Genomic DNA, 264,284 nt, shown 5'->3' with positions numbered 1-264,284 from the left:
GCATATCATACTATGCCATCCTACCTTCCTATGCAAATCCTGCCTACGCGCTCTAAACTTAATTAAGACAGCCTACGAATCCGCTACGATGCAAGACTACGAAAGCGTAGTGTGTAATATAGGGCTAAGAATGTCTTAGGCAGGTCGCATGCGACTAAATTGTGCTGTCAAATTGGCCTTAAGTTTTTCCAAGACAATCTTGTCACATGTTTTTTATCTCTTCAATAGCACATAAACATTATTTTTCATCAATGATCCGTAAGAATAACGATAATAATTTCCACAATGTATTGTTTATATGTGTCGACTTCTTTCACACCCTGGCTTCCAGAGGTTCTCGTACCGCCGAAACACCCGAAAGCGTAACGAACGAATGCCGAGGAGAGGTCGAATGGCAGCGTGCGCGAGCACGTTTAGCGACATACCACTCGGTCGAAATTTGATGCCTGATGGGAGCGACGATCCTCTCGTAGCCAGGGCTCCCCTTTTATTGCGCATTATGCGCTGTAGCAGCCCTCTGTTGTTTCAGCTTTGAGCCTGTGTTTACCATTACACCTAATGGTCTTATGATAATGTTGACTTTCTGCGTTATTTGCGCCACGATAAAGCGCGTCAGGGCGCTAGAGGTCAGTAGAGCAGAGAATAGTCATTCGTGGCTGATCACATTCCAATCGAAAGAAGTCCTCCGCAAGCACTGCAAAGTCCGTTATCTCGAAAGTTTCGCCCGTTTTCTCATTATTGGCATTCAAGTCTGTTACAAAAGTAGATTTTTCTGCTTTTATCTGTGACAGTTTCTCCTCGCATTGTTCAGAATACACATTTGTTTGCGTCCGGCGTTTTTGTCCCAATATTTCTACTCTTGAATGGCAATAAACAATCTCGCTAGAACAGTTGGCAAAAGCATCCGATCCCATATCAATCTGCGGATGTGTGGTTGCTTCTCCATGTTGTTCCAGCCGTCCTCTCAGGCTACATTTTCGCTTAAGTGAGGAGTACCTCTGCTCCAACTTTGCCGCCAAGCCGCAACCTGTGTTTTTCATGAAGAAATGCAATTTTGACCTCATGATGCGTTCAGTTCATTTTTAGAAAACGGCCGAGCTACCTAGTACACCCTTCTATCTGTCTGCTCTTATATAAGCACTGTACTGGTTCCTTTAAGATTTTTCCTTCTACGTATGTGTGGTGGTCTTTGTATTTGCTTCGCACAAGACGTGACCGTGTTTATATAGTATCCCCATATCGTGCACGTGCACCCATTTACAATTACAGCGCTATGTTTACGTAAAAGCGATTTGCAAGGGGCTAAAAACTGAAACTAGATGCGTAAATACAACGGGGGTGTTAATCTAGGGACATGAGGTCAAGTAGACGTTAATGGAGTCAACTTGTCTTATTTCCTCGCACGATTGCGAAAAACACTGCTCTTTGCCGCGTTGTAAAAGGTATCGATTACGGCATTCTTTTACCACAAATGAGAGTCGTTAAGAAAGTGCTAATAAAATGCAGTCTTTACTCGATACATACATTTGGAATGGCAAGATAACCGTGTCGTTTTTATCTCGTTGATGTATAGGACTGCGTAATGTAGGTTGTAAATGTCCCAAGATTACGACTAAAAAAGATAAGTTACTTTGGAGGGGGCGGGGTCGTTCAACATGACCCATGATCATGTTTTTTGAGCTCACTCTATAGCCATGAAAGAAATAACTAATCGGCTCAACCACACCGTCATGTACTTTTTTTATGGTCTTGCAGGCTATACAAGCGCGCAGCATTAATTTCGACATCACTCGTTCGCCTTAGAAAATCTCTCCGACATCCATTACCCCTTTCTTGCATTTCCTGTGTTAAATTAGACGCGCGCGGTCCTTCAGGAAATCATCTGTATATTACTTCGGTAAGGTCTTAGGTGCAATTGTACAGAACATGACAAATGATATGTCAAGTCCGCGTGCCAGGTAAACATATGAATAGTGGACTGTAGCTGTTGTATACAACATAGTATAACACTGTGTTTCGATCACATATTTCCACTGGCTTTGATTATTATAAGTCAGTAAAATACACTGCATAGGGGGATCATGCTGCCGTTTAGTGACAGATGTCTTTTAATATCAACTATTCGATAATCTGCGGTAAAACATGGGTTGTCTTACTTTTAAATAGTGTCTGCAATACATATTATGGTTCAATGAACGCATTTTGAATTACACGTTACATTTGCGTGAGGTTGTCTTAATCTTAAACAGTTAAACTATAAAATATAGTCAACAGTGTTCATATGACATTGTTATATGGAAATGCACGCACCCCTCCCAGTATTATTCCCCTAACCCCTTTCCAGACACAAGGATTCCAATACTTTTATCCTTGGCCGGGAATGGTTGGCTATCATCTCCATCTCTCATCTGATCATGGTAGACGTGTCATCTTGCTGTGGGGCATCTTACAGTCTGTAAAGTCTTTAATCGTCTAATCACTTCGTACGCTATAGTTAGCCTAGTGATTTGAGATACTATAATTTTCGATCAAATCCATTTGAGCGCCTGAGTTTACAGTCACGTCCGAAACCAATCAAAGAATTCCCCAAACAAACGATAATCAAATATATAACGGTGAAGAGCCAGCCGCTTGGTTGTGTCATCGATAGGTTGCGCCCTTATCTGGCTTTACTAATGTAACTACTATAGAGCCTGCTATCAGGCGGTATAGCCTCTCTGATGCAAAGGGAACCGAAACCGTGGCCTCTTCAAACCGTCTTCCAACCACAGTATCCTAAGTGCTCTTGTGTTAGCAGTTATCAGTAACCATTATACAGCAGGGCAACGCCTCATGTAACACTTATGCAGAGTGTTTGAAGCTGTTGAGTTATAGCATGTACTATTTGTTAAGGACAGGACAAAGTCCAGAATAAAATTCGTAGGACACCATAACGGGCTAAGCAGGCTTGTCAGCTTTATCGTGCTGGCAAAAGCCTGGACTCGTCTAGCCTCTCGTACTCACGCCTCATTTTTTCTCAACAATAATTGTTTTTCTCTAAAAGAATGCCCTTCTTAATGTGGCCACATTGACAGGGATGATGCAGTTACTGTTAAGATGTATTAATAGAAAAAGCTTAGCTCAAGGTAAAGTACAATGTGAAGTGTTCTAATGGGATAGTACTTCAGCCCTCAATAATAGCCACCGTGCACATATTTCGCTTATCTGGAAGACCCCTGGCAGAGTGTTACATCAATAGCAAGGCGCTAACGTGCGGCTTTCGCTTACTATATTGTCTGGATAAAGAGTTATTGCTGCCCAGTAATCCCTCTTGAGTATACAAGCTTTTTATTATAACCGTTATCACGCATGTGAATAATGATCTTCAGAAAATCACGTCCAGTCGACCCAATAACTCGTACTCGAATTCTAGAACAATCATAGCCGTAGCAGGCCTCTAATAAGGGACCTCAAGCAACGACGACGGCAACATGGACAACGACGGCCGAAAACAATGGGATTTGATTCAGAATTCAATAGTAGCACGTGAAAATGCGTTCTGTCTGATACATTTTAGCCGTTTTGCCTAAAACCACGACGTGAAAACTCCAACTTTCACGGTCAGTTGAGGAAGCGGACGTTTGCCGGGTAAACTCCTCTAACCACGTTCGTTACTGTAGAAGTAAGGTCCTTAGCCTTTTATCTATCTCTGACTATAATGTTTTGCTGATTTCATTGCAATTAACTTATATAATTGATTGCCAAGCGCGAACACATCTTTTTCGATTTCGTTGTCCTAGCCGTCGCCGTCGTTCTTGCTTAAGGTCCCTATTATTGGGGGGGGGGGGGGGGGGAGGAATGAAACAAAAACATAAAGGAAACATTGGGGGGGGGGGGGGGGGGGGGGCACAGCCAGTCCCCCACTGGTCATTTCCTTATATTTTCGAAAATATGGTTGGTGGGGGCAGTGGCCCAGTGGTGGGGGTGGGGGGTGGGGGCGTGGCCCAGTGCCACCACCTGCTACGGCCCTGACAATTTAATATCGGAGCCCCTGCGGAGCCCCATAGTCATAGGAAAGTGGTATATAGCTATACGATAAAGTTCCTGTGGTCACGATGGGATTCCTGTGGATTTTTCCCATGTCGGTGCCTCGCTCTCTGATTGGTCGAAAATTGAATGGCGCCACAGTGGGAACGCGCGCGTACAGAAAAATATTTTTCAAACAAAGCCAAAGCTTGTACAGTTATAGTACTATAAAACACTGTGAAAATAGACAATTAGTTGGGAGGTGAACTGCAAGTCCTAAGGAAGGTGAACTTGTAAAAGGCGAAAGCATTCAAGAAACCCTGGCATTGGTACAGAACTACGATTTGGGAGTGTTGTTTTCAACTCTGAATGGGAAACCGAAAGACGATGACACAACTTTAGACACAGGTAGCCCAAGCTCTTTATTTGTCCCTATTGATTTTACAATAAACATAGGGCGAAAAACAAAATTAGTGAAAAATAAAAAAAACAGCTTGTTGAAAAGACGTGTGTTGTCTAGTGTTGTGTTTATGTTTAATTTTTGCGTGTTCTTTGGCCGTATTAAAGCGCCTTTTTTTAAGATTCAAGATTCACGATTTGAAATTTTAAACGAACATTCGTTTAAAATTTCAAATCGTGAATTTTGAATCTTGAAAAAGGCGCTTGAATATGTATATGTTATGTTATGTTAATCTGTATAGCTTTATGTGAATATTTAAAAAATAATGACACATCAAATTATTTGAAATCTATTTTACGGCAAACGTCCATTTAACCAATGCGCCCGGTTGCTAGTGTTTTTGATAAATAATAACACACTTTTCCCGGTTGAAATATTTTCCTTTTACTTTTGAACAAAACATTATTTCAACGAACTGCCCTCCCCAATTAATTTTTTCCTTGTTGAGAAAAATCATTTCGACCCCATAACCTTTAGTCTAATCTTGGTGCAAGCTTGTGTTGCTGTGATCTCTTTTGAAATGTTTATAACTCATGAATCAATGATAAACATTAACAAGCCTTTTAATTTTTTGTTCTTTACATTATACTTGAATTTTACAAATACACTTAATACTTTAATAGTTCTGAAATCACAAGGATTGCTCAAACGTAACATTTTGGTATTTTGTAAATCCATTCACTATTTTTTGTTAAATTTTTACTCGATGTAAATTGCGAAATGCAAAGTTTTTAATTAAGCTATCTATCTATCACACTTGTGGTAGTTTCAGAAATTAAACAGCTCTTGTACATCTAATCCACAATTGTTTTGTACTTCATAAATAAGAACAATAAGTTTGGGGCTTCGCTTTAGGCAGTGCCTAAATATATCTAGTACTTTTTTTACGTTATGGACCTATTTGTCACAAAGAGTTCCTATTCTTCTGGTTTCTCTAGTTAAACCCTGGTTCTGTACAAAGGTTTTTTTATCCATATTTATACTTTTCAATTACAAATTGCTTTGACTCTGTGGCCATATAGTGTATAATAATAATGGGTGGTAATATGTACAGGGGTTACACAGAGTCTGGAAGATAAACTCAGGGGACTTATTAGCCCCCCGAATGGCTGTCTCAAAATCGAGAGCGCACGCTAGATCAATGATCGCATGTTTGCGTTGCTTTTAGCCGTGTTCTCATCGCATCGGAAAGAAAATCGTTTGCTGAATTTTCCTTATAACATTTGACATAACTTTTTTTTCTTTAGTTGGCAGGGAAATCACTGCCAATGCATCAAGCTTATCTATTATTGCGCTCAAGTAAATATATCTCAAAGAATGATTTAATGCTCCAAATAAAAAAAAACAATGTGCTGTGGCTCGAATTTCAAATCGACACCTGCACCACGAAAGGTTACCCTGATCTTGTCGTGAAGTGAAGACCCTCAAACGGTGGTATACCTGTGGTGATGCGTATGATAGTTCCAATCTTCTCTTAAAATGGCGGGAAAGTCGGAGAGAAAGGGCAGCCATTTCCAGTTGCTGATAGATTGATATTTAAACTTTTACCACTGTATCACATGAATAAATGTGATACAGTGCCGAATAAAGACCATTACAAAGGCGTTGCAGACTAGGGATCTTTGGATTGTTTAATTAAGGCCTCTCGCGGGTAAATGTTTTCAAAAATTTGTTTAAATTGAAACCCACTTAGTAGCCCCTTTAAAGCGTTGTTGCAAGCCACTCCATTATGCGTATATGAGGTCAGCTGTACTGGATGTCTTATATGGCAAACGGATAACGAATCGATTCCTTGGAGGTATTGAAGAAAATCGAGAGCGGTATAGCTAGGAAAAATCACAAAGAGAAGCAGTTTCAACGAAAAGTGGAAAATGTTTTTGAAATAAGTTCTTTTTTACCCTAAAGCAGCATGTCTGCTTCCTCCTTCGCGTGTTTGTGTGTAGTGTGATGTGTATACGTATTCGTAAATGTAAAAAAGAAAAAGAATAAGAAATACAAAAAAAAAGGAAAAATGTAACAAGTATAATGTAAAAAAAAAATGTAAAAAAGGAGAATGTAAAAAAAAAAAAGATATTGTAAAAAAAAAAAAAAAAACTTGTACACGGAACAATAAATATGTATTAAAAAAAAAAGAAGAAGAAGAAGAAAATCGAGTGTCAATTTGTAACTTACTCTTCAATATTTCAAAGGAATCGATTCGGTTGACTGACCTCATATACGCAAAATGGAGTTGTTTGGAACTACATACAGAGTTTGAGATTTTTTCCAAACCCCTAAAGATTCCATTTGCACCTGTGTCGCGCCTCGCCAATTATTAATATCTAATTTTTATTTCAGAATTTGCAAACTAGAAGCATTTGCGATTATGTTTGCCAAAGATCAGATCAATTGCACGTTTTGAAGAGGCACCTCAATGGATTTCAATTTATCTACGAATTTTTTAAAACAATCACCCGCGAGAGGCCAGCAGGCCTCGAAATATCAAATATTAACAGATTGAGAAGATATTGGGGACACAGACACGCCCTACTGGACACGTAATAAAATATCAGGGTCGCGTAGCAGGGTGGGAAAATGGGGTACGTACCCCCCCCCCCCCCCCCCCCCCCCCACACACACACACACCCACCCCAAATGTTTTAGAAATTATAAGGAAATCATGACCTTATAAGCCTTACAACGTGCCCCCAGTGCCCCATTCCCTGATATGAGCCTGAGATTTTATGACGTTTTCCTGACAAGACTTGGATTAGGGCACAAGGCGGGGTACGGTAGGTACTACCGCATGCTCGTGGATCCTCGAGCATGGCACTACCGTGGTCTAAGGGTTAGTCTCAGGGTAGGGGATTTAATTCAATATCCTTTTACACCAATCTTGGTATCGCGGTAAACGCACCTTGTTTGACCACATCTTGAGATAATTGATGTACTTCGACGGAGTAAGTACAGTTTGAAATAAATAAACGGCGACATTAATGAAATCGTTGTGTGTTGAGATAAAGCTGGCGTATGAATTAAATCGAAGTGCATCAGATATTCTAAACATTCCTCTATAAAATGCTGTTACCCTCGGATATCATAAATCTACTATGCTATCAGAGTAAATGTTGTAGCACAAATGACAAACACAAGAAAAAAAATGATATCATCTTGTTATCATAGATGGCACGCGTAAGTATTCCATGCTCGGAATGCGTCTTCTAGCAGCGGATTTCCTTAGGCAATGCGATGCCAATCACTAACAATATAACGTCATGTGTCCTATTCCTAATACATTCTTTTCTATATTTAGCTCGATTGTGATTCTATTTCCAGCGGGCTCTGCGTGATTTCCATTTGGACAAAGAGCATGAATTACGGTTAATAGCAAAGTCAGTCTCACACAAAAAGCGCATACATGCGCGCTATGAAGTGTCCGGATTAATAGAGGAATGTAGAGGATGAATCAACAGGAGCTTCCTATTTTCAACCCCGACCAGCTGAAGATATGGCCAAGTGATTTTCATACCTTTATATCCTCATACCGTAATATTTCTATCCTAGAGATTCTCGATATTTTACGGCGGATTATAACTATAAGTTGTGTCCACAGCGTTATTCTGACTCCCGTTTCTCGCGAAGTAAAGGGCGCGAATGTGTCCTCTTGAAGTGGCCCAGGGGTGGAAACGAGGCCTTAGTGTCTGTGGGACCTGATTGCATTTTTTTTTTTTTGCGCCAACATTTGCTAAGATGTTTTTAATATCCAGACGGAATATGAGACTGCCACGTTTAATGTGCATTCACGCCAACACATTTTTATACTAATAACCTTATAATAAGAGGGGTGATAATCTAATTAGACAAAGATTGAGCTTGTCACGAGAAAGTTCGATTAGGCTTCGACTGCCAAGGGCACTATTGAAAAACAATAATTATCAATTGTGCTCTTAACCATAACCAAGTCAACCGAACTCGTCACACGATAACACTAACAACTTGCATTGTATATATTCCTAATAACCAAGTCAACCGAACTCGTCACACGATAACACTAACGACTTGCATTGTATATATTCCTAACCATAACCAAGTCAACCGAACTCGTCACACGATAACACTAACAACTTGCATTGTATATATTCCTCAAAGGTTGCTTCTCACTATAGTAAGCAAGCGCAACGCGCGTAATTTCCCTAATCTCACTTAATAGCAAGATAGAGAACGCAGCGTAACTTGAGCTCCCGTTTGACTGATTCACAACGTTCGCTGGCGTTCTATTTAGTTCTATTTCAATATCGCCATTAAAGGGAAGTGTTCCTGAAGCTTTGTGCAATATAAAAACAAGTATCCTAGTTCTTGAAGTTAAGGCAGCTGGGTTTACCGGTAATTAAGACAAAAGAACATTTATAGCAGTCTCACCAACATTCGCTATTCCTATTAACACCTAACCAAAAAAGATCGCAAAAACATCTTTGCTCTTACTAATTTGCCCGGTGACATTAATAACGGTGCATCGCTTGATATAATTTTAATTTTTGATAAGTCAAGAGAATAAACAAACATTAAAATGCACTCGCTACTTTATCATAACACTCTTATGTAAACAAGTGCAACCGAAATCAAATCAAATTAATCCAGACTGATTGATTTAGTCCTAGATGGCGAATACTTTCTCGTAAGTGTTTTATTTTAGGGGTTTCCATAGCTTGCAGTCCTATATTTATATTCACCCCCAGGCTAGGCAGACAATGGGTGTGAAATGCATCCCCCTCCGACTGAGACTAAGAAACGTTTATCTTCTGTTTTCTGCTCCTTGGGATGTAAAACGCCTTGTAGTGTTCCTTTTACATGGTGACTTTCTATACTTCAATGGATCGCAACCACGGAGACTTGTCTAACATGTTGCATTTGAGATTCGTTCAACACAAGGGCTCTGCCTGTGGAAATTAGCGTTATTTCTCGCTCTTACTGCTACTTTGGCATGTAAGCACAGTAAGGGTGAGCTCCCCTGGATTGCGGAGCTTCGTTTATTACATGCCGTTTTTGTATACAGCCACCACAAGGCCGCAAAAAACCTTGGCACAATCTCTGTATATATCCAATATTAAAATCGGTTTCCCTCCCTTAAAGCTCTGTCGAGCAAAGTGTTGTCGTTAGAGTCCCGTCTACAACCTCGGTCTCATTCAGCTCTGTCATAGACAGTGCCTTTCGTGAACTCATCTCGGGAACAGGAGGTTTTCTGTAACGAGGTAGATTAGCCTCAGAGTTTCTGCGCCTTTCTCTCGCTCTGTTTGCGACAATCGCCAGCATCTCATGCTCCTGCGTAATCCCCGAACACGCCTCAAGACTCGCAAAAGAGATGGCACTTCCACCTGAGCTATTACTACTCGATGATCCACGGTAGAAGCGTTTAATGGAAGCAGACGAAACTTCTGTTCTCTCAGAATCGGAGAGCAATCGTTGCCGATGGCCTTCTTTGGAATCTAAGTTTGAACCAGACATCGTCGTCATAATATCAAGATATGTTGTCTTCATATCAAAGAGCTGATACACTGCCCAAGGATTTATTCGTTTGCAGTCTGAAGGCGATTTAAGTGTAACACAGTAATTCAAATTTAGTTGACCTCTCTTACTTTTCTAAATATCTCGGGCATTTCGCGGCACGCTCGCAATCTTGCCACTAACTGTTTTTGATGAAGCGCGACGTCATAGACTGAAACCTTGTGCGCAGCCTCTCGTACGGGCTTACAATTTGTTACAAGCAAGCATGCAACTCTTTACAGTTCCTTTAATGACCATCCAGTTTGAATAAGCCCATAATCGCTTCTATATAAAGCCCTTTGTTATTATGACAGGAGAACAGTGCTTTAAGTCGAGTGCTTTTCCGCCCCAAGCATAAGACGGCTAGCAAGTTGGCCAATAAGCAACCGCCATCTTATCTATATTAGATCAAGCCCTTGGTTCAATTGCCGGTATTTGAACACCAGTTAAATGACGACAACTCGCCTGCAATGTGACCTTCAGTTCCGTTGCAACAAAATTTTAACCCCACGGTTAAAATGGATAGTTATTGCAGGGAATTTGAGCCATATATTACTTCTTTTACTCTGTCGCGAGAGGCAATACAGTGCGCAAATAAGATGAAGGGTTGTCGTGATTGATTGTTTATTTAAAAACAAGTGATGCGTTGCACATATCGTTTATCGCGTCACTCAAATAAAAGGAAACCTCCCCCGGGATCCATACCCCTACTGTCAGACTCTTTTGTGCGAGATCCCTTCAAAAAATCCTACGAACGCACCAAAATGCGCATCTCATATTGCTTCTACCATTCCCTCACACAGAGGTGTCATTGGACCAGCATGACGATCGATCAAATGGTGGACGCAGAAGAATAAAACCACCAAATACGTATTATTTGATTCTCACAAGTAGCGTCACGTTATGGGGAGAAATTTATGTAACATTGGAAGACTGACATTATTATGATTATAATACTTGTCACCGAATAATATTTGTAAACTTTGAAATTTTGTTGATGAAGCTCTGCCCCCGAGAGTACCTCGAGCGAAATGCAATGAAAAGGCTAGGTCAACTCCAACGCCTTGAAGATGGCACCGAATATGTCCACTAGTCTTCTTCTGGGGCGAATATTTTTGTTACGTGAGAGAAAATCCAATATCAAGACAAATTTCGAACGCAAAAAAAAAAAAAATGCTAAACAGCGAACTAAAAAAAAAAAAAAATGCCGAACAAAACTAATATAAAATTGAATTAGTCATGAGCATTGTGTTCAAAATGCGAAAAATGGAAAAAAGAGTTCCATTTAACTTCGCTGAAAACTCAATATGAGATAAATAATGTTCGGTTAACTTTGCGATGACTTTTGTTGGGTGGCCAAACAAGACCCAAATGTTATCATGATTCCCCGCAAGCCGGCCACGTGACACAAGTTGTTGGTCAACCGAAAGTAGCTGGTCAGCACGCAGCTCTTACAAGCTGCCATTGGGCAAATAAACAATCTGCACCTCGACACAAAGAACGAGAAGAATAGAGACAAAAGTACTCCTTTGTAGAACAAAGATATAATGAGACAAAGCAGCTGCGTACTTACTCAAAGTAGCCGAAAGAAATAGCAAAATTTGCGTTCTACATGGCGGGCCGATTATAGCAATATTCAATAAGGCCTGGTTCAAATGTTCTATAAAATTTTCAACACTATTCAACTATTAAAATCAACCAATCATTCTTATTTATTCAACCGCTTTATAAAACAGTCCAAATCAATGACCTCATTTAACCATTTATTCAACTATACAACCTTTTATTCAACTATTCAAACTTACATTCAACCATTCAACTCTGCATTCAAATATTCGTCATTTAACTATTCAACCCTTTGTCCAAACCATTCAATCCTTCACTGAAAAATTCAAATATTTAGTCTGTTATATGTTTGGGTGGGTCCATCCCCTATCCCCAAATATTTTAAATGTTTCTGTACTGTCTCCCCCACCCCTCCAATTTTTTGTGCGCATTTGTCATAGAGAGCTGGAGTAAAGCAAGTGGTCTGCCTGCTATTGGTTGAATGAGTAGTTGAATGGTGAATGAATAGTTGAATATGGGTTGAAAAAGCCATTTAGAACAATTGATTATAGTATTAAACATTTGGATTGGGCTGAGAATATTGCTCCAATCGTCTTGCATTCCATAGGACTAAAACAATAGGAAAATGCTGCTGGGCTTCCTGTGTTTGGTCCCCCCCCCCCCTCCTGCGTATTATTTGTCATTTTCCACAGGAAGCCCGTATTAAAACTATTTTTTTGTATATCTTCGCTTCTTTCCGGATCAAGATGTCTGCAGATGGCTACGTTCACTACATGCACACTACATCACGCCACATAGAAGCATGCCGTTTTCAATAATTTGTAATAACATGGGCTGAGAGTCAGGGCTGCTTGCACACATTGGTAAAACATCACCACACTTTATACGGAACTGTGTGTCATCAGTCGCTAAGATACGATTGAAGGTAATAATCTCATGGATGTTTAGGGTGATAAATGAATACATGGCACCCCTCTGTTTGGGGAAATGGAACTATTCATGATATTTAGCTATAGGCTTAGACCAAGGCAGAGTGACACAGAACACGCAAAGCTACCGAATAAATTATAAATACACACAAATAACACATCATATTCCATTCACATAACGGTAAGGATTGCATCGAGATGAACTGCAAAAGGAAAAAAAAGAAATGGTATTGTCTTTCTCCTGGTGTCATGAAACTTGCATGCGTGTGATTATAATCGTGTGCTGTATAAACAAGTAATTAGGAATGTTCCACTGTAAGCAGCGATTAAGAGATTTAAGATTAAAAACGGTCAGACAAGCCCAGCAAACAGGAAGCGAATGGAGAAAGCTTACACTTTGGAACAGGTGTTTGCTTTTACAACGGAAATTGTTGATGTTTACGTAGAATGTGCAAAAATCTGAAAGGTCAGACACGATTTTAACAAAACTGCCGCAAAACAAAAGCGAGAAGTTGATATGTAAGGACGCATGCTGAGCAAAAGGCACATCGTGTTTACCAACTATACATTTGCATTCTTCATCTGTTACCATATAATGCTCTATTCGTATTGTAGAGAAACGTTGTGCTCTATCCTATGCAAAATGTCGGAGAGATGGATTTGACTAAATGGCTGTTTCACGAGAACATCATAACTCGATAAAGGAGCGAGTGCAAGAAAATATAGGTTCTGCATTCCATCGCCTTGGAAGGAAAATTTGTAAACTTGGAAACATTCGCAACAGACATTCGTCTGTTGATCATGCGTTCGAACAAGATCATGTCTTCCACTCGAATAGAGATGGTCTCAGGCGACAGGGCTCGCTTCCTGTAAAAACGATCTGTAAATGTACCACAGGTGGAGGAGAACATCTGTTGTCTAATGCAAAAAACAATGACCTGGACTCGTCAATAAAGCGACAAAGATTCCGAAGAAGCCCTCAATCGATGCGTGAGAAAAAGGAGGGAAGATCACGAAGTTTGTCGTTTGAGTCTAGAACAATGCCCCATGAAGTGAAAAAACCGGTGAGCAGATCAAAGTCCTTTGCTGGAAAAGGGAATAGAAAACTCGTCATCATCGGAGACATGGCATGCTTTGAGGAAGAAGATACGGAACTAGAAGAAGGGTTTCTTACCACTACATTGTGTTCAACGGAGCTATGACTGCGCGATGTTTCTCTATATTGAAAGCAAAGTGCATCAGTTTCATAATACAATCTTTTATGAGCGTCGGAGAGCTGAGATTTTATAGAGGCATGCAAGAAATGTATTGGCAATACCCGAGTGGCCTTAACACTATACACTAGGCAACAAATGAAAGTACCACGATCAATACCAAAGCGATCTCAAAGAATGGTCCCGTTAGTAGACTAGGAAAAAAAGAATACAACTTGAATGATGATCGAGAAAACCCTACGAACTTACGGAGGGGCGCTATTATTGATAAATGACGAACATTTTGCAAACAGCCGACTCTCAAGGAAATGGCTACTTAAAGTTTAATCGTTTGATTTAATCGTTTAAACATCAATGTCAGAGACGCGCCCGTAGGCCACGAAAAAGGAATGCAGTGATGTACGTTAGCAGCGGCTTATAAAGTTCCATGATACCTATATGGTATTGGGTATTGGACTACCTATTCGATTATATTGCAAAGGAATGTCTTCAATGCACAGTATTCCAAAAGTATGTAAACTTACCTACGTAAATGCTAAGCGGGAATCAGCAATCCAGCTGAGTCTTTGTCTCAAAGCATTTTTGATGATTTATTTTGCAACCCGACAATACACCTTGCAATGACCATTTAAGGACAAACGTATCATTAAATGCGATCTTAAATGTTTTATGAATATTCTTTGGTATTACCTGTATGTTTCTAAGAATAATCTCATCAAACAAATTAAGCTAACAAAATCCTTGGGAATGATGATATATTATCATCAACCAACTTCCCTGAAGGATTTTTGCTGTAACTTTGTTCAAGACATTAAATCAGGAAGCAGATGAAGATGAAGAGCATATTGCTCTATGAAATAAAAAACATTTGGGAAGAAGAAGATCAACTTAGTTGAGCTTAGGAAAAACGAGGGCGAAGATACAACTCGGTGGTGCTAAGGCATACGATGAGGCGCAGTGTGCTACCAACCGCGACTGGATTTGACCACATGGCTCGTATTGTAGAAACCACGTATCAAACCTAGCCTTACACATCAAAAGAGTGTTCACGGTCTTGACAGAGGAGCCTGTTGGTGAATAAGGATACCACAGGAACTCAGAAAACTGCCCCCCTTTCAAAAGAAAATATATGTCCTTATAAGGACAGGTACACCAAGCGCGGATTTTCAGCAGTATAAAACAAAGTGCAAAAGATGGATTGATTAAAATTAATTGTATCGCTGTACGCCACCTGACTGTGTTTGTTATAACTTAGTAACGATTATAGGTATAATGACTTACTCGATGGCGTTCAACGCTCTTTTGCCCTTCTCCATATCGTCCTTTTAGTTGACCTACTTTACGCCTTTCTTGCGAACACGTGAGTGCCGTAACACAGTTGTGTTGCTGTTTTCTATACGAATCGATACGAAGCAGTTTCCACCCTCTCATCTCATTAATGCATTAATGCTTATCCGTTCACGCACAATTTATATAATATTCTTACACCGATTCGATTGTGCTTATTTGTTTACTATTTACACTCCACTACTTTGCTTTGTTTATCTAAGCATATCCTGGATTTATTTTGATGCATATTAATGAGCTCTTCCTGTTATAGTGGCAGTACTCACAAGCTAACTGAATGCACGCAAAGCCTTGGTAGTTTCTACTGATTCTTGTCACTAATGTAGTAACGTAACGATTCTTTTTCATATGCATTTTGTAAACGAGAGTAAGTGTTAATTTTCTAGTAACTGAAGGCTCATTTAGTAATTACGCTCTTATCTTTGATTGTACAGCGGTTCCTAACGCTCACAAATTAGCTAGTGAGTTTAGTCCTGCTTGCATTGTCTTGGGCCCAGCCCGATGTATTTCATCAAAATGTTTATCGTCCGTCCGGACGTCGCGATCTATTGCCGACGATCTGGGTTTCCTTTTATTTATCAAATTCAGTTCTAACTGCCTTAATCTGCGTTTACGCGTCCCTTCATAAGTAAAACGCCCTATTGAAGTAAAATACGTGTTGAAGTAAAGAAGCGTTTTTTCCCTCTTGATATTGGATGTCTTACGGTACAAACCATGTATGTCATGTCTCAAACATGGCGAACAGCTTCTTTCGGCACCATGTACACACAATTTACTTAAGGCGTCACCATTTGGCCAACATGCAAAGAGTACGGCTTTTTCTCAAACACCGAGCTAGCCTCACTTTCTGTGATGACCTTAACGCCAAGATCAGAGGTCAGTGGAGCACAGAGAAGTCGTCAGCAAGCCATCCACATCGTCAACATGAGTCTCGTGCTGGTATTTACGTTTCCCGGAGTAAGAATGGTAGCGTCGCAGCTTTCCTTTACGGTCTAATTTATCGGAATCATCCTTTTCGCCCCCTTCTGATGCAGACCTCGTTAGTTTGTTTAGGTGTCCAAGTGATACGCTGTATTTTCGTTCAGGCATTGCACTCAAATGTTTAGCTTTGGCATTTCCTGGGATCATGGACTCGCCTCTGATCTCTCTAGCCTCTTTATGATCTGTGACATCTTCTTGCAATCTCACCACATTCTGTATCTCATTTTGGCAATGTCCAGAATCGTTTGCGTCAGTAAACACGTCGTTGTCTCCGTCACTGCATTTTGCACTGCAATCCTTTCTGTAAATAAAATCGTGTTTTGGTCGAATTATAGAGCTGAGGTATTTACTCCAGTTATGTGTCATTTCAAAGATACTCTTCGTAGGTAAGACAGCATGCAGTGGTCAAAAATCTCCCAAAACAAATGGCAAACTGTTTAAGACTTGCTCTAGGCAAAAGCTCGTTATGTTTTCTGCTCTTATGTAAATTGAAAATTCGGCATGGTTTGTAGCTAAACAAAAGGTCGGTAACTTAATTACCGCAGTGACAATACTGGTCTGTCTATCAGGCGCTAATGCGTTCAATCAGAATGCTATTGCCATATCGATTGATATTCTTTTAAAAACGCCGATCCAAGTTTTAAAATGCTGCGATTCCCAGGAAGCCATGTTTTGCTGACTGTTTATCTTGCTATCTGAATAGAGAATATTGCATATCAAATAGATTACTGGTAAGGTATAATTCACCAAAGACAAACAAAGAAAAACAATAAACAAGTTATTTGTGTTTCTCTTTAGTGGATTTTAGTCCATTGTGCAAAATTCAAATTTAATCAAATGCATCAAGTGGAATAAGTACTGGTATACATTACCCCCCCCCCCCCCCAAAAAAAAAATCTTTCAAATATCCAAATTAACCTTAAAAATGAACCACGCTTTCTATGTTTCCCGCGTGAAGCAATAGTTACAAAAATGATAATATACCATCATAATTGATACGAACCACAATAAAGTGTCTCCGCAACTTTGCAGCAATCCTAACGTAATAAGAAGAGACGAGTCGATGCATAGGAAAAAAATATCAGAGAACCGTATTTAACGACAACACAAACAAGATAAACAAGAAGATTTAGCCGCCTGGGTGATATCATAGAGCGGATCAGGAGAATTGGCGTTTAGGTTTGAAAAACAGTAACGCCCCATACATTACTGAGAGGTCAGGCCGGCTTTCATAGTATCCGGTAAACACTCTGCAATGGAATATGAAAGTAAATGTAGCAATACTATGTACCCATAGTATTCGACAATTTGGGCAGACTGTGTGCTTGCAGGCTCGCAAACACACCTTTAACAAAGGCTTGGCAACATTCAGTCACCCTTTTACCCCTCCCCTCTCCACCACGTACATACTTCCCACTGTGCTCCACCGCCCTTGTTTCTGAAGAACAACAGAAATGCAATAAATTAATGCCGTCCTAAAAGAATCAACAAGTCTGAATTTGAATATCGCTTTCGGTGTTCATGGAGCTTGCCTTTTCATGACGCTAGACTTTTATAGTCTCAGGAAACAACACCAGCTGCGCTGGGAATTAGCCAGGATTTAACTCTAATTGCACTGCACTTTTTCTATCAGTCGTGGTGGTCTTAGCGATATGCTTCCCACTAATTCGACAGGACAGCAATTATTGTTCAAGAGAAGTTTTGGTCTTAAGAGTCAGAGAAAGAGGACGACTATGGACAAAAGCTCGATTCTCTGTCGCTTTTCTATGTTTAATTGTTACTGACACTGCATCCTTTCCTAACAATTACCGTCTATGCGCTATCGTTATCTTAAACGTTTCCGCCAAACGCGCAATGTCAGTCTACCGGATCAATCGGATTTAGTTAATTTTACCGCAACGTGCGCAAGTCTCTTTTCAGGCTGATTTACCCTGTAATCCATATGTTATCGAAGGCTGAGGCCCATGTTTGGTTAAGGATGGGGGACCTGGGACATCACCGAAACTTTGATGTTAAGTTTGAAATTGTTGTTTAAATTCTTGGGCGTCTTCGTATATTGTTTTTCTAGTTACCACACCCGTTAATGCGTCTGTTCTTTGTGAGGACTATCAAATAAAACAATCAATTTACCAGCCGCTTCTGTTTGTTTAGGAGTCCGTGGCTTTTTCGCGGTGTTTAATAGAGAGGTCACTGACTGTCGAATTCAATTGATGACACGTCACGGATCATTTAGATTTCAACGCTCAGGGCAACGTAGGTGGTGATCTGATATAATCGTAAAGGATTCAGTAACTGTAGCGTTTTCGTTGCGGGAGATAAATAGTCACCGAGAAACACACTGCATCGGTGTAAGCCACAGATGAGCACGAGGCGCGCAAAATCTGAAGTCAAGTAGGACATACTCAGCTAAAGTGACACGGAGCGCGCCGCGCGATTAATGGACTTAAAATGTGTTGATATGTGCGAGTGTTTTGCGAGTAATTCCACATTCTGTGAACCTATTCACACTATCAACTGATCCAAACAATGAGCTCGAATTCCAAAGGAGAAAAAATAATCGAGGGAAACACTAAACTTGGGAAAACTGCAGTTACAAGGGACGTGCCGAAAAATGTTGCATCTCTTAAGAAGACATGTATCCCTCAACTGTGTCTTCCAGAATTATCTCTGTATGATTGTAATGGAAGAGTGCAAGAAGCGCCGGTAAAACAAGAGAATCAGCAGCAGACACTAGAGAAGCAACAGGTCCGACCACAGGTTGTTCGTAGACGTAGTTCAGGCTTAAAGGCAAGGATGGCAAACGAGCGTAAGAGCGAATCGTTCTTGACAGTAAGCGAGCTTGATAATCTGTTACAGAGGAGGAATTCGTATGGTGGAAGGTCTTCCAAAGAGGAGGAGGATACCGAGGTCGATGACGATGGTTTTCTAACAACTTCGCTTTGCTCTACTGAGTTGTGATACATGTTTGTCCGTCCAAAAACAAGTCAGTGTAATTATTGCATTACTTAAAAAATCAAACAAATTAGCAATCTGTTACATCCAAGAAATTAATTTTGTGTAGGAATGTAGACCTGATCGTTGTTTGAAATTGGCTGGTTGGTTAGAATGATACAGACAGAAACTGCAGGATTCGCGATTAAGACTCCAAACAAATTACTCGCCCATATAAATCCTGATAAGGATACTCGAACCTTAGAACCTTTTCCTATCACAAGTGAGACTTGCCAGATAGAGCAACTGTGCCAGATAACATTTTACAACATATGACTTTCTTCATTAGAACCATATGAGAAATAACTAATCTTATTAGAAACTCAGAGTAGGTCACATGCGATAACGATGTTATGTTGTATAGATTTTAAAGACACTAGAATGTTTTGCATATGTTTATTTCAACAAACCTAGAACAAAAATGTAAATGCCGAATTAGTTGAATTGGATTTAATGTAGGCATTCCCAAGAAAGCACAAAGTAGAATTTTTGTCGACAAAAGGGTCGTTATTTTATTTTCCATTCTTATAAATCATGCACGAATTGTTCGCGTGATACATCGCGAAACTACCCTAGTTCCAGAGCCACTAAATAGGGATACGTTCGAGGCTTTGGAACCAGGGTAGTTCCGCGTTTCGCAAAACATATTTTTGTCGATGGAAAACCTCATTACCGCTACTAGATTAAAGAGTACAGTTAATGACTAGTACCACTGCATGAAAGTGGTTACTGGTACCTCAATCTGGTATGTTTCAATGCCGATAATGACTTATGGATATATTTCCTAGCGATGTAATCTAGCTTTTTGTGTGAATAAGTTTCCTTTTAGTATCACGTGACATCACTTGGTTAAGGTCGTGATCACGTGACTAGTGCCACATCACGGAGTTACTGTAAGACAAGGTGGATGCACAGTAATATCATGGTTACGGTAATATCAAGTGGTTACGCAATATCACGTAGCCAGGATAAGTTATGTGGTTACAAAAATACCACATGGTACGGTTGTAGCCCAGGCAAGCGATAAAAGTCAGCTTTTATCATCATATCACGACATCATGTGACACGTCATCGATATCAGGTGGAATGGCGATCGACAGCACGTAGAAAGAAAACATCACGTGAAACCTTAAGATCACGTGGAATAGTTACATCTTGTGAAAAGATGACATCAGCAGGATAGGACTAACAATAGCTGGAATATGAACATCACGTGGAATAGTAAAATCGTGTGAAACGGTGACGTCAAGTAAACGGTGACATCACGTGAAACGGCTACACCCAGGCGGAGTGGTGACATCACGTGAAACGGTGACAACACCTTGAATAGGAACATTACCTGGAATAGTAATATCACGTGGAACGGGGATACCGTGGAAAGGCGACATCACGTGGAACAGCGACATCACGTGAACGGCGACGTCACGTGGAACGGCGATATCAGATAGGATGGTGACAACACGTAGAAAATTGAAATCACGTGGAGTGGTACATCGCATGTAATAGTAACATTACGTTGGACCGGCGGGTGTTATAGGGATGGTGTGTAACGAGGTCACCACCTGGTACACTTGACCAGCTCTCTCACGCGACCAACAAAAAGCTAGGAAAAGAAACTACGAACAATTTCGCGTATAAAAAACTGCTCTGAAACCCGATAAAACCGCGACAATACTTTTTCCAAAATGTTTTTTTTGTTTTTGTTTTGTTACTGTCGAATCCGTTGTATCGCGACCCGCGTTTTCAAAACACGATTTGTTTTGGTTTTCTGTTCCGTCAGTAAAAACCATTCTGAGCCAATCAGAGTTACGCTTTGTGCACTTCCCTGGCTATCCTCTGGACGAAAACCAGACAGTGTCGCGACAGAAAGCTAGGCAACTGCACTAGGCGAGAGATGGCAAGAATTTGATTGGCTTAGAATAATTTGACTGGCGGAACAGAAAATCCCAAGACAAAAACAAATCGATGTTTTCAAAATGCGGCGTCGCGATACAACGGACTCGACAGTAATTATGACTATTTTCAGAGGATGGTAATATGTATTATGTTCAATACAAGACTAGTCTGGCGTAAATCGCTTGTTAGATTTTCTCGACCTTTATACATATATCGACATAAAGCAAAGGCCGCCGGATTATCCGGCTTAAAGCTGCCATTGTTTACAATAATCTTCAACAGTCTGTGGAACCCTAATCCACTCCGTAAATGGTATGCAACCCCAAGCCCCTTGCACACCTTATGCACTGAAGTTTACGTCACACAGGCGAGGGGCAAGCTGGCTTTGAAAAAGAAGACAAGTATCATAGTCCCTTACCCTGTCAGCGAATAAAATGCAAACAAAGCATACTGCACACACTACGCACTCAAGCCTACGTCACAGAATGGTTAGGATGTTATGAGACTTAAAAAAAGAGTAGACAACTACGAATGCATAAGCCCTTAGCTTGTCAGTGAATGGTGACAGACGAAAACAATGGCATGAAATTTTCCAATTCTTAATATATAAGCTGAAGATTCCGCATACAAGGAGTTCCTCTGACCAAAAGCTTAATCCCAAATTTTAAAGAAATTTAGAAGATAGGAAATTTAGATATTTGCGAGCAAAGTTGGCTTAATTTCTGATCAGAGCCCGATTTCTTCCTAAAAACGAGGAGAATTCATATTTTGAACATTTGAAAATTGCACTTCAAGCCTCATATCTCGAAGACGAATCCATAAAAAAAAACTACTTTTTGATATGTTGTTTTACATAACATAAGGAACCTCTGTGCAAAAATTCAAGCTTACCGAAGTTAACCAGACCTTATTTTGGGAAAACTTGCCATTTTTTTGCTCTGTCGTGAATGTAATGGTATAAACAAGGCCCACTGCACACTGGTGACTGAAATACACTGCGCGCAATGCCCTCTATACCCTGTCAAGGTTGGTATAAAGACAAAATCCCTTGCAGACTCTCAGCCTATGTTTGAGTATAGGGGTGCCGCTGGGGGTTTTGAAAACACCTAGGACAGGACAACACCCTTGATTTTAGTACCCTGTTTAGGACACCCTCAATTTTAGGACCCCGTTTTAAGGACAAATAAAAATGACACAATTAATTTATAACTTCTTTATTGGATAAAAACACACCCTAAGACACGTTTCATCAAGCATTAAACTCGAATTACTTACGCTAGAAAAATGCTGTCATTATCTATTAAAAGACAGTGTAGAAAATAGAACGTCAAATGATCAGTTTGATAACTGGGTGCAAAAACAGTAGTTAATTAGTGCAAGGTTGCTACAACAGAAACGCAAACTGAAACTCTTAACATACTATTAAATGTACATCGTATTATACACACTAAATACAATTTGATATCAATAACAATTTTCAATATCATAACTAAACACAGTGAAGTATAGCTATTTCGACATTACTTCCGACTTGGTTACTTGGTCTCCCTGAATACTTCTCGCACAACACAATTCTTTAGGCGATCGCATAAAACCGAGGCCAGGTTTAAATTCGTTCGATACTTTTTTGCGGCAGTCTTTTATCTCAAAACCGATCGCAAAACCAAGCACCCGGTTAGCACGTGAGAGCAAGCAAGGCAATCAGATCGGCGGCGGGATCAGAGGTTACGAATTAAGGCAGCCAAATTGGTACCATGTTTTGGACAGTCTTGCTTAAAATTATGTACCCTGTTCAGGACAGAGAGGCCTAAATGTGTAGCCTGTTTAGGACAGAGGTCAAAAACCATACCCTGTCCAGCGGCACGTCCCCGTATAGCAGGTATAAGGGAGTCCCTCCCGGGGGGTTAATGTCACAACATCTTCGTGACAGAAAAAGAGCAGTCAAAGTTGTACTCTATTTTTTTGCACAAACTTCGCACCCCGTATACTACTACGTTCTAGAATATTACTTTTTATTTGGTCTTCATAGTGTTGAAAACGTCACGTGTATTTTTGGGGGGGTTATCATCTTTCTGTTAACGTGAACAGAATGTCGTAGCAGGAATGTGCCGCCGTGTCGTTGTAAAATTGGCAAAGCGTTGATGTGTAATTTGGAAAGTTAAAAAAAAGGTGTTTTGGTTATAGACTTTTGCGTCGGGTATTTATGTTGTAATTTTTTGGTATCAAATTTCGGCCACTGGCCCCTCCCCCTTCTTGTTTGGCTGAGTTCTTGTTTACGGGCATACAATATTAGCGTGACTGCTGTGTCGTGACTGTAAGAGCGACAATCGAGTTCGTCAGACTCCACATGTTATAAGGCACACTCAGCGTGACCACGCGTCTAAAGATCTCGACCCTTTAAGCATAAACATTCTTTGCATAACTTGCAACTTTAATTACCGAAGTGAACTTATAATTAGTTTTCGCTAAAACGGCGTATTACTGTGTTTATATCATAATTAAGATATACAATATCGTGATGTTTCGACTGGACTACCGTAAACTTCCTATTAAGGAGCGCATAAGTACTTAATCCATAGTATAATCGTAATAATATTAGCATGGGCCAAGAATCAGGTTCGATATCTAATCCGCGTCTCAGACATTGTTGGATTATATTGCTGTACAACTCGGTGAAATTCATTTTATTTTGTTGGCTCTATCACAGCTCTGTGGTGCAAAGGTTCGTCTCTAGTGTCCCATCATCATTCAGATGTGTATCAGACTCGGAGAAGCTTGGCATTGCGTCACTTGATGAGGCAATCCGCGGCATGCACACATCGAGATGAGCCGGAGATGGCTTTGCGGTTAACCTCTCGAAGGAGTTGCTCCTTTTCCTTGTAACTCCTCTGTGTTTTGCTAGCCCCCTGTCTAAACTAAGGAAACCCACATCAGGCGAAGCTGTACCTATCTTGGTATTCCACTCTAAGCGTCTCGTTTCAGACTGGTCACTCATTCGTCTCTGGCTGTGGTACCCATTAGACGGGACCAAGTGTTTATACACTGCAAGATCAGAGTTTGCTTTAAGATGGAGTTGAGGCCTTGGTGATAGCAAGTTCTCATCTTTTAAATTCTCACTTGAATGTTTTGGATCTTGAAAGTGTTTCGTTTGGCCCCTGTTAAGGAATTTAATCCGCGATTTAATTTTTTCGCTAAAGGAGCCGCGACGTTTAAAAGATTGATCCATGCTGTCCTCCGTAAGCCCCGTATCTCCAGCATTCTGTTTGAGTTTTGTTTTATTGCTAAGCCATCCAGAAAACGACTTACTGCGTTTAATATTTGGTACCTTTAGTCCACTTTCATTTGATATAGACCCATGGCCGACCATGTAACAAGGAAGAGTTTTATAAGAGGTTTCTGCTGAAAGAGTATTATTTGTCTCATTATCTAATGGGTTATTTTTATTAAGAGATGTGTCCAACACTAATTGTCCTTCCACAAGTATTTTCATATTTACTCGTGTTAACGGAGTGAGATCCGATTGACTTTTCTTGTGAAGCTTCGGGCGAATAGGTTTACTTTCATACGGAGGCGGCTTTTTGGGGATATCCATTTCGTCAACGCCGCTACAACCATTCCACAAATACTTGATATCGCTCGCCATAGAAGATGGCTGTTCAGTAAAATTATGATAGTTTTGCTTATGTGATCTTATCTCCTTGTCTGTAATGCAAGACAAGTTTGGCTCCAGAAATGGCTTCTTGAACTGATGTTCTGCATCTGAGTCTGTTAGTGCTGTGATCCGTGATCGAAGACCCAGCTTTGTCGTGAATTCGTGTCCTAACTTTTTCATCGCCGACTAATTAAAGCAACAGCTTGATAGAATCGGTCAGCGAACAGAACCATATATTTCACGTAAATCGGTCTTAGCCCAGTAGACTATGGCGCCGCCTTTTCAATGTTGCAAACGTAATTCCGAATGTATACTCAACCCCCTCGCATTCTAGCCACGGATGTAGACTGGTCGCATGGCTGTTTTTTCTCTCGGCCCGATCATTCATCTTACGTGCTGATGTACAAGTCTTGAGATCCGAACATTTGTCTGCTTCTTGTCATGATATTACTACGTATACTCGGTGAATGTCGTGACTTTCCGTGGTGACGAATGCCTTCCCAAGAAGAACTGTAAGTCGACAAGCTAGTGCAAGTCGTTAGTGTTTCGGGTATTGCTGTTAAGCCAAGCACGAAAATAAATACATTTCTAAGCTGGAATCGCTTTCGCTACTTAACCTAACTGATATTCACCTATGACCTTCGCGTTAATGAAACATTAAGCATCCCCTTGCGCGAGGGCCATTACTTGCACGATATTTCTTAAGAGGTAACGTCGAAATTGTTGTGATATGCATTTTCCATCGAATACACTTCTGAATTAGCAACCGAGATAAATAACGGAATATTTGCACACACACATCGGCCTAAATTCCGAATAGAAGCGCATTCGGGGCATCTGTCCCACACGTGAGTGTAATTATAGCTAGGAACAATCTTAGGAAAATGCTAGATACGATAAGGTCATCCTTATCAAACACTCGTCACGATGTGCAACATTACGCTTGACAAGTAAACTCTAATGTGTCAACATGCATTTGGTGCTATTTTTGAAGGTGCAACTATTTTTAGAAGAAGTAAACATCTAATTAATCTAATCCTTAAATATTTCATTATATGTATCACGCGATTTTTATTTAGTAAAGCTCGTTTGTACAATTCTATACGCTTTACTTTCACTTGTAAAAAAACTTGATATAACCAATCGGAGCGACGTACAGCAGTTCACCACGTGAAAGTTATAACCAATCACCTGTAGAGTTAACGCGCTCCGACCAATCAGATTTGAGCATCAGAAAGGCTTACTGATAATTTGACAGTGATTGATTAGTGTCCAGAGCACATTTAATTACGTCTCGAAGTAAAGTAAGTATATCTGTCCAAAGCAGGCAGTAAGGTAATGGTACCTATTATCGGACACTTTAGATCTACGCTAAAATATCTCGCGTACAAAACACAATTGAGTCTTAGGTTTTACAGCTAGAAATCACTGACTATTAAACATAATAATTCGACCAATTTAACAAAAATTCGATGGTTAATTTTGGGAGAAAACAATCGTTCGTAAGACGTGTTGTGAAGCCCTATTATCGGATACCTAGCCCTATTATCGGACACCCTAGCCCTATTATCGGACAGCAGATTTCTTCTAAAAAAACAACAGGAAAATCATGCTGCATTTTCATTAAAATACTGCAGACAATAATTGTTGACATATAACTTTGCAAAACTCACGATAGTTTTTAGTTTGAGACTCTTTCTTCTCCGTAGCAAGCGATTCATAACATGCATTGCGCGCGTAACAAACTGCACGGCGAAATGTGCGTTTGCTCATCGATCGCTCAAATTTACGTTAAATCGTTCGATGATTGCTCGACTGTCCGATTATAGGGCACTGAGGTTAGGTACGAACAATTCGAGCTATCCCGAAGTGTCTACGGGAACAGAGGCCAAATAGCATCCTGGGAGATCAACAACAAAATGGCGGATTCGCCGAGCGACTTTCATCACGATCGGTCAATCTTGGACTTTTTTACGGCTTCTTTTCGTCCTCGCGTATTCAAGTCAAAGAGAGGATTTCAATCGCCATTTTGCGGTGCGTGAGAGAAAATTATTTCTAGTTTTGTGAAACAATAAACACTCGTAAAAAAGCTTCGGAATACAAGTTTTCTGAATGTTGTTTTTTCGACTCGATGGGTAATTTTCCGGCGTGTTTTCCTATTGTTTGAGATATTTACATTTTTTTCGAGTGTCCTATAATAGGGCACTGTCCGATAATAGGTACCTAATACCACTACCTTAATTCTTATCTCGAGCCTAAAACGTGTGGTCGGGTCGCAAATGTAAACACGAGTAAATACAGCGAAATCAATCCAGCTTGAGATGATTTTGCACAATTACTTGGTAGAGATTGAGACTATGGTAATACATGCAGTAGTGAAATCGCGAATCTGGCCTTTAACTGCACAAATAACATGGATTTGAGAGCTGGAATCTCAAAATCAAAGATGGCGGCGGCCATGACACAGTATACAGAAGAGATCGACTATTGCGCAAAGGTTCTTGGATTATTGCGCAACTTTAGCCATATCGCGACAGGTATCCCAGTAAACATGGCGGAAAGTGAGCCACAGTTTATTGCGGTGATATTAATATTCAGAATTTTATTAGTGGACAACAGAAATACTTTTTTTTTAATATTGTCAAAGAAGACAAGAGAGATAGAAGCCATTGAACCTACAGAATTGGATGACTACACCTTGCGAAATTTCTTATTCAATTCAGAAAAAAAGATTGGGAGGAGTACGAGCCATCGTCTTTACCCTCGTTCATCTCAAATTTCGACCGACACTTAAAGAACAAAGACTTCTCCTCTACAATCATAGAGAGCAAGGAGTTTAGGAAGACATTACCTCTAAGCAAAGGTTGTTGAAAAAGTTAGGCAAAGGAAACAAACAAAACGCGGCACGAGTGCTAACAGACGAATAAGTCGACATTCTCTATGGCGATAAATCTCCTCGGTCTCTCATCCGCAAAAGCCATAATAAACATGCTATGGCGTAATAAAACGCTGTTCTTCGGAATAAGAGGATGTCAAGAGCGCCGAGACATGAAATTGGGTGAAGTGGAGAAAACAATCTGCGGATTGAAACATTTTTCTTGAGCACAGCGAGCGACCAGACGAGATGAAAACCGCAGAAAGCCCGTTCAATCACACGAACCTCGACAGCACAAAACCGTGGTTCAAAGCAGCGACTATGGGAATAAAAATATCAACTTACTCATGAAAACAATGGCTGAAAAGGGTGGATTGGATGCTCACAAATCTTACAAACCACAGCGGCAGAAAGAGGATGATTCAAAAATTGAACGATCAAGGAGTTCCCCCAACTCACATCATGCAAATCTCCGGTCACAAGAACGTGCAGAGTCTGAATAACTTCAGCAGCATATCAGTACACCAACCAATTGTAACACGATTCTACTCCAGATTTTTGAAAGCCAGGATCGTGCCCCAAGGATTTCATCTCCGTCTGCGTGAACTACTGCGCATGTCTGATTACGACTGTCCAGGTTTCCAAAAATGTTTCTTGGGGGGGGGAGGGGGGGGGGGGCTTGGAGCGTGCACAGATCCTGTTTAATTTATGCGGATAAATCAATGTTCACGCAGGTGTGGGCAGTGGCGATTGAGACTTTTGAGGGAGGGAGGGAGGGAGGGAGGGAGGGAGGGAGGGAGGGAGGGAGGGAGGGAGGGAGGGAGGGAGGGAGGGAGGGAGGGAGGGAGGGAGGGAGGGAGGGAGGGAGGGAGGGAGGGAGGGAGGGAGGGAGGGAGGGAGGGAGGGAGGGAGGGAGGGAGGGAGGGAGGGAGGGAGGGAGGGAGGGAGGGAGGGAGGGAGGGAGGGAGGGAGGGAGGGAGGGAGGGAGGGAGGGAGGGAGGGAGGGAGGGAGGGAGGGAGGGAGGGAGGGAGGGAGGGAGGGAGGGAGGGAGGGAGGGAGGGAGGGAGGGAGGGAGGGAGGGAGGGAGGGAGGGAGGGAGGGAGGGAGGGAGGGAGGGAGGGAGGGAGGGAGGGAGGGAGGGAGGGAGGGAGGGAGGGAGGGAGGGAGGGAGGGAGGGAGGGAGGGAGAAAACGTTTTAGATGATACCTTAAGTGTTTGGTGGTTGTGATAATCTTATTCTAGTAGAGCTGCATTACTTTTGATAGTAATTTTGGATACCATTCGTCGAGTTACTTTTTTTATAAGAGATCACACAGAGAGTACAGAAAACACCTTGGCTGGATAAGTGAGTCCCTTCTTGCAGGAATATGAGAATTAGATGAACAGTTCACTCTTCAATATACAGTTAATAACAAATTACATCCATATTACGGTGGCGTATCCTTTTGTTCCAGTACAGCATGTTTCTTATTACGTGAATAAGATATTTTAGAACTTTAAAATTTATGTTTTGCATTCATTAGGAATGATAAAAATAGATATTACATCATTAACAACATTCTGTGTCAAGAGATAGAGTTCGTGACGTGTGTTTACTTAAATTAGTTTTACAATGATTAAACAAGTAGTCCAAGTTAAATGAAAGACTTTGAGAGAGTTATCTTTAAGGGGATTCGTCATCTGCAAGAGAAAAATAAAAACAGGTTTGGCTTCCACACTTGTTCCCTGTCCCTTACCGTACTCAAGAGCCACCATATTTTGGCGCCCCATATCCAGTAAAATTGTGCACTATGTTAGCGCTAATTGTGTGACAAAGAGACCACCCAAGCTCCGAGCATTCCTTGTCAACACATTACCTGACATATCCTGTAGCCATCCTTGATTGGCATGATCCAGCACCTGTTTGGCCCATTCGTCCACATCCTTACCACCCCCGACGGAGCCTGAAAACCCTCTCTGCTCGAACTTCAAGGGCTCTTTCTTGGGTCCGATATCCTCCAGGGCTTTGTCGCTATCAATACGTGGGAGAGTGGGCGATAAGGTATGGGTTTGTCTTAGTATGGAGCGATTCTTGATTGAATAGTTGCCTCTGTATAAGGTGTTTGGCTCAGGGGTGGTACTACTTTGTGCTGGTGGGTCGACTTTTCGTGTGTCTTTAGAGGACTCTTTAGACTGTCGTGATTGGGTTACTGCGGGAGAGCTGTTGTGTTGAAGCACTTTAGGCTTATCTTTGGTCTGATCTTTCTGGGATTTTGATTTGGTAATTTTACCCTTTCTGCCCTTTTGCTTTGCCTTCTCTTCTTTTTCAAAAATAATGTCCCTGCAATAAAATGAATATGACAGGTTCACATAAAGTTGAGTATTATATTTAATTTTAATATAAACAAAGATGCACTCCTTCGGATAACTGGTATTCTGCATATTCGACTTCAAAATTCAACAGACATTATAACTTCAGGTCATTTCTACCCGCATAACTATTGAGGGTTCAAGCTATTGGGGAATTCAAGTTATTTATAAGAGGAATCCTTTTAGAAAGAAGGAGGATCCACCACTATATAAGATTGCTTACTTTTAAATACATCATGTAGATGACAAATGGCTGTTGAGTAAGCAGTGCTCAAAGGAAAAATAATGATAGAGGGGGCAGAAGCCTAAGGTCCCCTTTTCCTGACGCCCTTGTATATCAACATGTCCTCTTACTTTGCAATGGTGATCTGGTCGGCGAGTGATCGGCGCCGAGTCTGCGTCTTATCACGAATCATGTCTCTCTTCTCGGCCACCCAGCTATCCCGCTCCTTGTCTACGCCCTCATCCATGATAACAGCTTTAGACTGGCTGATACTGGACAACAACGAGCCCTGCAAACAAGCGGAAGGTACCATTAACAGAAGCACCCACAACATAAAGGAGATGCCAAAGTTACACTTTACAACGAGCCCTGGTGTTATATGTGAGGTCTTTTCTGCTCACTAAAATGTGTCTGTCTTAAAACTACAGTCTTATAACACTACGAAAAGGCATTGACAAATATAATTGCAGTTAGCCCCATCTACGTACTATTTTTCATAAGCGAACCTTAGATTCAAAGTAACAATGTCTCTCATATAGTGTAAGTAAAACTGGGTGCCGCGATGGCAATGGCGTACCGACTGGGGGAAGGGAGACGGCTTACCTTGAAAATACCGCTGCTGGTTAGGCCCAGTTAGCTCCATTTCCGTACTATTTTTCATAAGCGAACCTTAGATCCAAAGTAACAATGTCTCTCATATAGTGTAAGTAAAACTGGGTGCCGCGATGGCAATAGCGCACCGACTGGGGGAAGGGAGAGGGCTTACCTTGCAAATACCGCTGCTGGTTAGCCCCAGTTAGCCCCATCTACGTACTATTTTTCATAAGCGAACCTTAGATTCAAAGTAACAATGGCTCTCATATAGTGTATGTAAATCTGGGTGCCGCGATGGCAACGGCTAATTGACTGGTGGAAGGGCTTACCTTGCAAATACCGCTGCTGGTGACTTTGTTGATTACTTTTCTCTTCTCCGAGACTCTCTTCTCGCGCTCCTTGTCCGTACCCTCTTCCAAGATAACAGATTTGGCGATCTGTATCGCCTCCGCAAGGGACGACTTTCGGCGCTTCGGTGTTAGCTCGTGAATCACTCGTCTCTTCTCGTACGCTTTCCGATCACACGACTCTTCCGCCGGATCATATAAAAGCTTCGCGTCTTCCGAATCAAGAAAGTCGTCTGCTTGTGACTTCGGCTGAGCTGCATCGGATGTTATGTCAAGTTTTTCGAGATCACTGTAGTCGATGGTTGAAGGTGGATTCTCAGGATCATGGTAGACAAGGGGATGGTATTTGGCTTTCTCTTTCTCTTTCTTTTCGAAGTGATGTCCTCTGAAAATGACGTTGTTTTTTAAGCTCTCGTGATTGAATTTCCCTGACATACCCATTTATTATCCGGACCTAGGAACCTTTTTTACACCATAACTAGGCGCGCACCAAGTAATTGCTGAGGGTGATGTCAAGTCATAGGTATACTGATATTTTTGGGTACATTGCTGAGGTGGGGTTTTGGCGATATGGTGGTTACGTTACCTTTTTATTAAAATGCTCTATCGAGATATCTCCACTAAGAGGCTAACCTCTGTTTGGTGGCAAACTTAGTTCAGGCCCGAGGGTGGCCGGTTGATGTAGGCACCGCTGTATTTTTTGTCTTACAGATCGATTTGAGTTCCCTACTGTTTTGACCGCATGGCAAACCTTATGATTTAGGATTTTCGTTCTTTTTGGAATGAGTTATATTGACAGTTATTTGCTGAGATGGAGAAGATTCAATCATCATTGATATGTAATCAGTAAGCTGCTCGCGTGCAAAGGCTCACTTACATGCAGATGAAACAGCAGCAGCACGACGCTATCAGGAGAATACCAAGCACACTCCCAAACGCAAGTCTTCCGTAGAAACTCTTGAAAAAAATCCGTGCCCTTCCCGTATAGGTATCAGTAATGTTCTCAAGGTGAGAATGCCAGTGAAACCCCTTGTTTACGATGTGCTCAAACATGCTTCCTTTAGAACTATGTTGGGCTGCTGCAGCAGGCTTTTTCTTAACTTCTGGGGGGCTAGTGGTGAGTGGTACTGAAGGTGTGCTGGTGGTTACTGATTCCTCTAGCTCCTTGCATTTATTATCACATGTGGTTCTCTCCGTTTTCGGTCCCCTGCAACCAAGTGCTGGCTGGCCTAGCTCGGTGATGCAATGTCGTAGACGAGATTTGATGCCCTCAGCCGAGCATTCGCCCCATTCACCCCACTTGGACCAGACAATTCGGGCTGAAAGTCACAACACACAAATATAACAAGCAAATGTTATAAGCCTAATAAAAAAGCTTTTGTCAATGCAAGCGGCGAATACGCCGAATTACTAATTATGGAAGGACTGAGGTGATAAATTAACTCCTTTACCAGAAACATACATTGTTCGCCTTAAATGGTGATTGATGATTGATTTGCGTGTTACAAGCAGGCATTGGTACCATGGCACTTGGGGTGGGATGGCATGGGATGGGATGGCATGGAATGGGATGGAGGGAGCTTATATACAGACGAGAGAGCAGCGGGCATAAAACGGGAGTGGTCTACAAAGTGTTAAGTAGCGATGCAATTAGAAAGGGGGAGGGGGAGATTGGGAAGCAATAAATTGTGAGATAAATACGTCCATAACATGGCACAATTTATAAGAAATTGCGAAATTATTGCCATTTGCCGATCTACATCATCCGGCCGGTAATTTGTTAAAAGATTGAAAACGCTTTATTTGATAAAAATGTCCAGAGGGATGGGAATGTGGATAAGTGCCCTATTCTCGCCAATCCGTAATGGACAGCCTACCCAGTTCATTTACTCCGACCCGTTCCCGTGAACGACTGCGACGTGACGACAAGGCCAGGGCGCACAAGCCAAGTCAAACTATCTATACTCGAGAAGTGAATGCGAAACGATTGATGTTTGATGAGCAGTATGTTAAAATCATGACGTTGACCTCTTGTGGAGACCAACCAACAAACTAAAATATCCTAATGTCCACCTATCTACCACATTTTGACTTTTGTGTGAGTCCAGAAAAGATCGCATTTAAAACACGGATACTCTCAGAGCAAAAACTCTCACCCCCTAAACCTAAGATACCCTGGAATCGATAAAAAAAAGTATTTCTATGAGGGTTTTTTTACCACCCCATTCCACCCCACCCACCATAATTTTTTTTCACAAAAATATATTAAGAATAAATGTAGAATCTGATGTAATTAGTCATCACTCACAAGTAACATGTAAGTGTACACTGTAGCTCTCCTCGCCCGCAATATCGTCTGGAATGCTTGCTTCACAGCGGTAAATCCCAGAGTCAGCCATTCGCAGTTTACTCATCACCAGGCCTTTTCCGGGCACTACTGTAAGACGAGAGCTGGATACTATTGGACCATCAGACTTGTACCATTTATAAGTGACATGCTTTTGTGCCTTTGCGGCGCAGTGGAGGGTAAGGTTACGATTTGGCATAATGTAGATCGCTTTGGGTGACGTTTTGATCAGTTTCATCCGTTCTAAAAAAAAGGAGGGAAGCATTTCAATTAACATGAGCAATTAACCAGAACTAATAACTTTGCAACATCCTTACAGGGCCGTAAGATGGGAAAGAGGCCGGACAAAGCTCCCCTCTCTCCTTGCCCTATAACTATGGCAATAACTAATAACACGGCCAGAGAACTCAACAGTCAGGTCTAACGAAGCATATACGCTTAGTTTGGGATTCGCGAGTTTGTCCGTGAGAAAGGCCCGTGCTGAACATCAGTCATTACAAAATACAACAGCATGCACAGTAAAGAGGTATCAGTTATAAGCATAAACACTATCATAAGGGGATAGAATATTTGTTTTGAATGACACATCATTTTTCGTGACCGGAGTTGTTTACAATGAGGTCCTAAACTCACAGGTTTACATTCTGTTATCAAAAATATTAAAAGCCGTAATTAGTTGAAATAAGACCTCACCATAGACTACTATGTTAAAAGAGCAGGTGGTGGTGAGCCCACTGCCGTCTTTGAACGTGTACTGGACAGCGGACGAGCCAACCGGAAATTGCATGGGCGTATGCAGGTCACGTGGTATTGTAGTCTTCTCAGGCAGGACTTTAGAGTTATCTACTGCTGATGGCTCGTCCCAGTACACCCAGCTCAGATCACTGTCGCGGTCAGTAGCTCGCGTGATGGACTTGGGACAAGGCACCTTTAGCTCAGGTGGGGTAACATCTACGATGAGAAACAGCGCCGTTCAATGAATGGGTATGGTCATGCCGACTGCCAAGGGGAAGGGCAACATATCGCTTTTTAACAAATAAGTAATAATATATAAACAGATTCAGGTTCTGATCACAAACAAATAAAATCAAATAATAAATCTTGAATAGAAGACGCAGCATCATCAGCAGCAGGAAAAACAACAACAAAAACGTTGGTTATCGTCATCATCATCGCGATCACCACTAGCTTTTTATTATTAGAGAAGTTATGATCATCATTCTTACAATTATTATCACCGCTAACAAAAACATAATTCACTTTTTTCCTCAGAAAACAGCAAACAACAATCATTGCTATCAGTCGCCACTCAAACGAGCCACCGCAACCAGTTTTACCAGTCATACCGTGGCAGGTTGGCCAGCCCTTCTCGATGCCCGTCCACCGTCCGTTTTGGTCGCATTTGGACACGAAAGCATTGTGTTTGATAGCAGGAGCACCAGGGGCTGCTCGCATCTGATAGCTCTCCTTGCACATCATCTCGCACTCGTCGCCAGGCCTGTAGCCGTGGCCTTTCTTGGACTTGACGCAGTGGAGTTTGTCAAAGTAATGCGGGGAGGGACATCTTATCTCTGCAAAGCAAAAAAATGTTTTTTGTTTACCTTTTACCATCGCACAACTGCATCTGGAGCCAAACATAATGCATATTGTAGGAATGTTCAAGTGTAAAATATATTCATGCAGCGCCCAAAGCAGCCGTATAGCCGAAACACAGTCAGGCAAAAGGCTATTTCCAGATTCTAAGAAAAATATGCGGTCAGTCTCAATTCAAGTGCCACTGAACAAAGTTCCAAAATATCTGCTTTTGACTCTCGGCATTATATACCTCATCCCGTTTTCATTAAACGGCCAATTTTATCGGTAACAAGCGTGTAAACCAATTTCTATTTTCATTGAGAAAACGATGTTAAAAAGGGAACGGAGCATCTTACTAACTGATCTTACTAAAACTATCGATTGTTTCTTTATTTCCAAAACAATGCACCGCGCACGCGCACACACTCGCGTCACACAACAGGACTTACCGCTTGCGAGGACAGCGTTGAAGCTCACTCCTATGAAAACAAGCAAAATGCCCCAAAACCAACAGCGCATAGCTTGGGTGGAATCACATGACGCCTACTTTTTCCTTTTCATGATGTATCGTGAGCTTGCGGCGATTCCATGGTGGTTCAAATTGTAGATCCTTTGTTGACGCGCGCACTTAATCGGGATAATACGTGACGTCATAACCAAAGACGATGGAACGGAAATTCACGAAATTAATGATGTCGCGATAATTCAAACCTCAAAAATTAAAGTGAATAAAGCCATTATAGACTGAATACTAAAAATGGTAATATTATTATTAAAAACACTCATCCACAAAAACTTGACACATGCAGGGAACGCCCAATATTATTGTTACAAGGTTCCCACATAAAACAATCACTTCTAGCAAGAATTGCACTCTAACAACACGTACCGCCTTCAAATCAAACTCTGTCGAGACGAAAAAGGAACGACAAACTGTTACAAAGTTCTCACATAAAAAATCACCTAGAATTATTTTTCTAGCAAAAATTTCACTCTAAAACGTAACACCTTCAAATCAAACTCTGACGAGAGGAAAGGGGAACGGAAAAAACAGGCGTTAAGGAAAACATCGAAATATTCGGAAAATAGTAAGCTGGTAATAAACTATAGATTGAAATTAACTGTAACGTTCAATAATAAAATAAAAAGATTCAATTGTAAACGTGAAAAAGAAACTTATTTTACTGCGAATCATCCAGAACAGCTCCTAAACCGGTCACAAGTCACACGCCACGCAACCATTAGCAATTAAAACAATAAAAACACCACCCACAAATTCGTCAGGGCTCCAAGCTCGCTATTAACGATGGAATTAAAGGAAAGCGCTAATCTCCCCTGACGTATTTATGCATTACCGATTTCTTTGTTTGCAAAAAGAGCTCGTCGGGATCAAAACTCAATGATTGCAAGCTATATAATGATATAGGCACACAAACGTGCATTGTGGACGCTTGTTAGGACTAATCTTTAGCAAAGACAATAGCGGCGCGAGGTACCATTCATCGAGAATGAAAACATTATATGTTCAAACAAAAGGGAAATTAAAAACCGGAGCAATTCTTTTTAACATTTTTTTCAGGTTATTATGGACGGTATTAACCATTAAGGGTCCAAACTTAGTCAAGACCTTCGACAAAATTAAAATTGACTTGCCAAAAAGGGAACACCTTGGAGTTGAGTGAATTACAAGACACAGCAGCTGCTATCCTGAGTATGCAAATACTTCCCTTCTTTCTTTATGACTGTTTGTTGATGTTTACATAATCCTTCTAGGTATTACGATCACCAGGAAAATGCACTCCTTTAATGTTAAAAATACTAGCAATTATCGGATAGTTGTATCTCCTGTGTGAGCGTCATGGAGCGATAAAAATTCCTACAAATAACGTGTGAACGCTTTCAAAGAATACTAACGAGTTGAATAATAGTTAGTCTTCCTTTGTTCGTAAAACAAACTTTATATCGCGGCTTGACCACTCGTAGACGGATGTCAGCCCATGACTGGACATCCCCATGGCAACCCCTATTGAATTTCCACATTGGGAGGGTTTTACTCAAGGGTTTGTTTTCGCGATTTCTTCACACGGTCTTAGACTCGTAGGGCGACGATGGCGAATATACCTGCGAACCGAAGACTTTCTCGCGGCCGAAAATTCCTTTATCAAAGCGAAGTCGAGAAGTTCCTCCACGAGGACCCGAGTTCGCGGAAGAAATTTCTATCCTTGCTGCCAATTGCGGAAAACACAAAGGCGAAACTCTGCAAGAATGAAAGCCTGAGCGAAGTGTTGGAGAAATTGGAGGAGTATAGCTCGGGTGTCTGCCGTATTGTCGTTGCAACTCCAAGCTCGAAGTTTAAACACGTAGGCACTGGGATATACATGGGCGAAGGCTGGGTGCTAACGACTTCACATGTGATCCGCAACCGAGAGCAAGTGGAAAACGCAAGCTGTGTTTTCTCGTTTGGAGGGGTGACCCTAATGTTCGCTGCTCAAGAGAGGAGAGCAGTAGTTTACCGTATGGTCCCACCAGGTCGAAGGCCTGACTACCGCAATCGAGACTTGACTCTGATCAAACTCGGTGTTCAGTACACAGGTCTGCGCAAGAAACAGGAGAACACGACCTGGGAGAGAGATGAGCAGGAACTACTGACGCGACTTAAACCGTTCGACTTCAGGAACCTGGTTAAAGGAGACGATAACATGCCTCGCCAGGGGGACCTCCTCTGTGCCATCTTCCACGGCAAAAACACTGATAGCTTGAGATTCCAAGTCTCCATCGGGGTGCCTGACACCTATACAATCCTTAACACACAAGTCCTGAAACTCTCCGGCGGCTTCGACGCCGCAGTGTCCGGTTCACCGCTGATTGTACGCCGAGATGGGGAATATTCCTTAATGGGGATCCTCTTTGCCGGGGCGTATTACAACGCCGGTGGTGGCTTATACGCATACACTGGCGAAGGGCTAGTCTTCAATGCAGACATCCTGGAGAGCGTCACAGTGGGAATGAAAGGTGTTGATAAAATGGGCACTATTCAAATGTATAGCGTTAATGTTCCGTTTGACGAGCGCGCTAAGCTTCTCACACAAAAATCGGTGTACCGAGCCGCGGAGCTGGCAGTTAACAGCAGAATTCTTATACTGTAAAGCACTACAAGGCTTGCAGGAAACCACATATTTCTAGCACTGATTTAATAAGGAAGAGCTTAGGTGTAAAAAAGCGATTTCTGATTTCTAGCCACGCGCGGATGTAGCGTTTAGAAAGAAATGAATGAACACTCAAATCTTGAAGTGCAAAACTGTCTGGAAACTTAATGAAGCTAGCAGCTTGCTTCCTTTTAAATTTGAAAATACAAGGGATAACTCCCGTGAAAAATATTGCTTATTCATAAAAAGTATAATAAAAAAAATAATAAGTCCAGCAATTCCCACCACGGTTTAAATACACACTGTAATACAAAAGGTTCCGAAATATATCCTGTTCCATATCAAAAGCCTTTACATTTCCATTGATAAGCGTGGAATTTAAAGATAACTACGAGCTTTATAATGCTACACCGCGAAACAGCTGGTTTCGTATTTTTTTCCTCTGAAATGGAAATTTGAATAATAGCAATAATACGAAAAAGTTGTCATCGCTTTGCCAATTCTAAGGTCTCCATTGGCTAAGATATAAACATTTTTTAAAATCCCCTTCATTTTTTATACAAAGAGAGACGCATCGGACCCCAGAACTAATAAACAATCGCGGCATTCTATATTCCGTGCATTGAGCGATGCCTCTTGATAGTTTAAAACCATAGGAAAATGATAAAAAATTATGAAAAGAAGAGATCATCAAACCGCAAATCTCGATCTAATTGTCTGAGAAAAAAAAACACGACCAAAGGACTGCAAAGGCATTAGAGGAAAGATGAGTAAAAACGTATCGTTTGTTAATCAGTTAAAAGATTAAATCTCCAGGCGTTGAGTTTTACCCACGAAAATGTATAGTCATTTTTACGAGTATTAAATAGACCTCCAGCGCCACCTGCAAGGTGCTGTCATGTCAATCAAATCATCAATATCACGTGATTTGGATACTCTCGCTTGCTTTTGAGAGATATGCAATATAATAAGACTAATAGAGGTAAGAATATTGAGAAAAGGCAATTTAACACACACTAAGTCAAAACCAAAGCAAAAATTATAATATTTTATTATATTCGCATTATATTATTTTCGCAGTGGTAAATGTCAAAGTTGTCAAACGAAAACGATAAAATTTCCAAAAGTTGAAATCCAACGTGTAACAGCGTTGAATACCAGCACAAAATAGGTAACAAGAAGCTAAACACCAATCGGTTATTTTCACTTAATCAATCATATCCGTTGAAATATATCTCTTTGGTTAAAAAGTTTATTGATTTCTTTCTAACTCGGACCATGATTTTTACAAAAGGCAGGACCACGTAATGTTTGCGCTTGATTCGCCATCGATAAGCTAAACTATAGGTTATACTGCGCAGTTTAGCAAAATGCATAGACCTATAATTCTTTGGGCAATATGGACACACTGTACAACAAAGCTGCATTATGATAACCGTTCAGACCAAGGTTTGTAATTTCGAATTTCACAAGCTTCACTTCTTGTTAGACTGGGGGTGAATAATAGCTATCCACTAGCACTGAATCAATTTGGTTTCCTTGTCTGACATCCAGTTCACACATAGCATCCACAGGGAGCCCAAGATGCTGGATTCCCTGTTAAGATTCGTTTTGGAGTAACTAGCATTTTGTATTCTGATTTTTGGCATTCAAAACGTTAGTTTCTTGGAAGTCGTTGATGTAACTTAATCTTTTTCGAACCAACTAGATGATGGCGCAGGATTTCCTGCTCATCGCGTCGAGGTCTCTAAAATACAATTTGAGCTACCTGTGGTGGGCGTGTTCACCTTGTACACTGAGCTTTCTGTGTAATTTATTACATAGCTATTCAGACTCTCCGTGGTACGGGTTCTCAGCTGTAAGGGTCAGTAGGCCAGTGAGTCTGCCTCAAGCTTCTCATAAATCCCGGCCGTCTCCAGCCATACACGAGACAGTTGATAAAACCCTGAAGGGGCGAGGAAAGCGCCTGAAACACAAGAAAGCAATTTTAAGATACAAAAGACGGTACTTAAACTAAGTGTGACACGCGCTACCGTGGCCACTAGGGGCGCGTCCTTTTTACTCCTGATTCCCGAATGAGAATGATTAAAATAGAAAAAGCAAGCGTTCGTTTATCCCGCGTTCCCATTCCGGGATGGAATGAAGGCCATTCCACCCATTTTGCTACCTGTAGCAGAATAACTCGAATGTCATTATGAACATTCTCTACCAACCATTCCCATTCCAAAATGATAGGGAAAAAACGCGCCCTAAGACTAGTGGCGAATTAGCATTCGAGATCAACTTGATCAGCACCAACTTTACAGGAGGTTTTTAGCGTGTTCTCATATGCACTGAAGTATTTTTTTGCCACGCTGATTGGCTAGTGCACATGTGTCAATCAGATAGCACATTTTTCCTATCCCTGTTGGTTCATTCCAAAAAGCTGTCAAGGTAGCCAAGGTAACGTGCGTCGCACAGTAAAGACGCTCATCCAGCCTATCTATAATTTATGTTTCTACGTCATCAAACCTAAAGATGTATAAAAAAGGAGGATTATACGTATAGTTTCTACATAGATACAACTTTATCAAATAAACTTGTCACTAAGAAATTTCTTTTTGGGTGGCATACTCTAGCGCGCTCCAGCTTTTGGCGGCAAAATTAACATAACAAAAGCAAACTTATTCAGCGCTTATGGATCAGCCAGAAAGGGCTTATTTTCATTCAAAAAGGTTATTTTTCGCCTTTTCTGTGATTATTTAAGAGTGAGGTCACTCAAAAGGTCACATGATTTCTACATTTAAGTCGCCTTTTGTAATAATAAATAATCGCATGCTTGTTCCATATTATTTATATCCAGCAGAATAATGACAAGACCGATTGCAGATTTTTTGGTTCTCTTATGATACAAGGGGACTTGCGCTAAGAGATCACGTGACTGTTTGGGTGGCAAACTAGCGCGTGCTCTGGCATTTAGCGGGAAAAACATAAACATAAAGCAACTTATTCAGCGCTTACGAATCAGCCAGGACATTTCTTTGTCAGAAAACGTTTTTATTTAAAGATTTTATTTTTTTTTATCGTTCTTTGGCGTGTCTGTGATTATTTTGGCTTGAATTTAAAGTTCACGTGATCTATTAGCGCAGGTTCCCTATCGCCAATGTACCCTTGACAGGGTATAATCGAGGATGCAGCGCTTTGTCCTTAGGGAAGGCCACAGGGTCTCCGAAAAAGGGGCTGCTTAGTTGCTTACTTACTTGAATGACGTAAAATACAAAGTATTTCTTCAATTCAAAGGTTTTCTTTAACGACAAAATACCCAAAATAGTGCCTGGAACGTAAATAGGAACCAGAATTAAAATTATACGAAATAATTGAATACCGTAGTTGCTAGATTAAGCACCTTCTCTGAATAAGCGCCTAGCAGAAATGGTATGAATAAGTGTCGCTTCGGCGCTTATTTGAGCAACTAAAGTAGTCCAGTTTCGAAATTCACATATAACTGTGCATGCTGGTATATAGGTACAAAGGGCTTGAATTATTCTCGAGTCTAGGATTCTTGGGTACCAGAGACTCCAAGATTCACTTCAAAGAGTCGACGCCTGAGCGATTGTCGCTGCTTCGCGGCTCTTTGAACTGAAGCTTGGAGTCTCTGAGAGCTTGGTACTCAGGGTATATATGCCAGCGAGATTATGAAGAATTTAAAAGTTTTTGCATTGTTTTATTCCAAAATCAAGGGGATTCTCGCAAGTATGTTAGAAGGTTGTCTCAAACAAAGGCTGCCACTGATTATGTATCATAAGTTCGTCTGTCTAGCGAGCATAGTGGAATTTCAAGCAGGACTATTGAGCCTACAAAACTGTGCGTCACGCATGACAGATGAAGGGAAGTAATATCACGTGAAGGCCAAGTGACTGACCTGGCAGCCAACAAGCGATGAACACCAGGAAATAGATACACGCTCGGCGGCGGACGAGGGCTTGCTGCTCGTACTGCTGGCGTCCAATGATCCCTGAAACACAAGCACACAATGAACATCGATATAATAATAGACACCCAGAAGGGATTCCGATAAAAACAGACAGGGGTGATCGTCGGCAAAATCGATTTTAACCCTTAGATGTGTTAAGAAATTCTTACCCCTCAGAGATAGCTTATTGGGTGTGGTCGAAGGATTTTTCAACCCTAAGAGATTAAATCGGAAAAAAACCGTTAAACACCCCCTAAGAAATATCAGTTGGTCGAATTTTACACCATATGAAATAGCAGAATCGGAAAAAACGTTGAACATCACATAAGGAATAACAGTTGATGAATGTTATATCATCAGAAATCGGGAAAAAAACACCACATATGGTATAGCAGTTGGTCAAGAATTTACACCCTTGAAGATGGGACGATCACCACCATATTTTCTGGAGAGTCACCTCCCCAACCTTAAGGAATGGAAGGTGACAGCCTGAACCAAGAGAAGTATTCGACCGCTGCACCATTAAAGAGCCCATACCACCCAAACTTTATTATTGGTTTTATTTGAAATTCGAAGAAAAATCATGACGTGAAGAAATCTCGAAATAACCATATTCCAAATTCCCAAATCGAGAACATTGCAGCAGCTTTCCTAAACTATAAAAAATGGCACCATTAAAAACCCATATCACCCAAACTTTATTATTGGTTTTATTTGAAATTCGAACAAAAATGATGTGAAGAAATCTCTAAATAACCATATTCCAAATTCCCAAATCGAGAACATCACAGTTTCCCAAACCATAAAAAAATGGCAAACAAATAATAAGATTCATATAGTTTGTATCCTACGTAATGTGATCCCTAGAGACTTCCCACATAACAAATACCTCCAGAGACTTGAATTTTACGGAACAACTTCAAAGCCAAGATGTAAATCACCTGTACAAAGTAGGTAAGTCGTCAGACAGGTGAATAACTAGGATTGGGTATCAGCTTATGCCCACCCCCTACAAAAAATAGTGTTTGTTTTCATGAAGAATTACCCACATTCTACACCATCGCTGTTATTTACCAAATAGATCTCATTTTTGCGTGCATGTGTCCTCCAATAGATGCACAGGTGACAACACAGCGTGTCACAAACACAAAAGTACGCAACAAGACACAGTCGAGTTGTGTGAATGTTGTTCATGGCACGCTTTGAAATCTTCTATTTGTTTTAGACAACAACTAAATGCTTTCTTAAGTTACTATCTAATTTGGGTGAGTGCGTGCGCACATGCGGACGGTAAACGTGCATGTGTCCTCTTATAATGCATGGTAGGGTGTATAAATTTTAATTCTGCACACTCCCCCCGCCCCCTGTAAAACTTCTGGCGCCCTGGCGAAAACAAACCGAATAATGAAATTGAATTGTTCGAGTAAACGTAAGAAAGGCTGACTTCAGTCACTATTTTAACTAAATTAAAACCATGCTGCACAAAAGATGACAAGCATTTGCCAAAATGTGACAGTTCGCCGGTAAAAAGCCTCCATTTCAAAACAAAAAGGCTGGTTTAACCGTGAGATACTGGAACTAGTCTTATCTTTTTCATCACTGGCAAGTTACTATAAACTATTTTACGAAGACATCTAAATGACTTCACCATTTGCCACATTGAAACAAACTTAAAACTTGCCCAATATATTACGTTTAAATGGGATGAATGAAATAGTAAAAGATAACTCACCACGATTGCAAGCATACAAATGGAAAGCATGGCAATAAAGATGGATTTGTAGATGTGATTCCAGTCTGGCTCTAGGTCATTGTCAGTGGACAACTGTCAAATAATTTAAAAGAGGTGATAAATATTATATATTTTTGATTTAAGGAGCGTTTTCAATTAATTTTCTAATCTTCAGCTTTAGAATGCAAAGCCACAGTAGGATGTGCAGAGGAAATGTGAGGGAAATGTGAAGGTCAACTTTTTTATTTTTATGTTTTATTATTTATTTTTTTTGCTGAGAAGTCGTGAATAATGGTTTATTTTTGGAATTATGCTTAAATCACTTTTTTTTTTTTGGGGGGGGGGGAGGGAGGGCGGGGTCAGACATTTTTAAGAGGCCCAGGAAACCTTGTTTCGATTACCAAAGGTATCCTTACACGTTGTTTACAGTATCCTACAGTATAGACAAGGAAAAACATATCTGTTGTTGGGGAATTGACAAATGATTAAAAAAATGTAAATTTAACTGTAGGACTGCATTTTATAAACAGTAATGCATTTCGAACACACTCACACTGCAATTTTCTGATCTGTAGTGAAAGACGGGAAGGCACCTAAAACAACATAATTATATAGTCCAATGAAATAACAACAATGCAAATGAAAACAAACGCACACTATCAGAATGATACAGATAACAAGAAAAAAAAACAATTTGAAAATTCATTAGCAACAACAAGAATAAAAAGTTCAAAAATTAATAATACACAAATCTATCAACTCACGTTCCACAAATGTCATCATTCAGTGAACCGGTGCCTGATTCACCACTATCAACAGCAAAGATACTCAGGGTGATGGCCAAAGGAAGGGCCCTGCAAGGTTACAGAATAATATAAACATCCTCCTAACCTATAAAAAATCAAGCAATTTCACCATCTAGAACATTACTTTCAAAAACACTGTTACGTACGCAGCTCTTTTTAGGAATTACAAAAATGTAGACATAACTTTAGTCCCATTTTATCCATGTGGTGCAATAACCAATCATTTTTTTAGACAATTTTTTTCAATGAGGATAAAAACATGTAAAAGACACAGTTTTAAACATCAGGGGCGGATCTAGCTTTTTGCTAAGGGGGGTGGGGGGGGGGGTGGCTCAGTGACAAAGTGGGGAGGGGGTAACATTTTTGTTACATGGCTTTTTGGTAGCCCAAAGTGGGGGGGGGGGGGGGTAACCCCTAAACCCTCCCCCTAGATCCAAACAAACTGAACATATATACTCCAGATTAAATGTGATCTCTCAAGCTTTTTCATAAAAGAGTGTTTAGGCTAGAGAACTGTTTTCCCAAAATAATATTGCCATGGGCCACAGAGATGGGCCTGAGGACTAAAGCCACCTTTGTTTTTAACTATTTTCAAAAACACTATACATTTGATGCTGATCTTGGACTTTTTACTTTTCAGGGTACCATATGTCCTAGTGTTTTATTTTTCAGGTTACGTTATTCTAACAGCTTTACAGTGTTTTCACAGACAGTAAATGTCACAGGTGTGACAGTTTATACAGTAGATTGTTTTTGCTCTTTTGGGCACGTACATAGGGGGGTGTGCAGGGGGTGCAGGCATTTGGTGGCTAAAAATTGGATCATTTCTTTTTAAAGTATCACTGCCCATCCCCCCCTCCCCCTGAGTCAATCCTGGGTACGCGCCTGTCTTTGATGATTCGTGAAACTTACCAGGCAAATGTGTAGAGGAAGAAAAGTTGGTGAAAACTGCCAAAAGCCTGCTATATTAAAAATATATAATCATATTCCATTATTTATTTATGTTGAGTAAGTGGAAGAAATTATAACTCATTACTACTAAGTTGTTGACAGGCCTGTTTTATAGGGCACAAAGCTTGGGTCTCATTCATATTTTGCATCGCTAACACTACACTGTATATTTGCCCAACTCTCAATAGCTGTTGAGATAGTAAATTTTGGCTTAAAAAATGAAGAAAAATAAGAAAATCGAGGAAAGAACTAAGAATCTGGGACCCCTTCCCTTGGCCTTCCCTGTAATTCAACTTATTAAATCTTTCCTTCACAGAACATTTGGGTGGAAGTGATGGATGTTTACTTAAAATTACTTCCCTTTTGAATCATATTTAGTTAAACCCTTTTCAGTAAAAATGCCAAAGTACTTGCAATAAAAATTAAGCGCAATAAAAATTATTTCTTTTATTAAGTCTTCAAATTAAAGTGCATTTGAAGGAATAAAACCGATATCCTTCAAAACTGCTCGATCATCGATATTTAATATCTCCTATGCTAGAAGAATCTTCCTTGCCAAAAATCCCCGATTTAACATATTCCCCGATTTTTTTACAGCCCTTTGAATATACCAGTGTGTAAAACACCTTTGTCGCTGATTGACAAACGTATTGCGGTCGCAGTCTGCATCTTCATTGACAAAAATTAGCGCTTCTCCCTGTAAATCAACAAGCTCTGCCGAGTGGGAAAGCGATGCCAGTGACATCGAGACAGAGAAAGCGACTCAAAACAATACAGCAACGTATTTTTGCCATACCAAGACGAGGCATTTGCGGACAAATGATATATGTCTGTCAAATTATCGGAAAATACAGGAAGGGAACTGGATGGAGGAGAAGCTTGTCAGCCGTCTAAATGGTTTGACAACAGCAGAATAGTGAGTGTGATATCTGTAGATCCGAACAAAAGGAATTATATTAGTTAACTTACATCATAAAGTTTATTGTTGTCTTATTTCATGGTTACATGACACGAGTACAACTACTCGCTATATTTTGTTGTTTTTGATTATTGTATTCGCTTCAGTCTTCCATTCTACCTTACTCTTTTTGTTTGAACACAGCAAGTTTTACATTCAGATACCTCTCTAAAACGGATCGTATATCATTGAAATTATCAGTGATCTATACGAATATAAATAAAGAACCCCACTTTGAGCAAGATATAAAGCATTTTGTGCGAGGTGAAATTGAATTTTTTGTGGCTAAAGCAATGATGCTATGAGAATGGCAATAAAACTACTTAAATCTAGTACCCTTAGAAAGGCAGATGGCTACTATTCACATATACATACTGTATATAACAAATGCTTTTTCCATTCTTTTGCCATGGAGTTTAGCAATGTTTACATTTTAAAAGGCAGAGAGAGCATGGCTCACAAAATTAGAGATGTCCAGCACGAGACAAAATATGTATCACTGTTTGTACGAAAAAACATGGGTCCTTTAGCATTTCATCTAGGTTTTGAGGATCGTGTATCTTTGAAATTATATGTGATCTATACGAATACCTAAAGGACCCAACTTTGAGCAAGATATCAAGCATTTTGTGCAAGGTGGAATTGCTGTTACCCACACCAAAATGGCGCCGTGTTATTGTCACGCAAAACGATGAGATGAAATGGTTAAAAAAATAAGACTGTTCTCTATATTGATATTTGGTCAGAGCTCCTGGTCAGAGCACTGAGAGGACAAAGACGAAAAAAAGGATTTAGCGATTATTACATCTCTAGTGAGACGGAACAAAATATGATGTTTACCTGCACAGCAAAAATGTCAAAGCAAATTATATCACTGTTTGTGCCAAAAAAATGTGGGTTCTTTAGCATTTTATCAAGGTTTTGGGGGTTAAACATTATCTAATTTATATGTAAGCTATATAGATATCTAAAGGACCCATCTTTCAGCGAGATAATCAGCATTTCGTACAACTAGTTCAGTAAACTATGATAACGGCAATGGCACCATGTTGAGGCAAGTAATGCAGAGTAAATGGCTTCAAAATTGCAAAATCATTTGAATTATCAATAAGTGGCTACTTCAAAATGCAAGCAGGATATACGTTTTATATTTGTATAATGTTATATTTACATTTTAAGCCAGCTACCCAGAGGAAAAGCACTTTATTTTCACGTCTAATAAAGTAACATGGTAAAGACGCCGCATGTAACCAAAATTGTTTTCTCACACGCAAATTCACGCGAGCTCTCGCAAATCTCCTTATATGGTGATCATTTCGCGCCAACTGGAGCTTTATCCGTGAGGGGACTGGGCAAGTAGGTGTTTTACAGACTGGTATATTCAAAAGGCTGTAAAAAAAATCGGGGATTATGGGAAATCAGTGATTTTTGGTAATAAAGATTTTTCTATCATAGGAAATATTAGATATCGATGGATTAACCGTTTTGGACGGTATCGCTTATTTATTCCTTCAGATGCACTTTAAGTAAAAAAAGAAAGCTTCATAACCAGCACACTCACAGTATCATCTTGTCGGATGTTGGTTATCTTAGGGTAGAGGTTCTTGAGCTTCCCATACACCTCAAATGCATAGAGCACAGTGAGGAGAAAGGTACTCATGTAGAAGCTCTACAAAAGTCAAAGATGTTTTATGTCATTGGCATGCAGAATTATGGTTATCTGACAAACTATTACTGCGAAAGGCATATAGCTGCAATGACCTTGGCTATTCTGCAAAATACTCACGCTTGTTAAAGCTGTAAAGTATGAACACAGAATATTTTCGTTCACAGTTGTCTTGTAGTTGCAGAAGAGAATCGCTCCAATCAGCAGAAAAACTGATGCAACCAAATCTGATAGTGAAAGATGAAATATTGGACGAACCTAAAAAAATATATAAATTATGTTTTTCATTTATCAAAAACAAAGGATTTATTTTTAAACATAAAGGGGGTTTATTGAAACAACAAAGCTTCCAATGATAAGTCTTTCTATTACCTAAACCTGTGGAGTCCTGGCCGTCACTCCTTGAGGTCATGAAATCACAAGGGAAACCGGAAGACATTTGGAAGTATTGGGAATCTCAGATGATATTTAAGAATGAAAATGATGATAGTTTAACTCAGTAACAGGCCTCAAGGCCTTCTAAACTAGCAGTGATGCACCTGCCTTTAAGCCAGTTTTTTTCTAATGATCTCCTTAAGGCAATAAAAACCAAAACACACCAGTCCTGTATAACAATATATAAGTAAAATTTGGGTTTAGGAATACCTCATAATTTCCATGCCATGATTCATACCTCAGAGTTTGCAACCCTGTGCTTTATAACTGCAGCCAATACAATGGATGCTGCTCCAATAATACTGTTAAATATAAAAAGCCCTACTAATTAACACAGCACAACATCCAGGTATTCATACAAATAGACAGCACTGTAACCTCGTTCTAACTCAAACAGTTGTTAAGTAACAAGACAGTTACTTTCTCAAACAATAAACAGTGGTCCAATAAAAAGACACAGTAACTTAATCCTGCCATAAGGTTGTTCAGTAACAACCTGTATTTTTGTTACAAACTTACCTTAATGTTGCTGTGCACATGTATATGTAGGCTAGCACTTCCATCTAGATGAAGTATAAAAAAAAAATGTCATTAATTTATTATAACACTTACTGCTAATACTATTTATGTAATACATGTACATGTGTGGTAAAAATTAATTAAATTTGGTAGAAGAGAAGGGCAGTGCACCATAAAGTAATGTGACATTACAATAAATTGACTGAATGAATACTAATTATTTTCATGGGTATTTTATATCAACAGTTTGTTTGGTGAACTGATGGAGGCATACATACTTTTTTTAATATGGAGCTAGTGTGAAGTCATGTTAAATCATTAATACAATAGTTTTATTATTTTCATTTTTAACTAGTCATGAGAGGCTTGAAAAGTCTCTGCCAGCCACCATTTTGTCATCCCAGCAAAGTAACAAGTGCAAGAAAGCATCCATTGGCGGATTTTGGGAAAGCACAATACAATATTTTCCGTTGAATTTGGTAAATAAAGTATCAGACTTTATTTTCAGATGGTTATTTCAAGATTTTAGTACCTATAAGTAGTACCAATAACAATAAGGTGTGACTGACAAGGGCACCCTTAGATGAATTATGTTTTCCTTTATAATAAAAGTTTTAGCCTGAGTTAACCAGGGCTTCTGGAATTACGTGGAAAAAAACTCGACATTACGCGGGATTCTTTGCTAATTTACGCGCTAAATTATGCTGAAAATCAGTCATTACGCGCTTAATTACGCGGGATTTTGCAATACATTTTTTTTAAAAAATCAACATTTTGTGTGATTTTTTACTGAATTACGCGCTAAATTACACGGAATATTAACTATTACGCCCAAACTAGATATTGTACCGAAGGAAAGCACAAAATAACTTAAAAAGGTTAATTTTTTGCGTGAAAATATCTTAGGCAAGTCTTCATTGGCTCCTAGCCACCAGCAAATTAAAAAAGGGATTTTATTATTATTAGTCCTAGGCCTTCGCGGTTTAGCAAAGAATGCCTAGTCATTTTATTTGTTTTTGAAATTCAGTTCAAAATATCACACTCTTATGTACGAAGAATATCTCTCTTTTTTTTACGAGAAATAAAGGTAAGAACCCTAAAAGAACACATCAGCTGTGCAACTAAATGTTTTGTCTTTCAAAATTTAGTCAAATTACGCAGGATTATGCGGAAATTTGTGGATTACTCAGGTTAAGCGGAAAAAATTACCAAATTACGCGCTTCCGCACAAGCGCCTAATTCCAGAAGCCCTGGTTAACAGACCCCCCCCCCCCCTCAAAATCTAAATGAAGCTTGAGCGAAAGTCTGAGCAAGGAACTGGAATGTAACGTACTGGATGGTGTGACACTGCCCAGACCTGGATAGTGATTCTGATTGGTTGACCCATACTTAGTCAACACAGACCTTTGCGTGTTTGTTTTTACCGCCCTATTCACAAGAATAAACCTCCAGTTTTGTATTTTGTGCTCTAAATCTATTGATGACGCTTCGTCAAGATACAAAGTGGGAAATTGTTTCCAAAGTGCAAAAGATTGTCTCCATTTGATCAAGCAACTACCATAATGTGTATGTCGTAAAGAACTCTTTGTGTCTATGCAAGACTTGCTTTTGTAATCTGAAGAAAAGGGAAGGGATGAATAAAAGGCTTGAATGCACAGAAGATCAACTTGGCTTGCCTTATAAGTCTTCGGGGAAAACCTGTGGCCTTTCATCTCAAAATATATCTTGTGGATTGTGCGTTTAATGTTTAGAATTCATTAAGGACACATCGTCAAGACGCAAAATAGGGAACTGCTCGCTTACGGCTCTAGAATGCCTACGTCTAAAATCAAAAGTGCATTGAGTTGGTCTTCATATAAATCATCCACTCTAAACTGCTTACAACAAGTCAAAACTAATTCTTTTAGAAGTTTTAAATCTACAGATCTCACACTCGATGACCATCTTGAAAACTATAGGATAAACAACCATGCGACACAGCCATAAAAACGTGTTGACTAATCAGATTCACTACCCGGATCTGGGCAGTGTCAAGCCTTCCAGTACTTTACATTCCAGTTCGTTGCTCAGTCTCTCGCTCAAGTTTCGTTTAGATTTTAAGCGGGGGTCTGTTAACTCAGGCTAAAAAGTTTGGGTTTCAAAGTTTGATAACTAACAAATAGAGCTCATTTTTCGCATGTGTCCATCTTCTAATAGATGCACAGATGACGTCTCAGCATGTCAAAAAAAAAACTACATGTATGCAATGAGATACAGTTAAGTTGCGTGACTGTTGTTCATGACATGCTGTGATGTATTCTGTGTAGGGGACAAATGCACACAAAAATGAGATCTATTTCTTTTATACAACATAAGAATATATTTTTGGGGGGAATAACACATGGACCCATGAGCAATCAGAGCGCACAATTATCGAGCGTCCTTGTATAAAATTCTATAGTCTGATAGTCAAGTAGGTAACCCTATAACTTTATACGACGTAAGGTCACATGACTGTGAGTGTAGCATTGCGGAGCATCATTTGAAAAATTATTATCAAATTTACGAGAAAAGATGAATGAGTCATTCTGTGTACTGCACAATGAGCAAGTAAGAGTAGTTAGTTTACAAATAAATCCAGTATTTCTACGCTCTCTCGTGCTCTCGTGGCAAGATACTCACCTTCCCTTGCTCTAAAGGAGACCTCATTGTTGTTGTTTTCGAATTCCTGGTTATTCCTTTCACATAGTGATTGACCCTGAAATAAGTTCTTCACATTCCTCTGCCTATTCAACTTTACGGAAATAGTCTACGTACTGGTATCATTCATATCTAATGCGTAGGTTTTGGTTAGGAATGATCGAGAACTTGTCTATACGCATGATCAACACGAGATCAAAATAGAAATTCTGGTCGCGTGAGGAATGAGAGCTAACGCACTTTGCTGTAAAGGGGAAGCCTGTGGAAAGCTTCAGAACAATAACCGCGCGCAAGTTGTTACCCTCGCACGTTTGTGTGTGTACATTTCTGTTTGTTTGTTTTGTTACTTTTGTTTTTTTGGAAAGAGATCATATGATATCATGTTGAGATTACAATTAAATCTAAATTTGAAAGTTAATAAGAAGCATTTGGCTAGGTTTCCGAAATTTCGAGGGTAGAAATAGAGACATGGAAATGGATGGTCGAGCTTTTATTATAACAGCTTTTATTATTCAATGATAAACATATTAACTAGTGTCACTGCAAAAACCTGTAAACATTCCAGTTAAGAAAAATTAGCGATGAAAAACAAAGGGAAAGCGTGAATTCTAAAGACAATAGCAAAATATCTGACGCGCTATTTTGCTAAGTTCGATAAAACAATGCAATTAGCACCATTGTTACGATGGTGCTCAGTTACATCCAGATTGTGATTTAGAAAGAACAGTAAAACAAAACAATCCTTTGCCACCTGAACGCAACGTCATACGTCAGCAGCATGAAACGCACCAACCCTTACGGCAACGAGAACAATTATCACAGTGGTAAGGTTGCACACAACACCAAGAAAAACATTGACTTGACAATATGAACGGAGCATGGAACGTACATGTGTGATAAAATGATAATCATTTATCATCAGCAACACATTGTTTCATCGTCACAAAATGAGCTTTATCAATTTTCTTTAATTCTTTATTTTAGGCCCTCCAATCCCCGCAAAAGTCAGAGAAGACAGAGGACCTTTTTTACGAAAAAACAAACTGTCATCCTAGAGGAAGCGTTCCAGTACGAGCGATATCCTGGCATCAAGATCCGGGAAAAACTTGCCGGCGGGAACTTGACATAGACGAGTCGAGAATCCAGGTACGATTATCATTGAACGATAGAGAATTAGAATCAACCCATACTCGCACATAACAGTGAGCATATAAACATTCTGTGTAGCTTGTCTTTATATTTCTCACTATTGCTTTATACATTTTCTCAGGTTTGGTTTGAAAATCGTCGCTCTCGTCAAAACGGACAGAAAAAGAAGACAGAAGTTCGCTCAGTACAATCATCTGTCGCATCTTCAGCATCGATCCGTCCCATCCACAAATCATCCGAGTCGAGTCATGTCCATCCAGCTCCTCTGCTTACTTACAGCAACACTAAGCCGCTATCACACGTGGACTGTACTGCGCCCGCGCCAGTCTTCCCGTCATACTTCACAAGCCCAAGACTCGCCACAGGTATCCCGAGTCCGTGGATGTGCGCACCTTCCAGTCAAACTCGCACTGCTGACGAGTTAGCCGCCGCAATAGGACTGATGGGCGTATATGGATCAATACCTTACAGATTCGACTAACATCTTTAACATATGTTTATAGCCTTGTGCCTAAGTTATTACGAATATCTGTTGTATATTTTAGATTGAAGATATAAAATAAAGTACATTTTGTCAATGAAAAACAAATATCCCTTATGTCTATGTCTTTGCATTGCCTATCCTATCAGTATAAATGCTTCGTGATATCAGGGAGGGGAGGAGTACTCAGCAAATAAAAAGTTGATGGTTAAGTTGGCCCGAGTCTATTCAGAAGGACCTTATGTTTTCTAACAAATCCATCCATTTATAAAGCGATGAAATATAAGAGTGTGTTCTTGAATATTGAAGTTTGGAAAACAGCGACCGTAGTTCGTACAAAAAAATTGGAGACCCTTTAGAAATATGCTCTTATAAATAGATCAGGTTTAATCGCGTTATGTTCGGAAGCACACTGGTTTCTGTCTAATAGATTTTCGGGTTTGCGAGGGTAGAAATGTAGTTACAAGGTCGAAATATACCGCATTTTGAATTGGCGGAGCCAATTTATCCTACTAGTATAAATGCGTCGTGATATCAGGAAGGGGAGGAATACTCAGGCAATATAAAAGTCGATGGTTAAGGTGGCCCGATTCTATTCAGAAGGACCATATGTTTTCCAACAAATCCATCCATTTATAAAGCGATCAAATACAAGAGTGTGTAATGGAATCTTGAAGTTTGGAAAACAGCGACCGTAGTTCGTAAAACAAAAATTGAGAACCTTTTCAAATATGCTCTTATAAATAGATCAGGTTTGATGTTCGGAAGCACACTGGTTTCTGTCTCCTAGATTTTTGGGTTTGCGAGGGTAGAAATGTAGTTGCAAGGTCGAAATATACCGCATTTTGAATTCGCTACGTATTCGAGTTTTCGAGGACAGAAATAAAATTGCTTTGTGGTCGAAGCACTTTGAGTGTGTTGGGTGGTCGAGTTTTTGAGGGTTTGAAATATATGTTTGGACGTCTGAAAGGAAGTTTGTCTGATTTTTGCCAGTTTTAACAGTAAGCAGCTACACCTTAAGCCTTGGAAGAGCACTCAGTACTGATAAGCGATGATCATTATTTGCAGGGGGCTGGTCAAGTGCAAATTAGGGGCCATTTTAGAGATATTTTACGTTTCTTCTGTAACTCACAAACTAAAACATTTATTTTTTTCAAAGCGTAATAGTGTTACATTTTTTTATAAATCTTTAAATCTTTTACGACTGTTCGATGAGACTCAAAATTAGTTTTTATGCGTGTGACTGCAAACACATATAAACATTCAATTCAAGAAACAATAGCAATGTAACAAAGGGAACGTGTGAATTCTAAGGACAATAGTAAAAATCTGACGCGAGATTTTACTATGCTCGATGAAACAATGCAATTAGCGACCAATGTTATGATAAAATTCTGATCGAGATCTTAGCCTATAAAAACCAAAACACACTTTCAGTAACATGTAGATCGTGATTTAAAAACCCAGAGCCAAACCAAAATAACCCAGTACCGCCCGAACGCCATGTCTTACGTCAGCATGAAACGCACCAACCCTTACAGCGACGAGAACGATTATCACAGTGGTAAGGTTGCACGCAAAACCACGAAAAATATTGCCTTGAGGATAAGAACGGAGCATGGAACTTACATGTGATGAAAAGATCATCATTTATCATCAGCAAAAAATTGTTCAATTGTCACAAATCGAGCTTTATCAATTCTGAAGACCATGTTCTTTATTTCAGTGCCTTCCAATCCCCGTAAAAGTCATAGAAGGCAGAGGACCTTTTTCTCGAAAGAACAAACTGTCATCCTAGAGGGGGCGTTTCAGTACGAGCGATTTCCTGGCATCCAGATCCGGGAGAAACTTGCGCGGGAACTTGACATCGACGAGTCGAGAATCCAAGTGCGATTATTATTGAACGATAGAGAATTAGAATCAATCCACCCTCGCATAAATATGAGCATATAGACATTATTTGAAGCTGAAAGGTTTTGACCTTTTATTTCTTACCATTGCTTTATTCTTTGTCTCAGGTTTGGTTTCAAAATCGTCGTTCTCGTCAAAACAGACAAAAAAGGAAGACAGAAGTTCGATCAGTACAATCATCTGTCGTATCTTCAGCATCGATCCGTCCCATCCAGAAATCATCCGAGTCGAGTCATGTCCCTCCAGCTCCTCTGCTTACTTACAGCAACACTAAGCCGCTATCACACGTGGACTGTACTGCGCCTGCGCCAGTCTTCCCGTCATACCTCACAAGCTCAAGACTCGCCACAGGCATCCCGAGTCCGTGGATGTGCGCACCTTCCAGTCAAACTCACACGGCTGACGAGTTAGCCGCCGCCATAGGACTGATGGGCGTGTATGGATCAATACCTTACAGATTCGACTAACATCTTTAACATATGTTTATAGCCTTGTGATTAAGTTATTACGAATATCTGTTGTACATTTTAGATTGAAGATATAAAATAAAGTACATTTTGTCAATGAAAAACAAATATCCCTTATGTCTATGTCTTTGCATTGCCTATCCTATCAGTATAAATGCTTCGTGATATCAGGGAGGGGAGGAGTACTCAGCAAATAAAAAGTTGATGGTTAAGTTGGCCCGAGTCTATTCAGAAGGACCTTATGTTTTCTAACAAATCCATCCATTTGAAAAGCGATCAAATACAAGAGTGTGTTCTTGAATATTGAAGTTTGGAAAACAGCGACCGTAGTTCGTAAAAAAAATTGAAGACCCTTTTGAAATATGCTCTTATAAAGAGATCAGGTTTAACGCGTGATGTTCGGAAGCACACTGGTTTCTGTCTCCTAGATTTTCGGGTTTGCGAGGGTAGAAATGTAGTTACAAGGTCGAAATATACCGCATTTTGAATTGGCTCCGTTTTCGAGGACAGAAATGAAATTGCTTTGTGGTCGAAGCACTTTGAGTGTGTTGGGTGGTCGAGTTTTTGAGGGTTTGAAATATATGTTTGGACGTCTGAAAGGAAGTTTGTCTAATTTTTGCCAGTTTTAACAGTAAGCAGCTACACCTTAAGCCTTGGAAGAGCACTCAGTACTGATAAGCGATGATCATTATTTGCAGGGGGCTGGTCAAGTGCAAATTAGGGGCCATTTTAGAGATATTTTACGTTTCTTCTGTAACTCACAAACTAAAACATTTATTTTTTTCAAAGCGTAAAAGTGTTACATTTTTTTATAAATCTTTAAATCTTTTACGACTGTTCGATGAGACTCAAAATTAGTTTTTATGCGTGTGACTGCAAACACATATAAACATTCAATTCAAGAAACAATAGCAATGTAACAAAGGGAACGTGTGAATTCTAAAGACAATAGTAAAAATCTGACGCGAGATTTTACTATGCTCGATAAAACAATGCAATTAGCGACCATTGTTATGATAAAATTCTGATCGAGATCTCAGCCTATAAAAACCAAAACACACTTTCAGTAACATGTAGATCGTGATTTAAAAACCCAGAGCCAAACCAAAATAACCCAGTACCGCCCGAACGCCATGTCTTACGTCAGCATGAAACGCACCAACCCTTACAGCGACGAGAACGATTATCACAGTGGTAAGGTTGCACGCAAAACCACGAAAAATATTGCCTTGAGGATAAGAACGGAGCATGGAACTTACATGTGATGAAAAGATCATCATTTATCATCAGCAAAAAATTGTTCAATTGTCACAAATCGAGTTTTATCAATTCTGAAGACCATGTTCTTTATTTCAGTGCCTTCCAATCCCCGTAAAAGTCATAGAAGGCAGAGGACCTTTTTCTCGAAAGAACAAACTGTCATCCTAGAGGGGGCGTTTCAGTACGAGCGATTTCCTGGCATCCAGATCCGGGAGAAACTTGCGCGGGAACTTGACATCGACGAGTCGAGAATCCAGGTGCGATTATTATTGAACGATAGAGAATTAGAATCAATCCACCCTTGCATAAATATGAGCATATAGACATTATTTGAAGCTGAAAGGTTTTGACCTTTTATTTCTTACCATTGCTTTATTCTTTGTCTCAGGTTTGGTTTCAAAATCGTCGTTCTCGTCAAAACAGACAAAAAAGGAAGACAGAAGTTCGATCAGTACAATCATCTGTCGTATCTTCAGCATCGATCCGTCCCATCCAGAAATCATCCGAGTCGAGTCATGTCCCTCCAGCTCCTCTGCTTACTTACAGCAACACTAAGCCGCTATCACACGTGGACTGTACTGCGCCTGCGCCAGTCTTCCCGTCATACCTCACAAGCTCAAGACTCGCCACAGGCATCCCGAGTCCGTGGATGTGCGCACCTTCCAGTCAAACTCACACGGCTGACGAGTTAGCCGCCGCCATAGGACTGATGGGCGTGTATGGATCAATACCTTACAGATTCGACTAACATCTTTAACATATGTTTATAGCCTTGTGATTAAGTTATTACGAATATCTGTTGTACATTTTAGATTGAAGATATAAAATAAAGTACATTTTGTCAATGAAAAACAAATATCCCTTATGTCTATGTCTTTGCATTGCCTATCCTATCAGTATAAATGCTTCGTGATATCAGGGAGGGGAGGAGTACTCAGCAAATAAAAAGTTGATGGTTAAGTTGGCCCGAGTCTATTCAGAAGGACCTTATGTTTTCTAACAAATCCATCCATTTGAAAAGCGATCAAATACAAGAGTGTGTTCTTGAATATTGAAGTTTGGAAAACAGCGACCGTAGTTCGTAAAAAAAATTGAAGACCCTTTTGAAATATGCTCTTATAAAGAGATCAGGTTTAACGCGTGATGTTCGGAAGCACACTGGTTTCTGTCTCCTAGATTTTCGGGTTTGCGAGGGTAGAAATGTAGTTACAAGGTCGAAATATACCGCATTTTGAATTGGCTCCGTTTTCGAGGACAGAAATGAAATTGCTTTGTGGTCGAAGCACTTTGAGTGTGTTGGGTGGTCGAGTTTTTGAGGGTTTGAAATATATGTTTGGACGTCTGAAAGGAAGTTTGTCTAATTTTTGCCAGTTTTAACAGTAAGCAGCTACACCTTAAGCCTTGGAAGAGCACTCAGTACTGATAAGCGATGATCATTATTTGCAGGGGGCTATTCAAGTGCAAATTTAGGGCCATTTTAAAGATATTTTACGTTTCTTCTGTAATTCACAAACTAAAACATTATTTTTTTTCAAAGCGTAAAAGTGTTACATTTTTTTATAAATCTTTAAATATCCTACGACTGTTTGATGAGACTCAAAATTAGTTTTTATGCCTGTGACTGCAAACACATATAAACATTCAATTTAAGAAACAATAGCAATTTAACAAAGGAAACGTGTGAATTCTAAAGACAATAGTAAAAATCTGACGCGAGATTTTACTATGCTCGATAAAACAATGCAATTAGCGACCATTGTTATGATAAAATTCTGATCGAGATCTCAGCCTATAAAAACCAAAACACACTTTCAGTAACATGTAGATCGTGATTTAAAATTCCAGAGCCAAACCAAAATAACCCAGTACCACCAGAACGCCATGTCTTACGTCAGCATGAAACGCACCAACCCTTACAGCGACGAGAACGATTATCACAGTGGTAAGGTTGCACGCAAAACCACGAAAAATATTGCCTTGAGGATAAGAACGGAGCATGGAACTTACATGTGATGAAAAGATCATCATTTATCATCAGCAAAAAATTGTTCAATTGTCACAAATCGAGTTTTATCAATTCTGAAGACCATGTTCTTTATTTCAGTGCCTTCCAATCCCCGTAAAAGTCATAGAAGGCAGAGGACCTTTTTCTCGAAAGAACAAACTGTCATCCTAGAGGGGGCGTTTCAGTACGAGCGATTTCCTGGCATCCAGATCCGGGAGAAACTTGCGCGGGAACTTGACATCGACGAGTCGAGAATCCAGGTGCGATTATTATTGAACGATAGAGAATTAGAATCAATCCACCCTTGCATAAATATGAGCATATAGACATTATTTGAAGCTGAAAGGTTTTGACCTTTTATTTCTTACCATTGCTTTATTCTTTGTCTCAGGTTTGGTTTCAAAATCGTCGTTCTCGTCAAAACAGACAAAAAAGGAAGACAGAAGTTCGATCAGTACAATCATCTGTCGTATCTTCAGCATCGATCCGTCCCATCCAGAAATCATCCGAGTCGAGTCATGTCCCTCCAGCTCCTCTGCTTACTTACAGCAACACTAAGCCGCTATCACACGTGGACTGTACTGCGCCTGCGCCAGTCTTCCCGTCATACCTCACAAGCTCAAGACTCGCCACAGGCATCCCGAGTCCGTGGATGTGCGCACCTTCCAGTCAAACTCACACGGCTGACGAGTTAGCCGCCGCCATAGGACTGATGGGCGTGTATGGATCAATACCTTACAGATTCGACTAACATCTTTAACATATGTTTATAGCCTTGTGATTAAGTTATTACGAATATCTGTTGTACATTTTAGATTGAAGATATAAAATAAAGTACATTTTGTCAATGAAAAACAAATATCCCTTATGTCTATGTCTTTGCATTGCCTATCCTATCAGTATAAATGCTTCGTGATATCAGGGAGGGGAGGAGTACTCAGCAAATAAAAAGTTGATGGTTAAGTTGGCCCGAGTCTATTCAGAAGGACCTTATGTTTTCTAACAAATCCATCCATTTGAAAAGCGATCAAATACAAGAGTGTGTTCTTGAATATTGAAGTTTGGAAAACAGCGACCGTAGTTCGTAAAAAAAATTGAAGACCCTTTTGAAATATGCTCTTATAAAGAGATCAGGTTTAACGCGTGATGTTCGGAAGCACACTGGTTTCTGTCTCCTAGATTTTCGGGTTTGCGAGGGTAGAAATGTAGTTAAATTAGTTTTTATGCGTGTGACTGCAAACACATATAAACATTCAATTCAAGAAACAATAGCAATGTAACAAAGGGAACGTGTAAATTCTAAAGACAATAGTAAAAATCTGACACGAGATTTTACTATGCTCGATAAAACAATGCAATTAGCGACCATTGTTATGATAAAATTCTGATCGAGATCTCAGCCTATAAAAACCAAAACACACTTTCAGTAACATGTAGATCGTGATTTAAAATTCCAGAGCCAAACCAAAATAACCCAGTACCACCAGAACGCCATGTCTTACGTTAGCATGAAACGCACCAACCCTTACAGCGACGAGAACGATTATCACAGTGGTAAGGTTGCACGCAAAACCACGAAAAATATTGCCTTGAGGATAAGAACGGAGCATGGAACTTACATGTGATAAAAAGATCATCATTTATCATCAGCAAAAAATTGTTCAATTGTCACAAATCGAGTTTTATCAATTCTGAAGACCATGTTCTTTATTTCAGTGCCTTCCAATCCCCGTAAAAGTCATAGAAGGCAGAGGACCTTTTTCTCGAAAGAACAAACTGTCATCCTAGAGGGGGCGTTTCAGTACGAGCGATTTCCTGGCATCCAGATCCGGGAGAAACTTGCGCGGGAACTTGACATCGACGAGTCGAGAATCCAGGTGCGATTATTATTGAACGATAGAGAATTAGAATCAATCCACCCTTGCATAAATATGAGCATATAGACATTATTTGAAGCTGAAAGGTTTTGACCTTTTATTTCTTACCATTGCTTTATTCTTTGTCTCAGGTTTGGTTTCAAAATCGTCGTTCTCGTCAAAACAGACAAAAAAGGAAGACAGAAGTTCGATCAGTACAATCATCTGTCGTATCTTCAGCATCGATCCGTCCCATCCAGAAATCATCCGAGTCGAGTCATGTCCCTCCAGCTCCTCTGCTTACTTACAGCAACACTAAGCCGCTATCACACGTGGACTGTACTGCGCCTGCGCCAGTCTTCCCGTCATACCTCACAAGCTCAAGACTCGCCACAGGCATCCCGAGTCCGTGGATGTGCGCACCTTCCAGTCAAACTCACACGGCTGACGAGTTAGCCGCCGCCATAGGACTGATGGGCGTGTATGGATCAATACCTTACAGATTCGACTAACATCTTTAACATATGTTTATAGTCTTGTGATTAAGTTATTACGAATATCTGTTGTACATTTTAGATTGAAGATATAAAATAAAGTACATTTTGTCAATGAAAAACAAATATCCCTTATGTCTATGTCTTTGCATTGCCTATCCTATCAGTATAAATGCTTCGTGATATCAGGGAGGGGAGGAGTACTCAGCAAATAAAAAGTTGATGGTTAAGTTGGCCCGACTCTATTCAGAAGGACCTTATGTTTTCTAACAAATCCATCCATTTGAAAAGCGATCAAATACAAGAGTGTGTTCTTGAATATTGAAGTTTGGAAAACAGCGACCGTAGTTCGTAAAAAAAATTGAAGACCCTTTTGAAATATGCTCTTATAAAGAGATCAGGTTTAACGCGTGATGTTCGGAAGCACACTGGTTTCTGTCTCCTAGATTTTCGGGTTTGCGAGGGTAGAAATGTAGTTACAAGGTCGAAATATACCGCATTTTGAATTGGCTCCGTTTTCGAGGACAGAAATGAAATTGCTTTGTGGTCGAAGCACTTTGAGTGCGTTGGGTGGTCGAGTTTTTGAGGGTTTGAAATATATGTTTGGACGTCTGAAAGGAAGTTTGTCTAATTTTTGCCAGTTTTAACAGTAAGCAGCTACACCTTAAGCCTTGGAAGAGCACTCAGTACTGATAAGCGATGATCATTATTTGCAGGGGGCTATTCAAGTGCAAATTTGGGGCCATTTTAGAGATATTTTACGTTTCTTCTGTAACTCACAAACTAAAACATTTATTTTTTTCAAAGCGTAAAAGTGTTACATTTTTTTATAAATCTTTAAATCTTTTACGACTGTTCGATGAGACTCAAAATTAGTTTTTATGCGTGTGACTGCAAACACATATAAACATTCAATTCAAGAAACAATAGCAATGTAACAAAGGGAACGTGTAAATTCTAAAGACAATAGTAAAAATCTGACACGAGATTTTACTATGCTCGATAAAACAATGCAATTAGCGACCATTGTTATGATAAAATTCTGATCGAGATCTCAGCCTATAAAAACCAAAACACACTTTCAGTAACATGTAGATCGTGATTTAAAATTCCAGAGCCAAACCAAAATAACCCAGTACCACCAGAACGCCATGTCTTACGTCAGCATGAAACGCACCAACCCTTACAGCGACGAGAACGATTATCACAGTGGTAAGGTTGCACGCAAAACCACGAAAAATATTGCCTTGAGGATAAGAACGGAGCATGGAACTTACATGTGATGAAAAGATCATCATTTATCATCAGCAAAAAATTGTTCAATTGTCACAAATCGAGTTTTATCAATTCTGAAGACCATGTTCTTTATTTCAGTGCCTTCCAATCCCCGTAAAAGTCATAGAAGGCAGAGGACCTTTTTCTTGAAAGAACAAACTGTCATCCTAGAGGGGGCGTTTCAGTACGAGCGATTTCCTGGCATCCAGATCCGGGAGAAACTTGCGCGGGAACTTGACATCGACGAGTCGAGAATCCAGGTGCGATTATTATTGAACGATAGAGAATTAGAATCAATCCACCCTTGCATAAATATGAGCATATAGACATTATTTGAAGCTGAAAGGTTTTGACCTTTTATTTCTTACCATTGCTTTATTCTTTGTCTCAGGTTTGGTTTCAAAATCGTCGTTCTCGTCAAAACAGACAAAAAAGGAAGACAGAAGTTCGATCAGTACAATCATCTGTCGTATCTTCAGCATCGATCCGTCCCATCCAGAAATCATCCGAGTCGAGTCATGTCCCTCCAGCTCCTCTGCTTACTTACAGCAACACTAAGCCGCTATCACACGTGGACTGTACTGCGCCTGCGCCAGTCTTCCCGTCATACCTCACAAGCTCAAGACTCGCCACAGGCATCCCGAGTCCGTGGATGTGCGCACCTTCCAGCCAAACTCACACGGCTGACGAGTTAGCCGCCGCCATAGGACTGATGGGCGTGTATGGATCAATACCTTACAGATTCGACTAACATCTTTAACATATGTTTATAGCCTTGTGATTAAGTTATTACGAATATCTGTTGTACATTTTAGATTGAAGATATAAAATAAAGTACATTTTGTCAATGAAAAACAAATATCCCTTATGTCTATGTCTTTGCATTGCCTATCCTATCAGTATAAATGCTTCGTGATATCAGGGAGGGGAGGAATACTCAGGCAATATAAAAGTCGATGGTTAAGGTGGCCCGATTCTATTCAGAAGGACCATATGTTTTCCAACAAATCCATCCATTTGAAAAGCGATCAAATACAAGAGTGTGTTCTTGAATATTGAAGTTTGGAAAACAGCGACCGTAGTTCGTAAAAAAAATTGAAGACCCTTTTGAAATATGCTCTTATAAAGAGATCAGGTTTAACGCGTGATGTTCGGAAGCACACTGGTTTCTGTCTCCTAGATTTTCGGGTTTGCGAGGGTAGAAATGTAGTTACAAGGTCGAAATATACCGCATTTTGAATTGGCTCCGTTTTCGAGGACAGAAATGAAATTGCTTTGTGGTCGAAGCACTTTGAGTGTGTTGGGTGGTCGAGTTTTTGAGGGTTTGAAATATATGTTTGGACGTCTGAAAGGAAGTTTGTCTAATTTTTGCCAGTTTTAACAGTAAGCAGCTACACCTTAAGCCTTGGAAGAGCACTCAGTACTGATAAGCGATGATCATTATTTGCAGGGGGCTGGTCAAGTGCAAATTAGGGGCCATTTTAGAGATATTTTACGTTTCTTCTGTAACTCACAAACTAAAACATTTATTTTTTTCAAAGCGTAAAAGTGTTACATTTTTTTATAAATCTTTAAATCTTTTACGACTGTTCGATGAGACTCAAAATTAGTTTTTATGCGTGTGACTGCAAACACATATAAACATTCAATTCAAGAAACAATAGCAATGTAACAAAGGGAACGTGTGAATTCTAAAGACAATAGTAAAAATCTGACGCGAGATTTTACTATGCTCGATAAAACAATGCAATTAGCGACCATTGTTATGATAAAATTCTGATCGAGATCTCAGCCTATAAAAACCAAAACACACTTTCAGTAACATGTAGATCGTGATTTAAAATTCCAGAGCCAAACCAAAATAACCCAGTACCGCCCGAACGCCATGTCTTACGTCAGCATGAAACGCACCAACCCTTACAGCGACGAGAACGATTATCACAGTGGTAAGGTTGCACGCAAAACCACGAAAAATATTGCCTTGAGGATAAGAACGGAGCATGGAACTTACATGTGATGAAAAGATCATCATTTATCATCAGCAAAAAATTGTTCAATTGTCACAAATCGAGTTTTATCAATTCTGAAGACCATGTTCTTTATTTCAGTGCCTTCCAATCCCCGTAAAAGTCATAGAAGGCAGAGGACCTTTTTCTCGAAAGAACAAACTGTCATCCTAGAGGGGGCGTTTCAGTACGAGCGATTTCCTGGCATCCAGATCCGGGAGAAACTTGCGCGGGAACTTGACATCGACGAGTCGAGAATCCAGGTGCGATTATTATTGAACGATAGAGAATTAGAATCAATCCACCCTTGCATAAATATGAGCATATAGACATTATTTGAAGCTGAAAGGTTTTGACCTTTTATTTCTTACCATTGCTTTATTCTTTGTCTCAGGTTTGGTTTCAAAATCGTCGTTCTCGTCAAAACAGACAAAAAAGGAAGACAGAAGTTCGATCAGTACAATCATCTGTCGTATCTTCAGCATCGATCCGTCCCATCCAGAAATCATCCGAGTCGAGTCATGTCCCTCCAGCTCCTCTGCTTACTTACAGCAACACTAAGCCGCTATCACACGTGGACTGTACTGCGCCTGCGCCAGTCTTCCCGTCATACCTCACAAGCTCAAGACTCGCCACAGGCATCCCGAGTCCGTGGATGTGCGCACCTTCCAGTCAAACTCACACGGCTGACGAGTTAGCCGCCGCCATAGGACTGATGGGCGTGTATGGATCAATACCTTACAGATTCGACTAACATCTTTAACATATGTTTATAGCCTTGTGATTAAGTTATTACGAATATCTGTTGTACATTTTAGATTGAAGATATAAAATAAAGTACATTTTGTCAATGAAAAACAAATATCCCTTATGTCTATGTCTTTGCATTGCCTATCCTATCAGTATAAATGCTTCGTGATATCAGGGAGGGGAGGAGTACTCAGCAAATAAAAAGTTGATGGTTAAGTTGGCCCGAGTCTATTCAGAAGGACCTTATGTTTTCTAACAAATCCATCCATTTGAAAAGCGATCAAATACAAGAGTGTGTTCTTGAATATTGAAGTTTGGAAAACAGCGACCGTAGTTCGTAAAAAAAATTGAAGACCCTTTTGAAATATGCTCTTATAAAGAGATCAGGTTTAACGCGTGATGTTCGGAAGCACACTGGTTTCTGTCTCCTAGATTTTCGGGTTTGCGAGGGTAGAAATGTAGTTACAAGGTCGAAATATACCGCATTTTGAATTGGCTCCGTTTTCGAGGACAGAAATGAAATTGCTTTGTGGTCGAAGCACTTTGAGTGTGTTGGGTGGTCGAGTTTTTGAGGGTTTGAAATATATGTTTGGACGTCTGAAAGGAAGTTTGTCTAATTTTTGCCAGTTTTAACAGTAAGCAGCTACACCTTAAGCCTTGGAAGAGCACTCAGTACTGATAAGCGATGATCATTATTTGCAGGGGGCTGGTCAAGTGCAAATTAGGGGCCATTTTAGAGATATTTTACGTTTCTTCTGTAACTCACAAACTAAAACATTTATTTTTTTCAAAGCGTAAAAGTGTTACATTTTTTTATAAATCTTTAAATCTTTTACGACTGTTCGATGAGACTCAAAATTAGTTTTTATGCGTGTGACTGCAAACACATATAAACATTCAATTCAAGAAACAATAGCAATGTAACAAAGGGAACGTGTGAATTCTAAAGACAATAGTAAAAATCTGACGCGAGATTTTACTATGCTCGATAAAACAATGCAATTAGCGACCATTGTTATGATAAAATTCTGATCGAGATCTCAGCCTATAAAAACCAAAACACACTTTCAGTAACATGTAGATCGTGATTTAAAATTCCAGAGCCAAACCAAAATAACCCAGTACCGCCCGAACGCCATGTCTTACGTCAGCATGAAACGCACCAACCCTTACAGCGACGAGAACGATTATCACAGTGGTAAGGTTGCACGCAAAACCACGAAAAATATTGCCTTGAGGATAAGAACGGAGCATGGAACTTACATGTGATGAAAAGATCATCATTTATCATCAGCAAAAAATTGTTCAATTGTCACAAATCGAGTTTTATCAATTCTGAAGACCATGTTCTTTATTTCAGTGCCTTCCAATCCCCGTAAAAGTCATAGAAGGCAGAGGACCTTTTTCTCGAAAGAACAAACTGTCATCCTAGAGGGGGCGTTTCAGTACGAGCGATTTCCTGGCATCCAGATCCGGGAGAAACTTGCGCGGGAACTTGACATCGACGAGTCGAGAATCCAGGTGCGATTATTATTGAACGATAGAGAATTAGAATCAATCCACCCTTGCATAAATATGAGCATATAGACATTATTTGAAGCTGAAAGGTTTTGACCTTTTATTTCTTACCATTGCTTTATTCTTTGTCTCAGGTTTGGTTTCAAAATCGTCGTTCTCGTCAAAACAGACAAAAAAGGAAGACAGAAGTTCGATCAGTACAATCATCTGTCGTATCTTCAGCATCGATCCGTCCCATCCAGAAATCATCCGAGTCGAGTCATGTCCCTCCAGCTCCTCTGCTTACTTACAGCAACACTAAGCCGCTATCACACGTGGACTGTACTGCGCCTGCGCCAGTCTTCCCGTCATACCTCACAAGCTCAAGACTCGCCACAGGCATCCCGAGTCCGTGGATGTGCGCACCTTCCAGTCAAACTCACACGGCTGACGAGTTAGCCGCCGCCATAGGACTGATGGGCGTGTATGGATCAATACCTTACAGATTCGACTAACATCTTTAACATATGTTTATAGCCTTGTGATTAAGTTATTACGAATATCTGTTGTACATTTTAGATTGAAGATATAAAATAAAGTACATTTTGTCAATGAAAAACAAATATCCCTTATGTCTATGTCTTTGCATTGCCTATCCTATCAGTATAAATGCTTCGTGATATCATGGAGGGGAGGAGTACTCAGCAAATAAAAAGTTGATGGTTAAGTTGGCCCGAGTCTATTCAGAAGGACCTTATGTTTTCTAACAAATCCATCCATTTGAAAAGCGATCAAATACAAGAGTGTGTTCTTGAATATTGAAGTTTGGAAAACAGCGACCGTAGTTCGTAAAAAAAATTGAAGACCCTTTTGAAATATGCTCTTATAAAGAGATCAGGTTTAACGCGTGATGTTCGGAAGCACACTGGTTTCTGTCTCCTAGATTTTCGGGTTTGCGAGGGTAGAAATGTAGTTACAAGGTCGAAATATACCGCATTTTGAATTGGCTCCGTTTTCGAGGACAGAAATGAAATTGCTTTGTGGTCGAAGCACTTTGAGTGTGTTGGGTGGTCGAGTTTTTGAGGGTTTGAAATATATGTTTGGACGTCTGAAAGGAAGTTTGTCTAATTTTTGCCAGTTTTAACAGTAAGCAGCTACACCTTAAGCCTTGGAAGAGCACTCAGTACTGATAAGCGATGATCATTATTTGCAGGGGGCTGGTCAAGTGCAAATTAGGGGCCATTTTAGAGATATTTTACGTTTCTTCTGTAACTCACAAACTAAAACATTTATTTTTTTCAAAGCGTAAAAGTGTTACATTTTTTTATAAATCTTTAAATCTTTTACGACTGTTCGATGAGACTCAAAATTAGTTTTTATGCGTGTGACTGCAAACACATATAAACATTCAATTCAAGAAACAATAGCAATGTAACAAAGGGAACGTGTGAATTCTAAAGACAATAGTAAAAATCTGACGCGAGATTTTACTATGCTCGATAAAACAATGCAATTAGCGACCATTGTTATGATAAAATTCTGATCGAGATCTCAGCCTATAAAAACCAAAACACACTTTCAGTAACATGTAGATCGTGATTTAAAATTCCAGAGCCAAACCAAAATAACCCAGTACCGCCCGAACGCCATGTCTTACGTCAGCATGAAACGCACCAACCCTTACAGCGACGAGAACGATTATCACAGTGGTAAGGTTGCACGCAAAACCACGAAAAATATTGCCTTGAGGATAAGAACGGAGCATGGAACTTACATGTGATGAAAAGATCATCATTTATCATCAGCAAAAAATTGTTCAATTGTCACAAATCGAGTTTTATCAATTCTGAAGACCATGTTCTTTATTTCAGTGCCTTCCAATCCCCGTAAAAGTCATAGAAGGCAGAGGACCTTTTTCTCGAAAGAACAAACTGTCATCCTAGAGGGGGCGTTTCAGTACGAGCGATTTCCTGGCATCCAGATCCGGGAGAAACTTGCGCGGGAACTTGACATCGACGAGTCGAGAATCCAGGTGCGATTATTATTGAACGATAGAGAATTAGAATCAATCCACCCTTGCATAAATATGAGCATATAGACATTATTTGAAGCTGAAAGGTTTTGACCTTTTATTTCTTACCATTGCTTTATTCTTTGTCTCAGGTTTGGTTTCAAAATCGTCGTTCTCGTCAAAACAGACAAAAAAGGAAGACAGAAGTTCGATCAGTACAATCATCTGTCGTATCTTCAGCATCGATCCGTCCCATCCAGAAATCATCCGAGTCGAGTCATGTCCCTCCAGCTCCTCTGCTTACTTACAGCAACACTAAGCCGCTATCACACGTGGACTGTACTGCGCCTGCGCCAGTCTTCCCGTCATACCTCACAAGCTCAAGACTCGCCACAGGCATCCCGAGTCCGTGGATGTGCGCACCTTCCAGTCAAACTCACACGGCTGACGAGTTAGCCGCCGCCATAGGACTGATGGGCGTGTATGGATCAATACCTTACAGATTCGACTAACATCTTTAACATATGTTTATAGCCTTGTGATTAAGTTATTACGAATATCTGTTGTACATTTTAGATTGAAGATATAAAATAAAGTACATTTTGTCAATGAAAAACAAATATCCCTTATGTCTATGTCTTTGCATTGCCTATCCTATCAGTATAAATGCTTCGTGATATCAGGGAGGGGAGGAGTACTCAGCAAATAAAAAGTTGATGGTTAAGTTGGCCCGAGTCTATTCAGAAGGACCTTATGTTTTCTAACAAATCCATCCATTTGAAAAGCGATCAAATACAAGAGTGTGTTCTTGAATATTGAAGTTTGGAAAACAGCGACCGTAGTTCGTAAAAAAAATTGAAGACCCTTTTGAAATATGCTCTTATAAAGAGATCAGGTTTAACGCGTGATGTTCGGAAGCACACTGGTTTCTGTCTCCTAGATTTTCGGGTTTGCGAGGGTAGAAATGTAGTTACAAGGTCGAAATATACCGCATTTTGAATTGGCTCCGTTTTCGAGGACAGAAATGAAATTGCTTTGTGGTCGAAGCACTTTGAGTGTGTTGGGTGGTCGAGTTTTTGAGGGTTTGAAATATATGTTTGGACGTCTGAAAGGAAGTTTGTCTAATTTTTGCCAGTTTTAACAGTAAGCAGCTACACCTTAAGCCTTGGAAGAGCACTCAGTACTGATAAGCGATGATCATTATTTGCAGGGGGCTGGTCAAGTGCAAATTAGGGGCCATTTTAGAGATATTTTACGTTTCTTCTGTAACTCACAAACTAAAACATTTATTTTTTTCAAAGCGTAAAAGTGTTACATTTTTTTATAAATCTTTAAATCTTTTACGACTGTTCGATGAGACTCAAAATTAGTTTTTATGCGTGTGACTGCAAACACATATAAACATTCAATTCAAGAAACAATAGCAATGTAACAAAGGGAACGTGTGAATTCTAAAGACAATAGTAAAAATCTGACGCGAGATTTTACTATGCTCGATAAAACAATGCAATTAGCGACCATTGTTATGATAAAATTCTGATCGAGATCTCAGCCTATAAAAACCAAAACACACTTTCAGTAACATGTAGATCGTGATTTAAAATTCCAGAGCCAAACCAAAATAACCCAGTACCGCCCGAACGCCATGTCTTACGTCAGCATGAAACGCACCAACCCTTACAGCGACGAGAACGATTATCACAGTGGTAAGGTTGCACGCAAAACCACGAAAAATATTGCCTTGAGGATAAGAACGGAGCATGGAACTTACATGTGATGAAAAGATCATCATTTATCATCAGCAAAAAATTGTTCAATTGTCACAAATCGAGTTTTATCAATTCTGAAGACCATGTTCTTTATTTCAGTGCCTTCCAATCCCCGTAAAAGTCATAGAAGGCAGAGGACCTTTTTCTCGAAAGAACAAACTGTCATCCTAGAGGGGGCGTTTCAGTACGAGCGATTTCCTGGCATCCAGATCCGGGAGAAACTTGCGCGGGAACTTGACATCGACGAATCGAGAATCCAGGTGCGATTATTATTGAATGATAGAGAATTAGAATCAATCCACCCTCGCATATAACAGTGAGCATATAGACATTATTTGAAGCTGAAAGGTTTTGACCTTTTATTTCTTACCATTGCTTTATTCTTTGTCTCAGGTTTGGTTTCAAAATCGTCGCTCTCGTCAAAACAGACAAAAAAGGAAGACAGAAGTTCGATCAGTACAATCATCTGTCGCATCTTCAGCATCGATCCGTCCCATCCACAAATCATCCGAGTCGAGTCATGTCCATCCAGCTCCTCTGCTTACTTACAGCAACACTAAGCCGCTATCACACGTGGACTGTACTGCGCCCGCGCCAGTCTTCCCGTCATACCTCACAAGCTCAAGACTCGCCACAGGCATCCCGAGTCCGTGGATGTGCGCACCTTCCAGCCAAACTCACACGGCTGACGAGTTAGCCGCCGCCATAGGACTGATGGGCGTGTATGGATCAATACCTTACAGATTCGACTAACATCTTTAACATATGTTTATAGCCTTGTGATTAAGTTATTACGAATATCTGTTGTATATTTTAGATTGAAGATATTAAATAAAGTACATTTTGTAAATGAAAAACAAATATCCCTTATGTCTATGTCTTTGCAATACCTATCCTACTAGTATAAATTCGTCGTGATATCAGGGAGGGGAGGAATACTCAGGCAATATAAAAGTCGATGGTTAAGGTGGCCCGATTCTATTCAGAAGGACCATATGTTTTCCAACAAATCCATCCATTTATAAAGCGATCAAATACAAGAGTGTGTAATGGAATCTTGAAGTTTGGAAAACAGCGACCGTAGTTCGTAAAACAAAAATTGAGAATCTTTTCAAATATGCTCTTATAAATAGATCAGGTTTGATGTTCGGAAGCACACTGGTTTCTGTCTCCTAGATTTTTGGGTTTGCGAGGGTAGAAATGTAGTTACAAGGTCGAAATATACCGCATTTTGAATTGGCTCCGTATTCGAGTTTTGGAACGAAGAAATAAAATTGGCTTGTGGTCGAAGCACTTTGAGTGTGTTGGGTGGTCAAGTTTTTGAGGGTTTGAAATATATGTTTGGACGTCTGAAAGGAAGTTTGTCTGATTTTTGCCAGTTTTAACAGTAAGCAGCTACACCTTAACCAGCTACGCCTTGAAGAGCACTCAGTACTGATAAGCGATGATCATTATTTGCAGGGGGCTATTCAAGTGCAAATTTGGGGGCATTTTAGAGATATTTTACGTTTCTTCTGTAACTCACAAACTAAAACATTTATTTTTTTTAAAGCGTAAAAGTGTTACATTTTTTTTATAAATCTTTAAATCTTTTACGACTGTTCGATGAGACTCAAAATTAGTTTTTATGCGTGTGACTGCAAACACATATAAACATTCATTTTAATAAACAATAGCAATGTAACAAAGGGAACGTGTGAATTCTAAGGACAATAGTAAAAATCTGACGCGCGATTTTACTATGCTCGATAAAACAATGCAATTAGCAACCATTGTTATGATAAAATTCTGATCGAGATCTCAGCCTATAAAAACCAAAACACACTTTCAGTAAAATGTAGATCGTGATTTAAAAACCCAGAGCCAAACCAAAATAACCCAGTACCGCCCGAACGCCATGTCTTACGTCAGCATGAAACGCACCAACCCTTACAGCGACGAGAACGATTATCACAGTGGTAAGGCTGCACGCAACACCACGAAAAATATTGCCTTGAGGATAAGAACGGAGCATGGAACGTACATGTGATGAAAAGATCATCATTTATCATCAGCAAAAAAATTGTTCAATTGTCAATAATTGAGTTTTATCAATTCTGAAGACCATGTTCTTTATTTCAGTGCCTTCCAATCCCCGTAAAAGTCATAGAAGGCAGAATACCTTTTTCTCGAAAGAACAAACTGTCATTCTAGAGAGGGCGTTTCAGTACGAGCGATTTCCTGGCATCCAGATCCGGGAGAAACTTGCGCGGAAACTTGACATCGACGAGTCGAGAATCCAGGTGCGATTATTATTGAACGATAGAGAATTAGAATCAATCCACCCTCGCATATAACAGTGAGCATATAGACATTATTTGAAGCTGAAAGGTTTTGACCTTTTATTTCTTACCATTGCTTTATTCTTTGTCTCAGGTTTGGTTTCAAAATCGTCGTTCTCGTCAAAACAGACAAAAAAGGAAGACAGAAGTTCGATCAGTACAATCATCTGTCGCATCTTCAGCATCGATCCGTCCCATCCACAAATCATCCGAGTCGAGTCATGTCCATCCAGCTCCTCTGCTTACTTACAGCAACACTAAGCCGCTATCACACGTGGACTGTACTGCGCCCGCGCCAGTCTTCCCGTCATACCTCACAAGCTCAAGACTCGCCACAGGCATCCCGAGTCCGTGGATGTGGGCACCTTCCAGTCAAACTCACACGGCTAACGAGTTAGCCGCCGCCATAGGACTGATGGGCGTATTTGGATCAATACCTTACAGATTCGACTAACATCTTTAACATATATTTATAGCCTTGTGCATAAGTTATTACAAAAATCTGTTGTACATTTTAGATTGAAGATATTAAATAAAGTACATTTTGTAAATAAAAAACAAATATCCCTTATGTCTATGTCTTTGCATTGCCTATCCTATCAGTATAAATGCTTCGTGATATCAGGGAGGGGAGGACTACTTAGCAAATAAAAAGTTGATGGTTAAGTTGGCTCGAGTCTATTCAGAAGGACCTTATGTTTTCTAACAAATCCATCCATTTAAAAAGCGATCAAATATAAGTGTGTGTTCTTGAATATTGAAGTTTGGAAAACAGCGACCGTAGTTCTTAAAAAAAAAATTGGAGACCCTTTAGAAATATGCTCTTATAAATAGATCAGGTTTAATCGCGAGATGTTCGGAAGCACACTGGTTTCTGTCTCCTAGATTTTCGGGTTTGCGAGGGTAGAAATGTAGTTGCAAGGTCGAAATATACGACTGTTCGATGAGACTCAAAATTAGTTTTTATGCGTGTGACTGTAAACACATATAAATATTCAATTTAAGAAACAATAGCAATGTAACAAAGGTAACGTGTGAATTCTAAAGACAATAGTAAAAATCTCACGCGCGATTTCACTATGCTCGATAAAACAATGCAATTAGCGACCATTGTTATGATAAAATTCTGATCGAGATCTCAGCCTATAAAAACCAAAACACACTTTCAGTAACATGTAGATCGTGATTTAAAAACCCAGAGCCAAACCAAAATAATCCAGTACCGCCCGAACGCCATGTCTTACGTCAGCATGAAACGCACTAACCCTTACAGCGACGAGAACGATTATCACAGTGGTAAGGCTGCACGCAACACCACGAAAAATATTGCCTTGAGGATAAGAACGGAGCATGGAACTTACATGTGATGAAAAGATCATCATTTATCATCAGCAAAAAATTGTTCAATTGTCACAAATCGAGTTTTATCAATTCTGAAGACCATGTTCTTTATTTCAGTGCCTTCCAATCCCCGTAAAAGTCATAGAAGGCAGAGGACCTTTTTCTCGAAAGAACAAACTGTCATCCTAGAGGGGGCGTTTCAGTACGAGCGATTTCCTGGCATCCAGATCCGGGAGAAACTTGCGCGGGAACTTGACATCGACGAGTCGAGAATCCAGGTGCGATTATTATTGAACGATAGAGAATTAGAATCAATCCACCCTCGCATAAATATGAGCATATAGACATTATTTGAAGCTGAAAGGTTTTGACCTTTTATTTCTTACCATTGCTTTATTCTTTGTCTCAGGTTTGGTTTCAAAATCGTCGTTCTCGTCAAAACAGACAAAAAAGGAATACAGAAGTTCGATCAGTACAATCATCCGTCGTATCTTCAGCATCGATCCGTCCCATCCACAAATCATCCGAGTCGAGTCATGTCCCTCCAGCTCCTCTGCTTACTTACAGCAACACTAAGCCGCTATCACACGTTGACTGTACTGCGCCTGCGCCAGTCTTACCGTCATACCTCACAAGCTCAAGACTCGCCACAGGCATCCCGAGTCCGTGGATGTGCGCACCTTCCAGTCAAACTCGCACGGCTGACGAGTTAGCCGCCGCCATAGGACTGATGGGCGTGTATGGATCAATACCTTACAGATTCGACTAACATCTTTATCATATGTTTATAGCCTTGTGCCTAAGTTATAACGAATATCTGTTGTACATTTTAGATTGAAGATATTAAATATAGTACATTTTGTAAATGAAAAACAAATATCCCTTATGTCTATGTCTTTGCAATACCTATCCTACTAGTATAAATGCGTCGTGATATCAGGAAGGGGAGGAATACTCAGGCAATATAAAAGTCGATGGTTAAGGTGGCCCGATTCTATTCAGAAGGACCATATGTTTTCCAACAAATCCATCCATTTATAAAGCGATCAAATACAAGAGTGTGTAATGGAATCTTGAAGTTTGGAAAACAGCGACCGTAGTTCGTAAAACAAAAATTGAGAACCTTTTCAAATATGCTCTTATAAATAGATCAGGTTTGATGTTCGGAAGCACACTGGTTTCTGTCTCCTAGATTTTTGGGTTTGCGAGGGTAGAAATGTAGTTACAAGGTCGAAATATACCGCATTTTGAATTGGCTCCGTATTCGAGTTTTGGAACGAAGAAATAAAATTGGCTTGTGGTCGAAGCACTTTGAGTGTGTTGGGTGGTCAAGTTTTTGAGGGTTTGAAATATATGTTTGGACGTCTGAAAGGAAGTTTGTCTGATTTTTGCCAGTTTTAACAGTAAGCAGCTACACCTTAACCAGCTACGCCTTGAAGAGCACTCAGTACTGATAAGCGATGATCATTATTTGCAGGGGGCTATTCAAGTGCAAATTTGGGGGCATTTTAGAGATATTTTACGTTTCTTCTGTAACTCACAAACTAAAACATTTATTTTTTTTAAAGCGTAAAAGTGTTACATTTTTTTTATAAATCTTTAAATCTTTTACGACTGTTCGATGAGACTCAAAATTAGTTTTTATGCGTGTGACTGCAAACACATATAAACATTCATTTTAATAAACAATAGCAATGTAACAAAGGGAACGTGTGAATTCTAAGGACAATAGTAAAAATCTGACGCGCGATTTTACTATGCTCGATAAAACAATGCAATTAGCAACCATTGTTATGATAAAATTCTGATCGAGATCTCAGCCTATAAAAACCAAAACACACTTTCAGTAAAATGTAGATCGTGATTTAAAAACCCAGAGCCAAACCAAAATAACCCAGTACCGCCCGAACGCCATGTCTTACGTCAGCATGAAACGCACCAACCCTTACAGCGACGAGAACGATTATCACAGTGGTAAGGCTGCACGCAACACCACGAAAAATATTGCCTTGAGGATAAGAACGGAGCATGGAACGTACATGTGATGAAAAGATCATCATTTATCATCAGCAAAAAAATTGTTCAATTGTCAATAATTGAGTTTTATCAATTCTGAAGACCATGTTCTTTATTTCAGTGCCTTCCAATCCCCGTAAAAGTCATAGAAGGCAGAATACCTTTTTCTCGAAAGAACAAACTGTCATTCTAGAGAGGGCGTTTCAGTACGAGCGATTTCCTGGCATCCAGATCCGGGAGAAACTTGCGCGGAAACTTGACATCGACGAGTCGAGAATCCAGGTGCGATTATTATTGAACGATAGAGAATTAGAATCAATCCACCCTCGCATATAACAGTGAGCATATAGACATTATTTGAAGCTGAAAGGTTTTGACCTTTTATTTCTTACCATTGCTTTATTCTTTGTCTCAGGTTTGGTTTCAAAATCGTCGTTCTCGTCAAAACAGACAAAAAAGGAAGACAGAAGTTCGATCAGTACAATCATCTGTCGCATCTTCAGCATCGATCCGTCCCATCCACAAATCATCCGAGTCGAGTCATGTCCATCCAGCTCCTCTGCTTACTTACAGCAACACTAAGCCGCTATCACACGTGGACTGTACTGCGCCCGCGCCAGTCTTCCCGTCATACCTCACAAGCTCAAGACTCGCCACAGGCATCCCGAGTCCGTGGATGTGGGCACCTTCCAGTCAAACTCACACGGCTAACGAGTTAGCCGCCGCCATAGGACTGATGGGCGTATTTGGATCAATACCTTACAGATTCGACTAACATCTTTAACATATATTTATAGCCTTGTGCATAAGTTATTACAAAAATCTGTTGTACATTTTAGATTGAAGATATTAAATAAAGTACATTTTGTAAATAAAAAACAAATATCCCTTATGTCTATGTCTTTGCATTGCCTATCCTATCAGTATAAATGCTTCGTGATATCAGGGAGGGGAGGACTACTTAGCAAATAAAAAGTTGATGGTTAAGTTGGCTCGAGTCTATTCAGAAGGACCTTATGTTTTCTAACAAATCCATCCATTTAAAAAGCGATCAAATATAAGTGTGTGTTCTTGAATATTGAAGTTTGGAAAACAGCGACCGTAGTTCTTAAAAAAAAAATTGGAGACCCTTTAGAAATATGCTCTTATAAATAGATCAGGTTTAATCGCGAGATGTTCGGAAGCACACTGGTTTCTGTCTCCTAGATTTTCGGGTTTGCGAGGGTAGAAATGTAGTTGCAAGGTCGAAATATACGACTGTTCGATGAGACTCAAAATTAGTTTTTATGCGTGTGACTGTAAACACATATAAATATTCAATTTAAGAAACAATAGCAATGTAACAAAGGTAACGTGTGAATTCTAAAGACAATAGTAAAAATCTCACGCGCGATTTCACTATGCTCGATAAAACAATGCAATTAGCGACCATTGTTATGATAAAATTCTGATCGAGATCTCAGCCTATAAAAACCAAAACACACTTTCAGTAACATGTAGATCGTGATTTAAAAACCCAGAGCCAAACCAAAATAATCCAGTACCGCCCGAACGCCATGTCTTACGTCAGCATGAAACGCACTAACCCTTACAGCGACGAGAACGATTATCACAGTGGTAAGGCTGCACGCAACACCACGAAAAATATTGCCTTGAGGATAAGAACGGAGCATGGAACTTACATGTGATGAAAAGATCATCATTTATCATCAGCAAAAAATTGTTCAATTGTCACAAATCGAGTTTTATCAATTCTGAAGACCATGTTCTTTATTTCAGTGCCTTCCAATCCCCGTAAAAGTCATAGAAGGCAGAGGACCTTTTTCTCGAAAGAACAAACTGTCATCCTAGAGGGGGCGTTTCAGTACGAGCGATTTCCTGGCATCCAGATCCGGGAGAAACTTGCGCGGGAACTTGACATCGACGAGTCGAGAATCCAGGTGCGATTATTATTGAACGATAGAGAATTAGAATCAATCCACCCTCGCATAAATATGAGCATATAGACATTATTTGAAGCTGAAAGGTTTTGACCTTTTATTTCTTACCATTGCTTTATTCTTTGTCTCAGGTTTGGTTTCAAAATCGTCGTTCTCGTCAAAACAGACAAAAAAGGAATACAGAAGTTCGATCAGTACAATCATCCGTCGTATCTTCAGCATCGATCCGTCCCATCCACAAATCATCCGAGTCGAGTCATGTCCCTCCAGCTCCTCTGCTTACTTACAGCAACACTAAGCCGCTATCACACGTTGACTGTACTGCGCCTGCGCCAGTCTTACCGTCATACCTCACAAGCTCAAGACTCGCCACAGGCATCCCGAGTCCGTGGATGTGCGCACCTTCCAGTCAAACTCGCACGGCTGACGAGTTAGCCGCCGCCATAGGACTGATGGGCGTGTATGGATCAATACCTTACAGATTCGACTAACATCTTTATCATATGTTTATAGCCTTGTGCCTAAGTTATAACGAATATCTGTTGTACATTTTAGATTGAAGATATTAAATATAGTACATTTTGTAAATGAAAAACAAATATCCCTTATGTCTATGTCTTTGCAATACCTATCCTACTAGTATAAATGCGTCGTGATATCAGGAAGGGGAGGAATACTCAGGCAATATAAAAGTCGATGGTTAAGGTGGCCCGATTCTATTCAGAAGGACCATATGTTTTCCAACAAATCCATCCATTTATAAAGCGATCAAATACAAGAGTGTGTAATGGAATCTTGAAGTTTGGAAAACAGCGACCGTAGTTCGTAAAACAAAAATTGAGAACCTTTTCAAATATGCTCTTATAAATAGATCAGGTTTGATGTTCGGAAGCACACTGGTTTCTGTCTCCTAGATTTTTGGGTTTGCGAGGGTAGAAATGTAGTTGCAAGGTCGAAATATACCGCATTTTGAATTCGCTACGTATTCGAGTTTTCGAGGACAGAAATGAAATTGCTTTGTGGTCGAAGCACTTTGAGTGTGTTGGGTGGTCGAGTTTTTGAGGGTTTGAAATATATGTTTGGATGTCTGAAAGGAAGTTTGTCTAATTTTTGCCAGTTTTAACAGTAAGCAGCTACATCTTAAGCCTTGGAAGAGCACTCAGTACTGATAAGCGATGATCATTATTTGCAGGGGGCTATTCAAGTGCAAAGTTGGGGCCATTTTAGAGATAGTTTACGTTTCTTCTGTAACTCACAAACTAAAACATTTTTTTTTTCAAAGCGTAAAAGTGTTACATTTTTTTATAAATCTTTAAATCTTTTACGACTGTTCGATGAGACTCAAAATTAGTTTTTATGCGTGTGACTGTAAACACATATAAATATTCAATTTGAGAAACAATAGCAATGTAACAAAGGTAACGTGTGAATTCTAAAGACAATAGTAAAAATCTGACGCGCGATTTTACCATGCTCGATAAAACAATGCAATTAGCGACCATTGTTATGATAAAATTCTGATCGAGATCTCAGCCTATAAAAACCAAAACACACTTTCAGTAACATGTAGATCGTGATTTAAAAACCCAGAGCCAAACCAAAATAACCCAGTACCGCCCGAACGCTATGTCTTACGTCAGCATGAAACGCACCAACCCTTACAGCGACGAGAACGATTATCACAGTGGTAAGGTTGCACGCAACACCACGAAAAATATTGCCTTGAGGATAAGAACGGAGCATGGAACGTACATGTGATGAAAAGATCATCATTTATCATCAGCAAAAAATTGTTCAATTGTCAATAATCGAGTTTTATCAATTCTGAAGACCATGTTCTTTATTTCAGTGCCTTCCAATCCCCGTAAAAGTCATAGAAGGCAGAGGACCTTTTTCTCGAAAGAACAAACTGTCATCCTAGAGGGGGCGTTTCAGTACGAGCGATTTCCTGGCATCCAGATCCGGGAGAAACTTGCGCGGGAACTTGAAATCGACGAGTCGAGAATCCAGGTAAGATTATTATTGAACGATAGAGAATTAGAATCAATCCACCCTCGCATATAAGTATGAGCATATAGACATTATTTGAAGCTGAAAGGTTTTGACCTTTTATTTCTTACCATTGCTTTATTCTTTGTCTCAGGTTTGGTTTCAAAATCGTCGTTCTCGTCAAAACAGACAGAAAAGGAAGACAGAAGTTCGATCAGTACAATCATCTGTCGCATCTTTAGCATCGATCCGTCCCATCCACAAATCATCCGAGTCGAGTCATGTCCCTCCAGCTCCTCTGCTTACTTACAGCAACACTAAGCCGCTATCACACGTGGACTGTACTGCGCCTGCGCCAGTCTTACCGTCATACCTCACAAGCTCAAGACTCGCCACAGGCATCCCGAGTCCGTGGATGTGCGCACCTTCCAGTCAAACTCGCACGGCTGACGAGTTAGCCGCCGCCATAGGACTGATGGGCGTGTATGGATCAATACCTTACAGATTCGACTAACATCTTTATCATATGTTTATAGCCTTGTGCCTAAGTTATAACGAATATCTGTTGTACATTTTAGATTGAAGATATTAAATATAGTACATTTTGTAAATGAAAAACAAATATCCCTTATGTCTATGTCTTTGCAATACCTATCCTACTAGTATAAATGCGTCGTGATATCAGGAAGGGGAGGAATACTCAGGCAATATAAAAGTCGATGGTTAAGGTGGCCCGATTCTATTCAGAAGGACCATATGTTTTCCAACAAATCCATTCATTTATAAAGCGATCAAATACATGAGTGTGTTATTGAATCTTGAAGTTTGGAAAACAGCCACCGTAGTTCGTAAAAAAAAATTGGAGACCCTTTTGAAATATGCTCTTATAAATAGATCAGGTTTAACGCGTGATGTTCGGAAGCACACTGGTTTCTGTCTCCTAGATTTTCGGGTTTGCGAGGGTAGAAATGTAGTTACAAGGTCGAAATATACCGCATTTTGAATTGGCTCCGTATTCGAGTTTTCGAGGACAGAAATGAAATTGCTTTGTGGTGGAAGCACTTTGAGTGTGTTGGGTGGTCGAGTTTTTGAGGGTTTGAAATATATGTTTGGATGTCTGAAAGGGAGTTTGTCTGATTTTTGCCAGTTTTAACAGTAAGCAGCTAAACCTTAAGCCTTGGAAGAGCACTCAGTACTGATAAGCGATGATCATTATTTGCAGGGGGCTGGTCAAGTGCAAATTAGGGGCCATTTTAGAGATATTTTACGTTTCTTCTGTAACTCACAAACTAAAACATTTATTTTTTTCAAAGCGTAAAAGTGTTACATTTCTTTATAAATCTTTAAATCTTTTACGACTGTTCGATGAGACTTAAAATTAGTTTTTATGCGTGTGACTGCAAACACATATAAACATTCAATTCAAGAAACAATAGCAATGTAACAAAGGGAACGTGTGAATTCTAAGGACAATAGTAAAAATCTGACGCGCGATATTACTATGCTCGATAAAACAATGCAATTAGCGACCATTGTTATGATAAAATTCTGATCGAGATCTCAGCCTATAAAAACCAAAACACACTTTCAGTAACATGTAGATCGTGATTTAAAATTCCAGAGCCAAACCAAAATAACCCAGTACCGCCTGAAACGCCATGTCTTACGTCAGCATGAAACGCACCAACCCTTACAGCGACGAGAACGATTATCACAGTGGTAAGGTTGCACGCAACACCACGAAAAATATTGCCTTGAGGATAAGAACGGAGCATGGAACGTACATGTGATGAAAAGATAATAATTTATCATCAGCAAAAAATTGTTCAATTGTCACAAATCGAGTTTTATCAATTCTGAAGACCATGTTCTTTATTTCAGTGCCTTCCAATCCCCGTAAAAGTCATAGAAGGCAGAGGACCTTCTTCTCGAAAGAACAAACTGTCATCCTAGAGGGGGCGTTCCAGTACGAGCGATTTCCTGGCATCCAGATCCGGGAGAAACTTGCGCGGGAACTTGACATCGACGAGTCGAGAATCCAGGTAAGATTATTATTGAACGATAGAGAATTAGAATCAATCCACCCTCGCATATAAGTATGAGCATATAGACATTATTTGAAGCTGAAAGGTTTTGACCTTTTATTTCTTACCATTGCTTTATTCTTTGTCTCAGGTTTGGTTTCAAAATAGTCGTTCTCGTCAAAACAGACAAAAAAGGAAGACAGAAGTTCGATCAGTACAATCATCTGTCGCATCTTCAGCATCGATCCGTCCCATCCACAAATCATCCGAGTCGAGTCATGTCCCTCCAGCTCCTCTGCTTACTTACAGCAACACTAAGGCGCTATCACACGTGGACTGTACTGCGCCTGCGCCAGTCTTCCCGTCATACCTCACAAGCTCAAGACTCGCCACAGGCATCCCGAGTCCGTGGATGTGCGCACCTTCCAGCCAAACTCACACGGCTGACGAGTTAGCCGCCGCCATAGGACTGATGGGCGTGTATGGATCAATACCTTACAGATTCGACTAACATCTTTAACATATGTTTATAGCCTTGTGATTAAGTTATTACGAATATCTGTTGTACATTTTAGATTGAAGATACTAAATAAAGTACATTTTGTAAATGAAAAACAAATATCCCTTATGTCTATGTCATTGCAATACCTATCCTACTAGTATAAATTCGTCGTGATATCAGGGAGGGGAGGAATACTCAGGCAATATAAAAGTCGATGGTTAGGGTGGCCCGATTCTATTCAGAAGGACCATATGTTTTCCAACAAATCCATCCATTTATAAAGCGATCAAATACAAGAGTGTGTAATGGAATCTTGAAGTTTGGAAAACAGCGACCGTAGTTCGAAAAAAAAAATTGAGAACCTTTTCAAATATGCTCTTTTAAATAGATCAGGTTTGATGTTCTGTAGCACACTGGTTTCTGTCTCCTAGATTTTTGGGTTTGCGAGGGTAGAAATGTAGTTGAAAGGTCGAAATATACCGCATTTTGAATTCGCTCCGTATTCGAGTTTTGGAGGGCAGAAATGAAATTGGCTTGTGGTCGAAGCACTTTGAGTGTGTTGGGTGGTCGAGTTTTTGAGGGTTTGAAATATATGTTTGGACGTCTGAAAGGAAGTTTGTCTGATTTTTGCCAGTTTTAACTTTAAGCAGCTAAACCTTTATCCTTGGAAGAGCACTCAGTACTGATAAGCGATGATCATTATTTGCAGGGGGCTATTCAAGTGCAAATTTGGGGGCATTTTAGAGATATTTTACGTTTCTTCTGTAACTCACAAACTAAAACATTTATTTTTTCAAAGCGTAAAAGTGTTACATTTTTTTTATAAATCTTTAAATCTTTTACGACTGTTCGATGAGACTCAAAATTAGTTTTTATGCTTGTGACTGCAAACACATATAAACATTCATTTTAATAAACAATAGCAATGTAACAAAGGGAACGTGTGAATTCTAAGAACAAAAAAATCTGACTCACGATATTACTATGCTCGATAAAACAATGCAATTAGCGACCATTGTTATGATAAAATTCTGATCGAGATCTCAGCCTATAAAAACCAAAACACACTTTCAGTAAAATGTAGATCGTGATTTAAAAACCCAGAGCCAAACCAAAATAATCCAGTACCGCCCGAACGCCATGTCTTACGTCAGCATGAAACGCACAAACCCTTACAGCGACGAGAACGATTATCACAGTGGTAAGGCTGCACGCAACACCACGAAAAATATTGCCTTGAGGATAAGAACGGAGCATGGAACTTACATGTGATGAAAAGATCATCATTTATCATCAGCAAAAAATTGTTCAATTGTCACAAATCGAGTTTTATCAATTCTGAAGACCATGTTCTTTATTTCAGTGCCTTCCAATCCCCGTAAAAGTCATAGAAGGCAGAATACCTTTTTCTCGAAAGAACAAACTGTCATTCTAGAGGGGGCGTTTCAGTACGAGCGATTTCCTGGCATCCAGATCCGGGAGAAACTTGTTCGGGAACTTGACATCGACGAGTCGAGAATCCAGGTAAGATTATTATTGAACGATAGAGAATTAGAATCAATCCACCCTCGCATATAAGTATTAGCATATAGACATTATTTGAAGCTGAAAGGTTTTGACCTTTTATTTCTTACCATTGCTTTATTCTTTGTCTCAGGTTTGGTTTCAAAATCGTCGTTCTCGTCAAAACAGACAAAAAAGGAAGACAGAAGTTCGATCAGTACAATCATCTGTCGCATCTTCAGCATCGATCCGTCCCATCCACAAATCATCCGAGTCGAGTCATGTCCATCCAGCTCCTCTGCTTACTTACAGCAACACTAAGCCGCTATCACACGTGGACTGTACTGCGCCTGCGCCAGTCTTCCCGTCATACCTCACAAGCTCAAGACTCGCCACAGGCATCCCGAGTCCGTGGATGTGCGCACCTTCCAGTCAAACTCACACGGCTGACGAGTTAGCCGCCGCCATAGGACTGATGGGCGTATTTGGATCAATACCTTACAGATTCGACTAACATCTTTAACATATATTTATAGCCTTGTGCCTAAGTTATTACGAATATCTGTTGTACATTTTAGATTGAAGATATTAAATAAACTACATTTTGTAAACGAAAAAAAATATCCCTTATGTTTATGTCTTTGCAATGCCTATCCTATCAGTATAAATGCTTCGTGATATCAGGGAGGGGAGGGGTATTCAGCAAATAAAAAGTTGATGGTTAAGTTGGCCCGAGTCTATTCAGAAGGACCTTATCTTTTCTAACAAATCCATCCATTTAAAAAGCGATCAAATATAAGAGTGTGTTCTTGAATATTGAAGTTTGGAAAACAGCGACCGTAGTTCGTAAATAAAATTGGAGACCCTTTTGAAATATGCTCTAATAAGTAGATCAGGTTTAACGCGTGATGTTCGGAAGCACACTGGTTTCTGTCTCCTAGATTTTTGGGTTTGCGAGGGTAGAAATGTAGTTGCAAGGTCGAAATATACCGCATTTTGAATTGGCTCCGTATTCGAGTTTTGGAGGACAGAAATGAAATTGGCTTGTGGTCGAAGCACTTTGAGTGTGTTGGGTGGTCGAGTTTTTGAGGGTTTGAAATATATGTTTGGATGTCTGAAAGGAAGTTTGTCTAATTTTTGCCAGTTTTAACAGTAAGCAGCTACACCTTAAGCCTTGGAAGAGCACTCAGTACTGATAAGCGATGATCATTATTTGCAGGGGGCTATTCAAGTGCAAATTTAGGGCCATTTTAAAGATATTTTACGTTTCTTCTGTAATTCACAAACTAAAACATTATTTTTTTTCAAAGCGTAAAAGTGTTACATTTTTTTATAAATCTTTAAATATCCTACGACTGTTTGATGAGACTCAAAATTAGTTTTTATGCCTGTGACTGCAAACACATATAAACATTCAATTTAAGAAACAATAGCAATTTAACAAAGGAAACGTGTGAATTCTAAAGACAATAGTAAAAATCTGACGCGCGATATTACTATGCTCGATAAAACAATGCAATTAGCGACCATTGTTATGATAAAATTCTGATCGGGATCTCAGCCTATAAAAACCAAAACACACTTTCAGTAAAATGTAGATCGTGATTTAAAAACCCAGAGCCAAACCAAAATAATCCAGTACCGCCCGAACGCCATGTCTTACGTCAGCATGAAACGCACCAACCCTTACAGCGACGAGAACGATTATCACAGTGGTAAGGTTGCACGCAACACCACGAAAAATATTGCCTTGAGGATAAGAACGGAGCATGGAACGTACATGTGATGAAAAGATCATCATTTATCATCAGCAAAAAATTGTTCAATTGTCACAAATCGAGTTTTATCAATCCTGAAGACCATGTTCTTTATTTCAGTGCCTTCCAATCCCCGTAAAAGTCATAGAAGGCAGAGGACCTTTTTCTCGAAAGAACAAACTGTCATCCTAGAGGGGGCGTTTCAGTACGAGCGATTTCCTGGCATCCAGATCCGGGAGAAACTTGCGCTGCAGGCTACGCCCAGTGAAGAGCTCCTTATAGCGCGAATCAAGCGATACGCTATAGACGACAGGCAAAAGGGTCGAACAAAGCACACGGGATCGCACCACGTTCTAACTGTAGACCACGTACTCGGCATGATTGCTGACGCGGGAAAGAAGTGCACGGTATGTGGCACTCAGCTTCTGTTTCAGGGATACACCAAGAGCCATCCCCAATGCTTCAGTATCGACCGGCTAGACGACAGTCAGGTTCACTACAAGTGGAATGTTAGACTTACGTGCCTTAGCTGCAATAGAAGGCACAAGCGCTGATCTCGCAACAAGCAACTGCGAACGCGTGAAGCCGTGCTTAGAGTACGCAGTGTAATACAACACTGGCCGTCCGGGCTCCATAACCCTCTTTAGTATTGGGTATGCCTTGCTTGTCCACCACGGGTCCGTCGCTCGCCGTCGGCCCTTGTCCTAGAGGTCTTCCCCGTTTACGGCGATGTACACCTCCGTTCCTACCTCTAAGGGGACCTCTAGGGGGGGGGGGGGGGAACTTTTCGGCTTTGAGAGGCACGCGCCTCAGCTTTATGGCGTCTTTAGGCGCAAAGCCAGTCATGCGAGTCTTCGTTGCGTTTATGTCCGAGATGACGATTGGCAGAGCAGTAACCAACTCGCGGTTTGTTTCGCCGGATGCAAGCTCCTTCGAGTACTGCGCACGAAATAGGCGCTGTGCCAGCCAGCGATGGAAAGACTCGGCGAAAGTTTGGCTCCTGTGGTGCCCTAGCTCAGCCCGTCTCTGCATAGATGTCAGCAAAAATAGTAGGTCTGACTGGTGGATACGATTTGGTATCTGCTCCGAGAAATGGGCATAGATAGTCGGAGGAGGGGGTGTCTGTGTGTAGCCCCCGACGGGCTGCGAGCTTACCCACTTGCGCACTCGGTCTATGGAGGCTAAGCCCTTGGGAAGTTTGGCATACAGAGCGGTCATTCCCTGGAAGCCACCTCTGGCGTAGTATATAGGACGAAGGAACGCATCGAGTTCTTCGTCGGACACGCGCTTCGCCGCCATTATGTGTCGGCAATGTATTGCAATACATTGCAACAGGTGTGTTAGTCTCCAACAGGCGGTTGCCGTCTGCTCGGGTAGTGCCGCGCGAAGCGCTCGGTCTTTCTGAGGTCGGTAGGCCCTCGGAGAACGACATTGGCCAATCTCTTAACGCACTCGCTGACTGCCCGCCACAACTCGAGGCTTTGGTCAGCAATGTCACCAAAGCTTCGACACCTTTGGTGTCATTGACTTTTCACGCTTAGCAGCGACTGCTACCTCGTGCATAGCACACCACAACAGGTCTGCAACCATCTTATACGTATACGTATACGTATGGAAAAGGGCCGCCTAGATCTAAATCACAGCAAGCGGCTAGCTGTGTAGCCGATGGCGAGAGCGCCGGCGCCGATGTACGCCAACTCGGCGTTTTTCTGCGTTCTGCTGGGGACGTAGTAGTCGGACAGCTCAGGAGCCCGCATTGACTCCAGGGATTGTTTTGGTCGGGTCTGGTTGTAAAGTTTGAGCGCGTAGTCAGTGTCGGTGAAGTTTTGCTTTGAGAGGGCTCCTCGCTAGCGACTTTGCGCTTGCCAATCGAGGATTTTTTGTCGCCGCTGTTGGTAGCGTTCATAGTTTTGTTGATATTTCCCGAGGGCCTTGTCGTGCCTCTCCTTCTCAGCTAAGGCAGGGCTCTCATCGTTCGACAGGAACTTTGCGAGGTAGTTGCCACCAACGAATGCAGTCGCGTTTAGGACGGCGCCACCAACCAAAACTGCGATGGAAGCCATCGAGTAGTGTGTGATGCTGTGTGTACGTGTACGTACATGAACACGAGTCTAATACATGGCCTACACATGTAGTGTAGTACACTACTACATGGGCAGGATCTTCTGGTCCTCAAGGTAACCCTTCAAAGTGACAGCACCTGCAACGGCGGCAGTCATTTTTGCGTAGTTCATGGCGTTCGCGGAGGGGTCTTTGGTGAAGTCTTCGCGCAAGACCTTGCGCCCAACCCAGCCGATACCGGCGACGAGGCCGGTTATGACTGCGGCGTCGGTGATGGTCTTTGTAATCTTGCTCTGCTGCGTCGTCGACATTGCGATGCACGGACGTGCGGATATGAGTGGGGCCCTCGTGTCTAAACGTCTGCTAGCTCCATGACTAACAGCCCAGATTTGCATTGTCCGGGTCGGCTTGCCGGAACGGCAAGCGGTGGTTGCTGTGCATTTGCGGGCGGAGTCATGTCGTCGGTACCTTCGGTAGCTCGCTGTTTAACAGCTGGTGTACGAGTGAACGCGGAAGCTAGCTCCCGCCTACGTGTGTAGAGGCCGATCAATGACACTAGAAAACCAGCGACCCCGATAACCGAGCTAGCCGACCAAGCAGAGTTGCTTTCCGGGACTGTTGTGTGTATGTCTTCGGCATGATAGCCCTCGCGTCCCTGCGACTCGCCAGCGACCGGCGACTCAACGTGTTGCACAGCTTTTTTTCGCTCTGTTAAGTCGGTTCCACTTTGCCAAGCGCTTTCTGGCTTCGACTCGTCCAGGGTGTTTAGATCGGGTCGCGGGTGGTTCGGGGCTCGTGATTCTCTCCACTAACGCCGAAGGCGTACGTGCAGGTTCATGAGCAGTTTGTTCCGCAGCTTCCGCGAGATGCTGAGCACTAGTACTTCCTTGAGGTTCCTCCATTTGTGATGCAACTATTTGGTTGCTGAAGAAGTGGCAAGCTTTCAAATGAACGTCTACTCTGGGATGGCAGACTCGCCAGTGTGCGTGCACACTGGTGAGTCCGCGACTGCTACCTCGTGTTAACACCGCGTGTCAGCCCGTTGGTGTTCACATGACGTGCTACGTGTAACGCCCCGACGGCTAAAGCCATCAAACGACCGCAGCGTAGAGACAGGCTTCCGCACAATGTGCGGAGCTCGTTGTTGATGATGTAGTCGGACACGAGGTGAAGATCGACCACACTGTCTATCGGCAGCGTCATGCCTACTAGCTTGGTCGTAAGATTCAGGAAGCTGTCTGCCAGTGCATCTGTAGTCCGGCTGGCTAGAGCGGTCTCGTATCGCTTCTCGTACTTCTTCACCTCCTCGGCGCTCATGCGTTTGACGTCGTCGTGAGTCAGGTCCTTGCCTACCATCTCTCTCGACTTCCCCGAGGCTACGAGAATCGCGAGTTTCTCCCTCGCGTCTGCTATCTCGGTTTGCTTACCTCCGGTATCCGGCTGCGTCGAGCAGTCCAACGACTCGACGGCCGGGAGGCCGGCGGCGCCCCCCTCAAGAAGACTCTCAAAGTATTCGTCGCTCATCATGCACCCTAGGGTACAACACGTGTGTTCCGCCTTTAGGGCGGTGTGATCATATATATATCTTGAGGGCCTTCATGTACTCTTTCATCCTCTCTTCTGAGAGCTCCGCGCCGTATTCATGCAGGATAGCTTTCATGTCCACCTTGCTCGGGGTGTAGAAGACCACCAAGGCCGCGATGTTCTCGCGGAACGGCTTCGTGATGCTGGTGAGCTGCTGCGTGATCACCCACACGCTTATACCCACGTGGCGCGCGCTGAACGCCAAGTTGACGAGCTGGTCAGAGCGCCTCTTTACGTCTTTTGAGGCCGCACAGTCGTCGAGTATGATTAGCGTATTAGTGCCTTCGAAGACAGCGGAGACAAACCTCAGCAGTATGTCGATCTGATCCGCCTCAGGTGTGACGACAAACAGACGATCGTCGCCCTCGCCGAAGCCTTCGTATGTTTTGTTGTAGACAAAGGTAGGGCACACGAGTACGATGTAGTCAAACTTGCCCCGGAAAGGGCCGCGCAGCCGGTTCACCATGAATCGGGTCTTCCCGCATGATGTCGGGCCCACGATGAAAGCGTTAAATGGGATGTTTTTCGGGTCCATACCGTACTACTGTACTCAGTATTGTATGGACTCTAGCTGTCCGTTCATAAGGTTCATTTGGGCGTCGGCCACCACAAACACGTGACAGTTGACGGTACCCGTGCCGCTTGCCGTGCGTTTTATCTCGAGATGCACACCGTCGCGGGTGTTGACCAATCGGAGACCGCCCCCATGGATAGCACTGTCGTCGTTCGGGGGTCGATCCACAGAGCAAACTTGTTATGGCCATAGAACGACTCGGGGCTGACACTAGGCGCTCCGCTGCCACTGACGAACCGCCTCTTCGCCTCCCTCCAGAAATCCGTGGAGCGTAGTTCCTGGCTGAAGACCTTGTTTGGCATGCCGTCGATTGTAACGCGGACGCTCTTGTACACGAACTTCTCAGAGTCTCGAGCCCCTGCCGTGTATGGCTCCACAAAGAGGGGCAACAGACCACTCATAGACCTTCGCGGCAGGTTGACACTCTCGTTGATTATGCTGTCCGCCCCTTTGCTAATCACGAAGGTTTTGTAGAGGTCCACTTGCTCGTAGAAGAACGTTTTGCCGTTTTGGTAGGCGGCGGCTGCAAATCGGGCGAGGTTGTCGTCCCTCAGGCTTTGGTATTCCAGCTCTAGATTTTTGATGCCGTAGGATAATTTGGTAGCATCGCTTCCGACGACTACCTTGGACTAAACCAAGACAGGTGTTCAATGAGAACGGGGGCGTTCGACAGGACGTTGCGAAGCTGAAAGGCTTCAAGCTAGCGATGGGGTCTGTGGCAGAAATAGAGGCGGTTATCCAGGAGAACACAGAACGGGTCCAAGAGCTGCAAGGGGGTGGTAACCACAGACAGGGAGACCATCGACGACCCTAACACGTCAGAGAGTAGCCGCCAAGAGGCCCGTGAGCGCAACGAGGAAAGGCTATCCGAGATTGACGAACTAGAACGCGAAAACCGAGAGCTCGAGAACCAAAAGCCGCTCAGAGAGCGCATCAAAGCCATCTTTAAAAAGTACGGCTTTACCGTCACCGCTATCGGGTTGGCCGTAGCGACGACGATCGCGACCATTGTGACGTCGCTCGGCAAGTCGCTCTCCTCCGTGGACAGAGGGGTCGGTAACGGGCTTAAGGCTATCGGGAAAAAGCTAGGCGAGCTTCTCCATGGGCTAGTAGGCAGCGTCGCGAACTTTGTGTTTAAGGCTGCAGGAGAAGCGGTGAAATTTCTAGCCGTAGCCGCGTTCTTGGTTCGTCGAATGCAAAGCAATCATCGGAACAAGTAATACGCCGCGGCCACCGCGAGCGCCGACAACCCCGCCTTGAGGGCGGTGTGGTCACTCTTTTCGCCCGGTCCGGGCGATGTCATGCTGCGCATACGCGAAGAGGGGGCAGCCGCCGCGCCCTCTGCGTGCACTACGGCCTTGCTTCGCACCTCGCGGTCGATCCTCGGATCAGTCACGTGTTGCACCCTAGGATGCCCACCGGCCATGTTATGAGCACCGACTGGATTTGTCTAGGTGTTGATCGCGTTTGCGCCGAGCGTCATGGAGTCTGTGGCTTTCTGCAGTTTATTGTTGTAGCCCACAACGCTTTGCGTGTTTATCACCAGATCGCTCGGCATCAGCCACACTCCTGGTGCGACCGCAAGACTCTCACCTTGGCCTCCTGCACGGCTAACTGGTACCTTTGAACGCTTTGAGCGACGTCGTTTTCTATGACCGCGTCTTCAAGCAGATTCGTGAACACCGCCTGCGCCTCCATGGCCGGTCCGCCGGCCCCCGCGATAGAGGAACGGACGTTCACCTGCGCGCCAAGCACCGTGTAGACGAACGCCTCGACCGAGCGATCGAGTCTTCCTAGCCCTGCTTTTGTCAGCGCCTCACCTTTGGGAGGCGCAAACCAGCTATATTGCACGCCCCCGTGACCGTCGTTGCGTATGAAACCCACCTGCTTCCCACTATTGTACGTCCCACCTTCGTCGCTAAACAGATTGAGGTGGCTCGGGTACTCGTCCGCCGCCGTGTCGTAGCCACGGATCACGTGCACGTTGCGATACCCCTCCCCCGGGTAGAACACAAACACATCACCTAGCCCGTGGTTCCGCCCGCCTTTCCATCGGAAGTCCGGCTTACGCGGCAAACCGAACTCTATGCATAGACGCTCGAAAGTGGCTTTCTTGTAGGGGTTATTTTTTTTTTGCGTGAACGGCCTGTCGCCAGACAGGGGGGCGCCGAGCTCGTAGAGTATCCTCCGAGTGGTAAAGTAGACGTGAAACCTTAGAAATCCCCTGCTGACAGAGGGGAGCGTGGCAAAAGCGGGGTCGGTTAGGGACACCCCGCATCCGGCGGTTGCGCACCAGACCGCAAAGTTGAGTTGCTGTGGCCAGCACCCATAGGAAGGCTCCGATAGCCATCGGCGAGACTCCTTGGCGGACTTGTGCGTGACTACTGTTTCTTTGAATATGTCTCGGACCCTAGTCGTGAATGATTTGTCCTCAGCCACGTGTATCTCTGGCTGCGCGAGTAGTGGGGTGATGTCTGAGGCCGTGCTCTCCACGGGGGTCGCGGGCACGGCGTAGAGCAGTTTTTGCCCGAGGGTCAGAGACCTAGGGAAACCGGGTTTTTTCGTGTTTGACTTGTTCGGCTATAGCGTGTTTGATATGTTCGGCTATATAGGCTCCCGCCGCAGTTGCCGCCTTCTTCGTCTCTTCCGCCTCTTTTGCCTCCTCGTTCAGCATCCGCCAGCCCTCCCAATCCATGCTCAGTCCTATTAAACACGAAGGCGGGCTGTGTTCAATACAATGGTGGTCCTAAATATTGTGCTCACCAAAGGCGAACAGACGCTCTACTTCGAGCGGCCGATAAGGCGCCCACACTTCGTGGCGCTCCGGCAGTGCTCGCTGTTTAACAGCTGGTATAATCTCTAGCGGGAGCATCAGATAATGACTATATCCGCCCTCCCGCCCATCGCTACTCTGCCAGCCGGGCACCACACGGCCGAGTCCATCGTGGAAACGATCAACCGCGCTGAAAGCAAGATTCTGACCGCGAAGCTGGACCCCCTCACCGGGAAGATCGCGCTTATGTCCAGTGGCGTTGCGTTCCTGAATGCCGAGCTTTGCGCGCTTTTTGGCCTAGAGGCTAAAGACAATTAGTTGGGGGAGCGGGGCCTCGCACTGCCCTTGGAGGGACCCCTACTTAAGGTGGCTTTGCCGAAAATAGAGGCCCTGTACATCTGCTGCGATATCGTAGATCACACGCAATGCCTCTCCTTAGGCGAACCTTCAAACGTTCTCGCCTGCCTAGAAACCCGCGGGAGACCGCACGAGAAAGTCGTCTATGGACCCGACTTACAAGTTTGTGTCGCAGCAACTTCCTCTGAGTTTGTCTCGAGTATCCAAATATGGATAAGGGATAACTACGGTAGACGGGTGGACTTTAAGGGCAAGCCTGTTCGCCTTGTATTAGAGCTCACCTAGCTCCGACGTAACAGACATGGCAAACAGCGACGTTAGAGGTGGTGCCATATACCCCTCGCTTCCCAGTATGCACAGCGGCGGCGACGTGCAAAGCTTCCGACTCCAGGAAATATGTGACTCTCAGGCGGTTCTAGACAACGAGATAACGCATCATCGACAGGTGCGGAAAAAGTATAAGCGCGCCTTTGCCGTTACCCATGCTGTGTCTGTGGCATCCGGCATCGCTGCAGGGGCGCTTTCCAGCGCCGGGGTAGGAGTCTCTTTGAGTGGGATAGGGGTTATGATCGGCGGTCCGCTGGCAGTGGTCGCCTGGCTGGTTGGTGTCGTGGGCGTAGGCGCAGGGATAGTCTCTAGGGGTCTTACGAGCAGGGTGGCCCAACCCAATGCTCGGTATACTACAGGACAGACGGGGGTCTAATTGCAAGGTTCCCACATGTTGTGTGTGTGAAACACACACACACACAAGGGGGGCTAGCCACCCCCAGCGCTCCGCGCAAGCGGAGAAATATTGCCTTGAGGGTACGAACGGAGCATGGAACGTACATGTGATGAAAAGATCATCATTTATAATCAGCAAAACATTGTTCAATTGTCACAAATCGAGTTTTATCAATTCTGGGGACCATGTTCTTTTTTTCAGTGCCTTCCAATCCCCGTAAAAGTCATAGAAGGCAGAGGACCTTTTTCTCGAAAGAACAAACTGTCATCCTAGAGGAGGCGTTCCAGTACGAGCGGTTTCCTGGCATCCAGATCCGGGAGAAACTTGCGCGGGAACTTGACATCGACGAGTCGAGAATCCAGGTACGATTATTATTGAACGATAGAGATTAGAATCAATCCACCCTCGCATATAACAGTGGGCATATAGACATTCTGTGTAGCTGAAAGAGTTTGACCTTTTATTTTTTACCATTGCTTTATTCTTTGTTTCAGGTTTGGTTTCAAAATCGTCGTTCTTGTCAAAACAGACAAAAAAGGAAGACAGAAGTTCGATCAGTACAATCATCTGTCGTATCTTCAGCATTGATGCGTCCCATCCACAAATCACGGAGTCGAGTCATGTCCCTCCAGCTCCTCTGCTTACTTACAGCAACACTAAGCCGCTATCACACGTGGACTGTACTGCGCCCGCGCCAGTCTTCCCGTCATACGCCCAAGACTCGCCACAGGTATCCCGAGTCCGTGGATGTGCGCACCTTCCAGTCAAACTCGCACCGCTCACGAGATTACATCAACGCGTGAGTTAGAACTTTGTTCCCCGGTATAATATTGAAATAAGAAACAGTTTGCACACCTCTTCTCCGGTAATGTGTGGAAATGGCGTGGTGGAAAAAGTACACATGACCTATACGGACGCTCATAACAAGCAACTGAGCGGCTGACATATAGGGACGTTACGAATACGAGTCCGTGGGAAACAAGGGGCGGGAACACAGTGACCAATTTAGTCTTTGTGAGAGAGGAGGGTGGGTGACAAAAGTACACATGACCTATACGGACGCTCATAACAACCAACTGAGCGCCTGACATATAGGGACGTTACGAATACGAGTCCGTGGGAAGCAAGGGGGAACACACTTATCAATTTAGTCTTTGTGGGAGGGGAGGGTGGGTGACAAAAGTACACATGACCTATACGGACGCTCATAACAAGCAGCTGAGCGGCTGACATATAGGAATGTTACGAATACGAGTCCGTGGGAAGCAAGGGGGAACACACTTATCAATTTAGTCTTTGTGGGAGGGGAGGGTGGGTGACAAAAGTACACATGACCTATACGGACGCTCATAACAAGCAACTGAGCGGCTGACATATAGGGACGTTACGAATACGAGTCCGTGGGAAGCAAGGGGGGACACACTTATCAATTTAGTCTTTGTGGGAGGGGAGGGTGGGTGACAAAAGTACACATGACCTATACGGACGCTCATAACAAGCAACTGAGCGGCTGACATATAGGGACGTTACGAATACGAGTCCGTGGGAAGCAAGGGGGAACACACTTATCAATTTAGTCTTTGTGGGAGGGGACAAAAGTACACATGACCTATACGGACGCTAATAACAAGCAACTGAGCGCCTGACATATAGGGACGTTACGAATATGAGTCCGTGGGAGACAAGGGGGTTCTTTAGCTCCATCGCGCATAAACAAAACGGTTCGCAAACAAGAAAACGGAAGAAAAGAGTTTTTATCTACAACTGCAAGACTTTTGACTTTTGAACAACTTCAATTCAATCCATTAAAGGACGGTGCACAACACTTCTTATCTTATCAGATCAATCTCGATACTTCGAATTTTTATAAAGAAAAAGGTTTTGCTCATTACAAATAGTTTGCGGTCATTTTTGTGTTCTCAGACCCACATACCTTTTATGTTACATCGATTTTCATTTAAAAGTATGGAATCGACCAAAAAAACACACTAAGCCCAAGAAAGCCAACGAAGCGAGGATTCACGATCCACTCTCTTATCCACAAAACCCAACATATGACCGTGCGAACTTGCATGGTTTGAATTATGTTTTCCGATTCCCGCCAAAAACACCATGCACATGGTTCCCAACACGGATACAGGAAAAAGTGGAATACTAAAATACATGCGGTATTTTATAGAAAGCGCCTTTTTCACATTTTATAGGATAAATTATAAGATAAATAATAAATTAAATAAAAGATAAATATATTGGGGACTCAAAAGGGAGGCATTTGTTTAATTAATGTTTTCGACGACGCATACTATTCCCCTAAAGCACCAGGAAGCAACATTGAAGTATTGAAATATACCTTAATATAGCCTAAATAACAAGTTTCTGGTTTTGAAACACTTTCACGATTATTTATAACAGCCAAGCGACGATTTTTAACCTGAAAAGCTATGCAACAAGCGGCCCGCAAATGCTCGGCAAAGTATGAACGAAGCTTGGAGTTCGACACCATGCATCGTTCATTATGTGCCGAGCATTCTCATGTCGCCTTTTGAGAGTTTTTTCAAGCTCGAAGCCATCGTTTGACGGTTCTAAACAACGTTGGGAGGTTTTTAAAGTTAAAACTTTTCATTTTGGCTTAATGGCAAAAAGAAAAAAGGGAAGTGCATCTACTTTTTTTCTCCTTGCACAGTGTGTATGGCGAAAACGTAGTGTCGATCTCCACGCTTCGTTCATACTGTGCCGACCATTTGTGGGTCACTCAATGCACATCTTTTCAAGCTAAAAAACATCTCTTGGCTGTTCTTAATAATCGTGGAAGGGTTTCAAAGCCAAAAACTTGTTATTTAGGCTAAAATTCGAGAAAATGGCAGACAGCCGTGCAGCTAGTTTTTTTTCCTCCTTTACCGGACGCCGTGCAAGTAGACATAGCGTTTACCGCTAGAAGCATAATTTGAGCATATTTTAAAATGAGCACTGCTTAAAGCATAATTTGAGCATCATTTTTTAATGAGCAATGCTAAAAGCTGTTATAATACTATTTGTTTTGGGATCATTCATTTCACAATTTGGTTAATTTACTTAAAAATAAAGTCTACATGAAAAGCCTCGAGCAAAAGTCAAAACGTTAATTAACAACAACGAGGGCAACCCACGGAGGGCCCATGGGATGATAAGGGGCCACAGGGATACCAAAACAAATAATATTATAAGAGAAGCATAATATGCTTTATTCAGCACAATTCCAAAAGCCTATAGTTGCCTGATTTTGATATAATTTGCCACTATACGTTTACCGTTTTAATGATTAGATGCTCTTATTTTCAGTGGTGCACCCCTTCTTCTAAAAAAGTAGTTCTGTATTAAACCCATGGGACATTTTCTTGGATCACCGTAGGTCTTATGCACTAGTCATTTGAAACCCTCACCCCCATGGTCCCGGGGAAGTGTGGGGTTAAGGTGGGGGTTAAGAGCACTTTTGAACGAGAATCTGTCCCGAGTGGGTGGGGAAATTGACAGTTTTTGACTCTTAGATTTATCCCCACCGTGTCACAAATATCATGTTAGTTTCTGGCTTGAGACTTTTTCTTCTGTAGCAAGAAATTCCATGTATCAGCGTGTGACATGCTTCACGGCGACATGTGCAAAAACGAGTATTAACAAAAAAAATATGCCAGAGGAAGATGATTTATTTTTCCATCTTTTTATGTAACTGTTATTTTCATAGTAATTGGTACAAATGTACTCGCTGAAGTGTACTGGTTTTGAAAGATAAAAGCTTATTTTAAATGACTTGTTGTCGGGTAGTTCCCAAGGGGTAGGGGCATTTGACTGCTGTTTTGTCCCGAGGGGATGCGGGTTTTTCTCGGTTGTGTACAGGGTCAAAGTCTAACCCCCCACCCTTCCCCGGGACCATGGGGGTGGGGGTATTAATTGACTAGTGCATTAGTAAAACAATGACGGTAAGAACCAAATTAGCCTCGCACTGTGTGTTTGCACTGTGTAGTGAATGGACTGTGTGTTACTTGAGTTGTCAAAAATCAATTTACTGACGAATGGAGCTTCAAAGGCATAAGTCCTCAAGGCTCATTTTTTAACTTCTCAGATTGATTTTGATCAATTGATTTTGTCCTCGCGTTTCCCGTCTATGAACAGCGGGCCTCTAATATCAGATGACAAACTCTACGAGAATGCCTCAATAGTCACACGATAGTAAATAAAAATACGAAAATATTGCATCGATAGAACAATTGAATTTCCTATACGTAACAACTGATGACTTTTATTATTTTAAACAAGGTGTACTGGGAAATATCAACAAACTAAGGAACTAATTTTCTTAATTATATTTTTTTTACTTCACCCTAGGAAAAACAGGTGTTTCTAAGTCAGATGCCTTGTGTCACATTGCGTTCAAATGTATTCGGTGTGCGACACTTTCTTGTCATTTTGTTTACAAGCGTATCGCTTTCTTAGTTCATTTCAAGGATCTGAGACCACTTTATTTGGATTCATGAATGCATAAGTCCATTCCCATCATCGTTACAAAGCCGCTGAGAGAGAACAAGGTTCCACAGTTCTTTATGTAATTCCCGGAGCACTTCTGTAAGCAAGCATCTGAACATTTTGTTCCTAATCGTTTCAAATGGGCAGAGCTGATTGGTGTGGACAATTCTAGCATAAGTATCTACGTGAGGTAGTAAGGTAAGATGCTATTGAGTTTATTTGCCAACGCAATTTCAAACGCTTTCTGTGATGAAATGATGATAAACGAAGAAATTCAAAAGACACTGTATTTTCCCCTATTATACCTAGAAGTGATTTAAGAGCATTTTGTGCTTATCCCTATGTCTCCGTAATAATCCTTTGTCATTGTCAAAGCTAGTTATCATGTTGAAATAGCTTGTATTCACAACGCCTACGTAGACCAGTCAGTATTTTTTTCTACAGCTTGTCTATAGTCTTTCTAGTTATACCATTGAATTTATTAGCATGAGATATGAACTGGGTAGAACCAATTGCATTGTTGATGAAATGATAGCTCAGTGGAGATTTTTTAAAATTCTAAAGAAACATTTCCTTGGCCATAAAAAAAGGTTGAAATAATAATTTTTTTGTATTTTTTTTTGTCTTCAAGAAAACTTGAAGCTCATTGGTTCATTCGATCAACTCAATCTGCAATTTCAAGGACTTTTTGCGATTTGAGTAAATCATAAGCCAAATAATTATATTTGGGTTATGAGACGTACAAATTTAAGCATTTTAAACAAATGTCTTTTTAAGAGCTTGATACTCATGTAAAATTTTAAGATCAAAGTAATAACGCAAGGAATTGAAATATGCGCCCATTTTTTTTTTTCGCTTAAAGCAACTTATTGTTTTTACGAATGTCTAATTTCCAGTTATGAACCGTTCTTATTTTTGGAGCATTTTAAGGCTGAAAACGTTCTTATCGATGTTCTTAAATTTCGGTGACCTGAAATCACACACACCAGCCTAGTAAAAACAGAACTACACAAATGATCAATAACAATAATATTTTAAATCGCTAGTATGAGCACTTTGATTCTTCATTTTTAGAGCGATAGTATGAGCACTTTGATTCTTCATTTTTAGAGCGATTATTTTGCTGCTATCTGAGCTTAGCATGTTCTTAAATTTAGGCGGAATCCCAGGCTGGACGTTCTTATAAAAAAAGAGTGTAATGCTATATGCATGACACTTCAGATCTCCATGCTAAAAAACTCTTGCAACACACATGATTAATTAATTCCCTATATCATAATTGATGTCACTAAGAATAAACGTGAAGGTTATAAGATGCTGCTATTTTTTTTTTTTACCAGAAATAGGCTGCCTTAGTCGACCTTAGAGAGGGTTAAAAATTATGGAATACAATTATGCCTCAAAATACTTTAGAAAAAAAACTCTTCGATTGATCTGTCGTACTGTTTACTTAGTTTGTACTTGATATTAGAAAACTAATTAAAACCATCATTAAGAACCCAAGTGTTGTCAATATTAATCATTTGCCTTAGCGTTTTTACCGCATACGAAAAAAATCATCTATTCTCAAGGGTACATATTACTTCTATTTATTCCAACATATTTTCTCAATCACAGATTTTTATTTTTCCATTTTCAAAATTATCCAATAGTTTTAGATTCGAAAGGTTTGTTTTCAGGATCACAGAAAGAATAATTTAATTTCGATTTATAAAATAAACATCAGGTGCTTAGGATTAGCAGGTAAAATACATTTTATTAATTTTTACCCAATGTGTCTATCCTCTGGCTTTAGCCTTTTTAATTGATTTTCTCTATAAAAAAATAATTGTGCAAATATCCTAGAACTAATTTAAGGCCCCTAATTCTTCTTGAGTTAGGTAAGCAGGAAATCTAGTTAAATTCTGGGAATTACTACAAAACAACACTTAATTGGCTACTTTTTTTTTAATTTGGCCTTTTGTCTTCCCTTTCCTCCCTTTAATCCTCCTCCTCCTCCTTCATCCTCTTTTTTACTCCTTTATACTACTTCCTTTTATACCCCTTCTCCGCCTCTCATCCCTCCCTCCTTCCCCTAACATCTCTCTCTACACCCCACAGTCCCTATCCCTATCTTTACCAATCCTATCATCTTTCGTCTGTTCGTAAGCTCCTTCCTTTTATCCGACAGCGCAAACATACTTTTCTCCTAATTTTGGCAAATGTGAAAGTTTTAGAAAAGCTTTTTGTATAATGAAGGAACGATCTCTTTTCGCTAAAATAGTTCATAAACGATATTGTTCCCCGGGGGTCAATTGGAAAACATTATTGAAACACGGAAGATGATCGTTCCCTTTTTCCTTCAGAAGACGTTCTTAAAGCTCGGAAGATCGTTCTCTTGTAATTCGGAAGAACTTCTAAAATTCGGAAGATCGTCGATGAGCGAAAACCGTCAAATTAATTGAATCGAGTCTGGAGTTGTGCAATGCCAGCTGTACAGCGCGATGCGTTTCAAATTTACAAGCAGAGCCGTAGCAGGGGTGGCGCACTGGGGGCACGTGCCCCCCTAATATTTTAAAAAAATTATAAGAAAATTTTCTTAATGTTTCTGTATCGTCCCCCCCTCCCCCAATAATTCGAGGCCTGCTACGGCTATGACCAGTCAACCCCCAAGATTTTGTTTACTTTCACAAATAAGAATACCGTTATATTTAATAACGCTTTGTTCTGTGCAAGAACCAAAAAGCTATATGTTTCCTTTGGAAGTTGTTAAAACGATAAGAAAAATCCGAAAAGCGTCCTTGCTTTCAGGATTTTCCCTCAGAGCCTTCGGGAAAACGATCTTGCCTTCGGAAAATTGAAATTAGGGGTAGGTTCTTGCCTTCGGTGTTCTTATTCTCTGTAATGAACGATTTAAAACCCGATCTTGTCTTCTAAAAAGCGATCTTGCCATCGGAAGAGCTATATCGAAATAAATATGTTTCTCTTGGAAACCAAATATCGTTTCTGTGTAATCCCTAGAAGGATTTTTTTCGTTCACAGCAGTAACGGTGATGAAAACAAGGCCTAGAAGGATTTTTTTCGTTCACAGCAGTAACGGTGATGAAAACAAGGGCTCGTTGTCGCCTGTTAAAGTAGCGTCCGATAAAAGGTGCTTTGTATTCTGAAAACCCTTTTTCCTCGTTTCATCTGTATATTCAAGTATATAGATTACTACAAATAAAACAAAGAATTTCAAGTTCCTGCTTACATAATAGCAATCAGCCCATTGTAGAGTCTGCGCAACGGAAATTATTCCAGCCACCTGTTCCAAAAGACTTAGGTTTACTTATATCATCGAACTGTGGCGAAAACGTTTGCTATCAGACTAGACCGGGCCACAGTCCTTATCTGCAGTACTCACAAGTAAGTAACAACCAAATGCAAACCTGATCCTCACATAGATAACTTTCATTATCAGTTTTATGTGTTGATGTCGCTGTTTTGTTTCTTATAGATGGATCAAGCTGATAGTGAGACCGAGAATCTTTCAGGGAGAAAGATCACACGGTAAGAAAGCGTTACAGTTTTGATTCAAAGTGTTCAAACACACTGAATTAAAACAATTATATTGCAATTCTATGTGTTCAAACATTCTGAATTAAAATAATGTCAAAATGTTCGCATATATGATAGATTGCTATTTGTGGAAGCATATTCTGCGTTTTTGATTTCCTGAAAGTAATTTTTTTGCTACCCTCATGCTGGGTGTTCATTTTTTTATTGTTTTTGGCGTTTCTTAAAGATTTTTTAAACAAAACGTAAACAAAATTATTTTTATCATCTCAATTGTCTTCTTCTTTTTATTTTTAAAGATAAAAAAAACCAAACGTATCATCTATTCCTGTGTAAACATGCTTTGCAGGCAAAGATATATGCTATATAACATCTTCGCGGATTTTTTCACACGTTGAAAAGACTTATTATTAAAATAGGTCAAAAACGAAGAAAAATTATTTATCTTAAATAAATATAAAATGAATACTTTCTTTTTTTTGTTTACAGTTTTAGTTTTATTGAATTCAAAGATACAAAAACAGGTTTTCAGAGGGTTCATCCTCAAGTTACCGCTGTCGATATACAGCTTGAAAGGCCTCAAAATGAGATTTTTTATAATATGCAAAGAAAAAAAAATACTCAATGCTGATTGGCTAAGAGCGAGGATCAAAATAACTTTGCTGCGAGTGTACGCATGTAAGCGCTGAATTTTATACCCTTTTAAATATAAACATGTAATAACGGGTGTCTACAAAACGAAGACCTAAAACCTGTGACCCCAAAAGCTACGACCCCAAAAGCTACGATCCCCCAAAAATTTCAGTTATCATTTAGTCTACCTTGTTTCCCAAATGGCTACACAGCGCGAAAGTTACGAAAGATAATTCAGCGAATTTTGTTGTGCTTTTCATGGAGAAAATATTCTCCATGTGCGCGCCAATTAACTATTTTTAATGAGACTTTATTTACTTGTTCTTTGTCTTTCTTTCGAAAAATGTCTATGCCACAGCAATTTTTGGGGTGCAAGTTGTCTACAGACATCGACATAACTAGGATTTCAATAACTATTTAGCCAATCTATTTATAAACTTTGGAAATTATAATTCACTTGTCGGGAACCCGTATCGCCACGCTACGCAAAAGGTTTGTTTTGATGAACACTCTTCCTCGCCAGGAAGAGTGTTCATCAAAACAACGGTCACAGGTTTTAGGAATTAGGTTTTAGGTCTTCATTTTGTAGACACCCCAAAAGTACATTGACACCGTGGCTAACGGAGCTTTTCTTTATATTATAAAACGTATACGCGCATAATAAACTCATTAAGTTGCCTCTTAGGGCAGCATAAGCAGTTTTACACCAATATATAGACCCTCAATTACTTTTATAGTAAACAGTTTATATTAAGGTTTTTCGTTTTTTTCTCATTTTTACAAAAATTGATTAGACGGTCAAGAACCTGCAGTTTTACACTTTGTTTCACGGCTTCGAAGTAGATGTGTTTGAAAATATAGTCAAGCATAAAATCACGAGCTTTCTGCAGTTCTGATTCGCTGTGTTTAATGACTAGAGGGGAAAAATGTGCTTTTTTTGAGATTTTATCATTCTGTTGCAGCGAGCACTTCGAAGTAGATGTTGGTTTGAAAATATAGAGTCAAGCATAAAATCACGCGCTTTCTCCAGTTCTGATTCGCTGTGTTTAATAACTAGAGGAAAAAAATGTGCTTTTTGAGATTTTTTCATTCTGTTGCAGCGAGCAGTTCACTTTCTATATGAAACTAGTTCAACAAAAAGGAATTTCATGGCTTAATCTTACCCACCTTTTTCTCACAGAGATAACTAAATAATATGTTTATTGCAGGACATACTGGAAGCGTTATTTCCGTTCTCCTGGTCTGAACCAAGTAAACACATTTGACTCAGGGGGGAGGGGTCAGGTGTGTGGACAGTATGACGCCACGTCTGCATGGGCACGAAGACTCCAGACTCTGAAAATCCTCAGCGTGTCAATCATCGCGGTGCTAGGGCTACTTGCCTTTGTCAGTATCGACGTGTACCGGGCGCAGGGGACTATCAGAAAGGAGAGAGATATCCAGAAAGGTATAATGCAGAAATCGGTGGAGAAGGCATTCTCAAGGTGTTTCCGTTGTAGATGCGTCGTCTATTTGAGTACATCTTTAATAAGTTCTTGCCCTATGTGCGGCGTTTATTTAAGGTCGGTGCCTTTTGCGTACGGCGTCTAAACAAAAAATACGATTCATTTGGACTATCGACGTTGTCGCCTTTTCACTTTCTTAGAAGACCAAAGCTAATAGTGAACGAAAAGTATAGGTCTGGAAAAAAGTGGCCGCTACCGCTCCCTGTATACGTATATGATACAGTGTTCCACATTTAAAGAATTTGGGAAGTCACCGCTCACTGTACGGTTTTATCTATCCATAGGCTTAGGTACAAGTATCGCGGTGGCAGAGTTGATACATACTCTACAGATAGAAAGAGGAACTACAGTTCTATGCATTAGCTCTCCAAACAGCACACCCGTGGGCAAGGATCTGAACAAAGCCCGCTTGAATACCGACAAAAACATCAAAAGCATCATAAACTGGCCGGAGGGGAGGCAGTCTTTGCAAAGTCGAGAAATATTCATACGAGATGTAACCGATTTTAGAAGTAGAGGTGAGGTAGAGAGATGCGTGCTCAACATTACTATCCAGGAGACGCTGAATTTTTATACGGGATTGATCGACACGATGATTGATTGGCTTTTTGTAAGCATTAAGAGCAGCAAAGGAGAGAGCGTGTTGTTCGAGTTACTTGGATATCGGATGTTCCTTATTGCAAAGGAAAAGACAGGTCTAGAGAGGGCAATGGGCGGGTCGTACTTCTCCCGCGGGTACTTCAATAAAACAGAGGAGCTGATCCTGTATGCTGAGCATAATGTAATTGGTACGTAGACTCAGGCGCACGGGCGTCAGGATGACATTTTATTGTTTATGTTTCACGTCCGGGACAAGACTTTCCCAAACACGGTTAGGCACTTCGGTGTCCTAGCTCCTGTCGGCATCTTCTTTATAAAAAAAAAGTATAATTCAGCCGTGTAAAAGGGGAATTAGACAGAGAGGAAGAATCGATATTATAACAAAATAGAAAAAAAAGAAATAAAGTTATATAAGGAGATTATAAGATACGTATTTTTTTATTTTGCCGTGACGGCATTTATTGTTTTTTTTCTCATTACAACAGGAAAAATGTTTCTAAATTCAAGTATGGAATTTATGCCGAAGCTGAAGACTTATTATACTGATACCGTGAGCAAAGAGACTGGTGTCTTTAGCAGCTTGATCGATACACTCAACGCAAAGCGGGCTATCATTCTGAGTAATGAACAGCGTCAAGCAAACGTGACCGAGGGTCAAAATTGGTTTAAGCTGATGACGAACTATATTGATATACTGTTAACAGTGCAAGAGAAAGCCGGAGAAAACCTGATTTTTACCATCGAGGAAAGGTAAACATGGATGTAGAAAACAAACAGTTCAGTTCCGATCAATTTCAAAAAATGCGTTTGCGAGACCTCTAACTCATTTGGAATGCGTTATATAAGCAAGGCCTATAGTGTAGCATTAATTTATGAATAATATGCTTTTGAACTCTTGACAAAACTTGACAAAAAGGTGAGTTGAGGATACTGATTCATGATTGATTTTGTGCAGCATCGACGACAGTGAGAACGATCTTATCATTCGTGCGGTCACCCTGTTTGTTGTGGTAGCCCTCACCCCAATCCTCTTCGTCACGGTCGCGCGCATGACTAATACCATCCACAAGTACGGCAGCGAGCTTGCAAAGACCACCAGGAGTCTGAAAGAGGAGCAACAGGTGCGTGTGTATGGGTAGGCTGCATTGGGGGAGGGGGGTGGGAGGGAGGAGGGAGGGAGGAGAGGACATGGGCGTGGCAATAGTATCCAGAAGTACGGCAGCACAGACCACCAGAAGTCTGAAAGAGGAGCAAAAGGTGCGTGTGTATGGGTAGGCTGCATGGGGGGGGGGGGGGGGGGGGGTGGTGGGAGGAGGGAGGGAGGGAGGAGAGGACATGGGCGTGGCAATACTATACTTAAGTACCGCAGCGAGCTGGCACAGACCACCAGGAGTCTGAAAGATGAGCAACAGGTGCGTGTGTATGGTTAGGCTGCATGGGGGGATGGGGGGGGGGGGGGGGGGGGGAGGGAGGAGGGAGGGAGGGAGGAGAGGACATGGGCGTGGCAATACTATACTTAAGTACCGCAGCGAGCTGGCACAGACCACCAGGAGTCTGAAAGATGAGCAACAGGTGCGTGTGTATGGTTAGGCTGCATGGGGGGATGGGGGGGGGGAGGGAGGAGTCATGGGCGTGGCGATACCTTTCTCAAGTATAGGGAGAAGTTGCGGTGGAGGAGCATGGGCGTGACCAGTATCATCCACAGTACGGCCTCGAGCTCGCTCGGAGATTGAGAGAGGAGAACCTGGTACGTTGGTAGGTTGTATGCGAGAAAAGGAAAGGAATGGACGGAGCCGTGACCAAACCCATCCACTAGATGTAAGGCGGGAGGAAACGCGGGTATAAGCACCTGTAAGGCCTATAAATATTTCTTCTCCCACTAGAGTTCTAAAAAATCATTTTCCCAAATAGCGCACTGATGAGCTTCTCTCGGCAATGTTCCCGCGCTCCGTCGCAGAGACTCTAAAACTCGGCGAGAAAGTACCGTCAGAGCATTTCGACAGCGTTACCGTCTTCTTTAGTGATATCGTGGACTTCACCAACATGTGTGCTATGATATCACCCATGTCAGTCACCCAGATGTTGAACGATGTGTACAGGTATAAGCTACACGAATGTGTCTTGACACATTTACAAACGCTTTTGATATCACCTGACGCTCAGTCAGTCACCCAGATAATGAACGATGTAGAATAAGCTACACGAATGAGTCTTAACACACGCACCGACGCTATAATATCACTCATGTCTAGAAATAGTTCAACAAGCTGTAATTGAACTATTTGTAGCATTACGAAAATAAGACATTTACAAACATTACACACATGTACGCCATGATATTATGTCAGTAAGCATGTTCTACCCGATGTGTACGGGTAGAACAGCCTAGTGTTAAGCGTTCATACGCTCAGAAATGAAACGAGAGGCAGGGTGGAGTCTGGGACGAGGTACCTATTTAGTTAACTATTCGATTAAAAACGAAGGCCTGAAAAGTACTGGTTAAGGTTTAGAAATGTTTTACATGTACTGCAATGGTTAACAAAAGATTCAAAATTAAGGAAAATTAATTTTTGCTCCACAATTTACACAAACCACAGAAAACCCGTTCCTTGCTTACAGTTTATAGTCTAAACGCTACTTCATCTGTACATTACTTCGCCAGCGTTTTTGATGACCACATCGAAAAATACGACGTTTACAAAGTTGAGACGATCGGAGATGCATACATGGTGGTCAGCGGTCTACCCTTGCGAAATGGCACCTCGCATGCAGACGAGATTGGCCGCATGTCCCTGGATCTAGTCCGTCTCACTGAGACGACAACATTGGATAGTGTACCTAAAGGGAAAAAGTTGATGGTGCGCGTTGGCATACACACAGGTGGACCAGCAACTCTAGAGTAAATAGTCCCCCTACAGGAATACCGACACTCTGCGAAACTTAACCGTATTTAGTATACTAATTATTAATAGAAGTACAGTATTTACTTTAAAAGCATACTCAAAGCTTCACGCATATTTTGTTTGTAAAACTCATCCATTCTGGTCTAAATCAAAGGAGGATTGCACCCAATAAATATGTAAACTTGCGACTCAGATAACTTGTGATCTGTTTCATCGTGTGTTGAGACGCCACCGAGAAATTCCAGACACATTCTGTTTAAAACAGCTTGATTGCCTTTAGTGCTGTATCTTTTGGGTTATTGTTATTGTTAGCCCTAAGTCGTGTCGCATTTGTAATAATCGTACTTATTTTATGTGGTGTTGCGGGAGTAACCGTGTCCATCGTTTCGTATTGTAGGACCGTGTGTGTCGGGCGTAGTCGGGTACAAAATGCCGCGGTACTGCTTGTTTGGAGACACTGTCAACACAGCCTCAAGAATGCAAACGACAGGAATACGTGAGTACCGCAGTTCATGTTTTGCTGATTTCTAGCCTCTTCTTTAGTCAACTTGTAAAGAAAAAAGGGAAAGAACGGGTTACCTGTGGGGGATGGATGGATGGATGGTGGAGGAAGGGGACTAAGGAGAAGTAGAGAGGGAATTGCAGCGCCTTCGTTTTCTCACTTCCGTTTCTTTGCCACAGGAAACCCATTCATTTTTTCTCTCTTTCTGCTCTTTGAGATGCCTGCGGAGGAGGCTATCAAATTCTAAAGATTCCTTATATAATGCATTTTTATCGACTTTTAGCACAAAAAGTTCACATCAGTGAGACCACGTACGATCTTCTTACCAAGTTCAATACTTTCCACATGGAGTATCGCGGTACATTGGAAGTAAAGGTAAAGCCAGGCTCATGATTTTGATAAAACAATTTTGATGGTGTTTATTTGGCAAGCTTAGTTCTACTGAGGTCAAATACTAACGTGAATATTTATATTTTAAGGCGGTATGTACTAAAAAAAACTACAAGTTTGAAGTAACACTCAGCGTAACACTCACTAGTTCCTGTGTTTTTAATATTATTGCATGAAATTTGGCAGGAATAATTATTGATAGTGTAGTAGTGTAATGAACCTCAAAAATTTTTACAATGCTTAGTAATATGATGGCTTTTTACCAAAGAATGCTGGTTAAAATTATAAGCTTTTTGTTTGTTTACTTGATAATTTTCCATTTATGTCAACTATATAGCAATTTTAGGTTCATTACATAGTTTGAGGTATTAGCAATGAATATCCTTGGTTTGGTTTGTGTTCCAATTATAGTTTCAGAGCTAGAGCTGTTACCGTAAGAGCATTAAAATCATGTATTTTGAGTGTGGCTTGGTTACCATAGCAACAGTAACTGCCAAGATTGGTATCGAATGATTAGTCTCAATGAGGTTAATGATATGTGAAATAATAAAACTGCTAAGTCTTTTGCTTAAAATTTTTGTTGTCTTGGGTATCATACCCAGCCTCTTTCTTTGTTATACTCGAATTTCTATTTTTCATGTGCAAATTTAAATGGTATAATAAAACTTCCACGCGAATGCTTGGCTGTAACAATTGCGATAGGATTGACAGGACCGGGGCAGGGGTGGGGCACTGGGGCCAAGTGCCCCCGCCCGAATATGTTAAAAATATATATAAAGAAAAGAGGCGTGGCTGTTCCTCCCCAATATTTTCTTAATATTTCTGTATTGTGCCCCCCCCCCCCCCCCCCCAAATCTTACGTGGCCTGCTACGGTTATGATTGACTAAAGTTAGCATGATGATAACGGTGATGAGGATAGCGGAGATAATTTCTAATGATGAATGATTATCGATATGAAGGAGTATAAACTATTTTCTCAGGGTAAGGGGCTTATGCGCACATACTGGCTTCTGGGACACGAGGCCACGTCCAAAAACACGGAAGATCTGCCTGGTCTGCTTAACGAGGGCTTTGAGCCATGCGAAGGACAACTGGGATTTCTCTCCCTTTGAGAGTCCACAGGGTTTCCTGTTGAAGCTGCTAAGCGAAGGGTCTGAACCATGCGAAGAACAACTTAGAATTCTGTGTGACCGGGTTGAAAGAGTTGTCGTCACAGGGATCCCATTATTACCCCAGACCGGGGTAAGCGTAGGTCATAGCCTTTTGGTATGATACAAGAGACTAAGTGGAGCAAACACAACTTGTGTGTGAATGTGTGAATTTTGCCAGAATATTATATCTATCTTTTGAAGTTATTTTAATGGATGATTCGTGTTTGTACATCTAGAAAAGAAGGCCGAAATGTGAATGAACTTTTGAGTTGTCGACTGTTCATAGCAGATATTGTGTAAACAAAGAAAGAGTTCAGATACAGAAAATATGTATGGATAAAAAGTTGTTTAACATCTCAAATATATTATACATATAATTATATGACATTGGGGGGTTAACTAAAGTACTTGTAAATAGATTCAAAATATAGACATTAAACTGTAAATAATTATTTTGTCCTTTGATGGAAAGGCTTCAGAGCAACCAAAAAAGTAAGAAAAATGAAATGAAATGCTATTTATTCTGAAATAAGGAATTTGGAACTGTTATGATATATTATGTGTTTTATGAAACAACTTATGTAAATATACCACGTCAGTCGAGATAATGAGAATAAAAATCACCCATCGAAAATCTAATGATACATTAAATGGATGAGCAACACACATCATGGTGCAGAGTTTTAATTAAATCTCCCAAACTTTTCTACTTGGGTTTCAAGCACTATAAACTACAAGCTGTTTTGACGAACAGAGTCACCCCGTGCCCGCGCAACTCTTGATCACAGCTGTACACTATATACTACTTGCCCAAATAGCAAATGTTATTGTACGGCCAGTCCATGTAGATGTGCTGGGTGGTCAGCGGTCCTGCGGTGTCCAGGCACTTGGGGCGTGTTGCCGAGTGAAAGAAATACTGAGAGAAAGAAAGGAAAAGGAAATGAATATGAATGACCATTCAAACAAACGACCTTTCATGGTACTTGACGAGTGATTATAGAGTTATTCCGGGAAGCACGAAAATGTCAAAATTGTGTTGAAGAAATTGAATAGAGTAAAACCAACTAGATCCTCCGCATCTTATATATTTCACTGATAATTTGTTCTTTTTTATTTATCGTATACTTGAATAAAGCAAGCACGAAGATTTCAAATTGATTTTAGAGACTGTAATTTTTGTATTGACTTCTCTAAGTAGAAGCGTGCATGTTTTCTTTATGTTTTGCTTTTTATTGTTTTCACCTTGCTTTTACCTTGTATTCACATGGTTTTCACAGGCATATTCCTATTACACATTCTATTTCTCTAATATCATACTAAAGCCATATGTACGTCATCAAAGGAGTTCAAAACACCCATACAAGACGTTCAATAACTATACACGAAAAACTATGGGATGGGAGACTGCTCTCTTTTAAAAACTCGTTATCAAAAATAATTTATTAGATGTACTTTTAGAGATAATATTTATGAATCACTTATTTGTTTAAGAAGTATTGCATGCATCCACATCCCTTTTTCTTTTAGGATGTTTGTTTTTTAGAGAAAAACAAACATTATAAAAAAACATGATCCTGGATATAGTGGCCGTTCTTACAAAATATTCAATCAAAAAGTAAGTTTTTGTTTTCACCTGTGCAAATACTGTAGAGTATTGATTTTTATGTCTCTTAATCTGATATCAGCTAAAAATTCCCAATGAGGATCAGGTCACATTGAGTTTGTCTGGAGTGGGGTGGGGCGTACCGAGGTCAACTTGACTTTGTCTAGGGTGGGGTGGATCGGAGTCACCTTGAGTTTGTTTGGGGTTGGGTGGGGCGGATCGGGGTCACCTTGAGTTTGTTTGGGGTGGGGCGAATCGGGGTCACCTAGAGTTTGTCTAGGGTGGGGCGGATCGGGATCACCTTGAGTTTGTCTAGGGTGTGGTGGATCGAGGTCACCTTGAGTTTTTTTGGGTGGGGCGGAGCGGATCAAGGTCACCTTGAGTTTGTCTATGGTCGGGTGGGGCGGATCAAGGTCAGCTTGAGTTTGTCTATGGTCGGGTGGGGCGGATCGGGGTCACCTTGAGTTTGTCTGGGGTGGGGTTGGCGGATCGAAGTTACATTGAGTTTGTATGGGGTGGGGTGGGCGGATCAAGGTCAGCTTGAGTTTGTCTATGGCGGGGTGGGGCGGATCGAGGTCAGCTTGAGTTTGTCTATGGTCGGGTGGGGCGAATCAAGGTCACCTTGAGTTTGTCTAGGGTGGGGTGGGGCAGATCGAGGTCACCTTGAGTTCGTCTTGGGTGGAGTAGGGCAGATTAAGGTCACCTTGAGTTTGTCTATGGTTGGGTGGGGTGGATCGAGGTCACCTTGAGTTTGTCTTGGGTGGAGTGGGGCAGATTAAGGTCACCTTGAGTTTGTCGGGGGTGAGGAAGGATGGATGAAGGTCACCTTGAGTTTGTCGAGGGAGGGTAGGGCGAATCAAGGTCACCTTGAGTTTGTCTGGAGTGAGGTAGGGTGGATGAAGGTCACTTGAGTTTTTCGGGGGTGGGGTGGGGTGGGGCGGATCAAGGTCACCTTGAGTTTGTCTAGGGTGGGGTGGGGCAGATCGAGGTCACCTTGAGTTCGTCTTGGGTGGAGTAGGGCAGATTAAGGTCACCTTGAGTTTGTCTATGGTTGGGTGGGGCAGATCAAGGTCACCTTGAGTTTGTCGGGGGTGGGGTAGGGCGGATCAAGGTCACCTTGAGTTTGTCGGGGGTGGGGTGCTCGTAGCGGAGGCTCTTCAGATCCTTCTGAATGTTCCATCCGAATCCGTTCAGCTCTCCGCCATTGTACATAATGAAGACGGGGTAGAAGTCTTCACAATTCATGTTGTTAGAGATGTTGTACCAGTAGTGTTGACCTGACAAAAGAAAGAAAACATGTTTTATTATATATTATTATTACTGCGACAACAGCATCTCACGAATTCAGCTGATAAAGACAGCGAGACAAAAAAGGCTGAACTCGACAAGCCAGTCCAGGCTTGTTATTATACTCATGGTGTTGTTCTACACAAGCCAGTCCAGGCTTGTTATTATACTCGTGGTGTTTTTGCCCACAAGGAAGCTGGCGCCTCATAAAAAAGTCAAATCAAAAGTTTGTGTTTCGATTTCTTTCGCCACATACACTATAATACTGCTAAATGAACCTTTGTCGAACCTTTGTTTAAACTGTAAAACCAATCATTAATCTTAAAATGTTGAATAAAGATCTCAGAATAAATGATAGCATAATCAACAGGCGCTTTGTACCCATAAGAGAAAAGCGTAAATGATAGCATATTCACAGGCCCTTCGTACCCATAAGAGAAAAGCGTAAATGATAGCATAATCACAGGCCCTTCGTACCCATAAGGGAAAAGCGTAAACAGGTAAATGATAGCATAATCACAGGCCCTTCGTACCCATATGGTAAAAGCGTAAACGATAGCATTATCACAGGCCCTTCGTACCCATAAGAGAAAAGCGTAAACGATAGCATTATCGTAGGCCCTTCGTACCCATAAGGGGAAAGCACTTTCCCTCGACCCAGCTACTGCCTTTCAGTCCCTCCTCTTTGTAGGGGATGGTGATGAGGCTTGAGATGGACGCGCCGTTCTGAATTACCAGCCTGTCCCCGTATTCCTTTGTCACGTGACGCTTGGTAACGGGGCTGCATACGGAGCTTGGGTCGCGGAAGTATGCAGTGATCACGTACATGTCCCCCTCTGACACCCAGGGGGCGCTCTTGGCTGGGACCTCTGACTTCGAGACCTGGCAAATAAAAAGGTGTAACTAGAGAGACTACCGAACATACCGACAAGCATAGAAAAGAACTAGGTGTTCTGAGAGGCGTGGTGAAATCAGGGAAGAGTGTCATTAATTATATAGTAAATAGGGCCATTATTCCTATTCAGACAGGGGTGGGGGGCTTTTGAGGCCCCCAGCACCTTTGATCTGTAATAATTTTGAACTAGTAGGGCTAGAGCATTGAAATTTGATGACTTTTCCTTAAATTTATCTGGGATCAGTTTGGTGTTAACAAAATTTTGATATGTGTACCCTGGTAACCATAGCAACCAAGTTTTAAGACAAGGTTTAATGAAAATTAGGCATAACGCTTTAAGTCGTTAAGATAAACTATTAATACGTGCTCAACGTAAATTCATTTAGTATAAACGTTTTATACCAAGTTTTTTAAAAAAACAATAAAAATTTACATCTCTAGTTTAGGGGGGGGGGGGGGGGGGTGGATTTTCTGTCAATTTTTGACCTTCTCGAAAAAGTGCTTGTAGAAATAGCAAAAAAGCGATTTTTTTTAGAAATCCGGACGGGAAACATTTGTTTATTTTTACTTGGCCTAAGTGAAAGTGTCCCTCGTTCAAATCATCGCGCAAAAAGGTTCCTGTCTGGGCAATTGGATGATAACTGTCGCGAACAGCTACAACGAAGCACGAAGACAAACAATAACAAATAAACACGAAGACTGTAATAAACAATAGTGTTGAGCTCGCTGCCATGTTGTCATTTCGAGCCCGCAAGTGTATACCTTCGGTCGAGAAAAAGTCGATCCGCAAAAAGTCGATCCGCAAAAAGTCGATCCGCAAAAAGTCGGTTCGTAGAAAGTCGATCCGTAAAAAGTCGATCCGTAAAAAGTCGATCCGTAGAAAGTCGATCCGTAGAAAGTCGATTCGTACAAAGTCGATCCGTAAAAAGTCGATCCGTAGAAAGTCGATCTGTAAAAAGTCGATCCGTAGAAAATCGAAACAAAGAGAAACTTGAACACGATCCAGTAAAATATAAACACGAGCCTGCTAAAAAAAAAATGCGCACGATCATATGGCCCTCCTGGGCTCCGTAATTTCCTCATGTATTTAGCAATAGCGTAAATATAGTCAGCTTCCAGCTCTGGACAACGCTCTACCTGCGGAGATTTTTTTTCCAAATCCTTACCCTCGCATTTTTTTGTGTTTTGTGTATAAAAAGTATAAAAGTAGAAAAAGTAGAAAACTAGTTTAAAAAGTAGAAAAGTCTAATTACATGGTGTATGGAATTCCGTGTGAGGTACTTTAGGGCTTTTAAGATATTGATACTAACTATTTGTTATTTTTATGCGTAATTTTGTGCTCTGTGGGCCCCTCGTTCTCGATGGTGAAAGATCACTTCTTATACTTACGCCCATCTGTATTCCAGCAAGAAGCCCGTTATTGTCCAGGAGAAGCATGGTGGCGATGTCACCATTCAACACATAGCGGTTACCAGCAAACGCATTGGAAGCTGTCAATCAATCAATCAATCAATCAATCAATCAATCAATCAATCAATCAATCAATCAATCAATCAATCAATCAATCAATCAATCAATCAATCAATCAATCAATCAATCAATCAATCAATCAATCAATCAATCAATCAATCAATCAATCAATCAATCAATCAATCAATCAATCAATCAATCAATCAATCAATCAATCAATCAATCAATCAATCAATCAATCAATCAATCAATCAATCAATCAATCAATCAATCAATCAATCAATCAATCGATCGATCAATCAATCAATCAATCAATCAATCAATCAATCAAGTCGGTCGGTCGGTCGGTCGGTCGGTCGGTCGATCGATCAGTCAGTCTGTCAATCAACAATCAATCAGTCAATCAATCAGTCAATCAATCAAACAATTTCGATTGGTCGGTCGGTCATTTGATCGGTCGCCGGATCGGTCAATCGATTGGTCGATCAATCGATGCATTTATCTTTTTACTTACCATCACAGGACTTTGTAAGTTTCCATCCCTTTGACACCGCATCGCTCTTTGTTACAGGCATTCGGTCAAACTTTAGAAATGTCACTGAAAAAATTCTGGAATTAAATCTCAAGATTTGTTTGAGGAATTTCTGAACTCTAACCGGTAATGAAAATTTATCCATACCAATTATAAGAGATAACAATTCTGACTAACTCACCATAAAGCTTCTCATAGGACGCCTCTGAAAGAAAAAAAAAAGGCAGCCGTTGCTAGGACACAAAGAAAAATATATACTATGCCGCTATAATTGGAATTGGAATGAAAAACTGGAAATTTAGAAAAAGGGAATATAACTGAGGTTGCTTTAAAAGTGTCAAAATAAATCGAATCAAACGAGCGTACACAAAAAAGATAATAAAGGATTTTAATCCTTAAAAGCGATTAAAGACTTACAGACTACTAAAACCTGAAATAAGATATTGGAGAAACAAGAAGCGCTTTGTGGATTTCCACAAAGGTATGTCCTCGATAGGAATCTAAAAAAAAACTTGAAACTATCCTTAACAAAGAACTTGTCAAAGTAAGCAATTAAGTTATTGCTAACAAACTGACAACATAAAAAAGTCTAATTTGTAGTATTTCACCCCCGTCAAAAGAAAGGTGAATATATCCCTAATATAAAGCCAAATAGCCATAGTCCTTTCGAGCAATCACATTAAAAAATAAATTAAAATTAAAAAAAAAAGCAAACTGGGAATAAACACAAAATTGAAAATAAACATAAAAAAATCACTTGTGTACAACAGGCATATAAATCTCATTTTCTTTTATATTAACTATACTTCAGAATACTTTTTTTTAACTGAGAGTTCGGTGACTTAACTTAATCAACGAACTTAATTTTGAATATATTTCCTTAAATAAAGTTATTTCGTTGTTAAAGGTTTCGTAAGCAACAATTATGTGCATTGACCCAAATTGATCAATACGATAGTGTGCACACAGGCAAACAAACGAACGCCAGATACGAGCAGTAAAATAATTAAAAAAAACATTTATGCTTTTAAACAATTGTATTTTTCCTAGGCTTTTTTTATTCTTTTTATGTAATTTTACATGCTTACACAGCCGCACAGCGCGAATGCAACAAAACTCGCAATCGAATATCTGAAAGTTAATAAAAAGTTAACTGTCCAATAAACTGTACTCATATAGTGTGTAGAATTATCGATTGCCTTTCCTTCTAAGAATGAAAGAAATATCTTCTAAGATACCTTTTTTTCTATTTTTTTTTTCTATACGTATTTCGGCCAATAATGGGGATGATTAGTCGCTCTCTAGTCGTGATTTCAATTCAATGCAAGCAATTTTGATGAGGGTAATCATGACTTTCGCTAACATTACATCCTTGAAAAAAAATAACAGGGCTCTGGAGAAGTCTTTATAAAAGACAAAGTTTTGGAAATGTAATTAACGTACCTAATTAATTTTAGAGTGTTTTGTATGGCTCGAAGCAAACACATAAAATGAAAAAACACTTAAAGAAATATATTTTTAAGAAAAAAGAATAGTAGAAAAGACACCGTAAAACGAGGTGTACGTACTTTTTGGCCACAACCAAGCGTTAGAACCAGCAAAGAACAGGACGCAGCATATTAGAGTCTTCATTTTCGGATTCGCTCTTGATCGGAGGGCAACACCAAATTGACGAATAGCAGTTATGCTTTAACCTAATTAAGTAATTCAATGATAGGGGGAGGGGGGGGGGGAGTGCTTGGATATTAGTGCCACGTTGATGGGAGGGTGATGACTTCAGTTTATTTTGGTTGGAATCTTTGCCTGGGATGTTTTTTTGTGAGGGAGGGGGGGGGGGGGGGGGGGGAAGCGTCGTGGTTCTATTTAAGCACACATAAGAAAAAAGAAATTTTAGTAAACGCGAAGCCGAAACAAATATATTTTCTATTCACCATCATGCGCAGTCGCATTGTTATGACTTGTCCTCCTCTTTTTGGGAGGTGGCATAAGTAGGGGATTGTAAAAAATGGTGTTGAGCCAAAAAGTCATACACGTTATATTGTGTTGGGTCATCTGTGTCCCGTAATATTTTTAACTTTTTAACACCCACCAACCCACCCCTTCCTCCACTCTCTTTCCCTCCCTGAGAATACTGGGAACACTCTACGGCTGTGTCTACATGACTGAAAAAGGGTTTGTTCACATGTCCTTTACCATTGTTCATCTTTGTATGTAAGAAATTTTAATTTCAATGTCTTTTAAAAAGAGGAAATCGTAAGCACAAAGCAGCTTTGCCCCACAGACCATCTTGCGTTAGCTGATCAAATAATATTCCATGCGCCTGATAAGTTGATGGGCCTAATGGACAATAATAGGGAGTTGGTGTGAGATTCACCAAGATAGACTATTTATGCAGGATTTCTGTTTCTTAAGTGGTGTTACTGAACTGATAAAGCCGCGCCTGTATAATAACGAAACATTTCCATTTCGACAGCAATGCCACTCAATGTCTTGGCGGAGTGAAGTTATGGAAAAGAAGGTCTGCCGAGGCAATAATGAGCGGCTAGATGTGAAGGCTAGTGTACTGCGGCGTGTCACGTCGGAGGTTGGAAAGTGCAGAGGCACAAGACGGATCTGTTCCTCATCCCGACCCCTCGGTTGCTGGGAAAAGCGTCCCGAATGGTTCTGCTGGCAAATTTGTGGAGTCGAATTGGTTGTGCTGGGAATATTTTTGGGGGCACTGGAGCGGTTTCTTGAAAAAATAAAATAGTTCCGACCTGTTATACGGGCAATTATTCATGTGCTACAATGCCTACCACTGCTGGCTGCGAAAAAAAGGAATGATTCCTCCTGGGAAAAAGGAACATATAATTTTTTTCGCAGCAACTTTTAAAATGGATATTTTCGGATCAGAACATATTCAAACAACGAAATATGCCATTTTAACGTGTTTCGGTAAGGGGGCTCATTGTATTCGCTTGAGAGTGGGAGCGTCGAAAACCTAACCGGCCATCTTGCGTATCTCTTTCGAAGAGCCCCGAATCTTTATCAATCTTTATCGGGTTATGAAAACCACTCTATCTTTTATTTTCTTATCTTATTCTTTATGCCTCTTTCAATACAGAAACTATCTTTATACCTAACAATACGGGTCGCTATCACTAAAATTTTTATTCAACCTTCAAGATCGGGGGATTGAAAAAAACTTGTTTTCTTATATATACTATATATATACTTCTTATATATACCTCTGCATCGTTCGTCTGCAAGGCATGCATATTTGAAAATTTGAGATTGTTAGCCAAGACAGCAGAGTAAAATGGTACATTATCAGAGATCTGTTCAGCTGTATAAACAGGACGTGTGCGTAGAAAGCACTATATGTACTGCCCAAAAAACAGGGTGGGAGGTTCCACCGCGCATTTAATCGTGTCCCGTATATAGTAACCTACGTGTTCCGTAAGTATCACATTTGAGTCCAAGTTTCCCTGTGAATAGTCTGTGTATCATATTTCTAATATTAAGTTTTAGCTTTTATAATAACATATAGTACATAATATATATATCTTTCTTTTGACTCAATGTTTCAGGTTCTAATTACTTATGACGTTGGATTGTCAGCCTTAATTATTTTTTTTTTCGAAAGCACTTTAATTGCCTAGGCAAAATTCGCCCCTGGTAAGATTGACCACTTTCTAGGGTTTAGAATTCGCCCCTGGTAAGATTGACCACTTTCTAGGGTTTAGAATAAATGGTTTGAAAATAGGGGCTCTGAAAGCTCGAATTTTCAGAGATGGGCAATATTTGTGTTTTTTAAAAGTTTTCCTATTAATTATCGCTGTCTTTTTGTTATTATTTTGGGTAACATTACTATTTCTTACATTTCTTGACATTACCGGGCACGAATTTTTCAATATTGGCGGACGACCCTGCTTCTTGAGAAATAATGTAAAAGTCATTCACACACAGCTATAGCCTACGTGTAGCCGCTGACTCGCGAGATCCTCTCGTAGCGTCTACGCAACCCCGGCGATAATCGTGTTCCGTGACGCCATTGTAATAAATTTGAATAGATTAATTTTGACATCTATGAACGGCTTTTCTCTTATTCAGCGCGCAAACACGTTCAGGTTTCGTCATGCAAAACAAACATTCCAACATCGCCATCTAATGCTGCTACTTTCCAAGTGCACATTCCTTCGTTTTAATTCTGCTAATGTATACCTGCATTCTTTGTAAGAGGGTAATTGAGAAAGATTACGAACGGTATCTCATGGATAGCAAGCGCTCCTCGACTTTCAGCGTTCGTTGTGAACTTGAGCGTTTAGATTTCTGTGTACGCAACACAAGCGCATACATATTCAGGATTGCCGTGATCTGCAGCTTAAAAGGAAAAATTTGGTAAAAACCTAGCCATTTTGGATAGAACTTTGGAAAATAACTAAAATAACGATATTGCTTGGTAAATGAAAGACTTTCCGTAGAAAGACATCGACATCATCGTTCAGAAAAGCAGAGAAAGCCTTCTCTTGTTCTTTGTGTGGTTTCTCTATCCCAAATAATGTTGACACATGTCTAAGGCTGAACTTAGGACAGATTTATCGCGATTAGGTGGGAGAGTCGTAGTGTTTTTCTCCATATTTGAACCGTCCGATAAACTCACATCGTAAACAGCGGGAACCTTAATTTCAACTTCTGATCTGGGCCAATCAAAATATCAAAGAGAAAGTTACTAAGTCAGTGGCCAATCAGAGACTATCATAGGTTTTCCTTTGAAAGCCGTGACGTCACGGAACACGATTATCGCCGCCGTTGCTTAGACGCTACGAGAGGATTTCGCGAGTCAGCGGCTACACGTAGGCTAACACAGCATACGGCCCGAAATTAAAAAAGTAGGGCTAAGCTGGTACTGTCTGCTTACAGCAGTTATTCATGCAAAGACACTATAGCCTTAAAGTCACGGCCTTCACAACTGGCAATACCCCGCCACGGATGTCACCCCATAGCTTGCAAATCAAGTTCAAGGCCTTCTCCTTTTCCTCATACGTTGGAGCAATAATCTTCCACGTAGTCTCACCAGGGTTCTCGGCCATAAAATGCGTGATTACACAAAGCTCCCCCATACTCGCCGAGTCAAAATCCTCATGCTCATCCTGGAACTTCGGCGTTGTGTCTGAAAACACCAGCGTAAAGCTACAGGAGTTAAAGTCAGTAAACTCGACGCGGGAAAGGTTCTCTACGTCTCGGACGTCCCACACACGGTGTTGAGGGTTCTCTGGGAGACCCGTCGCGAAGAGAGTCAGTGGGTAGTGGACGTGGTCCTCAACACAAAGGCACAATGAACGATCCATTATCACTAGAGTCTTGGGCTCCTCCGCGTCGTCCTTTACAACGTGAAACACTAATAGATACACGAGGATGGTTACGTCTTGTAATGCGGTACAGAAGTCCGATTCTTGGCTGAACTTGGCGATAGAGTCTTTGAGGATTTCCAGAGTGTCATCACAAGGATATACAAACTTAACTCCATTTAGGATATCAGCACCCCGGTCCGCCTCCACGGCGTGGGAGTCATAGATACTCTTTGGCGAGGAGTCCACCTTCTTTGCTGAAGAGGGATTTTGCTCCGATGCCAGAACAGTGTGCAGACACTCCAGGAACGCACTTGTGAGGTTGAAATCTCTGGTAACTAGGGTGAAGGTGTCGTCTGGAGATCCCCCTTCAAGACGAACCGTCTGATCAAAAAGTCCAACGCAAACCTGCTTTAAGTCCTTGATCGAGACACTTTTAAAGTAGATTGCCTTACTCTGGTTGCTTTCCGCACCTCGCAATTTAATACAACTCCTGTTGCTCAAGAGACCCTTGTGTTCAAAGTCGACGAGAATGTACACCTTTACGTTACTCAACAACACGCAGCTCTGAATCTCAAAGGAGGGGAATTTATAGGGGATACATCCCGTCCAAAGAACGTGCAACAACGTGTCCTGCTCACCGGAAGTCTTGTGCAAAATGTGCTTCCGGAAAAAGTTATCCAAAGATTTCCGATCAAGTGCCACAAGTGACTCGAAACATTCCAATTCCGCAGACCTGAATATCGGTAAAGTATCTGAGCCGACCCTGCGATGCGTCTTTTTAAAGGTGCTCTCGACAGGCGTGCCAACTGGCGTGACCGACTTCACCGAAGAACAAGAGTCGTGGAAGCCTAACAGGTCAGTGCTTTGGTTGTCTGAGTGCAATGTCAGGATTCGTGGATGGGTACTTGTGGTGATATTGAGGTCAGCCTCGAAATGGTCTTTCCACACTTGAGACAAAGACCGTTGCAGCTGTTCTCTCTCGTCCAAAGATCTAAAGACGAGGTTCCAGCAGTTTGGCGAAGATGTTGTTTGGGGCATACCTTCTGTCGTCTCATCAGCAACATCATCATCATCGAACATCAGCGACAGACCAAACATTCCCACGAACTCACTAGAGTTCTGCAACTGGAATACTTCAATGCCAATGATCTTATTAATATCTTGCCATTTGGAAACAACCCATTGTGGCGTGGAAGGCTGGGCACGCACGAAACTTGGGAGAGGCCAGTGCACGTGATCTTCGTCACACAAGAAGATCCTCGAATTCATCACGATTAAACTACGGAGCCTTCTCGTGAGCATCCCTTTGTCTCGGTCTTCAGTCGTGCTAATGTCGGGCAGCTCTCGGACAATGGTGTACATTAGCATGTCTTCATTTCTCGAGCCATCATCGACAGCTTTATTCAGCCCGGTTTTAAGTGTCTCAATTTTCTTCTCATCGGGGAAAATAAAGGAGGGCATTGTCGAAATCTTGGACTTGAAGCTAACTCTTCGGTGAAACAACGAGTTCTCGTCATCACTCGACTCCCCTAACGCCTCATAAAGTCTTTCGAGGAAAAGTCCAGTTTTCTCCGAATCCCGAGTAAGAAATGTGAAAGTTCCTTGCGGCCCGTCTGACTTGACTTCTAGTCTGAAACCTTGATCGTATAATCCCATCACCACTTGGTTAAGAGAACGCACAGGCATGCTGTAGAAGCACTTCATCACTTGGTGCAGGTCAGTGGAGATGCGGAGGGACTTGATGGCGACGGGAGAATTGGAGTGAAAAAGGTGGAAGAGAAAGATGTTTACTTGAGTCATCATTAGACAGACGGGAAGCTCATGTTCTGGGAAGGCGTACGGGAGGCAGCCAACCCAGATCGCTAGTCGAACGCTCTCTGTCTCTAAGCTCAATCTAACAATGCAAACAAACATAGACACAAAGCTAAGTACATCAAAAATTTTAATTAAATTAAAATTAAATAAAATCAAAATTAAATTTCAATTAAATTAAATTTTAATTAAATTAAATTTTAATTAAATTAAAACCTTAAAATGTCAATTATTTTGCAAAAGAAAAGTGACGTAGATGGAAATCAGATACATTTTTGGTAAAAAAGGGGAAAAAATGCAATGCTCCTGTGACCGTTGGGGGGCAGACAAAAGAGAGAAAAAATCCTCGAATTCTTATTAGGATATACAAACTCTTTAAAAAAAATCTGTAGCAAAACACGAGGGTGGCAAAAAGCTGGCAGTGTATTAAAAGAAGGTCCTCCTTATACCTGTCGTGTTTGAGTGCTCCTGCGTGGATAAAATCAGCATGTAACGCCTGGTAAATGCTGTGGATCCTTGAACTGCGCACGCGATCTTTGCCGTCATGGCAACTTAGGACAGCGGTTACACCCTCTTCTCTCTTTTTTTCTTGCCGAGCTTCTTTGTGAAGGAACTCTTCAAAGAATGTGTCTAGCACGTGATCGGGAACACCGAGTGGATTGGCCCATCGTTCGCGTTTTGCATCAGTAAGTTTACTTGAGGAGTCGGTAGTGGTGGTACTAGACCCAATGCAATTAGAGCTGAAAAAATAATTTCTTAATAAGGGTAAGAAAAACAAAATTACTTCAAAGACATTTACACCTCACCTCTCCCAGCTCTTGGTAATAAACTTATACAACAATACAAATAGTTCAGCGGCATCCCGAATGGAGCGCATGCGGTAACGAGCGACCTGTCGGTAGTCCTTTGTCTGACTGTGATCCGCTGGCAGTACTGCGCGATGACGCCGCCACTCCTTGGAGTATGTGTCCTGGATGTCAATGTGGTAAGAGCCCTGGAAGTCCAATATATCCACACTGCTTACGTCGTCTGCAAATGAAAGAGGTTTTACTTGAATACAGGTGAGAACCAAAGGCGTTTTTCCGTCGTAACGCAAAATCTAAGTTAGTAATGGAGGGTATGAATATATTTTGTGATAGTTACTTCACAATCACAGGGGCAAACAGGCGGTTACAGAACAAGGAGATGTAATGGACAGAAAACAGGAACAAAAAAGAGTGATTGAGGGGATATTTCGGAGAAAAAGCATGGCAATTTACCTAAAGAGTGATGAGCTAGTGCTTTAACATACAACACATAGAATGGGGCTCTTTAACATACAACACATAGAATGGGGCTCTTTAACATACAACACATAGAATGGGGCTAGGAGAAAAAGAGAGAAACGTAATGCAAAGCGTCTGTCCGTGACCAAACAAGCTTAAACTGGAAGCGAAGGGAAACATTAATTTTGTACCTAGCTTATGTCTGGCGCAAGTCCTGCCAGACGCAATAACAATCTCGAGGATCAAGCCCTTACACAGGTCCACGCCCACCATTCGTTCCTCCCACTGCCCAGCGGTTGCACTGGCCACCTCCACCATGTAAGTGCCGGATGTGCTAAAAAAAAGCGTTTGGATGTCAAAGGACCACAAAATTTTCTTTCTATAAAGGCGCTTGCTTCTCGGAAAATATTTTTGCGCCTTTGGAATTTCCAAATATTTACGCCCAACGTTTTACTGAAGCCCGAGGAGCCTCGGGAGAGCCCCGAGTCCTGAGAAAGTTCCTTATAAAAAACACCCAGGTCCGTGAGGTTTGGTAAATACCAAAATTCACAACCACACAAGCAAGATTCCGTAGACATACAACATTTTTACGATAAAAAAAATTTTCAAAATTAGAAAGTCAGCTTTCAAAAGACAAATAAAATTTACGGGCCTAAGAATTCTGTTTCGAGAAACGAGCGCCAGATAACAATGAACAAGAAAAATATCCGATGATGGTTTGCAACATTCTTCCGTTACATACATTTGCAGGTCGCGCTCTAAATTCTCGCGGATAAGCTCCTCCAATTCACACGTGAACCCGAAATGCAGTCTGGGTGGCTCGGTACTAGGCCCCCCGGTCCCGACACCGGATACCTGTAAAAAGGTTTGGATAAAGGTGAGCTATAAGTCGTGGGGAAAAAATGCTTGATTGGTTTGATTTGGGTGACAATGTTTTGTTTATCTTTTGTACATTCAAACTCCTATAAAAAATACACCCTGCATTTTTCTATTCTAAAATTTAAATTGAGCCGTGCGTGTATTGTAAGCTGGGTCTAAATATACATAGCGCATTTATATCTTTAAGCCCGTGCAAACAGCACCAACATATCAACCAGCATTGCTGTCACCGCTCTATTTTTCTGAGCACGAGAGCAAAGAAATGTTGGCGAAATGTTTACAGCACCTCCAAGAACAGCGCCAGCATTCTCGGCCAGCGTCTCGCCAGTAAAGTTGGCCCTAATGTTACTGTCTTCTTTTTTTTTTTGCATTGACTTCTGTAGCCTTTAAGGCTTGGTTCACACGAGTCGAATCCAGAAAAAAAACTTCTCAAAACAAATAGAGGGGAAGAGTAAAATTCAAAGCGAACACAAAGAGATATTAGTGGGGTAACCTTGGCAACGCTGGTGAAGGAGTCGCTGCGTGATGAGACGTCGTTTTCCTGGCTGCTGGATTCAACACGAAGCTGGTTGCCACTGGCATGATTTTCTGGGGTTTCATTGGCGTCAGGCCGGTCAGGTGGCGATGTCACTTCCTTGGAGGGCTTTTGCTCCATGTCTGGGCAGCTGGACCTTGCCGATGCCTGCAGAAAAATATCGACATTGTTGAAAATGGCTGGGTGTAGCTCTGGAGTACCACTATCGACCCATCTCCTAACCCTCCCCAATTAAAAAAGGAAATTGTATCTTGGTCACCCCTGCCCCTCACCCTACACCACCCCCCCCCCCCTCCCCCCACCACAACCATCAGCCCACCAAACCCTTATCTAAAAGATTTCTTTTTTATCGCATAAAATAGATCAACTGAACAAACCATTAATCAAGAGCACTGCAAAAAGCGATACATTTTTTTTTCTTGTAAAACAGTTGACAGCCAAGTTTGCAACCACAATCAGGTGATTTCGGGTCTACCTCATCGGATTGTATCTCGCCGAGCATCGTCAGCCACTTTTCTCCTCCAAGCAGACGAATCTTTTCCACTCGTGAACGGAACTCTGCATCACTTTCGTCCACTTCAAACGAATCTGGTACAGCATGATTTAAAAATGAATAAGAGAGTGTTAAGAGCCATGTAGAGATAAAAGTAAACACAAACATAAACCGATGCTAATTCACAGAGAGACCTTTTCTAAGCTGTATTCCGTCTACTATCCGTGCACAAATAATGTTATGTAGCGCTTGAAGCCCCCCCCCCCCCCTCAAATAGAGTTCAAACACAGGTATTCGGGAGCTATCTTGCCCACCTGTTAACCCGGAGGTCGGATTCTTTGATCCTTCCAGCTCGATGATCCGATCAACATTCTTCTGGAAAAAAATACAACCTTTTACATCAAGACGGGAAAAAAGCGTGTGAAAGGGTAGTGGTAAACGACCTTAGGTTAAAGATAAAAAATAAATAAAAAAAAAATAAAACAGTATGACTGCTCTTACTGGGAGATAGTAACATGTAAGGTATCTTTTGAACTTAATCAGATGATTTTGGATTATCTTTCTACCTTCTTTGCGCCCTTCTTAACTGCCTTCTTGGTGCTCGTAGACGGGTCAGACTGAGGTATGTTGATGATCTCAAAATCCTGCTCTCTGCTCAGCAGCTCGGACACCTTCTTCATCTCTCGGTCTGACGGAGGCTGGCCATCGAGCGACACCTGGCATAGAACAGGGAGGGTGTTCATTATCAAGTTCAAGAGCCACTGTCCACCACCATTTTATAATCCTGTCAAAGTACCGTAAGTCTGAGAAAGAATCCATTTCCATCGGCTGACTTGGGAAAGTTGTTGTGATATTTTCGATTGAATGCGGAAGACAAAGCATAAGATTTAATTTTTAGGTGATTACTTTGAGATGTCTACTCATAATTTGTCTTCCGATATTTGTTGAAAACAATAAGAAAGGTGTGGCTGAGAAGGGCTCTTCAAATATCTCCAATCGTGCCGCTATTTAAAGCTTCCTCACAAAACAAGTCGCCAAAGGCACCCATGCGTCGTAACCCGCAGTGGTTCACAGGTAATGTGTAAGAGGGTGAATCCTTGGACAGAGGGAAAAAATGACATGAAATTTTCTAATTCTTAATATATAAGCTCAAGGTTCCGCATACAAGAAGTTCCTATCACTAAAAGCTTAATTCCAAATTTTAAAGAAATTTAGAAGATATGAAATTTAGATATTAGCGAGCAAAGTTGGCTTAATTTCTGATCAGAGCCCGACTTCTCCCTAAAAAGGAGGAGAATTCATACTTTAAACATTTGAAAATTGCACTTCAAGCCTCATATCTCGAAGACGAATTCATTAGAAAAAAACACTTTTTGATATGTTGGTTTAAATAACATAAGGAACCGCTATGCAAAAATTCAACCTTACCGAAGTTAACCAGACCTTATTTTGGTAAAACTTGCCATTATTTTGCTCTGTCGAATCCTTGTGTCTGGAAGCCACTATTATTCTGAGTGCAACCTAAATTGAAATAGGTTGCACTCACCTATTATCTACCGAGCGCCAGCTATTTTTTTTTTAATTTGACTTAATTTTTATTTGAATTTAAAAGATAAGATAACTTCCACCCCCTACTAATCAATCTCCACCGCCTAGTCTGAACGTTAATGAAAGTAGTTATGCTATATACCATACCAGCCGTGCTCGTTCCCCAAATCCGGACAGTACGCGCACGCGATAACTACTCTCCTTGGTCAGCGGATTTCCCTCCAGATGTAGGTTCTCTAGACAGGGTAAATCGCCAATAAGAACAACGCTGCTGACCTAATAGAGACAGGGAACAGAGAAACAAAGTCATCCCATACACAATATAATTGTTTGAATCGCGAGGGTGCGCTAATCACGGAAGTGGGAAGCTTACAGCTCTATATGAACATTTGTCAAGCTAAATCATCGATCAGTAAGAGTTTGAATATAAACAACTCCAACGAATATTTCGTTGTTTGATGATAAAGTGGAACTCGCGAAAGCTTAAAGCATTGCGTTTCGTCGTTCTTCATTTTGGGGGACGGGAGGGGGCTCTTATTCAAAGCGGGCGCTAAAACAAGCATTTACAAAAAAAAAAATGCGAAAAATTAAAGCGAGATATCAGTAATATACAGAGAAAAGAAATGTCCTGGGCGCTAGATGGGAAAATAAAACAAAGCGAAAGAGCCCCAGACAATTCGGAGAACAACGCTATAAAAAAAAGGTGAGGCGGGTTTATATAGTTGTAAGGAGCTCCCAATGAAAGTAACTGACAGGGCCACGAGGCACTGGAAAGACACGTTACGGGTAACTGGTAACAGCATTCATACCTCTGTCAACAAGTTACTGCGAAGATCCAATTCCACCAAAGAGTAGAGTTTCTCTAATCCTTTGAAGAAAAATATGTGTACATCAATTTCTTTACACTGCAAGATTCCCACCCCCTCCCCCTCCAGGGAGAGAATATTTCCAGATAATTACCCACCCGAATTTCCAAACCCTTGCAATAAGCGAATTGCAATTACAAATCACGTGACTTTTTGGGTTGCAAAAACGCGCGAAATAAACACTGTAACGGCTGCAGCTGCGGCGTCAGAGAAAATAAAAATAAGCCCTTTCGAAAATAGAAACTCTCTGGTTGATTCGCAGGGAGCTAAAAAATTTGCTTGATGTTGTTTTTATTACAAGTTTGCCACCCAAAAAGTCACGTGGTTTTTTAGTGTCGCTAATTGGCCAAACAAAATTTTTAGTTAAAAAGGCTGATATATCGGGGAGTTTATTTGAATTCGTGACACCATCACATAGATTCACAAGCACAATAAACGGAGTCGTGGTTCTGAGAATCACATAGCACCTCCCTTGACAGTAAGTATCCAATCAGCAGTGAGTTCATCTTTTCGGGCTTACCATCCACGCAACTGAGCTGGTTGTTGGCCAGATTCAGTTTTCGAATGTTTCCCAATTTAGCGTTTAGATTAGTTGGGATTGCTCGCAGCTTGTTGTGAGAGAGGTCCAGGACTTCCAGCTCAGACAAACTCTTAAAAAACGAAAAAAGATTCAAACTCTTACGCAAACTTAGGGTTCAAAGTGATTGGAACTGGATAGAAGAGCTAAAATGGGGGTTTGAAACTGAGATTTTATGCTCTGTACAGTGCCGTCTACACGGTAGACTGTACATCTCTCACCTCCAGATGATTTATCTCCTCAATGCAGTTGTCTGAAATTGAGATTTTATAGTCTGTACAGTGCCGTCTACACGGTAGGCTGTACATCTCTCACCTCCAGATGATTTATCTCCTCAATGCAGTTGTCTTAAATTGAGAATTTTATGCTCTGTACAGTGCCGTCTATACGGTAGACTGTACATCTCTCACCTCCAGATGATTTATCTCCTCAATGCAGTTGTCTGAAATTAAGATTTTATGCTCTGTACAGTGCCGTCTACACGGTAGACTGTACATATCTCACCTCCAGATGATTTATCTCCTCAATGCAGTTGTGGCTCAAGTTCAGAGACTCAATGTTGGGCAACAGAGACTGAAACAGATACAAAACAGCTTAAAGCCGCATTGTCACCAGGTTACTTACGGAGGTCCGACGGAAACCTCAACCGTCAAAATACAAAAGAATCTATTAGAATCCGAGATATTAAACAGGCATTCGCTCTAAATTATCTGTCACATCATCAAAGAAACTTCCAATAGACACACTGCTTTCAATATTTTGAAATATTTTTCGCATCTTCGCGTTTTCCGTTAAAAATCATCGGATATTGTTAAGTAATCGACCGGAAGTAAACTGGTGACAATGCGGCTTTTAATGCTACTCATACAAGCATCAAGATGCTTTTCAAGAAGAGAACAGTGCACATTCCCTTGCAACAGGTCCAACTTAACTACATTACACCCGTAGCCCAACATAACACCCTAGCCGGACATTACACCTTAGCCCAACATAACCACCCTAGCCCAAAATAACACCCTAGCCCATAACCTCCTAGCCAAACATTAACACCCTAGCCCAACATACAGTAACCACCTTAGCCGAAAATAACATAATATAGTCCAACTTAAATATGCTAGCCCAACATAACACCCTACCTAGCCCAACATAACCACCCTAGCCCAAAATAACAGCATATAGCCCAACATATACACCTTAGCCTAACATAAACACCCTAGCCTAACATAAACACCCTAGTGCAAAATTACCACAGACTCATCTATGTAGGGAAAATGGTTGTTGCTAAAGTCAGCCATCCTGATGTCTGTCCAGGTATGGAAATTAGAGTTAGGAGTGAGATAGGAGCTTCCATCTGTTCTTACAGTCTCAAGAACACCCTGCTCCCAGACCTTGTCGTCCACAAGCACATCCTACACATAATTTATAGTTAGTATTTGCCTAGAGACGGAGCTGATTAATATATATATCTATATATATTTAAAATCTGTGGAGACTTCTAGATAAGTACAGTACAAGACCCTAAAAAAACATTTGTGACGACTTACTCGAAAACGTACCTTAGAGCGAAAAGGCCGTTACCTAGACTTGTCTACCCTCCTTGCTGTGTCAAAAAAATCGTCATACTGAAAAAAGTGTTGTGCCGACTAAGATCGACTTGTTAGTCGCTATTCCGTGTTGTTTATAAGATACAACCCGTGAGTTGTGTTTACCTAGTTACAAGGCTTTCCGTTGTTGAGTCGTGAGTGTACCGCAAGATAGGTGCCAGCTCTCTCTTATTGAGGCGTGATCATTGTTTGGCCAAACTTGTGGAAAACCCTAAGGTACATTTTCGCGTCAGCCCTCATATTTGCTTAAATGACAAATTTCAAATCCCATGCTCGACCAATCAGTGGCTCTAGTGACAAAAAGAATGGAGGTACAGCACACCCAAAGGAATCTCCTGGAGACCACAGGAACTTCATTGCATAGTTTGCCTCTTTCTTTACCCATGGTGCTCTCCTTACACCTAAGTTCTAGCCTTAAACATACTGTAACTTTTAGGATGACAATAATAGATTGATAATGAGTGGATCTATACATTGGATTGGCATTTTGGATGAGACAAGAGGCTTTTTCCACAACACTTGTTGTTCCTATCGGGGTAAACAAATTCCATGTTGTGTGAGGGATCCTTGCCTTAAGAAGATGAGCAGACTGATGAACTGTGAGTGATTTCAGTTGGGTCAAAAGTTGACACAAGCCTTGTACAGCTTCCATTTCAATGCAGCTCACCTACGCACAAGTCAACTGGTTAGCAAATACCTTAAACTAAAAAATTATGGGGTGATTGTTTTAGCACAGTTGACCTTACAAGCCTGCATCACTAGTTTGAAGCCTGGCTTGGACATTTGGGTGTTTTTCAAAAGACTTTTGCAGCTTGTTTTCATTATTGGCATAGCTTATCTAATTGCCAATGCTATTACTGACCTCAAGGTTTGAGAGGGATTTAAACAGCGACAGGTCATATTTGAAATCCACATTATCACTCAGATGGAACTGCTGACCCTTTCCAACAATCTGAAATGCACAAAAATGCACAACATGCCTTTTTACTGTATTGTAATAAAATGGTACAAGAGAGATAAAAGTCTAAAAAAATGCCATATATAAATACCAAAGGGAAGTGTAGTCTTACCTTGAGATGGGAAAGATTTTGAATGAAATCATACAAATTTCCAATCTCTGCATGGATGTTATGGACATCTGTAAGGAAGAAGTACATGGACAACAATATTTTATTTCAATGACATAAAGTTATAAAATAAAGCTCTGAAAAAAATAAAATTGATTGTAGCTGCCAACAGAAGTTTCAATACTCAGTTAAGGAAAGGGTTACTGATACATAGGGGGTCGAGAGCGTGGTGGTGTTAAGAGGAGGGGGTGTAAGGGGATTCAACTGCTCCTGTTGACTATCAGAGCAGCATGTCCCCTTGCAGGGAGAGAAAAAGTGAAATTGTGCAGGATTTTGGGGGCAAGGAAGACTGGTGCTTTTTTTAACTTACTACTACTAGCATCTGGTAACAGCATACCACATGTTGGCACTGGTAAAGCCAGTCTTTTAGTGATACAGTACAGCTGTAGGGGTGTGAAGGTGTATGGCTGTTTGTCCAGAAGTATCTTGTCCCCTATAATATATAAAACATCTCCTTTAGGTTGACTTTGCAAGCAGGGAGCACTGCTAAATGACAACAATGTAGGAGTTCTTTTTACCTGTCTCAAAAAGCTCTTTTGCCAAGTTGTAGGTTACACCGCAAACATCCTAAATAACAAGAAGATAAATTATGAGAAGTATGAAATCCTTCAGTCTTTTTAGAAACAACATGACATTCCCTTGCCAGATACAGGGCATACAAATAGCCTCAAAAGTTCTTTGTTCACATGCTTTCTTACTTTTAAATTGTGTGATTTCCTAACCATTAGGCAATTAGGACGCAGACATGACTTGTACTAGATTTACTTGCTCCTTTACAAAGCATTACTACATCATAGTGCATAGTACAACGACCTATAATACATTCTTAATTAAAAATAAGGCTTAAACTCTTACATATTTGAACCCTTCAAGGAAATTATCTAGTTGATCAGGCAAATTGTCCTCAAACTTCTCAAGCAACTTGTGAAGGTAAATTTCCAGAAGCAGTCGCCTGGTCTCAATATAATCTGGGTCGAGGTTACCAAAATACTTCTTTGGAGGAAGCAGAGACTGGTCGATGTGGTATTCTTTTACAAGCTGTAGGATATAAAACATAACAATTTATTAAAAAAGAGAGTTGATAATTATAAAGAGAATGATAGTTTGAAAAATGTTTTTGGCTGCATTTGCAGGCATAACAGCAATGTTGCATTATCAAACTAATTTGATGAGGATGTCTATAATTATTAGGCATTAATTTGTGCAAAAAATATAAATCAACACAAAAAAGAAAAAACGAAAGAAAAAAAATACTGTAGACTGTAGCTGCAACTGTTATTGGAAATTTTGCATACAATTTTTCTTCTTACAATGGTATCATTTTTATCTTTCCATTCTTTTGCAAATAAATCAATACAAGTTTTCAATACCTAAGACCTGTGAAAGCAGGAACCAACAACAGCCAGCATTGATGGTACTACTACTTTGTACTACTACGATTGTTTTGGTGGTTAACAACAAGACAAAGGAAATCCTAACATGGTGTTCAAATAGCACCAATACAGGGGCGTAGCCAGGGGGGTGGCCCAGGGGGCCCAGGCCCCCCCTTCCAGCAGCCAAAAATACAGTAAATGTATGAGACATTATCTAAAAAACAGGAGAAAATGCCTTGATAGGACCTATTGGCCCCCTCCTGTTAAAATCCTGGCTACGCTGCTGCAATACTGATGGGTCAGTAATGTTGGCGCAGCTTGAAAAGGTATTTAGAAAAAGGTATGCGGGTTGCCTGTGCATAGTTTTAAGAACAATTACCTTGTCATGCAATTCACGGAATTCGCGATATCTTTTTCTGACAAGCCAAGAGTACTCTGTGATAAATACCTCTACATAGTACACCTGATGGAACGAATAAGAACTTAGAAAACATAAAAAAACTTAAACGCAACTCTAAAATAAGTGTGAGTCTACATAAGTATTGCCACAATTGCTCGCACTAAAGCATGATATTAGCCGAGGTTTAACCTGTTTCCAAGTATTCGAAGAAAGAACATGAAAAATCAAGTATACTATAACTTAAAAAGCAGAGCGACTTCTTTTATCTAGACCCAGAAAAAGTTACTTATTGCAAATGTAGCATACTGTATTTCGATTACTATCGCAACTTACTGCATATCCGTCGATAACTTCCGCAGCAGGGACCTCAATCTTTCTTATTTTCATGCTTGCAGATGCTAGTTTGGAGGAGCTAGCTTGCAGGGGCTAGTTTGCACGAGTAGTTATTCGAGTACGACATGTTTTGATTTTTATTCTCGAACCACAGAGTCGTGTAGTGTTGATTTGATGTTGATTTTTTATGTGTAGTAGCCAGGTAACCAGGCTTTATTGAAGAGAGTGTACTGGGGAGAGAGCAAAAGCGCGCCTCTTGTCAACCAAAAGTCGCGCGTTTTGAGATCTCTTTACGATTTTTAGCAGCCTTCTGAAAGTGAGCATGTTTTGGGTGTATTTTTGGTCAACTATTGAATACCTTTTGAGCGGAATCTAGAAATTTGTGGTCATCGCACTAGGTAAATAACACCATTTTGAGCGATGTCGAGTCATTAAAATATCGCAAAATCCCCCACACAAACAAATACGAAATATTCTATGAGCCATGTCTTTCAAGGGCTTTTTTCTCAGAACTTTTAGTTCAAGAGGGAGAGAATGGGAGAGGCGACCTTAAAACCTAGAGACGCTGTGTTTATTGTCTTTTTCTCACTAAAACAAATGGGAATGTAAAATGGCGGGGGTATTGTCGTTTAAGACGAAGTTTTTAACTAATCCGTTTTGTCATTCATAGATGACACGCATTTTAATTGTATATTGTAATGATGAATGTTAAGACAGTTTATAGAGTATTCTCACAAATAAATAAGGTATTTACATATTTTTAACTAAACACCGATAAAATCATTAACCTTGTTCCTGGAATTCTGTTAGCAACAATTTGTGGTTCAGTGTTGGGTGACAGGTACAGAACACAGGGCCGTAGCAGGCCTCGAAATAGGGGGGGGGGGGGGGGGGGCACAATACACAAACATTAAGAAAACATTGGGGGCACAGCCACGCCGTCATTTCCTTATAATTTGTTAATATTGGGGGGAGCTGGGAGCACGAGGTGGGAGGGGGGGGGGGCACGTGCCCCCAGTGCCCCATCCCCTGCTACGGCCCTGGACCATAACAGAGTGTGCACCTGTTCATAATGCGGATTATGCTTTGTCACATGACAAAACCTTTTTTTTTTTTTTTGCTAATCCAGCGAACACGCTGTAGTTGGCAACAATTGGGTAACTTCTTCAATGGCAAACCAAGAAGTGGTTTTGTTGGTTCAATATGGCAAAATTCTGCTTAAAAGTTTGGTATAGCTTTCAAAAATCGAACCCTTTTAAAACTTCTGGGTCTGCCACTGATGATTATATTAAGAAATAGAAGATGTTTTCCATATAACCATGCCTAGGCCCCCACCCCATGTTCCCTTTTTCCTCCCCCCCCCCCCCCCCCCCCCCATTCCCTAACAGCAATAGTGGCCAATATTATGTTTGCATGGTACATCATCACACAACTACTATAAGATATTGCTTATAAGATATAAGATGTTGTTGACCAAAACAAATGATTTTTTAAATTGTCAAGCATCCAGTATTTTGCTTAATTCTTTCCAGATAACTTTTTGGGTCCCAACCCGTATTTCTTACTGCGAGTTTCGTTTTTTTGCCAGCCGTCTTAAATAATTTACATAATTGCTAAACTGCTTTCCATCTTCCGTCATTCAAACTAACGGAATTACATTGAATGCTTTTTGATTTGCGGAGAGTTGTGATTGGAACCCATTTTTGGGCTGGCCAATAAAAACGCTGAAAATATTTTGATTGATGGAGGTCAGAAGTCGATTTAGCTTTGCCGGCGTGGGTGAAAAAGAAAAAGCAGTAAGACACGGTCAGTGAATCTATTTCATTATTGCTATCTTTTGTCTAACGTTTCCTGGGATGTATCATCAAGTGTATCTATTGTGTTTTCACCGTTATCATCTTGGGGTGTGAGCTCAACTGGAAAAGACAAGGATTTTATGATGGTTAAGAAATGACAAGGGTTTAAAGATGGTTAACAGATACGAGCAAAATGATAGGAACAAAATGCAAATGTTGATAAAAATAAGTTCGATAGAAAACCATACGACGAGGAGTGGCAGAAGAATTGGTTTTAAAATATAATTGTGAAGAAAATATAAAGTATAAGACCCTTCCTTCCTTTTGTCGAGAAGGTAAATAATACGACGGGCGCGACATTCGCCACCAACAATACAACGTTTTAAGTTATAAGATATCCAATTAGTATGTAGGTATCTCAATTTTGATTGACAAGCACTTCAGAACTAGAAGGATTCTATCGTTCTCTGATGTGCCGTCAAGCATCACTTTACCTCGATGTCAATTAGATTGTACGTTCCTTGCATGATAGTTTTTAGATTATAGTTTGCTGCACGTTACTGTCAAGGAAGCCACGCTACCGAGCGTCACACACATTACTGTCAAGATAGCCACGCTAGCGAGCGTTACACACATTACTGTCAAGGTAGCCACGCTAGCGAGTGCCACACACATTACTGTCAAAGTAGCCACGCTAGCGAGCGCCACACACATTACTGTCAAAGTAGCCACGCTAGCGAGCGCCACACACATTACTGTCAAGGTAGCCACGCTAGCGAGCGTCACACACATTACTGTTAAGATAGCCACGCTAGCGAGCGCCACACACATTACTGTCAAAGTAGCCACGCTAGCGAGCGTCACACACATTACTGTCAAGATAGCCACGCTAGCGAGCGTTACACACATTACTGTCAAGATAGCCACGCTAGCGAGCGTCACACATTACTGTCAAGGTAGCCACGCTAGCGAGCGTCACACACATTACTGTCAAGGTAGCCACGCTAGCGAGCATCACACACATTACTGTCAAGGTAGCCACGCTAGCGAGCGTCACACACATTACTGTTAAGATAGCCACGCTAGCGAGCGTCACACACATTACTGTCAAGGTAGCCACGCTAGCGAGCATCACACACATTACTGTCAAGGTAGCCACGCTAGCGAGCGTCACACACATTACTGTTAAGATAGCCACGCTACCGAGCGTCACACACATTACTGTCAAGATAGCCACGCTAGCGAGCGTCACACACATTACTGTCAAGACAGCCACGCTAGCGAGCGTTACACACATTACTGTCAAGGTAGCCACGCTAGCGAGTGCCACACACATTACTGTCAAAGTAGCCACGCTAGCGAGCGTCACACACATTACTGTCAAAGTAGCCACGCTAGCGAGCGCCACACACATTACTGTCAAGGTAGCCACGCTAGCGAGTGCCACACACATTACTGTCAAGTTAGCCACGCTAGCGAGCGCCACACACATTACTGTCAAAGTAGCCACGCTAGCGAGCGCCACACACATTACTGTCAAGGTAGCCACGCTAGCGAGCGTCACAACGCTCCATGCGTTTAACACATTACTGTCAAGGTAGCCACGCTAGCGAGCGTCACGCACATTACTGTCAAGATAGCCACGCTACCGAGCGTCACACACATTACTGTCAAGGTAGCCACGCTAGCGAGCGTCACACACATTACTGTCAAGACAGCCACGCTAGCGAGCGTTACACACATTACTGTCAAGGTAGCCACGCTAGCGAGTGCCACACACATTACTGTCAAAGTAGCCACGCTAGCGAGCGTCACACACATTACTGTCAAAGTAGCCACGCTAGCGAGCGCCACACACATTACTGTCAAGGTAGCCACGCTAGCGAGTGCCACACACATTACTGTCAAGTTAGCCACGCTAGCGAGCGCCACACACATTACTGTCAAAGTAGCCACGCTAGCGAGCGCCACACACATTACTGTCAAGGTAGCCACGCTAGCGAGCGTCACACACATTACTGTCAAAGTAGCCACGCTAGCGAGCGTCACACACATTACTGTCAAGTTAGCCACGCTAGCGAGCGCCACACACATTACTGTTAAGATAGCCACGCTAGCGAGCGTCACACACATTACTGTCAAGATAGCCACGCTAGCGAGCGTTACACACATTACTGTCAAAGTAGCCACGCTAGCGAGCGTCACACACATTACTGTCAAGGTAGCCACGCTAGCGAGCGTTACACACATTACTGTCAAGGTAGCCACGCTAGCGAGCGCCACACACATTACTGTTAAGATAGCCACGCTAGCGAGTGCCACACACATTACTGTCAAAGTAGCCACGCTAGCGAGCGCCACACACATTACTGTCAAAGTAGCCACGCTAGCGAGCGTTACACACATTACTGTCAAGGTAGCCACGCTAGCGAGCGTCACACACATTACTGTCAAGGTAGCCACGCTAGCGAGCGTTTAACACATTACTGTCAAGGTAGCCACGCTGGCGAGCGTCACGCACATTACTGTCAAGGTAGCCACGTTACCGAGCGCCACACACTTTACTGTCAAAGTAGCCACGCTAGCGAGCGCCACCCAGTAATATTTATAATGTTGGAGCAACAAAAACAAGGTTTAACACTAAGGCACTGCCGCTATTTGTTTAATCAAAGCACTGTTTCAATAAATGCAGCGTCTTACCTTCCTGTCTGACTGATTGCTTGTGAGCACTAAAGCCTTTTCCAGATATGAGGACGGCCAGATACGCGCCTAGCGCGGTAAAGCAAAGAATAGTACCCACTACCAGGAAGCTTACAGGGCCCAGAGAATCGAACACCTTCCCGACAACCAGCGGGATCACCATCTCCCCTATCGCCGCGCTCACCACGAACATGCAGGTGATGGTGCCTGAAAAAATGATCAGCGGTATGCCTCATAAGGGGAAGACCGCTTCTCTAATCTAAATAATGTAGGCATGCCAGTTCTCTAGGAGTTTACGGTGTGATAAGCAATAATCACTTCTGCTGATTGTTGTTAGTAAAGAGAGTATACAGTGCTGTGAGTTGGGAAGATGGATGGATGGATGGATGGATGGATGGATGGATGGATGGATGGATATATTTTATTAGCAGCATACACACAAGTACATGGCTGTCACGCTAACAAACATTAATATAAAAAAAGTCCAGCTACTTTTAGACTACCCATCACTAGATAAAAAACAGTCATATATAAATTTAGCGACCTCCCTCTGCGCTGGTATAGGAGGATTTATTAGGTTCTGAAAAAAAGGATTCTTTCATCAACATATCTTTTATTTTTCATGACCTTTTTAACTTTTAAAACCTCAAGCACACGTTTTCTTTCCATCTCATGTCGCTTACATTTAATTAGGAAGTGGAACTCATCTCCGACCTCCCCTGAATTACACTGAGAACAAATTCTGTCCTCAGGCTTTCTATAGAACCTCTGGTAGCGCCCAGTTTCGATTTCAAGTTCAATCCTTAGGCGGCTAAGGGCTTTTCGGTGGTTGAGGTTGTGAATGCTGGAAAGGTATGTCTCAAAATCGTATGTCGTTTTGAAAGTTCTAAGTTAGTTTTTTTGACCGGGCTTTTTGGAGTCATTGAATATTTCGTCCAACCAACATTGAAATTCTATGTCTCGCAGCATTTGCTTGAAAAACACTTTATCCTCCTGCAAGGCATCGTTTTGCAAAATGTTGGTGAGGGTATCGCCCAATCCACACTAAGCGGCAATTGCTTGTAATTTTTTTTTTGCCAATGGGACTTATTATTAATGGGAATAATTATTGTCTTTAAGGTCTAAAAAAGTATCGTAGGATAAAAATCCTCATAGATCTCATATGGAAAAAGCATAGTATTTGAAGATTCCTTGATATGAAATGAGGGGGGGGGGGGGGAGGTGGGATGCGCACATAGGTCTCATATGGAAAAAGTATAGTATTTGAAAATTCCTTAATAGGAAATAACCCACTGAAGGGGGGGGGGGGGGGAGGGTGCGTCTACTTATTGCTTTACCTGTAATGTCAAAGTACTGCTCAACCAGCGCAACACTTGACGGAAAAACGTTACTCATAAAAAGCCCAACAGCACTAGTACCAAACCACACTACTGCACGACTGTGACGAAAAATCAGCATGACCAGACTTGAAGTGATAGTGCCGGCCTGGAGAAAATAAGAACGTAGCAGAAAGATGTAAGAGATGGTTTCAATCAGGCTGTAACGTCAGGGATTGACATCAGCGAATAAAAATAAATCGACTTTCTGTGTAACAAACTCGAGCGCACTCCGGCTTTTGGCGGCAAAATAATAACAACGAAAAGCAACTTATTCAGCGCTTACAAATCAGTCAAGAAAAGTTCTTTATCAGAATAGGCTAATTTTCACTGAAGGATTTTACTTTTCGTCGCTCTTTTGCGTGACGGGCGCAGTTAATTGTTTATCCATTTTGACTTGAATTTGCCACGTGATGTTTTTTAGTCAAGTCGCCTATTTTACTTGTCATGGATGTCTTATAGTCCTAAAGATTATTGTGCACAAAAGCTGTTAAAAATGTTTTTTTTATCTTTGCTGAGGAAGCTGAGGAAGTAGGACAATTAATAGGATAAGCTATCTAAAGGGCACAGGGTCACTATTCTTTCAAAATACGAGGCCTGAAAAGTCTTACCAGATCTGAAAAGTCTTACCAGATCTGCCAACAGCATGATGGCCGGTGTGGTGAAGAGAGCTACTGGTATAGAGATGAGCCTGCCAAGTGCTAAGGAGCCCTGGGAAAAAATGCAATTACGCGATGGGTAACATGGCCGGGCCGTTGCAGGGGATGGAGATACTGGGGGCACGTGCCCGCCACCCCCTTCTTATAATATTCTAAAAAACATTATGAGGAAATGACCCAGTAGGGGCCTGGTTGTGCCAACCAGTATGTTAATGTTTCTATATCGTTCCCTCCCCTAAATATTTCCAGGCAAATCTTACCGCTCTGATTGGTTGGTGCACAAGGAGTGAGTTTTTTTTCCCTTTTTACTTTATGCAAGGAGATATAGCTTTATGGAAGGAGATGGCTTCACGTTTGATTTTTAATTAAGCTTTAAAGTTGTATTACAAACTAAGAACAATAAGCCAGTGCGACTTATATGGGTTCTGATATCGATTTTTTCAATTTCGCTGGTATAAAGTACTTACCCAGAAAACTGACGTAAGGAACGCCCCCTCGGCGGGGGACATCTGTAGCGAGCTCTTGACGGCGTATGTGTACACATAGCCCCCGTATGAGCCCTAGATGCGAGATCTTATTATTATGATAGTCTTTATCATCAACGATAACATCTTCAACAGCATTACCACCATTATCATTAACATAATTATCACCATCATTAATAAAACTTATCTTCAAACGCAGTGGCTATATGCCCGACAGTCGGGACAGGTCTTGGATGGACTAAATGCCCGACAGTTTTTAATGTTCAAATAACCCAGTTGACTTCCAACTGAGTTCAAAGTATTCTATATTTGTTGAGAAAAGGCAAGCGAATCTGAATTTAGCTTTGTCGTCGGTATTGAATGCTTTCCGTTGCCTGTGTATACTATTAAATACTAGTTAGTGACACTTGATTTTTCAACGTGTCTACAGCTCTCAATTTAAGAAACTATCACAGTAAATTGTCGACCTAGTGAGTTCAAGGTATTGTATATTTGTGGAGAAAGGGTAGACGGCAGCATCATAGCCATCATCATAATTATATCACTATCAACAACAACATAGCCATAACAAATTCCTTCATCATCAACAACAATCATCGGCCCAGTGTATCATCAAGCTTCATAAAAATAACCACCACCACCGCCATCATCATCGTCATCATCATTATCATCATCATCATCATCATCATCATCATCATTATCATCATCATCATACTTAAAAAAAACACACCATTACAAGTGGCATTGTTGTCATCACCTTTCTATACACACAACCCCTTTATAAGCTCGGTGTTACCTGCATTCCATCGTAGAGGAACACGAGGAATGATGTCCACAATGAGATACAAATGATGTGGAACCGATGCGGGTTTTCCCACAGACCCAAGTGCGCCTTTCTATCCTCGTCTTCATTTTCTGATAGAAAAATACATAGGGACTGGTCTTAATTGTTGCACTATTAACCCTATTTAGACTGGGCTTTTTTGAGCTGTCTGTGACTGGGGAAAAAAGGCCATAAAAACGTTTATAATCATTTTTTGTAAGAATTTCCACCATCTTGGGTCCGCCTTCTTGGATCCGCAATCTTGAATTCTTATGATTTTTGCAAAAGAAAAAAAACTGGAATTATTACAGAAAAAAAGTATTTGCATGCATGTATCACTGCTCATAGTAATAATAAATGCATAATATCAGCTTTTAGTTGTTATCTAGTAAATCTAGTGACATTTTTAACAATAGCTTTGAGAGCAACATTTACCCACCCCTCCCCCTAAATATCCGAGGCAAAAAAAAATCTAGCGCTGTTGTGAAACTTGTCACCTATACAAACTCATAAAGTCAAAAGAGGCATTTAAATCTGAGAAACACGACCAAAATAAGAAAGATACACCACTATTTAGTTTTTGGGAAACCTATCTGTGACAAAGCAGTTGCCATGGTAACATGGAGCGTCTCCTCGACATCAAAACGTCCCCAGATAGATTTTAGGAAAAGTCACCAAGCCTTAGCCTCTTAGAAGCTGCAATGGTTAAGAATTTATAGCAACTTTCCCCGGAGGGAAGCTTAAAGAGCATCCCCCTCCCCCCCAGTCTGAATAGGGTTAACTATTAGAATGACGAATCTGGGTCAGCTACGTTGCTGTAATCAAAGTAATAAAATGATTACGATGAGAATGATTGATTGATGATGATGTTGTCATCGCCGCCTTAGTGATGAAGGCTGTGTTGATGAGGATACATTTGCACGTGTGCCTTGCCTTTACTTAAGGGAAGTACCCTGGGTCTTCCGTATTCTGAATTTCAGAGCTTTACAATCTCACCTCCAATTTCCTCTTTTAGATTCACCTCAGTAGATACTTGTGCCGCTTTTTTCTTTTTATATTGGTACTTCTCCCACTCTCCTTGGATGTATAGATAAGCTAACCCAGCGACAATCGGAATCTGATTAAAAAAAGACACATTCTCAAATTTTCCTTCAACGCAGGATAGCACAGCGCTGGGATGCGTTATACCGGCATATTGACATCTCCTTCGCGGTAAAATTAATCGCCCATGCTTTGCTTGAACCGAGAGCATTACTACACCTCCGCATCGTACAAAAACATCGGAGCCATCAACAAACGTGAACTTAACATCTCCTTGTTGTAACACCGCCAACCAAGAGAATGCAACACACTGCTGGACTGTCGCAAAGTCAATCTCTCTGAGAGAGCGACTTGCAGCAGTTCTAAATACTACTCACATGCGCAATGGCGACTATCCAGTAAGCGAACTGCACCTCGCTCTCGTACGCCTGATCAGCTATACTGATACCACGCGTAATGTTCAGGTGTCTGCTGTGGCGGTGACGGTGCTTGCCGCCTCCGTACGGTAACGCCTGCTCCCTTCGCATCGCTACTATCTCAGGATGAGGAGCACCGCTGAGGAACGGTTCGGCAATCAGCGGGCTCACGAATGCGCCAAATCCGTAAGAAAAGTAAAGTGCCTACAGATGATCAGAATATAATTTAATAAGAAAAAGAAATAATAATAATTTGGATAAGAGGTAACAGATTCTTGAAAATTTTGGATATTTACCTGAAGATAAGGTGAAACCTAGGAAACAAAAAAGGTAAACATGAGGATAAGCGTTTTAAAATACGGTTTTAAAACTACATTTTATCCCTGTTCTCTTCGCATTTTTTAAAATCTCTCAACCACACCCTCCAAAATACAGCAACATTTTTGTATGTCATGTACGTTTGTGCTGCCGTGTGATGTGCGTTTAAACTTCCGTTCCGATATACGTTTGTACTGCCGTGCAGATGTACGTTTGTACTGCCGTGCAGATGTACGTTTGTACTGCCGTGCAGATGTAAGTTCGTACTTCCGTGCAGATGTAAGTTTGTACTTCCGTGCAGATGTAAGTTCGTACTTCCGTGCAGATGTAAGTTTGTACTGCCGTGCAGATGTACGATTGTACTTCCGTGCAGATGTACGTTTGTACTGCCGTGCAGATGTACGATTGTACTTCCGTTCAGATGTACGTTTGTACTGCCGTGCAGATGTACGATTGTACTTCCGTGCAGATGTAAGTTTGTACTGCCGTGTAGATATAAGTTTGTACTGCCGTGCAGATGTAAGTTTGTACTGCCGTGCAGATGTACGTTTGTACTGCCGTGCAGATGTAAGTTTGTACTGCCGTGCAGATGTACGATTGTACTGCCGTGCAGATGTAAGTTTGTACTGCCGTGCAGATGTAAGTTTGTACTGCCGTGCAGATGTACGTTTGTACTGCCGTGCAGATGTACGTTTGTACTGCCGTGCAGATGTACGATTGTACTTCCGTGCAGATGTAAGTTTGTACTGCCGTGCAGATGTACGTTTGTACTGCCGTGTAGATGTTAGTTTGTACTGCCGTGCAGATGTAAGTTTGTACTGCCGTGCAGATGTACGTTTGTACTGCCGTGCAGATGTAAGTTTGTACTGCCGTGCAGATGTACGTTTGTACTTCCGTGCAGATGTACGTTTGTACTGCCGTGTAGATGTAAGTTTGTACTGCCGTGCAGATGTACGTTTGTACTGCCGTGCAGATGTAAGTTTGTACTGCCGTGCAGATGTAAGTTTGTACTGCCGTGCAGATGTAAGTTTGTACTGCCGTGCAGATGTAAGATTGTACTGCCTTGCAGATGTACGTTTGTACTGCCGTGCAGATGTACGTTTGTACTTCCGTGCAGATGTAAGTTTGTACTGCCGTGCAGATGTAAGTTTGTACTGCCGTGCAGATGTAAGTTTGTACTGCCGTGTAAATGTAAGTCTGTACTGCCGTGCAGATGTAAGTTTGTACTGCCGTGCAGATGTAAGTTTGTACTGCCGTGCAGATGTAAGTTTGTACTGTCGTGCAGATGTAAGTTTGTACTGCCGTGCAGATGTAAGTTTGTACTGCCGTGCAGATGTAAGTTTGTACTGCCGTGCAGATGTAAGTTTGTACTGTCGTGCAGATGTAAGTTTGTACTGCCGTGCAGATGTACGTTTGTACTGCCGTGCAGATGTAAGTTTGTACTGCCGTGCAGATGTAAGTTTGTACTGCCGTGCAGATGTAATATTGTACTGCCGTGTAGATGTTAGTTTGTACTGCCGTGCAGATGTAAGTTTGTACTGCCGTGCAGATGTACGATTGTACTTTCGTGTAGATGTTAGATTGTACTGCCGTGCAGATGTAAGTTTGTACTGCCGTGCAGATGCAAGTTTGTACTGCCGTGCAGATGTAAGTTTGTACTGCCGTGCAGATGTAAGTTTGTACTGCCGTGCAGATGTAAGTTTGTACTGCCGTGCAGATGTAAGTTTGTACTGCCGTGCAGATGTACGATTGTACTTTCGTGTAGATGTTAGATTGTACTGCCGTGCAGATGTAAGTTTGTACTGCCGTGCAGATGTAAGTTTGTACTGCCGTGCAGATGTAAGTTTGTACTGCCGTGCAGATGTAAGTTTGTACTGTCGTGCAGATGTAAGTTTGTACTGCCGTGCAGATGTAAGTTTGTACTGCCGTGCAGATGTAAGTTTGTACTGCCGTGCAGATGTAAGTTTGTACTGCCGTGCAGATGTAAGTTTGTACTGTCGTGCAGATGTACGATTGTACTTTCGTGTAGATGTTAGATTGTACTGCCGTGCAGATGTAAGTTTGTACTGCCGTGCAGATGTAAGTTTGTACTGCCGTGCAGATGTAATATTGTACTGCCGTGTAGATGTTAGTTTGTACTGCCGTGCAGATGTAAGTTTGTACTGCCGTGCAGATGTAAGTTTGTACTGCCGTGCAGATGTAAGTTTGTACTGCCGTGCAGATGTAAGTTTGTACTGCCGTGCAGATGTAATATTGTACTGCCGTGTAGATGTTAGTTTGTACTGCCGTGCAGATGTAAGTTTGTACTGCCGTGTAGATGTTAGTTTGTACTGCCGTGCAGATGTAAGTTTGTACTGCCTTGCAGATGTAAGTTTGTACTGCCGTGCAGATGTAAGTTTGTACTGCCGTGCAGATGTAAGTTTGTACTGCCGTGCAGATGTAAGTTTGTACTGCCGTGCAGATGTACGATTGTACTTTCGTGTAGATGTTAGATTGTACTGCCGTGCAGATGTAAGTTTGTACTGCCGTGCAGATGCAAGTTTGTACTGCCGTGCAGATGTAAGTTTGTACTGCCGTGCAGATGTAAGTTTGTGCTTCCGTGCAGATGTAAGTTTGTACTGCCGTGTGTAACCTTCTTTCCGTGTAGCTCGAGCAGCTGTACGTTTGTAGCGGTATCCAGTACGCCTACGCAGTAACCAGCAGCTGCTGTCGTCAAGATGAGAACCCAGAGTGTCCTGCAAATCGGGATGATCGCCATGAAGACGGCGTTTAGTGTAACGAACACGAGAAGCATCAGTATGCGACTGCAGTTAAACCTGTAACAAGACGTTGTTCAGTGTTAAGAACACGCGAAGCATTAGGGCACGACTGCAGTTAAACGTGTAACAAGACGTTGTTCATAACACGCGAAGTATCAGGATACGACTGCAATTAAACGTGTAACAAGACGGCGTTCAATGTTAAGAACAAGAGAAGCATCAGGGTTGGACTGCAGTTAAACGTGTAACAAGACGTTGTTCAGAACACGCAAAGTATCAGGATACGAGTGCAGTTAAACGTGTAACAAGACGGTGTTAAATGTTAAGAACACGAGAAAGATCAGGGTTGGACTGCATTTAAACGTGTAACAAGACGGTGTTCAGTGTTAAGAACCAGAGAAAGATCAGGGTTGGACTGCAGTTAAACTGTTAAAGACGGCCGGTGTTAAGTGTTAAGAACACGAGAGGCATCACCTTGTACTGTTTTGCGAAGTCTAATTGGGAGGACAAAAAAGGCATTTGTGGACCATTGATCACTTTTCAACTAGTAACCAATCCGCGGTACTTGAATTAACAATAATAAGGGTATACAGTAAATAAAAGCCTGGAAGAAGAGGACAGAGATGAGTGTATTTTTAAGAAAGCAGTAAAAATAAAATTTAAGAAAAAAAGAACTGGAATTTCCCCCATAGAGCTGCCAAGATGAAGATGTGTGGAGGAAAACATTGCAAAGCATTCTGGGAGATCCGGAGAAAAATTCACGAGGGGAAGGCCAGTCAACACTCCTCTCTCCAAAGTCAGATGGTTGTTTGGATGGTACATTAGTCATTTATAGTCAGTAAATAGGCCAAATGAAAATAAAAAATCAAAATACACAATTCACACTACAGGCAAGCAAAAGCCACTCGTAAAATTGCTATTTCCTCAGCTAATCCTTAACAAAACAACACCCAGTAACGCCTATGCGAAAACGTCAAGTACAGCCACCGGATACGGCCCAGTAGGGACTCTATAGGAAGATCACTGACATAAGTTCATTGGAATTGAATTGCCACGTGATTATTTACCTGTCAATTCCAAATCCTGCAAAAACTGCTCCCAAAAACCGCATGGAAGATTGCGCGAAAAGCAACCAACTTAGCGCGTCGATAATATCGATATCCGCAAAGAACGTGACAAGGTAGTCCATTAGCGTGGGTCCTGCCATACCCACAGACATCCCAAATAGAAAAAATGTCATAAAGTACTGCGTGTGCTCGAATACCGTGTAAGGTCGGCATCCATGCGACCGCTGACAACGCCCGGTGACCCGCAGGCGGTTCACAGAACTAGTGCAGTTACGCCATAGACTCCAAAAGTGGAGATAAATGAGTTGTTGCAACATAGTAAATCCCTTAAATGTGCTGAATCGCTTTCTGGTGTCTCTCCTATCGGAAACGTGGTCGGCTTATATTTTGCTTTATCTCTAAAATAATCCCGAATCATAAACAAAAATAAATTTACGCCTGTCCACATCCGTCTGGCGCCTGGGAATAGCCTTCTCCATATACGCCACCGTATTTTAAATACTTGGTATGCATGCCTGTAAGAATCCTAGTGTTTCCAGGGAAAGACGCCAACAGTTTTTGAATCGGGAGAGGCAGTTTATGCAGTTGTGTAAACTGGTCTTGTCTGGTCCATTTATCGCTTGTCTGGATTAGCAGTAGGCCTTGTCTCCTTACTCCGCCATTCGGTATTATTTGCGCTAGTAAATATTTCAGTTAAATCTTGTGACAGTATTTTGGGTTCAAGTGTTGATCTATCGCGTATTTACTGGCATGTTGATCCCCCATTTGTCTCTAGTGACCTGCAGTAGACTCGAGTGGGACGTTCTGACCTACCTGTTGCACCAGTAGATAATCTCGATTATCTCGGATTTCGCTCGAACGATGACATAGTCGTTTTCTCAGTTCAAGAAAGGCTCACATAATAGTGAATACTAACAGTTGTATTGATAAGGGTTGTATTACGGCCAGGTAAATTTTCCCTTCTATACGGACACCGACAATATGAGAATAGAACATGAAAAGTGTATTTATTTTATCGAAACTGCTGGTTTGTAAAAATGTCTCTGAGAAATGCTGTTCTTTATACACAACCTACTGTTTTTAACACAGACACATAGCAACATTTTTACGCTAAAGGATTTCATGGTTAAACACCAATATACTTTGTGAAACATACATTTTTTTTTGTTTAATCGGAATTGCCAAACGTACCAGGGGCATTTTTCTTACTAGCGAATTAGCATTAATGACTTGTTAGCTACTTAAACTTAGCAGGCGATTAATGTAGTCCAAACGCCCAACTAACTACGTTCCCATCAGACAAATTACCCACTATATTCATCAATGGTAGAAAAAATGGTGCCTTCTATTAGTAAAGCTTTTGGGATGAAGCGTAAAGACTGGCATAAATCACTTCATTATCTACCTTACTACACTTAATTTTCGCGTCACTTTAATTTAGCGAATTTCGCGATTTTAATAGATTTGCGAAAATAAAGTGACGCGAAATTAAATGTCGCGAAAATTGGAGTGGTCAAAAATTCAGTGAGTACACAAGAAGGGAATATTGACCGTTTTATGGAAACACCTTGTCTATTTAGTCATCTAAATACATATAGTACGTTAAGGGGTTGAGTTGGGCATGTATTTATAGATTTTTGTGAATCTAAATTCAGCCCACGCATCATTTTGTTAGAAATTGTTTCAGTTTTGATGATTACAGGACATTTTAATTCCACTTGTTTTGCTTGATTTTATTATCCTAAAATCGCGAAATCGCAAAAATAAAGTGATCTGATTTTTACGAAACTAGGTAAATCGTGAAAATAATGTCACTAAATATCGCCATCTCAAAATCGCAAAATTTTGACGTCGCGAAAATTAAGTGTAATAAGGTAAGCTGCATGTATCTACAGCTTTAGCCTAACGAGGGAGCAGCGGAGGGAGACCATGGTTGGATTTGCTAAGTTCATGGTTGCCAAGTATTTTTTGAAGTCAAATCTAATAACAACGACTACATCAACAACGACTACGACTACAACAACTAGGCCTTATGGCAAAGACGATCCGGGGCCCCAAACATGAGAGCTCGTAGACCACAAGTACTAGATACATTTTATACTGAACAACAATAATAAACTAGCCTTCGCCATCGGCAACTCCGCATTTTAAAGAAAAAGAGAGAGGGGGAGAGGTAGGGCTTCCTGTGGTTCAGGAGCTCTTACGTTTTTCACCACAGGATACCCGATTTAAGAAACCTTATTGCATCTTTTCTGTTCTGCTATAGATGCGTGCAGAGGAACATGATAATGAAAACTGTCAGCTTGATATTTGTGAAATTGATCTTAAGCATTTCATGATCATAATGCTCTTGGTTATCAATTATATCGTGTCACGTGGCGAGAACTATGGCAACTAAACGGAACTAAATTGCCCCAGGCCAAAGTACAGGTTTTGTGTGTAATCACAAACAAATTACAAACTTCAGTTACACTATGGAACCCCGACACGAACGAATGGATCATCCATTAGCGATAGCGCAATAAAAGAAGACAGGGGTATTACTGTGAAAAAGGCAAAAAATTGAGAGCCTTGAAATTGAATAGCGTAGGATTGAATCACAGGTGGTGTTCCTCACCTGTCTAAGATGATACCCGCCATTATCGCCCCCAATAGCGCATAGGCGGCCTGAGTGAAGAAGAGCCAGCTCATCATATCAAGCCCGTGTCCTACTAAATGCCCTAACTCTATCAGCGTGGGCCCTAGAATTGCCATCGTCGTCCCAAACGAGAAGAAACACCCGCAACACATAATCGTGAGAAAGAAAGACTTTTTGCTTTCCACGCGTGGGGAGTCTTTGACATCACTTTTACCAGCCTTTGAACGTCTTCGCGGCTTTTTATCTTGTATAATAGTCACTCCTATGAGATGAGTAAAAGCCATTACGGTTTGTCATTACTTTAAGAGGGGCGGTTAAAAACGTCTTGGCGAACCCATTCCAATTATCCAATTTCAACCCTCATTCATTTTGAATACAGCGTTTCTTGATGTTTCTACCACGCGGATACGTGCGCCGTGCCTCCATATTTTAAAGGTGATTTGGATTATTAAAAGCGGTAACGTTCGTATTCGTTTATATTTTCTCTGTGATGGAATCCATGTTGGCGCCCGACACTCTCTCTAACATCATTAGTTATTCATTAACAAAATTTGCTATTGTTATTTCTTCAAAGGCTTGTGGCAAATAAAACACTACAAAGACATGGCAAATATGGCTCTTCATCAAACAATACAAGCCGCATTTGCCTAAAATATTCCCTTTTTACAACTTGATGAAAAAAAGGAAAAAAGCTGTAGCGGCACATAAAAACACAAGACCGACAACTCATTTTTATGCATGTGCGATTTTGGCTGGTCAAACAGTATTGTTGATATTTGCACTTACATTTGTTCATAAATACGAAAAAATTCTTGACCTCTGACAAGAGATTAAACACCGTGTTTTTTAACTTTGACCACTTACAAGAATACCTTTGGAGCTTTAGGGTTATTGTTATAATAACTTCCCAATCTGTCCGACGATAACTCAAAATCTTAAGTCAAGCATAACAACTGCATGTAAAAATTGACATTTTCACGGTTGGTTAGTATACTAATATTGCACAATCTATCTACTAAGTGGAAACGATCACCAAATGGCCATCCTAACAACACAGAGGAAGAAAAGAAGGAAAAGAACGTTGATTATTCGACTCTGGCTCATTCGGAATGCTGTTTTCAATACTCGTTGTGCCGTTGAAAGATAAAAACAAATACAATATAAACGTTATAAATATTTGCGAATGCTCTTATATCATTAAGTAGTTTACGAAAAAGATACATTGCTGCTGTTAGAACTTCTCCCTTATAGCCCGAAAAAGAAAGAAACAGCACTGTAACTGATGTCTTGTCGTAAATACAATATCGCCTTGACCAACGCAACATCTTCACCTGCGCGTGGAAGGAGCAATAACGAATAGGAGTGGGAATCAGCGAACACGCGAAAAACTGTCACGGACACTTTGGTCATTAAGAAATAGATAATGACAGCAATCAGTAAACCCAGAAACGATTATATCTCCCCTTTTCGAAACGCAAAGTGCAAACACATAAATATGATATGAAGGACACACACAGAGAAAATTTCTACCACGGAAATAATGCTATTCATTTATAAAGGATTTTTAACTGTTTGACGTACATGTCTTAAGATAACTGTAGTTCCTGAAAGAAAAAGATTAAAGGTACTGGGCGCTATGTGATTTCTTTAACTGATCGTAATAGTAAAGTTTGCGTCTATAAGGAGAAAGTTGATTGGCTGATGCGGCGCGCGTTATCCTATGGTCAATACCCATAGAGTAATTACCGGACAAATATCAAACAGGAGGGACAGATGCAACGATTTCATCTTCCAAGAAAATTCAAGCCGTCTCCTATTGCTTGAGAAAAACTAGATCTTTTTTGATTTACTGATCTTAGAGACTTCAGTATGGCTTATCCCTAGATAATGCTACTTTCTCATGAGGCCGTTAAACATGGGAGATCGCCTGCAGCCTAAATCTTATTTGTGATATTATACGTCCAGGGAGTAGACAGATTCTCAGCCTCACAAATGAAAAACTGTCCAGTGTGATTTAATTCATCATTTTGAGACGACTTGAACAAGGGTATGGACCCTTTTATAGAATCGAGCTCGGACGACGAGCAAGAACCTTTATTCAACAATGAAGATGTTGAGGCAGAGACCTTTCAGAAAAAGCCATTCAAGCAGAGAGTCCTTGAGATTGTCGGCGACAATCCGAGAAACTTTAAGGCGGCAATGTGTTATTGTGGAGTGTTTATGGTGTTTGGCATGTCTGACGAAGTGCTTGGCCCTACTCTCCTTGAACTCCGTTGCCTGACGGGCCAGACAATCACAATTATGAGCTTGCTTTTCTTCATTCACGACTTGTGCAATGTTTTTGGTTCAACCACGGGAGGATTATTTGCAGACCGGTGAGCACTTTTATTTGTGATTTTTCTCGTAATCTTATCGTGCCAAGCATAAGTTATGAAGTTAGTTGACAATTGTAAATTTGCGCCGACTTCCACGCAAGCGCGCCCTTTGAATCAACGCAGGAATGCTAAAATCACTAAAATTGAGGGATAATAACTCAGGATGTTTATCATTCGTTATAATCGGTGTGATTTGTTTGATTTTCCTAAAGTAACAGTGTCTTCATCGCAAAGCTTTGTAAACGCTTTAGTGTTTAGATGAAAAGACGGCTCGTCGATTGTGGGTATAATACTCGTTGGTGGGTTATTGACTAAAAGAAGTTATAAACGAATCAATCGGAAATTCAGAGAACTGGCGCCAAGAGAGACAAAAATGAATTATGTACAAAGACAGACCAGCTATTTACTGAACAAGGTTAGCAGCTGAATTAAACGTAAGGATTTACATCGAGAACGTTATAAAGTATTTACACTTACACAGACTTTTTGTGTTTTTGCATAATGGTTAAAAAACAAATTTCACGAATAAAAGTATTTGGTATAAATTTATCGTGGAGCCAGCTTATATAATTAAACAAGCTGCAGTATTCATAATTTTGTACTTTCATGCAGAATAACCCTAGTTGGTATTTTGTCATGTCTATTTTAGTAGCTTATCAATTATTTAAGAATCTAGGTAAGATTGGATTTGCAAGCTCTGTGTGTAGTCCTTTACTCTCTGTGAAACTGTTCTTTACCAACTTTTTCGGCTCCGCGCAAATATCTACACGAGTATAAAAGAGACATTAAAATTTCATAGGGCGTGATTTTCTTATTATTATATTTTCCCATGGATTCTTTTATTGGAAAACCGCACACTGGGAAAGTGTGGGTTTTCTTTCTCGTAAATCTAAAGGACTTTCTGTCTGTGGCAGCGTTCGGTGTTTGAATATTTCGAGTCGGATCCTTGTTTATAAGTTTTGAATGATTTAGCACCCGCACATGGCAAATAGTTCTCATTTACAGCATCTTTTTAACATGACCCGATAACGTACTTGCTTTAACAGCTCCATCCCCGTATCCACCATGGTAACCTTTAAACACCAGTCGCTATGGTGGGTCGTAAACAGACCACACCGAATTTCAAAATATTATAACCGTAGCACTGCCTACGGCAATCGTCTCAATCAAAACCACTGGTATTTTGTTATCGAGTCTTTTGAAAGGTTAATCAGTTCTATCCAGAATATGTTTAAACAATCGTCTAAATAGTAACTTGTATACACTCTTTTTTCTTATAAGAACGCCTAATTTTGAGTTGAGGCTTCGCCGTTCATATTTTTGGAGCATTGTAAGGCTGTATGTAATCTTAAAGATGTTCTTTAATTTTCGTTTTTATGAAAATATAATACCCTTGAATAATGAGGAAGAGAATAAATCAAATGATTAAAAGCAATAATATCTAAGGTTGTTATTATGGACACAATTTCGGTTTGCATTATTTTCGAAAGCATCAGACTAGCAAAGCAATATTTTGCTGCCATCTGAGCCTCGCCAAGTTTTTAAAATTTGGTAAAATCAAAGTCTGGACGTTCTTATAAAAAAGGGAATCGTATATAGATATTCTATTCACCTTAATCATTCAGTTTAACCTTATTTTCATTTCTTAATATTCCATTTTCACTACTACTGCAAAAAAAATGCGATGATCAGCAAGAGATTGAAACTTAAGTATATTGTATGTTTTGAATCGAGACCTTAATTAAAAAAATGACTTTTCTAGCACCTGCTTGAAACTTAAAGAAGAAGCTGTTGAATTTCGGCAACTCAAGCCCTAAGGGAATTTAAAAAAAAGTAATCGGCATTTCGAGCTATCGAGTGTATAAATTTATAGAAACATAATTGAAGGAAGAGATAAAACCCTATGAGTTAGCGGGATGATCGAGTTATCGTGGGGGCAATTTATTGAATTTCTCGGTGTTATTATTCAAGCACAAAGATGAATTATTCCTCGCTCCATGAACAAGGTTTCATAGAAGAAGAACACCTATAGAATTATTCTAAACACCCACAAATTACACCCTTATTTGGGGCCCATTCTTTATTTCATTTTTTCATTCAATCTCTTCAAACTCTTAAAAAACCTCTCGCGCGTAGGGAGTTGGCCGGAGTTTCGTCTCCATTCTTTCACAACTCCCTGGTATAATGTAAAAAGATGATTCGAGAATAGAAAGTTGAATCTGCAAGGCACTTTGACTAACAATTGAGTCATTCGTTATGAATTTAAATACTTATCATTATCATCAACAATAGACTTTTCAGCTGATTAGCTTGTTAAGGAATTAAACAAAGTTGGAAAACTACTTGCACAAAATCAAATCAGGCCTCGCGCTCTAGCTTCCAAGTTAATTTCTAGACAAAAGGACCAAAAATCAAGCAATAAATTGGATCGTGTCATCTCTATCATCATTCCTGGTTTCATTGTCGTATCAAAGATAAGAAATGGCTCCTTCCTCTCTTCCTTGCTTATTCCCTGCAGGGAAGAAGTAGTAGGAATGTAATCGCGTCATAACGGAGTGCATCCCGTCTCATTGTCAGGCGCTTTGTTGCTATGGAAACCGGAGTTATGAACCTTGTCTGGGACAGAGGTCTACTGCCACGCCCCTTTGCCATCCATGCCACACCCCTTTGCCATCCATGCCACACCCCTTTGCCATCCATGCCACACCCTTTTGCCATCCATGCCACACCCCTTTGCCATCCATGCCACACCCCTTTGCCATCCATGCCACACCCCTTTGCTATCCCTGGAACATTTTCGTTTGTCCTTCGCGCTGAGTTTAGCACCGTCTTGAGCTCTCACATGTATATTCCCGGGTTGGATTATGCTCTTAATATGGGGCTTGGTGTTAGCGCCTTTCTGTTAATCCCCTATTTATATGCTTGTTATACAGGTTCAATGCCAATCTTCTGCTATCCATCGCGCTCGGTGTAAGCGCCGTGTGCATCATCGCCATTCCCCTGTGTCGGGTCTTCGTGTTGATGCTTATTCTGGCCGGTATTTACGGAGCGTGTTTTGGCGCCACAGATACCTTTACTACATTTCAGCTGATTCGCATGTTTGGAAAACAGGTGAGTGCGTCATTTTATCTGTCTCTAGTTTGGTGATTTTGGTCTTGTACCGTACCGTAGCTAGAAAACTGGCGACATTTTCCTTCATACACATCATTTATAAAATCAATTTTGCCCCAGTGCCGATTGAGATTATTGGAAGAGCAATGAAGAATTTCAACTTCGTTACTCACATTCTCTTGTGCATTTCAGTTGATGTGCAAGGCGATAAAACACGTTGCAATTATCCAACTCGCAGCTAAGACCTGGGAAGACCCCTTTGTACATGCAATGGCATACAGGCATATAATATAAGCATCTTCTAAATGTTAAACTTAAGCAAACAATGTCTTTATCAAGATACGCTTATATTCTTTCTTACTCTTATTTCAGGTTTCTCCATATTTGCAGGTAAGGCCATATTAGACTATATTCGTCGTTACCAAAAAACCATGCAAAAAAGCGCGAACATTGCTGGCGTAAATAGCTAGCGTTACTGGTTCACTAATGCTGTGTTGTTTGGACACTATGTCGTGAGGTGCTGAGAAGCCCATCATAAATACTTTTCTTTGGCCGCAGTTTTCACGGGGCTTTTTAGGTAATTCTGTCTGATATTGGCGCTGTTTTCACGGGGCTTTAAGGCAATATTGGCCGATGTTGTTGCTGTTTTCACGGGGCTTTTAGGCAATAAACTATCTGATGTTTTCGCTGTTTTCACGGGGCTTTTAGGCAATACTGGCAAATGCTGGCGCTGTTTTCACGGGTCCTTAAGGCAATGCTTGTCGATATTTGCGCTGTTTACACAGGGCTTAGTAACCCTTCTATTGTAGCCTGAACGAGCAATGATTTGGTCCTAGGCTTTACACTTCACGTATGGACTTGGAGGATTCATAACGCCCCTGGTGGCCCGCCCGTTCCTGCGAGACGAGTGCGTGTATATCGTGAACTACACGACTATCGTGGACGAGTGGCCGTATGCAAACAGCACTTCGGGGATCGACAACACCTCAACTGTTTTTTTCAGCCAGGAGTCCGTCTATAGGGACAGCCACGTCAGATGGGCCTACTGGATCGTTGCACTTTGTCATGTAAGAGCTTAAACGGGAGATATCTCTGTAAATAAATCAATATGGGGGGTCATGAGGGGGTCAAGTAGCAATTAAGTAAGTGTAGAAAAGTAATAGTGGGAAGTAAGGGTGAGCTAGAAGGTAAAGAATGGGAAAGGAAGAAAGCAAGTTTTAAAATAAGTTAATTTTAAAACCAAATTAATGTCCCGAGCGTGACATCAAGACGCTTGACGAACAAAATTATTTTGATAAGCGTAAGAGCTCTCTAAGAAAAATTGTGTGGAACCCATCTATATTTTTCTCGTTTACAGCTTCCTGTGATCTTCGGTTTACTGTGGTTGCTGTTCACGCGAAAACTGGAGAAACTCAAGAGTACAGGTGCCACACAGGACCTGTCTGTATATGGGAGCCAAACAATGAGCAATCCAGGTAAAACCGACGGAAAACTAGGAAATTGAGGTACTCCAATGAGCAAACCAGGTAATATCAGCGTAATATCAACTAAGAAAAGTAATGGTTCTTCAATGGACAGTCATGACCAGCCAGGAAAATAAAGGCACTCCAATAAGCAATCCAGGTAATACCAACGGCAAGCCAGGAAAAGATCGTACTTAATGAATTATCTAGGTATAAAACTAACGAAAATAACCAATAGGATTTAAGTATATAGTAGATAATACAAGTAATGATATGGGTGGTCAAACATGTGGAAGGGAAAAACAACGGTAACATCGGCAATCAAGAAGATGTTAGGTAATCTGTTGTATCTAGTCTTACCTATCTATAATTTGGCAATGGCCAGTGTCTAAGAGAATAATCTCGCCGCTATTAGTCACAAGGATTTTCTAGTACATTGAAAGGCTAAAGGAACTAATTTGCGACTTGCACAAGAAATCACTTGACTTTTTGAGTGGCAAACTCTCTTTAAAATAAGCCCAGAAATGGCTGCGACTGTCGAGGACTCCCTTCAGGGCTCACTACCTCATCTTTCACAGATTATTGCTGCTCTGGCTTATGATTCCGTTTTATAGGATACAACCACCATATTGTGGCGCTTTACCTTAACGGAAGGTCTCCATGGTTACGCGTGTTCGGCGAGGATCAAAAGCCGCGTGTCATCGTGGTGACCGTATTGACGTCACTTATACTGCTGCTGTACGACGGGCTCATGGTAGGTGACATCACAATGACCAGAGAAAGCCGAAAAAAACCATGGGGAACAACTTTGATTGGTCAGTTTGTTACTTTAGCAGTAAAGAGGGCTGTTTTTTTTGTATTTTCTTATAATTGCCACCACATTTCAGGCAACGTTTGGTGCGTACGTTTACTCCTACGCCGTCAGAGGAGCAGTCCACATGAGGACAGATCATGCGGCGTACCTTAACTCTCTATTCTGGGTAAGAACGCAGCAAAAACGAAGTAAGAAAAGATTTCATATTTCGAAGGCTTGTCAAATACAGATTATTTCACATACTCAGGAAGATAATATTTGTTTCCCCCAGGGTGCTCTGTCGGTGGGACGTTTTCTAGCGATAGGTATCGCCCTCTACCTGAAGCCACCCACGATGATGATGATAGATCTGGTGAGTACAAAGGTGGCTGCACACAGGAAAATATCTTACAATGAATGTCGTACATTTGCTTGATTAGACAAATGTCATGAATTTACTTTGTACATAAGTTTAAAATACCAATAAGTTTGAAGATACCATACCGTCTTCTTGCTGATGTGATGTTTACGGTAATATAACTATTGAGCAACCAACATAAGGTGTAGGTAATATGCACACAGAAACAAAGATGAGTGTGTATGAAGTGATATGTATACATTTCTTCAGTGACTTGAGATACTTGAAAAAAAATTACATTAAGATGTCACTGGAGGAAGTTGAAACAATTACATTGGGATGGCGAGAACCTTCTCTGTTCTCCTCATAGATTGGCTGCTTGTGCTGTGCGTTCTATATGCTGGTCATGGAACACAGCGAGACCGCCTTGTGGCTGGGAACAGCGGGTGTCGGTCTTTTCATGAGCAGCGTCTTCCCGACATGCATCGCGCTGGCGGAGTATTACATCGATATGACAGGTAAAAGATATCTCCTCTGAGAACATGGGCAATACCCACCGCGCTGGCAGAGTGTTACATCGATATGACAGGTAAGATAGATGTCCTCAGAGCACATGGGCAACACCCATCGCGATGGCAGAGTGTTACATCGATATGAGAGGTAAGAGAGATATCCTCTGAGCACAAGGGCATTACCCACCATGCTGGCAGAGTATTACATCGATATAACAGGTAAGAGAGATGTCGTCTGAGAACATGGGCAATACCCACCGCGCTGGCAGAGTGTTACATTGATATGACAGGTAAGATAGATGTCCTCTGAGAACATGGGCATCACCCACCGCGCTGGCAGAGTGTTACATCGATATGAGAGGTAAGAGAGATGTCCTCTGAGCACATGGGCATCACCCACCGCGCTGGCAGAGTGTTACATCGATATGACAGGTAAGATAGATGTCCTCTGAGTACATGGGCAATACCCACCGCGCTGGCAGAGTGTTACATCGATATGACAGGTAAGATAGATGTCCTCTGAGTACATGGGCAATACCCACCGCGCTGGCAGAGTGTTACATCGATATGAGAGGTAAGAGAGATGTCCTCTGAGCACATGGGCATCACCCACCGCGCTGGCAGAGTGTTACATCGATATGATAGGTAAGAGAGATGTCCTCTTAGCACATGAGCATCACCCACCGTGCGCGAGGGAGTGTCACGCAATCTCAGAATCATCCCCATGTGATTTTATGTATTAAACCGACTATAAGAGGATCATGACATATCACTTAAGAATGTCCTGTCTGATTACAGCTCCTGTGACAAGTGTAATGATAATGAGCGCAGCACTGGGTGAACTCCTGTTACCACTTCTTGTTGGGCAGGTAGGTACAAACGACAGCTTAAAGAGTGCGAAAAGGCGCTACTTTCTTTTGTGTGATTTTGACTTTGTCCGTTCCAGGTATTTGAGAGACTCGGTCCTGCCAGTTTTCTGGTCATCGCGTTCTGCGCAACCTTCGTGGCTCTACTCATCTTCATTCTTCTGAGGGCAATAGAGGGGCGAGGTAGGCATGCGCGGGTATTCCTACCACGGCAGAGTTAAGGAATGACAAAGATAATTAGATAGATAGATAGATAGATAGATAGATAGATAGATAGATAGATAGATAGATAGATAGATAGATAGATAGATAGATAGATAGATAGATAGATAGATAGATAGATAGATAGATAGATAGATAGATAGATAGATAGATAGATAGATAGATAGATAGATAGATAGATAGATAGATAGATAGATAGATAGATAGATAGATAGATAGATAGATAGATAGATAGATAGATAGATAGATAGATAGATAGATAGATAGATAGATAGATAGATAGATAGATAGATAGATAGATAGATAGATAGATAGATAGATAGATAGATAGATAGATAGATAGATAGATAGATAGATAGATAGATAGATAGATAGATAGATAGATAGATAGATAGATAGATAGATAGATAGATAGATAGATAGATAGATAGATAGATAGATAGATAGATAGATAGATAGATAGATAGATAGATAGATAGATAGATAGATAGATAGATAGATAGATAGATAGATAGATAGATAGATAGATAGATAGATAGATAGATAGATAGATAGATAGATAGATAGATAGATAGATAGATAGATAGATAGATAGATAGATAGATAGGGGTTTTATTCAATTGCCATGGCAGTATTACAGACTGAATTAAGGCAAAAGGCCAGCACATATAGCGTTATACTATTACAGAAATCGATAAGTAACAAAGTCACCAAAGCGTTTAGTTGCAGAAATATGTTTGTAGGTATTCATACTGCCGGATCTTAGTGAGTATCCATGCACATTATTAATTACGCCTCCAGTAATTACAGATCGAAGGGGTTCTAGCTCTTTAGCGGAGGTCATGAGACTGATACAAAGCTCGCGCCTGCGGTCAGCAAGACTTTGGAGCCCGCTGGTTTCCAAGGCCTCCTTGTATCGTAGATGGGAAAATTAGACAGAAAAAGGAGGGTGGAGTATTTCATAGAGCTCTTTGGGGTCAGTACGCAGCTCTTACAAGCTGCAATTTCATTGGGCAAATTAACAATATCCGCACCTCGACACAAAGAACGAGAAGAATAGAGACAAAAGAACTCCCTTGTAGAACAGAGATAATAGGAGACAAAGCAGCTGCGTACTTACTCGCTTGAAATGTGAAGCAACTTTACATATGTTTTAGTACAAGGTTTTTCATCAGGAGGTAAGACCAGGACTAATCAAATGCGAGACGAATAAAAAACTCGGCCTAACATCCTCTGCATGCTCTTTGTCAATATTGCCTGTTAATCAAGTGTTCTTTTACTAATAGAATGAGCACCTATTATTATTGTGCACAACACAACCAGTTGGGTATTCTGATGACCTATTTCTATCGTAGATATCCTCGGTTTTTTCTGGTTTGTGTGGTGTGGTCAAGCTCCGAGTTCAGCGTGCAACACAGAACATAAGGCCCCACAGCCTAACGTAGGGACAGGCAAAGCACCGGTCTTCGATACTGTCGAGATGAATGTACAGGCGAGCACCGTACCAGGATAGTCAAAATCACGTATTCGTCACGTGGCTTTTCACGACGAGTACAACCAGCGTGATAGCAATAGTGTCTTGCTTTATTGTACTTGATTGACAAAGTGATACTTGATTGACAAAGTGATGCCTCTAGCGTGACACATAATAGACAGTGCTTTGTGTAGATAGGAAATATTAAAGTCTAGGTGTTCTGTCCGAGCTTCCTGTGGTGGCTGAGAGGCCGGAAGTGTGACGCCACAGTACCTGGAAGGGTGCCCTGGGACTAGGCTGTAACTTACAATTATAAAATGATAGCTTCTTCAAGAAAATGATAAGGAAAATGGGATAATCACAATGCAGAAATAAATTATTTGTAGTATACGATGGCTGTAGGTAACGTAGAAGATTTGTATAGATTGAAGTTTTAATAAAGGAGTTGTCTCTAAATTGCCTGGACTTATTCAGGATGTCTTATCACTGTTTGAGGGAAGTGTGTGGCTAGACTAGAAATTTAGTTATATGCGGTTAGGTGCCCCTGTGAGGTCATTCATCAGAAAAATGAAGTCTTGCAACATTGACAAAAAATATAATAAGAACAAAATGTGTTTGAGTTTATCTTGCTTGAGCTGAAGAAGAAAAACACATACGAAGCACATACGAAACACATACGAAAACATATACGAAGTTTAAAAGATCTCAGAGCCCGACCAACGACGAACTCCATCATCATCATATTGGGATGTGGGCGGAAACAAAGGGTATCTTCCTTTCTCAGACAAAAGTTGGTGTCGCCATAGAGATGTAAATAAGAATACACAGACGTCATACCCGGGCTCTAATAAAGACTTTTAGTTGTATGGATTGGAACAATTTGAATTTGGAACACATGACCTGTTTCATTAAGAACCAAATGAAACTCGTTAATAAATAACGAGTTCATTCACAAAATGGAACTAAATTTATAAATAATAATGTAGGGAGAAATAGCCACTAATTTATTTCTGCTCCATGCATGAAAAAAATTGGATGTTTTCTAAAATAAAAGAAAGTTCACATTTCCAGGTAAAAAAGCGATGGGTACTAAACAAAGATGGAATCGAATTCATCCTTCTATGGCGGAGATGTTTGTGTTTATTTGTACGTCTCGAGGGGCAGGTGCTTTATGGCTTAATCAACCAGAAAGAGCTTTCAATTGAATGAGTTTCTTCCATTCAAAAACAATATTAGTGTTTCATTCCCTACTCAAAATGGTAGAATAACTTTAACGTGCCCTTTTGAAAGTACACAGCAAAAACACGAAAAAACTGTTTTCATTTGTGGATAAGACTTTTATGGAAAGTGTTTGGATTTAAATCTTTAATAACCCGAGACAAAATCGGGCGCTCCATTCGCCGAAGTTGCCACCGAAATAATCAACATTAACAGGACATAATAAGAGAAAATGATAAGGGAACTGATTTGGGAGAATATTCAAATGAGCAGAAGTTAGACAGAATAGTAGTTTTAACCAGTAAGAAAAGGACCTATAAAATAACGACTAGGATGTACGTTAAGAGTAAAGACCTGTGACGTCACAAGCCGCATTTGCCGGGAAACTCACGGGGAAAATAATGGCGGCGACGAAGATTTCTGAGCTCAAATACCTCACACCATGAGCGATGATAGGTCGTCAGCAACTTCCTCGTCTAAGTTAACATACTCTTAAACACCTCAAACGTTCAAGATGCTGGACCAGTTTTTCAAGGGTGAAGTCCCTAGCATTTTTGAGACCACGATCAAGCGGGAAAAAGGGAACGCTAAGGCTTATGCTTCCAGTACACAGACAAACTCGCGTGATTTCAGAAATGAGGAAGAGTTTTTGCGGAGCCCCAGAGCTACACTGTGTTACTGCGGAGCTTTTCTGACGTTTGGAATGGCTGCCGCAGTGATCGGTCCGACTCTACTCGAGCTTGGATGCGTAACTTCAAGGCCCGTTAATTCAATGGGCTGGATTTTCTTTTCGCAAGCACTCAGTGCACTTTTTGGATCGAGTATAAGTGGTATTATGGCAGACAGGTAAGCAATGAATCAAATATAAAATACAGCGAGGAAGAAGACGCATATTCTTGTCTACTTTAATGCAAAGTAGCGTAGGAAGAAGGTTTTTTATTTATTTATCACGCTGACCAATATTTTCACTTTCTGAAAGTCTAGCGATAGTATCAAGTGGTTTCGAGCCAGGCGTTATTTCCTCATGTCTAAAAACTAAGAGTAAAATCAAGCTTCTTTATAATAAAGTTCATATGCGGAAATATATGCATCGTTTAGCTAAGGGTATGGTGGACCCCTGAGGTCCTGACAATTACTCGGACAATGTAGTCATAAATGTGTAAGTTTCCCATTTTCGTGTTCAATCTTCAAATGAAAGCTTAAGATACAAACACACGCTGTCATACTGGGGGAACAAACTTCTTTTGTAAGAAAATCTCTGCATTCATGTAGACGGGATCGATTATGATAAAACAGGATTTTGAATTTTCCTTAAATTTTGTGCTACTGCTTGAGTTACACAATACTATTTCCGAAAGCCACAAACAGGAGATTCATAAAAATCCCCACGCTTACATGTCACATTTCGTTCTTCTGGTAATAAAAAAAAAATCCCGACATTTTTTTTTCAATAATGCCTTTAACAATAACCACTGAATTTGATACAAAATTAAGAATCGACTGGGGAAATATTAAAAGAAAGGTTTCTGAATGAGATGGAATCGAATACACCAAATGTATGAGCGGATAATGAGAGACAAGATAAGAAACTGGAAAACAGATGGAATAAGCTTTTGCCTACACTTTTTGTTCCAAATATTTAGACTATCAAAAAGCGAATTCATATAATATGTGGTTAAACTAAATGTCAAGTTTGTCCAATTTCGTTGCATAGCTGCAACAAATTTATATGACCAAGAACGCTAATACTAAATCGTAACCTTATACTGTTGTATTACCCATGAAGCAAACTTAATCGAATAAAAAAATGAATAAGGTCTCTAATTACCGCAGGCATTCACGCTTGCTCGTTCTAAGCTTCTACAAGAAATAGATTAATTCATAGATGGGGGCGACTGCAAGACCACAAATTTTGCGAGCGAGAAATAATGTATCTCACCTTAGTGTGCGCGTGAACAAATGTCTACTTATGAATTACGATTGTAACATCATAGATCATAGATACGACTGTAACATCATTTTGGTTGTGTGCGTGACATAATGTGTCTATTCATAGATACGACCGTAACATCATATTAGTTGTGTGCGTGACATATTGGGTCTATTTATAGATACAACTGTAACATCATCTTGGTTGTGTGCGTGACATATTGTGTCTATTTATAGATACGAATGTAACACCTTCTTGGTTGTGTGCGTGACATGTGTCTATTTATAGATTCAACTGCAAAATCATCTTAGTTGTGTGTGTGACATAATGTGTCTATTCATAAATACGACTGTAACATCATCTTGGTTGTGTGCGTGATATAATATCTCTCTTCATAGATACGACTATTACATCATCTTAGTTGTGTGCGTGACATATTGTGTCTATTTACAGAAACGACTGTAACTCAATATTGGTTATGGGCGTGACATAATGTGTTTATTTATAGATACGACTGTAACATTATCTTGGTTGTGTGCGTGACATATTGTGTCTATCATAGATACGACTGTTACATCATCTTGGTTGTGTGCGTGACATAATGCGTCTATTTATAGATACGGCTGTAACACCATCTTGGTTGTATGCGTGACATAATGTGCCCATTTATAGATACGACTGTAACATCATCTTGGTTGTGTGCGTGGCATGTGTTGCCATCAGCCTGACGGTGATACCGCTGTGCAGTCAGTTCCAGCTCATGCTTTCCGTCTTCGCATTTCTCGGGGTGAATATGGGAATTATCGATACGGTGGCTAACAGTGTACTCATCAAGATCCATGGACGTAAGGTACACTACATATCCTCTTATGCTTAATCGGTATTAAGAATAGAATTTTTATTTAGAATCCTTTAAAAATAATCATCTTAAAGAATGCTCCGACGTGAAAACCACTAAGTGGGCTAGGAAGTATCGATTACATATTTCTTGGCGGGAATTTTCACGCATTAGTACACGCTACTGAGCTATAAGCTACGTTCACGCTGATACTGTTACTTGCAGCCTCTGGTTAAAGAGGGTTCAATGTTCAAAATACTTTTCCAATGAGCCATTTGATTTGGGGAGAACTGGTGGCGCAGTTGGCCGGGTGCAAGAAGGTTGATGAGCTTCCTGAATTTAATTTTTTTATATTTTCTACTACGTTTTTCTTGCTGGTTGAAAGGAAATAAGTGCGTGGTTATATTTCTAGGATTCTGTGCCCTTCGTTTAGCAGGGGAAAAGTGCTTGCGTTGACTGATAATTTTGTATCCCTATTGTTTTTCAGGTAGCACCGCGATTACAGGTAAACATATGATCGTCACTAATCCATCAAATTTGTCCCTTTCAACCATACCGAAGCATCCTCTGGAGCCCAGGATTCCGCGATCAGCACATCTGGGTACAATTCTTTGCCCTGGGTCCTCTACGACGCATGCTCCATAATGGACCTTAAAAAGCAAATGATGAATAATAATGACAGACTTTTTGTTCAATTGTTTTTAGTAATTTTGAAAAAGAACAATATACAAGCATACATAAACTTTATCTGAACACTAATTGCTGATATATCTCCGATGTATGCTTTACATACAACACACCTACGAAAAGCAATAGAGCGTTATTTGGCAATATCCATACAGGCTTACTAAAGAATAATCCATATGTTATGCCTCCTTACAGGCTTGATAATCCATATGATTCTTCCTTATTTTGTTTTCAGGCTCTTCATTTCTTCTATGGTCTGGGCGCACTAATGAGCCCCGTGATATCCGAGCCCTTTCTGCGCGATTCCTGTAAAGGCGTTCACTTCAAGAAAAATATTTTTGGCTGGACTCTGGAGAACTCGACTCTGGTTGAGGATCTACTCGAGGAGCTTATTGTCCACGGAGGCAACTTCTCGCAGCTTAACATAACTGGTCAGCAGTTCACGACTTCCATCAAAGCGCATGCGCCGTCCTTTGTACAGTACGCTTTTTGGTCGGTGGCGAGTCTTCAGGTGAGAGTTTGGTTAGGTTTGGGTGCCTAGACTACGAATCAAAAGCTTAACTTTTAGATTTTAATAAATGAATACAAAGTTTAAAGATTTGCTGGGATGTATACTAGGTGATTCCAAAGTCTTAATTCCTAGATATAACAAGCAAAATTGGTAAAATTAGCGCACATTGCATACCCGAGATCATCATATAAGAATTAGCAATGCAGTGTATTGAGGAGTAACGTAATATGGCACTAATCAAGAAGAAGCGATCAAGAAATAGCAATGAGACTACGGTAGTAATATAAGAAAAAAAATACGTTCTATGTAAGCGAGATATAGTGTTGTTCATGATGTACCAAGAATTATGTGTATACTCAACAGATCCCAGTGCAGGCAGCATTATTCTACCTGATCTTCAAGCAAAGACAAGTTCGTCGCAATTCCCCCGTGATGTTCATTGGACGAGTGGTGAACATCGCGCTAACAGGTCGACAGACTGCTGACACTGAGGGCAAAGGTAAACACGTGATTGACCACTTTATCCAATTGAATCGGAAAAGGACGCCGAAAAAAACAGAGGCGTAATACCAATACACAAAGTCACGAGGAATCTTGATTTGCGCTTCCCTTTTCAAGTGCTTTCCGCACCTCAGTGTTTCTTGTGGAAATCATTACATCAGACTTATACTTAACAAGTCTAACATTTGTTCGCGGTTTATTTTCTATAAAGAGCTTTCACAGATCTTTAGACCAGTGGAGACGACGCCCCTTAAGTCGTCATTTGGCGATTTGTCCGCCAAGGTCCCTCTGATGACATTCCTGTCTGCTCTTCTGCTCTTTTTCTTTGATGGACTTCAGGTAATGATAAAAAAAAGATATTGTTACTGACTAACCACTGCTTATAAGTTTGCAAAACATAATATTGTTTTGTCTGGTCGGGTGGGAGACAAGTTGAGAAATTTTGTTCCTTGCTTTACCGTCTTAAGAACACAAACTAGTCGAAGGCGTCTCATATTTCTTAATCGCCTTACCTTTGAGCACAACGCTGTCGCTAGGGCAGCGACTTTTCAATCCCTTTAGTTTTACACCTCAAAAATATACATTTTTACCTAAAGCATCAGGGATATTATTCGAGTTAATTTCGAGTAACTAAACTTTTGAATTCTGTGTACAGAGGACGAATTAATACCCCTCCCTCTCAACCTTTATATGTTTTTGCTTGCGCTGCCTTACGTTGGCTGCTTGATTTCTGTTTACAGGGAGCTTACGGGGGCTATCTGTACACTTATGCCGTAAAAAGCGAAGTCCATTTTACCCCAAGTCATGGTGCATATCTAACTTCTCTTTTCTGGGTAAGATTTTAAATTTGTCGCCGAGATATATCACAAGATTGCTTTATCTCACAGCTCTCTGTTCGTCTTTTTCCTAGTGCTTGTTTGCTGTCGGACGTTTTATTTCTATATTTGTGTCGATGTTCGTTAAGCCAGATAAGATGCTGCTTGCTAATCTGGTGAGTAGAGTGACGAAGATTTCATCCATCCACTATATGCACTAACCTGTTTGATGTTACAAACACCACCACCCTGCGCATCATCTGCTACCACCCATTCATCAATAAGCTACACCCCTCTAAATCTATGTGCTTTGTTTTACTTTAAAGACCGGCTGCTTCGTCTCTATGTCCATCATGTTCTATTGCCATCCCTACCCGATGTCCCTGTGGATTGGGAGCAGCGCATTTGGACTGTTCATGAGCAGCGTGTTCCCCTCAACACTTACACTAGCAGAACACTGCATCGACGTAACGGGTGAGAGATTGAAATAGTGTTGTAATAGCAGGGCCGTAGTAGGTGGGGTACCTGGGGCACTACCCCTCCAATTATTTTAAAACATCACAAGGAAATGACCAGTATGGGCGTGGCAGCTCCCCTAACATTTTTAAAATGCGCCAGCAATTTGCATAAAGGAAGGGGGCCATGCAGCTTCTGTATGGCCAGCTATTCGGACTGTTCGGCATGCAGTGTCGCTATTAAAACTCTACCACTGCAGCTAATGATAAAAAGAATCCACACTTCCTCCCTCCCCTTCCCGCTCATCAAGGGGGATAAGGTTAAGGTCCTGCGTGATCGATTCCCAACTATTGGAAATCATTAATTTACTGTGGGCTTCCAATATAACCCCAACACAGTCATATTGATCCTTTGGTCTTTGATCCTTTTTAATCCATAATGAACCTTTTATCCTTTTTTACTGATCCATAATTATCCTTTTCATTGATCCACAATGATGTTTTGACAATTCTGTAGGTTCCATTACAAGTATTCTGATCGTGAGTTCGGCTAGTGGTGAGATGCTGATCCCCCTGCTGGTGGGGAAGGAATTCACAAGGGAAGGCCCTCTCTCCTTCCTTGTCATAGGCTTCATCGTGTGCGTCTTTGCTCTTATTAACTACCTCGTGCTCAGGTCCGCAGCGAAGTCACGGATTACACTCACAGGTAACCATGGGATAGACACTAAGACAGTACGCACAGCAATTAAGGGAATCTTTCTCCAGAGGTTAGGCAACCATGGGTTAGACACTAAAACTAGGTAATCTTTCCTCAGAGGTAAGGTAACCATGGATTAGACACTAAAACTAGGGAATCTTTCTACAGAGGTAAGGCAACCATGGATTAGACACTTAAACTAGGGAATCTTTCTTCAAAGGTAAGGCCACCATGGGTTAGACACTACAACTAGGGAATCTTTCTTCAGAGGTAAGGCAACCATGGGTTAGACACTACAACTAGGGAATCTTTCTTAAGAGGTAAGGCAACCATGGGTTAGACACTACAACTAGGGAATCTTTCTTAAGAGGTAAGGCAACCATGGGTTAGAAAACTACAACTAGGGAATCTTTCTTAAGAGGTAAGGCAACCATGGGTAACACTACAACTAGGGAATCTTTCTTAAGAGGTAAGGCAACCATGGGTAACACTACAACTAGGGAATCTTTCTTCAGAGGTAAGGCAACCATAGGTTAGACACTACAACTAGGGAATCTTCCTTAAGAGGTAAGGCAACCATGGGTTAGACACTACAACTAGGGAATCTTTCTTAAGAGGTAAGGCAACCATGGGTTAGAAAACTACAACTAGGGAATCTTTCTTAAGAGGTAAGGCAACCATGGGTTAGACACCACAACTAGGGAATCTTTCTTCAGAGGTAAGGCAACCATAGGTTAGACACTACAACTAGGGAATCTTTCTTAAGAGGTAAGGCAACCATGGGTAACACTACAACTAGGGAATCTTTCTTCAGAGGTAAGGCAATCATAGGTTAGACACTACAACTAGGAAATCTTTCTTAAGAGGTAAGGCAACCATGGGTTAGACACTACAACTAGGGAATCTTTCTTAAGAGGTAAGGCAACCATGGGTTAGAAAACTACAACTAGGGAATCTTTCTTAAGAGGTAAGGCAACCATGGGTTAGACACCACAACTAGGGAATCTTTCTTCAGAGGTAAGGCAACCATAGGTTAGACACTACAACTAGGGAATCATTCTACAGAGGTAAGGTAGCCTAATCAATAGACGATAGACACTACAACTAACTGGGGACCTGAGGTAAGGTAGCCTAGTCAATAGACGATAGACACTTCAACAAGGGGACCTTTCTCCAGAGGTAAGGTAATCTTGGGCTAGACACTACAACTAGGGAATCTTTCTTCAGATGTAAGATAATCTTGGGCTAGACACTACAACTAGAGAATCTTTCTTCAGAGGTTAGATCATCTTAGGCTAGACACTACAACTAGGGAATCTTTTTTCAAAGGTAAGATAATCTTGGGCTAGACACTACAACTAGGGGATCTTTCTTCGGAGGTAAGGTAGCCTAATCACTGGACGATAGACACTACAATTAGGGGGATCTTTGTCCAGAGGTAATACGATCTGGAAGCTAGTTAAAAGTTACCCCTCTTCAAAGGTAGACGGTCTAGACACTAGCTATATAGTGGACCTTACTTCAGAGCTACAAACTAGAATGAACGGAATTGAAGCTCATTCCTAACTTGATCTATAAGCTTTCAAAAGATCGTGTATTCTAAAGTTTCAGAGGTTTTCCACCATGTAGTCGGGCGCGCGTGTCAGTGCAACAGCAATTACAAGGATTACTTCACCACCGAAAACTGCGAATACACACAGATGGTACCCTGCGACGCAGGCGCGGATGAAACCACCGCTGACTGCACTGTCACCAAGGCTCAATTCATGGAAACAATAGACGAGGATACTGAAGACAGTGCGCACGACACGACGGAAACCGCTGAGATCATATCGCTGGAGGCGGATGATATCAAGAGATGATTAGGCCCGATTATCAGATAAAAACTCAACATTTATTAGACATTTATTAGAAGTCTTTACCTGCTTTAAGTGTTGTTTTGTAAATATAAGTTATTTCAGAATGAGGGGCTATGGAAATGGTTATATAAATAAATCACGTGGTAACAAGTGGTATGTACGTAATTATGATGGATTTAAAGGTATGTAAAAGGGATACGACCACCCCTTTCTATCATTCGACCACGTCTGGCTGGTGTCGGGCGCATTTCAAAGCGTTACACAATCAGGTTCCATACTGTTATTAAGCCACAACGTGTCATTCCTTGGTATTGTCGGTCTACGAGAAAAACTGCAGGTCCAATTATATGACATCGATTTAAGATAAACGTCAAATCCATGGCAAAGAAAAGAGTTGCTGACAAGAGCGAGAAAAAGCTATATAATTGATCGGATTAATTGAAAGTATCAAAATAAGCATCATGTTGGCTAAGATGCATTTTTGCCAAGAGCTATATACCTTATTGCTATAATCGTAGAGACGATACTGTGCTTGACGTGTTTTGGCGAGCTTAGCTACCCCACGAGATTTTCCCGACGGTAAGGTTTTGGTAAATCATACATATGTTTGAGTTTCTTTAGAATGTTCTTTTGTGATGAAGACTTGGGTAAAGGTGCGGGGGGAGGCAGTGGGGGATGTGAGAGAGGGGGGACGTCCTCACCCCAATCATTCTGCGCTCCTGTACAATACCATCCACAAAGTATACGTTACTATTGACTTCAAGTTAATTTAGTCTGTTTTCTACGTGATAGATGAGCATTGAGCATTAAAACGATGGATGTGTCAATTCCTACCCTGGGTACCAAAGGCTCCGAGCTTCGCGGCGATTTGAGCGAAGCGAAAGAGCCTCTCATGCTAATATATTCATACAAGTTTTGTACTACGCCGTTGATTGGCAGATAAAGTTTGCTATTGTAGTAGTATTCCATATTAGGAGGATCTTCTCCATTCCAGAAATGAAGGCTATCTCCTGTGCCTCCAAGTGTTTCTGTAAACCTTGACTTCAATTCCGGTAATGCCCGGTGGACAAGTGAGCTTGCCTTCGCTATCCTCTCTAGTTGTCGAAAGCAGTTTATGCAAATTACACACAGGATTTTATTGTATCCAAGGGAACACTCAGCTCGATAAACGCTCTAAAAACTTCTCCTTTTTAGCCTTTGTTTCAGAAAACAAATTGAACTGACCTAGAACACACTTCGATGTATTGTTGCTGCACACTGACTAAAATTATTTTGCTTAAATACCGTTTTTACGGAGTTCACTGTATCCAATTCCCATATCGGTGCGAAACTTGTACGGGCATCTAGGACTTGACAGGTCATTCTTGGGTGACTGACGCCATGATCGCTAGCACCATAGTGAGGCTGGCTATCCGTTGCCCCAGAGGCTCTTTCGCTTCGCTCAAATCGTTGTCTGTCGTTGAAGCTCGGAGCCTTTGGTACCCAGGGTAGTCAATGCCTAGCCTCGTGGTCATGTCGAATGAATAGTATTCGACCATTTTTTTCTATTCTTTTACAACAACTTAATTTTGTTTAGATTGTTATTGTTGGCTTTGTTGTTGTGGTCTTACTTGTTAAATTTGTTGTTTGCTTTGTATATGTTCAACAACATCAAGAGAGCATAAGAAAAGAGAGGGACACTTTGGTATTACCCGCGCGCCATGTCGATTCCGAATCTGGCTATTTTTAGTAACCACCACCCTACCACCGCACGTGAGGATTTGCTCCATTTATTTTGTCCTACTCCCCCGCGGGTTGCGTGTTGTTATTTTGCCAACCCGATAGGAATGAAAAGAGATCATGTAAAATAACTCGGAAGAAGAAAACAAGTCTAACTTAAGTAAGCAAGATTGGCAAATATACTCACAGAAGGCTAAATCCCTGAATAGTTTGACTGTTTAGTGAAGAAAAATGCGATAAAATGGCCGTGATAACGCGTTTGATTCAAATCCCGACTGCAGCTTGTAAAATAACAACATAATAATATAACATATAATAATAACAACATCAAAGAAGTACAGTATATCTCTCTTTATTTTCTCACTATTACAAAAGCTCAGATACTTCAGCTTCCTGGCTTTGATCATCACAAAAATGCATTTCCTCGCTACAAGGATAGTTTTATGAAATGTATTTTTCTTGGATTACTTCTCAATTCACAGGAATATTCACAAAAATAAATATCACATCTAATGTCTAACTTACATATTTCGTTTGACCATTAGGAAGATAATGAATGTTGAGAAACCACGAAGAAGCAGCAAGTTAGAGCGAAAACGGTGTTTGAAGCACAAGGTTTTTCTTGATTTTGAATGAAGTCTCGTTTTCGAAATCTTGCAATCCCCGAAGTATTACATCCCCTTAATTTTAGATTCGGAATCGACATGGCGCGCGGGTAATACCAAATGGCCCCTTTCTTATCTTATGCTCTCTTGACAACATATATTCCCACCACAGGAATGAACAGATACCAAATATATCCATTAAAATAAGAGCCCATAATTCGACACACGCCTCATTTTGCTATCTTTAGCACTCATCTCGCACGAAGTGTTACTCAATTTTCTTGTTGTTTTACCCTGAAATGGTTCACAAAATACAAAACATTAATATCAATGAAGATAGAAATCCATCTTCTTATTTTTTTTAAATATATCCTAAAGCGACTATTTATGGTGTTTCCGGAATTCGATATGTCGCAGTCATTAGTGCTTCCGGTTAGATCACGTGTTAAGCAACCAGGAAGTAAAAGGCAATCCAAGCGTGCCTGTCTACGACATAAAAAACAATCGAGAGCGAACAGGCTATCAGTGTTTCGCATGCTGCCATCTCGCTCCTTACCTAACACCTGCAAATCGAAAACACATAGACCGGTAAGAATAATCACTAAAGAAGAGAACTTTAAAACAGATTCACGATGCTCGAATTCTGAGCCAAGTAGATCCAGACGAAAACTAGACGCGTAGTGCGGCTTGATTTTGACCTTGATTTTGTCTAACTAGATAATAATTTTATAAATATTTAATCTTTAAACCATTTATAAATTGCCACGTAGCAAGGATAACGAATTATTGGAGATAAAGTTTCTGTTTCTTGCGTCTTTTCGCAGCAGATGCAACTCCATTCAACACGAATCTACTAGTTAGAGTGACAAACAGGAAGAGTGCGGAAGAAAATGTCAAGCGAAAAAAAAACGGCCCTACTACAAATATCAATTCGTTAAGTCAGACGAAAATTCTCAGCTCAGTAGGGCATTTTATAGTTTTCTTAATGCAAAAACTAGAGGACGCAAAGACAAGATTCCGTGTACTTTTGGAGCTTTTAGTGTATTCCGGTCGGCTTGCTTTCCGTCTGTTCATTTGATCAATGCTATGTTGACAATACATTCATGGTCTAGGGCCAAGTCTGCGAGAATGAGAATCTTATTGAAAAAGTTGAACAATGAGCTTTCGCTAGAACACTCGTAAGAAGTTACACAAACCACATTGCCGTAACGAAACGAAGCTTAGATCGCATAGAATAAACAAAATCTTTATTTTTTTCGAATGTCAAATAAACACACAGAGATAAAAACCATATTGAGAATCTAAAATCTTGCAAATATTATCTATAAAAGCCTTATGGCTATCTTCTCTTTCCATTACTAATGATACAACGTTTGAATATATGAATCTATCATCTATTCTTATATTATTTTCTTGTCTTCCGATTAGAAATCAGAAACAAGAAAATAATGTAATACGAATTTTGAATGGTTAAACGCACCAGTAAGGTGTGTTCGCTGCTAGTTGATCTCTGTCGATTTTCGCGGCGATCGTAAGGGGCTAAAAGTTTTCCGGTTTGTCTCTTCCGTATCATCACAAATCACTCCGATCAATTGCCGTAAATGCGAATATCGAGGTGCAGGGATGAGGACCCATTTGTGTCGGGGAAATGCAATTTGTAACGTGTGTAGTTACAGGAGGCCATATCTCAATCGTTTTTAGTACAGTTTAAAGCTTTGTGATTTTTCCCAAGTATCAAGATCTTTCTGACAGAAGTCCCTTCTCAGACAGGGTATGAGATGCTCTCCCCAATCCCTCTCCTTCTTTCTTTTCTTTCAGTCAACCGTTGACTGTCCCCCCTCCCCTTTTCCTTCCCCCTTGACAGGATATCGAAAACTGCAACAGAGTGCAAGAAGAAAGGGTGAGACATTTCAGTGTTGACCTTTCCAGATAAATAGGCCATTCCAGCTATAAGCATGCGCGCGTACTCACCATGGAAATCTACTTCAACTACCGTCATGCAGCGCGCGCTTCGCTTGGTGCAAGCCTAAATATGCGCGCGCTGCATTCTGGTAATGAGGTAGTGGTTCTGTGATAATGCACGCGAAATGGCCTATTAGCGCAAAAGCATTTTCCTCCCCTACCACACTCTCCAGTTCAATCGGGTAAAAAAATCTACATCCACTCCTTAAATACTTCCTCTCCTACTTCCCATGCCATTGACCATGGCTCCCCTTCACATACGACTTTTTTGTTAAGGGGACAACTATCCCTGTCCAGCATGCAATACATATATAGCTGGTCGTTCCCAGAATAAAAACACGTGTCAAATAATCTTTATCATTTCGTGCGGGTTTCAAGGGTTCTACTAAAGACCATAAATATACAAGATGTTGTAGCCTCCTAATGATTTGACAAATGTTTTTTTTTCTTTGAATACCAGCTATGCACACATCGGCAAAAGTCGGTCCAAGAACTCTAAGTCATAGTCGTCGAACACGTTTTCGGGTAGTCATGCAACTCTAGACAGCTTATATATTCTCATCACAACTGCCACAAGGTAAAACTGATGGCCATAGAAAACTACCATAAAATGCGATCGAAGGGAATTTTAGGACGAGGGCTATCAAACTATCGAACAGATGAAACAATTACATCTTGCATCTCGTGCTTAAGAAATCACGTGACTTTTTGGGTGACAACGGCTCGCGACAGCTTTTGGCGCCAGTAAGTTTTTATGTCAGAAAGGGTTTACTTTAATCGAAAAAAAAAAAAAAAAATTGCCACCATTTTCCATCGTCGGAGACCCAGGGCGTACTGAGAGTAAACAAGCATAACGCCAGCTCGCGCTCGTTACGCTCAGCGCTAGTTTCCGCTCAGTACGCCCTGGGTCCGCGAGGATGCAATTTCCTATATCAATCATTTCTGTATACTAGGTACTAGTAAAATACCAAGTGTGAGTAAACATACATATTTCCATCGGTTGGTTGGATTGTTTTTATAACTGAATTTAAATTTTGATATATGTTTTTTATAACTTATTAGATATTTATTCCAATAAGTCTTCCAATAAATGAATGGAAAACATGTGGCTGACAAAAGCCCTTTAAACCCTTTCTATGCCAGGGCACACCCCAAATACTCGTCAACAATAAAAAAAAAATATCAAACAAAACAACGCAATCATAAGTTTTTGATCTCAATTTATTTCGATTCATATTTCTCAATTTTTTTATCCATAAATCCATATTTCAAAATGTTTTCTTATTCCATTTTATATTGAATAACCACACAACATCAGTATCATTGTTGGTTTTTTTTCGAATTTTCCTTTTTCTAAAGGAAGTGTGCAAAAAGGTGGTGTGTATATAATCCCCTGAGCCAGTGAGCCGTTACGTAACAGCAAGGAAGCACAATATCAATATCACAAATCACAATGACTTTTGCCTGATGGGTTGAGGGCATTTACATCGTGGGCACATGTTCCTGAGTTCCCGAATAAAGATAAACATCGGTTTGCCTTCAATATGTACTTTGATTACTCAATTGGTATTTTTTGGGAACACAGTTTTACTACGCCTTCGTGTTTATAAGTCAAAGCGGAAACATTGCACTAACTGACGTGTTATTTCCAATGTCTTAAGGCGATTTAGGGAACATTGTCAAAATAAATTCAAGTGTTAACTAATTCCCAGTATACAATAACGGGCCGACTTCTTCTTTTAAGAATGGCACATTAAAAAATTGTGTTGGCGTCTTTAATTTGAAAGAAGAAGAAAACAAAACGTGTCGAAAGCAAACATTTATGCACCATTGCAATACCATGACACGGTTTCCTCAACTGTAGTCTTGTTGTGCTAATTGTTAGTTATTTATATATTTTTTCATTATTTGTTACCGTTTTCAATAGGCCAAGTTGTCAAGTTGTCAAGGCCAAGTTGCAAATTAGCAAAGGGCCCTTCATATAATCTTATAGATTGAAGTTAGTAAAACAGAGTAAAAAGGGCATTGACTTATCTGATAAAAATAAATATATAAACTGAAGGTATAAATAAATAAAAATAACTTCTAGTAAAGGTCTATATTTGGCTTAGGTTACGAAACTGCACGGCGTGTATGTGACTCAGTCTTCCGGGTTTGACGCACACCTTCCCTTTCAGAACTCGCTCTTATATGCATGATTCTTATTAAAAATAATTTCAAAAGGATCAAAATACTATTCTTAATTACTATTACTATTACCTAATATATAAAACTATTGTATAGATATTAATCATATCATTAGCTGCTGACTCGTTATTTACAATAAATAAATGCATTTTATTTTTTCAGGTCTGTCTTGGTCTTCCCTACTAAGTCATGACCGGTAGGTATAACTGCATGCTCCAAAATAACCTGTGGTGCAGGCTTTAAGTAATTACTGGGGGGGGGGGGGGGGGGGGTTATTATATTATCCAGGCGTCATCCTCGGGGACCTAGGGCGTCGCGGAGGTCCGCTCGCCTCCTCTGACCTCCGCGACGCCCTGGGTTTTTGTGCCCGGAAATGAACCGTGAGGAAGCGTGGAAGCTGGGACGAGCTCACTCGCCAAAAAAAATCCCTGATTTTACCCAATCAAAGCCACTCAACCCGAGTAGCTTGTGATTTGGATATTGTTTCCAAAAAAAGAAAACATTTTTCATACGTTTGATGGCTTGATTTACTGATCTTTTAGTATTGCTTGGAAAACGAATTTTGAAGAAATTGAAACTACTAATTGCTTTTCAGCGCTCAAAGTTTACGTGGCCGTATCCGAAGAGCCGAACCCGTCAGCTTGTATATAAAAAAATAAGCAATGAGTTTTTTTTACAAGCAATCACCAACAATAATTAACTATGGTCGCTATTATGGGACACAAAGTTCACACTGCATTTTAGAACGCATCACTAAAAAATATTTTTGGCCCTATCTGAGCTCCCTATTTGGCATTCGGGGACGCAGTTTCGTGTGACGTCACGTCACAGTTCCACAGGAAACCCGATAAGGACTCCTGGGACTCACTATATATTCACTAGACTTTTGTAGCGGGCAGCATTCGGAGCGTGGTAAATATCTATACTATTAGTTAAGGTGCGTCCGTCTCTCTTAGACTTGGAATATTTTGCTTAACAATCGTATTATGCCTTCACAAGCTATGTGCATTCCGTGGTAAAATATTTTATCCCCCAAATTACCGCGCGAGACAAGTGATTATTTCGACAAAAAAAGGCATTTTACAACTCTAGCAAAGATGGCGTAAAAAGTCGTATAAATATTTACAGATTTTTACCTTAAACAATATTTCACAAATACATTTTAACTTATAACAAATAGCACATTCTCCCTTCCTCTAGACGAGATACAAAGAAACAAAAACTCTCCCGACTGCTCCTGGATCCGCTCCAAATGCTGAGCAACTGTTTTGGAGCAAATGTTTTAAGGATGTTCTTAAATTTCAGAGTACAAAAAATGACACTAATACTATGTATTAGAAAGGGAATGGCACACATGATCACTAAGAATATGATCTTGTTATTATTAACAAAATGTGATTCTGCATTTAAGACCGCCTCATACTATGCATTTAAGACCGCCTCATACTATGCATTTAAGACCGCCTCATACTATGCATTTAAGACCGCCTCATACTAACTAAACAATTTGTTGCTGCTAATGGACATGCTGAACCACGGCATGTTTGTACCCATTGCCTTAGAACTTGTGAAATATCCGGCTGGACTTTATTGTAATCTGACCCGATTAACTAAACTAATCAGATTGATTAATTCGTGATCCCCATATACGGTTCCCAATACCGTTTCTCATTTCCGTGTGATTTCATAAGTTTTTATACCAAACATTTTAACGTCAAGATTTGAAAATGATTGAGAAACTACAAAAAGTGCTCATTTGTTTTGACAGGCATTCCATGGCCTAGCCCATTAATCCAAGTATCCATTTATAAATTCCAATTTTACCCTTGCGTTTCTTTTAGATAACGGGCGCACATGTTTTGTAAACCATAAGTGGTCATGTACTGCCCTGCACAGCGGCTGGGTCCCCAAAAAATATTTTTTTCTGTATTCTGCCCCCACCCCACCCCCCCCCCCCCCCCCCCCCCACACACACACACACAATATTTCGAGGCCTGCTACGGCCCTGCGGCAGAATAACATTCTCCCGTAAACATTTTCCCGTCTCAAGCATGCGAGTTTGTTTTTTTCCTTTAAATCCCTCATCCGCTCGCTATTTGGTTTAATTTTCTTAGTATGTATACTGAATCGATTGTTTTGTACATACATCTCGCGTAGACAAAACGGGAAATACTGCACAAAAACATTTATCAAACAAAACGTGTATTTCGCAGCAGCAATTATTTTCTCAATACTTTGTTTCATGCTTCGACATTTGGAAATCGCAAGAGTTATTTTCATCTTTTAATATGCATATCTCGCTAAATGACGTCAAGGCGGACATGACTCGTGGCCAGACCTACACTTACATAACGCAAGATGCCCCAGAGCTAAAGACGAGTCACACGCCGATTATTACGAAACGTTGAGAAACGTACTCGCTCACTCGCGTGAGCGCCTATTTCCCCTTTGTACCTAACTAATGTTATTCATTGAGCATCAAAAAGTCAAATTAAGTCTACTGGGTTAGTGAAGGGATCGTTAATCGTTGACATAACTTTATTTGGTTTTTGACTTGGTTATCTTGCAGTCTTGTTCACGTAACCGGTGTTTTGCTTGCGAATATTTTGTCTAAAATTAACGTCTAAAATCGACAAACGGAAATTGGGCTATGACGTAGATTCAGTACTCGGCAAGTGGGAGGCGTGGAATCACCAAAGGCCCCTCTGCACCATAAATACTGCGCCTGCCAACCGACAACATAGTTCTCACTGCTCATGTTCTGTGTATCCTATCCAAGCGACATTCGTGCCTTGTTCTTCAAGTGGAAGCTTGTTTAACGCTTTTAGAATCACGGATTAAGAAAATGTCGAGTACACACCATTCAGGTAACCTTGTATCAACAAATGACAACATGTACATAGGAGGCAAGTAAATCTTTATTGCTAATTTTGCCTATATTTCCAGTAACACCCATCCTCGTTAGCCAAACTAGAGGTGAGTTCTTCAAGAGTTCGTACTAAACGAAAAGCTCTCTCTTATGCTCTTTTGCTATTTTACTTTAAGAGCTTAAAGTTGCACGATCTTGTTTTTTAGTATGATGTGTTCTAAAATGCAGAATCTAATTGTGTTAACAATAACAGCATTGGATATCATTGTTATTAATCATTTGAGATTTTCTTTATCTTTTATTTTCCTAACACTTTAACATGTATTTTTTTTATACAAACTTAAATTTAAGAACATCCGTAAGAACATTCTGAGCCTTAAAATACTCCAAAAAAAGAACGGCCAGCCTCAACTAAAACTTAATGTTCTTAATAAAAGAAGAGTGCACTCATACAAAGCTAGATACATGTCAAGATCAAAAGCCGGTTCATCAAAACAGCCATGTTTTCTTTTGTGTTCATTCAATACGTGGGCGGATACTCCTAGACCTTTAGTCTAATCAAATTTTTGTTTCCCGTTTTTGACGTTCCTCGTTTTGCGGAAACGTTGGTGAATTTCTCCGGTCCAGAGCTCGCAATGAAATTGTGTATGTGTATGTAAGTAAGAAAGAATGCAAAGTAATTATGGTTCTATATATTTTGGGACAAGAGTATGTGAAATCTAGAAAAAAAAAATTCACTAGGATTACTAAAAATCAAATGCCGGAACCTGTAACGATGACTACGGGAAAAATCGTCCGGCCTTTGACATTGGACACTTTTATTTGGTCAAGGCTAAGAAATATATTTGTTTATCTAATAATCGGCTCAAAATTGGCTGAATAACAGATAAAAATAAGTATATTATACTTATACGGCAATTCCTTCATCTTTACTTTTTTTATACTATCTATTAATATTTTTATTTTTGAAAACTGACTTTTCGTTGTTGTTGTTGTTGTTGTTGTTGTTGTTGTTGTTGTTTGGGGACGATGGACCAACGTCTCGCAAGCGTCTTGCCAGCAATGCTGGCGCTGTCTGTACGGAGATTTCCTCAGAGTATTGCCTGACACCTTTCTTGAACAGTTCTAAATGCGTATTTTTTGTTTGAATATGAAGAGGAAAAGACAATTAGATTGACTGGTACAAAGCCCGCAGTGCATCTCTGGGAGTTTCTACTGGAGCTGCTTGCCGACGAGAGCTGCGCGTCGATGATATCTTGGACGAAGAAGGAGGAGGGTGAGTTCAAGCTCCGGAACCAGGAGGAAGTCGCGCGAAGATGGGGCGACCTCAAGCAAAGGCCAGGCATGAACTACGACAAGCTAAGCCGCGCGCTAAGATATTACTACCAGAAGAACATCATAAAAAAGGTAAGAGCTATCGAGCTTGCTCAACCTGTCTGATTTTTCTTTGCGCTACCTGTAACTGGTAGGGATATACAGTATCGTAACTTCTACACCAAAATCACTGTTTTTTTTTTCCCAAATCAACCCTTAGAATAATCGGGTATCAAAATATTTCGTAAATCGTTTACTTCCATATAATTTAATCATATGTTATGTGCAATAAATAAGTCCACTATTAACTTAAAAACAAATTAGTTAGTTACGTAACTTTATCGTTAACGATATCTCTCCCCCTTTTAATCGCTGAAATAGCATTAGGGATCAATCTCCAGGGTTGCCACGAAAACGTCACTTCTGCCCTATACATTAAGAATAGATTATACAAAGCAGCAAGATAGATTAGAGGCACGTTGCGCCATGGGCCTCATGCGATTCATATTGGCTCAATGAATAATAGGCTCGGTTTCCAGCCGTGGTTTCGTTGCGCTCTGGCTCCTCCACTGACGAATGGGAGAGGATCGCGGGCGCACCGAAACCATCACGGCTGGAAACCGAGCCTAACGGGATATTTGTTAAACATGATGTCATTATTATTACAGACAGGATTTTCATGCTAAAGCTATGTTATTCATAGGTATTCTATGGCTAAAATTAACGGATATCGCCTTTTTTATTGTAGGTCAACGGTCAGCGACTTGTATACAAGTTTGTTGAACTACCGTACAGTTATATCCCTTACAGGAAGTCATCTTCCCCATGTTCAGGCAACGACAAAAAGCAGCACGAACGAATTGAAACCGTGCTTAGGACGCAAGTCAAGAAGGAGGACAAGGGGCAAGACCTCAATATGCGACAAGGGCCAATCAACGGCCACTACCAGCACCACGTGACCTGTGAGAACGATCATCGTGTTGTCATAGCAAAGCCGACGTCAGTCATTAAGCGCTGTGGCCGAGCGAAGGCCTACACCCGCTAGCGCACATTCGTGACATTTTTAAACCATATCTCGTTCTGCGTTCGTGATTTTTTATGAAAGTTAAAATATATTAACTTCGCTATGCTTTAACTCTGTGTAATCGAGACCGGCACTTTGTACATACTGAAAACCGATTAGCTGCAATAAAAGCCACTTGAAGAAGACAGCTATTAATACATACGATTCTTACTTTTAGAGCGCAATAAAATCCCACCCTAAGGTGTTTGTATCTATACACAAAAATATGCGCAGGGCACTAGTTGTGTCAAAATTATTTTACTTTTGGGGCAAGTGACGTACTTAAGGTAAAACCCCGACCTAACTTTTTTACATAATGCAGAAAACATCTACGCTTTACCTCTATGTGGTAAAGCGTACTCTTCAGGCATGCGGCGTACGCACGGAAACAAACACCGGGCTCACGGCGAAAAATCCCGTGTACAATGGTGGAACAAATTCGCAAAAAAACTATCGGTAAAATGCCGTGCCTTTTAGCGTGCGCTAACAAAAGACAAGAGCACGGATGAACAGAATCTCATGAGCACACGGAAAGAAATTTCACTCATTGAATGGAACGATATCGCGCGCACGGAAAACTCACGGTGGCGGTGAAACTCACAGCTTCTAGTCCTCTCCGCATTATAAACCCAGTCCATCGCCTACAAGCACGTTCTGGTGAAAAAAAAATTACAACATTGCAAGAGTGATAACATAAGCTATATGTTCAACATTAATGACTTCAAATTTATCAAAATCTATCAAAGATAATGAATAGGCATATATTATCAATTATAAGGGCCTACTTCATATAAAAGCCATATACTTGAAGCCCTTAACGAAATCCCTCCTAGTTGACTGTTACATACGAGTAGTCAAGTGTCCTTTTTTATCATCTGATAAAAGCTTTCGTGTGAAACTGACTCACGGGGGGGGGGGAGAATGCGTAAACATGACAATCAACACCGTTATCGATTCTTCAGGTATTATTTTACAATTTTATACCACACATGCAAACGTATTGAAATTTATTTTTTAGGAAGTTATAGGGAGTATAAAAGTTTAGGAAGTATCAAAAATATGGGTAGTTCTCGTTACAACAAACTTTTACACAAATAATTTTTTATGCAGTTAGGAAATAAAACTAAACAACAGAGAGACCCGGCAAAGAAAGCATGGACAGAGCAATAGGCTTGTTGCGCATGCGCGATGGTGTACGTTTAATTAGTTGGACAACGACCCTTATCACAAGACCCGGTTAGACGTGAGCACGATGATTCCGTAGTCAATGTCAGTAATGCTGAGCTGCCGGAAGACCAAGGCCAATTAAATTGTGATCGGTTTCGGTACGTGTATAACGAAATAGATTTCCCCAAGGAATGGATAATTGGCGGCATATGCCTTCAAACCACCAATCTGCTGTATGGCCGGGGCGCCAGAGGATCCTTGTTTCACTTGTAGTCAAACGAACGAACAAGTGTTACCTCTCACGCTTCTAGAAAGCGAGTGAAGCCTGGCGTTTTTGGTCAACCAGGATATATGCAGGGCATTTTGTTTTTACAGACGCGGCGAAATGTATATATAGACTGTTCCATGTTGGTAGTTCTAATAAAATATTTTTATCATAACTCCTCGATAAAGAGAATAAATCAAAATGGACTTTTTCTCATTGTTTATACAATTCTTACTTGTGGCATTCTATTATGCAAGACATGACCATGACAACTTGCTGAAACAGGAAAAAGCGCACGTCTAAAATATCAATTTTCCACCTCAACTTTCCAACGCCACGTAATACTACAAAATGGTTAGATCAGTATACAGGAATAGTAATTATAGCACGACTTTTGATGCTTTACTTACTAACTGAACACAGGTGTTAGGCGAGGAAAACAAAACACCTATAGTCATTAGTGGCGCGAAGTTAGAATCTCCGGCAACGCGGTCAAGTCGGGAGCTTTGAATAAAAAAAGCAAACAAAGGTCACTAGCTAATACAATGGTCACCAAGCTGCAAAAACAAACAAAAAACAAAAAAAAACTTTACTACAGTTGACGGAAATGTTTGAATGTTTAGGCGTTTATGAATGTTAGGTTTAAACCTAAACTTATTTCACTATTTATTGAGAGCAGACGGAAATCTGACCAAATCACCCCTCCCTCTCTTGCTTTAATACGGGTCTGTATCAGTTGATGCGTGGCCTGGTGTTACTGAATCACATGACCAGCCAAGGGATTAGCCAACTTCATCGCGAGTAAGCATGACTTACAACCTTGCTGTTAGCGAATCAATCAGCGAGTAAACGGAGAGTAAGAAATAGAAAATGAAGGTACGATATTGAAAGTATGAGAACTTTCGAAATAATGAAATATTATCCTCAATGTATTTATTTCAGCGCTACTAATATAGAATGGCTCGACAGAGTATGGTTTACGTAAAACGATGGGATATAATAATATTAACACTACATTAGCGCAATGGCTTGTTTTCTTTTTTCGTACAGCACATTGATCATTGATGAGCCTTTTTAATTGTTCATGTGCAAAAAATAGCAGTAAGCCGACAAAGAAAGGACGAAATACTTGTTCCCATCAATTATTTTATCCTATTTAGATGGACTGAAAAATAGATATTATATATAACCTATTAGATTGCGTTTCCTATGTTTTGACTGATCGACATTTTGGTATTTCTCTGCTCGAGGATCTCCCTTTCATTTTTTGGGAAGATAACCTATTTCCACCAAGTATTTTTACCGGGCCTAAAGGAAAATAACTGTATGTTCTTTGCTTCGCAATCAATCTAGTAATCGCCAGGGAATGTTGTCTACGGCCTTACTGTTTATATAAAGCAAGTAATTATTTCGTGATTCATGTATACTTGCCTGCATAATATAAAGAAAAAATGAAAACATTGACCATGACTATTACTCTAATAGATCAATGTACGCTATGCATTCTACCTTTTCCTGGCATTTTTCTCTCATACAAATATTTAGAAACCCTATCGGTTTACTTTGGATGATTCACTTTTAATGAATTGAAAAGTTCCCTTTTCCCCTTTTTTCGCGCCCAATTCAACACAAATACATTGACATCGTAACCGAGCAGCAGGCGTCCATCGACGCAGCCTTCAAGGGAACTAGAAGATAGAAGTACTGCAACTTTCAAACTCTATAAACGAAAGGTTGCCTTTTTTTTAAGCTAGTTAGACATTCAAAATTATTCACATGTCATTGCGATTTCTTCCCAGTTTCTAATATGTATGCATTTGCCCACCTTTGGAAGCCAGCTGCGACCTACTTTTTAATGGCGTCTTCGGACACACCGAAATGCAAAATAAGAATAATCCGCTTAACGCTTAAACTAATTCACCTGGAGAACTCTTCAAAATATTTTGAGAGCGGTAAGATATTGTTTCGTTTTATTGGAAAGAGAGAGGATTGGCGCAATACACCATTAGCGGTGGCTGATTTTAGCTATAGTCATCAATGATGTGTATACTCGACGATATTAACGAGTTCTTCCTCGAATACCACATTTTACCTCTTATCTTTAAATCATAGTAGTCTTTAAATGGTTTTGAAAACAACAGCGACGATTGGCAACGCATAGACTGAAATATTTCGATAAGAGTAAAATGAATTTCCTTCTTTTCCTTATTTATTATTCTACTATTGTACAGCAGATTTTTTAGGGTTCCTAACACATATCCGACAAAAGAAATAATGATTTTTTTAGAATTGACAAAGAAGGAAAAATCTCCTTCGACTGGCTGCACTGTTGTTCCCAGTAGTGAGGGGGAAAAGCACTCCTTGTCTTTGAGTACCAGTTGACATATTGCATCCATAATTAAATAAGCTAATTGAAATACAGAAAAGAAGTTTAGACTAACATCCGTTTAAACTGTCATCATATTGCCAGGTCTCTGAAAACCTCATTTAAAGGTTAAAATTGCAGCTAGGATGATCTACGTTGCGAGGTAATATCCCACGCAAGAAAGGCAAAGTAGCTACTGTTCCTCCCCCCCAACAGAGTAGCTTCCGTCATTAACCAATTCAACTACCAAAACAGCATAAAGCTGTCAGAGACAGTATCTAGAGTTACGTGGCCGATAAATTAACTTTTTGTTGAGCATTAACCTATTGGGCCTGTAGTTTTTATTGAGCTTGATAATAATCGCTGTGGTAGCATAACACGCTCAGCGAAGGTGTTTCTTTTTTGTTTGTTTTCATTTTCTCTGCACATCTGCTATTACAGTCCAGGGGTGGAGAGCCATTCAACATGGAGTCAGGTTTGAAGTACTCGGCTGCGACCGCAACGCTTATGTTCGGTGAACTTCACAATGGCTTCGTCCGTCCTTTGTGGCTAACACAAGAGAGTCAACCTGGGGAGCGGCCCATGGCAAATGGAGGCAGAGGCAAGATGGGCTGCGATAATCCGGTTTTTCGAAATGCGGATGCGCTATCGCGAGATGGCGACAGAAGTGACGCGAATGGGTTCTTAGTGAACCATCAGAGTCGCCTTGAGAGCGCTATGGTCTCCGCGGCGCGGGATAACGACAGTGTATCGTTAGGAGTGGCCCTTGACCATTACATGGAGTTACTGAATATGGAAGGTCTTAACGATAATAACCCGGGCGATCCCAACAGTCACAAACCTAAAAATTTCCTACCACTCGTCGTCGCGGCCCAGCTTGGAAACTACGAGGTTCTTAATATGCTTGTAAGCAAAGGCTTTCAGCTTGTAAAGCCCCACAATGTGCTGTGTCGATGCGAGGAATGTCAGGCGGATAATTTCAGGGAATCGCAAAGACGATTGGACATTTATCGTGGGCTGGCAAACCCTGTGTTTATCTCAATGACGAGTAATGATCCGTTTTTGACGGCGTTCGAGTTGAGCAGTGAGTTGGAAGTAATAGCGCGAAGGGAGGATGAATACGAGAAGGACTATCTTCAACTTTCGCAGCAGTGTTCGCAATTCACGATTGGATTACTGGATGAGTGCCGAACGTCTAGAGAGCAGAGATGTATTCTCAATTATCCTGGAGAAAATGGCTCCGTGGAAGACTACGCAGAAAACAGTCTAGGTTTGGTCAACAGCGCAATCTCTTACAACCAAAAAGAGGTAAGTTTTGGTCACTAAATGTTACGCACATTTAATTTATTATATTTTGCTAACGGCTATGAAAAGCAATATTACAATGAAGTGAATTGAAATTCACTTAGTTTATGAAAACGACAGACAGACCTGACGAGTGTTAACAGCATTGGCAATAAAAAAATAGCATGTTTCTAAGCAAAATTCCATCATAGATGCAGGGTATAAAGAAGAGAAGGCGATAATTAACTGGATCACTAAAATAGCTTTTATTTTTAAACGCGAGTATTGTAGTTGGCAATAACATGACACTATCCGTCACAAAAACGACACAATTGAGAGAAATGGTTAAGATTACAAGCGGATCATATTATACATAAGAACAAAACATATTTTTGGTCAGGCTAGAACACTTGACGTATCACCATGGCAAATATCTACGAGATTTTTTTAACCAGGGAAGTGTAAGTCTCCTCACACTTCCCTGTTTTAACTATTTGCGTGGATACAGATTTAAAGCTCATTGAAGTGATACGAGTCATTCCAAAGATTAAAACAGCTCTACGTCTTTATTTTGTATGCGTATTGGATGTATTTGAATAACGAGAATTTTCATGAAATGTGCCGTTTAATAGTTGTATTACTGTAAGCCTGGCAACAGTCAACATTTGAAATAAATAACTCGATTTGCATAAGCTTTAAATATAATATATATCCTAAATGTTCATGGTTAACACATAGAGGGAACTTTAGCCACCAGTTCCAGTAGAAATAAAATCAGTCAAAAAGACTTTGATGCCCATTTCTTAGGCAATGCGACGCAAGAAATGTTGTTCTCTAACTCCTACGCCTAGACGTCATTACATAAAAGCATCTGTTAACGTAGCCAAAATAATAACTTAAATAATGCGTCGAAAATGAAAGTAGTACCTTAGACACTATTTGAGCCATGACAAATTTATAAATGCATACGTATTTAAGGTTTGAAGAGTTGGTATTGGCAAGATTTAGCGACAAAAGACAATCCGACTCCCTATGAAACAAAATTCAAAAATTATAAATATATATATATAAGGGGAGAATTACCGCCAAAAAGATGTGAGATTTAAATGAAGAAATTCCACGATAGGTTATAAACGGTAACGATTTTTCTAAGCTAAATATGCTATATTCTTAAATTCAGCTTGCAAAATCAAGGACTTTTAATCTAAAATTTAATTTTGTGTTAATTTTGAAGTGAAAACAGGTGCATAGGGCCGGGATGATTCGCCGCAGGGCACACAATATTACTGAAAGCAATGAAAATCGCCTTTATTTCTGAGGATAACACATCTCGCGGTTACGACGAGTAAAATTATTATTGGCAGACATAAGCAACAAAAAAAGGAACATTTACGCTATGTAGATTATATCTTTATATACATACATACGGCTATCTAAATTTGTCAAAAACGCTCTTTTGATTATCAAGGAAGTTCAATTAAAACATATCAAAATAAAGCTGAGATAAAAGCAATATTCATTTTAAGGCCTTAAGCAATAATGGCAACTCAGAATTTACTTCTGTCTAAATGTACAAATAAATACAAAGTGGCTCTAAATATTGGTGCCGGTACGGAAGAAGGTATTAATATTTGAACAAGCTATTAAGACGACAAGCTATCACATATCGGTGATCTTCAATCGTAACCGTTACGGAGAATGAATACAAGAAGTTACTCAATGTGTGTTTAATCATGAATTCATGTTTAGGTTATAAGGTTTTGGCATGCGTGTCTGTAGGCTGCACTTTTGAGCTAGAAAATAAACATTCATATTAAACTCTTGCCTAAAAATCACAGGCAATATGGGGTCATTATTTAATTTCCTCTGGGTATTTGTTAGCTCTCAGTCTAGTTTAAAACATTTCGAAATACAAACTCGGGTGGTTTTTGTTATGTAAAGAGATCATAATACTGTTTATGAATTGCGTTATCGGGGTGATGCTTTATAAAGCTCGAGTTAAATTAAATGAGAACCAGCATCCATTTTTGACAAAGAAATGGGTCAATATTTGATGATGAGTGGGCGAAATTTCAACCATGATAACAAAAAAATCATATCTATAATGCTATTGATTGTCTACTTTTTGTGCCGCCTCAAGGCATTTTTAAAAACTATATGCGCAGTTTTACAGTACCTAAAGATTCAATGTCACTTACAAGTGAGGAAACAAACCTGTGGTGTGGCGTATCAACGAAAAATCAGCCACAAATTCAATGATTCATCGTTATAAAAAAAAAATTTCTTATATTATCTTTTGTTAAAAATTTCAAATTTCTCATTCTAGCCAACAAGGAAGCGTTGATTAGGGGTGTACTGAATTAGGTAATAAAATACCGTTTGGGTTGTTTGAGGTTTAAAATAATGGTAATAATTCCGAAGCAGGATTCGAATTAATATTACTTTGACAAAAAAAGTACTGACTATTTCAAAGAAGCGCAAAGCCGGGATCGAGAAACATAAACCAAATCAGATGGTCTTCATGCACCGAAAATGAAATAAAAATCAATTTCGGAAATTCGCTTTATTTGCTTAAGCTGAGGTAATTGTTGTTGATATCCCCGCTAGATATTGTAAATCAAATTACAACCTAACACGTTTGTGTTTGTTTAGCACACTAAACTCATGAAGTTAAAAAAAATTCCTTTTTTCTATATCCAGCGACAAATATCGCAAAGTCTACCCTGGGTATATACCCTGGTTCCAGAGCCTCGAACGTCTCTCTATTTAGTGGCCAGCCTGGGTACCAGAGTCTCGAGCTTCGTTCGTTTACAAGCGCCTTTACTGACGCTTCGCGAGCTCGTGGCACTGGTACTCAGGGTACGCAAAGTCAGATATTACTGCACGAAAAAAAGGCCCTTAAAAGGTAACCGACATTTTTATTTTAGCTTTCAAACATATTTCATGTTGAATAGAGTAAATAGAGCAATACCATGATCATTTCAGACTCTTTTGTTTTCTGAGGGACGATTACAAGCGAAATTCTCTCGAAAACAATAGATGGTTCTGAATTCCCTTATGCATTAATGATGAGAAAGATTTAGTTTCTAAATTTCGCTTATGTATTGACGATGAGGGAAATTTAGAAAAAGACAAAAGCATCTTTTGCCTTATAAATTTCCCTCTACATCAGTGCATCAGAGAAATTAAGAACAAAGATGCTTGTCTTCTAGTTCTCAACAGGGAAACAAATAGAATGCATCTTAGTGATTAGCGCAGGAATAGACCCTACGCCTAGAGATATTTGATCTCGTGATACCTAAACAACGTTAGACTAGATCCATGTGGGATGATTTTGATTGCTGTGCGCATGCGTGCTAATGACGTCAAACAACAAAACTGTAGATATGTAAATAAACTATGTTTGATTTGAGAATCGTCGTGAAAATGTGGTGGTCTCTAGAGGGATAAAGAGAACATTGCGTATGCAGTTCCCTAATCCATTGAACCGTGTTTGCTCATCCAACCTAATAGAACTTGTAGTTGCGACTTTATTTCCTCGGTGATCATGGTATTACATACATGGTATCCGCCTGTGGCGTCGGACTTCAACTAATCTTCCCTGGTTGCGGGAACATTTAATCACTAAACTTCCCTCGTGCCATGCTATAACTTATAAATAACCGGCAATTCTGTATTGGTGACTTTTCTTTGCAACATTTACTTGGTTTCATATCTAAGATACGTCCTTGTGTAATAAAAAATGCGGTCCTTTTCGCCGATTCAAATTACATTGACATTAACATAGCCAAAAATTTCAAATTGAAGGAGTGAGAGAGAAGAAAAAAAAAGGTCATTGTTATATATAAAACACAGCATATCGCAGGGGTTTACTCGGTGTTTATATAAAACAGGGGTATGCCCGTTGTTTATATAAAACATATCCTGCTCACAGGGGTATACCCGCGGTGTTTATATGAAAAATAGCCTTTTCGCAGGGGTACACCCGGTGTCGATTTGAACCATATTTTGCTCGCATAGGGTATATCCCGTGTCTATAAGACAGGGGCGTAGCCAGGGGGTTGTCCAGGGAGGACCCCTTCAATCAGTAAAAATACAGTAAATGTATGAGTTATTATCTAAAATACAGGATAATATGCCTTGAAAGGGCCTTTTGGGCCCCCCTCCTGTTAAAAATCCTGGCTACGCCGCTGTATGAAACATAGCCTGCTCGCAGGCGTATACCCGGTATCGATATGAAAAATGGCCTATTGACAGGCGCATACCCGGGGTTTCTGCTCACAATAGGAGGATTGCTTTAAGAAATCACGCAATATCAAAGGCTTTTCTGACAAAGAAACTTTCTTGCTGATAAGCTCTGAATAAGTTACTTTTTGTTGTTATTTTGTAGCTGAAAGCCTAAGCACGTGCAAATTTGCTGCCCAGAAATTTACGTGACTTCTTAGTGCAGGTCGCCTTACAGGCCATGAATCAAGGAGACCGCGTGTCATCTTCTGTTTTTTTTTTTTTTTTTTTTTTGGCTTTTGCCTGAGCTCAGAACGTCTATCATCCTCTCGGAGACCAAGGACGCGAGGATGGGTTCTAAACGCATTCCACTTTTACCCACAGTTCGTTGCGCACCCATTCTGCCAACACTTGGTGATGCAGCACATCTTTGGTGACATCACAGGATGGCGAACCAATCATTTCCTTTATCGCATCGCCTACGTGTTGACCCAAGTCATCATATTCCCAGTTCTGGCCGTGATCTACTTCTTCATGCCTTTCCTAGAGGTTGGCCGCAAAATCAAACGTCCATTCGTCAAGTTCATCAACCATACATCATCATTTGTGGTCTTCCTGATTCTGCTGGCTGTATCGTCACACCACCAGTTTGAGATCAGATTTCGAAAAATGCCGTCAGGATTAGAGTGGCTCATTTTCTCTTGGATTCTCGGGGTTGCGTGGTCGGAATGTAAGCAAGTATGGCACGAGGGGGCCAGGCGCTACTTCTCAAGCGGATGGAACTGGATGGATATCGGTATGGTGTTTCTGTTACTTGGTGCATTTGTTTTATGGACTATTATATTCATCGTCGACTTTGACAGCAATGCCAAGCTAGCGCACGACGTGCTACTTAGCACGGCCGATGGCATGTACGCTTTTGGTGTCGTTGCAAGCTTCTTCCGGTTGATTTACTTGTGTCAGATCAGCCGCTATCTGGGTTTGCTACAGCTGAGCTTAAGCCGTATGGTGAGAGTGATATTTCAGTTCGCGTTCATCAGCTGCGTTGTGCTCTGGTCTTTTTCGGTTGCTATGACAATGCTCTATATGTCATCATTTGAGGCGTATCAGTTACCACGCCCCGTGAAGAACGTAACGAGTGACATCGATGCCATATTGGACAAGGGTTACGACAAGTAAGTACAACTATGAAAAACACCCAAAACTTATCTATTTAACTAATCAATTTTTTGCCCTCTTCCTATGTTTTCCTAAAACTCCCAAGAGGGCTTCCGTCTTTCTATTACAGGTAGACCAGAGGCCGGTAGACCCTTAACCAGATTACTAAAAATACCTTTTTTTTAACTCCGCCAAAAATACTGATCATAACGGATTACGGTATGTAATACAGTTTATGATAGTGGCAAAAGGACTGACCTATAATAAAGCATTGCTGGTATGTGGTTAATCACGCCCTGTGACCTTCAAAAACATTTGCATGACACATTCCAAGATTGAATGAGAACCAAAGTTTTGAAGCAAAACACAGGTGCGCTAATGAGGCTTTCTCTATACTTTTCCAATTAAATCCATTAAAAACGAGGATAGCAGTTCCAAATCTTATGTTTCCCTTTATCTCTTGTAAACTGGCTTTAAAGCCTTCGCCGCTCAGGATCTGTATCTAGTCAACCGTTTTTGGGTGACGGTAGATTTTTGTTCCCTAAGTCAGGTTCCGTGCTGACAATGTACCCTTGTTTATCTCAGTTTGCTTAGTACGATGGTAACGCTGATGTGGGCAAGCCTGGATATGGTTGGTCTAGATACCCTGAACGTGTTTAAAAAGCAGAGTCTGATCCAGTTCTGGACCGCAGCTCTGTTCACCCTGTACCACGCGGCGTCCATGGTCGTCCTACTTAACATGCTCATAGCAATGATGAGTAATTCATACCAACAGGTCGAGGTAAGGTCGTATCCTAGTTTGCAAAGCTTCCTTCTTGTTTATATCAAGAAGTTCAAATTAAGGCTGCTTTCCGATCCTCGAGATCCGAGCTGGTTGTATGCAGAAATTCACCGTTCTGCATATTAAAGCAGCATTGTCACCAGTTTACTTCCGGTCGATTACGTAGATGATTTTTAACAGGAAACGCGAAAAATATTTCAAAATATTGAAAGCAGTGTGTCTATTGGAAGTTTCTTCGAAGACGTGATCGATAATTTAGAGCGGATTGCCTGTTAAATATCTCGGATTCTAATAGATTCTTTTGTCTTTTAACGGTTGAGGTTTCCGTCGGACCTCCGGAAGTAAACTGGTGACAATGCGGCTTTAACTTTGCTCCTGTGCCGATTATATAGATGGATTGTGACAGCTAACGCAATGAATATCTAAAATATGGGAGACTATACCGAGGCTCTTATGGAGGCAGATGCTTTGGCGTGCAGAAAAACAATCGATGCCGTATCCGATATGTTGCACTTTCCTTTTAGGACAATATCGAGACGGAATACAAGTTCGCACGCACTCAGCTCTGGACAGATTATATCGGCGATGCGGTACCTACTCTTCCTCCGCCACTTAACCTCCTCCCTACCCCTAAGTATATCGTGCGCCTGCTATGCAAGTTGAGCAACAGATGCTGTGGCGTGCCAAGGAAGGTCCCTTGCTTGACGGAGGTGAGTCTTGTAGAAGCAATCAATAAGAGAGAACAGTCAGGTAGTTCATAGCATTGGAATGCACAGGTCAAGGGCACCCCTGAAACGGAACTGAACTCCCCTAAACTAGCAGTGTGCACAAAATAAAGTGAGGGCTTCAACCATCGGAGTTTTTTGTCTTCGTGAAACCTGAAATGATTTGCAAAAGAAATGAAGTGGTAAAAAATAGATGAACGTTTGCAGGAGAGGGGCGTTTCTGCATTTTCCGTACTTTTTTTTATAAATGTGTAGGTGTAACGGTGTCACAACTCTCCCACTGCTTGTTAGGGTGGTTTCACATTAGAGGTTACTGGCTAATGGTTGCTTGTGATCGACACAAGAAGGCAATATATGTTTATCGCCGTTCAGCATGAGATATAAAGGTCTAGAGGTCTTTACATTTCTTTTTCTTTTCCTTCCCACTTTTTAGAGCCAAGTATGGGACTATGATGGAGGACGGTTCGATGTTGAGCATAGGAAATCAGAGTACAAGGTACAGTAAACATAGACAAATGTTAAATAAAAAGGGTCGCAGACAAAGAATCAGTTTTAACTATAGTGTTGGTATCCTCTTGAGACACGGCCCCAGATTATCATTAATTCATCGTTTGAACATTTAAATTTTTACCATTAGAGCACTGTTCGCGAACTACTGAGCCGGTACTGGGACAGACACCGCAAGGCAAAAACTCCCGCGACTGCCGCAGATCGCATCCAAGCGATGACCAAGATCAAGGAAGAAGTTACAGACATGCTATGCGAGATAAGAAACATCCTCAAGGCGAGAGGGCGAACAAGAGGTAGCCGAGACCAGCTGAAAGCACCTGAGGAAGGCGAGCCTGCAAGTCAGGTTAGGTGTAACCTATTAAACCGGCATTTTGAAGTATGTATTGTCCAGCTTCTGAGCAACGCGAACATGCAAGTCAGTTAGTTGTAACTTGTTAGCGGCATTTTGAAGTATATATTTGTCAGCTTCTGGGCAACGCGAACATGCAAGTCAGTTAGTTGTAACTTGTTAGCGGCATTTTGAAGTATATTTGTCAGCTTCTGAGCAACGCGAACATGCAAGTCAGTTAGTTGTAACTTGTTAGCGGCATTTTGAAGTATATATTTGTCAGCTTCTGGGCAACGCGAACATGCAAGTCAGTTAGTTGTAACTTGTTAGCGGCATTTTAAAGTATATATTTGTCAGCTTCTGAGCAACGCGAACATGCAAGTCAGTTAGTTGTAACTTGTTAGCGGCATTTTGAAGTATATATTTGTCAGCTTCTGGGCAAGGTGAACCTGCAAGTCAGCTTAGATGTTACCAAGTCAGGTGCTAGTTGTAACTTGTAAACGGAATTTTGAAACATGTATTGTCAGCTCCTGGACAAGGCGAAAATGCATGTCAGGTTAGATGTTACCAAGTCAGGTGTTAGTTGTAACTTGTAAACGGAATTTTGAAACATGTATTGTCAGCTCCTGGACAAGGCGAAAATGCATGTCAGGTTATTTGTAACCTGTTAACCCGGTTTTTTTTAAGTATGTATTGTCCATTTCTCGGCAAGGCGGACATGCAAGACAGGTTAGATATTTTTAGTGTGTATTATCCATACCAGTAAGAGTTTGAATTGAGAAACTCATCGCGTAAAGAACTGAATATGTTTATCGATAAAAACTCTTTAAAAATCCTGGGGGCTTTTTTTAAAATAAATCTCTAATATAAGAAGCTGAGCTGTTATTTTACTTCGCAAAACATCTGGACATGTGTTAGCGAAAACATGTGGGAGTATAATAGTATAAGCAACAAAGTTTGTTACCCATTTCTTCTCTTGCCTTACAGGAAAGAATCAAGCTCGAGTTAACACCACCACCATCTTCCTCATCATTGCCAGAACTCAGTTCAGGCAACACCCATGGTGAGACAAATGGCATGTCTGCCAAGGTAAACGGCCGTAACACACCATCCCCGACCGGGACAGAGGGCACAAACCACAACACTGCCGAGGCAAGTGAGGCAGAGAACAAAGTTTGAATTTGCTTTTGCGGTAAGCACGCACCATGTTAAAGCTGTGCACAATTAATGGAGCTGGTAATTGTTAATATCTATAGAGGCACCTTAAACTTTATCTGCTCACGCTGTAAAGGAGATGTTAAAGAACCTAGGTGCTGTTCGTAATAATAGGGGATTGCTCCCTAATGGCCAAGTTAACTTACTTTGAGCCCAGACCACGTAGGTGTGCTTGGGAACCATTACAAACTATATTATTAGTCCTTAAAGTATTTTTTGTTTCATGCTTGTACACTGTTTCACTGTATAATGGATCAAAAACATGAAAAGATGTGCTTGTTTTAACTACATTTTACACAGAAAGCTGCGTTAAATTGCACTAAATGCACAGCCTACTAGATCTAGGAGTTTCAATGAAGGATTTAGGAAGTTTCCAAACAAAACTCAATACTTATATATAGTATATTTATCTTTCAGGGGAGTAGTTCTCATGGCGTACAGATGACTTTTAAAATCAGAGGATCAAACATTGTTTCCACACAATTATGATTTGTTTGTATTGTCCTTAGTTTGTGTGAGCTAAATTACATGTACATTTTTCCAAGTATATAAAAAATAACACAAAACCTTTTTCTGAAAAAAATCAAACTTGTAAACCATAATACTCATGAAAAATAAGAGCTCCTTAAAGATTTTAGCTGTTCTCACATTAATGAATTGTGAATTTTTCATATAATGAAGGGTTCATCAAATGGCTTGGAGGGGGGAGAGAAGATTTTGACTCAGGATATAACATTTTTTTGGTAACCCCTTTAAAAGCCCCTAAGCCCACCCCTGCCCCGCCCCTACTCCCTCAGCATGCCTATCTTTATCTTGAAAATAACATTATCATTCATTATCATTCCGGAATCTGACATTTGACTATCAATAATGTTTTTTGTCTCTTTGTTCCTGGTAAATAATACATTGTATCAGTAAATCCAGCTATGTACTATACACAAGAATTGTAAATTTGGAAGTAATCTGTATTATATAAAGATAAGTGAGTGTCAAACACATTTATCTTTTTGCCTAAATTAATTTGTATTTGTACTACAGACTCAGTTTATATCAGTTAAATAAAGCTGAAAGGTAGGACTCATAACAAATTCAGAGCCACCCTTAAAGGGGCCATTTTGTTCAGGCCCTTCTTTCAGGTGGCCAAAAGTTTTAAGACCACCACCAGCAATAACATGCTTAAAAATTGTCTTTGTATGTTAGAGTTATAGAAGATGTCTAGCACAACAATGTAAGAGTTAATTACCGAGAGCCGAGGCAATTAGTGATATACATGATGTATAAGCTTATTGCCGAAGGCTCGAGCTAATTAACTGATTTATTACAGATTGACAAAGGTTTCCACGCAAAAATGTTTTTCAGAATCTTTATCTTTGAAATTGAACCCTGATTGAATAAAGAGTGGTGTGGAGGATTCAAGCGGCATTAGCATATATATCGAAAAGTTATTTCTGCAATTTCTACGGCAACCAAAATGGAAAACTATTAACGATCAACCACATCAGTATGTGCTAAATAGTCACGAAAACTATATCATCCTTGAAAACAAAGAAAGGCCTTGGTATCTTAATTGTACCAAATATTCCCTTCGCGGCCAGTTTATGACATTTCACAAGCGTTTGAATGAGATGTGTTGCACCTTTTCTGGCCCGTACCCAGGGGGGGTGCAGGGGGTGCAAACGCACCCCCCCCCCCACAACAGCTGAAAGTCCACATTCGGTTCTCAATAGGCAGGCTATTTGTAGACAAAATTATAAAGCATAAGCTAGATCACTCTGTATGTAGCCAAATCTTACAATAAACGTCCCGTGGAGATACTGCAAAGGCATAAATAACAATCCCTCTTTGTTCTTTCGGGGATGGTCGCATTTTTATCAGAGAACCCCCTCCCCCCCCCCCCCCCCCAGGAAGAATAAGGTCCACTTTGTCAGATTTCGCACCCCCCAAGAAAAACCCTGGGTACGTGCCTGCTTTTCCAACTGACAAAGAATACGTTTTCGCAAGCCGAACAGTTTCTTCCGGATTTTGATCTTGTTGGAACAATCCTTGGAACAACAAGCCGTTATATTACGATTCTAAGTGAAGAAGAAATTGAGAAGAGAAAGCACGACAGGATTCCGTAGAACACAAAAACCCAACACGATGTGGGCTGTTCGTACCTGGCAAGAGTGGGCAGAAGAGAGGAATTAGAACCAGAGCTGTGGCGGCAAGATCGGAGTTTCGTAAGTTTCAATAGTAGGTGTTTGGTTGTAGGGTTGATAAAGTAATGAGAGAGGATCTTTGAAAGGTTGATAAAGTCCTAAAGAGTGAGGGCAAAAGTGGCAATAAACCCCTAAAAAGACCTGCAAATGTAAGAAATTAATAGTTGAAGTTTGTCATGTTTATGGTCCAATAGATTTTGGAAAATTGTAAAGATAAGTGCCATATGGTTGGGTTTTGATATTCAGCATTGAAGAGTGCAGGTAGTGAATTGATTTAATTGCTCATTATAAATGCAAGGGATGTATACGAGCTTCCTAAGCTTCCTAGCAATCTAATTCAATTCCTCAGCCCCGCTCTTCCCTGCTGAATATCAAAACCCTCCCCGGGCTCTTACAACTTGCCTATCAATGAGGTTTGTACGTGAAATAATGCCCTACAGAAAACAATGGAAACCGTGTCAATCATGTAATAAAGGCCTTTAGATGTTTGAGCACAGCTTACATATTTTTATTATTAGATCAAAACTTTTAACAGCATATACTTTATAAATATATTTTGCATTTTCTGTGATCAATAAAATTCTCAGAAGGCTAAGAAAATAGACCATCAAGTGAGAGAGTAAGAAAAAGACCAATAAAAACAGAGGCAAGTCATATAAAGTATGTGTTTTTGATCTCATTGAATCTTAACACCACAAGCTGAGGGTGTTTCGAAATATTAAATTGATAAGTAGGGGATAGTTATAAGTTATAAGTTCAAATAAAACAATAATCAACTTTTTTGAAAAAAGTAGCAGGCGCTCAGAAAATAGTAGCTGGCAGTTCCGCTATAAATCAAAGCACATACTGAGGTTCTAGATAACACACAGACTTGAAACACTAGTGGCGTAGGTAACATGAACAACGGTAACAAGCGTACTAAGGTTTAAGATAACACACAGACTAGGCACACTAGTGGCGTGGGTAACATGAACAACAGTAACAAGCGTACTAAGGTTCTATGTAACACACAGACTAGGCACACTAGTGGCGTGGGTAACATGAACAACGGTAACAAGCGTACTACGGTTCTATGTAACACACAGACTAGGCACACTAGTGGCGTGGGTAACATGAACAACGGTAACAAGCGTACTAAGGTTCTAGATAACACACAGACTAGACACACTAGTGGCGTGGGTAACATGAACAATGGAAACAAGCGTACTAACGTTCTAGATAACACACAGACTAGGCACACTAGTGGCGTGGGTAACATGAACAATGGAAACAAGCGTACTAACGTTCTATGTAAAACACAGACTAGGCACACTAGTGGCGTGGGTAACATGAACAACGGTAACAAGCGTACTAACGTTCTATGTAAAACACAGACTAGGCACACTAGTGGCGTGGGTAACATGAACAATTGAAACAAGCGTACTAACGTTCTATGTAACACACAGACTAGGCAGTTGCGTGGGTAACATGAACAATGATAACAAAAGTACTAAAGGGTTCTAGATAATACAAAGGCACATAGTGTTTACCCCCCCCCCCCTCCCCCCTCCCCCCTCTCCACCCTTCCCTTCCAACACCCCTCTCACATCTTTGGGCTGCAAATTTTAAAGGGATAAATTAGATCCGAAATCTACAAAGTAGCCACTAGCCATGGATGTCTTATTAAATTTTACTGCACTTCATTCACTACAAGGGCTGTAATGTACATGCTTACAAACCACAAATTTACAAACAATGAAACGAGACCAACTACCGATAAGAAGAATTCCCAGATCGAGATGTCTTCATCTTGAAATACTTTCAAAAGTTATACTCTACTTACACATTCCGCTGGCTTCTTCAAGACAATGCATGCAAGATGGCGGTTTGGTAGCACGCCTCGAGAGGAAAGAAGATGCCGAATTCTGGTCTTCGCTTTCTTTGCACATACATGTGTTCTCGTGTGCTCTTGAAATCAGTTCTACTGATCTTCTATTCGGCATCCGGTCAGTTTCAGAGGGCAGGCAGGCTTTTATTTTTGTAGAGATTAACTTTTCGCGTTCTTGCAGCTCGTAAATGCGTTGATATGCGGTACAGCGGTCTATCTACGAACCAAAAATGCGTGCGCAAATCCGGAAATGTCATTTTTTTAGTCTTCTCTTTCTCTTCTATTCTCGATTTCTTTCTTCCTCTTACTCGATTTTTTTTCTTCTTCTTGTTGTTTTTTTTTTTCTTTAAAAAGGCTTTTGTTTAAGTGTTGTTCCTGTTTTTGTTTAACGTATAACCCACAACCACAACAGGAAGCCCAAGGCAAGTAGCTTACCAAGGTCACAAAGGGCTGCATCCTCGGGGACCCAGGGCGTCGCGGAGATCGGGCACACAGGGAGCGTTCTTTCTCGTGCCGCGCTCCCTGTGTGCCCGATCTCCGAAACGCCCTGGGTCCCCAAGGATGAAAGGGCTGATTTTGCACATCAATTTTGCTGTAAATGTCAATAGAATCGCTTCAAATCGTCGGCTATTGTTTGCTAGTAGTGGTATACGGTGCTTTTGTTACGCGGTTTGAGCTCTATTTCTAAACTAACCAATGTTCCCTTTCATAAAAGAAAAAAAGGTTGAGATCGGAAAATTCTAAATCGCTCGTTTCGAACCCCATAAAAACCTTAAAAATAGTTTTGGACTCCTTTTTGAAAGTGGACACACTGTAACGGGAACAATATATTTGGCTTACCTCTCTAATAAATTGCAACCTAGCCAGAATCTATGAGAGGAAACTCTTGAGGTCATAACAAACACTACCATGATTTTGGCACATCAAGCTTGACATTTTGACAAGGAATAATACTAATAATAATAATAATAATAATAATAATAATAATAATAATAATAATAATAATAATAATAATAATAATAATAATAATAATAATAATAATAATAATAATAATAATAATAATAATAATAATAATAATAATACCCTTACTCTAATTTACAGTGATATTTAGTAAATGCAGATGGTTCAGGATAAAAATGCTGTTTCCTGACTCCAGAATTGGGGGTGAAGGGGCTAACCACTTCCGGTAAACCGCCCCCTCGTCTCTCCTGTTAGACAAATAAATCCATGAAACATCCGGACAATGCTGTTCCTGGATATCTGAGCTATGAATCGGAAGCACCGCTGAACTCGCAAGGACAGCCCCCGAGGGAGCAACGTGTACCTGTCGGTCCAGAAGATTGGTTTTGTTGTTCCAGGGGGCGGGGGTCAGAAAGTGGTGATAGAAATATTAAGTTTGTCTTAGTTCTTGCAGGGAAGGTTCTAACGCAAATAATTCATGTATAGAGAGAGATTTTTCACCGGGATCCAAAACTGTGTTCAACGTGAGAGGAGCTGTACTAGCACAATTACGCTTGAATCAGACAATGTGTACATACATTGGTTGCTGCAGGTATGTTTCGTAGACCAACACTGTTGATCCATTTCTAATCAGACCTGTATTAAACTGCAGCAACGAATGTTAAGATATAATTTACATTATATTTATTCGAATGAGATTAATCGACATTTAGAAGCGCATAATAGCGCACCGCTAATCCCATTAAATCTTAGTGATATGACCAAAAGCTATCATAAAAAGAAGGCCTATTTCACTGTTAAAACAAACAAACAGCTCTTTGGGTCCTATTTTGCTCTTTTGTGGTTAAAGCAGACTTCAATCTCCATTTAAGAGCGTGTATTCGATATCTGGATAGGTGTGTCATACAACGATAGAAAATTCTCGAAAGTGTCAAGGTTAACAAAAAATCACATTTCCTGTTTTCAAGGCATTAAAAAATATTCTAAGTTAGCAATGTCCTCTTCATTAAATTCAAACTCTTGTCTAATTGCAAAATAAGCCGTTGTAACTGACTGTGGCTTTTCGACACAGGCTATAATCTATGGTTCATATGTTACTTAATTTCCAAATGGTGTGCTTAGCCTCACAGGCATATTACTGAGGAGTCTTTCTACCACGGCCCCCTCAATTACCTCTTAATTTCCGCTAAAAAAAAAAAAACCGAACACGGCGACCTTCCAAGGCTTCAAACTCCTCTTTTCAAACATAGACCACTACCCGAAACTTGTATTGTACTAGGAGTTATAGCTCTAGGCTCAAGGTGCATCAATAAAAGCTAAAAGCCCCATCCCTTCCTCCATTTTTGGGCTATATCAAGTCAAGCTTCTTGTAAAACTTTCATTTCGAGTTTTATTCATCATTTAATTTGCAGAATATACAAATGCTGCATCCGTTTTCTTATGTTTCATAGAAACCAATATCTTTTAAACATATTGTGCACTTTTCCTACTATAATTCTTTGAGTAAAAGAATAGTTTTAAAAAATTATGTTATTTTACAACTTCTTTCAAAATTCGTGTTTTCCTATATTTTGCGTATGACAAGGATATGCATGCAAAATGAGAGACACTTAATAAAGGGCCTCAACTTAGACGTAAAAGCCGGATTGATTTTTTTCTTTTGTCTTTATGAACTTGAGACCCATAGAACTTTTACCACAATGAATTTTTTACAATGAATTTTTATAATTATAGAAAATCACACATTGACAAAGGTGGCGTTTTGTCAGGACTTTGTGCTTGTTATAACAGACACCGGTATAGATCGTCTTATGCTTTTAACGGGCAATGGTGCATACGAGAATACAGTTCCTGAAGTCGGGTAGATAAGGGGACTAGCCACGTGAACAGTCCGTGCTATGCACGTGTTTATACAATCATAACATGTGCAAACAGGTCGTGCAACCGGTGAAGGGAGACCAAACTGGTACCCAGTCTCTGGCGGTGGAGTTAGTGACGTAAGAGACAAGAATGCTGACTCTGTCACAGGGTGTCTGAAGGAGGGTTTTGTTGGGGATTTTTCTTTAGGTTCTTCGGCATCTACTTGGAATTTCATATTTCGTGGCTTGAATTCATATGGGAGCTTACCAAACTTGTAAACAAGTCTTTGGCCTGGAACCTTTAGCAGAGAGAAATAACAGAGAGAAAACACTCAGCACCTATATTTAAGAATTACATTGGAACTTTGTTAGGACTCTAACGGAATGTTCTATAACGAGGTGTTTATCTCAATGGGGTTAAGAAGCTGCATTGAAGTATGCTTATGAGCCCCTGAGATTGGGGTTCCACAATTAGACCTGGAATGGGTTCAAAAGGAAGGGAAATGAAAGAACCGGAAAGGGATTTTATTTGGAGAGATATATTTCTATATAAATATTTGATTCAAGGTTCAACGTTCATGCATTTTTTTCCTTACAGACCTTTTTTATGATTCCCTGCTGGTAATAGTAACGGATTGCGCGGCTCAATTTCTCATAGTTCATCCCTGCCCTATGCTTTAGAATTCCCCACCGCTTAGCAACTTCTTCTTGATTCTTCAGTTTGAATTCGCCGTATTCCTTCCTACTCCAAGCGATCAGTGAACTATATCGCTCGTCAGCTAGTAGTTCTAGTAGAAACTCCCATAAGTGAATAGTGTTCTTGTATCTTGGCCGCTTTTCGCTGTCCATTGTCTGCGGAGAGTCTGGGTTTTCAGCGCATCTAAATTCTTGTTTAACTAAATTGTAATAGAAATCAGATGAGAAAATTAAAGGTTTTATCTCCTTATTAATTCCTATTTATCGTAACCTGCACTGTTACCTGTTACGATAATCTTTTAGAGTCATAGTTTTTTAGAGTTGTTTTTTGTATTTTAGTTTTACGACGCTGCGTGTTGCCGCCACTGCACAGTGCCCTATTAAATGCGTGGGCTATAGAATCCATTCTCTTCAGGTGGGGGTGCAATCCAAGCAGAAAGGGAAGTGACTATGTCTAGTCATAACATAATGTATCAATTCTTTTCTACTAACCCTTTTTATATCCTGTTTCTCTACTACCAATGATCTGGTTTGCGAAGCCTAATGTAGCCTTTTAGGGCCTAAGCACCCTTCTCCGGCTGCCATATTCGAAGTATATTTTGACGTGACTTATACTAGTTCCGGATGTGAGATATAATGAATACTTCCGATTGACGGGTGCGGCTCAAGGTCAATGTTTCCCAAAGATTCTATTAAAATCATGCGAAATTGACTGGTCTATTTGTCATAGAATTCTGCCTATCCGTCTAAAGACAGTTAAAATTGAGGTATTCATTTACCGTGTTTATAAGTGTATCAGCGGTAAGGTCATCGCATACGGCAGACTAGAACCCCAGTGTGTAGCGTAAATAATTAGTCCTTATGTCTCTCCATACATTTAACAGCTAACATGACAATATTTCGCAAAGTAAAATTCTTTTCCCATTAAAATTACGTTATAAAGTTTAATTTCAAAGAATTTTGGTTTTCAAATTTATGTGTCTTTGGAGTTTTTGATAGCGTGACTTCTAACGAAAACGCAACACAAATCTTCGTTAATTTAAAGCGCAAATTACATTGCATTTATTTATGAAAATATGAATATCAAGGGTGCCAAACATAGTCGAGGTCTCTAAATGCTACTAACCTCTGCTAGGAGTTCTGTCCATTGTTTCCATAGCTTAGAGAACGGAAGTAAACAACCCCGATTTTGCTAGCAGGAAAGTTGCTTTGTAGGCGTCGAGTTCTAGTTTGGTCTAGTCTGAATGAACCATCCGAGCCTTATATACCGATCCTGAAGGGTCTACGGAAGCAAGAACGCTAATATGGGAGGTGGCTTGACTTCCAGGCTAGCAATTTGTATGCATATCTCCCACGCACGTCATTACACTTTGCCTTACTTTTAAACTACTTAGTCTGGCGGGAAATCGTGACGTAGATGTCAACACATGCCATGCGTAGGCAGCAATCGAATTGTGAAATACAAACACAAAGACTCCTGCTAGCTACTTGCAAATTGGACCCTAAATGTTTTCTGTACAACTGCTTATAATTAGGGTAAAACCTTTTAGAGAATTCCAATGCATACGTGGCCTACAACCAACGTGACAAAAAATATCTATCAACTCAAGTGTCACGTCATCAACAAGCGACTAGTGCGATAGAAATAACTTCACTGCTATGTGACGATTTGCACGCTTTACCATACTTGGTTTGCTTGTCAGTATTTCTAATAGCTAGAACTGTATAATAACCGTTTGCTGAGCTATATAGAATTAGCTATAGTACTAAAAATACCCACAAATTGTGATCCAAACAGGCCGGAAGAAATGCACTTTAGGAGTCATTCACCCGAGTAAACAGCCGGTCGCGTCGCTCAATATGTTTTCGTAACAAAACAGCATTCGGATATTCGCAATACGGCTCGGATAAAAAGGTTTCTTATTATTTTCTAGGATCTAAAGGGATTATAAAACGAAGGTAATGATTTCATCATCTTATAAGATACACACATTTGCGTACAAAAAGCGCGAGAGATTTTTACATTCGTTTACGGATCGCCCGTACGTGATGTAGCGAGACCTTTAGTTATTCTATTACCTCTTGAAGGTCAAGAGGCCAAGACGACGATCGGAAACTGCGTCACTATTTGCGTCGATACAAACAACAGATTTCTGCCCCCAATAAGCACTGAGTAAAAATGACCAAAACTTGAAAGAGATACTTGCAAAATGTCATACATATATACAACATTGTAAACAAAATACTTTATTGATTACTAATGATGATAGATACTGAAGTTGAACAAAAAACTATTTTGCGTTTTATCAGAATAAGAAGCGTTTCCTAATAAGACAAATTGTGATAAGATTGAAAAGGACCGCATCTAAAGAGTATCCTCAATTAATAAATTGTTCACAGGAATTGTTAGGCATTTACGAGTAGACGAATTAAGGTAAATCTTATTTTTTTCAGGGGTCGGTTTATCTACAGAAAAAAAACATAATTGCCCCTCATTGTTAACAAAATAATGTTGTTATGATAACAAAATATGATAACAAAATAGTTTTGTTATGAATCATACCGTGATTATTCGGTGCGTAAACTTCTATATTTAGTTGGTAAAGCTATTCTATATGATGAAAATTCCAAGTTTTAAGGTGTAAACTATGAGTGTTTTGTTTTTGTCTCGTTTCGCAGCTTTTTGGCCTTGTTTGGCTTCACAGGTCCTATATTATATGTATGTGAAACGTGACTGTAACCCGATCAAGCTAGCTCCACCTTGGAACAGTGCCGTATAGATGGTACGTCCTTGAGGTTCCGGTAGATAAAGCGAGTGTGAGTGGAAGAGACTGTCGCAATATTAAGTTTAGTTTTTATTTGTTTATATCCAATACCTTTTTTTTTGTATATCCTTTTTATTGACAAAATGTGGAATTAAATGGCGCAAACGATACAAAAACATAGATGTCCTGAAAAGGTAAACGCTGCAGCCCCCAGTTGTTTGCGTGAAACAACCACCCCCTCCCCTCCCCCCCCACCCCAGTTTTCAAGATGTGGATGTTGATGTTTTATTATTTGTACCACCAACAAATTTCTCTATGAAGTATTTCTATTCCTTGTACACATACAGAATGCCTCTGCTTATTGCCCCCGTCCCCCCCCCCACCCCCCCTCAGGATTTCGTGTCCTGTATACATGTTGCAGCTTTGCCACGGGCCATGTTGTATAACTGTTTCGTTGTTAGATACAAAATGAAAAATCCAAAAATAATAAAGCCCCGGCTATAAGTCAGGGTCAGGGGGAAAAGCTGTATATATACCCTTCAAGAGTTGAATCTCTGAATCGTTTTTTCCCTGTTTTACGGAAATTAAAAAGAGAATCATGTAGAAAATAAACAAAAACTCATGTATCCCTTATAAAGACCACAATATACGGAAGGCGAATCAACAGAGTATTTTACATTAAAAACTCTCCCGGATGAAGCAATTCTCTGATTGTATTCAATCCGCATCCGCTTGATTTAGACATTATTATTTTATTATTTAGCGTCTACTTCCACATCCGATGGACATGTCCGGTAGGTTTCCTGGCTTCTATTGGCCGGACGTGAGGGGGTGTGGGGAACTCCTTTTCCCCAAAAAATCGGCAACTGTATAACTTTGCTTATCCAGCCATTTCCCTTTTAGAACAGATAATCAAAATACCCCCTGAATAATATACCCCGACCAAACGTGCTTTCATTTAAAAGGCAGTGTCTTATGCTTGCGATATCACCAAGTGCTTGCATGCATAAAAATTCTGGTTCCACATTTTTTTTTTTGGTGCTCGCACATGCTCGTACGCGGATAAAAAGCGATACGGTGCCCCTACCAATCATGTAATTTCACAGTTTTGACCAGTGCAAGAAACGTAGTTGAAGGGTGCTAAGGAAAAGAGAAATAGGGGTCTTGTAGTTTCATAATAACACTACTATATTCGAGGGGGGAAGGTTACATAACGTAACACCCAATGTATCAGGGTCCTGTGGTCGGCATAGCGCAGTTATAACAACAGAATTTCATAAGGGTCCTGAATGGGTATAATGAGACGGGAGTTGCCTTTAGGCCGGGAAAAGGCTTGTTGGGTTCCTGAGAACGTGATTTTAGCTTTCCGAAAATGGAAACGAGATTTGCGCAAATAGCGACTGGAAAGACGGGATCGGAGGGGGAGAGTTGGAAATTGTTCGGTAAAACGAGGTCCTGATCCCCTTAGGATCCGGTCTGCTCTTATCCAAGAAAAGGTGTGGTCATTTGCTTACAATCTGATGCCAATCATTTATCCACAAAGTATGGTTTTAAAGCAAAAAAAATAACAGTAATGGCATATTGTCTAGCGATGCTATTGCTTAAAAAGCAGTATTAGAATACTGATTTTCATTGATACTCAAAATTAACTAGGGTAGGGTGGGGTGAGAAAATAACGTGGGGATGATATAGTTGGAAAGAAGAGTTTGAATTGGGCTATTTTGATAACCAGATTAAACTCTTTAATTCGTGCTTCCTTTTATGGCAGTGAGGCTGGTACCTGGTACTGTACTATTTACACTGTAACCGGATATTGTCTTTTATGTTCCAGCTAGTGCTAGCGAACGGACTTTGAGTTAACGCGTCTATATATTATAGTCTGTTTTCCTTTCCCACCCTCCCACCCTGACAGTGCGCTGAGAAGTCTATTGGATGTTTTCAGTACAGCTTTCACCATTTTTAGTGTATTATCTTTCAATAAACTTTTCATTGTGCCAAACTCATGCTTGTGTTGTCTAGTATTTTTACTGCGAGAATTAAAACAAATAAAAAAGATGTATACACATGTATTATATACGTCGTTAGACAAGCAAAGCTAGGCATTTTATTTCATTTGGTATAATAAGGCGGCAGTGGTCAAAAAGGGGAGGGTCGGAGGGGGGGGGGGGAGAAAACTAGTAGATACATATATTTTTCATGATTTCCGAGCCACTACCCTCTTCCCGACCGTTTAAACGTCATACGTGATTGGCAATCTTTCTCGTGATTGTGGAGACGAAGGCGTCAAAAGATGGTATCATCTATAACTAGCGAGCAAGAGACTTTTTAGATATTTTGTCTACAGTTTGTCCCCAGCTTATAGTACAGTTCTTATTGAGGACTATTTATTTGGCTTTTTTGTAGCCTGCTGGGAATATGATCCTGCTGCCTTTAATCCCCTTCGCCGCTATACAATTTATACAAGATGGATCCAGGAACCATGGAAGCAAAGACGTCGTCGGTACTGACATAGTTCTGTGTGGATCCATTAAAAAAGGACTACATTGTGTAGTCTTGGCTTCGCGTGCTATGTAGACTTTAGGACTTGGAAAAGCGCATGGCATCATTGTCTCCGTCGCCTCGTCCGCAGACTGGGACCTTCTATAATTTCTAACGCGGATGTGGTCATCCCGCCTTTGGTAGGAAGCTGTTAGGTGCTGGTTTTGGGGGTGCATATTGGCGACTGATGGGGATTTCACTCCGGACCGATACCTATTTTGGATGTTTTCAGTAGACCGTACCAGTTTGCTAGTTCCATTTACTATGGGCTGGTCAAATGCAGTGGACCTCTGTCTTGTGGCTTGTTCAGCAGAGATGTTTTTACTCTTGGTGCAGTTTATGACTGGGCGCGGGACGGATATCTTATGGCATAAGACTCCCTCTAATGATTGTCTTCGTTCGTTCGAAGTTAGATCTTGTGACAGGCTTTGTTTTTTCAGGTCGTTACTTCCAGTAGCATTTTTCAGCAAAGATTCAGGTATAATGGAAACCTCCCGTTGTGCATCTAAAAGGCGTTGTCTCTCGCTAGTTCCAGCAGAGCCTCGGGTCTCTGCTCTTCTATGGGATGCAGTTTCCTCCTGGTCACCCTCAAGCATGTAAGACTTCTCTGATTTTGCGTCTCCCTCTTTGCTTTGCAGGACCGTTTTCCGGGCATTGAGTAATTGCTTTTGCCTCTCGTAGGGGCTCAAACGGATAAGGGGTTGATACTCAAACGGGAGCTCCAGAAACTGGTATATATGTCGATGGCCAGATACCTATAAGATATGAATCAGTCATAAAAGGGTTATCAAAGCGATTGCAATGAGGGAACAGGATCTACTATAATTATAATATTTTATTTTCTTAATTAATGCGCCAATTGCTTCATGCCTCTCCCTTCCCATACCAAATGTTTGTTTTTTATTTATTACTTCTCTTCACGGAGCTGGCGAGAGCACTCCCTCCCTATTCCTCACTTCGACATGAGCAGTGGTTTCTTACCTTTTTTAATATTCGTTGTTTGTAGTAAAATCGCAATGAGCGACTTAGTTTTTCGTAATTCATTTTCGGTCTGTGTTTGACCTTCCCCCACTGTTTAGCGACCTCCTCTGGTTTAAGGAGCTTAAATTCCGCATCGTGTTTGTTGGTCCAAGTGATAATATCGCCATATTTGCTTCTGTGCAAAAGCTCGAGTAGAAATTCCCATAAATGGATCGTATTCTTGAAACGCGTTCGCTGTTTGCATGTTGAGTTTTCGTGACCTGAAAAAGCTGTTAATGAAATACAACACCATATCAAAATCAATATTGCGGCAAAATAAACAACAATGAAAATAAAAACAAAATTACAACAATTTGCTTCAATGATTTTGATTCAATGATCAATGATTATACAATTGTCTTGTATAAGGCTTTTAACCAAGTCCTTATGCAATTCTATAAATAAAAATTACACGTATTATTTATATATTTTTTTAACCTCTGACTTACCTCTTTTGTCTGAACTTATAGCTTTGATATCCTCCATTTAAAACTACCAAGTGAAAAGAAAACAGTCGATTGAGGCAGCAATTAAAATCATATATCCACTTCTCTCCTTTAAGTTGTTTGCACTACCTCGGTTTCAAAAGGTCAAAGTAAATGGAGCACTGTTTGAAAGTCAAGGTAAGCCATCCACACCTTGTAACCCTATCGAGTTGATATTAAACGCCTACTCAACCAGGGTACGCCTTTGTCTGATATACAGAAACCGAAGATGAGTGTTTCCGGATAGCTCGGGGTTGCCTGCAGACGAGATTAAAAAAAAAAATGTCAGATTTGAAGAAACTTGTAAATAAACTTGGATTCACAACCTAGATAATTGATATTAGCGAAGGAGAGACGCGAGCAAAATCATTTCCCTGTTGACCAAGGTTAACATAATAATACTAGCATATTTAAATGTTGATGGCATAGAAATACTTCAATTGACTTTCGATTTGATATGTTCCTATGTTCATCTAGAGAAGACGAAGCATATAGAAAAGGGTATAGCATAATACAAAAATATTATTTTGTTCAAATATATTTTTCCATATATCTATCAATGTGCATCCCCCGCTGAAAACCCTGGCTACGCGCTTGAGGCGAGTAGCACTCTGACTACATTGCGCTTTCTTGGCAGTACGGCAGACAGGAGCATGCAAGTAATTTTATGAAACGAAAAAAGACGTTTAGAAAAAGAAAGCTTTTAAGTAGTAATATTCAGATGGTATATACAAAGTTTTAAAATTGTATGACTGTGCAATTGTAAGGAATGGATGAGTGAATATACATACACTAGGCACTGTCATCAAAGTGCCAAGTTTTGGATTAAAATAAAAAATAAGGACCCGAGCGCAAGGCTTTTAGGCACCCACAAAATGCTCTTTATCATTTTTGAACAAGCGCAATGAGATAATTGTTGGAGTCTCTCTTGTTTGATTGTATTTCTGCCCGATATGAATTAGCTTTATACTTTTTGATTCAACGCTTGAAAAAAGGACATGACGGTTATTTGTCATTCAGTGTAGCACCTCCTCGCAACCGTAACACAAATTACGGAAGATAAGCGCTAATATATGTTAGGTAACAAGATGATAGAGCGCCCCTATATGTAAGGTAACGTGGTAGAGCGCCCCTATATGTAAGGTAACGTGGTAGAGCGCCCATACAGTGTATGTAAGATAACGTGGTAGAGCGCCCCTATATGTAAGGTAACGTGGTAGAGCGCCCATACAGTTTATGTAAGATAACGTGGTGGAGCGCCCCTATATGTAAGGTAACGTGGTAGATCGCCCCTATATGTAAGATAACGTGGTAGAGCGCCCATACAGTTTATGTAAAATAACGTGGTAGATCGCCCCTATATGTAAGGTAACGTGGTAGAGCGCCCATACAGTGTATGTAAGATAACGTGGTAGAGCGCCCATACAGTGTATGTAAGATAACGTGGTAGAGCGCCCATACAGTGTCTGTAAGATAACGTGGTAGAGCGCCCATACAGTGTCTGTAAGGTAACGTGGTGGAGCGCCCCTATATGTAAGGTAACGTGGTAGAGCGCCCATACAGTGTCTGTAAGATAACGTGGTAGAGCGCCCATACAGTGTCTGTAAGGTAACGTGGTGGAGCGCCCAGATATGTAAGGTAACGTGGTAGAGCGCCCCTATATGTAAGGTAACGTGGTAGAGCGCCCCTATATGTAAGGTAACGTGGTAGATCGCCCCTATATGTATGGCAAATTTTCTCGTGTGCTGAATAAGGTACTACAATTTGTAGTCTACTAAGGGTGACCACTACCCACTGTCCAGCCCTTTGCGTATACCATAAATAACAATTACTTTTTTATTCAATTTAATAATAGACAAATACAATAGGAAAACTGTATAAGAGCGAGTTTCCCCTTAGTGCTTTTCTACTGTTTAGGTTCCCCATAGTACTAGAAATAAAGGGGACAACCAAAACAATCTTGCGATCAAAGTTTCACTGTACAATAAAAGAATATCTATTCAAACAACTTCTGAATGTACAGTCAGTTTTGTTATAGCAGTTCTGGCATAATTGTCTCCTAAGCATGCATCTTGTATAGAAAAATAAACAACGCCATTCCCTAAATATACTAGTAATCTGCACTAACAACTTTTTAATCGGGCATAAAATGGTACAAACATCTCTTTTAGGTAAGATCCTAGTTATATTCTTAAATCTTTATCGAAATCAATAATAAAATATACTGTTCTGATTGATATTATATGTACAAATAAATGGTATATACAAATTATTATTAATCTGGTCATACTAACTATACATCACTTAATCAGAATATCCTTCGGGAATGTCATATGGCAGTAGTCCAGCGACACCCTGAACATTGCTGTATTGAACATGACCCATAACTACCTCAGGCGAAAGAGTCCTCCTCATTAAAAGGATCCTACAAGCAAGAACAAAAATGCTTTCGCATTAGTAAATTATAATTGTATTTGGGATAGTTTAGAAAGAACCAGAAGAATAAATACAATACACCAAAAACTAGTAATCGACTCTGCCAAATGTTGGCTCAACTTAGGAAAAGGAAAGGTCAGTGAGCTTATCGGCTCTACCCGCGGGGTCTTAATAGTGACAATTTTTTTTTGTAGTAGTACTACTTTTGTGTATTAGTACCATTTGGAACCAACGTAGAGATGTGTAAATTCTTTTTATCCGTAGTGCGTGCTATTCTAGAACAAGCGCGTTTTTGTCAGTCAGCCTCCATTGTGATGTAAATAAGCTTGTAACGATTCACCTCCTTCAGTCTGCCCTGAAGAAGTCTTACTAAAGACGATGGATAGTTTAGAGATAGTTGCTAGGATCCAATCTTGACATGTCTTTATATGAATAAAGTACGGGCAATTGTGAGGTTGTAGGACAAATTGAAATAAATAAATGTATAACCACTACTAGATCGATTGTGAGCATTGACTGATTAAAAAGACATAAAATAACATGGTATGAGCAAATGACAATGGGGAAACTAGGTTTTTATGCTAGCGCACTGTTATTGACGGTAATTTCTTTTAGAATAAAATTGCATGTGGTATCCATAACATTTCCCTGTATTCAGAAGAAATATAATGACATCCATGCAAACTTACGTTCAAAGAACCGCCATTTGACAATTCTGAAGCCTTTTCTACAAATTTGACAATTACCATTTGGTATTTGCGCTGAAAACGTTATTTTGAATGAGTAAATAAGAACTGCCATTTCTATCATGAAAGAAGACATAGATAAAATAGACATTTGCATGTCAAAACCTGATGTCATCCAATTTTACCTCATTTAACTGGAATGCGTTTGTCTTAAACTCTGCATCCTTGACGTTGACAGCAAATGGGTCCTCCATAACAGCTTTGTCTGCAAATGGGTCGCTGGTATCACTGAAGGGATCCATTGTCGGTATTCCAGAAAACCCAGAGTCCTGTTTGTCAGTGCTTGACCCAAAAGCTTCGAATGTGTCACTACCAAATGCAGCAAAAGCATCATTCTCGCCGTTCTTGTCAGCAAATGGATCTGACAAGAACTTTTCCTGGTTTGTATTGTTTGTTTTTACAGATTCTTTTGCAGAGAAACTGAAATCGGTGAAGAAGTCGTCTCCAAATGGATCTGGCGAAGTTGTGCTTTTGTTTCCGGTTCCTGTTGTATCAGCAGATGTTTCCCAAGTGTTTGGTATTGACGCAACAGCTGACGGAGGGGCACTGGTATCACCTACTACCGCTCCTTCCAGGTCAACCCGTGGAGGGGGCGGCGGTGGAGGCTTCCTTCCATCTTTTGGTCCCCTCGTCCTTGACATCTCTTGAGACTCATCAGCAGCTGGGCGTGGTGGTGGAGGTGGTGTGTCACTTTTAGGAGGGAGAGGCCTAGTGCGGGGTCTTGGGGGGAGGGAGGGTGGGGCACCAACCGGTCTCGGAGGTAGTGGTGGTGGAGCTGATGGTGATAGGGGTCGATCAGTTTTAGTTGTAGGTGCTTCCATGGTAAGGGAGTCTGGTCTAGAGAGTTCAACGGCCGACTCAGGCTCTGGTGATGACAGGGATTTTCTGTTGATATATATGGGTTCGGTAGGTTTCTTCGTGGAGTCAGGATCTAATCCTAATTTATCTGCATCTGAGCTTTCGTCATTGGCGGCGACAGGAGCTTTATGGACATTATTATTTGGCTGAAAGATATCTGGTTGGAGGCTTCCAAAGTTGGCAAAGATGTTTGTATCGTTCTGTCTATCTTTACCTTTTTTATTTTCTGAATCAAATGCACCCCAGCCTTCTCCAAATGCGTTTTGCGTATTTGCACCATCTTCGCTAGCACTTTTATTTTCAGCCACACCAAAGGCTGCCTTCCACGTGAATGCCTCTTCAGGTTTATTCGACTTGACGTCTCCTAGGTCATTTTCTCTAAACGCATTGTCCAAAGGAGTGTCAGGCTCGATCTTTACTTCTTCCGCGTCTTGTTTATTGGCCTCATCTCCAAACGCGTTACTCCAAGAGATTTCCACATCCTGTTTCTCTTTTGAATCTGTTTCTATCTTGACAGCTTTATTTCCATTGGAATATTCTAGTTTCGGCTTTTCGTGTTTCTCTGTGACTTTCTCTCCAAATGCACTACTCAAAGAGAAGTCCAAGTCGCTTAAGGGCTTGGAAACATTTTCCATTTTATTATCTTCTTTTGGTTTCTGTTTATCTTGTTTAGTTGTTTCCTTATCTACAAATGCACTACCCCAAGAGAGGTCCAACGTTAGTCCCTGCTTTAAAACTTGTTCTTTGGTATCTTTTTGTTCTGCAGTATCTGGTAGTCTACGTTCTTCCTGTCCGAAGGCATCCCAAGGGACCGATTCACTCCCTTCCAGTTTGTCTGCCGATATTACTTTCTGGTCATTCCCTTCGAGAGTTGCTTGAACATCGTCTGTGGCATTAGTAACTGCATCACTTAACTGTTTGCCTTCAACAGCGCCATCTATCTTTTCTTCGGCTGACCCGATACCAAAGGCATCATCCCAATCAAATGACATGGCTGTTTTCGTTTCTTCACTGACTTCACCTTCCTTGACAGCCTGTGTCCAATCTTGTGTGGCTTCTGCCTGATTAACAGAAGAACCAAACGCATCATCCCATCTAAAGGAGACCGCCCCTGAGTCTAGCTTTTGCGTTTCAATTTTTTCATCTGGCTCATCGTCAAATGCTGTGCTCCACGATAAATGAAATTGTTCGGCTTTTGAGTCCTCTTCCTTGGGTGTACCTAGGTCATCTTTTTGTTTTTCTTGAGATGGGACAGACTTGGAGAACTCGTCTGATCCAAATTCGCTTTCAAATGCGTTAATAGAAGCAAGTGTGTCTTTACTCTCCTCGCTTGCGCTGGGTGCAACTGGGTCATCTTTTGGGGTATGGTGGGCAGAGTTTGGAGTCCCAAAACCATCACTAAATGAGGCAAACATGTCATTGTTATCAAAACGAGCAAAGCCACTTTCGTTCCCTGAAGGATTGCTAGACTTGGCATCTTCAATACCATCGAGATTAACATCCCCATTATCGGATTCGGAAAATTTGTTGAAGTCTACAATTTTTTTGGCTTTCGTTTCCTTTGCAGGGAAATTCGGGATGGTCTCGTAATCACCCGGTTGTATAGTCTCGTAGTTTGGTTCTTCTTCAAAGGAAGTGTGGAATCCTGCAGTTTTGAGAACAACCTGTTCATCTTTGGCTTTGTTTATGGGAGGAGTTGAAGCAGCTTCGCTGGCAATCACCTGGCCGGCACTAGTTTTAGAGTCCACACTTCTAGTGTCAGATGACTGTGATGAGATGGAACCCTTCCTGATCATGTCCATCGATGATAAAGATTCTGTTTCCGCAGCATTTTCGCCTTGATTAATAACAGCAGTACCAAATAATGAATCTGATGCGAATGTCAATGACGTCGGAGTATCAGGCGCTTGACTGTTAGTTATTTCTGTTTCCTGAATAATAAATAGAATAACAGTCTTAAGTAGAGACACAGACAGCTCCACGCACTTTGCGACTATGAGTGTGAATTTGTGTATAAACAGTGCAACAGAAGAAAATACCAGGCGCTAGCTATCTTCAGTCCCCCCTCCCATCCACCACCATGGTGTGTATATGGGGAAACGGGATCTTAGGCTTAACGCTCATGAAAGAATACAAGGGATTCATAACCTCTATTGCAGATGGGCAAGTTTGTAGACCTATAAAAATTATAGCTGCTGTCCTTTGGCATGAGAAGGGAGGCCTGTTTCACTAAGCAATTGCAGCCCTCGAATACAATGGATATAAGGATTATAATAATTTGTCACCTTGCAATAAATTTCTAATCAATTGCAAAAGGAATGCATCATTTTTCTGTCTCACCTGTTGATCCTGTTTAGCTGAACCGTAGGGTGCCGGGGGTAGCGGTCTAGAGGATGGAACCTGGAGAGAGTTCAGTATTACATTAGGCCAACAATATCATTAGCGAGCGGCTTTGGAACAAAAAAAAAAGGTGTGTATGTAAAAATGTTTAACGGCAGTGTTTGTGAGAGAAGTCCAAATGGGGATTTTTACTACCATTTCCCAAAAAAAGAAAATGCTCGATCTCAGTCAAGAATGCCTTTTGTAAGGCCATTTAGAGTACATACCTTGTAATGTGCATCAGGAGCTTTTTCAGCTGAAGAGGGTGTGTCAGGGGTAGATCTTGCTGGTTCCTGAAAAATGAAAAAAAAAAAAAAACAGAATTAATTGAATGAGCTATATCATTTGAATTTTCGTATTCAAATCACCCTGCCAACAGAGATTTCATTAGTTTTCAGTAAAAAGCAAAGTAAAAAAACTGTGTTAGCAGGGTGTAATGAAATCTCTACTATGAAGCCTTATAAATGCATTGTTTGACTATACGCATTACATTTGGAACAAAATTGATTTATATAACTCAATGGCAAAGCTCTTGTTGTCAAAGCACTTGCTGCCAAAACACTGGTCGTCAATAATCGGTTTTTACCTCAATAATGTACTGTACCTCATAAATGTTGGTGTCCATCTGTGCAGTTGCATTGTTAGGGCCTGCAATAAACAAAAAAGGCACTGCATTATGTAGTAAGTGGCCAAGGATCATTCCTAGGAATGATTAGAACTAGTTGCTGGTTATTCTTGGTTTGCATGTGACGTCACGCTCAATAGCATAACCACCCGGTGGCCATGTTGGAGGTCTAAACACATTTCATGGCGCTAGTGAAAACGCTCGAAAGTTTGATAACAAACTCATCAAAAACAAACAAAAGGGCCGTTTTGTTATACTGTTGTTATAGCTGTACAAGAATATTACCCATATGCATATCCACTTGATGACAAAGGATTTTAGAATGATTAAATAATCGAGAAAAATGTCAGAAATGAGTGGTTAGTCGAGGGGATCCAAACTAACAACCAGACACCAAAACAGATTGGTTTTCTGCGATCACTTCATCAACGGTAAGTTATTTCATCTCTTTTTTAAAGTTTAAATTTTTGTGTCTTTTCCGTATTTTCCTTTGTTCAGCAAACATGTTTTTCGGACTGAAATAGAAATTTTTGTAACTAAGCTTATATTTCACAAAATCTTAGTTGACTTTTCTTTCTCTTTAAGGATGCTGTTATACCTCCAATATTATAGACGAGGAGAAAAATGCGAATATGTCCTATGAGACTATGGCCTTTAGTGAACAACAAATTTGTTTTAGAAAAACACAAACTGTTCATGAGTTGTACCCCAGACACACTGCAATAACTCAGACCTCTAAAAGCCTTTTTCAAGGTTTATTTCACCCATTGCTTACTCTTGATCAGATCATTAGCATTAGCATCTAAGAGGTGGCAAAAAAATAAGCTATGTAATGCAAGGCGAATGTTTAATCTAAGAGCTTGAATCCAAAGTAATTTATTTTAAAATTGTTGAGTTTCATAGCAATTAATATCCAGGAAAATAATCCCCAATTGATGGTATTTTGTTTGCTTTTGTTGGTAGAGGACTGCCAGTTGCCATGGTCACTATACCAATCCTGGTTAACACTAGTTAATTTGTGATATAAAAAAAAAAGCACAACAAACTGTTCTGTATTTTTATTTTTGATAAGTTCTGTAATCCTAAGGCACTCTTGGAATGTGCATTGGTGGATCCAAGGGATGGGAGGGGGGGGGGTCATGCCCCCCTCCCACACCCCTTTCATAACATCCTGATGTGTGGGATGCTTACAACACTGTTCCTTTGTTCTATTTGTTTTTATCTGAGAAGATGGCTGGTGTAGAACAAATATTTTTGCCAGTTAATGCTCTACTAAATACCATTTGTACCTCTTGAGGTCATTTGCACAAACTATTTGTGAATAACATCACAATATTTAGAAAAACAAATCAAAAAAGGAATGCACTTTATTTTCTGAAGAAACTGATTTTTATCATATCTACTTTTGTTTTGCACCTTTTGATCTGGTTGCACAAACTATTTTGTAATTTAAAGTAGAAAAACAAATGCACTGGGTAGGAAAATGTGATGTAGCTATCTCTGCTCAAATTAATGATTCCTATGTGGTTATGATACATGCCCTTAGACTCTCAGAGAAATGCTTATTAAGTAATGCATTTCCCTCACTTTGCTAATAAAAGCCAACAGTGGTATTTGACACATATTTTAGTCCAAAGAAGATAAATTGCAGTCCCAACCCCCCCAACCCCCACCCCAAAAAAAAGAATAAAATAAATAACAAATCAGCTGTGTGCTTTTGTGGACATCAACTTCAAAATCTCTATATTTAAGAAAAGCATAGAACATTTGCTCATTGAGAAGAAAATGCTAAATAGAGTTGCTGTTTGTGATTTGTGGTAGCTAGTTCAATAAATACTTGACCACACTACACCAAGTTAACTAATCCATTGTTCTGGTTATGATTTAAAACTTCGAAATATAAGAATAACATCAATGATTACAAATTTAACATAAATAATACCAATAAAGTATTAATAAGAGTTACATAGATGAATCACAATGAAATTATACATCTAAATATCAAAGTAAGCAAAAAGTCTGCAAGTGCATTACATCCATATTTATCAGAGGTAAGTAAATTTACTATAACTGCCAAAAACTATCCTGTTTACCCATTGATCCAGAACCTCGAAAACAAAGTAAATGAAAACTTTACCAGCCATATGCCAAAAGAACAACATCCCAAGTAAGCCTTTATCTTCTGCGTGTCTCGGCGATAAAGAAGTCAAAACCAACATGCTTTTCCAAAGATGTTTATAAACGATCTCGATCGCCCAACAGGAATGTCCAGTAGCACGAAGTTCACAGGAAAACAAAGGAAACGTATCTTGCAAATCCGAAACTTTGGTACATATTGGTGAGGAACATAAAATGCTTCTTTACTTTATGGCTCCCTCATCACTTGGACCCATTTTCTCCTGATAATAGACGGAAAAAGATTCACATCGCTACGGTTGGTGGTGGTACGGCCGCCATATTGAATTTTTGTTAGACCTCCATCCACAGGAAACCCGGTCAAATTAGCTAATTTGCATACGATAAGGTCATGTGTTTGCAAACCAAGAATAGTGAGAATATCATGTTCAAGAAGCAATCTGTGCAATGAATGTGAATGATAGTTCCTCTTTTCCTACCATTAGTGACAGCTTGACTGACATCATTCTGGGCATTCCTTCGCTGGGCAGCCTCTTGTCTCAGCTTGAAAACCACTTGAAAGAGTTCATATAGAGTAGCAGTAATGACACCAGCCTGAAACAGTAAAGAGCATTTCAGAATGACTCAATGCTAAGAAAACGACGTATACAGTTTACAATCAATATTATATGTACTTCCAGTCAAACAAGTTCAAGTGTGCTCCTCTAGAGTGCCCTGGTCCCAGAGCCTCAAACGTCTCTCTATGTAGTGGCCACTAAAATAGGGGGACGTTCGAGGCTCTGGAACCGGGGTAGGTCTTAAGCTGATAATTGAGTTCATTTTTTTTTTTTATTTGCCGAGAAGTTTCCATTCTGGGTTAGATGTTTCTTCCTCCCCTTTCTTGCTGTGAGCAGTTCTCATCCTGGTTTGACTGTAAAACAGATTGTTTAGAACTCCAAGCAATTTGAGTGTGCCTTACCTTACATAAGTATTTTACAAGGTTTGTTATAATAGGTAATAAGCTGAAAACGCTAAACAAAAACGCCAAAAATGTGACAATGTTGTATAATATATTTCTGTGCTTAACTTCACTCTGTCTTCTTATTTCGGGATGCTGCTTTGAAAGTCAGTTTGTGAGTCTCATTGCCTTGTCAAAAGGCAATATCAGGTGCTGAAGTAAAACAATTTTAAAAACTAATTTGGAAATTAAAGAAACAGTCATGAAGAGCTGGTGTTTGGGAAAGGTTCTTTGTCAATAATTAATTTTCTTTTTGGTTACAATATATTTGATAAAGCATTGCACTTATCTCTGAAATTCCATGTTTGAAATTACAGTATAAACCAGTTTCAAAAGGTGCAATTCATATCATTTTTTTATCTGCTGCTTTTATATCATTTTTTATCAGCTGCTTTCCTTCTTCCACAACATCCCAAACTAAGCTGGACACCTCAAGGCAAAAGCTAATTTTGTATGCAAAGACATACTTGCATGTTTTTTAAAAAAAAACTTATCTGTGAAATAGTTTCATATAAAAAAACTCACCACTTTGTCATACTTGATAGCATACAACATGTGGCCTGTTGCTTGACTACATACATAGCCAAAGATCTTCTTATCCTCCGGATCATGGGTGATGAATGACACTTTATTGATAGCATGCTCATAGACAAGGGCCTGAAAAAAAAGTAAATCATTTGTTAGCTTTTTCAGCAATTTTTCCTACTTAAATTCAGCCCTGCCCTCTGCCAGGACCTATAGTAGTTTTGTGTTTATTAGTTGATGTCATAAGTCCAGTTTTGTGTATGCATCAGGGCGAAGCTAATACAATGAGGTTTGTACCTTTGTGCATAGTTCCAAGGTTCCATTTTAAAATTACCTTGCTCTTCTCATCCAGAATTCGTATTCCCCTCAAATTGACAGCCATAATAATCTTCTGCTTGTGTTCTCCTGTTTGCTTTATTTGTTGCTGGATATGAAAATAGAAAAAAAAATACATGATAAAATTGACATATTCAGGCCTTCTGGGACTGATGCAAAAATGCATAATTTCCTCCTCAGCCCACAAATTAAATAACTCAGAAATTTAACACATAATAGTGCATTATTCCGGGGGACAAACATACTGTAGCACCAATAAATAAAATTTAGTTTCTTCATAAATCCAAATGTCTACATGTATATCCAACTTTCCATCCATTTCTATTAGAAAAGAAAACACAAAACTCAATGGTTGAGTAATAAAAACTACTAGGCATATGCATATAAAAATGAAGAAGCTGTTGCAGGCTTGGCACTAGAGTAACAAAAAACATGCAATTATGATGTGAGGTAATTAGGTAAATATCACCATATGTATGTTTTGAAAGAAAATTGCCATTTTCAGAGCAAAATCTCGCTCTTTTCAGACTATTATTCAAAGCGCAAATGTAAGGTCTTCTCAGCTGTGTCACTGCCCTGGGCACCCATGTTTTATAGTGCAGTTTCGCGTTTGAATAGATGCCCCCTCCCCAATAAGTCCCCCCCCCAAAAAAAAGATCTTAACAAAAACACCAATTGAATGGTGCAAATCCTTATTTTATTTAAAGGGCTTCTGGAATTACGCGCTTGTGCGGAAGCATGTAATTTGACTTTCTCCGCATAATCCGGGTAAACCACAAGTTTCCGCGTAATTTTGCTAAATTTTGAAAAAAAATTAAGTGCACAGCTGATGTGTTCTTTTGGGGTTCTTACCTCTATTTCTAGTAAAAAAAAAGAGAGAGATTCTTAGTAAGAGTGCGATATTTCGAACTGAATTTCGAAAACAAATAAAATGACTAGGCGTTCCTTGCTAAACCGCAAAGGCCAAGGACTAATTATAAAATACCTTTTTTAATTGGCTGGTGGCTAGGAGCCAATGAAAACTTGCCTAAGATATTTTCGCGCAAAAAAAATAACCTTTTCAAGTTATTTTGTGCTTACAAAATGTAGTTTGGGTGTAACAGTTGATATTCCGTGCAATTTAGCACGTAATTCAGTAAAGAAACCTGCAAAATGTTGATTTGTAAAAAAACATGTATTGCAAAATCCCGCGTAATTTAACGTGTAATGATTGATTTTCTGTGTAATTTAGCAAAGAATCCTGCATAATTTTGAGTTTTTTCCGAGTAATTCCAGAAGCCCTGTACTTAGCTCACATTACAATACAGCTCTACTTATTATACCTTCACTAACCTGAGTATCAGGCCCTCCTATGTTTCTATCGCGCCGGCGAGAAACAAGACAAGGGCCTGATACAAGTAGTGTTTAAATTGCATGTTCTCATGCCGGATTCCGGCATGGCTCCTGATTGGTTAAGCTATATATATTGTACCCTAACCAGTCGACTGGTCGTTCTCAGAGTAATGGCGGACTCCAAAACTGCTTTTGACCTCGCGCTAGCAAAACCAGAGGAATCATTTTCTATAACATTATAAAAAATATATATTTTTCCTCTCCTCATTTTTTTTTTCGGAGAATTTAAAATTCCGCCTGATACTCAGATTAGATGTTCAAATGTCTTGCCCAGGCCGGTCATTGCGTGTGTTTATTTCTCATTGGTATCATTTTTCGAAGCGAAGATCTACTAGTTATACGAAAGGCGCTGGAAATATGGATGTCATAAAAGCTGCTTAATACTACGGACATCATAAATAGTAGTTATCAAATTTTTAGACAGATCAGGCGCCGAATATTCAAGAAATTTGTCTGTGAGAGCACGAAGAATACTTGGAATTGTTTGTGGTACTTCCCGCGAGTTGTTGATCGAGTGAGCTTAAAAACAATGGCATTTGTGTTCATGCAGAGGTTTGTCTATTTAGACAAAAAAGCCTGTAGTAAATTGGTGATGTCAATATCCTGTAGTAATTTAGTGATGTAATTTAGTGATGTGTGGATCTTCAGTAATATACTTAAATCTCAAATCTCCTGAGCAGTGAACTATCTTTGCGTTTCAAATCATTTAGCACTTAGCATTTACCCTTACTGGGGTTCGTCGTTACTAAAATTATTACCCTTGCATATAACACCAAGTAAGTTTTGTTTTACACAAATGCTGTTTATAATTTGATTTGGGCATTTGATTGTGCCACCACGCGAGTCATTGGAAAATTGACAGCCGACGTATTTTGACAGCGGCCTGAAAAGGGGCGACAGGCGTTGCGTCTAGTATTTGTGTCAGGCGAACTTTTATTTTTCCTCTCCAACTTTTGAAAAATAAAATTGCCTGATACTCAGGCTATACCTTCACCTTCTTTATCCATATGTATGCAAACTATATGAAAATCGTATAATAGAGCTGGTAGTTTCTGCCAAAATGAAATAACACCCTCCCCCGCCCTATAAGCACATGCCTGATACTTTTTTGAATGGTAAATAGAATAGTTGATTGCCCAGAGGAACAAAGTTATCAATCCTCACAAGCCTGATTCGATTAGAAAACATTGACAATCAGGGGCTTCAAATATAAATTACACTTTTTTCTGTCTTAATTAAAAGTAATGAAGTCTATGGCATTATTTTTTTTTATCACAGGCCCAATGCATGACAGAGATCAGAACAACTGTAAGAGAATTGGTCAAAATGCAAGGTAAACCCAACAACATACAGTGAGTGACCAACCTTTAACTTCTTGATCGCATCAATACAAATAGTATCTCCTCTTGGACCACTAACTTCCTTCAAACCAAGAAGCTGCAAAGAGTAGGGATACAGTATCAACTTAATACCAATTTTGATAAAATCGCTACACTTCATGCCAGCTTTGCATGCTTAACAGTTATAAATCATGACTATTTGTATCTATGAAAGTCTTATATTGCGAATGAGTGTCCAAGTTGGGTTAGCTTGTAAGCTTGTTGCAAATTTTAGGTTTTCTGTAAACTATGTACTGCCAGCTATCTTCTTTTTCCTTTTTGCCATAAAAACACAGTTCGGCCCTTGATTTCAGGACAGTGATAATATTTCCTAGGCTGTGAAATTTGCTAACATTTGGGACCCCCCCTCCCCTTGTGGTGAAAAACTAAAGCAAGTGAAGTGGTGGTTTATCTGTCTTACCACTGTAGCTAAAACTAGTTTTCACCTTGAAACTACCTAAAGTTTTATATATCCTACTAATTCTTATCCCAGATATTTTTATTCAAGCATATTCCCTTGTGAGCTTGTTTATAAAAGCATGCTTTACCGCGCCAAATTAACTTTTATTACTGTACAATAATCACAGAAACCACAAAAACTCAATATGTATAATTTTATTTAATGGTTGCAAGAATCATACAACTATGACACCGATTGCTGCTTGATTGTGATTCACCTTCCTTCCCAGTTTCTCTACATGCACTGTGTTTTTATAATGGATGTTGCCCCTACCTTGCATTTGAAGTGGACGCCGTCCCCTCGGAATTTCTCCTCATTTAAAGGGGCATCCTTTCCTGTTGATGTTTCAAATCAGCAAATTGTTAAACATTTCAGTTTTATTTCCGCAAAGAGTACAGTGTTGAGTTCGAGGAGTATTTTAATAAGATAGTCTTAGTCGACTGTGCAAATGCAGGATAGTCGATTAGGCCGGCGTCTATGAAACACGTTCTCTGTACTTCCTTTAATCAACCTTAATACAAACTTCACAATTATCTCTAGAGAGTTTTTAGCTGTAAGAGGAATTATACAACTGTTGAATATTTTGATAAAGAGACAAAGCCGATACTTATTTTACCTTTTGGTGTCGATGGTTTAGATTTCGCAGGAGGCCCTTTCTTGATTTTTGTCTTTCCGGATTTCTCGGCTGAAGACATCGTTTCTATGATTAATTACTCAAGTTGTCGTCGACGATATAACCTAGCTTGAATCAAAGAAGAGAGAACGCTACTTCCACTTCATTTCTATTGATGGATAGCAGTAATCATGGTACTTTTTCACGATAGAAAAAGCTTATCCCTTAAAGTGACATTCCGTGCCCAGCGATTGTATTACAAAAGCACTTCAGGAGTGAGCAGTACGGTCCGCCATAATCCCAGGGGGTGGGGAAGGGGGTAAAAGAAATCTAAGAAAAATCTAAATTATCAGGAAAAAAAGTCTCAAGCTAAAGTTATCCAATCTGTTTCTTTGGAGCTGTTTTTATTTCAAAGATAAAATTGCTTTCTTTATATACTGTGTTTTAAGGCTACCTTGGTAAAGCCAATTCTCTCACTCCTCCCTCCCCTGGCCTATTTGTAATATTGATTCGCTGTGTCTAACTGTCAGCGGTGTTTACCATTGCAGTCTCGAAATTCCAAAATGGCGAGCGGCGGGAAGGTTGATATTTCTCAACTTCGAAACCTTATCCGCCAATACATAGACAAGCACCAGTACAAAACCGCCTTATTCTGGGCCGATAAAGCCGTCTCCCTGTCTAACGGTGATGTCCAAGATGTCTACTGGTTTGCTCAATCGCTTTTCCTTAGTGGCCAGTATCAACGGGCATCGCATGCCCTGAAACGGCGGGGCTGCTTGGAAACTAGTCTGGCGTGCCGCTACTTGGCTGCTAAATGCCATGCCGAATGTAAGCAGTGGCAGGAAGCTTTAGATACCCTAGATGCTATGCCAAAAGATCTTGAAGATAAAGATGTGTTTCCTATGAGTGAAGGGGTGTCGGGATCTACAAAACTTGAGGCTGCCATTGCTCTGTTGAGGGGTATTGTGTACGAAGCTATGGACAATCGAGGAAATGCGACTGAGTGTTACAAAGATGCCATTAGAACCGACGTTCATTGCTTTGAAGCGTTTGATCTCCTGATTTCCCACCACATGCTTACTAACAAGGAAGAACATGATCTTCTAGAATCACTACCTTTTTCTGAGCAGTGCACCCCTGAAGAAGTTGACCTACTGAAGTTTTTGTACGAAAGTAGAATCAAGAATTATTCAAAACCTGTGGATCCCAAGCTAACACCGAACCTAGATTGCTTGAATGACAACCTTGATGTAGTGGTTAACATGGCAGAGAGGCACTTTTATAACTGTAGTTACCTTCAGTGTTTCAAACTGACAAGAGCAGTGTTAAATCTGGACCCATTTCATGAAGCATGTTTGCCAACCCATATATCATGCCTGGTTGAGCTCAAGAAATCTAATGATTTATTTTACTTGGCTCATAAATTAGTTGATAATTATCCTCAGAAAGCTGTGGCATGGTATGCAGTGGGTTGCTATTATTACTTGATAGAGAAATATGAACAGGCAAGAAGGTACTTCAGTAAAGCGACAGGGATAGAAAGAGTTTATGGGCCAGCCTGGCTTGGGTTTGGACATTCATTTGCAGTGGAAGGGGAGCATGATCAAGCAATGGCAGCTTACTTTACAGCCTCCAAGCTGATGCCCAAGTGCCATTTGCCCCTGCTCTACATTGGTCTAGAGTATGGAAAAACCAATAATGCCAAGCTTGCCGAAAGGTTTTTCAAGGAAGCATTAGCCCTTTCCCCTAATGACCCATTTGTGCACCAAGAACTGGGCGTCATCAAATACCAAAACGGAGACTACTTGCAAGCGGAGAAGCACTTCAAAGAATCCTTACAAAAAGCCCAGAAAGTTAGTGGAGAAGTTCTTTCACAAACCTGGGAGTCACTAATGACCAACCTTGGACACACTTTTCGCAAACAAGGCAAATATGAAGAAGCCTTGTCCTGCTACCAGCAAGCCCTAGTCCTCATTCCCAGCAAAGCATCTACATACTCAGCAATTGGATTTGTGTATAGTTTGCAGGGGAAACACCTTGAGGCTGTTGATTACTTCCACAAAGCCTTGGGAATCCAACGAGATGACACCTTTAGCATCCATATGCTTAGCACTACACTGGAACAACTAACTTTTGATAGCCAACCTGAAATTCCCGTGGTTGATGTCAGTGCTAGTGAAATAAGCATGGAAATGGACAAAGGTTCTGAGGAGGAGGATGACTGATGATAATTACATCAAGAGAATCCAAATCGAGCCATACAGCATGACCTGAACAACCACAGTAACAAATTTCAAAGCATTCTGTTATTTTATTTATTTTACATAATTTGTACAATTGTAGTCTAGCTTAGAAAGATGGTCAATAATGGACACTGCTTTATTTTTACAATCCGTTTTTTTGTGTATATGGTAAAGTTGTCTTAAGTAGGTAAAAATAAAGATATATATCAAAAATATCTAACATAGATTATACATTGAGATGTGTTTCTTACTATTCAAACTGTGTTTTTTCTGATATTGCACAAAATGTATAGCAGTTCCCTTCTAAGCAAGTGTACAGTAAATTAATAAAAAATACATCCAATACCCCTATTGCTTCTTTATTTATAGCCATCAGGGACATCTTTAGGAGCTTTATCCACATTTAACTGCGATTTTCAATATTGTGCAAACTTTCAACAACAATCTCCAAATGACCATCCCACCCTCTGACTTCTGTCATTCAAGTTAACAGAATTACATTCTGTGCTTTTTGATTGGTAAGTTTATTGCAGACAGTTGGTGTGATTTGAAACCATTCAGTGCTAGCCAATAAATCTCCAAGGAATTTGATTGATGGAAACCAGAAGACAATTTTGCTGTTGAGAATTGTAGGCAATAGTTCCCATAATATCGAAAACTGCAGTAAGTACGATCATTTCCATAAAGTATCAGTGGTTTTTGCTGCTACCCTCACAAATGAGAAACTTTATGGAAACTTTATTTGTATTATTCAATTAAAATGATACCTTCTCGTATTGGTGTTGCTTGCTCTCATTTTGGGTTATTCAGTAATGGCTTTTTTTTTAACATGGTACATAAATCCTGTGGTGTGCAAACCGAAATATTGGAACTTTAAAACAAAACTTTACAGCGCAACCAGGAAAACCATGAACAACTTTAATATGTGTGGAATGTTTATTGTCTTTTGACTAATCAGACGCGAGAATTCAGACACTAAGGCTTGTTGAGACCTGTTTCTAGTTGGCTGTTCGAATATCTTGCGAGTGATTGGCCAGAAAAAGCATTCCATACGTATTTCTGCTGTTCACGGTTTTCTTGGTTGCGCTGTAACATATAACCCAAAATGAGAGCTGGCTAGCATCACTGCTAAATTGACCAATTGACAATCAAAAATATCCTTTCTCTTTTTATTTCTATTTTTCTCTTATTTAATGACTAGAGGCATCTAAACAAACATTTCAGTGAGAAAAAATATAATATTTGTTTAGTATAGACTTTATATTGTTAAAGGTCTGCATCAAGGGGGTGGGATGCATTGAAGAAGCATAATACCTAAGAGAATATTTTAGCAAATCGAGAGCTGCTGACATTTAGCAGCATATTGTAGAAAATTCCCACTAAAATGGCACTAAAATTAAGATTTTATAGTGTACATACAGTAGACAACACAAAACATTCAACATTGACAACTACCTCAACTCAGATTGCATTGCCCTTTCTCAAAAATACAGTATATTTCGAGGACCTTTCCCGACTGTCAGGCATATAGTCACTGTGTTTCAATAAATCAGAAAATAAAAAAAAAACTCTACGTATCTATTTAATGTTCCTGACAATCCTTCTACAATGAGCTCCCTTCATTTCCTGTAGTGCATTCTCAAGAGAAGTGGTCAAATGGACCAAATTAACAGGGTCAGTTTGCAAGATGTACTCAGCCTCTTCTGCCCCTTCCTTGGTGTGTAGTTTAAAAAGCATTAGGGGGTTGGTCTGATGATGAAGGGATCTACTAGCGAGCTCTACGTCAAATCTCCATTCCAAATTATGATAGCTGGGGAGCCCTACCGCCATCTGTGATAGCACATTTCGAATCTCTTTTCGATTCTGCAAATAGACCTGTAGCAGTGATTTGTTGACTTCCTCTGAGAACCCAAGAGTCATGACAGAGTCTTGAAAGTCAATCTCTCCTATCATCAGCCTTGCGCACTCGCTCAATAGATTCATCAGTCCGTTTATGCCATTTTTTATCACCTCAACGTCAACTCCAAGTTTTTGGGCTGCTGCTTGAAAGATCTTGGGATTTGGCGGTCCTTTTTGTAAGAAATCCACTGAGATTCTTGCAAATTCTAGGACTACCTCAGATTCCAAGGCTGTAAGGAACTTAAGATGATCCTTTTGCGCTTGCGATAAGACCAAAAGCATTGTTGAATTAGCAGTTTGTTCCCTCTACCATGAAGTGATCCTCCTGCTCGATGAAAATGCTTGTGCTGGATTACCACAGGGAACCCAAATTACGAAACTGCAAAGGGGTGGTTACCATTTCAAGATTGCGGCTTCCCGTAGAATGTTTTCTTGAGAATAATTCGCCTTTGCTTGCTTTTCTTTGTAACATTATCTTATGGATGGAAATATCCTAAGATGGATGTATCTCAAAGCTTAACAAAAGCCTTCGAAAATCTGTCTTCAGAAGCCAGAGAGTTTTATCTATCAACTGAAGTCCCTCATATCGACGCTCCGCCTACACCCCTCAAGTTTTATCGCGAATGGGTCGCGCCAAACCGACCAGTAATAATCAGAAATGCCATAAACCACTGGCCGGCTCTCAAGCTTTGGAATTCCCAGTACCTAAAAAAGTGTATTGGGGAAAAGACAACCACGGTTGCCGTGACGCCAAACGGTTACGCAGATGCGATAGTTGGGGATAGATTTGTGATGCCCGAGGAAAGACTGATGAAGTTTGGCCATTTCTTAGATATACTTGAAAAGAGAGTGGAGGCGAACGGTGTGTTTTATGTACATACAGAAGCAGAATTCAAACTGATAAGTTCTCAGAGATTATTATGCACCAGTCAATTGAAACCACGGCACATAGCGGGGAAAGTAATATTCATCTGATGCTAAATGATCGTTACTTTCCCGGCTAACGGGGCCTGTGACGCTGTTAAAACCCCCGGCCCATGGCCCCGGTGTTTTCCGATAACGACCCACTACTTCAATTGTACACAGGAACCGCGGAGCATGTTGAAAAGTGGGGGGCTGACATTTGACTTGTTTAGTCTTTTTTTTTTTTTCTTTTCTTTAAGCGGTGCGGCCTCCCCCTCCTCCCAGCCCTTCCCCCTCCGTGGTGCCTAAGAATAACTCCGCTTACCTTCAGACGCAACTTACGGTACGTGCAATCCCATCCATGCACAAAGACCCATATGAAAACCTCTATTGCGTCATCTCAGGTTACAAGAAATTCACCCTTATTCCCCCAACCGACCTCCCATTTATACCATTCGTTCTCTACAAACCATCTAAGTACAAAAGTACCAATGATTATGAATTTGAAATAGCAGATATTGTAGAGAATTCTGAATTACGTAATGAGGAGAGTGAACAACTTTTTTGGGTATCAGTAGATCCCCTGGAGCCAGATCTCACGAGCTAAAGCAAGGCCGCTTAGCTGCACTGTGCGTACAAGCAGGGGAGATGCTCTACCTGCCCTCATTGTGTTTCACCATGTTCAGCAGTCACATGCCTGTATAGCAGTCAATTTTTGGTATGACATCGAGTTTGATATAAAGTATACTTATCTTAAGTTTGTAGAACAACTAACAAATTTAGCAAATACAGCTCGTTACATAATAATAAAGATAAGAAAAGGAAAGTAACGGGAACAAAAGAAAATGCTTATTTCACAAAAAAAGAAACGGATGGCAAGGTAATCGAAAATCACACTCACCCACGCTGCACATCGGAATTTGTCAGTGAATTCGATGGTGAAAAGGCTCCAAAATTATAGTGAAATTCGCAAATTGGTGAGATGAGACTCTGTTCTGTTGTTTGATTGGCGATTTCTTATTTTTTAGGATTGTATCTGGCCTCGAAGTGGCTCGGTAGCGGATCTTGGTGGAGGGTTTAGGGGTTTTAAGCCCCCTCTTGGGTTACCAAGGGAGAGTGTTATATGCCGTTATCCTGAGTAAGTGCCTGGGAAAGGAGGAGTTAGAGACCCAGGGAAGGCTTAAGGGAATACCTTATCTATATTTATTCCTTTTCTGTGTTTTTTACTAAACTGCTATCTTAGATAGGAATTTGTGCCTTTGTGAGTCAAAAAGGCAAAAAAAGCATTCTATCCGAAAATAAATGAAATAAAAATAATACTCAAACACGAGCTCTGATTAATCAAAATTTTTTTCATCAAAGATAGATTTGCCTCATTCTTTTCTTTTAAGAACTACTCTGGCAGTAACTAGCCTTGGACTGCCTGTGGTTTATAAGAGTAAAATAACCGCATCCAGAATTAAACAAATGTTTTGACAGTTCACGCAAAACGCAAAAAAAAGAAAGGTATTCTAAAGCTATGCTGGTATGTGTTTTTATCTTAAAGCCTAACCAATCTACCAAAGTCTAGTGTAGAACAAGAACTAAGAAGATTAAAATCTTAAATTAGCTACCAGATATCATGGGCAGTTTTTTTTTTTATTATAATAACACAATTGATTACTGCAAACCGGATCAAGTTTAGTGAAAGGGTTGGTTTGACTACTAGGTATGCTAAGAGATTAAAGTCAGATTTAAACACATTACTTATTGACTCAAGAAAAACAGCACAAAAATATAAACATTCAGACAATTGATAATTCCCGTTCATGTAAACACTGTAGGGTCAGTTTGAAATATTGGAGTTGGAGTTTCCTGACAGCCGCTAAAAGGGAAAGGAAAGATAACGATATAAAACAACGACAACGGATATCCTTATTTTGTAACCCCATCTTTATCAGTTTTGAGACAAATATTATCATATATTTGGGGCTGGAATATAAAGGCATATATGAAGCAATTAAGATATTTGAGACAAACTTTCTAATTTCTAGCGTCTGAAATTAACATACTCGGTACGTTGCCTATGTGACACGTCAACAAAGGCAAACTCATACAACTTTAATAAAGATGGCTGAAAAGCTTAACTTTATCGCTATAACAACCATTCTCTCTCACCAGAGAGACAGTACATTTCCTTCTGCGCCCCAAGCAAAACAAAACCGAAAAAAGAATTAGTACCCTATTATTTGTATTTAGGGACCACGGGTCTAAAAACAACATGAGTTTACCAGTGTCTGCTCACTCTAGCGGCTCCAGTCTTTCAGGTGGACCAACCATGATTGGCATGATTCGCGCCAGAAAACTAGCGGTAAAGATTAAGAAACGAGCGCAATTCTTGGTAGCTGAACGACGAAGACGTGATAATGCAGGAACATCCGCTGTCGTTCACAGGGATTTCCCGAGAAATCTCCGTAATGATGATTTCTTGGGAACGTCAAATATGAATGGCGGAAAACTGACTCCAAGTTCACGAGCTGCGAGTGCTGGTTCTCGATACGGTTACACTATCCATCACCAAACGCAGAGTCGAGCAACGCCAAAAAACACGTATCGCATGGAACCCTCGAACCGGTTTTCTCACAAGAAGGTTAAAGACATCATAGAGGAAGCGTTTCAAGAGCATCTGAACGAGCACTCGTACGAAGCAGAATTCTGCAAGCACATGACCACCAAGTTATCAGAACTCATAAAACAGCGAGTTAAGCACTTGGGATTCACTCGCTACAAATTGATTTGCATTGTTTATATAGGGCAAGTTATGAACCAAGGCATGCGGATTGGTAGTCGATGTTTGTGGAATACAAACTTTGACAATGTCGTGGAAGGAAGTTATAGAAATGGTAATTTATTTGCGGTGGCGACTGTGTTTGGGGCGTTTGTCGAATGAGATACTATGCGTCTTGCGATATTGTGATAATGACAGCGACCTAATCCTAACATATATAGAGCCATACATTAGTACTAGGAATCATTTCAGCCGCAAAAACCGCATCGGTTTGCCTCCAACAATAGATTTTAATCGTAATGTTCCACACAGGAAGATCACGCCATGATATTCCGCTGTGATATGTGAATGTGTGTAGGGCTAGCACTAACTAATTTGTTCCGCAAAAACTTACCTACATTATCACTACGTCTGTGAGTTAATATTCACAAAATATTTATCATACTCATGAAAAGGATTACTGTCATTTGATTAAAAATGCTTTTTATCTATTTTGCTGTAAATTATTTTCCTTGACGTTTCTATAGTAGAGAGCCACCTGCTGGAAGGGGAACAAAGAAAAAGATAGGTTACAGAGCAATGTAATAGATAAAGGAATTGTATAGTAATATGACATGTGTAAAATATGAAAGATGTAGAAGCTTAAGATAAATTTCAGTGATATGAATACTCATAACTGAACAAAAATCGATTATCTCTCGTTGTTCGATATTTCAAGCAATGCACGAAATAAATTTGTGTTTACAAATCGGATTTATTCTTAGCTTAAAGAGTCGTCTTTTAACCAACTTGACACACTGCCATGGCAACAAAAAGAAACGTGCCCCTTCTTAAAATTGCTCGTAATACACTCAAATTGCGGAGATGAGCAAATATTTTATTTTTATTCGCTGGGTTGTAAACAATCCTGTATGAATTATAAAAAAGTAACCAACCCCCGGATCCTCTACTGATGAAATTTATTGAGTAAATTTTATTGCTTTTTTTTAGTCCTTCAAGCCTTTCTCTTTTTGTGAAGAACGTTTAGAAACGTTCTGAAGTTTCATTTGTCTACTCCGAAATAGAAATAGCCCCGAATGATGATGTAGTAGGGGATTTGTACAGGGAAAATAAATAAATAAAATAAATAAATGCAATCTGCTTAATACTAGATTACCAAGCCTGCTTTGCTCTCACTCCAGAAAGCACCCAATTGCACAAACTAATTCATGGAACCAGAACTTCCTGATAAAACCAACTCGTTCTTATAGTCCCAATGGTATAAAAAAAAAAAAAAAAAAAAAAAAAAAAACTTGAACCTTATTTCTACAATAGCGAACAATAGAAGTTCAGACATTGTCCTTCTTGTTAAACTAACTTTGAACAGCGATGAAAACGGCTTAAATGAATGTTTCTACCATTGCCGTCATAGGGTCCCTAATACTTTTCAAATAATTATATATTCCATGATTCATGTTAGGGAGGTCTTTTACTTGATGTCCCGTACAATTTCTAAAGGAACACGCAACACTCCAAAATTCACTCTTCATACACTGCATACACCGCCGCCTCTGCATAAATCTGGTCGGTCTTGAAACTTCCGGAGGCAAAGGTGTCAAATACGGGGTTCCACAGACATCGACTTGCAGCCCGTATACCTTGGCCGAACGGCTTCCCGACATGCACCACACAAACACTCTTATACCGCTCCACCAACCACCTATCTTTCACCTTCGATTTGACCAGATCGCTTAGCTTCAGCGACGTTTCTTTACACTCGTCCGCTGAATACTTCTTATCTTTCAGCTCATCTTCGAGAATTTTTTCTATGAAGACTTTACTTTGTGCTGGTAAAACTTCTCATTCGGCTCCAACTTGTAGGTGTTTTCCAAGCACAATTCACGCCGACCCTGTCCGGGGCCTTCCTCGCTCTCGTTTATACCAAAGGCCATAGACATGCCCCTCGCTCCATACTCACTTGAGGGGAATATTGAGGCATTTCGTAAATTCCTACTGCGTGGAATTGTTAGTTGGTCGGTCTTCTGTACGGCGCGGCTTGCCATCGGGAGTTATAAAGCTCACAAAACAAACAAAGAGTTTTATTTTGAATACCAAGTGTTCTCAATTACAGCTTTCTGTCGTTCAACGATGTCCAATTCGCCCGGTTTTTTGGCTTAACATGAGATGAGCTAGTTTCAAACACGGATCTCAGCTCACATAGTTACGGTCTGTTTATAGGATTAGAAACCAAAAGTACTTATAACCAAAACTTTCAGAACAATAGATATACTCTTTTTGTAAAGAAAACAATGCCTTGTAGCTGGAAGGAAGAAAATAAATCATTGAGGTATAAACGCACGATGGATGTATTACATGGGATTTGACATAAAAAAATGAGGTAAAAGGTTTTCCTAATGTAATTTAAATTAGGCATAAATAGTACTGCTTTGCGGCCCCCTCTCTCCACACTTGACTGCCGCCATATTTTTTTTGTCGAAAATACAGCAAACAAGAGAGTAGCAAAGGACAATAATGGACAATAAATAATTTTGATTCGTAAATTTTAATTATCAAAATGCTGTGCTGACGGGTGTTTCTACGCATAAAGGTGGATTTATATTTTCTGACCTTGACACACAGCTTCCTGTCTGCCAGTACTCACGTACGTACTTTAGGAATTCAGGTTTTATTTCGTGTGGGCCCAGGAATATGGCGGCGCACGAAAATGCATTTGATTTTATATTAATAGTATAGCAATGGGGGTTCACGGACCGATGGATCATGGTGGATCGTGGATCAACCTTGAGGCTTGCCCAGGCTTGCCTGCCACACCTTGAGGCTTGCCCAGGCTTGCCCGCCTCACCTTGAGGCTAGCCTGCCCCACCTGAGGCTTGCCCAGGGCTGCTCGACCCACCTTGAGGCTTACCCAGGGCTGCTCGACCCACCTTGAGGCTTACCCAGGGCTGCTCGACCCACCTTGAGGCTTGCCCAGGCTTGCCTGCCACACCTTGAGGCTTGCCCAGGCTTGCCCGCCACACCTTGAGGCTTGCCCGCCACACCTTGAGGCTTGCCCAGGCTTGCCCGCCACACCTTGAGGCTAGCCTGCCCCACCTGAGGCTTACCCAGGTCTGCTCGACCCACCTTGAGGCTTTCCCGTCCCGCCTTTGGAAACCAAAGAAGGCCAGATAAAGTTCGTAAGAGATGTAATACTATGCTTATAATATTTAGGTGTTGTTGTATTTATAAGTAAATCTGTATGTTTTTAAAAGGTCTTTAGAAAAGTCAGCGGCGTAGCCAGGATTTTTAACAGGGGGCCCAAAAGGTCCTTTCAAGGCATTTTCTCCTGTATTTTAGATAATGTCTCATACATTTACTGTATTTTTGGCTGCTAGAAGGGAGGCCCGGGCTTCTCCTACGTGTGGAGGAGGAGCGAGGAGGAGTGAGAAGAAACGGCCGTAGCAGGGGGTGGGGCATTAAGGGCACGTGCCCCCACAATATTTTTTTAATGTTTCTGTATTGTGCCCCCCCCCCCCCCCCCCCCCAATATTTCAAGGCCTGCTACGGCCCTGGAGAAGGAGGAACGAGGAGGAGTGAGTAGAAGGATGAGTGAGTAAAAGGAGGAGTGAGGAGGAGGTGGATAGAGGAGGAGGAGGAGTGAGGAAGAGGAGTGAGGAGGAGTAAGGAGGAGGGTAAGGAGGAAGAGTGAGGAGGAAGAGTGAGGAGGAAGAGTGAGGAAGAGGAGTGAGGAGGAGTAAGGAGGAGAGTAAGGAGGAAGAGTGAGGAGGAAGAGTGAGTAGGAGTGACAAGGAGGAGGAGTTAGGAGGATACCCCGTATGTACCCCAGAGTCTAGAGATTTTGCACAAAACCAAGACATTAATTTTTTTTTTTTTTCATTTGCTTGACGGAAATTAAATAACTCACATGGTTGTCTAATGAGTTTCGAGTGTACAAGTTTCTATGTAGGTAATGGATTCTAATATTTGAAAAATGTCCCTTCTGTCCGATTTGGTCACCCGTTAAGGCTATAGTCATTGCTTTGAAAAATGTCACTTTTGTCCCCTTTGGTCCCCCGGCTATGATTAGTAATTGCTTTTTTAAAAATGTCCCTTTTGTTTTTGACTCTTTGTCCCCCGGCTACGATTATAGTCACTCCTTTAAAAAATGTCTCCCTTTTGTCCCCTTCGTCCCCCGGTTAAGGTTATAGTCATTGCTTTAAAAAAAATATCCGTTTTGTCCCCTTTGTCCACCGGCTACGATTATACTTATTGCTTTAAAAAATCCCCCCTTTGTCCCTGGGTTATAAATCACCCTGCGCTCTTTAGTCAGTACAAAGCAGAAACTGTAGATGCTATTGAGATTTAATTAAATAAAAATGTGGCTAAAATGATGTCTTTATTTCTTTTATTTTATGTATAATACAAATTTTGCCCATAGAGCTTGGCTTCTTTCTTCAATTCCTTTTTTCTTAGGGATAATTACATGCTGTTTTGTAAGTCTGCCATGTAGTAAAGACTATAAATTCGTGTATTTGTGGGTCGGAAAAGTTGCGAAGTTCTTTCACTTTCTCGTAACACTCGGACCACGTAGAACCGCGCTCCATGATCACATAATCGTGCTGACTTTGACTTGGATGACCTCTCACCGGGGAGAGGGGGGGGGGTGGGTCTTCAGGGTAAAAGTGACAAGGATGCTCGCCGGAAAATTTGAAAAATACCCCTAAAAATACCTGCATAGCAAAAATTGCTAATCTCAAAATACCTTAGAATCATTAAAAAACGCCATTTCTAAGAAAAAAGCCTATTTTTCTCGGATACCCCCTAAAACATACCTGGAGGCCCAATTTTGACCCTTAAAAATACGACGAGCATCCCTATCAGTTTCGACATGGGAAGAATCCTCCCCGGGCCTATCTTAATCTCGTTGCAGTTCTTTCAGCATAAATACCCGCAATGACTACTGCAAAAGTCTGCGAAGACGTCTGACTAATAATATCCCGTGCCTTAGATCTCTGATCCTTTTTCAAATTAATCAACAACTTTCAATCTTTTAGCTCCAAGCATCGTGAGAGGGAAAGGCGACAACTAGAACCACAATCACAAACTGTAGACTATAACACGGATAAACTCGTACTTATAACGAATGCAGTCATAGTGCGTGACATAATCCAATATCCACTAACGCCAGTCGCGTGTGACCTCTCATGTGAGGAGAAAAACTTTACCGTCATAGAAGAACAACCGATGATTGTAAGGGAATAGACACCGTAGAAAGCATTTTAATTTCATACGGAACTAGACCCTGCGCGCAGGGTTGACTGGGATACCTGAGATCTGCAATTTGTTTGGGCCCTGTGTTGTGACATGTATGATAAACATTCTACTGCCAACCACCTTTGGATATAATAAAAACATGTATAATCTTGTTTTTTTATTGTATATGCCATATCACAACAATAATTGGGGTAATAAGCATCATCTCTTGAGGTGGGGTTGGACTCGAGGTGTGCTCCATCAAAGTAGATGGGGCTGATTGTCCTATCTTTAACAGTGTAAAAATCTTACAAATACTATCCCCGCAGCAGAGACAGCACCGATATAAAATTCAGGAATACTGAGAATGTGACACAGCACCTAAAAGATTGTTACACCAATAGGTCAATTCGATTTTCTGTCATGATTTTATGTCTGTGTATGGGTGTGAGATGTTCTCGTTTACGATGATTCACAACTAGACAAATACAAAATCTAAAAGAAAAGAGAAAAATGATTTAAAAAACATCCTACATTAAGACAAAACTTTCGGAACAAGGTCCACTCTCATTAAACCACCTCGTTGAAAGCATGGTGAGGCGTTATTGAAAAGATTGCACCTACCCGAATTGCGGAGCGAAACAGTTAGTTCGGCTAACAAACCATCTTGCATATGTACATCTTTTAGATGGTACACAGCAAAGAAAGTACCTACAAGAAGCTAGACTTTAACCTAAAGTGAAATTTGTTGAACCTCAAGCAACACTACAAAATACATGACCTCCAATAAGGACCGAGTACAAGACCGTCACTGAGGGTCTCCCAACCTTATAAGTTCTAAGAGCCTAGGTAAGAGAGAAGAAGAAAAAAGAGAATGGATACAAGAACCTGAACAATCTGGGAAAGGGTTCTTTAACATCGACAATCTCGCCAACTGGGTATGAAACGACAAAATCATAACAAAAAAACAAAAAAACATAAAAAAAAAAACACTATATTCAGAGAATTTGTAAAAGTGGGGCATAGCTTCTTTAAACTTGAATGTATTACAACAAATTATAACAGCACCAAAAGGACGACACAATTCTCATTTTACTCTGGACGCCATAGCGTAAAGGCCACGCTAGCGAGTATGGGATCTGTTAGACATTACTCGGATGAAGTTTCCAAAAGTATCGACAGAAACATTTGAAGATTTTTCCGATAGCGAATCTACCCAATCCGATCATACTACGAATGAAGACTCCTCTTCAGACGAAAGTATAGATGATACTATCCCAAATGCCTGGGATCGTCTCAAAGATGAATAAGTGCATCGCTTCCATGGTCATTGGAAATAACTTGCTGCAAAGTATGAGCAGCGAGGAAACGCTGAAGAGGTGGCTGAAGCCCAAGCAACAAATGACCTTGTTCCCCAATATCAAAAAGAACTAAGAAAATACCTTTTGGACATCTAAAGTGGATGCATACTTTACGGAAGGATCCAACTTCCAAGAAAATCATGCAAAAAAAAAAAACTAATGGACAACAGCGGGCTTGATTGGGTGAAGCGACGGAATCGGCGTTAAATAAGAGAAAATTCCTGCTGTCAAAGATGTTAAGGGAGCAGCCGATTCCTTAGCAAGCAAAAGTCCCAACTTGAATTAAACCATTTTACAGTCGTAGTTGAACTGCTGCTTGACTAGGAATAAGCCATTTTTAAGAATATCGTTATGTAATCTAGACTCTTATTAAAAGCACATTTCAATTGCGGTAGATAAAAATCCTTCTTTTATAAAACGCTCTCAAAGTTGTTACCCTCGTAATGTTATTTATTTTGTCATGAAAGTCGAATAAAAAACGCTCGCTAAACAATGATCCGTTTTTTTCTAGTCGACCTCACATAATTTCCATACAACACCCTACAATAATGAACAAGACAACCCACAATTTATTAACACCAAGAAAACCCGTTGAGCTAGAACAAAATACAAAAATACAATAATGGGCTGTTTTTGTTTTGTTTCTGTTTCGTTTTTTTTTCTGTTTTGCTTCTTGGGTTTTGGTTCTAAAAGCACAAGGTGGAGAACCAAGGAACACCTGTGTCAACAACAGACTAAAAGAACATGGTCGAGAACAAAGAACCCCTAATGGTCGAGAACAAAGGAACCCCTAACAAAAGACTAAAAGCACATGGTGGAGAACAAAGAACAATTTAAAAAATAAAAAATCTTGAATCGCTTTATTTTTCCTAGAAAGAGAAAATTCCCAGTTGTGTTATGGTACCAAAACTTTTTTTTTCGATAAATCCTGGTTGAGTTATTGGCTTTTTAGTGATTTCCCAAAAACTCACTTTTCTCGATAAATGTTCATCGCAGCAAACACCCGAAATTGTTCCCGTACTCCTGAGACTCTAGCGCATGAAATGCAAAAAAAAAACCCTAGAGCAATCGGATAAATTCCCGAGGAGTTATTAATTTTTGAATATTGATGAAATACAATATTGTTTTGTTTTTGTTTTTCTGTTTTGCTTCTTGGGTTTTGGTCTTAAAAGCACATGGTGGAGAACAAAGAAACTCCTGTGTCAACAAAATACTAAATGAACATGGTCGAGAACAAAGAAACACCGAAAAAGCACATGGTGGAGAACAAAGGAACCCCTAGCAAAAGACTAAAAGCACATAGTCAAGAACAAAAAAAGCACCTGTGTCAACAATAGACTAAAAGCACGTGGTCGAGAACAAAGGAACACCTAACAAAAGACTAAAAGCACATGGTCGAGAACAAAAGAACACCTGTGTCGACAAAAGACTGGTCGAGAACAAAGAAACCCCTAACAATAGATGGTCGAGAACAAAGGAACACCTGTGTCAACAAAGGCTCATTATGTATTCCACCGAACGATTAGTATTCTACCGAAAGAAGGGGCTAATTCGGTGCATACTATATTACTCTATGACTTAGGAGCTAGATGCATTTAGGACCTTTTCATTGACCTTTGTCGCAGGAAATAATCTAACAAAAGCAAATATGTAGTTTTGTTAAGTGGGCACTTTATTTCTATTGTTGCTATAAGTCTTATTGGTTACAGTCGAAATGCCTACGTTTTGGGGTTATAAAACCTGATACGTGTTCATTTCTTCAACAGATGATATTAGCCCGCTAGAGATCAGAAGGTCCAACCATTTATGGCATCGCCATCTCATATCTCGCCTTCAAGTCAATGGTGCCTTCAACAGGTTTTCTCAAATCGACTAGTACCCTTTTCTCCTCGTTCATGATCATCTCCACGTCTACTAACTCGACAATGTAGTTAAAATAATAATACCCATCCGGAATGGAGTTGCCCTGTCTGATTTGCATCCAGTCTTTACCGCCTTCTTCCTTCAGTTCCATCGCAGCTCCTAGAACATAAAAGGCTTTTACAAAGTAATTTAACGCGGACCTAATTTTGAGATTAGAACGTAATAAGAGATAAAAAAAGAATGATATATAAAAGTTTTTAATCTACAACAAGGCCAAGCTATTTCAACGGTACTTGAAAATGATAAACTCCATAACATATACAATGTTCATCAAAAGTATCTTTTTCGAAAAGTCGTCCTTAGCACGTTGCGCCTAGCCTAGCCAAAATTTAATAATGGTTATTAATTTCATTAAGAAATTATGTAGCGCAAAAATCATTTTTTCTTTGTTTTTCAACAATTCCAAAAAACAAATTCTGTAACTTTACTTTATTTTTGGGTGCGCTTTTCTTTTGTGAATTTGTGTAAGCCCATTACATAAATGGGGGCTCCCCATACCTGAATCTATGATGGTTCTCATAAGATCGTTTGTCAGAATCACTGTGTCATTTCCAGCGTGCAAATTCACCAACAGACCATTTTGACCTGCGCTGGATGCATCAGGTTTGAGGAAGCGCATCGTATCATCGTGCCAACTTCCATATCCCACGTTTTTGAAATTAAAGGCTACTGTGTCGACGTTATTTGAAATATCGACCTAAGATAATAATAGAAATACAAATGCAGATGTAGTATAGATTTTCAAATGTTTCCAAAGAATGATGATATATGATTGATGTTATTATATTATACTGGGAATATTGATTGATCATGATGTTTCTATTATGATGACGTTGATTGCGATGATAATGACATTAATTGTGATGGTGATGGTGATGGTAATGACGATGACGTTGATATCGACGGCGATGGTAATATGATGTTACATACCATCATTGTATTAGTTTGAATGTGATGGTGATGGTTATGGAGGATGATGATTACCTTGATTGCGATAATGACGATGGTGATTGTTATGGTGATGGCAATGATAATGACTACTTTGATTGCGATGGTGATGATGACGTTGATTGTGATGATAATGGTAATATGATGACGATGGTAATTGTAATGATGATGTTGATTGCAATGGTGATGGCAATGATAATGACTACTTTGATTGCGATGGTGATGATGACGTTGATTGTGATGATAATGGTAATATGATGACGATGGTGATTGTTATGATGATGTTGATTGCAGTGGTGATGGTAATGATAATGTTTACTTTGATTGCGATGGTGACAATGACGTTGATTGTGATGATAATGGTAATATGATTACGATGGTGATTGTAATGATAATGTTGATTGCAATGGGGATGGCAATGATAATGACTACTTTGATTGCGATGGTGAGGATGACGTTGATTGTGATAATTATGGTAATATGATGACGATGGTGATTGTAATGATGATGTTGATTGCAATGGTGATGGCAATGATAACGACTACTTTGATTGCGATGGTGATGGTAATGATTATGATGACTTTGATTTCGGTGATGATAACGTTGATTGTGATGATAATGTTAATGATGATGTTGATTGTAATGGTGATGATGGTGATGAATTTGATTGCCATGATAACGGTATTGATGACTTTGATAGCGATGATAATATTAATGATGATGTTGATTGTAATGGTGATGATGGTGATGGTGGTGATGATGATGATGAAGTTGATTGCCATGACGGTATTGATGACGTTGATAGCGATGATAATCTTAATGATGATGTTGATTGTAATGGTGATGGTGATGATTATGCTAATGGTGATGAAATAGATTTCCCTGATAACTGTATTGATGACGTTGATTGTGATGATAATGGAACTATTATCGCGATGGCGATACTGCTGCTGATAAAATCGTACGCATCATACGTCGGAGAGCTGTTAAAAAGAGTTTTGCAGTTTCAAGTTTAATACCTGCTTGGCCAGAGTCAAGTCGAAGGTCTTTTCAGGAGCGCTTTTAAGATTGTCGACACAGCTGTCGAAATCACGCGAATAGTAAATGGACACTTTTGGTTCTGTGAGAAACTGGAAGCGGATAGATCGCATTACTGTCTTGAAGTAGGAAGAAACTCTGAAATTCAGGATCTAAAACAAAATAACATAAACGGTGAGATTTTCGCATTTTCAGGTGTGCATTTTGTGTGCACCAAAACATCAGAAGGACAGAGATAAAAAAAATATTAAAGGCTGAATGGGCCATGTAATTTTAGAAAGTAAGAGGCTTTTTGCAGCCGTCTTGCCACTTTTCTTACGCTCGTTAAGCGAAAGCTCGACCAGGGTAGACATTTGATGCGGTAATGTTGAAAAAGCTTTGCAAGGGGTCTGTTCTCACCTGTTCATCGGTCCACTCAAAGTTATTTATGGTAATCCTCTCAGAGGAGCAGACTACAAGCTCGGGCTGTTGGCCTGAAAGTCTGTAGCTCTCGGATGAATCGACGATTTCGTAGAATTCATAGTACGCTGCTGTTACTGCTTGCATAATGTACTTGTTTATTCCTTCTGTCTGTTCCACGTAGAAGGCTGCCCCGCTCATCTCGATAACGTCATTATAGGAGCTCCCGATGACCAAATTGATCGGCTTTATTTTACCAAACTTGTGGAGAGTAACAGGCAAATCAGGCCTGTCAGGCTTATACCAAAGACCGACTTGTGCTGTCCGGGCGCTGTAGTATGCCCCCTTAATATGATGCAGTTTGTATAAATATCCTTCCTTAATAAAATACTGTCTGCCTTTCGCAAGGTTTGAAAACGACAGAGTATTCAAGGTCTCGGGAAAAGGGTGCCGGGCACCTGTATCTACGTCCAGGGTATCTTCTCCAAAGTCGCTTGTAGGTTGTCCAATGGGACCGTTGATGTGGATGGTATCATTTCCATGACCTAGACCACGAATGCATGACAGTACATTAGCATTTCAATAAACATACTATAAAATCCTCTCACCGCTTTACACACTAATTACTATGAAATTTAGGGGGTTCAAATGTGGGCGCTGATTGGTCGAGTGGCAGTGGTCATTTTCTTAATGAAAGACTTAACTAATATTCTTCAAAATCTGTCTTTAAAGTTGTGTAAGCATTGTTAATGCAAATACCTGTTTTTACTATCAATTTCTCCCCAGCTTCAAGTTCCCAGAAGTCTCCAATCGACACGAAGTCGGCATCCTTGACATCTATATCTCTGTCTGCATATGTCTGTATGTTAGCACCCCTAAGCTTGTACCGAGAATCCCGCACAAGTTTTGTGTCAAGAACCACCATGGCGCCACGTCCACTATAGGGCTCCTTAACCAGAACGTACCCCTGGAAGTCATCTTCTCGGAGACCCCCTGTTTTTATGTATGTGCCTCTATCATGATTAAGGTCATAGTACCAGCCACGTGTCATCCGGAGGGGTTCTCCTCCCGCTTGAACGGCCTCTCTCACTTGCATATTAGCTGGGTTGCTTTCGTAGAACTCGTGACGCTTAAACACTGTAACAAGTGATATGACTTATTACACTGTAACAAATGATATGACTTATCGCATGCTGCGTTATCTATACTTTGCAATGTTGTACTCTATGAGTAAGGAAAAAAAGTTGATAAACGATGAAGACTTGTGAGTAGTCTGCTCTGTGTTGCAAAATGAAGGGATCTATACTATGAAATGTTTAGACGTATGTACTATGGCAATGTCTGGGTGCACGCGGAAAAATCAATATAAACCGTTCCAAATAAAACCAAGGTGGACCCCCGTGAACTCGATCTCGGATGTCATTTCAACTCGGATAACTCAAACTCTGTCACTGCTAACTTCTGTTTACCTTGAGGGTTCACGGGATCTCAATGTATAGTAGAACCCAATGCTGTTGGACTAATAAGTGCCCTTTTAGACGCCAAAAACAAAGCAAAAGAAATGAGAGAAAATACACGCGATCAATTTTTTTTAGCAAACCATACCTTCTGGGAACCTTTCTAGGTATTTCCTGGAATGTTCCAACTCGTCCATTCCAGCTTCTCTTAGTTGAGCCAGAGGGTCTATTTTCACTTCTAGGTGACAACAAGGCTCTTGGTACGCTATTTCAACCAGGGTCCCTGCCAGACCAAGGCAAGCACTCAGAGCGCCAAGAGCAAAGATAGCTACTCCACCGGTTAGAAAACCAAGTGCTACGGCGCCCAACGTCGCGAGGCCTACGAGACCTACAGCACAGTACGTGTGTTATTAGTACATGGCAAAGAAAATACGCGTACACTGATTGACGGAATTGCAGAATATTCCCGTTCGGACCACTGCGATAGAGACAAGTGTTCATAGATAGTACATTACATTTATGCATTTATGGACCATTGACTAGAAGGCATGAGGCTTCCAAGAGTAACACTGACTAAAATCATGAGATATGTGTATAATTTGAATGTAGCATTTATCCGTTAATGTGCTTTCGGTCAGCGTAACGCTTTAAAGCGGGGATGAAAGATAAGGGGTAGGTATTGCCACCACCCTATATTCAATGGCACAATACTCTCTGTTAATGTAGCTCTCGGTAAACATAACAAACTTAAAGTATCACAAAATGATAATAATCTAACCCCAGCGAACACATTTCCGGTAGATTACTGAGCAAACTATTGTGTACATACTGGACGCTATTCCAAGGCTAGGGAACACAATTCATGGTAGATTACTGAAGAAGCTATTGTTCTACTTACTGGATGCTATTCCAAGGCTAGCGGACACAATTCCGGGTGTGTTGTTTTCCTTGATAGCGTCATATAAATCCCAACTGTCCAACACAAGACTTATGCCGTCAAACCACGGCCCAAGGAAATCTATATACTTCACGACCTTCGCCCACTTGGATGCTCGGCGTAAAGTTTTCACTACTTCATCAGTCTCTGGGAGACCTTGGACCACTGTCTTTAATGTGTCAATCGTCTGTTGCTTGAGCTTCGTTGTCTAATGTGGGATGCGGGATTTAGCGTATTTAGCGAACTAAGTGAATTCGAGGAAAACACAAACGAGATTCGGGATAGAAATGTCGCACGGGGTGGATGAGCGTGACTTTTCTATCGGGAAAAAGGGATTTGGGGGGTAAATTGGGGGCCTATTGTGTATCCTCATAGACAGGTCCCTGGGTCAGTTCTCGAATATTCGCCGCCGCCCTCGAATAAGTGATTCGGCCCCTTTTCGGTTAATGAAATCGTAGTCTATACAAAAAAATCATTTTTTTTTACCCATACTAGTCAACCGAAAACCGAAATCATCTCTTACGAGTCCATAACCTGAAACCATCCTTAAAAGTCCCTCGACTGATCCCTAGACCTGAAATGATCTACAGAAGACCTTACTAAAGAAGTTCAATTTACTTGCCTTTGTCAAGAACTCGTCTTGGGTAATCAAGCCCCTGTATATATCATCTTGAATGACGTTGTTGTACTTATTCCACGCGGCCATGGCGGCCTTAAACTCAGACCTCTTCTTCATCTGATTTACAAAGGCGATAGTCATAGGATTTTGTACGACAAGGCCGCCAGCGCCGTTCACTACCGCAAGGCCAAACATCGCTCTGTACATACTCATTTGAGCTTCCTCTTTTTCGCCTGTGAACAAAAGGACATAATATTTTATAAGGTTGTTGGGAATTGTGATGTTCTAACAAAGCGAATCGAGGGATACGGGAGTCAGCCCCTACTTATACGCCTGAATAATATGTAATTCAATGCATTTTCTTGCCTACTTATGTTTTTTTAACGGTGCTAAAATAAACACAGCGTTAGTATAAAAACTCTAGTGTACACCCTTACCCTGCTTCATGTGGTTGTAGGCTCGGATGGAGTTTGCCCGTGCCTTGATCGCGAGCACAGTGTCCTGCATCGAAATTAAATATAATGCCTTCTCGGATAATTCCATGAGTCTCTTTGAAGATATCCTAGCTTCCGCGGGATTCCCAAGAATTAACGCTACTAGAGCTACGCATAGTAGAGCCCTTGGTGCCATCTTGGTCGATTGCTATTCTCCCACACCTTCACTGACCTGAAAAATTTAGAGTGAATGATGTTACTTAGAGGGATGCCTCTAAGGGTAAAACAAAGTATGAAGTGAGCTTTTTTCGATAAGAAGAGAAAGACAGGAGAGACACATTTAAAGTCCGAAGTGATGTTATAAGTCTATTACTAAAAGTTTCCTTTAAGATTTTAAGTTCGCTAGTCTTGAGGTGACTAAATCCACAGTTATTTGATCTAGGTTTCCCATGGGCCACAGAGTGAACCTCAATGATGTGTTTTAAATATTGAGCTAACGACACAGAGAATCAAGAAGATTCATGTGGATTCTTCAGGCTTTTCTTACCTTTTTTCTTTGTCTTCAGCTCTTCGGGACTTTAAGGGTAACAAGGCACCTCATGGTAACGCCCCTTTTATATCATTGTCTGTGATCGTCTCAAGTGCACTTCAATAAATTATTGACACTAAACACTTTTGCAGTTTCGAAAAGGGATCGTTTTTGAAGCCAGACCACACGAAAGTGCAAATAAGCAATCGTTCTATTGACAGAGCCGTAGCAGGCCACGTTAGATTGGGAGGCACAATACAGAAACATTTAGAGAATATTTAGGGGGGGGGGGGGGGGGGGCACAGCTACTCCCCTACTGGTCAGTTCCTTATACTTTTGGAAAATATTTGGGGGGCACGCGCCCCAGGTACCCCACCCCCTACCACGGCCCTGGTTGACGAGCACTCCCTCAGTACTACATAGTAGTATACCTCTATAAAACTGGTAAGTCTAGAATCTTTTGTACATCATATTTACGTGTTGCTAAGCTTCCAACATGTTGTAGTAGAATCCAATTTTAATTACATAGTTTGCTTAAGCATGGAAAAATTTGTGTTCTATTATTTCAAGCAATTGACCACGAAATTAGAGCTAATGAAAAATTCACAGTGTTCCACATTTATTTGAGAAAGCTGCAAGGTGCACTTGACAAGGTTTTGTCAATGTCTCCCACTAATATGAGCCATGTAAAGCATATCTCGCTATGTGGAGAATAATTGGAGGAATGAAGGGCTGCCATTTCGCCCATTTTATGTAAGGCAAATATCTTTTAAACTCTTGCCGTCACAGAGGCGACATACTTTCTTGAGTGGGGAGATTTAGTCTTTTTTATTACTTTAATTATTAAGTTAATAACGTTTACCACAAGTGGCACATCGAAACTCAATAGGTCATCCCTCTCAAATTTTATTAGACTCTTCAAAAGCTTCTAGAAACTACCATTTTATTTACACTTATCACATTGGAAAATATTGCATAGAGCTGCTGAAATATAATATTATTTTATTCAATACTTACTGAATCCTGTAGATAGCTTATTAGAAAGAGTTTTTTAGTGAAATCCTGCACTTTACTGAGATTTATCCATTGTACCAACCCAATGGATTCAGGCCTTATTCAATAATTTAAATTATGCAGTACATCAAAGTTAACAAACACAATTCCTGGTGTGAATATTGCTGTCAAAGTTGTCAAGAGTCTAATGGTAAATTCTTATGTCCCATCCATTATGAATATTTTTTTAATCAAAATAATACTCCGACAAGCTTTGCCCTTGTGTAGAATATGTCATGGATGTAACAGCATTCCAAAGATTCCAAATAATATATTTGTTTAGATGCCATACTGTAATTTTCTGGAAATTAAGATCAGCAATACCTTTACCATATAGTGGCCTTGTTGTTGGTGGCCTACTCCAAAATTAATGCAATGAAGAAAAAACACATTGATTTTGTAAGCAAATCCTTAAAAAAAACATCTAAGACATCACTGACAGAGCTGAAATGCTAACTTCTAATTTCAAACCAAACTCTTTCATTGATCTATGTTTGAGGTAGGGCAAAGCATATCAATTGACTAAAAAATAGTCGACAGAATAGGAGAAATAAAGGAAATTGACTCAAATTGAAAGGTTTGGAGAAAAAAAAATTACAGTAATGAACATAGTTTGATTGAGCATTTCTTGCAATTTCCCCTTTCCCATTATCTTAACCCTTTTACCACCACAGGCCTCTTCTAAAGAGGCCATGTCTATGCTATCCAAGCTATGTGAACAAAATTCAATTATTGAAAAAGAACAAGGTTGTTGCTAGTGTTATATAGTTTAAGTATCTTGCCCTAAAAAAACCTGTCCCTTTAAAAAAAAACCTATTGAGTGTGTACTGCTGAATCACATAGTAATACCCTAGTCATTTGAGCCCCCTCCCCTATGGTCCCGGGGAAGTCAGGGGTTAATGTGGGGTTTTAGACCACTTTTTAACCAGAATATATCAAGAGGGGTGGTGGTATTGACTGTTTTTGACTCTTAACTTGGAAACAGGCTTTTATTAAAGTTTCATCCCCCACCCTTTCCTGGGAACATGGATGTGGGGGATATCAAATGCCTAGTGAATAAGAACTCCCTACTGTTATCTTCAAGACATAGTTTTTAATTCTCATGTCTTCCAGTCTGGTTCATAAAAGAGATGTTACGGTTATCAATGAAAATGGAACATGGGAACATTGAAACAGATTTATATGTTAAACCGACATTCAAACAACATCATCTAGACTCTAGATCGTGCCACCCCCGGGGGTGCAAGGATGGCATCCCGTACACACAAGCACTCCGGCTACGAAGGATTTGTTCCTGTGATGGTTCATTCAAGAAACGAGCAGATGATTTGGTATCGTTTTTAGGCTAGTGGGTAAAAGGATAGATTCGTGCGACAACAAGTGGGGAGAGCATAGGCCTAGGATCAGCTCAAAATCCAAGAAGACGCCCTTTGTGGTCACATACCACCCAGGTTTGCCAAATATTGGAAAAATGTTGAACGCGTTGCTACCACTGCTGAATTTGTCGGAAAGGCTCACGAGTGTGTACTTTATTCAAGTTTATTAATTATTTCAATCCTTTTTAACGTGTTTAACAAAAAAAAAATTCTTTATAAACACGAAATGTTTCTTTGACAACGGCATTAGCTTTATTAGAAGTATCTGCCTATGTTTTTGAGTTCTAAGTCGGTAATAACTACTGTTTAGGCTACATCACAGGTAGCCCAAGCTATTTATTTGTCCCTAATGATACTTACGGTAAACAAAAATAAGAAATAAAAAAACTTGAAAAGATGTGTGCAGTTGAAAAGACGTGTGTAGTCTATGGTTGTGTTCTTGTGTACTTTTTGCGTGTTCTCTGGCCTGTGGACCTGAGAGACATTTGCATGTGCAGAGACATTTCTCTATTGTCATGTGGCAAACTGGTAAGTTTGCTGCATAACAATAGAGCGCCCTGTTATTCCCTTGCGAAATGTCTCTGCACGTGCAAATTTCTCTAATGTCCACAAAATGAATAATTAGGGGGTTTCCAATGAGCATGCAAGTTTTTTGGCTCGGGATAGAGAACGGATTAAAACCACTTCATTCTCGATGTTGTATTTCAGGATAGGGAAAGAACTTGGTGAGTAACTGTATTGAGGGTCCCCTAACACTAAAACGAGGAAGCACGGATTTGCTTGTTTGTCAATTTTCCTATACCTATGTATTACCAATGCAGGCGATGCCTCTAGGTGGTTCATTGTTGTGCATCCCATTCAATGGATAACAAGGCAGCAAATAGGATGAGAAATGCAGGCAATGCAAATAGGTGTCTCATTGTTGTGCATCCCATTCAATGGATAACAACGCAGCAAATAGGATGAGAAACAGCGAAGACACCAGTGACTGGGTGGCACCCTTTGGGTCAGTTGGCTTCTTGCCGCACCTGGAACACATCAAACACACCTGTAAACACGATAGCTACTGTACCCTGGCAAGGGGAAAGGGACTTGGCTATGAACTAACAAAGCATAGGCATGAAGGCTTCCCTAGCCAGGGGAAAAAGACTAGGCTATGGGCAATGGCGTATAAAAACTGAAGCCAATTCTAGCCAGGGGAAAAAGACTTGGCTATGGACAACAGCGTATAAGAACTGGAGGCTACCTTAGCCAGGGGAATAAGACAAGGTAATGGACAATAGTATATAAGAACTGAAGGCAACTCTAACCAGGGGAAAAAGACTAGGCTTTGGACAACGGCGTATAAGAACTGAAGGCTACCCCAGCCAGGGGAAAAGGACTTGGCTATGGACAACACAGCACCGTATACGTACTATTAAGCAAAACGTGTTGGTCAATAGCCTAGTCCTTTTACCATGACTGAGGATCAACGTGTGAAGAAGTGTGTAGACTATATATGTATATAAACAACTTCCAGTTTTTGGTGTATTGTACACAATTTTCATAATACATATGATCACTAAAGACTATAAACACAGCATAAACATAAAGACTAAATAAGCTTCTTTGTGTTTGTTTAGGGAATTATCATGCACACACTCCACAGATCAGCTATCAAATTCTCCCATTGCAAAAACAATGTCTCTCAAAGAGCTTTAATTTTAATGTTCAATTTAGTTTTAATTGTAGTATATTTTAGACCAATGTATGTTGCAGGGATTTAAAAACATATGTAAAAGGTTACTTACTTTCCAGTAGATGCATCCACAGTAATTCCTGAAATAAGAATAATTTGATTGTAAGTGAAATATCATAGCCTTGACAAAGCCAAAAACAACAACTACTGTACTTCAATTTTAGTTTCACTTGGAGCAAATTGAGTACCAAAGCAGATCACTTTTTTGTGTGTGTATCTTGAAAGACCCTACTGTGACAAAATGTGTTTCGAAAGAGATACTGCGAAACAGATTTCTTCTTTGCTTTAATGGTCCCACTGTATCAATAATACATGTTTAGTGGTCTGTTGGTGTCCGTCCGTCTAACACTTTCTGTCTGTCCATCTACATGCTTTTCAATCCTTTTTATATAAAATCAGTATCTTTTACCTGCTTGATAATTCACAAAGCCAGCAGCAAACCCAGAGAGAGCATTATTATCTGAGTCAGCATAAAACTCAACCAGAATCTTTGACATTCCCTTCACAGTGAAGTTTTTGCTGACTTCTCCATCAAGCTGATCTGAGCAGAGTCTTTTCGCGATGGCTTTCTCCTTGCCATCAACTGTAGTGCCTAAAAGTCATAATATTGCTTATTTGAGCTTCAACTTATAGAATATTTTATCTTTATTAGCTAAGCTTCGCCCGTGTATGAGAAACAAGCCCAGAATTTCGAGAAAAAAAAATTTAAAAAGTCAATACAGTATTCAAATGTTTTAAATTTGCATTGCAAGCCACAGCAGTTGCAGTTGGCTAGTGGCAATTAAAAAATAAAAACTGTTTCTATAATCAATTTATGTACAGTAATAATGAATATTGGTTACTCAAACAAACAAAGCATGAATTAGCCAATTATAAATAATCTGTTGTTCTCCTCCTTATGCAAATCATAAAAAAGAGACATTAAATGTATAAGACACATCCTGATTTTGAAGGCCATTTTGGAGTGAAAAAATGCGTCTTATACACTGGTAAATACATACACTTTACCTTGGTTACTATAGTCAGGGAAGTGTAAGGAGATGGAGTCGCAACTGAATATATTAAAGGCGAATGGTGCACTCTGATTGGCTACAGCAGTTTGACATGTTTGTTTCGCACCCTTCACTACAAGCATCGGTACACATTTTGCAGTGAAATATATCTTTGGCAAGCCCCATTTTTCAGATGTAGAAGCTTTAGGTTTATTGCCATCGACCTATTTTGTTATTTGTGTGTAAAATTTTGAAATTCAACGAACAATACACAGATTTTGATGCTTTGTAGGGCCCAGCCGCATGACAACAAAGCCGATCACAGGGAAACTCACACTACAAGCATTGGTACATATTTTGCTGTGAAAACTATCTCTAGCAAGCCCCTATTTTAAGATGTAGAAACTTTAGGTATATTGCCATCGATCTTTTTGTTATTTGTGTGTTAAATATCATATTCAACTAGCAATGCATTAAAGCCCAAATCAATTTCGAAAACTCAAATTAACGAAGCAAAACGAACATAGAATGTGTGAAATCGTTTAATTTATGCAGTTGCCATTCCATGTCCTTAAACTTCCCTGCCATAGTATACCATATAGTTTGTTTCCCAGAATTAATTGTGTAACCCCCCCCCCCCCCCCAAAAAAAAAAGGTTAATTACAGTAAGATACTGACCTGATACTGATACATAGTCATCAATCTTGCTTTCAGGATTACATGAGCTACTAGCTTCAATTTGAAATGACATGAGCGACAGAAAGAGGTCATTGCCGCTGACATTCAGTGACCATTTGCAGCTTATGTTGCTTGGGTAGTTCATGGGCCAATTTGGGGTGAAGAAATTTCTCTCATTCACATACTGTGCTGGATTTCTTAAAAAAAGTGTAAAAAAGTGAGTGATGATTTTTTAGAGAGACAGATCAGGTTAAAGTTTTGTTAAAGTAACAAAGAAATCCTCTGGAGTCTCCATGCGCACTAGCGCTCACAACTTCGCAAAATGGGAATTACTACCCCATGTGGTGAATTCTATTGCTAACTACTGTACGTTCGCCGTGTTGGCGAATTCCCGTTTCCTATACTAGTGAATTTTGAATCACGATCTTTCATCTCGACATCATAAAACGTCAAGATAACGTACTGATGAAAATTGCAAATAAAAAAAACACAGGCCAAAGATTGGACTCTCTCCCATTTTGAGCCATTTCCTAGTTCTGGGTAGAATAATATTTTCACGAAGAGGATAATTCTTGACAATCTCCATGACAATCAATGCTGTGGCAGGCACTTAATTTCGCAAAAAAAGGATCAGCATATTTCATAAGATTTTGCGATTTGGGTGCAAAATCATTTTCAATTTCGCAAAAATGTCAAAAACGCATTTCGCCGAGAACTTCATTAAACATTAAAACAAAACAAACGTGTAGAAATCATATGGTGCTTGATGCTATTTTCTAATACAGTTCTTAATCGTCTTTGTCTTGGTCGTCATTTTAAAAAAAAGGAAACAAAACATAAAGGGTATTGAAGTTTGTAGGAATAGGATTTCGCAGGGCTTAAATGTCGCAAAATTAAAGAGACCAATAAGGTATTTTGATTAAGTTGTTTGCTATTTCTTTAAACCTGGGTACTGTAAATATATTAAATTGTAATCCAAGCTTTATGTTGGCTTAAAAACATTTAAAATGTGGTATTGATGCACTTTCCATGGGGTTTGAGCTTTAAGGGTAATTGCATATTTTTGAAGTCAGACACTAAAACTCACTCAAGTGTGTCCAATAATCAGTAGTTGACTGTATTTGTGTTATTGATTATTTCAAAATTAGGATGCAGTTCCTGACAATTTTTAATCATATCAATTTACTGACACAATTTAAAGGGTTCTTAAGCCCTGTGCAAGACGTGCCAGTATTACTAGGAAGACACTGGTCCAGGGAAGCTGCCACAGTTTAAACACCATCTTGAGAGGGGCCGTGAACTAGATTTTAAGAATTTTCCTTGCCTTGAAGTCAGTTGAGGAAGACTTTGGCAACAATGCTAGTAAATGCTGGCACTGTTTGCAAGGGCTCTACTCACCTACAAGCAGATGATGCGACAGACTCATTTTTTTGTGCTGAGCTGTACTGAGCCGTGAAACCTGACGCTTGAGCTATTCCATTGGACTTGAATTCCAAGGAGATGCATTCATCAGTGGAATAGATATCAAACGGCAAGGGATGGGCAAGGCCACAAGAACAGAATGTCCCCACATGACGTTTCTCAGCACAACTATAAATAAAGCACACTGACCTTCAGAAATAAGCTATACTAAACATGCAAGTAGATATATGTGTATCAATAATAGATGAATCTAACGCGCTTCTCTAGACAGCAAAAGTTTAATGTTAATATTTCGCATTTAACCTATATAAAAAATTTAAAAACAGACAAACACATTTTCACACAGTTATGGGAAGTAGAAGGCTTCAGATGAAAAACTTCTCACTACACCAAGTTAAAGAAAATACTGTAAGGGCGGGAATATCATGAGCTTACAGCTGCTGTTTGTTGCAACTAATATGAGTTACTTAAACTTTAGACTACACATTCAGTACTTTCACTAATTCATAAAAGCTGGCGTTTGAGGTAGATAATGGTAGTACACAAATCTTTCTTATCAATACTGAAATGATTTACCTGACATAAACCTTTACAGAAGCTTCAGAGCATCCAGGCATAGAACCCAACACATCGAACTTAGAAAACGATAACAAAGCACGCCTTCCTGCAGGAACTCTGATGTTATACAGGCAACTCGAAGTTTTAGGATAAGTTCCATTCACACCCGGCGAGGAGAGACTCCCACTATCTCCAGTGTAGTTTGTTTGAGGACATGTGCAGGATACAGTCCTCACAAAAAGCACAAAAATACAAACTAACTCAACCAGATAATACATCACGAAAGTTCGGTGTCAGCTCTTCGGGATTGTTTTGAGCAGCGAGAAAAAACAATGGGCCTCTAGAGCTGCCAAAGAGGTTAAGCAGCGTCAAACCTTCCCTACAACATGAAGAATATACAGTGGTTCAGTAGAAGGCTGTTTTTAGATATGATTTGTGCCTTTTCTGCGAACAGGGAGCTATAGAAGACTACTTTTCCGCTCATTCAAAACCAACAGGCGCTGGCCGCTGCTGTCGCTGCTGCTGCATGCAAAGGAGACTGGGAAGAGACTGACCAATATGGGGGAGCCAGACAACTATTTTTGGGTTTCCTGTGTGATTTCCACAAGAGCAAATACATTTTTTTTAAAAGAACGTTTTTTATAAGAACATCCAACCTGAGATTTTACCAAAATTTAAGAACATGCCGAGGCTCAGATAACAGAAAATATTTCTTTTTTAGTCCTGATGCGTTCTAAAATGCAGAATCAAATTTGTGCTCATAGTAACAACCTTATTCCTGCTATTGATCATTAGTTTAGTTCTCTTCCTAATAATTCATTGGGTATCATATTATTATATACACTAAAATTTAAAAACATCGTTAAAGAACCTCCCAGCCTCAACTAAGAATTAGAAGTTCTTATAAAAACAAGAGTGTACTGCCATCAAATCACAGGGAGCTCACCTTAGCTGTTTGAATGTTCGCCAAATCAAAGGGCCCTTCCACCCTTCCCAGGTCTACTTCGTTAACGAGATAATTTTCGATAACGACTGGGTAATCCTTGGCGGACTTGTTGTTCTCCTTAGCTGGCCGTAATAGGACTGGTGCGTCATCGAAGCCGAACCGGAAACCATGGCGTAGTCCATCGACAACGTAGGACGCAAAGAGTCTATCGGGGTGATAGTGTAGTTTCTCCGCGAAGCGGTTTGAGAGGCGTGACAGAAGACACAGGGGGGAGTGTGAAAGAGGCAGTGCGATCCGTCAGAAAGGTAAGTCATCCCTCCGCGCGTGGCGTGTCGAGCAGTCATCCCGGCCCGGACTTCAAGCCATGCGCGCCAGACATGAGAGACTACGACTGACGCTAGGCTTAGATGGCAGCAGGTAAGATGTTGGATGCTAGGGAGAAGGGCGGACCCTACCACCCTGCGGCGTGGCAAGGACAGAGAGGTAAGCAGTACCTCAGCGCACTTGCTGATAGAGTGGGCCAAGGGCAGAGGGGTAAGCAGACCCTCGGCGCAACTGAGGAGCAAGTTGTCCCTCAACGCAATTGCTGCTTGAGTGGGCAAGGGGAGAGGGGAGAAGCCGTCCCTCCGCGACACTGCCGCTGGAGTAAGCATGGGTAGAGGGGTAAGCCGTCCCTCAGCGCACTTGAGGCTGGAGTGGGCAAAGACAAAGGGAAAAGCCGTCCCTTCGCACAACTGCTGCTAAAGTAAGCTTGGGCAGAGGGGTGAACCGTCCCTCAGCGCACTTGCTGCTGGAGTGGGTACGGGTAGAAAGATAAGCCGTTCCTCCGCGCGACTGCTGATTGAGTAATCAAGGACACCGGGGTAAGCCGTGCCTCAGCGCACTTGCTGCTGGAGTAGGCAAGGGCAAAGGGGAAAGCCGTCCCTTCGCGCAACTGCCGCTGGAGTAAGCATGAGCAGAGGGGTAAACCGTCCCTCGGCGCGCTTGTTGCTGGATTAAGCACGGGCAGAGGAGTAAGCCGTCCCTCAGCGCAGCTGCTGCTGGAATGGGCATGGGTAGAGAGGAAAGCTGTCCCTACTCGTAACTGCGGCTAGGTAAGTATGGGCAGAGGGGTAAGCCGTCCCTCACTCAGGCCAATTAAGGCTTGACTATGGGCTTATACGCGGATATCTAAGCGTTTTTAGAAAATACTAGACTGCGATAACCTACAACAACCAAATTTGGCATGGTGATTAACCATAGGAGAAAAACATGATATACACAGTCTGTTGCCATGGAAGCAGCAAATGTGCATATATTTACATATTAATTAGCTAAAAATTTTACACGAAAATGGGAACACTTATGCAGTGTAAATTGGTGTTCTAAACACATATATTTATTCTTAGTCAAAAGCCCCATAATAAATAGCCTTTGCGTCTGGTCCATCGACCCCGTAACCATGACAACGGTTACCGTGGTAACATAAAAAATATATATCTCACTATAATTAATAGCTGGACCAGGTGCAAAGGCTATTTCATATCTGTGTAATGTCAATAAACAAATGTATGGCTTAAGATCTCCAAATTGTTTTGCTTAAATGTTCCCCATTTTTACTAAAATGATTCTAGCTAATTAAAATTTAAATTTATTCAATTAAGCGCGTTTCCATGGCAACAACAATTGCAACTGTTGTAAGTTACCACGATCTACTACTATACCAAGCTTTATTGCTATACCATGTTTACTTCGCGAAATGTTTTGTTCCGCGTATAAGCCCATAGTGAAGCCTAATTAGCCTGAGCAGCGCACTTGCTGCTGGAGTGGGTAAGGGCAGAAGGGTAGGGGGAACCCACAGCGCAGGTTGCGTGGTGAGGGTGGAGAAGAACTTTTCCAACCCGAGGTAGCGCTGCTGGAGAGGGTCAGGATAGGGATAGGTCGTAGCATGAAGCCCGGCGTGGGCAAGGGCGGACCCGGGGCCCGATTTTTATTGAGTAATAAACAGAAATGATCATAAATATCGCTTTCATATGCCATGGGTGCATGGAGACAGGCTCGTAAAAGCTAGCGTGCGCCCTTAGAGGGACCATTAGCCTGATAAAGTTTTATATGCCATTGTGTCCCCTTTTATTTATTGTGTCGCCTTTTATTTATTATTATTTTTCTATTATTATTGTGCCCGTTAGGCGGTGCAAATAATGAAACAAACTGAACGCTTAATGCTTATCCAACTACAGTAATAGCCCCTGAGACTGATTGTCCACCAACGGGGTGGTTGAATGCTACGGGGAGAAATAGTCTCCAACAACTAACGTTCCGATGGAGGGATAGCTAAACTGGTAACGCGTGCTGCGTTTAGCTGGGCGAGGCAAGGGCGCGTGAAGAATAGCGTTGGTCTTTGGCCGGCGTCCGGAGCTGTCGCAGCTAGTTACCCTGTGGTCGCCCTGGCATATGGAACACTGGTGGACAAAGCGGCGGTTAGACGGGTCACGGGCCACAAGTGCCACCTGTTCCGCGGTGTGAAAATTGAAAAGTTAAGGGTCAATGGATGACAAATACCCCAGCTGCACCGCGGCTGCATGCTCTCTAAATGCTCTATCGTACGCAAGCCAGGCGCGCCCAGAAAACTGGCGGTACGTGCGGAGTATAAGTAGTAGGTAGTGGTGAAGGTCCTTCCAGCGCTGGGGAAAGAAGGTAACGACCCCCACGATGTCCTCGATGTTTTTTTTTTTTTTTTTTTTTTTTTGGGGGGGGGGGGGGCTTTTTTTTACTGAGTAGTAGTTACAATCAGTCTGCCGTCGTGCATCACCAGTGGCTCGGGCTCGGACACTGAGGAGCAGTTGGCTGGTAACAGATCCCGGAGATCAACATATTTTCCAGCTACGATTTGGAAGACTAACTTGGCCGGAATCGGTGAATAGCCGAGGACAACCGTGGAGTCCAGAATAAAGTAAGCCGAGCTGGCTAGACTTGGGGAAGGCCCGATCGGGGGGGGGGGGGGGGGGAGAAGTTGGCACGAGCACTGCACTGGCCATGCCAGATGGGAGACCTGACTGGGGCTGTCAGGTTATGGTACGACCTACCGGGATACGCTGACGATGACGCCAGAGAGAGTAGGTTGGCTGCAATTGGAAGAGATTGCGACGCAATTCCCTGAACCAGAGCTGTATACGAGCTACTATTGGACATTCAAGTAGGGCTGGCTGAAAATGGCTGCTGTTGTGCAGTGTTCGGTTGTTCTGGGGTGTTAAATTCCGCCATTGGCTTCTGAATTTCGGCTCGAATGATAGCTGTCATCTCTGTTGAAGGCATACCGTCATTGTGCCCCGCTGGCAGCATTTGAAGGGTAGCTATACGACGAGGGAATTATGAGAAACAAGCAAAAACAACTCTGTTGTGCTTGCCAGTGAAAACACGCCGTGAAGGATCACTGAGGGGGGAGGGGGGGAATAAGGCCGAAGGACCCTCGGGACCATGCTCGCGCGGCAGCCTCGATTCTAGCTATGTCAAAATTTAATTCACACACATAAAACAACAAAAGAAATGAAGGGCGGGGAGATGCATAGTGACAGAACGCTCAAGGTCAGCGAAGGAAAATTCATGCAAAGTTGTCCTACGAAAAAAAGGGATGGCGACTTCGACTGTTTAGCTTAACCTTAAGCCGTACTGCTTTTGAGGTGATTTAGAGTATTTTTTGGATATTTATAGGGCCGAATTCTCGGATACCTCGGGCTACGGAGAATGCTGTAGGGTGCAGCCTCTTCTTTTCACTCGTTTTGTGTATAGGTGGTGAAAGGGGAGTGGGAAAGGGGAACGAGTGAGTGAAATGGCCCCCCGTACTCAGGAGAGATCTTAAGAGACAAGAAAAAGGTGAGTCCACTATGAAATCTGCTTTCTTTAATTTTCTTTTTCTTTTTTTTTCCATACAAATTCTCTTGAGTACTAGAATGTAGAATACAAACCGAGTGCTTGGGTTACCAGTGCTGGATTACCACAGGGAACCCAAATTGCGAAACTGCAAAGGGGTGGTTACAATTTCAAGATGGCGGTTCCCCGTAGAATGTTTTCCTGAGAATAATTCGCCTTTGCTTGCTTTTCTTTGTAACATTATCTTATGGATGGAAATATCCTAAGATGGATATATCTCAAAGCTTAACAAAAGCCTTCGAAAATCTGTCTTCAGAAGCCAGAGAGTTTTATCTATCAACTGAAGTCCCTCATATCGACGCTCCGCCTACACCCCTCAAGTTTTATCGCGAATGGGTCGCGCCAAACCGACCAGTAATAATCAGAAATGCCATAAACCACTGGCCGGCTCTCAAGCTTTGGAATTCCCAGTACCTAAAAAAGTGTATTGGGGAAAAGACAACCACGGTTGCCGTGACGCCAAACGGTTACGCAGATGCGATAGTTGGGGATAGATTTGTGATGCCCGAGGAAAGACTGATGAAGTTTGGCCACTTCTTAGATATACTTGAAAAGAGAGTGGAGGCGAACGGTGTGTTTTATGTACAGAAGCAGAATTCAAACTTCACTGATGAGTTCTCAGAGATTATTAGCGACGCTGAAACAGAACTCCCTTGGGCTTCAGAGGCGTTTGGAAATACTCCAGATGCGGTGAATTTTTGGATGGGGGACGAACGTGCAATCACATCCATGCACAAAGACCCATATGAAAACCTCTATTGTGTTATCTCAGGTTACAAGAAATTCAACCTTATTCCCCCAACCGACCTCCCATTTATACCATATGGTCTCTACAAACCATCTAAATACAAGAGTACCAATGATTATGAATTTGAAATAGCTGATATTGTAGAGAATTCTGAATTAGGTGATGACGAGAGTGCACAACTTGTGCCTTGGATATCGGTAGATCCCCTGGAGCCAGATCTCACGAGATTCCCAGACTTTGCTAAAGCAAGGCCACTTAGTTGCACTGTACAAGCAGGGGAGATGCTCTACCTGCCCTCATTGTGGTTTCACCATGTTCAGCAGTCACATGCCTGTATAGCAGTCAATTTTTGGTATGACATGGAGTTTGATATAAAGTATAATTATTTTAAGTTTGTAGAAGGATTAACAAATTTAGCAAATACTGCTTAGGTATGGCAAATAAGAAAGATAAGAAAAGCAAAGGAAAGTAACAGAAACAAAAGAAAATCCTTATTTCACAAAACAAAAAATGGATGACATAGCAATAGAAAATCATATTTTACATTATAAATCCTGTTTCACAAAATAACTCATCACCATCGTTCAGGATTTGGAAATGTGAACTTGAAGTATGATGTTATACATGGAAAGTAAAGTATTGATAAAGGTCGACCAACTTTAAACCCCAAATTACAGTACTTCGCGCACAAATGAAATCGCGGTAACAATGCACGGGAGGGTTTTCAAATTTCAAGACCGGAGCAATGGACATGTTCGGATGCTCGAGTGTAGCTTTCATCCACCTTGCACATCGAAATTCGTCAGTTAATTTGATGGTGAAAATGCTTCAAACTGATAGTAAAATTCGAAAATTGGTGAGATGAGACTCTGTTCTGTTGTTTGATTGGCGATTTCTTATTTTTTAGGATTGTATCTGGCCTCGAAGTGGCTCGGTAGCGGATCTTGGTGGAGGGTTTAGGGGTTTTAAGCCCCCTCTTGGGTTACCAAGGGAGAGTGTTATATGCCGCTATCCTGAGTAAGTGCATAAGAAAGGAGGAGTTAGAGACCCAGGAGGGGCTTAAAGAGAATCCCTTATTCCTTCCCTAGGATGTAAACACCTTAATTGGGAGTGTGTTTTATCGACAAAACTGCTATCTAAGATAGGAATTTGTGAGTCAAAAAGGCAATAAAAGAAAATTACACATCTCTACCCATTGTCAGAGTCAAACCCCCTTCAGAGAAAAGCTTGTCCACCCCTGCCCCCCCCCCACCCCCCGTTATTGTTGGTGTTCGAAGCTGGTCGAGCGAGTCACCAGTCTTTCCTATTATATATATATACTGATAGGAAGACAACTCGTGGCAGGCTTCGATCTCGTTAAATTACATTAAATTTAATAAAATAAAATAGAGGAAGACTCAAACACGATATTTCAAGCTCTGACTAATCAATATTTTTTTCATAATAAATTTTGCTCATCCATTTCTTTATAGAACTATTCTCAGTAACTAGCCTTGGACTGCTTGCGGTTTAAAAGTGAATACAATGACCGCATACAGAGTTAAACAAATGTTTTGATAGTTTATGCAAAAAAACGCTATGGTATACTGTTTGATCGTTTTGGAGTAATGGAATAGATAAAGGAACTTGTATAGTAACGACGTGCTGCGTCAAATATGAAAGATGGAAAAGCATGAAATAAAAATAAATTTTAGTGATATGACTACTTAACAGCTAAACAAAATCCGATTATCTATTGTTGTTCGATATTTCAAGCAATGCACGAAATAAAGTTGTTTTTACAAATCGGATTTATTCTTAGTATCAAGAGTCGTTTTTAACCAACTTCACACACTGCCACGGCAACAAAAAGAAAACTTGCACTTTGCGGAGATGAGCAAATATCTTATTTTTGATGGGTTGTAGACAACCTGTCAGAATAGTATAAAAAAGGTTAAACCCACCCCTGGATCCGCTATTGTGAAAATTTTATGGAGTCAATTTTATTGCATTATTGCCTTCAAGCCATGCTCTTTTTGTGGAGAACGTCAGAAGAGAGTGAAAGATCATTTGTCTACTCCGAAATAGGGAAACGAAAATAGGAAACCCACGACAGATTTTGTAGTAATTTGTAGGTATAAATAAATTAATTAATTAATTAATTCTTCTAGTAGATTACCGTGCGTGGTTTGCGGTCACTCCGGAAAGCCATAAATAATATCATTTATGTCATGCTTTTTAGCACTCAATTGTAAATACTTATTCATCAAATCATCTTCTTCTGATAGTCCCAATGGTATAAGATAAACCTTGAACCTTATTTTTACAATAGCGAACAAAAAAAGTTTGCTCAGCCCACACGTCGTGTCCTTTTTGTAAAGCGAACTCGTAATTTTGAGGAAAACAGCTGGAATTCTTCAATTTTCTGCCGTAGCCGTCGTCACCGCATAGGGTCACTAATACTTTTTCAAATACAGGTTCCAAGTCAAGAGGTTAAGATTCGATGCAATGTTAGCGGCGGATCTAGGATGTAGAAAGGGGGGGGGGGATGACCTTTTTGACAGTCTGTCGCGATTATTCTTTTTTCGATGCATTAATTTATTATCAAGTTACAATAATTATTTTTAATATGACTTTTAAGAGTCATTTTTTTTGGGGGGGGGG

At 40.5% G+C, this 264,284-nt stretch overlaps 34 protein-coding genes, 3 long non-coding RNA genes and 2 pseudogenes across 55 annotated transcripts; 26 read left to right on the top strand and 13 right to left on the bottom strand.

Moving 5' to 3' along the window:
• Positions 1-28,721: 28,721 nt before the first annotated feature.
• Positions 28,722-36,119, bottom strand: LOC5517363. 2 transcript variants are annotated; one of them, XM_032361825.2, is made up of 9 exons: positions 35,322-36,119; positions 34,644-34,868; positions 33,991-34,248; positions 33,259-33,540; positions 31,828-32,269; positions 30,933-31,335; positions 30,141-30,298; positions 29,294-29,757; positions 28,722-29,117 (listed from the first exon to the last, which is right to left on the bottom strand). In XM_032361825.2, exons 1-9 carry the CDS (start codon positions 35,389-35,391, stop codon positions 29,101-29,103), a joined length of 2,319 nt encoding a protein of 772 aa, XP_032217716.1. In that variant the 5' UTR covers positions 35,392-36,119; the 3' UTR covers positions 28,722-29,100. The 2 variants fall into 2 exon arrangements, with proteins under 2 accessions (XP_032217716.1, XP_032217717.1); XM_032361826.2 differs by lacking the exon at positions 35,322-36,119 and adding an exon at positions 35,123-35,276.
• An 801-nt stretch (positions 36,120-36,920) lies between these two features.
• LOC116601155 lies at positions 36,921-38,365 on the top strand. Its single transcript, XM_032361827.2, has one exon. The coding sequence runs from the start codon at positions 36,981-36,983 to the stop codon at positions 38,016-38,018; it is 1,038 nt and encodes a 345-aa protein (XP_032217718.1). The 5' UTR covers positions 36,921-36,980; the 3' UTR covers positions 38,019-38,365.
• Positions 38,366-39,252: 887 nt separating this feature from the next.
• On the bottom strand, positions 39,253-51,940 carry LOC5517344 (transmembrane protein 116). 4 transcript variants are annotated; one of them, XM_032361829.2, is made up of 13 exons: positions 51,699-51,940; positions 49,038-49,081; positions 48,757-48,820; positions 48,204-48,341; positions 47,979-48,086; positions 45,421-45,467; positions 44,467-44,556; positions 44,256-44,295; positions 43,703-43,795; positions 42,860-42,911; positions 41,920-42,012; positions 41,258-41,331; positions 39,253-39,984 (listed from the first exon to the last, which is right to left on the bottom strand). In XM_032361829.2, the coding sequence occupies exons 1-13, from the start codon at positions 51,723-51,725 to the stop codon at positions 39,871-39,873; spliced, it is 984 nt and encodes a 327-aa protein (XP_032217720.1). In that variant the 5' UTR covers positions 51,726-51,940; the 3' UTR covers positions 39,253-39,870. The 4 variants fall into 4 exon arrangements, with proteins under 4 accessions (XP_032217720.1, XP_032217719.1, XP_048581652.1 ...); XM_032361828.2 differs by having other exon boundaries at positions 45,421-45,470; positions 51,699-51,939; XM_048725695.1 differs by lacking the exon at positions 47,979-48,086 and having other exon boundaries at positions 45,421-45,470.
• Positions 51,941-52,292: 352 nt separating this feature from the next.
• Positions 52,293-53,450, top strand: LOC116621566. The gene is made up of 2 exons (XR_004297400.2): positions 52,293-52,862; positions 52,987-53,450. It is a non-coding gene; the product is annotated as an uncharacterized LOC116621566 (long non-coding RNA).
• A 1,334-nt stretch (positions 53,451-54,784) lies between these two features.
• Positions 54,785-55,834, top strand: LOC125561385 (homeobox protein OTX1 A-like). The gene is made up of 3 exons (XM_048725701.1): positions 54,785-54,910; positions 55,073-55,233; positions 55,365-55,834. Exons 1-3 carry the CDS (start codon positions 54,850-54,852, stop codon positions 55,722-55,724), a joined length of 582 nt encoding a protein of 193 aa, XP_048581658.1. The 5' UTR covers positions 54,785-54,849; the 3' UTR covers positions 55,725-55,834.
• Positions 55,835-56,799: 965 nt separating this feature from the next.
• Positions 56,800-57,842, top strand: LOC125567340 (homeobox protein OTX1 A-like). Its single transcript, XM_048728452.1, has 3 exons — positions 56,800-56,918; positions 57,081-57,241; positions 57,373-57,842. Exons 1-3 carry the CDS (start codon positions 56,858-56,860, stop codon positions 57,730-57,732), a joined length of 582 nt encoding a protein of 193 aa, XP_048584409.1. The 5' UTR covers positions 56,800-56,857; the 3' UTR covers positions 57,733-57,842.
• Positions 57,843-58,795: 953 nt separating this feature from the next.
• Positions 58,796-59,850, top strand: LOC125567852 (homeobox protein OTX1 A-like). The gene is made up of 3 exons (XM_048728521.1): positions 58,796-58,926; positions 59,089-59,249; positions 59,381-59,850. The coding sequence occupies exons 1-3, from the start codon at positions 58,866-58,868 to the stop codon at positions 59,738-59,740; spliced, it is 582 nt and encodes a 193-aa protein (XP_048584478.1). The 5' UTR covers positions 58,796-58,865; the 3' UTR covers positions 59,741-59,850.
• A 582-nt stretch (positions 59,851-60,432) lies between these two features.
• On the top strand, positions 60,433-61,404 carry LOC125567991 (homeobox protein OTX1 A-like). Its single transcript, XM_048729175.1, has 3 exons — positions 60,433-60,543; positions 60,706-60,866; positions 60,998-61,404. Exons 1-3 carry the CDS (start codon positions 60,483-60,485, stop codon positions 61,355-61,357), a joined length of 582 nt encoding a protein of 193 aa, XP_048585132.1. The 5' UTR covers positions 60,433-60,482; the 3' UTR covers positions 61,358-61,404.
• Positions 61,405-62,417: 1,013 nt separating this feature from the next.
• LOC125566972 (homeobox protein OTX1 A-like) lies at positions 62,418-63,475 on the top strand. Its single transcript, XM_048728436.1, has 3 exons — positions 62,418-62,551; positions 62,714-62,874; positions 63,006-63,475. Exons 1-3 carry the CDS (start codon positions 62,491-62,493, stop codon positions 63,363-63,365), a joined length of 582 nt encoding a protein of 193 aa, XP_048584393.1. The 5' UTR covers positions 62,418-62,490; the 3' UTR covers positions 63,366-63,475.
• Positions 63,476-64,432: 957 nt separating this feature from the next.
• On the top strand, positions 64,433-65,484 carry LOC5517366 (homeobox protein OTX1 A). The gene is made up of 3 exons (XM_032387408.2): positions 64,433-64,560; positions 64,723-64,883; positions 65,015-65,484. Exons 1-3 carry the CDS (start codon positions 64,500-64,502, stop codon positions 65,372-65,374), a joined length of 582 nt encoding a protein of 193 aa, XP_032243299.1. The 5' UTR covers positions 64,433-64,499; the 3' UTR covers positions 65,375-65,484.
• Positions 65,485-66,440: 956 nt separating this feature from the next.
• On the top strand, positions 66,441-67,492 carry LOC125566761 (homeobox protein OTX1 A-like). Its single transcript, XM_048728429.1, has 3 exons — positions 66,441-66,568; positions 66,731-66,891; positions 67,023-67,492. Exons 1-3 carry the CDS (start codon positions 66,508-66,510, stop codon positions 67,380-67,382), a joined length of 582 nt encoding a protein of 193 aa, XP_048584386.1. The 5' UTR covers positions 66,441-66,507; the 3' UTR covers positions 67,383-67,492.
• A 956-nt stretch (positions 67,493-68,448) lies between these two features.
• LOC5517365 (homeobox protein OTX1 A-like) lies at positions 68,449-69,500 on the top strand. Its single transcript, XM_032387407.2, has 3 exons — positions 68,449-68,576; positions 68,739-68,899; positions 69,031-69,500. The coding sequence occupies exons 1-3, from the start codon at positions 68,516-68,518 to the stop codon at positions 69,388-69,390; spliced, it is 582 nt and encodes a 193-aa protein (XP_032243298.1). The 5' UTR covers positions 68,449-68,515; the 3' UTR covers positions 69,391-69,500.
• Positions 69,501-70,451: 951 nt separating this feature from the next.
• LOC125568065 (homeobox protein OTX1 A-like) lies at positions 70,452-71,481 on the top strand. The gene is made up of 3 exons (XM_048729380.1): positions 70,452-70,584; positions 70,747-70,907; positions 71,041-71,481. The coding sequence occupies exons 1-3, from the start codon at positions 70,524-70,526 to the stop codon at positions 71,398-71,400; spliced, it is 582 nt and encodes a 193-aa protein (XP_048585337.1). The 5' UTR covers positions 70,452-70,523; the 3' UTR covers positions 71,401-71,481.
• A 1,008-nt stretch (positions 71,482-72,489) lies between these two features.
• Positions 72,490-73,448, top strand: LOC125564785 (paired mesoderm homeobox protein 2-like). The gene is made up of 3 exons (XM_048728362.1): positions 72,490-72,605; positions 72,769-72,929; positions 73,063-73,448. Exons 1-3 carry the CDS (start codon positions 72,545-72,547, stop codon positions 73,420-73,422), a joined length of 582 nt encoding a protein of 193 aa, XP_048584319.1. The 5' UTR covers positions 72,490-72,544; the 3' UTR covers positions 73,423-73,448.
• Positions 73,449-74,149: 701 nt separating this feature from the next.
• LOC5497826 (homeobox protein Dlx2b-like) lies at positions 74,150-77,120 on the top strand. The gene is made up of 6 exons (XM_048720182.1): positions 74,150-74,264; positions 74,427-74,587; positions 74,719-75,061; positions 76,167-76,283; positions 76,447-76,607; positions 76,741-77,120. Exons 1-6 carry the CDS (start codon positions 74,204-74,206, stop codon positions 77,098-77,100), a joined length of 1,203 nt encoding a protein of 400 aa, XP_048576139.1. The 5' UTR covers positions 74,150-74,203; the 3' UTR covers positions 77,101-77,120.
• A 710-nt stretch (positions 77,121-77,830) lies between these two features.
• Positions 77,831-79,096, top strand: LOC125564769 (homeobox protein OTX1 A-like). Its single transcript, XM_048728361.1, has 3 exons — positions 77,831-77,942; positions 78,105-78,265; positions 78,397-79,096. The coding sequence occupies exons 1-3, from the start codon at positions 77,882-77,884 to the stop codon at positions 78,754-78,756; spliced, it is 582 nt and encodes a 193-aa protein (XP_048584318.1). The 5' UTR covers positions 77,831-77,881; the 3' UTR covers positions 78,757-79,096.
• Positions 79,097-79,848: 752 nt separating this feature from the next.
• Positions 79,849-80,857, top strand: LOC125568107 (retinal homeobox protein Rx3-like). Its single transcript, XM_048729604.1, has 3 exons — positions 79,849-79,952; positions 80,115-80,275; positions 80,409-80,857. The coding sequence occupies exons 1-3, from the start codon at positions 79,892-79,894 to the stop codon at positions 80,766-80,768; spliced, it is 582 nt and encodes a 193-aa protein (XP_048585561.1). The 5' UTR covers positions 79,849-79,891; the 3' UTR covers positions 80,769-80,857.
• A 983-nt stretch (positions 80,858-81,840) lies between these two features.
• On the top strand, positions 81,841-84,932 carry LOC116621569 (homeobox protein OTX1 A). 3 transcript variants are annotated; one of them, XM_048728403.1, is made up of 3 exons: positions 81,841-81,973; positions 82,136-82,296; positions 84,438-84,888. In XM_048728403.1, the coding sequence occupies exons 1-3, from the start codon at positions 81,913-81,915 to the stop codon at positions 84,795-84,797; spliced, it is 582 nt and encodes a 193-aa protein (XP_048584360.1). In that variant the 5' UTR covers positions 81,841-81,912; the 3' UTR covers positions 84,798-84,888. The 3 variants fall into 3 exon arrangements, with proteins under 3 accessions (XP_048584360.1, XP_032243305.2, XP_048584361.1); XM_032387414.2 differs by lacking the exon at positions 84,438-84,888 and adding an exon at positions 82,430-82,893; XM_048728404.1 differs by lacking the exons at positions 81,841-81,973; positions 82,136-82,296 and adding exons at positions 83,878-83,981; positions 84,144-84,304 and having other exon boundaries at positions 84,438-84,932.
• A 16,844-nt stretch (positions 84,933-101,776) lies between these two features.
• Positions 101,777-110,463, top strand: LOC5517355. Its single transcript, XM_032361892.2, has 11 exons — positions 101,777-101,994; positions 102,086-102,138; positions 103,986-104,224; positions 104,567-105,070; positions 105,368-105,632; positions 105,838-106,003; positions 106,794-106,981; positions 107,545-107,762; positions 108,183-108,281; positions 108,571-108,662; positions 109,659-110,463. Exons 2-11 carry the CDS (start codon positions 102,086-102,088, stop codon positions 109,788-109,790), a joined length of 1,956 nt encoding a protein of 651 aa, XP_032217783.1. The 5' UTR covers positions 101,777-101,994; the 3' UTR covers positions 109,791-110,463.
• Positions 110,464-110,497: 34 nt separating this feature from the next.
• Positions 110,498-117,316, bottom strand: LOC116601181. Its single transcript, XM_032361894.2, has 7 exons — positions 117,185-117,316; positions 115,798-115,821; positions 115,599-115,682; positions 115,004-115,104; positions 113,349-113,601; positions 112,549-112,709; positions 110,498-110,745 (listed from the first exon to the last, which is right to left on the bottom strand). Exons 1-7 carry the CDS (start codon positions 117,246-117,248, stop codon positions 110,632-110,634), a joined length of 801 nt encoding a protein of 266 aa, XP_032217785.1. The 5' UTR covers positions 117,249-117,316; the 3' UTR covers positions 110,498-110,631.
• A 1,342-nt stretch (positions 117,317-118,658) lies between these two features.
• Positions 118,659-133,958, bottom strand: LOC5517346. 7 transcript variants are annotated; one of them, XM_032361880.2, is made up of 22 exons: positions 133,762-133,958; positions 133,408-133,491; positions 132,511-132,693; positions 132,174-132,222; positions 131,966-132,088; positions 131,599-131,666; positions 131,391-131,480; positions 131,100-131,195; positions 130,172-130,333; positions 129,429-129,497; positions 128,868-128,997; positions 128,291-128,349; positions 127,629-127,757; positions 126,500-126,649; positions 126,248-126,308; positions 125,916-126,028; positions 125,399-125,587; positions 124,769-124,881; positions 124,218-124,360; positions 123,568-123,790; positions 123,211-123,501; positions 118,659-122,843 (listed from the first exon to the last, which is right to left on the bottom strand). In XM_032361880.2, the coding sequence occupies exons 1-22, from the start codon at positions 133,813-133,815 to the stop codon at positions 120,539-120,541; spliced, it is 4,884 nt and encodes a 1,627-aa protein (XP_032217771.2). In that variant the 5' UTR covers positions 133,816-133,958; the 3' UTR covers positions 118,659-120,538. The 7 variants fall into 7 exon arrangements, with proteins under 7 accessions (XP_032217771.2, XP_032217772.2, XP_048584686.1 ...); XM_032361881.2 differs by having other exon boundaries at positions 126,248-126,305; XM_048728729.1 differs by having other exon boundaries at positions 130,286-130,333.
• Positions 133,959-134,412: 454 nt separating this feature from the next.
• Positions 134,413-150,358, bottom strand: LOC116601175 (major facilitator superfamily domain-containing protein 4A). 2 transcript variants are annotated; one of them, XM_048728328.1, is made up of 11 exons: positions 149,819-150,358; positions 146,008-146,191; positions 143,354-143,371; positions 143,019-143,261; positions 142,597-142,717; positions 141,574-141,692; positions 140,760-140,852; positions 140,264-140,344; positions 139,595-139,742; positions 138,258-138,464; positions 134,413-135,677 (listed from the first exon to the last, which is right to left on the bottom strand). In XM_048728328.1, exons 1-11 carry the CDS (start codon positions 150,121-150,123, stop codon positions 135,592-135,594), a joined length of 1,605 nt encoding a protein of 534 aa, XP_048584285.1. In that variant the 5' UTR covers positions 150,124-150,358; the 3' UTR covers positions 134,413-135,591. The 2 variants fall into 2 exon arrangements, with proteins under 2 accessions (XP_048584285.1, XP_048584284.1); XM_048728327.1 differs by lacking the exon at positions 149,819-150,358 and adding an exon at positions 147,202-148,153.
• A 168-nt stretch (positions 150,359-150,526) lies between these two features.
• LOC5517347 (major facilitator superfamily domain-containing protein 4A) lies at positions 150,527-161,469 on the top strand. The gene is made up of 12 exons (XM_032361876.2): positions 150,527-152,214; positions 155,148-155,325; positions 155,698-155,715; positions 156,162-156,392; positions 156,683-156,800; positions 157,403-157,542; positions 157,676-157,768; positions 157,874-157,954; positions 158,310-158,457; positions 159,250-159,320; positions 159,398-159,500; positions 160,895-161,469. Exons 1-12 carry the CDS (start codon positions 151,889-151,891, stop codon positions 161,050-161,052), a joined length of 1,665 nt encoding a protein of 554 aa, XP_032217767.1. The 5' UTR covers positions 150,527-151,888; the 3' UTR covers positions 161,053-161,469.
• Positions 161,470-162,343: 874 nt separating this feature from the next.
• Positions 162,344-170,674, top strand: LOC5517357 (major facilitator superfamily domain-containing protein 4A). The gene is made up of 11 exons (XM_032361875.2): positions 162,344-163,077; positions 164,834-165,011; positions 165,487-165,504; positions 165,922-166,197; positions 166,561-166,696; positions 166,910-167,037; positions 167,439-167,531; positions 167,609-167,689; positions 167,840-167,987; positions 168,486-168,674; positions 170,271-170,674. Exons 1-11 carry the CDS (start codon positions 162,746-162,748, stop codon positions 170,525-170,527), a joined length of 1,836 nt encoding a protein of 611 aa, XP_032217766.1. The 5' UTR covers positions 162,344-162,745; the 3' UTR covers positions 170,528-170,674.
• A 2,619-nt stretch (positions 170,675-173,293) lies between these two features.
• Positions 173,294-182,399, top strand: LOC5517338 (ETS translocation variant 5). Of its 3 annotated transcripts, XM_048725342.1 has the most exons (5): positions 173,294-173,436; positions 177,160-177,193; positions 179,944-179,973; positions 181,023-181,273; positions 181,929-182,399. In XM_048725342.1, exons 2-5 carry the CDS (start codon positions 177,187-177,189, stop codon positions 182,223-182,225), a joined length of 585 nt encoding a protein of 194 aa, XP_048581299.1. In that variant the 5' UTR covers positions 173,294-173,436; positions 177,160-177,186; the 3' UTR covers positions 182,226-182,399. The 3 variants fall into 3 exon arrangements, with proteins under 3 accessions (XP_048581299.1, XP_001637373.2, XP_032217740.1); XM_001637323.3 differs by lacking the exon at positions 179,944-179,973 and having other exon boundaries at positions 173,295-173,436; XM_032361849.2 differs by lacking the exons at positions 173,294-173,436; positions 177,160-177,193 and adding an exon at positions 179,733-179,864.
• Positions 180,380-200,582, bottom strand: LOC116601164. Of its 2 annotated transcripts, none has more exons than XR_007307321.1 (3): positions 200,286-200,582; positions 182,827-182,897; positions 180,380-181,608 (listed from the first exon to the last, which is right to left on the bottom strand). It is a non-coding gene; the product is annotated as an uncharacterized LOC116601164 (long non-coding RNA). The 2 variants fall into 2 exon arrangements; XR_004289925.2 differs by having other exon boundaries at positions 180,380-181,121; positions 200,286-200,576.
• LOC5517341 (short transient receptor potential channel 4) lies at positions 183,143-197,737 on the top strand. Of its 3 annotated transcripts, none has more exons than XM_032361847.2 (9): positions 183,143-184,551; positions 186,482-187,348; positions 191,933-192,723; positions 193,292-193,487; positions 194,012-194,197; positions 194,646-194,708; positions 194,850-195,065; positions 196,038-196,202; positions 196,683-197,737. In XM_032361847.2, exons 1-9 carry the CDS (start codon positions 184,546-184,548, stop codon positions 196,752-196,754), a joined length of 2,562 nt encoding a protein of 853 aa, XP_032217738.1. In that variant the 5' UTR covers positions 183,143-184,545; the 3' UTR covers positions 196,755-197,737. The 3 variants fall into 3 exon arrangements, with proteins under 3 accessions (XP_032217738.1, XP_032217739.1, XP_001637374.2); XM_032361848.2 differs by having other exon boundaries at positions 196,038-196,242; XM_001637324.3 differs by lacking the exon at positions 183,143-184,551 and adding an exon at positions 184,603-185,627.
• Positions 200,583-202,660: 2,078 nt separating the features above from the next.
• On the bottom strand, positions 202,661-205,773 carry LOC5517340 (transcriptional regulator ERG homolog). Its single transcript, XM_001637374.3, has 3 exons — positions 204,972-205,773; positions 203,750-204,045; positions 202,661-203,448 (listed from the first exon to the last, which is right to left on the bottom strand). The coding sequence occupies exons 1-3, from the start codon at positions 205,000-205,002 to the stop codon at positions 203,056-203,058; spliced, it is 720 nt and encodes a 239-aa protein (XP_001637424.2). The 5' UTR covers positions 205,003-205,773; the 3' UTR covers positions 202,661-203,055.
• A 2,887-nt stretch (positions 205,774-208,660) lies between these two features.
• On the bottom strand, positions 208,661-211,768 carry LOC125562286 (ETS domain-containing protein Elk-3-like). Its single transcript, XM_048727247.1, has 3 exons — positions 210,618-211,768; positions 210,130-210,398; positions 208,661-209,903 (listed from the first exon to the last, which is right to left on the bottom strand). Exons 1-3 carry the CDS (start codon positions 210,652-210,654, stop codon positions 208,995-208,997), a joined length of 1,215 nt encoding a protein of 404 aa, XP_048583204.1. The 5' UTR covers positions 210,655-211,768; the 3' UTR covers positions 208,661-208,994.
• Positions 211,769-212,475: 707 nt separating this feature from the next.
• On the bottom strand, positions 212,476-225,818 carry LOC5517367 (WASH complex subunit 2). The gene is made up of 11 exons (XM_001637376.3): positions 225,539-225,818; positions 225,196-225,257; positions 224,449-224,520; positions 221,690-221,779; positions 221,356-221,487; positions 220,313-220,427; positions 217,677-217,720; positions 217,300-217,365; positions 217,034-217,093; positions 213,961-216,624; positions 212,476-213,078 (listed from the first exon to the last, which is right to left on the bottom strand). Exons 1-11 carry the CDS (start codon positions 225,615-225,617, stop codon positions 213,046-213,048), a joined length of 3,417 nt encoding a protein of 1,138 aa, XP_001637426.1. The 5' UTR covers positions 225,618-225,818; the 3' UTR covers positions 212,476-213,045.
• Positions 217,850-218,742, top strand: LOC116611628. Its single transcript, XR_004293588.2, has 2 exons — positions 217,850-218,128; positions 218,283-218,742. It is a non-coding gene; the product is annotated as an uncharacterized LOC116611628 (long non-coding RNA).
• A 249-nt stretch (positions 225,819-226,067) lies between the features above and the next one.
• LOC5517352 (cell division cycle protein 16 homolog) lies at positions 226,068-228,123 on the top strand. The gene has a single exon (XM_001637325.3). It carries the CDS (start codon positions 226,099-226,101, stop codon positions 227,758-227,760), a length of 1,662 nt encoding a protein of 553 aa, XP_001637375.1. The 5' UTR covers positions 226,068-226,098; the 3' UTR covers positions 227,761-228,123.
• An 810-nt stretch (positions 228,124-228,933) lies between these two features.
• Positions 228,934-230,039, bottom strand: LOC116601176 (COMM domain-containing protein 2). The gene has a single exon (XM_032361879.2). The coding sequence runs from the start codon at positions 229,957-229,959 to the stop codon at positions 229,357-229,359; it is 603 nt and encodes a 200-aa protein (XP_032217770.1). The 5' UTR covers positions 229,960-230,039; the 3' UTR covers positions 228,934-229,356.
• An 84-nt stretch (positions 230,040-230,123) lies between these two features.
• On the top strand, positions 230,124-231,639 carry LOC5517339 (annotated as a pseudogene).
• Positions 231,640-232,620: 981 nt separating this feature from the next.
• LOC5517412 (dynein light chain Tctex-type 5) lies at positions 232,621-234,095 on the top strand. The gene has a single exon (XM_032361878.2). It carries the CDS (start codon positions 232,841-232,843, stop codon positions 233,507-233,509), a length of 669 nt encoding a protein of 222 aa, XP_032217769.1. The 5' UTR covers positions 232,621-232,840; the 3' UTR covers positions 233,510-234,095.
• Positions 234,096-234,203: 108 nt separating this feature from the next.
• On the bottom strand, positions 234,204-235,542 carry LOC116601177 (annotated as a pseudogene).
• A 6,046-nt stretch (positions 235,543-241,588) lies between these two features.
• Positions 241,589-248,426, bottom strand: LOC5517413. The gene is made up of 10 exons (XM_032361922.2): positions 248,240-248,426; positions 247,696-247,924; positions 247,262-247,491; positions 246,601-246,847; positions 245,851-246,090; positions 245,005-245,382; positions 244,246-244,790; positions 243,828-243,998; positions 242,359-242,557; positions 241,589-241,959 (listed from the first exon to the last, which is right to left on the bottom strand). Exons 2-10 carry the CDS (start codon positions 247,886-247,888, stop codon positions 241,742-241,744), a joined length of 2,421 nt encoding a protein of 806 aa, XP_032217813.2. The 5' UTR covers positions 247,889-247,924; positions 248,240-248,426; the 3' UTR covers positions 241,589-241,741.
• Positions 248,427-250,799: 2,373 nt separating this feature from the next.
• LOC5517369 (embryonic protein UVS.2) lies at positions 250,800-256,576 on the bottom strand. The gene is made up of 6 exons (XM_032361890.2): positions 256,057-256,576; positions 255,457-255,648; positions 254,059-254,255; positions 252,798-252,980; positions 252,441-252,468; positions 250,800-251,678 (listed from the first exon to the last, which is right to left on the bottom strand). Exons 1-6 carry the CDS (start codon positions 256,314-256,316, stop codon positions 251,567-251,569), a joined length of 972 nt encoding a protein of 323 aa, XP_032217781.2. The 5' UTR covers positions 256,317-256,576; the 3' UTR covers positions 250,800-251,566.
• A 4,420-nt stretch (positions 256,577-260,996) lies between these two features.
• LOC5517414 (bifunctional peptidase and (3S)-lysyl hydroxylase Jmjd7) lies at positions 260,997-262,832 on the top strand. Its single transcript, XM_001637327.3, has 2 exons — positions 260,997-261,993; positions 262,549-262,832. The coding sequence occupies exons 1-2, from the start codon at positions 261,101-261,103 to the stop codon at positions 262,577-262,579; spliced, it is 924 nt and encodes a 307-aa protein (XP_001637377.3). The 5' UTR covers positions 260,997-261,100; the 3' UTR covers positions 262,580-262,832.
• The last annotated feature ends 1,452 nt before the right edge of the window (positions 262,833-264,284 follow it).

The sequence above is a fragment of the Nematostella vectensis genome, chromosome 1 (assembly GCF_932526225.1).
Source record: "Nematostella vectensis chromosome 1, jaNemVect1.1, whole genome shotgun sequence".
Lineage (NCBI taxonomy): Eukaryota > Metazoa > Cnidaria > Anthozoa > Actiniaria > Edwardsiidae > Nematostella > Nematostella vectensis.
This window is presented reverse-complemented; position numbering and strand designations above follow the sequence as displayed.

Bases quoted from the DNA above. Each gene is read 5' to 3' on its own strand.
- LOC5517347 (XM_032361876.2), top strand. From the start codon at position 151,889: ATGGACCCTTTTATAGAATCGAGCTCGGACGACGAGCAAGAACCTTTA. The intron at 156,393-156,682 runs GTAAGAGCTTAA...TCTCGTTTACAG, and splicing joins GGATCGTTGCACTTTGTCAT to CTTCCTGTGATCTTCGGTTT. The intron at 157,543-157,675 runs GTAGGTGACATC...ACCACATTTCAG, and splicing joins TGCTGTACGACGGGCTCATG to GCAACGTTTGGTGCGTACGT.
- LOC5517412 (XM_032361878.2), top strand. From the start codon at position 232,841: ATGAGTTTACCAGTGTCTGCTCACTCTAGCGGCTCCAGTCTTTCAGGT.
- LOC5517344 (XM_032361828.2), bottom strand. From the start codon at position 51,725: ATGAGGTCTCCTTTAGAGCAAGGGAAG. The intron at 42,912-43,702 runs GTGAGTTATCTT...TACTTTGTACAG, and splicing joins TTTGTATGCTTGCAATCGTG to GTGATTTACATCTTGGCTTT. The intron at 42,013-42,859 runs GTATTTGTTATG...CTTGTGTTTCAG, and splicing joins TAAAATTCAAGTCTCTGGAG to GGATCATTGGACGCCAGCAG.
- LOC125567340 (XM_048728452.1), top strand. From the start codon at position 56,858: ATGTCTTACGTCAGCATGAAACGCACCAACCCTTACAGCGACGAGAAC. The intron at 56,919-57,080 runs GTAAGGTTGCAC...TCTTTATTTCAG, and splicing joins CGAGAACGATTATCACAGTG to TGCCTTCCAATCCCCGTAAA. The intron at 57,242-57,372 runs GTGCGATTATTA...TCTTTGTCTCAG, and splicing joins TCGACGAGTCGAGAATCCAG to GTTTGGTTTCAAAATCGTCG.
- LOC5517367 (XM_001637376.3), bottom strand. From the start codon at position 225,617: ATGTCTTCAGCCGAGAAATCCGGAAAGACAAAAATCAAGAAAGGGCCT. The intron at 221,780-224,448 runs GTTGGTCACTCA...TTTCATATCCAG, and splicing joins ATGCGATCAAGAAGTTAAAG to CAACAAATAAAGCAAACAGG. The intron at 213,079-213,960 runs GTAAAATTGGAT...TCTTGCTTGTAG, and splicing joins ACGCATTCCAGTTAAATGAG to GATCCTTTTAATGAGGAGGA.
- LOC116601181 (XM_032361894.2), bottom strand. From the start codon at position 117,248: ATGAAGACTCTAATATGCTGCGTCCTGTTCTTTGCTGGTTCTAACGCT. The intron at 115,105-115,598 runs GTAAGTAAAAAG...ATTGATTGACAG, and splicing joins ACTTACAAAGTCCTGTGATG to CTTCCAATGCGTTTGCTGGT. The intron at 113,602-115,003 runs GTAAGTATAAGA...TTTATTTGCCAG, and splicing joins TTGCTGGAATACAGATGGGC to GTCTCGAAGTCAGAGGTCCC.
- LOC5517341 (XM_032361847.2), top strand. The intron at 187,349-191,932 runs GTAAGTTTTGGT...TTTTACCCACAG, and splicing joins TCTCTTACAACCAAAAAGAG to TTCGTTGCGCACCCATTCTG. The intron at 194,198-194,645 runs GTGAGTCTTGTA...CCCACTTTTTAG, and splicing joins AGGTCCCTTGCTTGACGGAG to AGCCAAGTATGGGACTATGA.
- LOC125564769 (XM_048728361.1), top strand. From the start codon at position 77,882: ATGTCTTACGTCAGCATGAAACGCACTAACCCTTACAGCGACGAGAAC. The intron at 77,943-78,104 runs GTAAGGCTGCAC...TCTTTATTTCAG, and splicing joins CGAGAACGATTATCACAGTG to TGCCTTCCAATCCCCGTAAA. The intron at 78,266-78,396 runs GTGCGATTATTA...TCTTTGTCTCAG, and splicing joins TCGACGAGTCGAGAATCCAG to GTTTGGTTTCAAAATCGTCG.
- LOC5517414 (XM_001637327.3), top strand. From the start codon at position 261,101: ATGGATATATCTCAAAGCTTAACAAAAGCCTTCGAAAATCTGTCTTCA. The intron at 261,994-262,548 runs GTATGACATGGA...CTTATTTTTTAG, and splicing joins TGTATAGCAGTCAATTTTTG to GATTGTATCTGGCCTCGAAG.
- LOC125568107 (XM_048729604.1), top strand. From the start codon at position 79,892: ATGTCTTACGTCAGCATGAAACGCACCAACCCTTACAGCGACGAGAAC. The intron at 79,953-80,114 runs GTAAGGTTGCAC...TCTTTATTTCAG, and splicing joins CGAGAACGATTATCACAGTG to TGCCTTCCAATCCCCGTAAA. The intron at 80,276-80,408 runs GTAAGATTATTA...TCTTTGTCTCAG, and splicing joins TCGACGAGTCGAGAATCCAG to GTTTGGTTTCAAAATCGTCG.
- LOC125564785 (XM_048728362.1), top strand. From the start codon at position 72,545: ATGTCTTACGTCAGCATGAAACGCACCAACCCTTACAGCGACGAGAAC. The intron at 72,606-72,768 runs GTAAGGCTGCAC...TCTTTATTTCAG, and splicing joins CGAGAACGATTATCACAGTG to TGCCTTCCAATCCCCGTAAA. The intron at 72,930-73,062 runs GTGCGATTATTA...TCTTTGTCTCAG, and splicing joins TCGACGAGTCGAGAATCCAG to GTTTGGTTTCAAAATCGTCG.
- LOC125561385 (XM_048725701.1), top strand. From the start codon at position 54,850: ATGTCTTACGTCAGCATGAAACGCACCAACCCTTACAGCGACGAGAAC. The intron at 54,911-55,072 runs GTAAGGTTGCAC...TCTTTATTTCAG, and splicing joins CGAGAACGATTATCACAGTG to TGCCTTCCAATCCCCGTAAA. The intron at 55,234-55,364 runs GTGCGATTATTA...TCTTTGTCTCAG, and splicing joins TCGACGAGTCGAGAATCCAA to GTTTGGTTTCAAAATCGTCG.
- LOC5517340 (XM_001637374.3), bottom strand. From the start codon at position 205,002: ATGGAAACAATGGACAGAACTCCTAGCAGAG. The intron at 204,046-204,971 runs GTTAGTAGCATT...ATTACAATTTAG, and splicing joins GGACAGAACTCCTAGCAGAG to TTAAACAAGAATTTAGATGC. The intron at 203,449-203,749 runs GTCTGTAAGGAA...TCTCTGCTAAAG, and splicing joins AGCAGGGAATCATAAAAAAG to GTTCCAGGCCAAAGACTTGT.
- LOC116601175 (XM_048728327.1), bottom strand. From the start codon at position 147,518: ATGTTGCAACAACTCATTTATCTCCACTTTTGGAGTCTATGGCGTAAC. The intron at 142,718-143,018 runs GTGAGTAGTATT...TTTTTTAATCAG, and splicing joins GGATAGTCGCCATTGCGCAT to ATTCCGATTGTCGCTGGGTT. The intron at 140,345-140,759 runs GTAAGTACTTTA...ATTTTTTCCCAG, and splicing joins TCCTTACGTCAGTTTTCTGG to GGCTCCTTAGCACTTGGCAG.
- LOC5517346 (XM_032361880.2), bottom strand. From the start codon at position 133,815: ATGAAAATAAGAAAGATTGAGGTCCCTGCTGCGGAAGTTATCGACGGA. The intron at 126,650-127,628 runs GTATGGTATATA...GTTCTATGCCAG, and splicing joins TTGGGGAACGAGCACGGCTG to GTGTCGCTCGATGGCCAGCC. The intron at 122,844-123,210 runs GTATAAGGAGGA...TTGCATTGTTAG, and splicing joins GGAGCACTCAAACACGACAG to ATTGAGCTTAGAGACAGAGA.
- LOC5517357 (XM_032361875.2), top strand. From the start codon at position 162,746: ATGCTGGACCAGTTTTTCAAGGGTGAAGTCCCTAGCATTTTTGAGACC. The intron at 166,198-166,560 runs GTGAGAGTTTGG...TATACTCAACAG, and splicing joins GGTCGGTGGCGAGTCTTCAG to ATCCCAGTGCAGGCAGCATT. The intron at 167,690-167,839 runs GTGAGTAGAGTG...TTTACTTTAAAG, and splicing joins AGATGCTGCTTGCTAATCTG to ACCGGCTGCTTCGTCTCTAT.
- LOC5517352 (XM_001637325.3), top strand. From the start codon at position 226,099: ATGGCGAGCGGCGGGAAGGTTGATATTTCTCAACTTCGAAACCTTATC.
- LOC5517369 (XM_032361890.2), bottom strand. From the start codon at position 256,316: ATGTATTATCTGGTTGAGTTAGTTTGTATTTTTGTGCTTTTTGTGAGG. The intron at 255,649-256,056 runs GTAAATCATTTC...CTTTATTTATAG, and splicing joins TCTGTAAAGGTTTATGTCAG to TTGTGCTGAGAAACGTCATG. The intron at 252,469-252,797 runs GTAAAAGATACT...TTCTTATTTCAG, and splicing joins CTTTGTGAATTATCAAGCAG to GAATTACTGTGGATGCATCT.
- LOC125566972 (XM_048728436.1), top strand. From the start codon at position 62,491: ATGTCTTACGTCAGCATGAAACGCACCAACCCTTACAGCGACGAGAAC. The intron at 62,552-62,713 runs GTAAGGTTGCAC...TCTTTATTTCAG, and splicing joins CGAGAACGATTATCACAGTG to TGCCTTCCAATCCCCGTAAA. The intron at 62,875-63,005 runs GTGCGATTATTA...TCTTTGTCTCAG, and splicing joins TCGACGAGTCGAGAATCCAG to GTTTGGTTTCAAAATCGTCG.
- LOC5517338 (XM_032361849.2), top strand. From the start codon at position 179,843: ATGTCGAGTACACACCATTCAG. The intron at 179,865-179,943 runs GTAACCTTGTAT...CTATATTTCCAG, and splicing joins GTCGAGTACACACCATTCAG to TAACACCCATCCTCGTTAGC. The intron at 181,274-181,928 runs GTAAGAGCTATC...TTTTTATTGTAG, and splicing joins AGAAGAACATCATAAAAAAG to GTCAACGGTCAGCGACTTGT.
- LOC125567852 (XM_048728521.1), top strand. From the start codon at position 58,866: ATGTCTTACGTCAGCATGAAACGCACCAACCCTTACAGCGACGAGAAC. The intron at 58,927-59,088 runs GTAAGGTTGCAC...TCTTTATTTCAG, and splicing joins CGAGAACGATTATCACAGTG to TGCCTTCCAATCCCCGTAAA. The intron at 59,250-59,380 runs GTGCGATTATTA...TCTTTGTCTCAG, and splicing joins TCGACGAGTCGAGAATCCAG to GTTTGGTTTCAAAATCGTCG.
- LOC5517355 (XM_032361892.2), top strand. From the start codon at position 102,086: ATGGATCAAGCTGATAGTGAGACCGAGAATCTTTCAGGGAGAAAGATC. The intron at 105,633-105,837 runs GTAAACATGGAT...GATTTTGTGCAG, and splicing joins ATTTTTACCATCGAGGAAAG to CATCGACGACAGTGAGAACG. The intron at 107,763-108,182 runs GTGGACCAGCAA...TTCGTATTGTAG, and splicing joins GCGCGTTGGCATACACACAG to GACCGTGTGTGTCGGGCGTA.
- LOC116601155 (XM_032361827.2), top strand. From the start codon at position 36,981: ATGGCGAATATACCTGCGAACCGAAGACTTTCTCGCGGCCGAAAATTC.
- LOC5497826 (XM_048720182.1), top strand. From the start codon at position 74,204: ATGTCTTACGTCAGCATGAAACGCACTAACCCTTACAGCGACGAGAAC. The intron at 75,062-76,166 runs CTTACAGATTCG...AGTAAAATGTAG, and splicing joins GGGCGTGTATGGATCAATAC to ATCGTGATTTAAAAACCCAG. The intron at 76,608-76,740 runs GTGCGATTATTA...TCTTTGTCTCAG, and splicing joins TCGACGAGTCGAGAATCCAG to GTTTGGTTTCAAAATCGTCG.
- LOC116621569 (XM_048728404.1), top strand. From the start codon at position 83,921: ATGTCTTACGTCAGCATGAAACGCACAAACCCTTACAGCGACGAGAAC. The intron at 83,982-84,143 runs GTAAGGCTGCAC...TCTTTATTTCAG, and splicing joins CGAGAACGATTATCACAGTG to TGCCTTCCAATCCCCGTAAA. The intron at 84,305-84,437 runs GTAAGATTATTA...TCTTTGTCTCAG, and splicing joins TCGACGAGTCGAGAATCCAG to GTTTGGTTTCAAAATCGTCG.
- LOC125562286 (XM_048727247.1), bottom strand. From the start codon at position 210,654: ATGGAGGATATCAAAGCTATAAGTTCAGACAAAAGAG. The intron at 210,399-210,617 runs GTAAGTCAGAGG...TTTCATTAACAG, and splicing joins TATAAGTTCAGACAAAAGAG to CTTTTTCAGGTCACGAAAAC. The intron at 209,904-210,129 runs GTAAGAAACCAC...CATATCTTATAG, and splicing joins AACAACGAATATTAAAAAAG to GTATCTGGCCATCGACATAT.
- LOC125568065 (XM_048729380.1), top strand. From the start codon at position 70,524: ATGTCTTACGTCAGCATGAAACGCACCAACCCTTACAGCGACGAGAAC. The intron at 70,585-70,746 runs GTAAGGTTGCAC...TCTTTATTTCAG, and splicing joins CGAGAACGATTATCACAGTG to TGCCTTCCAATCCCCGTAAA. The intron at 70,908-71,040 runs GTGCGATTATTA...TCTTTGTCTCAG, and splicing joins TCGACGAATCGAGAATCCAG to GTTTGGTTTCAAAATCGTCG.
- LOC116601176 (XM_032361879.2), bottom strand. From the start codon at position 229,959: ATGCTTTTGGTCTTATCGCAAGCGCAAAAGGATCATCTTAAGTTCCTT.
- LOC5517366 (XM_032387408.2), top strand. From the start codon at position 64,500: ATGTCTTACGTCAGCATGAAACGCACCAACCCTTACAGCGACGAGAAC. The intron at 64,561-64,722 runs GTAAGGTTGCAC...TCTTTATTTCAG, and splicing joins CGAGAACGATTATCACAGTG to TGCCTTCCAATCCCCGTAAA. The intron at 64,884-65,014 runs GTGCGATTATTA...TCTTTGTCTCAG, and splicing joins TCGACGAGTCGAGAATCCAG to GTTTGGTTTCAAAATCGTCG.
- LOC125567991 (XM_048729175.1), top strand. From the start codon at position 60,483: ATGTCTTACGTTAGCATGAAACGCACCAACCCTTACAGCGACGAGAAC. The intron at 60,544-60,705 runs GTAAGGTTGCAC...TCTTTATTTCAG, and splicing joins CGAGAACGATTATCACAGTG to TGCCTTCCAATCCCCGTAAA. The intron at 60,867-60,997 runs GTGCGATTATTA...TCTTTGTCTCAG, and splicing joins TCGACGAGTCGAGAATCCAG to GTTTGGTTTCAAAATCGTCG.
- LOC5517365 (XM_032387407.2), top strand. From the start codon at position 68,516: ATGTCTTACGTCAGCATGAAACGCACCAACCCTTACAGCGACGAGAAC. The intron at 68,577-68,738 runs GTAAGGTTGCAC...TCTTTATTTCAG, and splicing joins CGAGAACGATTATCACAGTG to TGCCTTCCAATCCCCGTAAA. The intron at 68,900-69,030 runs GTGCGATTATTA...TCTTTGTCTCAG, and splicing joins TCGACGAGTCGAGAATCCAG to GTTTGGTTTCAAAATCGTCG.
- LOC125566761 (XM_048728429.1), top strand. From the start codon at position 66,508: ATGTCTTACGTCAGCATGAAACGCACCAACCCTTACAGCGACGAGAAC. The intron at 66,569-66,730 runs GTAAGGTTGCAC...TCTTTATTTCAG, and splicing joins CGAGAACGATTATCACAGTG to TGCCTTCCAATCCCCGTAAA. The intron at 66,892-67,022 runs GTGCGATTATTA...TCTTTGTCTCAG, and splicing joins TCGACGAGTCGAGAATCCAG to GTTTGGTTTCAAAATCGTCG.
- LOC5517363 (XM_032361825.2), bottom strand. From the start codon at position 35,391: ATGCGCTGTTGGTTTTGGGGCATTTTGCTTGTTTTCATAGGAGTGAGC. The intron at 34,869-35,321 runs GTAAGTCCTGTT...TTTGCTTTGCAG, and splicing joins CAACGCTGTCCTCGCAAGCG to AGATAAGATGTCCCTCCCCG. The intron at 34,249-34,643 runs GTATGACTGGTA...TTCTCATCGTAG, and splicing joins GGGCTGGCCAACCTGCCACG to ATGTTACCCCACCTGAGCTA.
- LOC5517413 (XM_032361922.2), bottom strand. From the start codon at position 247,888: ATGGCACCAAGGGCTCTACTATGCGTAGCTCTAGTAGCGTTAATTCTT. The intron at 246,091-246,600 runs GTAAGTAGAACA...ACTGTGCTGTAG, and splicing joins TAGCCTTGGAATAGCATCCA to GTCTCGTAGGCCTCGCGACG. The intron at 242,558-243,827 runs GTATTAAACTTG...TTATTATCTTAG, and splicing joins ACTTGACTCTGGCCAAGCAG to GTCGATATTTCAAATAACGT.